The sequence below is a fragment of the Myxocyprinus asiaticus genome, chromosome 2 (assembly GCF_019703515.2).
Source record: "Myxocyprinus asiaticus isolate MX2 ecotype Aquarium Trade chromosome 2, UBuf_Myxa_2, whole genome shotgun sequence".
Taxonomy (NCBI): Eukaryota; Metazoa; Chordata; class Actinopteri; order Cypriniformes; family Catostomidae; genus Myxocyprinus; species Myxocyprinus asiaticus.
In genome coordinates, this window is record NC_059345.1 from 38,563,962 (window position 1) to 38,819,824 (window position 255,863).

Genomic DNA, 255,863 nt, shown 5'->3' on the forward strand with positions numbered 1-255,863 from the left:
AACGACCCAGCACTAATATACTGGCTGTAGCAGTATTTTCGGAGAAGCCAGTATTTCAACTTAGCATGTTTCCTAAATCTCTGATAAGATATTATGATAATTGTATGCTTTAGTACAGTAAATATATTACATATATGCACCTTTAAAACAGGTTTTGATATTTCAAAGTAAAGTTGTCAGCCTTTGTTAACTCTGGAACGGAGATTTAACTCGACAAAACTACACATTCACATATTTTACTTCACATACAGTATTTAACAAACAATCACACATCACCCCGAACAACCCGAACCCGTCCCGTACCCGAGACAATGTAGCACGACCCTACCCTGCCCGAACGATCCTCATCAAAAAATCCTAAAGGATTCCATTAACAACATTTTACAGGATTCCAGTTGGAATTTCTGTCATAATTTGGAACCATTCCTATAAGATCTTAAAGGGATTTTTTCTTATAGGATCACACATGAAAAATCTAATAGGAGTCTAATAGGAATTCATATCCTGTAGGACCAGTTCTATGGGATTTATTTTTTCTTTTGTTCTAAAGGATTTTTTTTAAATGGAATGGCATCTAATTGGATTTCTATACTGAAACTTTTATGGGAATTCAATAAGTCTTTTAAGAATCTTAATGGTGCCCTTTTCCACTGTTAAATAGATTTGTCCCTAAAGAAATGTATACTTAAACAGATATGTTTAAAATGACGTACACTCACATGAGAGGCAGACTCCAGTCATATCAATGTTCTAGAAAAGGCAGTTTTATTGTACATTGAACAGATAGCCCCCTCATGATGGCTGCCATTTTGAGATCACAAAACCTGCAGTGTCTTGCAGTTGGAGTCAATGAACACAAACTTAAGACAAACTTAAAAATGGAGGCAGATTACTAAATGACTGATAATGGATTATTGAAGTGTAAATGACAAATCAAAAAATGTGTATTGTTAACAATTATTGCTAATTGTTTCTTTATTGTCATTACTTTAACCTTTCAATTTTCATTACTTTTTAACTTTTACTTACTATAAGTTTTACTACTTTATTCATTACAGGCTTTCAACAAAAATAGAACTATAAAGAGCATTCATAAAGAAATGCACTATATTGCATAACAGTGTAAAATACAATATTGACCCAATTTTAAAAAGCTCAATTTTGACGCACATTAATTCTGGTGTCTCTTGGACAGCTTGCATGCATTCACATGACAGAAGGCTTTCTTGATTAGCATCACTTCAGCGTTGAATTTATTTTTGATATAGCCTGTAAGTCAAAAGAATAAAGAAAAAATAACATTTATATTAATAAACAATCCATAAAGAATGATAAGGGACTTGTAGGCCATCCCCATGTTCACATCAGAGCCCTGTATATTGCAATGCTGTGCCTATAAAACTAGCTATAAATAACATGTTACTGCTTAAGTCTTAGGCCTGATTAACACCACAAGCACCATGTTAAGTGGCATTGCAGCGTAACTGCAGCAGCAAGCTTGCATTCTGCTTTCACACTGACAGTGTTTCTGTGGCTCTATTTTCTACTTTCTTAAACAGTCAGTGGTTAGGGCCATGACAGCTGCCTACTTTCGCTTGCCTGTTATCCATTTCTGGTCTCATTGAAAACCATTTTAGACACTGCAAACACATCGTGAACCAGAGACGTTAAATATAAGAGCAGGTTCAACATGTGCTGCTGTTGGATTAGCACAAAAATTTTATTTTTCAAGGAAATATTTGTATAGAAGACCCACAAATTAGAGAAGAAAGTCTGTGCACAGCACCCAGCCATGCCTTATTTCATGCTGATGCATGAGTAAAGGATTAGCTTATTTAGATGCAAGAATTTTAATAAATTATTTCAACACATGAAAGCAACAACAACACAATGTCTTTTATTTATATTAACAATAATTTTTGTAGCAGTGTTTAAGTATTTAACACTAGACCCCGTCTACATTGGGCGCGTCAGTTGATGTGATGCGACGCACCATAATGGCATGAGGCTGTCTTTAATGGACGTGTCGAAGTGAACATTCTAAACCATTTATTTGTCTTGTTGGCAGGAGTAGTGCCAGCGCATGCAGCGCAAAATGGAACAGGACACCCGTTTACTATTGGCGTGACACAAAGCGCAGCAATAGACGCTTCCTGTGTAAACAGCATCATTGATTATAATAAAAATGTATTTTATAATAAAATAAAATGTTTTTATATGATGCGACGCAAGCGTCCAGTGTAGACAGGGTGTTAGAGGTTTGTGCAAAACAACAAACTGTAATTTACAGTATATGATAATATGTAAAAAAAAAAAAAAAAGAAAAAAAAAGTGAATTCTGCAAACAACAACAGGCTTTCAGTATGAATCACAGGGAAATTCTGCTTCTGGAAAAAGGTTGTTACAGAAAGTAAAGTGATTTCTGGGTTTCTACTTTGAACCACTGGTACACTTAAATGCCAATTAATCTACACGAACAGAACCTAAACCCCAAAGTGTTAAGGAAATAGTTAATCAGAAAATTTTTATCCTGATATTTTTTTACTCACCCTAATGTCGTTCGTTCCAAACTTGTATGACTTTCTTTCAGGGAACACAAAGGACAGATAAGAAAAATCTTCACACAGCTTTTCGTCATATAATGAAAGTGAATTGTGACTCCAAGATGGGGGGGGGGTAAAAGATTTGGAATGATATGATAGAATTTCTATTTATTTCTTTTAATATAATTACAAAATGTTAAACATAATAAGCTAGGGGGAAATGTGTAATACTTCAAATAAAATACAGTATGTTAAGAAGCTATGCATTAATGAGTATGTTGGAGTTTCATATTATTTTATAGTATGCATGACATAGTTTTGTTGCAGGAAATGTGTAACTTTCTTTCATGCACAGTGTAATCATAGAATTAACTTTGTCTTGCCTATGTGGTTGAATATTTGGAAGAATTTGACACTTATCCAGCCGACCTTCTTTGCAGTGACTGGTTTACTGACACACTGTACATAAAAGAGAAAAAACAACTAATATAATCCATATTTTCATTGCCACCGCATACATCAACAACCTAACCTACCTCAGTTTCCTCACTGCTGTTCTGGGGTGTTTCTGGCACTGCCCCCTCCCTAATGCTCCATCCTTTCTTGGCCTTTTTCTGTTGGACTGGCTGTTCTCAACACTATAAAGCTGTTTCAGCATCGCAGATTACCTTCTGATATTATTAAAGAAATTGTTCACTCAAAGATGATAATTCTCATCATTTAATCACTGTTATGCTGTCTCAAGCTTGTATGATGTTCTTTCTTCCACGTAACATAACCGAAGATATTTGAATGGAGATCTGTCTGTTTGTCCATACAATGCAAGGGAATGGTGACCAAACTCCTCAGCGATCATGATTTCAAGCTCGAATACACTTCCTAGTGCTTGACACGTGCGCAGAGTGCTAGATAGCGCTATAGTAAGTGTAATCATCAGCTTGAAACCATGATCACCAAAGAGACTGCTGATGTCAAGATTTATAGTGAAATATTTGTTACTTTTTTGTCTGTTCTCACCCAAAATCGGTTGGATCGCTTCAAAAGGCATGGATTAAACCACTGGAGTCATATGAATTAACTTTATGCTGTATTTATGTGCTTTGTGGAGCTTGAAAAAGTTGGTCACCATTTACTTGCATTGTATGGACAAACAGACATCATATCTCCATTAAAATATTTTTATTTGTGTTCCGCAGAAGAAAGAACATCATACAAATTTGAGATGGCACAAGGTGCGTTAAAGATAAGAGAATTACCATTTTTGGGTTAATTATTCCTTAAATAATAATTACCATGATATGTACAGTATACAATTCACAATAAATTTTAACTCTGCATAACGCACACTACACCACATTGCACACTTACCAATGTTTACAATATTTGCTGGGCTGGTTTCCTCTTTGTAAGACACATCGCATATACTCGTTTCATAGTGCCCATTTAAAATGTTGTTTGTTCAGAGCACATCTCATATTGACGGATACTCAATCCACTGGATCAACATGTACTTTGTTTTCTAAATAGGATTTAAAAAATAATAATATTTACAATATTAGCCTAATTCTGGGCAATTAATGCATTACTAAGTGAAGGTGTATAGATGAAGTTACGGTTTACAAACAAACGCCCATCCCCTTCCGGGTTCTTTTGGTAGCCCAGAAAAGAACAGCTGTCTATATGCGCTTCGCTCAAATTGTGCTGAAACTGCCCAAAAAGTGCTGTTTGTGGGGTTGGAACACCCCGTTTCCCACAGATTATTGGATATAAGGGCTTCTTTAAATTTCCACCAGATCATTGCATCAGGAAAAACTGATCACCGTCATTGTTATCGCATCTGCTCTATTAGAGGCCATTTACACAACAACGTTTTCAACTAAAAACGGAAAACTTTTTATGCGTTTTGGCTGTTCGTATACACGACAATGGCGTTTTGGGGCCTGAAAACGCAAACTTTTGAAAACGGGTTTCAAAGGGCAAGTTTTTTAAAACAATGACGTCATGCGCACGCGTATTATGTGTTCAGTCTATAGGCATGCGCGCGAGTACTTCAAAACAACGCGTTCAAAGACATTCAAAACTACAATGGCGGACTACAGGACTGTGTTTGTGCTGCTCAAGATTTTGAGTTTATTGACACTTCTCCAGCAAAGTGTAGATTTACTGCATCACTACTATGACCAGCGATCGCCATCTTCATTGTTTGTATTCACCGCTCTGTGGAAGAATGCTTATGCGCGCAGGTGCGTAGTGTTTCTTTACAAAGTGACATAGCCAACTACTGGCCTGGCATGCATAATGCAGCGTTTTCGCAGATCTGTGTGAACGGGGATCATTTTGAAAACGTTGTGGTCTGTGCGTGAAACTTTTCAAAACACAAAGGAAAACATTTTCAATTTTTAGTACAACATTGTCGTGTAAACGTGCCCTTAGACACAATTGACCCACAGCAGCTGTTGGTGGATATTAACTATTTTATTTAAGAAATCACGCAAACTCTGATCGCAAGGCGTGAGTGGTGCATTTTCGTTTTAGCACCCATATTAACAGATGACACCATTTACATTGCAAGCGTGAGTCGCGAGGTGAAGTGTCCCAGACACGGCAGTGAGCGGATATTTTCGGCGTTGAGCCTTTTTTTGCCGCACGGCTAATGCTGAGCTCAGCGGCTCTGGGTGCAGTACAACAATAAAAAAAATCAGGAGGTCCTTGAAAAGACAAAAAGTAAATCAAAATTATTCACATGAACCTATAGTACACTACAATTTATATGTCTGCATGCAAGTAAACTCAATAAAATAAATAAAGAATTAATAAACTGCCGGACCTTTTGTCATTCTGTGTATATATATATATGTGTACAGTATAGACACAAAATTAACCAATCACAACCGAATGTGCTGATAAAGATGTGATAAAATACACGTGACTGCCCACTGTTGTCCTTGAAGCAGCAATAACCTCAGATTATTACGATCTTATTAAAGAACAAATTTGGCGTAGAACCCCATGGATAACTTTACAGTTGCATTCGAAATTATTCAACTCCCCCAAGACAGTAAGGATTTACAAAGGTAAGCTTTTCTGATGACCCAGAATTTTTAAACTTTACATCTATATCAGTTGAGTGACACATTCAAAGTCATAGTGTGAATATATAACCTAATACTTCTAAATAGCAGGATTTTTAAAAAATACAGCCATGTCATAATTATTCAACCCCTACTGCATGTAATCTTAAATATATAAGGCTGCACAAGTAATTGTTTTAAAACAAAATTAAATCATCAATCTGCAATGGCACTTATTTAAGTTTTAACATTTAAGTTTAGCGTTGTAAGCAAAGATTTATTTCTATGCAAAAAATGCAATTAAAAATAAGCTGTCTCAAAAGCTAATAGAGGAGATTATTTCATTACACAAGAAAGGTCATGGCTAAAAGTACATTTCCAAGGCACTTCAATTTCCAATAGACAAAAATGGCAGCACCATTCATACATTTTTTTAAATATGGTACATCAGCAACCTTCTTGGGGTGTGGAAGAAAGCAAAACTTAACCAAGGGAAATGTTGACTTGAATATTCAAGAAGTAATTAGGAAAGACCTGTGAAGTCCTGGAAGAAGGTTTTATAGACGTATGACACTAAACTGAAAATGAGTTTTAGACCCATGGGTCAGCAGTACGTCTGGAGTGAGATGACAAGGTGATGACAAGAACGACACCATCCCCACAGTCAAGCATGGAGGTGGGTCAGTCCTGTTATGGTGGTGTTTTGCGGCTGCAGGAAGCGGCTATCCTGACTATGTGACTGACACCATGGATTGTTTCAGGTATCAGGCCATTTTGGCATGAAAAATGTGATGCCTTCAGTGTGTAAATTGAAACTCGGTGATCACTGGACTTTCCAGCAAGACATTAACACCAAGGATACACAAGTTGTCCAAAATCTGGTTCAGGGATAGGTCGTGGAATGTCCTTAAATGGCCCTTTCAGTCCATCAATAAATCCCATTGCAAACCTTTGTTGGGATTTCAAGGAAGCAGTGGCAGCACAGAAATCAAAGAATGTCAATGAGCTGGAAGCTTTTGCTCATGAGAAATGTATAAAAATTCTAATAGAGAGGTGTCCGAAGCCTGAGAACACTTACCTGAAACATTTATTTGCTGTTATTAAGGATAAAGGATGCTCCACAACACCATTCGATATTTCAAAATCTGTTTGCAATTTAGCATCTTCAGTATCTTGGCATAATGTTGTCTAAATGTGGTGACAGTCTCATGAATCCCCTAGGAGGAGTATTTAAAAGTTCAGAGAATGCAACATTAAAAAAATCCAAAATGGACGACTTCCTGTTGGGAGGAACTAATAACTATAATTCTGAAAGTTGTCCAGCTTGATGAGAACTGTATACATATCAATTTTGGTGATTGTAGGTTAAAATGGGGGTGCTACAGATGCTGTCTTACACGCACATTTTAAACCTGTTAACTGTCACTGGACAACAGTTGGGCCATTTGAATGTGGCTATAAAACAAATGCATTGTTTTATATCAAAAATGTAATCAATGTTCACAAACTTGGTATCAAATTAAAGCTTAAAAACGTCATGGTTATTGGTGTAACCTCCGTTGACGTTGGTGTCGATGAAGTGACACTAGGGGTCACTCTTGGGAGCCCGAGACACCTCTGGTCTTTGATAAAAGGCCAATGAAAATTGGCGAGTGGTATTTGCATGCCACTCCCCCGGACATACGGGTATAAAAGGAGCTGGTATGCAACCACTCATTCAGGTTTTATGCTGAGGAGCCGATATAAGGTCCAGCCATTTCAGCGGGTAGTTCAGCATTGTGGCAGGAGGGACACAACGTCTCGTTCCCTCCATCAGGGAACGGAGGTTACACCAGTAACCATGACGTTCCCTATCTGTCACTCACTCGACGTTGGTGTCGATGTAGTGACACTAGGGGTCCCTATTCAAAATGCCACAAGGCTGAACGGTGTTACGTGAGCTGGCGGTGTGTGGTGGGCAGACTTGCTGTGTGCCTCATTGCCAGCACAGCAGGTTGACACGTAACCTCCCCCGACACAGTTATGAGTGTCGAATGGCCCTTTTTGGGGACAAGTCGACTACCCAAAGATAGAGACAGGCTTAATCCAGTCATGGCCTCTTTTCCCCTTCTCTTTTTCCACTCCCTAAAAAAGAAGGGGGATTCCCTCCCAAGGGGAAGACACCGCGGAGACCACACCTCGCCCAAAGAGAGGGGGGATATTTAAGTGGAAGAATACGTCACATGGTCTTTCCAACCATGTGGAGAGCCTTCAAGGTAGATCCTGCCCAATGGGGGAGGAGTTACTACAAACATGGAGACTGGGGCAGAGGGGCTCTGCCCAAGGAAGACGCAGATTGCCAGCAGGGAAACGAACTAGTGGAAGATATAGATCGCATGAGGTTAGTCTTACAGGGAACCGCCACATGCGGAGCACCTACCCAAGAACAGGGCTCTTAGTTAGCGTGTGTACTGGGCCGGCAGTGAGTCTCTCCGAAAACTCGACTGCCACAGGGCTCGGAGGAAGTCAACCAGGGAACAAAGTTTGTGAACACTACTGGGAATTAAATGGCGAACGTCTTCAGCTCCAAGGAAGGTGGAAGGCACTATGTGCAAGCGATACACCCGGCCAGCTATCCCGGGCTTATCCGCTTGTGTTGCGTGCCACTACCTGGGACGAAACCGGTTCCACCCGGAGGTTGTATAACCTTGCACAACCTTGGGTGTTGCCCAGCCCGCTGCTCTGCAAATGTCTGTTAGAGAGGCACTCCTGGCAAGGGCCCAGGAAGCCGTTACACCCCTGGTAAAATGGGCTGGTAGCCCTACCGGGGGCGGCATGTCCTAGGCGACATATGCCATAGTTATGGCGTCAATGAGCCAGTGGGCAATCCTCTGCTTTGAGACAGCGCTTCCTTTCCGCTGTGCACCAAAGCAGACAAAGAGCTGCTCAGAGATTCTAAAGCTCTGCGTGCGATCCAAATAGATGCGTAAAGCGCGCACCGGACACAGCGACGACAGGGCTGGGTCTGCCTCCTCCTGGGGCAGCGCTTGCAGGTTCACCACCTGGTCCCTAAAGGGGTGGTGGGAACCTTGGGCACATAGCCCAAACTCCAGGCACGTTTCGCTGACAGAGAACGCTAGCAGGTCTCCTACCCTCTTGATGGAAGTGAGCGCAGTCAGGAGGGCAGTCTTCAAGGAGAGTGCCTTAAGCTCAGCTGACTGCAAAGGCTCAAAGGGGGGCTCTCTGTAGACCCTAAAGAACTACAGGAGGTCCGATGAGGGAACGAGGTGCGGTCTGGAGGGATTCAGCCTCCTGGCGCCTCTTAGGAACCTGATGATCAGGTCGTGCTTCCCTAAGGACTTACCGTCGACTACGTCGTGGTGTGCTGCTATGCCTTCAAACAGGCCAGCACTGACTGGGCGTGCTCATTCATTAGGTGTGCCGTCAAGGAGACTGAGTCCAACTCCAAACCGAGAAAAGAGATGCTCTGAACCGGGAGGAGCTTGCTCTTTTCCCAGTTGACCTGAAGCCCTAGTCGGCTGAGGTGTGAGAGCGCCAGGTCCCTGTGTGCGCACAACACATCTCGATAGAGAGCTAGGATTAGCCAGTCATCGAGATAGTTGAGAGAACGAATGCCCACCTCCCTTAACGGGGCAAGGGCAGCCTCTGCAACCTTCGTAAAGACGCGAGGAGACAGGAGACCTTGTCAGCTCTTCATGCACTTCCGGGAAGAAAGGAACGGGGGCGGGACGTGGCTTTGCCCGGGAAAGCATGTTGTCATCTCCGCGTCAGCCTGTGACTGGGCAATCAACCCCGAAGGGAGGAGCCCAGCTGAGGCTTCTGACTGGACGAGCCCGCTCTCCAATGCTGCGCTCGAGAGCTCATCACTTTCGCGGGCTCCGAATAAGAGGTTGAATTCGCCGTGAGACGAGCCGGCGGACTCACCCGGAAGCCCGATCGGGACAGACGAGCGTGCTGGGGAATGGGAGGTCTGCGGGGGGATACCCGGCGGAGGCGGTCCCATTGGGGTCCCCAAATCGCCCCCAGTGCTAGCCGCGCTGGCCTCATACCCGTGGGTAAAAGGACTGAGGCGGGAGCCTCTGGGGTGGCTCACTTTCTTACGAAGGCGAGCCGCAACCGCAACGTTGCCATGGACATATTCTCGCAATGAGAACATGACCATCCACGAACGCTGTCTCCGCGTGAGCAGTGTCCAGACACGAAAGACAGTGATCGTGACCGTTAGAAGGCGAGAGATAATGAGCGCAACCAGGAATAACACACAATCGGAAGAGCATCTTTAAAAAAACGCGTCTTTAAAAAGACATTCCATGTGTGCGCTCTTTTAGAGAAATATATACTCTTTTAGAGGGGAAAAATGCTCTTTCAGAAAATATACTCTCTAGTTTTTCTGCCAAAGCGCCCAGGGGCATTCTCTGCAGTGCACCAGTGCAGAGGAGAGAGAAGCCGCTGAAATGCGCCGTCAGATCCAGCAGAGGTGAATGAGCAGTAGTATTCAGCTCAATGAGCATGACCGTTCGGCTCCGAAGAGAAAATCTGAATGAGTGGTTGCATACTAGCTCCTTTTATACTCGTATGTCCGGGGGAGTGGCATGCAAATACCACTTGCCAATTTTCATTGGCCTTTTATCAAAGACCAGAGGTGTCTCGGGCTCCCAAGGGTGACCCTAGTGTCACTACATCGACACCAACGTCGAGTGAGTGACAGATAGGGAACTCAACTTTCATCTTCTGAAGTCTATTTTGCAATTAGAACTTTACAGTGAAAACATTTCAAAATATTAACAGAGTGCATTTTTAAAACATGCGACAGTACTTATGTTTCATGTTCTCTGCTTATGATCCAATCCAATGATTGAAGAATAAACAGCATGCATTTCATTGTGAGGGTCCACTGATGAAAATGCAACAACCACATCAGATTGGTTAAGTAACATTATTACCGTCTAGTTGAAGTTCTGTTAATATTTTTGAATATGTGATTATTTAGCAGCTTTATTCACCTGAAATGTCCGCTAACATTATGCCAATTGTTTTTAACGGAAGTGTATTATACAGGATAAGCTTTATGTATGAAAATATGTTTGATGCTATTTGTTAAAATAAATTTATACATAATATAATATAAATGTGAATCTATCAATCTATCTATCTATCTATCTATCTATCTATAAATGTGAATCTATCTATCTATCTGTCTCCGCTAATGTACCTGTATGGCTCTGTAGATGGACACATTTTGCCAGTGTTTCACATGGGTCAACTTTCTACAGGGAGAAGTTGTCCGATTAACTGTATGTTAAATCACTTGATGACATCACAGTTCTGCACGCATTAGTGTGAAGCTGAAAATGGCAAGCTGAGAAAACAAGCTGCAAGATAGAAGCCCCTGCGTCATTCAAGTCTCCTGTCTGAGAACTTTTTCTTTTTGCAGTCAATCAAAACAGCAATGGTAAAAAAAACATTTACAAAACAGGCACAGTTTGCAGACATTGCTTGACGTGAGTGCCGTATATTTATTTATGCTGACATCACCTGGGAATATATAGCACGTGGTGCGCACAGAGCCGCAGGTAAGCCCAAAACTGCACACAGACACAATCCCTTCCGTCTTTACAGGCACTCACTGCTAGTTCGGACAGACATGAAACAAAAACTAATGCACTCGGGGTGGGATTTCTGCATATGATTAAAACACTCATGTTACGACATCCCTTCTAGCATACATTTTTACAGCAAGGTTATTCATTCTATAGTGATGTACAACTTCTGAATGTTGAATATATGTTGAATTGAGTATGAAGTGCACTTTATGTTGATGCATATAGCATAAATGCAGGTATTAAGTTAAATGTTTAGTAATTAGAGCCTTTTTTTGTTAGTTAAGGACACTAACGAAAATTATTATTCAGTAATACTGTAGTAGCCATATAGTATCCATGGTTTTACTATAGTAATATTGTAGTAGCCATGACTGAAGTAACAATGACTGCTGTCACCATTGTTTTCTTGGCAGAAATCATAGTTTTGATACAATTAACCATTGTTTTACAATAGTAATACTGTAGTTCACATATAGTAACCTTGATTTTACTATAGTATTGTAACCATGACAGTAACCATGTTAATTTTGTGGTTACTATGATTTTTACTACAAATACCATGGTTTAACTATGGTTACTGTTGTAAAACTGTAGTGATTTGTAGTGAGGGCAAATCTCTTGAAGTGTCTGTTACCAAATAGAATATATTTATTTTGGATTTGGTAGTAATATTTATTTTTCTGAACATAACAAATACCGAACCGTACCAAAACCGTGACCCTAAAACCATGATACAAACCGAACCGTGAGAAATATGAACAGTTACACCTCTACTATCTATCTATCTATATTGTGGCAAGCAGTGAATGGCAGAGCGGCATCAGGGAAGAGCGAGGCCGGAGAGATAAGTGGTAAATGAGTTCCACCTGTTTGCACACCGGTCACGCGTTCCAGGGAGGAGCGGCGGGAGTATTTAAGGAGAGAAGACAGCAGCAGATGGGGAGAGACAGACGCATGGAGCTGTGTGTGACAGTGCCACAGTGACTGCTGAAAAGCAAGGCTGTTGAGTGTTGTTGAATGTGTTTGTTTATTGTGCAGAAAAGCACGTTTTGATGTATACTGGAAAGTGTGGCATTAATGTCTTATGTGGATTGTTCACCCGGCTCCCACTTCCTCCATAGGAAAGGCAGAGGTCTGCCATATATATATATATATATATATATATATATATATATATATATATATATATATATATATATATATATATATACACACACTACCGGTCAAAAGTTTTGAAACACTTGACCGAAATGTTTCTCATGATCTAAAAAATCTTTTAATCTGAAGGCATATGCTTAAATGTTTGAAATTGGTTTTGAAGACAAAAATATAATTGTGCCACCATATTAATTTATTTCATTATAAAACTAAAATTTAATAATAAAAAAAATAAACAAAATCTGAAATTGATGACTTGGACCAAATAATAAAGAAAAGCAGCCAATAAGTGCCCAACATAGATGGGAACTCCTTCAGTACTGTTTAAAAAGCATCCCAGGGTGATACCTCAAGAAGTTGGTTGAGAAAATGTCAAGAGTACATTTCTGCAAATTCTAGGCAAAGGGTGACTACTTTGAAGATGCTAAAATATAACACAGTTTTGATTTATTTTGGATTTTGTTTAGTCACAACATAATTCCCATAGTTCCATTTATGTTATTCAATAGTTTTGATGACATTTTTTATTATTCTAAAATGTGAAGAAAAAAAATTATAATAAAGAATGAGTAAGTGTTTCAAAACTTTTGACCGGTAGTGTATATGTGTGTGTGTGTGTGTGTGTGTATATATATATATATATATAAGCAGTGCATGTTTTTGTTTCTTTGGATGCTGAAAAGTGTAATTAAATATCTATGTGTTTGTTAAGCTGGTCCCAGCTTCCTCCTTTCCCATCTTTAAGTGTTACACCTTTAAATTATGTTGGGAAATTAAGGACATAAATTAGGTTAGACTACTGCATATCTGCCCATAGAATAATCATTAAAAACAAAAATTACCAACTGGTAACCAACAAACAAGTATTGTTCCTCGATATTGCCACAACGTCGTAATGACACACTGGCACTGGTCCAAAGTTACGTTGTGGCTACGAATATAGGAATTTCACTTTTCCGGTTGTCACAACGTAATCAAATATGTTGCCACAACAAAAGTTTGGTCATCAAACTACAGTGCAGTTAGGTAATGCAGAAAACTTATCTAAGGTTAAAATAGATGTACAATAAATCTGTAAGCTAAAAACACAAATGAGGATTTAATAATTAGGCCTGTTGCCATTATTACGTTGTCTGATATTTAAATCTGGTATATGGCCATACGAACAAATACAATTAGTGTTCATATATTTGATCATTTATGTACACATTTAAATTCCACAAATGTTTAAAAAACGTTACATATATGAAAACATTTTTGTCATATTCTGTATATTGCATATATCTACTGTAAAAAATTGACATTTTTATATCAGTAAAAACATTTATAAACACTTTCAGCATACAAGTGTTCAGCATATATTGCCATTTTCAGATTAGTAGCCTACTGTATTAATAACACTTCAAATTCTAATCACATTTTATAACACAACTAATGGGGATTTTAAGTGAATGTTAGGGATTCTTTGTATAAATGCGGGTTTTTTTTCTCATTCACAGCACGCAGGGTGAAGATTAAACACTAGCTGTAATGTATGTGTGCTGTCTGTGGTCCAGTGAAACTTTAGAAGGAATTTGATAGTGAATGCACAATGTGGAGGAGATGCTACACTGTTATTATAGTGATGATACAAACGGCAGCTGTGCATTTTTATATGTTGCGACTGCTTCAGGCTTTTCAAGCATTTGTTTGGCTGCTTTCAAACATGAAGGAAAGCAATGGGAATCCCATAATAACATAATAAATTTGATAACTTCATCTCTATGTGTGCTATTGTCAGTCATGAGATTGTCAGCGGAGAAGTACATCAATCAGCTCCGGTAAAAGAAGTCTGACTGTGTGATCTAGTGGTAATTAATCCGCTCATTGCATAAGAGGTGAAAGGTTTTTATCTGTCCATATAAAACTATATATTTTAATGAACAAAGTTTGCATCCACATCTCAGTGGATGTTTATATTGAGTGGGGCACATTTGTTTGCATTTTTCTATGGGATTCGACTGGAAAAGAGCTCAAACTCATGAACTCGCAGCAACGAGGAGCGCTCACCGCCCATTCTCGAGAACTGTTAGGTTGGGAATCATTCAACAATGGATTTTGGCTGCCCTCTATTAGACATTTCTGGTAATTGCCATTCAGAACTGCGTTAGACATATGGCTTTGATTTTCTAGTATTTTTACATTTCAGTTGATATTTTTATTATTTTTTATTTATACAATAAATAAAAAGTTTGTGCAGTATATTTTCATTACAATAAACTTGAAAATTCAAGCATGCCAAGTACCTCAAAACATGTGAATATACACAAAATGGAAAGATGACATTTAATGCGTTGCCATGGCAACAGTAGAATCCCTTCAAAATTTTAAATCTGCACTGTCTTGACATTATTCAAAAAAATAATAATTTAAGCAATTCAGGTAAAAATAAGAGGGATATTTCAAAGTCTGTTAAAAGTGACACACTTCCTTCTGCCAGTTGGTGGCGCTATGACCGTGACCCACAATAGCCACATCAATGTGATCAGCATGCAAGGACAAACATTTGGCTCAATTTTGATGGAAATCACACCATGCCCGCAGAAGATATGAGACATTTCCTTATTCCAATTTTTTGATGTTAATGTATCGCGTCGCCATGGCAACACCATTTGATATATCAAAAATCCTTGGTTTGGTGGTGGTAGATCAAAAGAGATATGCTACAGAGCCCCCCGAACATGCCCATCTTCTAGGTGGTGCTACATCCAAATAACTTTACGGATCTTTATTGTGAAGGATTTAAACAATGTTTTCCATGCTTGTTCAATGAAACATAAACAATTAATGAACATGCACCTGTGTCACAGCTTACAGATGGTAGGCAATTAAGGTCACAGTTATAAAAACTTAGGACACTAAAGATACCTTTCTACTGACTCTGAAAAACACCAAAAGAAAGATGCCCAGGGTCCCTGCTCATCTGCGTGAACGTGCTTTATGCATGCTGCACGGAGGCATGAGGACTGCAGATGTGACCAGGGCAATAAACTGCAATGTCCATACAGTGAGACGCCTAAGACAGTGATATAGGGAGACAGGAAGGACAGCTGATCATCCTCGCAGTGGCAGACCATGTGTAACAACACCTGCACAGGATCGGTACATCCGAATATCACACCTGCAGACAGGTACAGGATGGCAACAACAACTGCCTGAGTTACACCAGGAACACACAATCCCTCCATCAGTGATCAGACTGTCCGCAATAGACTGAGAGAGGCTGGACTGAGGGCTTGTGGGCCTGTTGTAAAGCAGGTCCTTACCAGACATCACCGGCAACAACATCGCCTATGGGCACAAACCCACCTTCGCTGGACCAGACAGAACTGGCAAAAAGTGCTCTTAACTGACGAGTCGCGGTTTTGTCTCACCAGGGGTGATGGTCGGACTCGCATTTATCGTCGAAGGAATGAGTGTTACACCGAGGCCTAAACTTTGGATTTGGAGGTGGAGGGTCCGTCATGGTCTGGGGCAGTGTGTCACAGCATCATCGGATTGAGCTTGTTATCATTGCAGGCAATCTCAACGCTATGCGTTACAGGGAAGACATCCTCCTCCCTCATGTGGTACACTTCCTGCAGGCTCATCCTGACATGACCCACCAGCATAACAATGCCACCAGCCATACTGCTCGTTCTGTGCGTGATTTCCTGCAAGACAGGAATGTCAGTGTTCTGCCATGGCCAGTGAAGAGCCTGGATCTCAATCCCATTGAGCACGTCTGGGACCTGTTGGATCAGAGGGTGAGGGCTAGGGCCATTCCCCCCAGAAATGTCCGGGAACTTGCAAGTGCCTTGGTGGAAGAGTGGGGTAACATTTCACAGCAAGAACTGGCAAATCTGGTGCAGTCCATGAGGAGATGCACTGCAGTACTTAATGCAGCTGGGTTCAGGGACACATTATTCCATTCCTGTTAGCCACATGTCTGTGAAACTTGTTCAGTTTATGTCTTAGTTGTTGAATCGTTTTATGTTCATACAAATATTTACACATGTTAAGTTTGCTGAAAATAAAAGCAGTTGAAAGTGAGAGGACATTTCTTTTTTTGCTGAGTTTATGTTATTTCAGTTATGTGTATCCTGTTGGATACTGTTTTATTCCTGCAGGAAATAAGCAGGTGTCCTGTAGGATTGATTAAACCTTTTAGAACCTTATTTTATTCCTGCAGGAGGTTTGCAGTTGTCCTGTAGAAATGACAGGATCCTGCAGGATTTTTCTCTTGTGCAGGAAGTGGGCTGGATATTCCTGCATATCTCTGTGGTTTTTAAAATTCCATTTTAAAACCTGTAGGAATATCCTGCACAGTTTGTCCATGATAAAATGAAAATCCTGCAGGATTCCTGTAGGTTTTTTCTTTTCTTGTAAATTTATAGCGTTCCGTCATCATGGCAAAAAAAATAAATTAAAATAAATTAAATTAAAAATTTTAATTTGGATATAAGTGTTCACAGAAAAGGTTACTATGTGATTTTATCACATTAAAATCTTGTTAACAAGCATATTGTTTATGTCTAATGGCTGTACTTTTGAAACAGTGAGTAAGCTTAGTAACGTTTACGGATTGGCCCATTCACTTCCACAGTAAGCCATCACTGTCTGTTACCCAGATACCCATTTTATTTGCCCTGATTTCAAAAGAACGAAATCCTCTTAGTTAACCATCTTTGCTTTTATTATTATATTTAACTACTTACTGTGGGAACTACACTCGGTTTGAGTGTAAATAGCCTACGCTAAACAGAACAGCAGATCAACACGTGTTAGTTGCCATACACACCACCGAACAGTAGGCGCCGCTGTTTCAATTCTGAAGAACTGTGAAAAGGCGCTCTTACCGACACAAAACAAAAGCAGCCTGGTCCAGCATTGACCTTACTGAATCTTCAGCTTCACTTTAAAATATGGGCAAAAAGCACAAGAAACACAAATCAGAGAAACACACACACGACGGTAGGTCACTTATCATTCATTTTACAGGCTGGAAAATGGCTTTCTATATGCGGAAAGTAGATTAAATAAGATTCTTAATTCATCTGTGAAGCAGCGTTATCTGTTAACACACCGAGACTGTGATTCTGTCAGTGGATGAGTCTCAAGCCTTCTTCGGTCATTTACAGAACATAATGTAAAGACAGGGGATGTTCACATATGAACCTGCTTATGTACTGATATAATTCGTGCTATTCATTTATGGGCTAGTCAGCTGGCCAGCAACTTCCTTCGATGTTGCTCAAAACATCACATTACTCAAAGCTGTCTCCGTTTTCAGGATCACGTTAGGTTTTTTTATTGGCAAGGTAAGATGAGGAACCTGAGACCTAAATAAACGCTATATGTACAATTTTCTTTAAACAATGTGAGGGTTTTTCTTGCCACTGTTGCCTTTGGCTTGCTCATTGGGGGCTTGTAATGCACTTTTTTCTCTGTTTTTTCGTTTTTATTTGTGTAGATGTTCTGAGTCACAGTATGTGTTGCAAATAAAGCTTTCCATAATTCAAACTATGCCTGTGCAGAACTGCGAGAATTGAGAAATGGAAAGAAACCCTCAATTACTTTTGTACAGTTACATACAAACGGGTACAAATAAGCAAGAGAGAAGTGTAAATGAACATCCGTGTACAATTTAAGATGGAGTGGTTAATTATAAATGCAGTGCAGACCCAATAAGCAGTGCTGTCATGTGTCTGGATTTTTTTTTTTTTTTTTTTTTTTTGTCCCAATTGTCCTAAATCTAATTTCTCATTTCTAATGTGTTTTTTTTTTAGTAGCCTAAGTGCTGAATTGTCTGCACTTTTCAGTCTTTAAATACTGGTTCTTTACATTTAGACTTGGGTCCAGTCAGACGATCTGTCTAATGGCTGTGTTAACTGTGCTTACTCTGTTGTATGTCTTGCTCTGCAGAGTTCACAGGGCGACCACTGAAACTGGTGTTAAAAGTGGCTGGGAATGAGGTCACCACTGGCAGCCCTAGCCTTGAGAGCATTCATGATGACCAGGTAGATTATGACAAACACAAAGACAAGAAAAAGAAGAAAAAAAAGAAGGATGGGAAGGATAGAGCCAGTCCCCCAGTCTCACCAGTTGAGGAGAAGAAAAAGAAAAAGGTGAGGCATGGATGCTGAATAAAGGCCCTGATATACTTCTGGAGAAATTCTTATTTGTTCTTCGTTCAGGGGTAAAAAGAAGTTGTAAACAGCCGAGCAACGGTATACTGTTTGCGAACATTCAGACACCCCCCACACCGCTGTGGGAGGCGTTTAGAAGTACATTTACTGTAAATATGAGGACGCTACACGTATAACCTAAACTAATGTGACATTAAAATGTGTTATCTATGACTTTATGCTTCATTCTATGAGTAGAATTCACACTAGATCAGTAAAAGAAGATGTTTTAGCCATTTGGTGATGATTTAAAGTAATTATATGCAGTAGAAAAATGGTCTTGTTTACATTTTGAATTCATGGCGCTAATGCGCTAACACGCTATACGCGAGCTGTTACGAACCACCGAAACTAACTCAAAAACAGTCTTTTTGGCCAGATTTTGTTCTAAATGACGTCACACACAGTGGTGCTTTAATGGTCCTTTTTCACTGAATGGATGACACATTTTCTCCTTAATTAAGCAGAAAAAGCTTTTTTATATTTTCAATTGTTTCAATTATTTAATGTAAAAGTTTAACATTGTTCTTTGTATTATATTACCCAAGCATTAATAAAAAAAGATTAAAAAAAAATCACTATTGCAGTTGGGTTTAAAATCTAACTGCTGAGGAAATTTAGCATTTTTCTCTCTCTGCTGACTGCCTAATCTAATTTTTTCTGTTGCGGTTGAAGCAAATGAAAATGCAAAAATAATATTTGCTGTGATCTCCTATTCACCACTATTAAAGTTTACCCTTCTATAGTTTACTTCCTCATTCCAAACTCGGAAATTTGAAAAGGGTCAATTGTGGATGTTTACGTGATAACAACATCCTAAGCAGAAAAATGTGTGTCTTATAGATGACCAAAAAAAAAAAGGGCTCAGACCCTGTGGAGCCGGACTGGGATGAGCAGAGCAGAACTCCTGCTCGCTCTGATGTTTCCCAGGAAAAGCCCCTCACCCCCTCACTTGCCAGAATGGAAGGTAAGTGCTGTGCATTTATATCATATAATATGGTGGATAAGTTTGTTTTCATTATGTTTTCATATTATTGCTTTAACTTCTTTTGTAATTCCTCAGAAAAAGAGCAGACTCCTCTACAGGAAGCCCTAAGTCAGCTGATCCGACAGCTCCAGAGGTATGACCAAGACAACACTAGTAACCTGAGGACAATTTGTGTTTAGACAGTTGTGTAGGGGTTGACCAGGGCAAACCCTGATTTATACATCATTTAGAAAGTATCTAACAGCGTGTTTTATCCAGACACGATGCATTAAAGTGTTAAAAGTCTGTGTGCCGTGTTTATCCAAGTTTTTGTCCTAACCAGCCATGACACAGCATTTTGTTAATCGCTTGGTTTCTATTTCTGCAGTGCTGTGTAAGAGACTGTTAGAGTGCTGATCTTGAATAAACTCTATTTGAGGTTTTAAACAAATTTCCTCTGATTCTACATCAGTATTCTCAGTCTGTGAATCATAGCAGATCCACATTGTAGGTGTTTGTTATATGCTGTCTGGGATCATAATCCTGTGTATATTTACTGTGACTGAGCATTGAAAGCAACTGGCTGGCTGTTGTTTATGGCAGGAAGGACCCCAATGCCGCCTTCTGCTTTCCAGTGACGGACCTGATTGCCCCGGGATACTCTCATATTATAAAGAGACCAATGGACTTCAGCACTATGAAGGAGAAAGTGAAAAAAGAGCAATACCAGTCACTTGAGGAGCTCAAGGTAATGTGATTGTCATGGCTGTTACCACGACAAAGTTTGAGAGCAAACAGTCGATGGCTGAATATGCTAGCTACCTTAATCAGAGAACTTCACGTGACCTCACAGCCAAAAATGCGACAAGTCGACATAACACTTGAATATTAATAATGTTAATTTATTTATTAGAAAACAGTTTACTGATGCAGTACTCTTTTTTTTTTTTTTTTTTTTGTTGTTGTTTTTTTTCACCAGATGGATTTCAGAATAATGTGCCAGAATGCAATGATCTATAACAAACCTGAAACCATTTACTGCAAAGCAGCCAGGAAACTCCTTCACTCTGGCATGAAGATTTTGAGCACAGTGAGTGGACTTTATTGAGTGTGCAGATGTGATGACCTTTAAAAACACGTAAGAAAGAGAAACGGAAATTGCCGTCAGGCATTGCAGGAGATATATCATTAGTAGGGGGCAGTCGTGTCTCATTCTATGTACAACCAGTTTTCTAATGGTTTAGTCAACCTGATAATGCGAGTTAGAGGTCTGTCCCTGTCCATTTTTCATGTATGTTTTCAGCCCGGGTTTGTGATTTAATGAAAACTTAAATTATAGGGCCAGTAAAGTTAACGCGTTAATGCACGTGAAATCATTAAATATGTTTAACTTTACATTAGCCCTGATTTCAAAAGGCCGATTTATACTTCTGTGTCGAACCTACACTGTAGCCTGACATGCACCTCTCCAAAAATTTAACAACGCGTCAATGCAGACCACAACAGCTGTGATGGGTCTGCTTTGTAATCAGAGACTGTCCCCCAGGATGACAAAAAGATTTAAATTTTTCTCCAGGATTATTTTAAGATATATGGATCGTATAAACTGATCAGTGATCGTGTCACCTTGTATTTAGACTCGTTTAGTTTTTCAGCAGCATCTGTTGTTTTTATATTCTGTTTCTGATTAATGAAATTACAAGTGAAAACGCGACAAAATTTCACATCTTTTTACAACTTTCCTGGGGCTTTTACTCAGTATTAATTTGGTATGTGAGTGACACAACATTTGTTGTATTCTACTCAGAATCGTTCATATCTTTATGATGTTTTGAACGTGTGTTTGATAGTATGGTGTACTGTAAAATAATTACAAGTTTATAAAAATGGAACACTTTTAATTTGTCAGCAGATTAAAAAGCACCTGTTAAAAGTTGGTTATTTTGAATATATGCATTTTAAAGTCCCGCTTTTAAGCTTTAAAACGACACATTTTGTGTTGGTCTGGTATTGGATTGTTTTTGTTTTTTTGGCAAATGGCGATTGTGTTCCCATTTATTGAACAAGTAGGCTTTAAGAAGTGTCAGTTTATTAAAAATTTTACTGAGACTATAAAAAAGCAATAATTTTGTTATGCTATTTTACAGATACACTTCATAAAGGTATATTAGAAATGTTTATATCAATCAAATGAAAACTAATACATTTTGATTCCAGTGAATCTTTTGAAGCTAGTGTTGTAGCAAAAAAACCCTATGAATAAAATTAAATAGTATCAATAAAAAACAAGTCTCCCTATATTTACAGTATTATAAAAGTGTTACAACCATTTTTAAAAGATTGTAAAAAATATTAAAATTAATCATTTATCACGATAAATGTTAGTAGTAGTGCAAAAGTTTTAGGCACTTGTGAAAAATTATGCATATTGAGTATTTCTTCAAAAATAATGCCATACATAGTTTTCATTTATCACTTAATGTCATACAAAGTCCAGTAAACTGACTATTGATTAAAAATCTAAATCAGTATTTGATGTGACCACCATTGCCTTTAAAACAGCACCAATTCTCCTAGATACACCTGGACACAGTTTATCTTGATTGTTGGCAGATAGGATGTACCAAGATTCTTGGAGAATTTGCCTCAGTTCTTCTATCTATTTCGGCTGTCTCAATTGCTTCTGTCTCTTTATGCAATCTCAGACTGACACGATGTTCAGTGGGGGGCTTTGTGGGGGCAGTGACATCTGTTGCAGGGCTCCCTGTTCTTCTATTCTAATCTATTCTGTTTGCAAAAGTAATGTTTGGGAGTCTAACATTTATATTTACTATTGTCACACTAAAGCTGAAGATATAAATAACGATCTTAAGACAAATGCTTTTGTGAAACATCTTATGTGCCTAAGACTTTTGCACAGTACTGTATGTTTATTGGGTAATTAAACTTGTAGAATCTGTGTATTGGCCTGTATTATTATATTTAGAAACTGCCATTACTGTCAGTATGGTTTGTTCGCAAACCGAGTTTATCATTAAGGCGTTTTCTATATTTTCTGTGCAAGCCAATGTGAACAGCAGAGGGTGCTGGTGTGCTATTTATAATATGATTATTTCACTACCTTTCCTGTAACAGGGAGTTTAACCCAATTAGAACTAACAGTCAGGGAAAATGGGTAGGACTGGACATAGGGCTGCTTTGATGACAAAAATCATAATTGTCTGTTATTTCCATTGCTATTGTAATTGCGATTCATTTTGATTAATATAATTTACATTAAAATACTGATTGGGGTGAATCAGCTGCAAGTCATATTCTTTATGTTGGCTACACATTCAAAACAAGCTGAGAACTGTGTTCCTGAATTATTTTATTGCTGTTTTATACATAAACTTTACATTTGCCCTCTCAGAAACATAAAAAACAAAGTTGTTATTCAAATTTTGAATTAATCACACCGAAGCAAGCAATGGACATGTCTATGATTGGTTAAAATGATCAACCACTGCAAAAACATGTGTTAAATAGAAAATTAAATGGGAAGTTTTGATGCAACATAAGTAGATCAACATGGACTGCTATAAGTGCCACTTTTCACAATTAGTTAATTGTGAAAACTGCTGTAATTATTTATTCATGTGCAGCCCTACTTGGACATGTGAAAAGTCACTGTTTATATGTATGTGTATCTGTGTGCACTTTTAGGAGAGACTAGACAGTTTAAAGCAGAGCATAGAGTTTATGACTTACATCCAGACGTCCAACAGTCAGTCAGGAGAGGAGGAGGGTGGGGCGTCTGACCCTGCCAAATACAACTCATCTGTCATGGACACAAGTGACAACTCACAATCACCCCGTGTAGCCAACAAAGACACTCCAAGGTATGAATCATACATGTCACTGATTTAGGATTAGTTTGTCATGTGTAATCCTCAGTGATCATCAAGTGTTAATGGGATGGGTCACCAAAAATGAAAATTCTATCATTTACTCACCTCCATGTTGTTACAAGCTTGTTTGACTTTTTTCTTCTGTGGAACACAAAAGGAAATGTTTGCCAGAATGATAGCCTCAGTCACCATTCACTTTTATTGTATGGAGAAAAGATGTAATGAAAGTAAATGATGGCTGAGGCTAACATCTATTTTATGTTCCAGTGTTAGAAAGACAAGCCATCAAAGGCAATTTCAGGTGGGGGTTGGAAGCAGTTTTATCTAGACTGATCCTGGGGTTGCTTTGAAAACAATTAAATGTCCTTTGCTCTAAAGAATACTTAATGGTTTCTATGTCAAAATAATTTGTCTTAAAGATAAAACTCTTCTCCAAAGTTAAGCACTAGTTGAAAGGTGGTTGTGCAGCTATTCGCAGTGGTTTTGTAACTGCCAGTGAGACATTCCAAGATATTGCTGGGGAGTTCACTGTCTCTCTCTATTGTCTAGTCACTCTTTATTTCTTTTTTGTTGCTTGCTTACGTATATCTGTTTGGCTGCTGTAGTGTGCAGGATACATGGAATGCTTAAAGCATGTTGTGACTTGCATGCCATCTGTAGTGCACAAGCGACACACTCCTCACTCACTCACTCACGCTACCTAGCATTTTAGAGGGGGTGAATCATCCTGCACACTAAGCTGGGTCGAGAAGAAAGTTGCAGGCGTGGCTTTAGTTGTCATAAGGACAATGGTTTATAATGGCATCATTTATCACATTGCTGCTCTGACTTTAGAGTTCAGTAGCCCTTATTCATTACTCGTTAGATGTCTCTCAATTAACTTTTTGTCAGTCTCATATATATTATTATCCATAGGGACAGAATCACAATCAACAAATATTCACATTAAAAGCATTATGCCTCATAACACATCAAACAATGGTGATAATGATGACTTTAATGGTTGAAGATAATGACAAGAAGCCTTGGTTATGGTGAATGTTTGTATAGAAGGGACAGTAAGGACGAGGCTCAGAAGAGTGTTAACCAAGCAGAGAAAGACCTGGAAGAGATCAAGAAGATTGTTGAGGAGTCTGGAGGGAAACTCTCAAACAGAAGCTTTCAGTGTGAGGTAAGAGCATAATATATGAACAAAGCATCATATATGAGATCATTCGCTAATGATGATACATAATGGTTGATGAATGGTCACATTTTATCTGATGATTTGTTTTTTTTGTTTGGCTTTTTTTGAGCAGCTGGAGTTTGATAGAAGGAAACCTGATGGTTCAACCACTCTGGGCATCCTCAACTCTGCTGACCTAAGCGTGGGAGGTATGGGAATATGAGTCAATATGAAATTCTGTTTGCGATAGGGCTGGGCGATAAGAGGATGTAATCAGATATCGACATTATCTTACAAATATCCTGATGCTGCTTGCAACACTCATTGACAGACAGTGATCAACAATATTGGGAAATGGCAAAACCATGGACCCGGGAAGTCACCAAATATAAATGCGACGAGTCTGAATCAAGCTCCTCATCCAAATATGGGTATTTCATGTGCGGGTAATTTTGCTCATCTACCCGCAACAGTGTTGGGCATACTGTAAGACGTCTTGGAGTGACACATGACTGTTAGACACAAAGACATGTGCTTGAAGAAGCACACTTTATTATATTTTTAAGAACAGACAAAAGAAATCCGTTGATGTGCGTCTCTGACGCTCTGTTTATTCAGAGGCGTGCAGCGGGTATTTTGTCTCGTGAAACGTGCATGTAAAGACTTATCATTCTTCTCTGTTTCATTCATCTGAAAACTGTTTGCAAGAATAGTGTCGTCTATGAGAATGCTGCAAATGATCTCCGACCATGTGAGTTTAGTTCGCTTTATTTCTATGGAGCAGTTCATGCTTACGCATTGTAAATGCAACTCTGCAGGTTCACTTATATAAATGTATCTTTGTATTAAAGAAACAAAGACAAAAGTGATTAAATCATAAAATAATACAAGACCACATTCACCTTAAACCTAAAATTGAGTTCTGTTTTATTTTCTTTAGGCAGCATTAACTGTATTAACGAAACGCAAAACAAACACAAATTCGATAAGAACACCCATTTGGCAGCATTATTTTGGGATCTCAAGGAAATCTTTTAGGCTTACACCTAATATGAAAACTGGTGTTTTCTATTTGTTTAAGCACAGACTAAGTAAGGTAACAAACTGTCTTAGCCATTTTATGAAAGTAGAAATTATGTGGGTTATGTTGAACTTTCTAGAGGTAATGGTTTATTTATATTTCCATTATTAAGTTGGAGACGGTTAATGTTTTGATTTGGCGAAAATAGAATTTTGGTTATAGAACTTTCTTTTTTCTATAAAATATTGTGAAAATATTTTTTGCATATCTCCCAGCCCTAGTTTGCAACCCATTTTACATCCATAATCAGGAGTGAAATGGTGTTCAATGAGGAAAAAAATTAGGGAGAGACATTTTAATCCATCAGAAATTACCAGAATGCAGCTAAAGGTTTGAAGGGGAGGGGTTTCTGATGACAGCCAAAAAAGGTGGTGCAAACTATTACGTTGTGATAAAAGATTATAAAGACAAATAATATATATATATATTATATAAAATGCACTAATGAATTGTGCACAATAAGTCCAAGATGGCACCTTTAAAAAATGTAAATGCAGTAGAATCAGTTTTGAATTCATGTTAAACAAGTGTAAAACTAAAAGGGACCAACAAGTACAATAATAATTATAATTCTGTGTTGCTATGCAAACTAATTTTTTCATGTTAGATCCAGGGTATTGCCCAGTCAGATTGGGCATGATGGGAGGTAGACTTCAGACTGGAATCAACACCCTTCAAGGCTTCAAAGAAGACAAGAGAAACGTGGTCACCCCAGGTAATATACATTCTCTCTCCAATTAATTCTTGATAGGTTTCACATGTCATTTCCCCAGCACTTCATTGAAGTTTGGGAAGGTGTAACATTTTATAAATTGTGTATTTTTTGAGATCACTAAATTTCTCCTCCTGTTTCTCTTTTTGCAGTTACCTATATGAATTATGGCCCATTTAGCTCATATGCACCGACATATGACTCCAGTTTTGCCAATATCAGCAAAGAGGATTCTGATCTTATTTACTCTTCCTATGGAGAGGACAACAGTCAACCAGGCTCAGAAAGGTATGTGTGTGTGCTTACAATCTGCAATATTTAAGCAATATCACACAAGCAATATCAGCACAGCTTTCATTTGGTTGCTGGTATTCACTGCTGCTTCGATATTCAGTACATTAGCATTCTTGCTCATATGAAATTATCTATACTATTATAAAACTGTCCAATAAACCAGTTTAATATTGAATCACTTACATTTAGACACAGTATGGCCTTTGACCTTTGGTCCATGAACACTTTATTTTGTCTGTGTGTGTGTAGCATTGCAGATTACCTAGCTAAACCAGAGGAGCACATGAGCAGGTTGGCAGATAATATCTTGGATGCTTTGACCAGTGGGGAGCACTCCAAACAATTGAAGGAAACTGTAAGAAACCTTACAGAATACTCATTCATGTTATACTCTGTTATACTTATGTTTCAGAATTTATTACAAGATTTAGAGCACTGGGCCTCATTCTTGAAACACATATCTTGAAGCAGATTTCTGTATAAATCATTCTGCCTGTCTTTTATGAAAGAGGGCCATTGAGTGGATAATGTTTGACATAGCACTAAAACTATATATTCTTTTCTTTGAATTCTTTCCAAATTCTAATCATAGCTGAATGTGAATCTGGTTATGATTGACAGGTGTTTGTGCACACTGATTGGATGATATTTGTCTTCCTCAGGATAATCTGCAAGCGGAGGAGCCTGCAGAGAAAGTAGACACAACTGATGATGCTGAGGTAAAATAGCAGTATAACAACAGTATATTCTACAATAGGGCTGGGTGATGTAATCGGATAACGACGATATCTGACAAATACCTCGATGTTGATTGTGACGGTAATAGACAGACAATGATCGGCAGTATCGGAAAATGACAAACCATGGAGCTGGGAAGTTGCCAAATATATTAATTTGTAGCCCAATAGTTATCATGCACTTACAATTTTAGATACTAATCAAATTATTAAACCGTTAAATACGTTATGGATTAAAGCGGCCAGTTGTGTCCATTTTCACTAGAGTGAAACATTTTCCAGTTATAACCTACTTTCTTGACCAGGGGTCGGCAACCTTTTTGACATGGGGTGCCATTTTTTATTTTCTTGCTCAGTGGCTGTGCCGATGCGCCCAGTATGTGATTTTCCAAAGTTTGAGTCCACAATTTTTCTATTTTGCATTTTAATATTTTAATCGTTTATTTTTCATTACAAATTATATTATCAGCATAACAGTTTGAGTGAAAAATTTGTGCAAAACCCACATGTGAAAAATGTTGCATATGAATTTTCAGAGCATCTTGTGAAAGTGCTTTAATGAAAGAAATCCTGTCCTTCTGTACAAAATGAGTTAACAGTTACTCACAAATTTGCTTATTTGATTACTGATCCCAAAATTGTGTGGAATTGTGTGTTTTCTGTTTGTTTAAGCACAGACTTAGTGAAGTAAGCAAACTGTTGTAGCCGTTTTCTGAAAGTAAAAGAAAAAAATGTGTTGAACTTTCTAGAGGTAATGGTTTATTTATATTTCAGTTATTATTATTATGATTACACTTACTTTATGATTTGTATTGGTAATTTTCCACCTGTCGTAGACGGATACTTATGGCACGGCAAATGGGGCCGGAGGAGGAAGTTGAAGATAGTTAATGTTTGGATTTGGGGAGGTAGATATATACGATTTTAACACTTTGTTATTAAAATTGCTTTTATGTTTCGTTTGAAGTGTAAATTGAATCTAGAAATATCTTTGGTTTAAATTTTCTGTGTTTCAATAAATGAATTTCCACGGCCAAGCTAGAAGGCAGACACGCAAACAATAGTTGAATAAAACTGTTATTCAAGGACGTCTTATCATTAGTTAAATTAGAGCCAAAAACAGAACCTAATGCAGGTTTCTAGAAAGGAAAGCAAGCATATTCACCACCTCCGAGGTTAAAGCATTGCGGAATGGAATAACTACGTGACCAGCTTAAAACTTCTGACTGCTTGTCACAAACACACACAAGAACTTTGTGATTGCGAGACATAAGGGGAAAGCGAAGAGTGACGTCAGTTCTGCTTGGTGTAGGTTTTAATCATGTATGTTTTTTGTATTATTTTTTAATCCTATTTATTTGTAGTATTACTTGTGTCAGATAGGTAATACTTTTTACATTATGGGCTCGGCACTGGGGGAAGGGGGGTTGACGATGTAATCGGATAATAATGAAAACTATCGAGAAAATATTTCTTGCATGTCACCCAGCCCTATTCTACAAAATGTACAATATTACTGAACAACTTTAGTGGATGAAGATACACGTCTTGAATTTAAAGGTAGTGTCAGGAATGCAGGCTCTCTGCACTGTAGCAGCTGTGTCAACAACGCTAACCAACTCACACACACTTATGGAAAGAGTAATTGCACAGACACACACAAGCACACTCCCTGACGTTTTTGACTTCCTCTTTTGTTTACACAAAGGTTTTTGTGAGATTGCTGTGGACTTAGAAAAGGTAGGAAAGGTAATGAGTCGCCTACATACTGCAGCATTAGTCCTGTGTGTGGAGGAGCGTCTTTGGCTGCAGTTTATCGACTTTGTGTGGTTTTGCAGGGTACAGCTCTTGTTAAAGTCTCTGAAAGGGGAATTTACTAAGAAAATAATTGCGCCCTCAAAAAACGTCATTTATTTGCAAGCGCTGACTTTGCTGATTGAGCATCTGATTCACAAATGTAATTATGCATGTCAGGCAATGACGCAAACAAGCCTATAAAATCTGTTATGAACGCAATTTGCACACCTCAATTCCGGTTCTGAGTGCAGGATGCTGCAGACTACTGTAGACTGGTGTTCACTCTGCGGGACTGTACATGATCCTGGCACCTGAATCATCTCTTAAAAGTGCAAAAAGTGTGCATGACTACACTACATGTATGGATGTCTGCCAGGATATCACACTCTTTGATCATTATTTGATTTAAAGATGTGCACAGGCATATCTTTTAAATGAAATTCCATTTACCACCTGCTTTCTTCAGGAGGTAATAGCAGGATGTTTATTCCACCAGGCAAATGGCACAAAGTTTTGTGAATAAAGAGCTATCTATAATGAACATAATTTACATACAAAGCAGGCGTGTGTGTGTGTGTGTAAATGAATGACAATGACTCAAGATGTAGTGCTATTTTAGTGCTCATTGCGCCTGCTTAAAGTAATTTGCAGAGGTTTAGTGAAATTGATGCAGGGTTTTGCATTGAAATACCATGTGCAAAAGTGTTGCAACTGTTTAGTGAATTCGACCGCTTGTTTAACATCTGGTTTTATGAATATCACACACAACATAGTATATAAAACTTGTAGGTTGAAGGAAAATAACTAGCATTTTAACTGTGTTGTATTCCATGCCCCCTTTTACACTTTTTGTCTTTCTGTAGGTTGCGGGGTCAGAGCCCAGCAGCGGGAATAGCATGACGGCTCTTAGTTCTGTGTTTGGTTTCGGTCTCGACCCGCTTCCAGAGAACTTCAATTCAGAAGGTAAAAATCTCCCACCTTTGAAATGTTTCATTTGAAATAAATGGATTATGTGCTAGAGAAGTATTTTGCTGGTTCACTCATCCCTCTGTATTAATGTAGTGTCATGCGTAGGGCTGGGGAAAAAAATATGATTAATCACGATTTTCATTTGAACGTTCTCGACATCTATTATTAAAATCCCAAGATTAATCCTTAACTCTATGTGCAATCCTCTGTAATGCGAGTAAATCACTCGCATATGCGACCAAATTCCACACTTTGCGACTAAAATGTCAGTGATTAGCCACTGGCTGGTAAATTTTTGGATTTCATTCACCAGCAATGAAGTAGTAAAGTGGCGAAGATGATTTATACCTAGATCCTTTCACTGTGTTTTGAGTGTAAAAGTTTAATTTGACTCATTCAGTGTAATGTGTGTCCAAAAATGAGAACCATGCAATCCATTTTTGCATAGTATATCATTATATTTGCAATTTCAAGACATACAATTTATTAATGAATACATGGAATTTGTAAAAAAAAATGTAAAAGCTAAAATGAGACTAAAATGATGAAACTTATAAAATGTTTTTTTGCGTAATGTACCAAGTTAGATCTCCTGTATAATTAACAGCTTAAAGCTGAGAGATGAATTAATTTCATAAGCAAAATGGACTTTATATTTTAAGAATGCTATGCGCTACGTCATATGCACAAAATCAGTGGGTATAGCTATGAAGTTTTGATATTTTCACGCAAGAATGTGCTAAGTCTAGGCGCAAATGGGTTGGCGAAATTACGCACACAAAGCACTAATGGGCTGGGTTAAGTAAAATTTAATTCTGAGTTTCTTCTTCATCTGCATCCTATTATATATTCAAATTCCTGTCAAGCAACGTCAATATAAATGAAGACACCCTATTCATAAATATTTTGCACTGTAAATGGGCTGTCTATGCAATAAATCCCCTGCTCTGTGACTGTATTGTCGCATGTGCTGCTCCAGACCGCAATGTATCTGTTGTATGTTCTCTATCGCCCTCTCTGGGACTGTTGGCTCTTGTCCTGTTCGTCCGTGTCTCATCTGCTTGAATATGCTTTGCTTCTTTCCCATTGTTCATTGTATTGTATATTTGTTAAATGTTTCTCTGTTTAATGTGTTGTTTCATTTCTGTACAGCGTCCTTGAAAGGTACTATAAAAAATAAACACTATTATTATTATTAATCATATTGATCTACTGACACAGCTCGGTGATGAAAGTAGGGCCTTGTAACTTATAAATACCCAAATGAATCAGAATCAAATTGAGAGCTGTATCAATACCCAGCCCTAGTCATAAAATTGTTTAAAAAGTTCAAATTCTAGATTTTTTACAGAATTGTTTTAAAATTAACCTAGTCCTTTCCCCCCAGTTCAGTTCCAGACAGCAGGCATCAACAGACTGATTTATCTTTGAATTTCCACTTCCATCCATTTGTCTTACACTCAGAAGCAGAGCATTTCCAACAGAAGCTGGATGAGACGACCGTGCTGCTGAGGGAGCTGCAGAAGGCTCAGAAAGAGAGACTAAGTGCTAAACAGCCACCAAACATCATATGCTTACTGGCTCCTACTGCTGAAGAACTACAGCTTGGTATGTTTACACACACAAATGTCTTGCGCATCATCAAAAGTTCTCTATTTAGTTCAGCAATGGCTCAGAATAGCAGTGGCTTCATTTCAGGGACTGTTGGGCTGCTGGGTTGAATCCTGGTCAGGGATTGATTGATTGATTGGTCTAACTGCAGATTTCACATTTTGATTGTTAGCAGTTATGTGAAAAGTATTGTATTCTATTTTTGTATTGTTATTTATCTAAAGTGTTGTTGTTTTTATAACAAACATCGTTTGATATGTTTGAGAATAAATCATTGATTCATTGTAACCACCTCCCGCAATTGTGCAGCGGAGAAAGTTTCGGCTAACCTGGCCCAGTTGACCAGTCAGGTGACTCCAGGCGACGTATGCAGTGTGTATGGTATCAGGAAGGCAATGGGTATCTCACTACCTAATGACACTGCAGAGGACATGTTTATCCACCTTACCACAGGTAACAGAAACACTTCAGACTTCTTACAATTTATCTTCCCCTCTTGCTTTATTGCAGTTAGGCCTCGTCTTTACGTGAGGAGCGTTTATGTTAAAAATGATTGAACAGTGTTCAGTTAACTACTTTATCTAAACTTTATTTAACCATAAATGGACATTATCAGGATTATAAGAGTGTTTTCTTTGTTTCAGTGGGAGATATACCTGAACCCATGGAGGGAGTGTGTTGAGATCCCCCATCATTGCAGACTATCTGTTCTGCTTATTCCAAATCGCCCTACAATTGTGCCATTTCTGTTTAACATTTGTTTGCTTTTCTTTTAATAAACATCCTTTTTTTTAAATAATGTGTATTTCCATTTTATTTTTACACAAGTAACAAAAATTGAACATAGTCCAATCAAAACAGCAATATGTAGCTCCTATGTCTAGAGTTTCTATCATTACAACTGTGCCATTTTTGTTTTTAAACTGCAGGTGTTCTATATACTGAGTAATATCTGGTGACCCACTGCTGAGTTTTAAAGATAATTTGGTAGGAACTGAGATAATTATTGCACAGCATGTTTCTGCTGGGTCCTCCCTAAATCAATTTGTGAGGCAAATATATGCTACAAAAGAAAGGATGCATCACTGTGAGAAGCTTGAACCTTGTTGTGCTGGCAAATGAGGCACTCAGAAAACCTTCACAGGCATAAAATCTTGAAGAATTTTATGAGCTATAAAATTATAATGTACACTCACTGAGCACTTAACTAGGAACACCTGTACATCCACATATTCATGTGATTATCTAATCAGTCAGTCATGTGGCAACAGCGTAATGCATAAAACCATGCAGATACAGGTCAGGAGCTTCAGTTAATGTTCATATCAACCATTAGAATGGGGAAAAATATGATCTCAGTGATTTCGACCATGGCATGATTGTTGGTGCCAGACGGGCTGGTTTGAGTATTTCTGTAACTGCTGATCTCCTGGGATTTTCACGCACAACAGTCTCTATAGTTTACTTAGAATGGTGCCAAAAACGTCCAGTAAGCGGCAGTTCTGCAGACAGAATTGCCTTGTTGATGAGAGAAGTTAATGGAGAATGGCCAGACTGGTTTGAACTGACAGAAAGGCTACAGTAACTCAGATAACCACTCTGTACAATTGTAGTGAGCAGAATAGCATCTCAGAATCCACAACACATCGAACCTTGAGGCGGATGGGCTACAACAGCAGAAGACCATGTTGTGCACATTATTAGGACAATTGTGTTCCTAATGATGTGCTCAGTGAGTGTATGATAACCTTCAGGAGAATTAACATTTCAGAAGTGTCAGTAAAAAGCATTTGTAAATGTCCAAATAAAATAAATTGTGAAATGCTTTAGATTTAATATGTGAGCAAGGCTCACAGTGGTGGTTGTGTGTTCTCAGCTAGATTCTCAAATCCTCTTGTGCTTTGGGAGAATTATGGGTAAACCTTAAAGGAAATGAAACCAAGACCACTCAATGTTATTACATACATCGGCACAGACTATTTTATATTAAGCCAAACATAAGGCTTATTATGTTGTTTACAGAGAAATCATTGGTAATTGTTATCACCCTTCATGAAACGCAATGTAAGATTTATATGAAATCACTGACAAATATTTGCAAATACAGCTTTAAATTAAAAAGTAATGCTTCAAGTCTCAGATCATCAGTAGACAACTCTTGTCCAGCACTGGGAAATGTTTGTTCTTGTATTTTTTGAATGCTCTCATGACTTAAAATAATATTTTCTCAATTTAAATGGCCAAAGAACAAGCTTAGCTGGCAAGTGCCACACGAACAGTCTCACTCTGCAAAATGCATTTGAACCACACTCACCAAGGTATGAAAAGACTTGTGACCAGAGTGTCTATGTCTTGCCTGATTCTTGGGTTTATGTTATAGGTAAGAATTTCTCACAACAACCTTGGCCATAGGAAGCATGCTGAGCCTATAAAAAGTATTTGTATGTTTTTATATTTTATTGTTTTTAAATATTGAATCATAGTAAACTTAATTATGCTTTTTTGACACTGATTAACAGAAAAAGACTTTCATATGAAAAAGTCAAAACACATTTATAACAAATATTAAACACAAAATAATTGATTGCATAAGTATTCACCCCCTTTAATGCAACTCACATACAGTTGAAGTCAGAAGTTTACATACACTTAGATTGAAATCATTAAAACTCATTTTTTAACCACTCCACAGATTTAATATTTGCAAACTATAGTTTTGGCAAGTCATTTAGGACATCTACTTTGTGCATGACACAAGTCATTTTTGCAACAATTGTTCACAGACAGATTAACTGGGCCTTTGAGCAGCTATGTCAAGCCTTTAGACAATTAGCTTCTGATAGGAGGTGTACTGAATTGGAGGTGTACCTGTGAGTGTATTTTAAGGTCTACGTTCAAACTCAGTGCCTCTTTGCTTGACATCATATGAAAATCAAAATAAATCAGCCAAGACCTTAGAAAAAACATTGTGGACCTCCACAAGTCTGGTTCATTCTTCGGAGCAGTTTTCAAATGCCTGAAGGTACCACATTCATCTGTAAAAAACAATAGTACGCAAGTATAAACACCATGGGACCACGCAGCCATCATACTGCTCAGGAAGGAGACGCATTCTGTCTCCTAGAGATGAACGTCGTTTGCTGCAAAAAGTGCAAATCAATCCCAGAACAACAGCAAAGGACTTTGTGAAGATGCTGGAGGAAACAGGTAGACAAGTATCTGTGTCCACAGTAAAACAAGTCCTATATCACATAACCTGAAAGGCTGCTCAGCAAGGAAGAAGCCACTGCTCCAAAACCGCCATAAAAAAGCCAGACTACAGTTCGCAAGTGCACATGGGGACAAAGATCTTACTTTTTGGAGAAATGTCCTCTGGTCTAATGAAACAAAAATGTAACTGTTTGACAATAATGTCCATCGTTATGTTTGGAAGAGAAAGGGTGAGGCTTGCAAGCCGAAGAACACCATCCCAACCGTGAAGCATGGGGGAAGCAGCATCATGTTGTGGGGGTGCTTTGCTGCAGGAGGGACCGGTGCACTTCACAAAATAGATGGCATCATGAGGAAGGAAAATTATGTGGATATATTGAAGCAAAATCTCAAGACATCAGCCAGGAAGTCAAAGCTCGGTCGCAAATGGGTCTGCCAAATGGACAATGACCCCAAGCATACCTCCAAAGTTGTGGCAAAATAGCTTAAGGACAACAAAGACAAGGTATTGGAATGGCCATCACAAAGCCCTGACCACAGTGCAACAGAAAATTTGTGGGCAGAACTGAAAAAGTGTGTGCAAGCAAGGAGGCCTACAAACCTGACTGTTACACCAGTTCTGTCTGAAGGAATGGGCCAAAATTCCAGCAACTTATTGTGAGAAGCATGTGGAAGGCTACCCAAAACGTTTGACCCAAGCTGTAAATGATCACTGTACAACCACCTGGTTTTGAAATTCACTCAGTTAATTAAATGGAGATCACTTATGCGCAGTCAAGGTGTTTTAAGTGATTTTAGTATGAATACACCTGGCTCTGGAATGTCCACTTACTGGTGAGTCAGCATCTTGGGAAAAACAACACCATGAAGACAAAAGAACACTCCAAGCATATCCGTGAAAAGGTTATTGATAAACATATATCAGGGGATGGATACAAGAACATTTCCAAGTCCCTGAATATCCCTTGGAGTACTATAAAGTCAATAATTAAGAAATGGAAAAAGTATGGCACAGCAGTAAATCTGCCCAGAGAAGGCCGTCCTCAAAAACTGAGTGACTGCAAGAAGGGGACTAGTAAGGGAGGCCAACAAAAGACTTATGACTCCTCTGAAGGACTTACAAGCTTCAGTGGCTGAGATGGGAGAGACTGTGCATACAACAACTGTTGCCCAGGTTCTTCATCAGTCACAGCTTTATGGGAGATTGAAAAAAAAAAAAAAAACCCATATGAAATCTCGGCTAGAGTTTCCAGAAGGGATGTGGAAGACTCTGAAGTCAGTTGGAAGAAGATTCTATGGTCTAATGAGACCAAAATGAAGCTTTTTGCCCATCAAACCAGATGCTATGTTTGGCGTGAACCAAACACAGCACATAATAAAAAATACACCATCCCCACTGTGAAGCATGGTGTTGGTAGGTAGCATCATGCTGTGGGGATGTTTCTCTGCATCAGGCTCTGGAAGGCTTGTAACGGTAAAGGGTAAAATGAATGCTGCAAAATACAGGGAAATTCTGGAGGAAAACCTGAAGCAGTCTGCAAGAGAACTGAGAATTGGGAGAAGATTTGTTTTCCAGCAAGACAATGATCCCATGCATACAGCCAAAGCTGCACAAGAATGGTTTAAAAAACAAAAAAACAAAACTGTTAATGTATTGGAGTGGCCGAGTCAGAGTCCAGACCTCAACCCAATTGAAAATCTATGGATGGACTTAAAAAAGGCTGTGCACTCATGATACCCACACAACCTGTTAGAGCTTGAGCAATTTTGCAAAGAAGAATGGGGAAAAATTGCAGTGTCCACATGTGCCAAGTTGATAAAGATCTATCCACACAATTGCTGCCAAAGGTGCATCTACTAAATACTAACTTGAAGGGCGTGAATAGTTATGCAACCAAGTATTTTGTGTTTAATATTTGTTATAAATTTAGACTAATTGGTAGAAATGTGTTTTGATTTTGATATGAAAGTCTTTTTTTCTGTTGATCAGTGTCAAAAAAGCCTAATTAATTTCACTATGATTTAATATTTAAAAACCATAAAAATATAAAAACATCCAAGGGGGGGTGAAGGGGTCTTTATTCTGTTACATTGCATACAAAATAGAGGTGATGGCAGGCATGTTCCTGACAAACATTGCAGACAGGTACAGAAAGGCACCACAGAATCTCCATGACATAAATTCAGTCAGACTGTAATGTTCACCAAGAGGGCTCAAAACAAAGAGGCACAGGATAATCATAAAAATCTCATTTGAACATTTATGCCTATGGCTTCATCAAACACAAATACTTCCCACTTCCACTAAGCAGTCTCAATGAACAGAAGGAGACAGTTGAGCAAATCAATTAGCAACACTGTGACATAAAACGCATGGCACGATGCAGCCGAAGTGCAGCAAACAGCAAATGTACAACTTTAGAAGGAAGTGCCCAAAAAGCCTTTTGGTCAATATTCAAGATTAAAGATTAAGGAGATGATTTATTTCAGTTAAATGGAAAAGCAATGCAAGTACACATTTTGCCATAATTGAATATGCTTCAGTGATGTAAATTTTTTCTAGTTTATGTAGATAAACATTCCTTAATAGTTTCATCTGTAACATATTTGAAGCTAGGGAAGGCCTCCAACATCCACATTCACTAAACTCAAAGGCCACAGCAATTCAATGTGAGAGAGACCAGCATGGGAATATTTGGCTTAAAACACACCATGATTTAAAAGGATTCAAGAAATCTGCTCATCTGTGATGGTGGGTTTATGTGGGTCATGTGTTGGTCCCTCCACCTGTGAGTCTCATATGAGTGTGTGTGTGTGTGTGTGTGTGTGTGTGTGTGTGTGTGTGTGACAGACCAGCTCAGTCATCCCAAATAAGTCTAAATCCAAGTGGATCAAGGGCTCAGTGACAGCAGTACCCAGAAATTCTAAGAGCAATACTAAGAATGACTGAGTTTTCCTTCAGTGAACTCAGTTACCCATTGTCTGTGTTCCATTTCCCATAAGATTCAGCTTGTGTTTGTGTAAGATACGTTCTGTATGTGTATGTTGTAAAATGTTGGTCATCTCAGTTTCAGGTCTCCGAATGCTATCAAAACACAAACATTTCAGAGTAATAAAGAATGTGCAGTTCTTTCTACATGCTCTAAAGGAACATGTCCAGTAGCAATAAAAAATACTTTAACAAAACAAATAGATCGCATATAAGTCCAGAGTCTGTGTGTGTGTATGAATGTGCCAATGGTTTTGAGGACTGAGGCTTCAGTCTCAGCTCAGACCAATTCCTTGCTGTTTGCTGGAATCTGTGCACACAAAGAAGGTTTTGAGCTCTCCTTTCCCCTTCACATTTATCAGGCCACGGCACTCACATGAGTAACCCAGTTTCTGCAGCACATCTGACGTCTCTTCCGTCACCTGCAACACAAAAGCATGTCACAGCAAATCTGTGCAACAACTGAGCAAATGATGAAATAATTATTTAACATTGAGCATTTTAATGCTCAATGTTAAATAATGAGACCTGTAGAAATAAACCTTTAAAAAATCTGGCTTAAGGGGAATAGTGCAGGGCATTCATGTAGATGAAAAGTAAAATGACAAAAGAAAAGCGATCCAGCAGATATTGATGACTTTTGTATGACAAATTGCTTGTTATCTTCCTAATTTATAAGTCGCTTTGGATAAAAGCATCTGCTAAATTACTAAATGTAAATGCAGAATGTTACTGAAAATATGTCTGTGTTTGTTTATTATATATTTTGTTTAGAACTTTGTCTACATTGTCAGCTCTGTTTAACACATTTTACCATGTTAAAATCCATTAAAGAGATTTCCCCCCAAAATCAGCACAGAAAATATGAACAGTCCACAGATGTTATCTGGCTTTACTTATCACATACATTCATTGCAGAGATGAAGATCACAGGTATGAATTTGGTTGCAACTGTCAGGGTAAGGCTAAAAGGATGGTGTTGCAAACCCTCCCATCTGTTTAAAGATGAGACCCAGACTCCACTTTAACCTAGATGACCTCCTTTTTTATTCTCTTCTCTGTCCAAAATCTTGTCCAGAAATGTTCTCCAGCCGTTTAGGGAATGACAATGTTGTTTTGCTACCCCCCTGGGCTCTCTGTTGGACCTTTTGATGTTCTTGATAAAGGTCGAATCTGGGTATCTGCAGGCTTTCAGAGCTTCCCATATGTGTCTGCCTTACTTTTCACCTTCCCCTAGGTTGGTTGCTATTTTCTTGGCATGGTGGTGTTGAGTTGTGATTACCCCTAATTTATGTTCTAATCTAGTGAATGATGGGAGTCAAAAAAGCAGGTACTGGACCTGTGGATCTGTTTTTTTGTTTTTGTTTTTTTTAGATCTCAATGGCCAGGGAAACACATTTCTTAACACATATCATACAGTCCAAGAATGAACTAGTCTTGTGATTGTGTCATTGTGTGTGATGAGGTGAAATGTTGGGGAATCTTCACCATCTGTTCATAACTGAGTAGTGAAATGTTTTGAGCAACAGAGAAGCCAGCTGACTACACTAAACCTACTAGGACAATGTTACTAAACATTAACTGACTCTTATAATCGCAATCGTTCATAATTTAAATAAGCAGATACTTAAGAGTCTATAATTGGATCATTATTGCAGTGATTAATATGTTTCAGCAGGCAACAATTCTTTGTAGCATTTCTTAAACGACCATTTCGGAAGACGTATTCCGTGGACGTGTAAAAGATGTTACTGTGTTTCAGAAGGGGCAAATTATTGGCCTGCATCAAGCAAAGAAAACAACTAAGGAGATTGCTGAAATCACTGGAATTGGGTTAAGAACCGTCCAAAGCATTACTAAAACCTGGAAGGTTAGTGGTCAAACGTCAGCTCTGCAGAAGAATGATCGTGCTCAGAGATCACTAAAATGCTTGGTGAAGTCACATCGTAAAAAATCGACAGTAGAACTCACGGCTATGTTTAATAGTGAAAGTAAGAGCATTTCAAGTGTTGGGGAGTAACTAGTTACATGTAATGGCATTACATAATTTAATTACAAAATAAGTGTAACTGTAATCTGTTACAGTTACTGAGAAAAATGTGTAATTAAATTACAGTTACTTATGAAAATGTTAACGATTACAAAGGGGGTTGCATCTGAAAATTTTCTGTAAAAAGCTAGGATATGTTGAATAATATTAATTTGTTGCTTTGCCTGTTTTTGATGTGCACGATGCCTCCTGCCATTTAAAGGCCGTTTAGTAAAGCGATGCTATTCTGATGCTTTTGATTGGTTCTCTTGTTTGAATTTGCAATGCACCACGTCTGCCAATTACATCAATCCACATTGCCGCTGAAAGCTTTAGGCTACAACCTGTCTGAGAGTTGCCACCATGGCGAGTGATAAAAATGCATTCCAGTGCTGGAAATGTAAAAATCATTTCATCCAGAAATCAGAAAAGGGCGCAAATATAACAGTTCAGTGCAAAATAAGTTTTCCAACTATTAAAATGCTATCGACATCGAAGGTTTCAATGTCAAACCTGAGGAAACATCTGCAGGTATGTAACTTAGCCTACAGTTAACTGTAAGCAGTCATTAAATAAAGTAGCATTGCCTACTCCCACCTGCCACACCATGCTACTAATGTGTATTCAAGACGTATTTTAGCTCTGTATTGCTTGGTGCATGTCCAGTAGTTTATTTAATGATGTTAATCTCCATTCATAACAAATTAGCTAGTCTGCTAGCTAGCTAAAGACATCTTTAGCAGCCACACTTCTATTTATGAACCCTTTGACAGTAAATATATAGCTAACTTTTCCTCCTTGAATAAGGTTGGTAATCATGTCAGATCTAATATTACAGTTATTTCAGCATTGTAGCACAACCTACATTAATGACTCACGAGGTCATTGAGTTGTGAAATTCAGGGCACCAACAGACTCCCCTGGCCAAAGCAACTTTACCACTAACTCATTTTATTTTTGAGATAAAAATCCTTTGATTTTAAATCTGTATTTAACCTCAGAATGATCTCAAAGTAAAAAGAGGTGCTAAAGTCTGATTTTGTGGTGGCTGTGCTTTAAAATTTAATTATTATAATCTTAATTCAAGTGTTAACCCTGCCTGGTTTAAATGTTTGAAAATGATTAACAGTGGAAAACATTCATTAGAAATTTAGAAAAGTAATCAAAAAGTAATCAAATGTAATCAGTTACATTACTTTAATAAAGTAATTGAAATAGTTACACTAATTATTACATTTTAAATAGGGTAACTTGTAATCTGTAACCTATTACATTTCCAAAGTAACCTTCCCAACACTGAGCATTTCCACACGCACAATGCGACGAGAATTTACAGGATTGGAACTAAACAGCTATGTCGCCACAAGAAAGCCACTTGTTGGTAAGGCTAATCGGAAAAAAAGACTTCAATTTGCTAGGGAGTATAAAGATTGGACTGTGGAGCAATGGAAAAAGGTCATGTGGTCTGATGAGTCCAGATTTACCCTATTCCAAAGCGATGGGCTTGTCAGGAAAAAGAAGGGAAGCATATGAAGGGATGCACCCGTAATGCATAATGTCCACTCTGCAAGCCTCTGGAGGCAGTGTTATGATCTGGGGTTGCTTCAATTGGTCAAGTCTAGGCTCAGCAACATTATGTGGCAATACAATGAAGTCAGATGACTACCTGAATGTACTGAATGAACAGGATATCCCGTCAATGGATTTTTTCTTCCCCTGACGGCACAGGCATATTCCAGGACGACAATGTCAAGATTCATCGGGCTCAAATTGTGAAAGAGTGGTTCAGTGAGCATGAGGAATCACTTTCACACATGAATTGGCCACCACAGAGTCCTGACCTTAACCCCATTAAAAGCCTTTGGGATGTGCTGGAGAAGACTTTATGGAGTGGTTCGACTCTCCTGTCATCAATACAAGATCTTGGCCAAAAATTGGCCAAAAACTCTGGATGGAAATAAATGTTGTGAGGTTGCATAAATTTGTTGAAAAAATGCCACGACGAATGTGCACCGTAGTCAATGATAAAGGCAATCCAACGAAATATTAGAGTATGCAACAGGCAGCGTTGTCATGTAAAGTGATATAAAATGTAATAATGCTTGTTCATTTTAAATAAACTAATTATAAAGTGATACCTATGGTAACCATCTTAAAATACACATTTTGCTGCATAAATCTGAAATTGATCAGACTTGAAGGTCCACTCAGTATTTTTTTCCTCTTTAATTTTTTTTTACCTAGAGCTGTCAGAATTAACGCATTAATGCAGTGAATTGGTGATATTTTAGTGCATTTATATCTTTATACTGTGGAAGGTTTTGTTTGAAAAATGTTAATAAAGCATTATGTTGTTACATATTGTATTGTTTTCTTTCCTAAGAATGAAATAATTGTATTATGACTGGAAAAGTGTATATAAATTCAAATTACAACATTTTAAATTTTCACCCGGGGGGGGGGTCACGTGACGCTATGCGAAGGTTGCTCGCTTAAAGGCGAGCTCCGCTAAAATTTTGCTACAATTATCCTTTTAAGCAATATTAACTGTAAGAACTGTAATAGTTTTGTTTGCTAACTGTGCTGGGAGGGCAGGATTTTTAAAAAATCGAAATCATCGGCATGTGGCATTAAAAAGAACTTACGTTCTCACGCATCGGACATCTCGCAGGATCAAGATGGCGGAGGTCCAGTCGATAGCGGTAGCAAGCTTCGTGAAGTAGGTTGGGTGATCTCGAACATTTATGCAGTGCTGACGAAAATCTCGACTGACTTGGAGGGCCTCGCAGAAATACATTGAACGATCACATCTATGGAGGTGAAACTTTCTACCCTGATCACAAGAATAGACAATGTTGAAAAATGGGTCGAGTTTCATGAATCAGCCGAAAGAGAGCTACAGGCTAACCCGCCTGCTACCAAGGCTGATGTGGAATGTGTGTGGGAAAAACTAGAGGATATGGAATATCAGAGCAGGCGTAATAATGTTTGTTTCTTTGGAATCCCCAAGAGAAAGGAAGGTCAAGATATGGTGAAGTTTTTGGATGGGCTTATTCCGAATTTGATTGACACAGCGGTCTGCCTGCTCGAAATTGAACGCGCCCACAGAGTTTTTGGTCAGCTTCCCGTGGCGGGTGACAGACCCCAATCTATCCTGGCAAGATTCTTGAGTTCAGCTAACAGAAACTTTGTTCTACGAGCGGCGAGGAATAAAGGCAAGTTGTGCTGGGAGGACCACAACATTATGGTTTTTCTGGACTTAGATCAACTCAAACGAAGCGCAACGGATTCAAAGAGTGTAAAAAATTGCTTCACCAACAGAGGGTGGGTTTTGCACTGCTTTTTCCTGCTAAGCAGAGAATTGACGCCAAGGGTGGTCGCAAGACATTTACATGCCGACGACAAGCTATGGCCTTCATTACATCTATAGTGTGAGTGGGTAATTTTGCCTGCACTCGGTCAACAATACAGACTATACATTGTGCATTTTACTGATGCAGCCTGAGAGGGTATGTTAATCTGTTGGCTGCCCACTTGATTGATCTACTCTTTTTCCTCTTTCTTCCTTTGTTGACTTATTGTTGAGTTCATTTGTTCATTTTGTGGGTTTGATGTGATTATTTTCTGGGGCTTATTTTATCGAATACATTTTTGTGCAATTTAATGACATGGTTTATGTTAAAAAACAAAAACAAAACAAGGAGAAAAAACAAACACCGGACTTGAGCAATCCGGTAGCAATAGTGTTGTGGAAAATCTCGTGAGCGTGCATGGACCATCGGATTTCCGGGGGATGGATGCCAGTTGGGACTGTTTTTTTCTGTTCTATGGGTTGTTCAGGATTTGACTGTTACATCAATGTTGGAAAGTGGTCTATATAATTTTGCCATGGGTACACGATTTATCTTTACATGTCAATATGTCACACTTTAATATAGGTAAAATATTTCTCTTCACATGGAATGTTAATGGGCTGGGGCACCCTATAAAAAGAAGGAAGGTTGCATCTTTCCTTCAGTGTAAAAAATATGATATAGTGTTCCTTCAAGAAACGCACCTTTCTTCACAGGAAGCTGAAAAACTTGGTAGGGCATGGGGTGGGCATGTGTTTTGCAGTGCTGGTTCAAGTAAGAGCAGGGGAGTCATCACATTGATAAATAAGCATTTTCAATTCAAATGTTTCAAACAGATTAAAGATAATTTAGGAAGAGTCATTGTTTTGGGTGAAATACAGGGGCAAAACCTTATTTTGGATAATATTTATGCACCCAACGCTGATGATCAGAACTTTTTTTATAGATCTTGAGGGGAAGCTACAAGCCACTGGGATCCTTCATGATATGGTTTTGGGTGGAGACTTCAATCTTTTAATGGAGCCAGTCCTTGATCATTGTGATGCAAAAGTGTGTAGACCTTTTAGAGCAACGTTGACACTTCAGAGAATGTGTAAAAATCTTGGTCTTACAGACATTTGGAGACTTCTGAATTCATCTGGGAGGGACTCCCAGAAGTCACTTATTCCATCTACCACTGACTTCTCAACTGGGAGCATTTTAGTTTCAAATCATGAAAATTTGGTGTGTTTAGAGATGTTGCCGCATATAGAGAAAAGAAAATCATAAAGTTGATGCTTTAATACATCTCTTCTACAAGACCCTGAATTTCAAAAAATGTTAAAGACAGAAGTCAATGTTTATGTAGAAACCAATTGGTCCTCAGTGTCCTTGGTGGGCATGGCATGGGAGGAGCTTATGGCAGTTCTTAGGGGGCGGATCATACAATATGCCTCATTCATTAAAAAGATCAAAGCATAATAATTCATAGAATTGGAAGAGAGTATTAAAAGTGCTGAAACAGAGCTGAAGTGCCGAATGTCATCCAATGGTCTTAGATAGTTGACCCAACTAAAATATAGGTACAATACTATTCTGTCACAGAAGGTTGAGTTTTGGTTATTCAGGGCAAGACAGACATATTTTGAGTCGGGGAACAAAGCAGGAAAAGCACTTGCCAGATACATAAATCAGAGAGAGTTTTTTTCCACCTTTCCTTCAGTGAAGTCTTTTGGAGGCAATATATTTACTTCTGCCATATATATTAATAAAGCCTTTAAAGAATTATATTTTGATCTTAATAGTTCCATGTCTTCATCTACTGATAAGGGTATTACCAATTTCGTAGAGCCATTAGAACTTCCTAAATTGATGAGTGATAAAAAAAAAAAACTCTCTTGACTCAGATATTACTTTGGAGGAGCTTGCTGAGTTAAAGCCTTGCCAACAGGTAAGGCCAGGTGGTTTTGCTGCAGAATTGTTTGGATCTTATGTCACAGAACTTGCTATACTTATGTTGGAAGTTTACACAGAGTCATTAAAGAAAGGTGAACTGCCATCAACCATGACGAAAGCCCTGATCAGTCTCATTCTTAAAAAAGATTAGGACCCAAATTAATGTAAAAGTTATCGTCCAATTTCCCTGATCCAATTAGATGTAAAATATTGTCTGAAATTCTGGCTAATCGATTAAGTAATTAATCGATTAAGAGTAATTACATCTATTATACATATGGATCAAGTGGGGTTTATTCATGGTTGTACTTCTTTTGATAATATTAGACATTTTATAAATATTATGTGAACAGTAGCAAATAATCAGACCCTGATCGCTGCCATCTCACTTATGGTGGAATGGGACTATCTTTTTAAGATTTTGGAAATTTATGGGTTTGGGAACACTTTTATTGGGTGGATTAATTTACTTTATAAACAACCGTTAGCATCAGTGCAAACTAATGGATTAATTTAAGATTATTTTTCTCTTGGTAGGGAATCCCCGCAAGGCTGTCCTCTCTCACATTTATTGTTCTATCTTGCCCTGGAAACATTAGCAGCCGCAATAAGAAAAGAGGATGATTTTCCTGGTGTTGTAGCAGGAGGTGTGGTGCATAAACTTCTGCTCTATGCAGATGATATATTATTATTTGTCTCCGACCCTAGTAGATCTATGCCTAGACTCCATAAAATTATTAATTCCTTCTCCAAATTTTCAGGATACAGGGTGAATTGGTCTAAATCAGATGCTCTTGCTCTGACAGCATACTGCCCTGCCATGGCTTTCCAACCTGGTGCCTTTCAATGGCCCAAGCAAAGCATTTTATTTCCAGCAAATTTGAGAGACTTAGTTAAGAGTTAATTTTGACCCATTAATGAAAAGGTTCTTGTGTGATGTGGATAGGTGGGCTTCACTACATTTGTCTATGATTGGGAAGGTCAATGTTATAAAAATGAATTGTATCCCAAAGTTCAATTATCTACTGCAGTCTCTCCCCTCAGAAGTTACTCTTTCTTATTTTAAACAATTTGATAGAATATCTAATTCCTTTATTCGGAATGGTAAACAACATCTGTTGCATTCCAGTAAGTTACATAGACCAATTGACAAAGGAGGTTTTGGCCTCGCCATTTTGTTTTATTACTATGCTTTTAATCTTAGATACTTTGCTCAATGGACTCTTCCACCTGAGAGAGACACTCCCTGGTACTACATTGGACAAGTATTCCTTGCTCCAATCTCGCCATTGCAAAGTCTATCTATCAATCTGCCTGGAGAAGTAAAAATGCATCCCATTATTTCAAACTTACACTCAGTATGGACAAAGGTTTCCCGTTTGTTCAATTTTGATATTTACCTAAATGCTTCCGCAACCTTATGGCTCAACCCCAAATTGTGTATTAACAAGTCCCTCTTTTGCTGGAAAGAATGGATTGAGAGGGGTGTTGCTAAACTTGGTGACCTTTATGAAAACGGAGCTTTGAGATCATATGAAATTATAACAAAGCATTTTGGGATTTATAGGTCTCAATGTTTCAAGTATATACAGTTGCGCCATTTACTTTTTACTATTTTTGGTGGCAGTAACAGCCCCCTAAAGCTGCAGACACATTCTGTATGGTGCTCACAGCCCTTGGAAAAGGGCATGAAGCATCAGTATATTATTCCTTTTTGATTCAGAGTCTTGGTGATGGGGCCTAAACAGTTCTTAAGAGGTTATGGTAAAGAGATTTGAACTTGGTATTGGAGGATGGGGAGTGGGAAAGAATTTTTAAAAATGTTAAAACTATGTCTAGGGATGCATGGGTACGCCTTATTCAGTTTAAGATTTCGCATCGTTTCTATTGGACTCCCTACCTGCTGACGATGTCAGTTGGAGGATGGAGACATAGCCCATGCTCTGTGGTTCTTCAAGAATTCTGGGCAAGAGTCCAGGATTTTATCTCTGAGGTTTTAGATACTCAGATTTCATTTTGCCCCAGACTATGTATATTGGGTGATGGGGTGGTTATTAAACTAAGTGACAATTATACAAAAAGCTGGATCCAAACTAGCGTAATGATTGGCAGACATATAATTCTTAGAGGATGGAAGTCAATTGGCGCTCCCTCATTTCAAGAATGGTTCACCGAATTGGGCAGGGTGGCGGTATTTGAAAAGATGTCATATAAACAGTTTGGCAGATTAGATGCATATGGTAAGAAATGGGACAAATACAGACTCTCTGTGAGGACCATGTGGAGAGAAACCTTTTTTTTCCTCTCTCTCTCACTTCGTGTTTATATGTGTATACTCTGGCTTGGACCACAGGAATGTTTGTTGGGGGCTGGGGACTGGGAGGGGGATAAGGAATTAATGGGGGTAAAAGGGGGATAATGGTTGACTCTGTACATGGATACTTTGCTTTATTCTGTATTGTGTTTGAGAATCAACCAATAAAACAATTTAATTTCAAAAAATAAAATAAAAAATTAATTGACTGACAGCACTAGTCTTTACTCCTAAAGAAATTAATTGTAATTTTGAAACATGTGAAACCATGCTGCTCACATGAGTTAAAGAAATTTTTTTCTCATCATTAACACCCTAATGCCATCCCAGATGTGTATGACTTTCTTTCTTCTGCTGAACACAAATTAAGATATTTAGAAGAATGTCTCAGCACTGTAGGTCCACACAATGCAAGTGAATGGTGACGCAATGGGAGAAAGGTGCTTCTGGTTGTTCCTTGCAGGGTACTCAGCCTATCATATGGTTAGGATTAGGATGGGGGTGGGGCTAGCTTTGGCATCTGCTGCCTCCCAGGAACAAACTGAGGCCCCTTTGTACAGCGGGCGAATGGTGACCATTCTTCTTTAGTTTTTTAGCGATTAGTATTCTTAGTGCATATCATCATCTACTGGTTGGGGCTGGTTAAAAGTGGAGAATTAGAGTAAAAAGGACTTAAATATTGATCTGTTTCTCACCCACACCTATCTTATTGCTTAAGGAGTTATGGATTTAACTACTGGAGTCTTATGGATTACTTTCATGCTGCCTTTATGTGATTTCTTAAGATTCAAAGTTCTGGCAACCATTCACTTGCATTGTGAGGACCTATAGAACTGAAATATTCTTCTAAAAATCTTCATTTGCGTTCAGAAAAAGAAAGAAAGCCATACACATCCGGGATGGCATGAGGGTGAGTAAATGATGAAGTAGTTTACATTATGGGAGAACTATCCCTTTAAAGACAGTCCAGTCATATCAGTACCCTTATAAAAGCTGTTTAATTCTACATGGAGCGGGTCCCCTCATGGGAGCTGACATGATAGAATCACAGTGTGTCAGCACCATACGAAGCACTTGTTGCTCATTTTCAGCTAAATTTTTACGAAGCGCTAAAATAATGCTAATGACCGCTGAGCATTTGTTTGTAAACAACAATTTCGTCTATAGATGAAGTTACTGTTTACAAAAAAAACTCTCTTCCCCGCCCATTCCGGGTTCTTTTGGTAGCCCAGAAAAGAACTGCTGTCTATGGGCGCTTCTCTCATATTGCGCTGAAATTGCCCATAAAGTGCTGTTTGTGGGGTTGGAACACCCTGTTTCCCACAGATTAATAGAGAGTGGGGCTTCTTTAAATTTCCACCAGATCACTGCATCAGGAAAAACTCAGGATTTTACATAAATGATGAAAATTCACGGGTCACCGTCATTGTTATCACTTCTGCTCTTTTAGACCCAAATGACCCGCAGCAGCTGTTGTTTGAAATTAACTTTTTTACGAAGAAATTACATAAACTCTGTTTGTAAACTGCTTTTTTTCATTTCCAAAGTGCTGTCACTGTGACAAATATTAGGTCAAATATGATCTAACAATGATCTTATATGATCAAGACCACCATACAGGAGGAACAGATCCTGTCTCCACCACCCCAGTGCATTGACTACTGTTTGTGAAAGGACAATTGAATAAAAATAATGTCATACTGCTAAAATTATGTCTTTGCATTTATTTTGAATGCAGTAAATAATATTGTTTAATCGGAAGCGTGGTTTCCTGTGGTGTGACGTCAGAGTAATTTCATCTATAAAGTGGTGCATTAAGAGAGCAATGACGGCATTCATACCTGTATTTTGCCAAGTTCCCCTGTGCTTTCCATTCGGCTGGCCACATTCACAGTGTTTCCCCAGATGTCATACTGTGGTTTCCTGGCCCCAATCACCCCAGCAATCACTGGGCCATGGTTTATACCTGCACACACACACACAGTTAATAAACAAACTCTTCAAATCTTTACACAGAAAGAGGCCACACATGCACACTTTCTGTCACTTTCACATAATATCTGCATTCAAATTCATACCTAACCAGCATCCAGTTCCTGTAAATGTACTATTTGTGTCATTGAGATGCTTAAAGATCCTCATTTTAATTATACATTTTTTAATTAGACATAATTGGCAACCACACACAAAGCACAAAGTGGTTCCTCTTTAAGTTGCAGCCTCAGAACACCTGGAACAAAGGACTGTTTGAATGTGTTTTACCCTCTTTCTAATAAAACCTTTTTCCTTAGCTGAATGAAGGGATTTTTGTCTGTTATTATAATTTTGTCAAATCTCTACCACAGATGGGTGATATAGTCTCAGAATCAATATGCAAGCATTTCATAGCTATGCTTCTGTTACCCCTGATCTGCTGAAAATGCTTGACATCACACTTATGACCTGCTTTTCTATTTTTTGAATATTTGATTTAGATTTGGCAGTTGCATTTGGACTCTCTAATGCCTAAATGATTTTTATAAGTCTATTAATTTTAATATTAAATGTATCTTGTTACATCTGGGAATAAAGCATAACTTCAATCTCTGAAAAAACAAGACACAACATCTAAGCATTAATTTTGATTGGCCAGGTAATGGCCAACAATAATTGAGTATGAATTAAGATTGTGTAGACTTGTGTGTCATAAGTGTTTTGCAGCCAGACTTACCCACGCGAAGCCTGAATGTGTTGAATGAGTGTCTGTTGATGCCATCCAGCTTGCCAATCAGAGCAATGGCAAACTCCACCATGTTCCCTATCTGTGCATGCTGCCTCTCCCGATCCTGAGAGCACACAGAACCCATGCAAAAAACTCACTACACCACAAACAATGCCATTTATTAGACAATGTGCTATTTGACTTCAACTAAATACAAGTGATCAGAGCAGCAGTAACATTTATAGGTGATCAGAGCTATAGTGGCATTATCTGGTGCAACAAGTATATAGTCCAGAAGTGTACTCATATCAGTATAGTGCAGCATAATTCATGGGTTTATCTTGTGGTGAGCGGTGTCTGCAGTACCTGGCTGGTCTGCTCAGGAGGTCCACTCAGGCCTGCAGCAGCCATGTATGTGCTGCCAATAGTTTTAATCTTCTCCACACCACTAAATTTGGGCTTAGACAGCAACTGAAGGTTAAGAGAGCAGGGAATTGGGCAAGTGAACGTGTTTCAGAGTAGTAGCAATCATTCTTAAATTATGTTATCTTACATTAAATGGTAGACAGAGGAAAGAGGTTAATGAGAAATGAGAGGAAGGGAGAGACAGCAAACATACCACACTGAAACTCAACACTAGCAATCAGTGAAGTTAGGCAAGCATGGAGCTGGTCTATATTTATATAGGTAATTGGTTCTCCTGGGTAAAACAGGCTGCCCCAGAAGTTCTGGGTGGCTTTCAATGAAAGGTTTGTGTGGGTGTCAATGACACACAATTGGACACTGAGCAAGTGCTGAGTGTTGCCATTAAAGGAATAGTTCACCCAAAAATGATAATTCTCTCATCATTTACTCACCCTCATGCCATCCCGGATGTGTACAACTTTCTTTCTTCTGCAGAACATAAATGAAGATTTTTAGAAGAATATTTAAGCTCTGTAGGTCCATAAAATGCAAGTGAATGGTGGCCAGAACTTTGAAGGTCCAGAAAGCATATGAAGGTAGCATGAAAGTAATCAATAAGACTCCAGTGGTTAAATCCATGTCTTCAGAAGCTATATGAAAAGCGTGGGTGAGAAACAGATCAATATTTTTGTCATTTTTTACTATAACTTCTCCTCCCTGCCCAGTAGGTAGCAATATGCACGAAGAATGCAAATTGGCAAAAACAAAAGAAGAATGTGAAAGTGGAGATTGCTAGTAAAAAGCACTTAAATATTATAAATATAAATTTTATTTGCCTTATTTTTGCCTTCAAAGTTCTGGCCTCCAGTCACTTGTATTGAAGGGACCAACAGAGCTGAAATATTCTTCTAAAAATCTTTGTTTGTGTTCAGCAGAAGAAATAAATTCATACAGATCTGGGATGGCATGAGAGTAAATGATGAAAGAATTTCAATTTTTGGGTGAACTATCCTTTTAAGAAACCCAGGGCATTGTTCTCAAAATGGTGGAGATCACCCAAGGGTTACAGCCTTACTGTTGAAGGCTGTTGATGCTTAACCCCCAATCCAAAAGCAAATGTAAATTATGCTGTTCCATTATTCAATATTGACATAAAAGCACTAATATGCAATCATTCATCTGTTAATTCAGGAAATGAGGCCCTGTTAACACCTGTTATTAACATCTGTCTTGGCTGATCTGATTCACTAAATACTGGTGTAAATGGCGTACATTTCGTGATCGGATCACCCAACCACATTCAGAGGTAGTCAGAAATGCATTTGTCCTGATTCGTCCCAGACAACAATCAACTATCAGTTAAACATGGCTCTTAAGGGTTTTTACATGCAGAATATGACTTTTAAATCAAAATACCTAAAAAAAATAAAATAATTTAAAGCACATTCATGCACAAGACTTCACAGAAGTTTTTAGATTATTTGGTATGCCTACAGTATGTATCAATATACTGTATAGTGACAGGTATATTTGGAAGCAACAGTGTGCCCACCTCTTTTTTGTGGATTTTTATACCTTTTTATACTTTAGCAACATGTAGTCACGAAATCAGAGACTCTTTCATGGATCACCTGAGACAGATGTAAATACCAGGTGTAAACAGGGCCTGAGAGGAGAATAAATTTAGTGGAATAAGGAGATTAGAGAAAACAAACACATATAAACACACTCTGACCTCATCAAAGTCAGCAATGATCTCATTGAGAAGCCTCAAACACTCAAGTCCTTCTTTATTGATATCACACTCTGTGTAGAACTCTTTGAAGTCTGGCACAGAGGCAAACATCACACATACACAGTCATACGATTTATAGTACAGGTCCTGGAGAACAGAGAACACAAAAACACAGAGAGTTTTATTGTGCTACCAATGCTTTTGTGTTACAATCATTCTTGCCACAAAGTAGATACAACAAAAAGACTTGTTTTCTGATAGGATAGCCACTAGAATACACAGACTCACAGGTACAACAAAAGGTATGTTTGATAAATGACAAATGATATGACACTGAGTGAAAGAACAGACAGAACATTTCCATTAAATGCACTTAATTTTCAGGGAAGTCGCAATATAAACCTAAAGGCAGTTTCAATGTACTGAGACTGTCTCACAAAAAAAACAAAAAAACTTTAGCATATTAGAGAGTTTTAAAGAATGAAAGAATAAAAAAAAAGAAAATCAATAAAATAAAATAAAATAAATTAAAAAATACTATGAAAAAAAAAACCTAATGACAACTGGCAACCTCAAAATTTGAGGTCAACCACTGATGTTTCATCTCTTAAGTCTGCCCTCACTTTCTGATTACACTCTGGTGATATTTTTGTGACATATCAGTCAGGAGTGTGTGTGTGTACTTGTGTGTACGCTGCAGTGCAGTCTAGGGTCAGCTGGGATTAGAGGAGAATTAGAGTTATGTCATCTTTGGACAGTGAGAATAAGATACGGCTAAACTAGTGCATTACTAGATAATGCCATGCAGATTAAATCACGTATAAACAATGTAACATTACAAATATCTTCATCTCAGGATCTAAAACTCTAGCATGAAGCAACAAACAGCCTCATCTGTACAGAGCTGTACAGATCACATAACAGATCAAAGACTTCTTTGTGAAGCATCTCTGTCAAACAGGTTCTGTTTTGTCTTTGAAAGACAAACAATCAAAAACTATACTATTTTGAGAAAAAATATCTCTACATAAAAATCCAAAAACCTATTCATGCCTGTTTTCTGATATCATGGAACTTTCCACTCCTTATTTCTGTGTCTTATAGTCTTTCTGGTCGTATGGTATAGTATGGACTGTGGTAGGGTCGTTATTTCAAAATACTGTACTGGGTGATATAGTATTATTGTAGTGTAGTGCATGATGTGATTGTATTCTATGATTACGGGATGGATAGTACAATGAAGATTTGCACTGTACAATGTTAGGAAGATAAGACTTTTCCTATATGAGCATAGTACATAACTCATTGTCCGGGCTCTTGTTATATCTAGACTGGACAACTGCAATGCTCTTTTGGCAGGACTTCCTGCATGTACACGCAACCCTCTGCAAATGATCAAAAACACATAGGCGCATATGGTCTTCAAAAAGCCAAAGAGAGCCAATACCTCTTTTTTTCCCAGTGTACTGGCTGCCAATGTTTGCTTGCATCAAGTTGAATGCTTTAATGCTCGCTTATAGAACAGCCACTGGCTCAGCACCTCCCTATCTAAACTCACTTCTACAACTATGTGCCTTCCAGAAGCCTGCAATCGGTAAGTGAGCGGCGCCTCGTGGTACCATCTTATAGAGTCACAAAATCACTTTCCCAAACTTTTACTTTCACCATTCCTCTCTTGTGAAATGACCTTCGCAACTCCACCTGAAAAGCCAGTTCTATTCCAAATACCAATAAACATCTAAAGACGCATCCTATCAACTGTTTTAAAAAAAAAAAAATAAAATCTTAATCTATTCTTTTACTATTGTCTCTCACTTTCCTCTCTGCCTGTACTTCTTTGAACAAATTTGAAATTTTGCATTGCAGCACTTCTCATATTATTGCCTCCTTAGGATGAATCGCTTATATTGTATTCCTCATTTGTCGCTTTGAATAAAAGTGTCAGCTAAATGGATAAATGAAAATGAATAGTAGGTGAATGATACATCATGGCATGATCTTCAGTGGCATATGATATATGTCTGGTCTTTATGAGGGTGTGAAATACAGGCTTATCCCGGGCGTTCCACACCGGTTCCTACCTTGTATTTCTTGTTTAGTAAAGGAATAGTGGACCGCAGCCCCACCTCATTCTTTTTGTTCTCGCCCACGAAGAGCGCAGCCACATGTGCAGGGAGAACGTTCTCCAAAAGGAGACGGTTCAAGTTTTCGCATAGCTCAACTTCTTCCTTATCAGCCAGATTCTTGTTCTTCAACAGAAAATCCTGACGACAGCAGTACTCATTCTGTGAAGTAGAGGGAGGACACAGCACAGGTGGGCGTGTGTTTCTCGGCTAAAGCACTGACAGTATGGTTCTGTATTCTTGTGCAGTATGAGGTGTGTACCTGGCGGGATATGAGCAGCATTGTAAAGAGGAAGAGTGTGATGTAAATGCAGCTCATGCATTGTGGGTGCTTCATAAGTCCTGATTTGCACAGCTTCAGATCGTCCTCCACACTGTAATAGACAAACACTAGAAATGTTTACCATAATAACCATAATACAGAGTAAGTAACCGAAGGGTTAGGGGTTTGAATCCCAGAAAGGGTGATGCATGAGCCAGGTGGCTCTAGGGGAACTGACACTGTAATCAATGTACGGTAATTCACTTTAGATAAAAAAATAAACCACTTCTTAAAAAACCCTAACCAAGTATTGTTTGTGAATTTAAGTGTAAGAAGTGTGTATGTGTGTGAGTTGGTTTTTGTGGTTTATGATAACTTTTTAGGTTACACACTAGTAATTAAGAGGATATTATGCTATAAATGTGGTTTATGAGGACACCCCTAGTGTCCCTGTAATTCAAATGGCTTAAAAAATATACTTAACTAAACATGTGTTTTTGAAAATGTAAAAATGCCAAAAGGTTTCTGTGATGGTTAGTTTTAGGGGTAGGTGTAGTGTTAGTGGATAGAATATATAGTTTGTACAGTACAAAAACCATTATGTCTATGGAGAGACCTCATAAAGATAGGAGTACCAACATGTGTGTGTGTGTGTGTGTGTGTGTGTACCAGCTGTGGTTGGCGTAGAGCAAGTAGCTGTAGCAATTGAACAGATTATCCTGTGAGTAGAAGATGATGATGTAGTACACAGTAGAAACAATGAAGAGGAAGGCCACCTTCAGCTCCAAACTCACCCTCAAAAACACGCCACAGGCAATCAATGCCAATATACAATTATACACTGAGTACTGGAAAGACAAATACATAAAAATTAAAATTATATACATTTTTAGTGTTTTAACAGTGTTATGACAAAAGTTAGAACACTCTCATTATTTAATAGTAGTGACCAATCATTTATGCATTTGTTTAACTAGAAAAACTGTTTACTGGTGTGTGTGCGTGGTTGCAACTCACAGGCAAATACGGAAGGTCATCTTTAAAAGAATCAGGAATGCTGATGTTATTTTGCCGCAAGTCACATAAATTCCCTGGATTTTTTAAATACTGTAGATTGGATCGATAGACAGAAATTTTAAGAGATGGGCCACATTTTGTAGCACTTCATCTGACAAATGTACCCATGCATCTAACAACATTGTTTGAAAATATGTCCTAAGCTTTAAAAAAACCCCAATGTATGTTGTAAGATTGACATAATAGTGTTACTTTGCATGTAATACTAAAAACAATAATGTGTGTGATAGTGTTTTATTACTAAAAGGTTAAGCATTACCAAGTCGAACATGGCGATGATGACTATGACTGTGGTAGCAATAGTTGCCAAAGGAAGGCGCACAAAAGGTCTCTTAACCACTGCTTTAGATAGTGCAGACAACCATGTACATGACTTCAACTTCTCAGGAAACATCCTCTGAGAGACAAAAATATATATATAGAGAGAGAGAGAGAGAGAGAGAGAGAGAGAGAAAACAGTAGGGGGAAATAGCAGTTAACAAAGTGAAAAGGAAAGAGAGAATGCTGGATTTGACCTGTATAGTTCCAGGTTATGATTTTGGAAAAAGGCAACAGTATGTTTGAATGGGGCAGTCCAATACAAGGTCAAAGAGGACACAGAGAGAAACACCGTCTGTACATGTCAAGGTCTGACAGGGTATCTATATGTATTTGTTTATTTATGAGTGACACTGTAGCAAATGTCAGTCTGTTTTTAGTTCATTTGAAGTCAGTGCACACAATGGGCTTAGCACATGACATTCTTTACATAACAACAATGTACACAGCAAAGGACATACTATATACTCCAGCCTCTATAAAACTGCAGGGGTGGGGGTGGCTTCTTTATGGAACTTTATTGTGCCAGACGCCCACAAATACACCAGACACCATCAAAATAAATTAGTGTGTGTGTGTGTGTGTGTGTGTGTGTGTGTGTTGAGGCAAAGGAAGGCAGTGGTGGTCTAACCTGAAAATGCCCGGCAAAACAGATGCACAAGGTCAAGAGCAGAACACATGCCAATACTCCAAATGTGAGTCCCAGCTTTTTACGGCTGACAGAGTTAGAGAGAGTGAGAGAGAAAGAGAGAGAGAGAGAGAGAGAGAGAGAGAGAGAGAGAGAGAGAGAGAGAAATTGTCATATATTCTCAGGCCAGATCACTATAGCACATCAAGACATGTTAGGAGCTTTTGTTTGTGCATTTATGCCACTTACTGCTTGGTCACAAACATCTGGATGATGAAGATGCAAATGAAGATGAAGGTGGCACAACCAATGTAGTATTTAAAGCTTGGCATCTCTATAGTCCTGTACTAAAAGTCCAATACACACACAAACACACACATTAATCTTCATTCATTTAATTTCTTGTTTTTATTTTCTGAAAAAAATTAAACACTTTTGGTACGAAACGTTATTTAAGCAATAAGCCACAAGAGGCTTTGCATTACAGTGATTTTACGATGGGTAAGGGATGTTCTTAGAAACTCCCTTAACTTTGGTAAAATCACTGTAACACATGGCCTCAAGTATCTTATTCCTTTTCTAAATTAGCAATATCATCAAAGACCCCAATGTTAAATAGTTATATTTATTAATAATAATAATCAAAATAAACAATTCTTCCAAGCATATAGAGTAATATAGATCATAGGCCTAAGTGTAGTCAGGGTTGGGAGGTTTACTTTTGAAATGTATTCCACTACAGATTACAGAATACATGCTGTAAAATGTAATTTGTAACGTATTCTGTTAGATTACTCAAGGTCAGTAACGTATTCTTAATATTTTGGATTATTTCTTCAGCACTGGTAGATTTTTTCACTTGTTTTGACTATTAAAACTCTGTCAGCACAGTAAGACAAAATACACGTTGAAAATATATTCTTTGAAAAACCTAAATATCTTATGCAGTGTTGTTTCTAAAACAAGATAAATCAAATTGATCTTGTTTTAAGGATTTTTAGATATTTTTACAGGAAAACAATACAAAAATTATTATCAGTAATATGATGTTTGCCCTAATATCAAAGGTCTTACTAGAAAAAAAGAAATTATGATCCAACGTGAATTTTCTTGATAAAAAAATATGATCATGCTTTGTAACGTGCATGTAAAATGGCTAGAAATAGCATTTTAGCTTAGCTTAAAGCTGACAAGTTACACAAGGTTTATTTCTATTTCTTCTGCTCTAAACTTACTTCAAACTTACTTCTCTGTCTGCTCGTATGAATGTAACACATCATAAGAAAATGTTTCACCGCTGTTCAAATGCACTTTGGATCGCATCATTTATATGTATAAATGTTTTCCATCTGAAACGACTAAATATTAAATGAAACAAATGACAATAAAATGCAAAGTAATCTCTTCAGTAATCAAAATACTTTTTGAATGTAACTGTATTCTAATTACCAATGATTTAAATTGTAACTGTAGTGGAATACAGTTACTTATATTTTGTATTTTAAATACGTAATCCCGTTACATGTATTTCATTACTCCCCAACACTGAGTGTAGCTTGTTTACAGTTGCCAAGCAAATGTAGCAACTTTACACATTAACATTCACACACTGAGCACTTTATTAGGAACACCTGTACACCTACTTATTCATGTGATTATCTAATCAGCCAATCGTTTGGCAGCAGTGAAATGCAAAAAAATCATGCAGATATGGGTCAGAAGCTTCAGTTAATGTTCACATCAACCATCAGAATGGGGATAAAATGTGATCTCAGTGATTTACAGCGTGGCATGATTGTTAGTGCCAGACGGGCTGTTTTGATTATTTCTGTAACTGCTGATCTCCTGGGATTTTCACACACAACAGTCTCTAGAGTTTACTTAGAATGGTGGCAAAAACCAAAAACATCCAGTGAGTGGCAGTTCAGCGGACCGAAACTCCTTGTTGATGAGAGAGGTCCACGGAGAATGGCCAGACTGGTTTTGAGCTGACAGAAAGGCTACGGTAACCACTCTGTACAACTGTGGTGAGCAGAATAGCATTTCAGAATGCACAACATGCTGAAACTTGAGGCGGATGGGCTACAACAGCACATCGGTCCCTTTAGTGCTCAGTGAGTGTAGCTGTGCGAACACAGGTGTGCGTTTATCAGAATTTTACAATGGCACTGAAAGCAGTCCATCTGAATTCAGAGTCTGAACTATTTGTTTTATAAATCATTCTTCTTCATCTTACATCCAGTACTCCATACATTCCATCGTTTTACAGCCCTAAGTAAAACACTCACCTGCTTTTCCAGATCTCTTTTAGTAAACCACAGTGTGAGGCCAGAGATCTCTTCAGACTTCACCCACTGCCTGCAAACACACAACATTTCTGTACATTTTACTGCACCGGATGGGCAATGCAAACTATTTGTACAATCTAAACCAAACTGGACTCAAAGGTGCACTCAGTAACTTTTGTCTTTGTATCATCTTGGACTTACACTGACATCTTAGCGGCTTGAATGCAGCTGCAGCATAATTTAAAATCAAGTTTCAGATGCCATTGTAGAAATGTAGTATTCTCGGTCAGCCATGATTACTTTAATCAATGAGTTAAAGTGTCAAATAGCAGGACGGTTACTGAAATTAAGTGAGTAGTATTCGGCTGGTCATGTGATTCTAATATGGCAGCCCCCATGTGCGGACCCTCTCCATGTTGAATAAAACAGCTTTTATAAGATTACTGATATGACTGGAGTCTTCATTTTAATGCGAGTGCTCATGATTTCCTACATATATTGCAAAATTACAATTCACGTCTTTAGGAGTTAAACTTTTTTAATGAGGAAAAACTTATTGAGTGCACCTTTAACTTAAATACACACATCCAAAAGCATTTATTGTGTTTGCAAGTATGTTTGACTAACTTGCTTGAGCTCAGATCGTTGATGGTGGTGGTCATCTTGTCGTGCAGTTCTTCATCAAACTTTGTCTTCTGAGATTTATACCTAGAGGGGACAGTACTGAGCTCAGAGAGAGAAGCACACATATACTTCCATAAAGTAACACACATTCACACAATGATGATGCCTCTATGTGTACACTGTGACACTGTGGTCCCGGGAAGATGGTTATAGCTGTTGCCATGCTGTTGCAGATTTATTTTAGTTGTGAAGCAGATTTTGTGGAAGGTGGGTGAATATGTGACTTTTTTTTTGTTTGTAGTTCTGTTGCTAATGCTTTAGAGATCTAAAGCATGGGTTGAAAACAGAACATTCAGAGTAGTTTGTCAGTGCGTGTGAGGCATATGGCAAGCAGGATGCCGTGTGTTAATTTAAACCCCTCAGAGAGATCGTAAGAGTCCCTTTGCAATGTGCCTCAACACAACTCAGAAGGAAAAATGGTGTTTCCTATCTCTCTCTCTCTTTTTCTCTCTCCTTTTCATGCAGAAAAAACACACATGCTCAAAGGAAGGTATATTGAGGGACTGCTGCTATAGTCACGTTAACTGTGTGACCAGTCACAGAGGCTAAGTGAGAGATTGCATTGTTAGTGTTGAAACTGCAGGCCTCAGAGTTCTGGCTGAGTCAATATGGCTACACTCACTTAAATGTGCTCAAGGGGGGAGCAGGTAAAGAGAAGGGCTCCTCAAGAGACTCATCAAAGCTGTCAAAGAGCAATAGTATGAAAGATAGCTTAAACATTGGTGCTTCAGTGAGCATGATAAAACCAAAAACTAGCCTACTGTCTCAATAGACATTCTCCTCTCACACACACACACACACACACACAAACAATGCTCACCTCTCTGCAATTTTTGTCGATACTGATCTAAGAGGGAAGTCCTAAGGAGAGAGACAAACATGAGCATGCATCACACGGGCTGAATCACAGAGCTGTATCCTGCACACAGTGAGCAGCTTGTCAACTCTGTGGATGTATCTGACCTTGCAACGACCCTTGCCATTGACCATGGCATCTGTGCTGAATTCCTCTCGGCTCTGCAGGTGGGCGAAAGGTTTGACGGCCCCCCACGACTCCAGAAAGCGCGTCATACGCACAGATGCTCGCATCTTCAAACCGTCACTCACTCGAGGCTTAGTAACACTAGGAGCCATCAGCGATTGGTCTTTTGACTAAACACACAAACATAACAAATCAACACGTGCCGGAGTACACATGTACAGTGCCATATACTGTATACGTGCCAGGCATGTACTACTAATATATGATGTAAAGTTCTGACCCGTGGGTCTATGACCAGGTAAGTCTTGATGTTGAGCTCTTTAAGGTAGGGGTCTCTCAGGTTTCCATTTCCCTCCTCTACCTCATACGCTTTGTTCAAGTGCTTCAGAGTCGCCTCTGTGATGTGAACTCGGCTAACAGAGAGAGAACAAAAAACACAAAGTAAAACAAATAATAAAGTGGTGTTTTATGTAATACAGGGCACCACAACATTTTTGAAAAGCACTTGCTGTGCATGTGGGCCTCAAGTAGGCCATCATGTCAATACAAGTCTTCTGTGCATGGCTTTAAAACAAACACTTCTCATTTGATGAGTGATGTTATTGTACATACCCTGGTAACCCCCCAGACTCCATATGATTTGCTAAAGTGACATCATGTGACCACACATCAAACTGCCACTTCTGTAAGCCAATAACACCACAGAGGACATTTCCGGAGTGCACACCAACTCGCATGTTTATATCCACACCTGTTGCCTCACGCACCTGCCTGTGGGTGATAATTAGAAAAATAATCAGCCTGGAGTCTGCCACAGTATCTTGGAAACACCATTACATCATGTCTACGCTGGACACGAACGTCAAGTAATAGAATAACTGCTTTATTATCCCATTCGTCTTAAATACTTCAAAGCCAGCTTGTGATGTGTCTGATCTCTGGTCTCTGGCCTACTAATTTAAATCATCATCTGTTTCTAACCACATATACGCAGTTTTAGCTTTAATAATATTATATATAATATATATATAATTATATAATAAGTAAATGTATATACTAGTGGATTTCCATAAAAAAAAAAAAAAAAAAGAGGGTTACAGGTTATTCCTCCATTTAACTGTTGCTTAAGTCTACTCGAGCTCACAGCTAATTGGTCCATGCTATCCGCATGTCATTTTGAATGTTCACTTCGACACATCCAGTGTAGACAGCCTCAAGTCGCTGTGTTGCATCAACGTATTAAAAGTGTTTGCTGGCATCACTATTAGAGGGGCTAACAGAAAAAACGCTGTGCTATTGATGATGTACTTCTGTCTGTATCATTAACTGCGTTTCCACTTGAGGGCGTGCTAGTGCGTGCTTGGGCCAGTTGCATTCCCACTGTCACTTCCTGGGCTTCATTTTGCCTCCTCGGGGCTTCTTTGAGAACAAGCGCCCTGATTAACCTCGGGCCAAAGAAGGCCAACTGGGGACTGAGGCGGGGTCAATGTCAAAGGCAGAGTTTTGATGAGTCAGGTCATATGTTTCAGCTCCAAGATACTCATTTCCCAATCTTTCATATCTAGCTACCAGCTTATAGCAACAGACCAACAGAGAATCAGTATTGGTCAGTAATGGTCAGTATATGAAATCAGGTCTCGCAAGTATTTATATAATAATATTTGGGCTGATGAAAATGTGCAACATCAGATCGATGGCATTTGCCAAATACAGACGTGATTAAGTATACTGTCGCTGAACTTGCCAAGTTGTGTATTCAGCACACAATGGTACATGTTTGAGAAAAAAAAATTGCATACACAGCACAAATCCGTGTTCATTTCGAGGGCTAGCTAGTCTCTAGAGTCTGACATCTCAGCTTGAGTATCCCTTTTGCTTAAGAAATGGGCGGGGCGTGTGACACTGGCACCAGAGTGGCGTATTAAAGGCCCAGGTATACTTCGTTTTTGCGCATTCAGATCGCAGCCGGCCGACTGCGTTGCCTTTCTGAGTATACTTTTCTGACTGCGAATGAATAGGAACGTGTTGGACGCATGTGCACTAAAACTGCTTTTTGACAAGCTTTTAGTACAATTAATGGCCAGTGCATGCACAGACAATGCGCACAGCCGAGGACCGCGTGCACGAGTCAATAAAATCTAGGTGGCGTGCAGTTCAGCCTGTGCTGATGACGCAATTTGCATCACACATACTTTGCGCAGAGCGAGCTGCAACGTGCACACCCAAAGTATACTTTGGCCTTATTAAGGGCAGCGCTGCGGGGCTATTGGCCCGATGGTGGGAATGCAGAACGATTTTGGTCTCGTGGCTCGAGGTCCAAGGCTATCAGCCCCGGCTGACCAGTTTATAGCCCTGGCTCTCATTGGCCCAATAGTGGAAAAGCGGCTAATGTGTGTGTGTGTGTGCATATAAACTTACTTGATAGCTTCGCACATGTCCAGGCCCATTTTAACACAGTTTTTGGCATGTTTTGGTAGAGAAACAGGGAGGCCGGACACACAGTAATAACAGTCACCAAGAATTTTTATTCGCATACACTCATTCTCCTACAGGACAAGAAGCAAAATCACACATTAGTAATCTTAAAGGACAACTACAATGTCCTAATTAAACAATTCATTAAGTAGAAATCACATTGGAAATCACACAGACACACAATTGGGTTTTAAAATAATAATAAAAAAGGTTTAAATTGATACTTACTTTTGCAATCTGGTCAAATTTCCCAAAAAGTTCATTCAGCATGATCACAAGCTCCTTGGGAGAACAGTCACTGGCCAAACGTGTAAAACCCACAATGTCAGCATACAGGATACTAGCAGAAAGCAAGGGGTAGACAGTAAAATACAGGGTTATATACACTGTATATAAATGTATGTTTCCTGTGAATCTCAAATTAGGTCAAATAAGGAGGAGTTCAGGACTTGAAATGACTTATGATGAGCCCTTTTTAATGAGGAGAAAAAGCACTATGTGTTTAATAGCAGCAGCTCAGTGTCCAAGCTGTCTGAACGCCCAGAAAGGAATAAAAAAATAATAAATGGGGCTTGTGGAAATTAACCTTAAGACTCAAGCTGTTTTTAGTGCAGAATGCATGGCCAAACACATACAGCCACAATCCATGTCATCACCCTCCTAATGAACAATTTCAAATACAGAGCAGACCCCTGAATCCCGGCAGGTGAATAGTTCTCTATTACTCACAGACACACACACACACACACACACACACACACACGCACACACAGGTGAGTGTGTGTGTGTTCTATTCGAGCAGCTGTAAAGGGAGGCTAACAGGATATACAGTGGCAACAAAAAGTATGTGAACCCTTTGGATTTAATTGGTTTACTGGCATTAATTGGTCATAAGATGTGATCTCATCTTCATCGAAGTCACAAGTATAAACAAAGACCAATGTGCTTCAGCTAACAACACACAAACAATTATAATCTTTGATGTCTTTATTTTTAATTATTAAACATTCACAGTGCTGTGGAAAAAGTAAGTGAACCCTTGAATTTAATAACTGTGTAATGAGGTTCTTAAGATGGGCAAGGAGGCGGGAACCAGCTGAACAGTCAACGTAAAACTTTAATAACAAACTGAACTCAAACATAACATAAAATGCAAATCAAACAAAGACGCGCACACACAGCTTCGTGAGTGTCTCTCTCTCTCGAATTGGCATTTTCGGCCCCCCTTATCTCTCTCCCACTGATTATTCAACTCAGTGCCAGATGTGCATCATCACAGCCCGGCCACGCCCCCCTCCTCATCACACTCCTCCACCACCAGATTCAGGCCAGGGAGACCTCTGGCCTGACTTACTCCCCCCCTCCCTTCCTGGAGGGGAGGTGTTGACCTTTCAGCCGTCCTTCCTCCGGCCGGCCTTCCCCGCCTCCTGGGAAACTGAGAGAGATGAGGAGAGGTAGAGGGGAGAGAGTAAGAGCGAGTGGGAGAGAAAGAATGAGAGAGAAGAGAGAGAGAGAGAGAGAAAAAGTGGCTTGCCAGTCCCCGGACACAGTGACACCTGGTCCTCAGCCACACTTCCACCCCCTGGCGGACGACAGCCGCTCCTCCCCTGGCAGATGGCAGCGGTTCCTCCACCTCCCGGCGGACAGCCACGAGTCCTTCATCCCTTGGTGGATGGCAACGGCTCCTCCACTTCCTGGCAGATGGCAACGGTTCCTCCGGCTCCTGGCGGAGAGCAGCGATTCCTCCACTTCCTGGTGGACAGCAACGACTCCTCTGCTTCCTGGCGAATGGCAGTGGTTCCTCCAGCTTCTGGCAGACAGCTGCGACTCCTCCGTTCCCTGGCGGACGGCAATGGCTCCTCCTTCACCTGGCAGATGGCAGCAGCTTCTCTTTCACCTGGTGGATGGCAGTGGCTCCTCTGCTTCCCGGCGGATGGCAGAGGCGAGGACTCCACGACAGCGCATCCCTCCTCCTTCCCGGGTTTCGGCACCAATGTAATGAGGTTCTTAAGAGGCGGGAACCAGCTGAACTCAAACATAACATAAAATGCAAATCAAACAAAGACGCACACACCATGCTTTGTGTGTCTCTCACTCTCTCTAACTGGTGTCTCCAGTGCCCCTTATCTCTCTCCCGCTGATTATTCACCTCAGCGCCAGGCGTGCGTCATCACGGCCCAGCCACGCCCCCATCCTCATCACAAAATGGTTGATCCTCCTTTGGCAGCAATAACCTCAATGAAGCATTTCTGGATTAGACCTGCACAATGTTCAGAACTAATTTTGGACCATTCTTCCTTACAGAACTGATTAAGCTCAGCCATATTCATAGGATGTCTGGTGTGAATGGCTCTCTGAGGTCATTCCACAGCATCTCTAATGGGTTAAGGTCTGGGCTCTGACTGGGCCACTCCAAAAGCTGGATTTCTTTTTTTTAAGCCATTCTGTAGTGGATTAACTTCAATGTTTAGGGTCATTGTCCTGCTGCATCACCCAACTTCTATTGGGCTTCAGCTGGCACACAGCCACCCTGACATTATACTGTAGGATATCTTGATAAACTTGGGAATTCATTTTTCCCTCGATGATGGCAAGTGTTCCAGGCCCTGAAGCAGCAAAGTAGCCCCAAACTATGATGCTCCTTCTACCGTACTTTACAGTTGAAATTATGTTTTCATGTTGGTATGTGGTGCCCTTTTTACGTGATAAGTAAGCAATGTTTTTGTTGGAAAGCAGCAGCTTCATTTGTGGTGTCCTGCCATGGACACCATGCCTGTTTAATGTTTTCCAAATATTAGACTCATGAACAGAGATATTAACCAGTTCCAATGATTCCTTCAAGTCTTTAGCTGTCACTCTACGGTTATTTTTTACCTCATTGAGCATTCTGTGGTGTGCCCTTTAAATCATCTTGGCTGGACAGCCACTTCTAAGGACAGTAGCCACAGAACTAAATCATCTCCATTTATAGACAATTTGTTTATTTTTGTGGATAGCTCTTCAAGATAACTTTGTAACCCTTTCCAGCTTTATGCAAAGCAACTATTCTTGATTGTTGGTCTTCTGAGATCTCTTTTTTGCTATGCATGTTCCACGTCAGTAGATGATTCTTGTGAATAGTGAAATTAGGGGTCTATGATCTCCGCATTGCGGAAAACATGGACGGAATCACGGAATCCATTGATAAAAACAGAATGAACTATAAAACGCGGAATGTCACAGAATTTTACATATTTGGGATAAATGTATAAATGCACAATTAATCAAATTAAAATCGTGATATGTTCTAGTGTGATGATTAAACCACAAAAGTCTGAGATTTAATTAAACAAACAGCCTATATGGTCTTCATAGGCTTCAACAGTAAGTGAAAGCTGTTGTAGTAGTAGTAATAATAATGATGATAATAATAATATATCAATAATAATTACATTATATTTAAGCAATATTTTAATAGTTTCATCACTGCTTTCATTAATACTGTGATGCTCTACTGTGCAGTACTGTATTTGACCAAAATAATAATAATAAAAATAATAATATATAAAAAATTAAAAATAAACTTACATTTTGGGTTTTGGATTGTGCTGTGAAGATCAGTACAGACGCTCTTCATTTAATAAAAAAATAATGCAATGGTATGTTAAATAATTGTTCTGTTTTCATTTTATTAAAATTCTAAGAGTTGATTTGATTAGACAGTTTTTTTTGTTTGTTTTTTTTTATGATAAAATGTAAACTTTAAAACCCAGAATTCAGTGAAAATAAAATGGAAAACATGGAATTTGGGAAAAAACAAAATGGAATTTGGAAAAAAAATAAAACAGATTTCACAGGGTCCTACAAACTAAAAATGTTTGAGTGCTTTTTATAAGTCAAAGTGGCTATAACCCACACCTCCTATCTCGTTTCATTAATTGGATGCCAGGTTTGTCAACTCCTGAATCTAATTCGCTTTTGTTGACGTCACTAGCCTAGGGGTTCACATACTTTTTCCAACCTACACTGTGAATCTTTGAATGATATATTCAATATTTACAAGAACAATACAATAATTGTTGTGTTATTAGTTAAAACAGATTGTGTTTTTTCATTATTGTAACTTAGATGAAGGTCAAACCAAATTTTAAGACAAATTTATACATAAATATAGGTAATTCCAAAGGGTTCACATACTTTTTCTTGCCACTGTATATATAAATATAAATGGCTGCCTGAGAACCAGCCACTGTCAACATGAGACAAAGAATATTAATAGATGTCCCCATCCCCCTCTCTCCTCTTGGGGTCAGTGGGAAATGAAATTAATTAAATGAGTGGCCTCATGATGAGCACTCTGAGAGTCGGAACTAACAGACTGACCATTCATTCAGTATCAGAACTTGATTAATGAGGAAGTGGTAAATGAGAGACTTAGAGACAGCTTTAGTTTTGCATTAAGGCTACTGTCCCTGCTGAAAAGACCAGCATTGCTGGTCACCAGCTTATGTTGTGTTTTAGGTGCTGGTTCCCCGGCATGGAGTGCTAGTGTCTCCACCAGGCTTTTAATCTAGTTTAACCAGCTTCATCAGAAAGACCATGCTGTTTTTACTGGTGAAAAGCATGGTTATGCTGGTCCACCAGCTATACCACCATCAAACCAGCATAGACAAGCGTTGGAATTCCATGCTGGTTAAGCTGGTCTTTTCAGCAGGGGTGCAATGACTGTGTGTGTGCAGACGCATTTGTTACCTGACGTTTTCATGTCTCTTCACATAAAGGCTGTGGAAGTTGTTATCTCGGACAATACGTTGCTGTTCCTCTTTATCTTTACACTTACAGCGTTCCATTATGGCCAACTTCATCTTCATGGAGATGTACACAGGGAGCACTGACTGCAACAGGTTTTCCTACAGAACACATACACACAAAAATGCAATATTTTCACTCCTGATATAAGACATTTGGTTTAATGTTGAAGTCAGCTGCTCACTGCTTTGTGAAGTCATTAGGACATTGCTTCTGGGATTTTTTTCTATTTTAATGAGAAACATATTTCTTGGCTAGCCATGCCTCAAAAATAGTCTGTCAGGGAGGTTAAAATCCTGCCATTAAATTATGTTGTGCTTTGCAAAGTTCCAGAGTTCTTTTTATGTGACGTCACTTCCTCAACAACAGCCACAGCAAAACGAGAAATGAGAAATTTGAATTAAAGGGGCCTCAAGAAGGTGATCAAACATTATTTTTTTATTTTTAAGTTGGAAAAGTATAAACCAATTCCAAAAGAAACTCCTTGATTAATTAATTCTCAATATTTTATAATAACCTTCAGCTGTCAAAACTGTGGAAACTGAAACTGAAGCCAAAGGTAACACATATTAAACTAGAAAAGTTACTTTCATCAAAGCAAACTTTAAATATTGAAAGTTGAACAAAGCCTTGAAGTCTGAAGGTTATGTAGTTTGAATAGATGAAATTTTTTTTTACAAATAAACACTCGGTAGCAACACTTCAGAGTTCTTCAGGCACCCCAGAAAACAGCTGTTTTAGATTAGCGCTTCGTTCAAATTAAGTTGACAATGACCAAAAGTGTTGTGTTTGGAACACTGCGCTTCCAAAAAACTGGCAGAGATTTGTCCTTCTGTAGATTTCCATCATTATTGCTGGATCAGGGCAGACACAGGAGTATTAAAGATGCATTTGGCATGTATTTGTGTTTTCAAAAACCTGCTGCACATCTAACAAATTCAAATACTGATTAAAGTTGAAACTTTTTTTCTGTTATTCAAAAGGGAACCTATGCAGACAACTAGTAGTCCAAGGCACTCAGGGCAGGGTATACATTTAAAAAAGCCTTTATTAAATCATGGGTATTAATTTAAAATAATTTCTACAACCAATATTTAACTTAATAGCCATGATTTAATAAAGGCTTTTAAAATGTATACCCCGCCATTAGTGCCTTGGACTACTAGTTGAGTATTTAAACAGAAAATCCCTCATCCAAAGAGCACCAGCGGGAATTGCTTCATATCAAAGCAGCACTCCTTGCATTCTTTGTTTAAATGGGAACCAATGTAGTTTCATTATAAACCATAGATATCAGTTTATAATAACTTTCATTATCATGCACTATTACATTACATAATGCTTAAAAGATAATTAGAACCGTAGTTCTGCTCAAAGTTATAACTAAATGCTGAATGTCTGAAGATTTCAGAAGCGCAGCTGCTTGTTCTGTGACGATAATTTGTCGTATACCTGGGCACTTTAAAGTGAGATTTTATTTTGAAAGCTATGTGGTTGCTAGGTGGTTGCTAGAGTGATACGACACAGTTGCTAAGGTGTTTGAGTGGTTGCTAGAGCACTTTTAGGACATAGCTTGAAAGAATTTGAGAAAACCCCAACCCACATTTTTACAATAACAGAATGTTGGCTTTGTCAGGCTAATTAAAATTTCAAAGTGCAATTTACAATTGTTCCTCTAAAACAGACATAAAACATGCTCGAACACATGATCTGACAAATGAAAACTATATTAATCTATGATAATACATCAAGGGTGACATGTGTTTGAATGTGTATATTATTTGCTTAATTTTAAGTTCTATATGTTTGTTTTTGCTTTGTCTGTGGTGTGTAGAAGTTGTGTGAGCACCTGCTGTCTCTTCTCGATCTCCAGTTTCATGCGAATGCCAAGGCAGCGGAGAGTATCCTGAAATGTCTGCCTGAGTGCTTTTTCCATCAGAACCTTATGAAATGCCCCAACCACGCTTCCACAAACAAACACTACTGCATTTGACAACAACTAGAGCGAAACAAAAAGCGAGACTGATTTACATTTTAACATTGAGGTGTTACATCCTTTACAGCTAGTATACAAAGAGGTGTCCTGGAGCTGAAAATTCTCGTCATAATCTTGATTTGCGGTTACCTGATTGGTGATGAGGTGTCTAGGGTGGCTCTTGACCACAGCGAGGTGCACTGATAGAACAATGATGTGAGACAGAGAGGAGATGATACTCAGAGTTACAGCATAGCTCATTTGGAATGGCAGCATGGTGTAGACTGTAATGATGATGAAGAGGAAGATGGGCACCTAGAGAAAAACAGAGGAGGAGTGGAACAGTTCAATAATACAAATGTACTATAGCAATATATATAAAATATAGCATTATAATACATAACATCACTATTTCTTAAAAAGCATGGACTGACCAGTTTGGAATTAATGAATGCTGGCCATATTGCATGTTTATGTATGTGACAGAAAGCTTATTAGAATGTATCCGCTGTGAAACGTGCTGAAGTAATATGAGGTCTCTATAATATTATATACTAGTCATGTAAATGAGTTTGCTTATGTGTGTGTTACCTGGTCCCATGGTTGTATTTGGTTTGTGCTGAAAATAAAGGTGAAGCCCATTGTGAGATGTGTGGCCCACACAGCCAGACCGAGCAAAGTTCTCCATCTCTGGGAGAGGGTCTCTGTACACACTAATATAAACACAGCCAGGAACAAGCAGAACGCTCCTCCCACAACACCCACAAATGCAGCATGCTCCCTTGTTTTCTGAAACACACACACATAAAGAGAACAAGGTGTTAAAATGCAAACATTAATCATATACTGTAAGCAAGCTTATTCAAAGGGTTTAGAATGAACAGTGTGTGTGTGTGTGTGTGTGTGTGTGTGTGTGTGTGTCTGTGTGTGTGTGTGTGTGTGTGTGTTAGTGAGTGGATAATCTTCAAATGGAAACTCTGAGATGGTGCGTTTGTTTAGCGCTATCTCAAGAAAACCTTGTGAGAGTGTGTCTCTCGTCTACATGTTTGTGCATGCACTCTTCCTTGGAAACGTTTTGTACATCAGTTGTCATGGAGTTTGAAAGGGGACTTGCTTTTACTTTCATTGCAATGGCAACTGTTGGTGAGCATGCCACACTAATCAACACTGTGCTATCTCAGAAATAGGAGGCTTGTCCAGTCAATAGAAAGCAAATCTCAGAAATTACTGGATTGATTTATAGATTTACAGAATAAACAGCCATAAATCCCACAGACTCTCATTGATAAATATAAGATCATCCCCCTTGAAACTTCAAAAGGCTGTGTCAATCCTGTGCTCAGGTCCCTCTGCATCTATACAGATAAATGCACATAAATAAATCTAAAAAAATAAAGCAAGTCTGAAACACTTTACAACTAATAAAGTTCTTAAAGGTGTAGTGTGTTTTAAAATACTTTCTCCTATCCCAGCTTAATGTGCAGAAATGACATTGATTATAAGTAAGCCTGTGGGCTCTGTTGTCCCCTTAAAACTTTGCTCAACGGGTATCATATGGTAGGAAAGGGACTCCATGTCTATCCAAAGAAGTGTTGGAAAGTGACTACCAAAAGCAGTAAAGTTGTAAACATACAGTGGCAATATAAACATACAGCTATAAAGATGCTCAACTGTTTTCAAAGTAGTGCTGATTTTTCAGAATCAAGATAATTTTGCCAACTAGAAGCGGTCAAACACTACATTACTGTTTTTTAATGTCACATTGTAAGCACATGCAGGTTTACTGCCGAGCGAGCTGAGGAAATAATCAATGTGCTCACCTAAACGGTCCTCTCTCTCATATATAGTGTTAAAAAGTCTCATTCATTCAGTTGAATCAGTTTGTTTGATTAAAGAATTATTCCGGGTTCAATAAAATGTAAGCTCAATCGACAGCATTTGTAGCATAATGCTGATTACCACAAAAACAATTTCGACACATCCCTCCTTTTCTTCAAAAAAAGCAAATGTCGAAGATTCAGTGAGGCACTTACAGTGGAAGTGAATGGGGTCAATTTTTGGAGGGTTTAAAGGCAGAAATGTGAAGCTTATAATTTTAGCACATACATTAATTCTTCTGTTAAAACTCATGTATTATTTGAGCTGTAAAGTTGTTTAAATCGTCGTTTTTACAGCCGTTTTAGGGTTTGTTGTTATTACATCGTAATAGCAACGAAGTTGTACAGTGCTTAAAGTGGATGAAAAAAGTGCAGGTACTCTCCTTGATAGAGTATATAAATATACTCTGAGACTGTTTTTGTTATTTAAAAATAAGTAAATAATCTTGGGGATTTATAAACTGAACTGGGGCCAAACGTTTTTATCCATATTTATCTTACCCAACACTTTTATTGTAACTAACATGTTAACATGTAAAACAAAATGGTTAATAATGTGTTTATTTACATTTAAATAGTATTTCATTATGTTAAAAGAGGTATTTCAATAGCATTTTCAAGGTCTGGCTATAAATTCCTTCTTAAGATCTGGCTGAAGAACAAATATTACCTTACATCCTCAACTAACAAATAGGTTTTGATTAGCTTTACTTTGAAAATAAAAACTTACAAAGTAGGGTTATTGTTTATGAAAACTGAGAAAGAATATTTAGATCTGCTAAAGTCTGTATCTTTGTCAATATCAACACACATAAGAGAACAATGGCAATATCATTTAGAACTGTCTTTTCACACAAAATAAATGTAGCCTAAAACTGAAAAAAAAAAAAAAAAAAAAAAAGCATTATGTCTGTTTTTCCTTTATGAAATGTGTATTATCCTCCCATTCAATGAGGGCAAAATTTGCCTTCCTTATCCTGCATACATTAATTTGCACACAAGAGCCAACAATCATTATTTCATTAAAATCATTATTTTGCAGTTTCATTTTGTGAGGGACTCGACATGGAGGCGAAGGTAGAATCCATATGCAGGAAGTTTATTAAACACAGCAAACACAACACACAGGGCAGAGACGTAATCGCTGAAGCAGGCAAAGTAGTCGTTATCAAGTAATCAGTCCAACCAGGCAAACAGAGCAAAACTGTAATTCAAAAATCGGTAATCCATTAAGGCAGGCACAATGGTCATAACATGAAGACAATGAAAACAGGCAATGGGAAAAACGCTTGGTAAGGCAGTGAAACTGGCAATACTTCACAAAGTAACAATGGAAAGGTATGGCTATTTATGTAGTGCAAACAGGAAGTCACCATAGAAGAAACAGTTCAATGTTAGTATTTGGAAGAGGGCCCCCTCTGGCAGTCGGATGAATGAATACCAGCCTCATTCATTTCAGACACCCCATTAAAGCAGGAGATCCGTCGATCTCCAATGGAGGAGGCTCAGGATCCGTGGTTCTGGGGCCAGACGTCGGGTGGACCGGTTTCAACAATGACACATGAAAGGAAGGAGAGATGTGGTAGTTAGCAGGAAGCTCCAATCGGTATGTTACATGATTGATCTGTTTGAGAATTCTGAACGGACCAACATACCTGGGGCTGAGCTTCCTGCAGGGTAGCCGCAACTTGAGATCACGTGTAGATAACCAGACCCTCTGACCAGGCTGGTTGTCGGGGTGGGAACGCCTCCGTCGATCAGCTTGGATTTGTTGGGCCTGGATGTCCTGCTGCAGTCTGACGTGCACATTGTTCCACACCTGCTCGCTCTGCCTGATCCAATCATCCACCGCTGGCACCGTAGAGGGTTCACCTGACCATGGGAACATAGGAGATTGGTAGCCCAGCACACATTGGAAGGGAGTGAGTCCAGTAGAGGAGTGAGTGAGGGAGTTCTGAGCATATTCCGCCCATGGGAGGAAGTCGCTCCATTTCTGTTGTTCACGACTGCAGTACGACCTGAGATATCTCCTGGTTCAGCCTCTCCACCTGTCCGTTTGCTTGAGGATGATAACCAGACGTGAGGCTGACGTTGATGTCTAGCTGCTTGCAGAAGGCCTGCCAGACTCTGGAGGTAAACTGCGGTCCCCAATCAGACACTATGTCTTCTGGCAAACCATAGATCCTGAAAACTTGGTGGAAGAGAGCATTAGCGGTCTCCATGGCAGTGAATAGACCTTTCAAGGGGATTCGTCTGCATGACTTAGAGAAACGATCAATGATAACAAAGATGGTAGTATACCCATTGGAATTTGGCAGATCTGTGATGAAGTCGACGGACAGGTGGGACCAGGGTCTCTGAGGGATAGGCAGTGGCTGTAGAAGGCCGGCTGGCAGTTCTCTGGGTTTTTTTGACTGTGTACAAACTTGACATGCCTTAACATATGCAGTGACATCATTTATGAGTGAAGGCCACCAGAATGAGTTACGTACCAGGTTTATCATCCTCTGGATGCCAGGGTGTCCAGTGCTGAGGGAGGTATGGATCCATTGGATCGTTCTCTGGCGTAGAGTGTGTGGTACATACTGTTTAGTTGGGGGGCATTCTGGTGGTGCAGGGTCTGTCTGTTGGGCTCTTTGGATTTCTTCCATGATGTCCCAGCTTACGGGTGCGATGATGACTGAAGGTGGTAATATGGATACATTTTGAGGTATGTTGTGAGAAGGATCATAGCGACGGGAAAGAGCATCAGCCTTGCAGTTCTTACTGCCAGGGCGGTAGGTGACTGTGAATTGAAATCTTGTGAAGAAGAGTGAACGTCAGGCTTGTCTTGGATTGAGTCGTTTTGCTCACTTATGTATTCAAGGTTTTTATTGTCTGTGATTACTTGGAATGGATGGACAGATCCTTCAAGCCAGTGGCACTATTCTTCTAACACAGCCTTCATGGAGAGTAGCTCTTTGTTTCCAACATCATAGTTCCTTTCAGCTGAATTTAGTTTACATGAAAAGAAAGCACATGGATAAAGTTTTCCAGGGTTACCGTGGCACTGAGAGAGAACCGCCCTGATGCTGCAGTCTGATGCATCCACCTCCATAATGAACATTTGGTTAGGATCGGGGTGCTTGAGAATGGGGGTGGTCGTGAAACTTGTCTTGAGGGTTTCGAAGGCCTTTTGAGCAGAGTCACTCCATGGTAATTTGAATGGTTTCCCTTTGAGCAATGATGTTAAAGGGGCAGAGATGAGACTGTAGTTGTGGATACACCTCCTGCAGAAGTTCGAAAAGCCCAGAAAATGTTGTAGCTCCTTAACAGTATTGGGTCTTGGCCATTCCGTGACTGCCTGGATCTTGGAGTTATCCATCTTGACACCCCTATGACTGATTATATACCCCAAGAATGTTGTCTGGGTAGTGTGGAACTCACATTTTTCTGCTTTCACATAGAGTTGATGTTTCTGTAGGCATGAAAGGACCATCTTGACATCTTTAATGTGTTGTGCTTTATTTTTGGAGTAGATAAGTATGTTGTCGATGTAGGCGATGACACACTTGTTGAGGTCTCTGAAAATCTTGTTAATGAACGATTGGAACACAGCTGGTGCGTTGGCCAGGCCATAAGACATCACCTGGTACTCATAGTGCCCCCTAGTGGTGATGAATGCGGTTTTCCACTCGTCTCCTTCTCTAATACGAATGAGATTGTAAGCACTTCTCAGATCAAGTTTAGTGTAGATACGTGCTTCACGTAGTTGTTCTAGGACAGATGGAACAAGAGGGAGTGGGTACCTGTATTTGATTGTTACAGTGTTCAGCCCTCGGTAGTCAATACATGGACGGAGCCCTCCATCATTTTTCTCAACAAATAAAAAGCATGCTGCAGCTGGTGAGATGGAAGGACTAATAAAACCTGCAGCTAGAGCCTCCTTGACGTAGGTTTCCATAGCCAAGGTTTCAGGTCTTGATAATGGATAGGCTTTGCTCCTGGGAGGTGCCATGTTGGACAGTAACTCAATAGTGCAGTCCCATGGACGATGAGGAGGTAATTAAGCTGCCTTGATCTTGTTAATACTTCAGAAAATTCTGAATATTCTTTGGGGATTTTGATTTGAGCTAGAATCTCAGGACTTTCGATGCTAGTAGTAAAAAATGGCATGGTAACTGTGACATGGACGGCAATTTGAATGGCAATAGTCTGACCATTGTTTTAACTCACCCTGGTTCCAAGAAACGATGGGATCATGGACAGCCAGCCATGGATGACCCAGGATGGAATATGCTTGGGAGTGTTGATGACATAAAAAGATATGGTTTCTTTGTGAAATAATCCAATTCGTAGTGTCACTGGAACAGTTTGGTGAGTGATGCCTGTGCCTATGGGTGCATTATGCACAGCAGTGATGTTAATGGTGGGTATGCAAGGTACTGTTGGGATATGGAGTTCTTGTACAAGATCTTGGTGAATCAAATTAACTGCAGACCCTGGGTCGACGAGTGCAAAAACACATTTAAATTTATCGTCAAAGGAGAGTTCGATGGGAAGAGAAAAACTATGGTGTATGGGAGAGGAAATATTCTTGGTACTCACTTTTGTTCTTGAGTTTTTATATTTCTTGCCTTTGTGAGGGCATGCAGAGTTTTGGTGACTCCTTTCACCACAGTAGTAGCACAGTCCCTCCTTATGATGACGATCGCGTTTTTCAACAGAAACTCTTGTATAGGCGATCTGCATAGGTTCAGGAGCTTCAGGGCATGCCTGGACTTGACTATGGACTGATAGTTGTGACTTGGGGCTAATCTTAGAATGTGGTGAGTTACGCAGTAAATTATCAATCTTTACAGCCAACAAAATAAATTTAGTGAGCCTCACTGGGGGCCTCAAAAATTATTTAAAATATAACAGATTATTATAATTTTTATATATCATTATTATAATTAAACTTACTGAAAATGCAAACAAATTTAATAACTCCCTTAAAAAGCTTGCTTTTTATGAAGAATATACAGGTCTAGACATTTATGGAATCACATGTTTTAAGGAAATATCTTATAATATAATATATATTATATTATAAATATCTAATAGCCTATATGCGGGGTTTTCAAATATTTTCTCTGACAGTGGGGAGCCCTGGAGTCAAAAAGGTTGAGAACCACTGGTCTAGATGATACAGTTAAAAAAAAAAGGCAGAGCACAATGATTATATGACACTATCAGACTAGAAGTCACCACCTGTGTGGGCAGTACACCATGTCAGGTAGACCCAGCCACTCACCTGTATACACACTCACTGCATTGAGTCCTCCACTATCGTTCAACCAATACATCAACTCCTCTTAAACCACTCTGAATTACCACTAAGATACTACTTCACTGCTTGTTCTTTCAAATGAAGCACAGATACATACACACACACATACATCATCCTACGGACTTTGTGAATGATAGTAAAACAACATTCCCACACACACAGAGCCACCTTGGCCTTATTCTGTTCCTCCCACAGCTGGTTGGTGTTTGAGGGAGGAGGTTACAGAAGTTCACACAGATGGTATAGTGGTTATGTGCTAGAGAAATTATCAATAGCAGTATGGAAGGCACGTTCTGGGCCACAACCAGCTCACTCAAGAGAAAGTGTGTGTATGTGGGTTTGTGTGCTGTGCACCCAACATAGACAGAAGAGCTGGATGAGAAAGTGGCAATAAGAGGACACAGAGAGAATATCAACCGATATGCTGCTTAAGAAAAAGCTATTCTGATGGACCTGGCACAAACTGGTAGTTGCAACAATTAAAACACACAACATCCTGTCACTGATACTGCCAGTTCCTTTTAGATTTCCGGCATTTTGATCATCATGGCGCAGATTATGCAATTCATCAGGGTACTACAGAGGATCGGCATCTCAATTGCCGCAGGCTTATGTAAGAGAAGCTGCTTCAGTCATCAGCAGGGCAGCTGAGGACGCTTGGATCAGAAAGCAGCGATCTCATAGTAAATTGTATCCTAATTTTGAGGGACAGCATGCACTTAAGCTGGTGGGTGTTTGACTTTAGTCTTCAGAGCATGTGTAAGTGTACATATTTACAGTATATGTGTGTGTCAGTGTGTGCATTTGTGAGTGAGAAAGAGGGAGAACCTAAATGTGGCATCTCACCAGTCCCAGGCTGAAGAAGAGCACTAGCAGTGTTGCACATGTGAACATGCTCAGTCCCAGCAACAGAACAAAGGGCTGGTATTGGCTAATACCAGAAAATTTCCTGTACAGTGCTTCCTGTTTCAACTTCAGCTCGTTCAGCAGGTACTTCCCCTTTGCTGGCATTCTGATCAATGGCAGTGCAGCAGCTGAACAGTACTGGCCAATCACAGCAGAGCAATCAGATGCCACAGAAATACACCTCCTCCCATCCAGTAGAGAGCCACTATGCAGAAATCCCCATAGAAACCATGTGTGTGCGTGTGGGAGGGCATTCCAGTGCAAAACACTTCAACTCTCCTCTTCTGTGCATCTCCTTAATTTAGTCTCTTTCTATACTTTTTGTCTTACTCCATAATGGCAAACAAAGCGTAGCAGCTCTAAAGGTCCCTCTTGGTCCTATAGGAGAGGGTTTCTGAGTATCACTGTACGTTGGAATGAAGGAATGAAATGCAATTGAAGATACTTCCACAGTCCAAAAATCCTGAAACACAGAGAGAAAGAGTGATTTGACTAAACATTTGTATAGTCATTCTGACCCTTGATCATTGCCAAGCCGATTAATTTAGAAAAAAAGACTGTTAATTTCAAGATCCGTCAAATCATGCATCAAAGTTTAGAGAATACACTGTAATTTAACTCATCAAATCTCTATAAACACTCAGCTGTGCAAACATTCCCACGCTTACTGGTCTCTCTGTGTGTAATAAGGGTTTTGGGCCGGGTTCAACATTTGTGTGCATTCAGTCTTCTCTTTATTACAGAGCCTAATGCTGATGGCTAGTGTCCATGGCATCCTCAGCCAAACTTCAGCTACTCTTGCACATCAAAACATGCTGAGACACGCAGAGCTCTTTAAATGCAAATCTGAGTGAAGACCAGAGGTTGCACTAGAGAAAAACTTTATCCATCACAAATTTCAGTCATGGTCTATTTTTATTTGTCATACTTGTTTTCATTTCGTAAGTACTAGGGCTACATTCAGGGGTAGCAGACTTTGGACATATTTCTTACAATAAAATACTATTTTCAGAATTTTACTGTAAAATCAATAGAGGCTAGGTCATTTTCTGTCACAACACAACAAATTAATGTTAAAAAAGAAGTTATAATATCGAACTGCATCATGGGAAAATGTGTTTCGTTTGAAGTCACCATAATGGTGTTTAGTGTTCCCTTTGGATGGGAACTTTTCTTATTTCTTTCTAAATCATTATCTCCCAGTTGGTGCAATTGTATTTATGAACACAATTTGTTATACTGTGATGTATGGAGAAAATTAGTCAATTGTGTATTTGACTTCATGTCGGACTATGATGTATAGTCTACATTATATGATGCATTTGAAAGTAAAGAAATAGTATAATTTTAAATAAACAATGAGGAAGGGATGTTTGCAACACTACGCAATAATATGGTTGGTTTTATCTTTCATTAACTTTTTATCATGAATTGACAATCAGGCACTCACAGATAATAACACTCAGCATACCAAACTCAACAATGGTGACAATTATCGAACACTGTAGATAATAAAAATACAGATGTTCATTGTGATTTTACAACACAGCACTGCTACATTAAAGTAATTTCCTGGCCCTGTTCACTGCGAAGTCACAGTATATACAGTTGTCTTTTAATTGTAAAAAAAATTGTATAAATACTATTGTAAAATATACTGTGAAAGTCCTGCAACTAGTAGCCAGGAATTTACTGCAAACTCAAACATAAATTTTTACGGTGTGGCAGAAACGATACGCCACTTTTTTGTGCTTTCTTTTTGTTCTTATACATTTTTTGCAAATTATTATAATGCAGTAACACATTGACGTAATGACTGATGTATACAGACATGAATTCAGAGACCCTCCTCTTGAAATCTCAACACAAGTGATTAAAAGAGACACAAATTACCAAGTGTAAATGGAAATGAGAGATTGAAACTGCACCCGGCTGATGCACACTCTGACGCGGGGACACTCATCCCTCGAGCGCGCACTTGCTGCAGCTAGATTATAATGTGATGGCTCGCAACTTATTGAATCATAATATGTCACTGTGGATTTCTTATCATGAAGAAAATTGGCAATACACAGCTTTATTAATAAGAGAGAGTTTGTTTTTTAGTGAGTTAAAGATGGATTGAAGTGAACAGAAAGGTGAGACGGTAGTCTTCGCCACATTATACACTGCAACAAAATATGTTTATTTTTATATATATTTGGCTTGTTTTCCAAAAACAATATCTAAAACTCCTTTAAAACAACATACATTTACTTTAGCAGCTATACTGCAGAATAAAAAATTGTTATCTGAGAATGTTGAATATAATATTAAAAATACAAATATTTTAAAATATCTAAAAATCCTTTAAAAAAGATGCATTCACCTGAGAAGCAGCATATAAGATATTTAGACTTGCTTTTAGAGAATAGATCTTGAATAGAAGTATATTTTGTCTTTACTGGACTCACAGAAGTATAACCATGTGAAAAAATACAAATATACAAAATACACTTATATTTAAGATACATTCTCTTAAAGCAAGTCTAAATATCTTATATGTTGCTTCTCAAGTAAATGTATCTTGTTTTAAGGATTTTTAGACCATTTTAAATAGAAAACAAGACAAAAACATTTGATAACAATAGAATTCTTTACTTAAACTTTTTTAAAAAAGTATTTTTTCCTTTAATTTAGTGAATGTCATTTAGAGGTATTTTTAAAAGATGATTTTGTCCTTTTTATTGTTAGTAAGCACATTTAATACAACCTTTTATGTCGGGGCACAAGCTGAATAATCGGTTAAGAGCTAATGATTAATCGGTGCAATAATCGCTGAATAGTCGTTCTAATAATTATTAGATTAGTCGATTATCAAAATAATCCTTAGTTGCAGCCCTACTGTACATATTATTGCAATCAGTAAAAACGTTAATTGAGTAAAATGGCTTTTGGACACTTGGAGATGTTTTTGGACAGACACTATAATAAATTATTTTTGTAATGCAATAACTTTTGATTGCTTTGTCCTATCAACACAAAAAAAAAAATTCAGATACAGCTGACATGATTCGGAACAAAACAAAAGCAGTTTTTCGGAGCCACCTTATTTACACCCAGAGATATGTCATGTCAAAAAAAAAAAAAAAAAAAAAAAGTTTCTTAGGCTGAGAGTCTCAAAATGTATCATAATATATATCATAAAAAAAATTAAAAGCTTTCTTTACAAAGATTCCAAACACTTGACCCTCCTTGTTTTTTTTTTTTTTTAGTTATAAGCCTATAATTTTGGGTATGCCACTGAAACAGGAAATCTTTAAACACACCCAGTTCACCATCGTTCACCAGAAATTAAAGTCTTAATACCAGGCAATAAACCGGGCACACACACACAGATTAAGATTAAAAGAGTGAAGGCAAAACTGATGAACTAGGTTAAAATGCCTTTCTTGCAGCATTTGGACTTATCCGTCAATGTTTCCACAAATCAGTAAATGACAGAAAATCTTTGGTTAACACAACCCCTGGTGTAGACTAGGTGCCGATTTTGTGAGCTCGAGACCTCAGTGCAGGCAGTTGTTAATGGTCTTACTGTGCACCCCGCTATGATGCATGTGTGTTTGTGGCTGTGTTGTTTGCACTGTGACTGCGGCAGACATGCAGGACTGTAAAGGAAAGAAAAATCCCTAAGTGAGGCAAAGCATACACGGTTCTTGCAAGTATACACATACACTGTATTAATAGGACTATCTTTCATATAAAGATGGCTTCATGAAAACTGGAAAAGTTTATGGGAGTTCAGCTACCTGCTCACCATCTTTCCCTTCAATCTCAGTGAGCTGACAAACAATCTGTAACACTACATCATCTCTCAGGTGAAAGAACAGCCCATGAAGTAGAAAGAACAAAGAAGTCTCTGTAAATAAACTGTGTCCAAAGGTCTTGATTTCTCATTGTAGTTTATTAATGTTTGAAGAGTGCAAGCAGATGATCAGAGAAGCGTAAACAGCGTCATGAAATGCACTAAACCTTAGAGATAGGGATGTGCAAGACTAGTCGACTAAACGGTTCTGATGCTGCTAGTCGACACTGGAATTACTAGTCGGTTAATATTTCCCCCTATTAAATTGATCATAATTTTTATACATTTAGGTTTGGCTTGATATTTTTACAGAGGCTGCGCTTAAATTACTGTCATATTAATGTTACATATTTTAAATAGAATTAATAATACAAATACTATTCAGGTGAGTCAAGTCCCATTTTTCACCGGACCATGTCGACGTGTTAATTTTGCTCATCAAAAAATGTAGCCTAGGCTTTTAAGTAAGTAGCCTAGAAAATGACTGTTTATTTTCAACGAGGTGCTGACTAAACGGGTTAAACTATCTGTTATTCTGTGTGCACGTCATGTTTAGAAAACATTAGGTTTATTGTAGGCTACATCACAGGCCTACTTTTTTTTTTTTCGTTTTTTTTACATCGTAACTGTTATTGGTTAATGTTCTTTACCGAACAGCTGTCATATTAGATCAATGGCTAATGCACAACTGCACATCGTGAAATACCCACAACTTTCCAGCGCATTTTTTTTTCTCTCGTAGATTTGTCTTAGTCTACTTGCTAATTATTTTCAACAATGTCCTGACTGTTTTAATATGTTAAGTAACTTTTACATGGTGAATTCCGTTTAGAACAGGCTGGGTTGCTCCATTGGTCCTGCATCATTCATTCAATTGTTTTCAATAAATAAGCCTTTTAAATATTCGCTAACGTTGACTCAGTGAATGTGTGTCATGTTCTATATTTAATGTACAATGATCATAATGCAAGGCAAGCACTTCGCAGATAAATGCCCCTTTTCAGTGGAATTTAGCTTCGGATTTGGAATAGATTAAGTATTTTAAATGGGTCGCATAAACACTTTTTTTTTTTACTGTTTTCTGAAAGTTACTTTTTAGACTAGTCGACTAGTCAGCTTCAAAATTTCCATTTAAACCTCAGTGAAATTAGTCGTTCCACACATCCCTACTTAGAGAGTGTTTTAAGTGATGTTGAATCTAGTTGTGCTGCTGAAGCACAGCTGACAACATGACTCAAATTAGAAAGGCAAATTATAAAAAAAATAAAATAAAAATAATAATAATAATAATGTTTTCAGTTTCTGCTCTCATTTCCTGTAATTTCATGGGGCTGTCAAAAAAGTGCATAAAATTTTCCTCTAATACTTATCAAAGCCAAAAAGCTGAAGAACTGTAATTAAAGGTGAGAGAGAGAGAGAGAGAGAGAGAGAGAGAGAGAGAGAGAGAGAGAGATTAAATTCAATGTCCACCTAGAGCTGGCTTCACAACCCAAAATATCTAGCCTAAACCAAACCAAATGATTAAAACAAGAAAAAATACCTAAAACAGTGGCAAAAGCCACAGCTCAACAAAGCAAATTGAAACGCTGTCTCTAAAAGGAGAATATAAATAGATCTTATTCACAGTAGTTTCATATAATGTTTTTTGATGGAAATGAAAACAAGCCTGTGAGGGATAGACTTACAGTCCCTTCAATGGCATGCACTGTATAAAGCTCCTAGATCACATCTACTTTTCACAACTCATGTTTTCTGGAGTTTTTTTATCTACTGAAACTTTTTGGAAAGAAGTTTTTTCCAACAATTCATCAGCTGAACACTAATTTACACAACAGTCCAACCCATTGAAGAGACTGTAAGTCTAACCCTCACAGCCCCATTTTCATTTCCATGAAGAATTAAACATGGCGCTACTCTGAATAAGGTTGAATACTGGCCGGATACCCGAGTACACAATAGCCAACACTAGACAAAGACAAGTCCTGACCATGTACAGACACCGTGAACACAGCACAAGACCTAGCCACCAAAGAAAGACTGGCGAACACGCAAAATCATTAGAAGAAACAAAACTGCACTTAAGGGGAACCTTCTTTCCCCACCACTTCCTTCTCACAAGCACAAACTCCCAACCCATACCTACTAGGGGAAAGCCAGCCTGATCTCATGGAAATTATGTGACTGTGGCGACATTTTTGCAAAATTATTTTACATGGTTCATTTCGCATATCGCGGCAGAGGTGAAATGAGTGGCGCTAAAAGAGTTACATGTTCTCCCAATTAGATGAGGTTTTGAAGGTTAGTGCTCTATTAAGTTTTAAAAATAAAACAGACCTCCCTATCCTAAATCTTAAACCTAAACCTAACCGATAGTGTCATAAAAAGCAACAGTGACATGAAAAACAATTGCAGAAGCAACCATGTCATTTTGTGGTGCTTGACACTTTCGGCTCATGTACCTTTTTTGCTTCGCAAGTGCAACACTCTATAAGTTGAGCTACCAAGCATCTTGATCGCAATTGAACAAGTTTGCAAATGTACACTCACTGAGCACTTTATTAGGAACACCTGTACACCTACTTATACATGCAATTATCTAATCAGCCAATCGTGTGGCAGCAGTGCAGTGCATAAAATCATGCAGATACAGGTCTGGAGATTAATTTAATGTTCACATCAACCATCAGAATGGGGAAAAAATGTGATCTCAGTGATTTCGACCGTGACATGATTGTTGGTGCCAGATGGGCTGGGTTGAGTATTTCTGTAACTGCTGATCTCCTGGGATTTTCACGCACAACAGTCTCTAGAGTTTACTCAGAATGGTGCCAAAAACAAAAAACACCCAGTGAGCAGCTGTTTTGCGGATGGAAACATCTAGTTGATGAGAGAGGTCAATAGAGAATGGCCAGACTGGCTCGAGCTGACAGAAAGGCAACAGTAACTCAGATAACCACTCTGTACAATTGTAGTGAGCAGAATAACATCTTACAATGCACAACACGTCGAACCTTGAGGCAGATGGGCTACAACATCAGAAAACCATGTCGGGAACTTTATTAGGACCATAGCGTTTTTTAATAAAGTGCTCAGTGAGTGTATTTGGTTATGTAATGCAAATGTTAAAATGTACTGCCTTCAAAAATCCTGTGCTATAGAAAGCATTTTGGTGTCATAAGATAGCATTGTGTGATGAACAGGGTGAAAAGTAAGTGTTTATGAATTGATAATCTGCCATTTTACTCGTGATTTGTGTGAAAGTGAATAAATCATTGTTGTCATAGCGCATCTAGAGTTTATTTCACCAGGAAACTGCCGTGACAGTACAAATGAGGCATGTAAAAATAATTTTGCAAAAACTGAGGAATAGTAACATGATTCTATGAGACCAGGTTGGGGAAAGCTTAAACCTTTTGGTGAAGTATGTGAAGTCCTGCCAAGACAAAAGGGCAACCAGTGGGACAGGACCACCTTAAAATGGCACAGTGCAACATTTGTGAAGTGAAGCAATAACACGTAGGCTATTAGGCAAATTTTTATGTTTACTGTTATTTAATTTTATAATTTGTATTATTTTATTCTAAATAGTAAAAAAAAAAAAAATATTACATATGTGTCAATGTGCATGTATGTCCTTACAGTGTGTATAAAGTTACTAATGCTTTAGCAATGCTTTTCAACAATGCCAATACAGCAACTTGAATCTGAGATAAAGAATAGTGTGAGAGAGCAAAGGACTGGAAATTACAAAAGGCTAGGAGAAAGAACTAGTAGTCAGTTTATTCAAGTGCCATTGAAACTAGGCATACAAATCAGCAGAGAGAAGGACAGAGATGGAGAGCAATAGTGAACTGGGATGCTCCCTGATTTTCTCTTTTTTGAGGGTCGCTACAGGACTGAATGACAGAAACATATCACTCTCTCACTCTCCCAGACAACAGCAACCAAGCCAACTAGAAACCTTTATATCCTCATTCTAAAGTTACCATGGCAAAGGCACAATCCAATAGGGCAATAACAGAAAGAGAGAGAGAGAGAGAGAGAGAGAGAGAGAGAAGGAATAAGTGTGAATAGTCTCTATACTGAGCTGACTGTGTCTGTGAGTAATCAGGGTGGGTCAAATCCTCCTGGCTGCTGGTCTAGTTCCTGGAAGTGCCCGGCGCAAAGTGGTGAAGCTCTGCAGAGGCAGAACCTGCACGATAATTTGATACTAAACATGACAAAACCACAGCACTATAATCAGCCCACCTCTGCAGGGCCAAATGTTATGCAGCTCCACATAAAATCAAATCAAATCACTTTTATTGTCACACAACCATATACACAAGTGCAATAGTGTGTGAAATTCTTGGGTGCAGTTCCAAGCAACATAGCAGTCATGACAGTGATGAGACATATACCAATTACAATAAACATCAGATTTACACAACACAGTTTAAAATCTAATATACACATAATTACGCATGACACAATATACAAATAATAACATACAATGTACAGTATACAATACACACAATATAGAATACACATTATACAATAAAAATAGTATATATAGTATATATAAAATACACAGTAGGTTGTATTGTACTGTATTGACATTCAGGCTGTCGGTTGATAGTAAGTTGCCAGTGTGTTGTTAAGAGAGAATTTATGACAGTCCGGTGTGAGATAATAAGATTAATAAAGTGCAGTGCTGGTGTATTTTGATCGTGAGAGATCAAGAGTTCAAAAGTCTGATTGCTTGGGGGAAGAAGCTGTCATGTAGTCGGCTGGTGCGGGTCCTGATGCTGCGATACTGCCTGCCTGATGGTAGCAGTGAGAACAGCCCATGGCTCGGGTGGCTGGAGTCTCTGATGATCCTCTGAGCTTTTTTCACACACCGCCTGGTATATATGTCCTGAAGGGAGGGAAGCTCATCTCCGATGATGTGTCTGGCAGTTCGCACCACCCTATGCAGGGCTTTGCGGTTGTGGGCGGTGATATTGCCGTACCAGGCGGAGATGCAGCCAGTCAGGATGCTCTCTACAGTGCAGGTGTAGAACCGTGTGAGGATGTGGCGGTTCATTCCAAACTTCCTCAGCCGACTCAGGAAGAAGAGGTGCTGGTGAGCCTTCTTCACAACGGCCTCAGTGTGGATCGACCATGTGAGTTCCTCAATGATGTGGACACCCCGGAACTTGGAGCTGCTAACTCTCTCCACTGGTGCTCCATTGATGGTGATGGGACTGTGTTCTCTGTCTTTTCTCCTGAAGTCCACCACAAGCTCCTGTGTCTTACTGACGTTGAGGGAGAGGTTGTGCTCCTGACACCAGTGAGTCAGAGTGTGCACCTCCTCTCTGTAGGCTGTTTCAACATTGTAAGTGATCAGACCAACCACCGTTGTATCATCAGCAAACTTAATGATGGCATTGGAGCTGTGTGTTGCCACACAATCATGTGTGTACAGAGAATACAGGAGTGGGCTGAGAACACAGCCCTGCGGGGCTCCAGTGTTGAGGGTCAGTGATGAGGAGATGTTGCTGCCCATTCTAACCACCTGGCGTCTGCTTGACAGGAAGTCCAGGATCCAGCTGCACAGTGAGCTGTTTAAGCCCAGAGGCCGGAGTTTCACATAAAGCTTGGAGGGCACTATGGTGTTGAATGCTGAGCTGTAGTCTACAAACAGCATTCTCACATAAGTGTTCTTTTTTCCAGGTGGGAGAGGGCAGTGTGTATTGTAGATGCAATGGCATCATCAGTGGAGCGGTTGTTGCGGTAAGCAAACTGCAATGGGTCCAGTGATGGAGGCAGCACAGAGCAGATGTAATCTCTGATTAATCTCTCGAAGCATTTGCTGATGATGGGGGTCAGAGCAACAGGATGCCAGTCATTTAAGCAAGTGATTTTGGAACAGGCACAATGGTGGATGTTTTAAATCATGTGGGGACTACAGACAAAGAGAGGGAAAGGTTGAAAATGTCCATAAAAACACCAGCCAGTAGGTTCGCACACACTCTGATGACGCAGCCCGGAATGCCATCTGGACCCGCGGCTTTATGGATATTCACCCATCGGAAGGATCGGGTTACATCTGCTACAGAGACGGAGAGTGAACTAACCTTTGTAGCTTCGGCCGCGAGAGCTCTCTCCGCAAGGGCAGTGTTATTTCCCTCGAAACGAGCATAAAAAGTATTTAGCTCATCCGGGAGAGAGGCAGCGGTGTTCACGTCGGAGTTTTTATTCCCTTTAAAGTCCGTGATGATGTTAATTCCCTGCCACATGCTTCTAGAGTTGGTGGTGTTGAACTGTCCTTCAATCTTGTCCCTGTACTGACATTTTGCTGTTCTGATCCGCCACGTTCCCGGAATTAAAAGTGGAGGTCCGTGCATCAAGTGCTGCGCAAACATCGCTATTAATCCAAGGTTTCTGGTTCGGGTAGATCCATATTGTTTTGGTCGGAACAACGTCCTCTACGCACTTTCTGATGAAACACGTTACGCTATCAGCGTAAAGCTCGATGTCGTCATCAGAGGCAGACCGGAACATCTCCCAGTCCGCTTGATCAAAACAGTCTTGTAGCGAAGAGTCTGATTGGTCCGACCAACACTGGATCATTCTGAGGGTGGGTGCTTCCTGTTTCAGTTTCTGCAATGAACAGAAAAGCAGTCCTTCTGCAGAACACCATGACAAACCAATGGCACAGCAAGATCATTGAGATTTTATGTCTAATGCAGTACATGCTAATTGACACTATCAATGGCAAAGGAATTTATTTTGGGAAAGCAATTATTTTCAGCTCACACACACATGCACACTTGACTTGTAAAATGTTTGCATTACATTCAAAGACAACAAGTAGTAAACTTTAAATACATGCTTATATTGTTATTGTTAAAGTGCCAAAAGAACTGATAGTTTTAAAGTGTGTGGGAGGCACAGAAGCTAGTCAATCTTGTCCATTCTTCACTAAGAATTTCTTATTTCATTCATGTTTGAAAAGCAAGTGTCAGCAACACAGAAAAGACAATGTCATGCTGAAATCAGTTCACTCATTCAAAAAAGACTGTACAGTAACCAGCGGATGTCACTCACAAAATATCATGATTTCAGCTCAACATCAGCCCTCAAAACCAGGGCAGATGACAAGTCTGAACGCACTGAGTGTCACATCTAAGATCAGGGCTGCTGGTCCATCCAGGAAAGTTGCCTGTTAAATCACTTACTGTAAAACTTCTCTTTTTCTCTGCCTTCTAAAGCTTACAGTTCAAACTATAGAAGTTGCTCTTACATTAACGTCAATACATTCTCTCACCATTGAAACTTACTGATAGACAATCCCTATTATATATATATATATATATATATATATATATATATATATATATATATATATATACAGGGTTGGGGAGTAATGGAATACATGTAACAGGATTATATATTTAAAATACAAAATATAACTAAATGTATTCCACTACAGTTACAATTTAAATAATTGGAAATTAGAATACAGTTACATTCAAAAAATATTTTGATGACTGAAGAGATGCATTTTATTGTCATTTGTTTCATTTAATATTTAGTCCTTTCAGGTGGAAAACATTTATCCATATAAATGATGCAATCCAAAGTGCATTTGAACAGCAGTGAAACACTTTCTTATGATGTGTTACATTCATACGAGCAGACAGAGAAGTAAGTTTGAAATAAGTTTGGAGCAGAAGAAATTGAAATGCCACCAGCTTTATGCTAAGCTAAAATGCTATTTCTAGCCATTTTACATGCACATGTTACCAGGCACGATCATATTTTTTTATCAAGAAAATTCACGTTGGATCATAATTTCTTTCAAAAACCTTTGATATTAGGGCAAAAAATCATATTACTGATAATAATTTTTGTATTGTTTTCCTGTAAAAATACCTAAAAATCTTTAAAACAAGATCAATTTGATTTATCTTGTTTTAGAAACAACACTGCATAAGATATTTAGGTTTTTCAGAGAATGTATTTTTAACATGTATATTATGTCTTACTGTACTGGCAGTTTTTATAGTCAAAACAAGTGAAAAAATCTACCAGTGCTGAAGAAGTAATCCAAAGTATTTAGAATATGTTACTGACCTTGAGTAATCTAACAGAATACGATACAAATTACATTTTACAGCATGTATTCTGTAATCTGTAGTGGAATACATTTCAAAAGTAACCCTCCCAACCCTGTATGTATGTATATGTATATATATATATATATACACACACACACACACACACACACACACACTGGTGGGCAAAAGTTTGGAATAATGTACAGATTTTGCTGTTTCGGAAGGAAATTGGTACTTTAATTCACCAAAGTGGCATTCAACTGATCACAAAGTATAGTCAGGACATTACTGATGTAAAAACAGCACCATCACTATTTGAGAAAAGTCATTTTTTATCAAATCTAGACAGGCCCCATTTCCTGCAGCCATCATTCCAACACCTTATCCTTGAGTAATCATGCTAAATTGATAATTTGGTTTAAGAAACTCACTTGCCATTATATCAAAAACAGTTGAAAGCAATTTGTTTCGTTAAATGAAGGTTTAAATGAAGTCTTTGTGTTTGTTTTTGAGTTGCCACAGTATGCAATAGACTGTCATGTCTTAAGGTCAATATTAGGTCAAAAATGGCAAAAAAGTAACAGCTTTCTCTAGAAACACGTCAGTCAATAATTGTTTTGAGGAATGAAGGCTATACAGTGCTTGAAACTGCCAAAAAACAGTCTTCAAAGACAAAGGACAACTGGCTCTTACAAGAACATAAAGAGATGTGGAAGGCCAGATGTACAACTAAACAAGAGGATAAGTACATCAGAGTCCCTAGTTTGAGAAATAGACACCTCAGATGTCCTCAGCTGACAGCTTCATTGAATTCTACCTGCTCAACACCAGTTTTATGTTCAACAGTAAAGAGAAGACTCAGGGGTGCAGACCTTATGGAAAGAATTGCAAAGAATAAGCCACTTTTGAAACAGAAAAACAAAAAGAAAAGGTAAGACTGGGCAAAGAAACAGACATTGGACAACAGATAATTGGAAAAGAGTGTTATGTATCTTCACCCCATTGAGCTTTTGTGGGATCAGCTAGACTGTAAGGTGCGTGAGAAGTGCCCGACAAGACAGCCACATCTATGGCAAGTGCTACAGGATGCGTGGGGCGAAATGTCACCTGAGTATTTGGACAAACTGACAGCTAGAATGCCAAGGATCTGCAAAGCTGTCATTGCTGCATGTTGAGGATTTTTTTTATGAGAACTCTTTGAAGTAGTTAGAAGTGCTGAATATTTTTTTCAAATTGTAATAGTAATTTTTCACGTTATTAATGTCCTGACTATAAATTGTGATCAGTTGAATGCCACTTTGGTGAATAAAAGTATCAATTTCTTTCCATAAGAGCAAAATCTGGACATTATTCCAAACTTTTGGCCATCAGTGTATATATATATATATATATATATATATATATATATATATATATATATATATATATATATATATATACAGTTGTGCTCAAAAGTTTGCATACCCATGGAGAATTGGTAATATATTTACCATTTTTAAAGAAAACATGAGTGAGCAGGCAAAACACATTTCTTTTATTTCTTATGGGATTCATATTAAACTGTAGGTTAGAACAGAATGGCACAATCATAAAACAAAACATGGCAACAAAGAAAAAAATGAAATGACCCCTGTTCAAAAGTCTGCATACCCTTAGTTCTTAATACTGTGTATTGCCCCCTTTAGCATCAATGACAGCGTGCAGTCTTTTGTAATAGTTGTCTATGAGGCCCCAAATTCTTGCAGGTGGTATAGCTGCCCATTCGTCTTGGAAAAATGCCTCCAGGTCATGCAAAGTCTTTGGTTGTCTTGCATGAACCGCATGTTTGAGATCTCCCCAGAGTGGCTCAATGATATTAAGGTCAAGAGACTGTGATGGCCACTCCAGAACCTTCACCTTTTTCTGCTGTAACCGCTGGAGGGTCAACTTGGCCTTGTGCTTAGGGTCATTGTCATGCTGGAAAGTCCAAGAGCGTCCCATGCGCAGCTTTCGTGCAGAAGAATGCAAATTGTCTGCCAGTATTTTCTGATAACATGCTGCATTCATCTTGCCATCAATTTTCACAAGATTCCCCATGCCTTTAGAGCTCACACACCCCCAAAACATCAGTGAGCCACCACCATGCTTCACAGTGGGGATAGTATTCTTTTCACTATAGGCCTTGTTGACCCCTCTCCAAATATAGCGCTTGTGACCATAAAGCTCTATTTTGGTCTCGTCACTCCAAATTACGGTGTGCCAGAAGCTGTGAGGCGTGTCATGGTGTTGCTGGGCATATTGTCACCGGGCTTTTTTGTGGCATTGGTGCAGTAAAGGCTTCTTTCTGGCAACTCGACCATGCAGCACATTTTTGTTCAAGTTTCGTCGTATTGTGCTCCTTGAAACAACCACACCGTCTTTTTCCAGAGCAGCCTGTATTTCTCCTGAGGTTACCTGTGGGTTTTTCTTTGTATCCCGAACAATCTTCAGGCAGTTGTGGCTGAAATCTTTCTTAGTCTACCTGACCTTGGCTTGGTATCAAGAGATCCCCGAATCTTCCACTTCTTAATAAGTGATTGAACAGTATCTTTTTATATCCTTTTCCATCTTTATATAGTTCCATTACCTTGTTATGCAGGTCTTTTGACAGTTCTTTACTGCTCCCCATGGCTCAGTGTCTAGCCTACTCAGTGCATCCATGTGAGAGCTAACAAACTCATTGACTATTTATACACAGACACTAATTAAAATTTAAAAAGCCACAGGTGTGGGGAAATTAACGTTTAATTGCCATTTAAACCTGTGTGTGTCACCTTGTGTGTCTGTAACAAGGCCAAACATTCAAGGGTATGTAAACTTTTGATCAGGGCCATTTGGGTGATTTCTGTTATCATTATGATTTAAAAAGGAGCCAAACAACTATGTGACAATAAATGGCTTCATGTGATCACTATCCTTAAATAAAAGACAGTTTTTTTGCATGATCAGTCATATTTTCAAAATCAATGCCAAAATTTCACAATTTCTGCCAGGGTATGCAAACTTTTGAGCACAACTGTATATATAATCATAAAAATTAAGAGTGCGGCCCTCGAGGGTACAGTGATCCAGCCTTGCAGCCCCTGACCTTAGAGTAGTCCTGCTGTACAGTACGCTTCTGTGGAAAAACATGTGATGAAGAAAAAAGATACCAAGAAGGGGAAAGTGCAGAGTCACGTGACACCATGTCTTTCATGGAGACAGTGGGGTGAGTAAACCATTTGGTGATTTTCATTAGGCCCCCAAGTGAATTGACTCGCTGTACATACACTTAAATGTCTGAGGAAGCTGGGCGCCTTTTTGTTTCTTTTTGTGTTGGTTCTGCCTAGCGGCTGGAGTTTGTTTTGTGGAATAACACTCATTTGGGACAGTTGTGGATGAATCTGCTCATTCTTTGTGTTTATGCCTCCTATTGGCTGGAGTTCATTTTGTGGAGTATTTTTTGCAAGACATTGGAAGGATTGGGGCATCTGCTGCACTCATGAACAGCCGGCTCACTGAACATTTGTTTGACTGTCCAAGGAAACTGAACGGCTTTTTTTTTGTTTTGTTCTTTTGGTGCTGGTTCCGCTAGCGGCTGGAGTTTGTTTTGTGGAGGATCACACCTTCGAGACAGTTTGAATGAATCTACATGTTCTTTGTGTTTATTCTGCCTATTGGCTGGAGTTTGTTTTATAGATTATTTTCTGTTCTGTTTCTGTCACAAAATTTGTATAGAAGCACCGGACTCGAGCAATCCGATGGCAAAGTTGTCACGGATGTTGCAAGCCGCTGGCACCCCACCCAGCAAAAGTGCGTAAGACCCCTAGAGCAACACTGACACTTCACAGGATGTGTAAAAATCTTGGTCTTACAGATATTTGGAGACTTCTGAACCCATCTGGTAGGGACTATACATTGTTTTTCATCAGTCCATAAGATTTATTCTAGAATAGATTTTTATATATATATATATATATCTAAGTCCCTCATTTCATCTGTTGTTGATTGCTCAATTGGAAACATCTTAGTCTCAGATCACGCCCTGGTGAGTTTAGAGGCTTTGCCACATATATCAAAATCCAAAGCATTTTTATACATCTTGAAGGGATGTTGCAAGCCGCTGGCACCCCACCCAGCAAAAGTGCGTAAGACCCCTAGAGCAACACTGACACTTCACAGGATGTGTAAAAATCAACTCGTGGAGTTGGAAGAGAATATTAAAAGTACCGAGACAGAACTGAAGTGCCGAATGTCATCTGATGACCTCAGAGAATTGACCCAATTGAAATACAGATATAACACTATTTTGTCGTGGAAGGTGAAGTTTTGGTTATTTAGGGCAAGACGGTCATATTTTGAGTCGGGGGACAAAGCAGGGAAGCTTTTGGCTAGATATTTAAAGCAGAGAGAATCTTCTTCTACCATTCCCTCAGTAAAATCTGCTGGTGGTGAAATTTTTACCTCAGCCATTGATATTAATAATGCTTTTAAAGAATTCTATCTTGATCTTTATAGTTCCACGCCTTCATCTACTGATGAAGATATCAGAAACTTTGTGGAACCATTAGATCTCCCTAAACTGATGACAGAGCAAAACAATTCTCTTGATTCTGAGATAACCTTGGAGGAGCTTGACGAGGTAATTAAGGCCCTGCCTACAGACAAGGCTACGGGGCCAGATGGCTTTGCCGCTGAATTTTTTAGATCTTATGCTACAGAACTGGCTCCACTTTTATAAGAAGTTTATACGGAATCATTAAAGAACGGAAAGCTTCCACCAGCCATGACACAAGCCCGGATCAGTCTGATTCTTAAAAAGGACAAATATCCAAGTGAGTGTAAGAGTTACTGTCCAATTTCCCTGATACAACTGGACGTTAAAATTTTGTCAAAAGTTCTTGCTAACCGATTAAGTAAAGTTATGACATCTCTTATACATATAGATCAGGTGGGGTTTATTTGGGGCCGTAGCTCTTCTAATAACATTTGGTGTTTCATCAATATCATGTGGTCAATGGCGAATGATCAGACTCCGGTTGTTGCCATCTCACTTGACGCCAAAAAGGCGTTTGATATGGTAGAATGGGATTATCTTTTTAAGATTTTGGAAATGTATGGGTTCGGGAATACTTTTATTGAATGGATTAAGTTACTTTATAGACACCCGGTAGCGGCGGTACAAATGGATTAATTTCAGATTATTTTACTCTGGATAGGGGCACCCGGCAGGTTTGTCCTCTTTCCCCATTATTGTTCTGTCTTGCCCTGGAACCATTAGCAGCCACGATAAGAAAGGAGGATGATTTTCCAGGGGTGATGGCGGGAGGTGTGGCGCATAAGCGAATCATCGCAGATGATATTTTATAATTCGTCTCTGACCCCATTAGATCTATGCCTTGCCTCCACAGAATTATTAGTTCTCAGGTTAGAGTCAATTGGTCTAAATCCAAAGCTTTGTCTCTGACAGCATACTGCCCAGTAACAGATTTTCAGCTGGGCACCTTCCAGTGGCCCAAACAGGGCATTAAGTATTTGGACATTTTATTCCCAGCTAATTTGTGTGATTTAGTTAGAGTTCATTCGACCCTTTAATAAAAAGGTTTTTGAGTGATGTGGGCAGGTGGGCTTCAATACATTTATCTATGATTGGGAAGGTTAATGTTATTGAAATTAATTGTATTCCAAAATTCAACTATCTGCTACAGTCTCTCCCTGTAGATGTCCCCCTCTCTTATTTCAAGCAATTTGATAGCATAGCGAAGTCCTTTATTTGGAATGGTAAATGTCCCAGATTACATTTTTAACAAGTTACATAGGCCAATTGACAAAGGTGGGCTAGGCCTACCCAAGATTTTGTTTTATTATTATGCATTCGTTCTCAGACATTTGGCTCATTGGTCGCTTCCACCTGAGAGAGCCCCTCCCTGGTTTCGTATTAAACAGGAAGTCCTTGCCCCTATTTCACCATTGCAAAGCCTTTCTATCAAACTAACTGGAGAAGTTAAGTCACACCCCGTTATCTCGCATTTGCGCGTAGTTTGGACAAAAGTATCCAGTGTGTTTAATTCTGACATTTATTTAAATGTTGCTCTAAGCATATGGCTGAACCCTAAATTACGTATAAGTAAGTCCCCTTTCTGTTGGTCAGAGTGGATTGTGAGGGGGGTTACTACACTCGGTGACCTGTATAAGAGTGGAGTGTTGAGATCTTTTGAGAATTTGGTTCATCATTTTGGGATTCCCAGATCTCAGTTTTATAGGTATTTACTTACAGCTGCGCCACCTGCTCTGTATTGTTTTTGGTTGAAGATTCAGAGTTATTTGTGTGACGTTTTGGGCACTCAAATTTTACTTTGCCCAGACTTTGTATTTTAGGTGATGGGCTGTCATATTTGGGGGACAATTATATAAAAAAATTGGGTTCTGACTAGCATTATGATTGCCAGACAAATTATTTTAAGGGGCTGGAAGTCAGACGGAGCGCCATAATTTCCGGAATGGTGTGCAGAGACGGGGAGGGTGGCAGCTTTTGAAGAAGGGTTATCTAGAAGACTGGGAAATTTGGACTTGTTTGTGGGGAAAGTGGGGCAAATATCTGGCATTTCTGGAGGGCTCTCGGGGAGGAACAGTGGAGAGAGTAGTGTAGTTGTTATGTGTGTGATTATTATATTTTTTTTATTTATATTTTTTTCTTCTTTTTTTTTCTTTTATTTATTTATTTATTTATCTTTGTGTCTATAATCATGTGGGACCACTGGGGTGTTCATGTGGGTTGGGGATTGGGTGGGGGGTGGGAGGTAATAGAGGGGGTTAAGTAGTGATTCTGTTTGTATATGTTTTGCTTTTATCTGTTTAATATAAACTACCGGTCAAAAGTTTTGAAACACTTGACTGAAATGTTTCTCATGATCTTAAAATTCTTTTGATTTGAAGGCGTATGCTTAAATGTTTGAAATTAGTTTTGTAGACAAAAATATAATTGTGCCACCATATTAATTTATTTCATTATAAAACTAAAATTTAATTAAAAAAAAAAAAGTTTTTGAAATTGATGACTTGGACCAAATAATAAAGAAAAGCTGCCAAGAAGTGCCCAACATAGATGGGAACTCCTTCAATACTGTTTAAAAAGCATCCCAGGGTGATACCTCAAGAAGTTGGTTGAGAAAATGTCAAGAGTACATTTCTGCAAATTCTAGGCAAAGGGTGACTACTTTGAAGATACTAAAATATAACACAGTTTTGATTTATTTTGGATTTTGTTTAGTCACAACATAATTCCCATAGTTCCATTTATGTTATTCCATAGTTTTGATGACTTTACTATTATTCTAAAATGTGAAGAAGAAAAAATTATAATAAAGAATGAGTAAGTTTTTCAAAACTTTTGACCGGTAGTGTATGAATCAATAAAAAATGTTAATCACAAAAGAAGGGGAAAGTGCACTTGTGTCCACGACCAAGCAATCTGAATGTGAATTTTCAAGAGCTCCTCCATGTGATGTGAAAGCTGCTGTTGTCCATGTTTACCATGTTTAAATCTAGGATGGCATTGTTGGCAGCCTTTTACATAAAATATGCATTCTCTGCCATAATCAAGCCATAACTATAAACAATTAAAAATGCAATATTTACACTCATTACCTCCAGTGTCTTTCATCTCCCTCAGTGCCTCTTTTTGTCCATTTCATCACATTCCCTCTGTATGAGTCGGCTCACAGTGCAGCACGATAATGATGCTCTACAGAACACACCAAGATGAATCACTTTGAAGTCTTTATTCATATAATCAGACTGGCAGTTTTAGGGATTGTATGTCTCATCGAGTGTGAAACCACATCTCTCTCAACACAAAAAATACTTTCACTTCTGATCTGGGGTTCAGCATCACAGAATATTTGTGTAAATACTGATCAAATATCGTGAAATGGGTTTTGTGGCTGTGTCTGAAATACAGTATATGTTTACAGGCTAATTTGTTACACACACCAACCACATCTCTCATTCCATTGAGCAATGAGAAGTGTAATATTGAATTAGCACAGATGAGGAAGACTAAAATGAGAAGGGGAGGGGAGTTGTAGAGGTGATTTGATTAGTCAGATGCTATCTGAAGCTGGTTTGTCAAATCACTGATGCTGTTTGCAATGAACACAGGAAGTGGAGACTGTCTGATGCACATGCTTGATTGGATACATCCTCTGCACTCAGTAGCACACACATAAAAATACAAAGATACACTAAATGTTGCTAGGTATACATTTTTACACAAGATGTTTTGGCACTCATCAGAGTAGCTTTTGTCAGTCTAGGTAGGGGATTGTAAGGTAATATTTTCTCTAAAGCTGCTTTGGAATTTATTTTTGGTAAAATTTCAAATTAGACTTAGAGTTGGAAATGTTTCTCTTCAGCTCTATACATCTTACATTTCTCTAGTAGTGATTAGATACTCAGTCAACTTAATACAAAGTCAATATTGTCTTGATCAATGATTACGTACGCATACGTAAGCAGGTCTAAGGGGGTGCGTGAAAATAATTGACTTTTGCTTTGTTTACCCTATAAAAAAAATATATGACTTAAAAAATAATAGGGATTAGGGCTGGGGGAAAATATAGATGTTACAGTAATTTACAAATTTTTCTTTGAACAATCTCGATATGGATTCTTAAAATCCTAAAAACAATCTTTTAATATGCAAAGTTAAGCACATAGATCCTTTCACTGCATGTTGAGACTCTTTTAATACCCTTTCTTTTCTTTACAGTTAGTCAACAAGATCAAAACAAAGAAGCCATGCGATCCATATGCACTCAATCAGAACAAAACGCTGAACTGCCGATCAATCAGTACATCCCTAAAAGTATGGATTGCGCTCCCTTTGAAGTGCCCTGCATAAGCATCATCAGTGCAGGTAAAAACACAGCCATGTGCACTAATCAGTTGTAGGGGGAGGGTGCATTCCTGTCCTAGAAAGAATTCAATTTGACTAAGTTTTTCAGCCTCTTTGTGGTGTCATGATTTTGCCTGGGTCTGTTTAGCCGGAAGAAAGAGACTGTAGATTTTAAATGCATATACATTACCGGTCAAAAGTTTTGAAACACTCACTCATTCTTTATTATAATTTTTTTTTCACATTTTAGAATAATAGAAAAGTCATTAAAACTATGGAATAACATAAATGGAACTATGGGAATTATGTTGTGACTAAACAAAATCCAAAATAAATCAAAACTGTGTTATATTTTAGCATCTTCAAAGTAGTCACCCTTTGCCTAGAATTTGCAGAAATGTACTCTTGACATTTTCTCAACCAACTTCTTGAGGTATCACCCTGGGATGCTTTTTAAACAGTATTGAAGGAGTTCCCATCTATGTTGGGCACTTATTGGCTGCTTTTCTTTATTATTTGGTCCAAGTCATCAATTTCAAAAACTTTTTTTTTAAATTACATTTTAGATTTATAATGTAATAAATTAATATGGTGGCACAATTATATTTTTGTCTACAAAACTAATTTCATACATTTAAGCATACGCCTTCAGATCAAAAGATTTTTAAGATCATGAGAAACATTTCTCACACATATATATATATATATATATATGCTGTAGATTATACACTTATTCTGAAAACTAATTTTGTCAATGTATAGAAGTACACTAGTATATACTTGACCTTAAAGCTAATAGATATGGACTAAAACAAAACTTTATTTGTAATTTTATTTTTTTATGGGGTCTTTAAGTAGGCAGTACAGGGTTCCCTGCCCAATTGGTGTGGAGCCTGTTAACATAGGTGTGGAGGGGAATTGAGAGGCAAGCAGCAGCATGCAGGTTAGGGGAGACAGTAGAAAGAGCCTCTTGTTGGTTACTAAACTGGATGGAGAAAGTGAGCATGAAACCAGGAGGGGATGAGCAGTGAGCTGGCAATACTGTTAACCTGACAACTGGACAGTTTCATGGTTAAATAAATGTTCTGGGTTCATTGTAAGTTAAGCTCAATTGACAGCATTTGCAACAATGTTGATTATCACCAAAAAAAAACAAACAAAAAAAAAAAAAATTAAACATCCCTTGTGTATTTAAAAAAAATAAATCATGCATACAGTAACACAAAAACAACGATAGGGAATGGGGCCAATCCGAAAAAATTTAAATACACACTGTTTCAAACGTATAGCGAAAATACGTAAAGAATTATACGTGTTAACATTATTTTAGTGTGATAAAATTGCTTATAGGCTTTACCGGTGTTGTGTGATCATGGCAACAAAGTTAAATATTGGATATAACCAGTGGTGGAAAGAGTACTGAAAATCTTTATTTACAGTAAGTAAAAGTATTGCAACTGAAGAAATAATAATTGAGTACAAGTAGAAGTACTGAGAAATAATATGACTCAAGTAAGAGTAAATGAGAAGTTTGTGAAAAACCACTCAAGTAATTACTTTAAAAATTACTTTTATGAAAATTATATTACGTATATATTACTATAAAAGTTTTTGAACACAGGAATTTTTGTTTTTGAAAGAAACTGATGCTTCTGTTCACTGAAGGATGCATTAAATTGAAGAAAAATACTGCCAAAACATTAGTAATGTTGCAAATTAATATTACTGTTTAAAATACGTTTTATATTATTATTTATTTTAAAATATATATATATTTTTTTACCCATGATGGCTATGACCCATTTTCAGCAGCCATTACTCCAGTCTACTCCAGTATACTGTGTCACCTAAACCTTAAGAAATCATTCTAAAATGCTAATTTGGAACTCACATTTCTTACAGGTTGATTTACATTTGCAAGTCAAATTTTGGTGTTAAAAATGGCCAAAAAGAAACACATTTTTAGAGAGGTGAAACCTTTATTCATGCACTACTTTTATGAAAGAAGAAATCAAACTAGACGTAATCAGGACAGAGGGAAGTGGACAGATGCACAACAACAAGAGGACAAGTACATTAGAGTCTCAAGTTTAAGAAACAGACTCATTACAGGTCCTAAACTGGCAGCTTCAATGAACAGTACAAGTCAAACATTGCTGCAAGAGGAGGACTCTTGGATGAATAGTAGGCTGGAAGAATCCAGCATTTATTTAAATAGAAACAGTCATTTGTAACATTATAAATGTCTACTGTAATCAATTTAATGCATCCTTGGAGAACAGATTTCTTTCAAAAACAAAATGTCAAAAGTATTCTAAAACTTTTGAATGGTAGTGTTTATCCACAGTAGTACATACATTATATACATAGTAGTATATACAGTAGTAGTATATAGAGCTAAATATAAATAATATTTGATTAAAGTGCATTCTTGATGAATTTAGTGTCTGTAAAACTATTTGAATAACTGTAATGGTCATTGCAAAGAAAGTTGTAAAGCTACAGTATTTCTTACCATGGCGTCCCACACCATACTGTCAAATAAGCCTATTGTTTTATTTTGTGACAGTAAAGAAGATATTGAAAATATTTCATATCACAGAATGTGGATTTCAGTTTTGCGTATATCCTATATTAGGAGTGCTAAAGAGAATGTATAAGATTCTTAAACGTTATTGAACTTATTAAAAGATATTCAAAAGATATTATTTAAAAAAAGCTTTTTAACATAGCATTTATTTAATTTGACATTAAAACTGGTTTTCCTGTTGTGATTTCAAGAAAGGGACTAGATGGATTAAAAGTGAATGAATTACATTTTTAAAGGAAATAAATATAGGCTATACTTAGAAGCATTTTGGTAAATTCAAAAATGTATATTAACTCCAAAAACATGATTATAAAGAACCTGAAAGGTTTGTGGTATATCTTTTTAAAGGTATTTAAAAACTGTCTGAAGGCGTTCAGACGGAGAACAGCGGTTCCACTGTTCAACGCGGCTGCGTTGGCACATCAACTGCCTAGAGTTTTTGGCAGTACTGCTCGCCCCATCGGAGGTTTAGGCCGTTGATCCAGGGCAAGCATGTGTTGGTCCTGATGGCCAAGGCGGTCTACGCTCCCACTGCATGTCACAACTCGCCCGCCGTCTCCTCCTCTGGCGTCAGCAGTGCCTCAAGTCGCTATGAGCCACTCACATCCCAGGCGACCTCAACACCGCAGCAGACGCGCTGTCACATCAGGTTACCCTCAGGGGAGAGTGGAGAGTCCACTCTCAGGTGGTCCAGCTGATTTGGAGTCAATTCGGTCGAGCAGAGGTAGACCTGTTTGCTTCCCGGGAATCCTCCCACTGCCCGCTTTGGTACGCCCTGACCGAGGCACCCCTTGGTATAGATGTGCTGGCACACAGCTGGCCCCCTGGACTACGCAAATACGCGTTTCCCCCAGTGAGCCTACTTGTACAGACCCTGTGCAAGGTCGGGGAGGACGAGGAGCATATCATCCTAGTAGTACCCTACTGGCCCACCCAGATGTGGTTCACGGATCTCACGCTCCTCGCGACAGCCCCCCCCGGCGAATTCCCCTGAGGAAGGACCTTCTTTCTCAGGGACGGGGCACCATCTGGCAACCGGCACCATCTGCTGTGTCCGGTGTGAGCTTAACGCATCTACTTGGATCGCACACAGAGCCTTAGAAGCTCCGAGCAGCTCTTTGTTTGCTTTGGTGGACAGCGGAAAGGAAGCACTGTCTCCAAACAGAGGATATATCAGGCATATCAGGCTCAGGACGTGCCACCCCCTGCGGGGTTACGAGCCCACTCCACCAGGAGTGTGGCGGCCTCCTGGGCCCTGGCCAGTGGCGCCTCTTTGGCAGACATCTGCAAAGCAGCAGGCTGGGCAACACCCAACACCTTTGCGAGGTTCTACAATCTCCGGGTTGAGCCAGTCTCGTCCCGTGTATTGGCAGGCACGAGCAGGTAAGTTCTGGGACAACAGGCCGGGTGTACCGCTTGCGCATAGTGCCTTTCCCCTCCCTTGAGGTGAAGACGTGCGCTCTTGGCTCCCAGTCGTGTTCACAGACTGTGATCCCTGGATGACTTTCCTCCTTAGTCCTCTGGCAGTTGAGTTTGTGAAGAAACTCGCTGACCGGCCCAGTACGTGCACTAATGAGCCCCTGTACTGAGGTAAGTGCTCCACATGTGCTGGTTCCCCGAAGGTGACCCCAAGTGATATCTTCCGCAAAATCGTTTCCCTAATCTGGGACAGGCCCCTCTGCCCCCGGTCGCCATGTTCTGTAGAAACTCCTCCCCCTTCGGGTAGGACCTACCATGGGAACTCTCCACATAACATACTTCCGACAAGACTCGGTAAGACCATGTGATGTATTCCACTCAAAATACCCCTCCCCCCTTTTTGGGCAGGGTGTGGTCTCCACGGTGTCTTCCCCTTGGGAGGGACACCGCCTGACGCAGACACTTATGGCTCCCAGTCAGTTAACAAATTCCACTCTTTTTGGGGAGAAAAGAGAGGGAAAGAGGCCTCGGCTGGGCTAGCCTGTCTCTATAGTTGGCCAGTCGACTTGTTCCTGATGGACTGTTCGACGCTCATAAGAGCATTGGGGGAGGTTACGTGACGGCCTGGTGTGCTGGCTACGAGGCACACAGCGGTCTGCCCATCACACACCACCAGTTCACGTAACAGTTCAGACAGTTGTGGCATTTTGTATAGGGACCCCTAGTGTCACTACATCGACACAACGTCGAGTGAGTGACAGATAGGGAATGTCCTGGTTACTTTCGTAACCTCCATTCCCTGATGGAGGGAACAAGACGTAGTTTCCCTCTTGCCACAACGCTGAACTACCCGCTGAAATGGCCGGGACCTGGTCTCGGCTCCTCAGTACAAAACCTGAATGAGTGGATGCATACCAGCTCCTTTTATACCCATATGTCCGGGGGAGTGGCATGCAAATTCCACTCGCTAATTCTCATTGGCCTTTTTTCAAAAAAGCAGAGGTGTTTGGGGCTCCCAAAAGTGATGCCTAGTGTCACTACATCAACACAACGTCTCGTTCCCTCCATCAGGGAACGGAGGTTATGAAAGTAACCAGGACATTCCTTTATTACTGTTTACACATCAACAAAGTGCTTCAGATGAATCACAAGGGGTCTACATAATTTTATGGTGACTTTACAGAATACAGACTCATTTTAAACCCAGAGATCTACTCTGTTTCATCTCTCTTTGTGTTCTCTCTCTGGTGAATCATAGATGAGGTGTGGTTAATTGCTCCCTGCAGAAAGAAGTAGTCTCTTTAAAAGGAAACATATCCCAGCATTACTCTCATAAAGAGACATCACTGTTTTCCTTCGGAAATACAGACAATAGTGACTGCGCTATGAGACGGCAAGGTCAATTAACAAAGGAACCCTGGAAGCTTTGGTGTGGGTGGAGGTGCAGTGTATGTGTGTTTTAGAACTGCCTCACCCTTCCCCAGATCTGCAGGTAGGAATTCTTGGCCCTGTACAAAATGTGTCCAGCGGGCCCCCCTCCAATCCATTGGGGTGGGGGGCTACAGTTAAAACATCAACGTGCACTAACCGGATGGATTATGTCTACCGCTGAACGCGTTTAGATGTGCTACACAATATGAAATAGCCTTTCAGTGGACTCCCCCCTCTACTCCGGATCCCTCTCAAGTCCGGTCCCGGAACAAAAGGTCCAGTTGTACCCCCTTATCAGCAGCCATGCCCTTCCTGTCACCTACAGTATAATGTCTGTATAAGGCAATTGTTCAATAAAAGCACAATAATGCACATGGACAACTCATTAAAACACTAACCCTTCTGCACATTTAAACCGGTGTGATTACACTAGGCTGGGCTCAGAGGTGTATGATCAAACCGGTGCGATCTGCATTAGTTTACCAGCAAAGATGGATTAAAGCGGTTTTCATAGTCAGTCAGCTGATAGTCTTGTCAACATCACAATATATTTATATTTTATGTTAAAAACATTCAAATCATCACAAAATAAAAGTTTATATTCGTTACCATCTGAGCTAACTGTTTTGATGCAGCCATGCAGTGCTGTTTTCTGATGTTAAACAAAGAATGTATAAACTATTTAGCCCACTTGAGCCTTCTACCATTCCGTCCGTCACTCATTCCCACCACTTTTGGTGCAACAAAGTGGAAGGGCTAAATTTTTAGAACCATCTATGCTTAACAAACCCATATTGTGAATCCCATGCTACATTGCAATGTAAACATTATGGCAGCGCACACATCACGTTCATGATAGTATCTTATCTATCTATCATAATAAATAATTATAAACATCTAAAAATCACATTATATATTTGATAATCTATAATCTGTCCTCCAGTGCATCTGCTGTGAAGTATAAGGTGACTTTTTATTTTTATTTTATTACAGCGCGCATTAAAGAACTCACGCTGTGGGATTAGTCAGTACAGGAAAAACTCATGTGCAAAAGAGTTAAACCCCTCCAATTTAACTGTGCAATTGCTCTGACGCAAAACAGAGCTAATCCTAATCAGAACATTGGGACTTCCAATGAATTTTCATTTAATTAGATTTTAATTACAAGGTTAATTTGGGGCTGTGAGAGAACTTATTGTAACCCATACTTTTTAAGGATCAGTTGTGTGGACACAGAAGTTTGTCAGTCCCAGATTAATTTTATATGTGAATTTTTACCTTATCCTGTGGTTTTCGTCATAGTGGGATCTTTTCACACCAGAGTGAACTCTCAATGAAACTATTATTTCAATTGATTAATTTGTCTGATGTCATAGACAAATGTAAGGACCCAATTTTCTGCAAGCAAACAAGGGTGTGTGTGCATCTAGTTCACACCATGATTTGGACTATGTATTTGTGTCCTGTGGATGTGTCTTCATCGTATTAGAGCCGTATGTGTTTGCGGCTCATATCAGTGTGAATTGCTTGTGAACCAGTCATAATATGATTCAAGCTTTGCAAAGAAACTGTTATTGAAAGATGGGGCAGTTTAAAACTGGACCCGATCGCAAAACCTTAAGTAAACATTTTCATTCATGAATGCCATGACTATTTGATAGTTTGTGGTGCTGTTGTGCTTACAGTAAGTGAACAGTTTATTAAATTCGGATGCAATGTGTTGGATGACCATTATGTGTAAACCCCTGAAATGTAGTTTTATAATGTTGTGGAGCTTGTTCATTCTCTCTGTATTTGAGGGGCTGCACGATGTTAGCCAATCATAACAGTGGGCTTTTGTGTTGAAGTTTTAAGGAGGCACTTAGGTAAAAACAGAGGGTTTCAGACAGAGGGCGGGACAGGGTAGAAAATTATCAAATATTACTAAATTATGACTGGTTTGGTGCAAAAAATACTTTACTAACATTATCAGAGGACCTCAGGGTAGATAATAAAACTATCTGAAAAGAGTATGTCATGACCCCTTTAAAGTTTACTTTGGAGATGTTCACATAGGATGCGTTCTTGCTTTCCGTCTGCGTTATTTTTTGCGTTTTGGTCTTTGGGACTTCTTTAGTCATTGCATTGAGTTTTGCTGCTTGAAATTGGTTCAACTTTTAAAAATGTGTCTCAAGGCCCACACATTTATTCCATTGCGCTCTGTATTGCTGTTTTGGGCACAAGTAGATGTCTTATGTGAATGGCCATACAGTTAAAGAAGATTTTGTAAAGTATTAAGTGTGATGACTTCAAGACTTTAATATTATCATCAAACATTCATTGTGTTCAAGTGTTTACTTCCTAGTGGCCCTGCACTGAATGATGATGACTACTTCAATCTGCCACAAATTTGTATCCTTGTTACCATACCTTTTTAATTGCTGTATATGTTGTGTAGTCTTTTACTTTTATGTTTTGCTAAATATAATTACTACATGTCATGCTCCAGTTCCCTTATTCTTCCCATGCTCTAATAAAAAATGAATAATAATAATAATAATAATAATAATAATAAATAATGTGTTTTATTCATTAATCCTGGTGTGATCAGAGGAACGCACATTCTATCAAATCTTTCTGCTCTCCTGATCTGGAACTTCTCATGCTTTTGTGTGACCATTCTGGCTACCGAGGGAATTCACAGCAGTCATTATCACAGCTGTGTACATCCCCCCACAAGCCGACACAGACCAGGCACTCAAGGAACTCTATGGGAGTATAAGCCAGCAGGAAACCGCACACCCTGAGGCCACGTCCATTGTCACCGGGTACTTTAACAAAGCCAACTTCAAGTCAACAGCATCGAAATACTACCAACGGGTTTTGGACCATTGCTACTCTCCCTTTCGGGATGGCTACAAATCCCTACCCTGCCCACCATTTGGCAAATCGACCACTCTTACATTCTCCTTCTGCCTGCTTACAGGCAGAAACTGAAACAGGAAGCACCTGCCCTCAGAACGATCCAGTGCTAGTCAGACCAATCAGATTCTACGCTACAGGATTGTTTTGATCACGTGGACTGGGAGATGTTCCAGAGAGATGTTCTCTGATGACGACATCAAGGTCTACACTGATACCGTAATGTGTTTCATCAGGAAGTGCATAGATGATGTATTGCCGACCAAAACAATATGGATCTACCCTAACCAGAAACCGTGGATTAATAGTGATGTTCGTGCAGCACTTAATGCATGGACCACCGCTTTTAATTCTGTGAATGTGGAGGAGAATAAACAAGCCAGTTATGCCACCTACAAAACTATCAGAGCAGCCAAACGCCAGTACAGGGACAAGACTGAAGGACAGTTCAACACCACCGACTCTAGAAGCATGTGGCAAGGAATTAATATCATCACAGATTTCAAAGGGAATAAAAACTCCGCCGTGAACACCGCTGCCTCTCTCCCGGATGAGCTTAATTCTTTTTATGCTCATTTCGAGGGAAACAACACCGCCCTCACGGACAGAGCTCCCGCGGCCGAAAGCAACAGAGGCTACAGAATGCCGCGGGTCCAGACGGCATTCCGGGCCACATCACAGAGTGTGCGCGAATCAACTGGCAGGTATTTTTACTGACATTTTCAACCTTTCCCTCTCCTTGTCTGTGGTCCCCACATGCTTTAAAACATCCACCATTGTGCCTGTACCAAAGCAATCCAAAATCACTTGCTTTGGCATCCTGTTGCTCTGACCCCCATCATCAGAAAATGCTTTGAGAGGCTAATCAGAGATTACATCTGCTCTGTGCTGCCTGCCTCACTGGACTCACTGCAGTTTGCTTACCGCAACAACTGCTCCACTAATGATGCCATTGCATCTACACTACACATTGCTCTCTCCCACCTGGAAAAAAGGAACACTGTGAGAATGCTGTTTGTAGACTACAGCTCAGCATTCAACACCATAGTGCCCTACAAGCTTGATGTGAAACTCCGAGCTCTGGGCTTAAACAAATCGCTGTGCAGCTGGATCCTGGACTTCCTGTCAAGCAGACGCCAGGTGGTTAGAATGGGCAGCAACATCTCATCACTGACCCTCAACACTAGAGCCCCACAGGGCTGTGTTCTCAGCCCACTCCTGTATTCCCTGTACACACATGACTGTGTGGCAACACACAACTCCAATGCCATCATTAAGTTTGCTGATGATACGACAGTGGTAGGTCTGATCACTGACAATGATGAAACAGCCTACAGAGAGGAAGTGCACACTCTGACATGCTGGTGTCAGGAGCACAGCGTCTCCCTCAATGTCAGCAAGACCAAGTAGCTTGTGGTGGACTTCAGGAGAAAAGACAGAGAAGCCCCATCACCATCAATGGAACACCAGTGGAGAGAATCAGCAGCTTCAAGTTCCTCGGTGTCCACATCACTGAGGAACTAACATGGTCCATCCACACTGAGGCCTTTGTGAAGAAGGCTCACCAGCACTTCTTCTTCCTGAGAAGGATGAGGAATTTGAAATGAACCACCACATCCTCACACGGTTGTACACCAGCACTGTAGAGAGCATCCTGACTGCCTGCATCACTGCCTGGTACTGCAACAGCACCTCCCTCAAACGCAAAGCCCTGCAAAGTGTGGTGCGAACTGCTAGACACATCATCGGAGGTGAGCTTCCCTCCTTCCAGGACATCTATAGCAGGTGGTGTGTGAAAAAAGCTTGAAGGATCATCAGAGACTCCAGCCACCTGAGACATGGGCTGCTCATACTGCTGCCATCAGGCAGGTGGTATTGCAGCATCAGGACCCGCACCAGCCAACTTCATGACAGCTTCTTCCCCCAAGCAATCAGACTTTTGAACTCTTGATCGCTCTCGATACATATATCAGCACCGCACTTCATTAGCCTCAGACTGGACTCACATTTTATACTTCTCTTAATAACACACTGGCAACTGACTATCAGCCGACAACTGAATGTCAACACAAAACTTCATATTTATTTCCACAGAAGACTGTATTATATACAGTCTTCTTAATTTGTGTATACTGTATATTGTATATTATTAGGTGTATATTGTAAATTGTGTTATGTGTAAATCAGATGTTTATTGTAATTGTCATACTGCTATGTTGCTTGGAACTGCACCCAAGACTTTCACCCACTGTTGCACTTGTGTATATGGTTGAGTGACAATAAAGGGATTTTATTTTATTTTATTTGGTTTTATTTATTATTAATACACTATATATAAATATAAAATACAAAAATAAATATAGAATTAGATTTCAAAAATTAGAATTATACAGTAATATACATCAGCTACCAATTACAGTAATCAGTAAATTACTGTACATTTGCAATTGCAGTAGCTTACTGTAATTAGATTTTTACAGTACTACAAGCTAGCAACAGTTCTGCCAGTATGTTACTGTACAAAAGAATTGTAAGGTCTAACAGTGCATGTAGTAGGAGGGCATTATTATCCTCCATCTGAAGAAAAGAGTCAGGAAAACCAACCACTCTACAAACCCATATCTGATTACTGTGTGTAATTATATGTGATGTAACAACAGGTGATCTGGTCTTTCTCTGTCATTAGGGGCTGTCATCAGGACTAGATGGATGACTCATCCTACTGTCTGTCTTTTTGCATGTGCGTTCATTTTCAGTTCTGCTTCCTGGTTTGAACAGGGCATTTTTCTTTGCTCCACTAACCAACATGATCACGTGGCAAATCGACACCTTGCTTCCAAAAGTTCATGTGCCCTGAATTCAACCCCATTCTGCTGAATTACTAAGAAGCACCATCCAGATATTTGTGCATCGATTCAAATGTGTTCGTCTTTTCCTTTGAAGCAACTGATAGCGTGTTTTGCAAGCAACCTCTGAGACAAGGGGTCTGGTACCAAGGAAACCAGGGAGTTATCACGTTCACATAAAAAATTGAGCGTAATTCAGAGATTGCATTTTCTCTATAATTACATTTTTACTCCACTGACGGTTAGGTTTAGGGTTGAACATTGGGTTAGGGGGTAGGGTTAATAAATATGCATTTCTTCTCACTGTATTACATAATTTACAATGTTTTAACACATCTGATTCATTAAAAATGTTTAACACATTATTTATTTTTTTACACATTAATGCATTTACCAATCTGACATTAGATTGTGACATTTTATTCAGCTCTAAGTGAGTTCTAAACACTGGTTGGAATAGGGCGGAACCTTTGCAATGTGTCCAGAGTCAATTAAACTGAAGTACACACTACATTTACATTTATGCATTTGGTAGATGCTTTTATCCAAAGCGACTTACAGTGCACTTATTACAGGGATATTCCCCCCACAGCAACCTGGAGTTAAGTGCCTTGCTCAAAGACACAATGGTGGTGGCTGTGGGGATTGAACCGGCAACCTTCTGCTTACCAGTTCTGTGCTTTAGCCCACTATGCCACCACCACTCCTATCTACTCTAGGGGTGTAACAGTTCGAATTTCTCATGGTTTGGTTTGTATCACGGTTTTAGGGTCACGGTTTCGGTTCAGTATTCGCTATGTTCAGAAAAAAAATATCACTGTCAAATCCAAAGAATACTCTATTTAGTAAACACTTTAACAGGTTTGCCCTAAATAAAATCATAGTTTTGCAACAGTAACAAGAGTTTGAACATGGTATTTTTAGAAAAATCATAGTAACCACAAAAACAACATGGTTACTGTCATGGTTACAATATATAGTAAAACCATGGTTACTATATGGAAACTATAGTATTACTGTAATAAAACCATGGTTAATTGTATCAAGACCATGAGTTCTGCTAAGAAAACCATGCTGACAGCAGCCTACAGTCATGGTTACTATTACAGTCGTGGTTACTACAATATTACTATAGTAAAATCATGGTTAATTTTTGTCAGGGTCCTTAACTAAAAAACTCTCTCTCATTACTAAATCAACATTTTAACATTTTACCTGCACTATTATACTACATGCATCAACAAAAAGTGCCTCTGAAACTCAGCTCAATTTATATTCACAATTTGGAGATGTACATCACTATTGAAGGAATAACCTTGCTAATAAAACTGATAAGAGAATGGATGTTGCGATAATGTGGCTTAAGTATTTTAATCATACTTGGAAATCCCACATGAACAAGTGCTTTAGTTATTGTAGAATTAGCACGGAGTACCTGCTTAAAAACGTAAGGGAGTGTGTGCAGTTTCAGCTCACCTGCATCTCTGTGCGCACCGTGCAATATATTTCCCTGTGTGATGTTGGTGTAAATGATTAATCATGTATTGATGTATTACTATAATGGCATTTTAACGGCATTAATAAAAGCACATTATTGACGCTTACGCACACGATAGATTACAGCCGCGCGAGGAAACAGGAAGAACTCGCTCACGTGTTTTAAACCCTCACACGCATTATTGACAATATATTACTAGTATACGGCATTCGCGTCGATTTTTATCTGCAAACAGTGCCAGTTTTTAAAAAATGTATGGCCAGCGCTATTGTAACTGACTGCAAAAAGAAAATGTTCCCAGAAAGAAAAACGCAGGCTCGTTTTCTCCACATGCCATTTTCAACTACACACAATACGTGCAGAATTGTGATGTCATCAAGTTGACCCACGTGAAACATAGGCAGAGCGTATCCATTTACAGAGCCATACAGGTGCATTACTTGTAACTGTGCGTGTCTCTTTGATGCTTTGTTTTCTTCGCTAAACCTTTTGGATGCGTCATTAAACTTGAGGTGAACCGCGGTGCCAATGCTTGCCAAACCATGGGTGGCAAATTGTACGGTTAGTTTTTTTTTACAGAAAACTGTTACACCCCTAGTACACACCACAAACACACACACTAGCGATTCCCTGTTGATGTTCAACTGATGGAGAAAACCTCTTAACCATAATTTTTTGTACAAATCGAACCCAAATGGGACAAAAAGTTTTTGAGACCTTTGTAATGCAGAATTTAATTACCACTGATGCACGCCAAGTCTTTACTATCACCTAAAAGCCAAACAAGTGGCAGAAAGATCTATCCTGTGGTAGGTCTATCATCAATCAAACATGCAGTAAATTAAAGCTGCATTCACATGACTCACTGGAGTAAAGCATCAGGGTTTCCATGGTGCCACATTGCGCTTCCGGTTGTTATGTGCCACTCAAAGTTAAAATTATTTCAACATTTACAATTTAATGCATCAACCTTACTGGACAATTCGGATGAAGTACCATTATTTGGGCAGTGCCAGCACTAAAAGTAAAACAAGATGTTTTCTGCAGTGCTTATAATATGGAATTCAAAGAAGTGCAAATCGTGTGAATGCGGCTTCACAATTGCTGGTGCAAAGTCTGCCAGTTAATATAGTGGAGGAACAAGTTTTAAGAGATGTAATGCCCATTCCAATGAATTCACAACCTATGAGACTAGTTCTTTCTATTAGTCAACCTCCAACTTAGACTTTGGGAAATGTTTAATGTTACTTGAATTGGTGCCATTTTAGTGGCATCTTTATACTGTGGAAGGCTTTTTTTGGAGAAAAAAAAATTAATAAACCATTATTGTTACTGTTTTGTTTTAAGAAACAAAATGCATTTTGACAGGAAAATAAGTATATAAAGAGTCAAATTTAAATCTGCGAATAATCACGATTAAATATATAAATCGATGTACAGCACTACAACTAAAAACAAAACTCGCTTTTGCCGCCACTCTGTGAACGTTTCACCCAGAAACTGTATCGCACATTTTCCTATGCATTTGGGACAACACTCTCAGCTTCATCCACTGGGGGCAATGGTTCAAATTTTGGTAAGCACAGACAAAATTTAGCAGCAAAACTTTCCACCTCCTGTTGGCAAATCCACAGGGGCTTTGACTAGTCCTTAGTCTGACTTTTTAATAGAACAAAAATTACAGGATATTCTGTTTCAGCATGAACTCACAGCTGTTTAGAATAAAGCTCATTCTCTGTCTCAATCTATGTATCAATCGTTTTCATTCTCTTCTTTTTCTCTTCCCTTCAATGAAAGCAGCCGTTGTGTGAGGTACTGGTGTCCTGGTGTTGCATTACACTGTTAATAGTGTGAGTTCAGTGAGTGTTTTTGCAGGTGTGTACATTTGTGTGGAGCTATTCAGGAACATTTGAGCAGTGTCTGTGTGTGCCTCTGCATGATATCATGACACACTCCCTCATTCCATGGATACTGGAACACAACACAAAGTCTGATCATAGCTAGGAATATATACTGCTCTGCCATTCACCTAGATGCGCACAACCCACACAGACACACATACACACACATTTTGACCACCTCAGTAGCTAAAACATTTAATCCCACATTTTTCCCAGCTAAGTATATATATCAGCTCAGCCTTTAGGTAGGAAAAAATATCGGATCTGCTGTGAATGTAAGTTGAAAGGTTGATTATTAGCTAAGCGACAATGACTATTTTGAACATTACTCACCTCTTATTATACCCTTTTTGGTCACTCTTTCTCTCTTTCACAAACACACACAGAAAAAAGCACAAACACATGACCTCTGTACCAGAAAGATCACACAAGTTACCAATTAAAATGTCTTTTTGTTTTTTGTTTCTTCCCTTTAACTTTCAGCACAGACAGCAAAAAGCCCTTAACTACAGTTGCTGTTGAACGTTACCGAGCACAGACACCATGAAATCATCTCTTAGCTCACAAGGCCAACAGTTACGACAAAGCTCACTCGACATGTTCAGACATTATATGAAAGAAATACACTTCATTATTTGATATTACTCATTACATTCGCACGCACGCACACACACACAAACACAGTGTGCACTTTGACATGTAAGAAGATCATGTGAAAGATGCAGCATTAAAAACAGAGATGATTTTGTATTAATGTGCTGATAAAGGAGGGGACGTTGCAGTTATTGGCTAGACTAATAAGCAGGGGTGTAAAGTAACGAATTACAATTACTCACGTTACTGTAATTAAGTAGTTTTTCCCAGGAATTGTACTTCTTTTAAGTAGTTTAAAAATTGTATACTTTTACTTGAGTACATTTTAAGTGCTGTAACTGTACTTTTACTGCACTATTTTCCCACGTCTGTGTTCGCTACTTCCCTGTCCTGATTTTATTTTTATCTATCAACATGATTGGCTAGGAAGAGTCTCGCATCTCCTGTCAAATCAAATCACACGTAAAAAACTTGAATGGCAGCTGTAGATCGGGCGCCAACTGTAATGGATGTGGAGGATGCCTCAAGCAACACCTGAACATCATGGCTGCACCTGCAAAATTTTGGCACCCATTCACTTGCATTGTATGGACCAAGAGAGCTGAGATATTCTTCTAAAAATCTTAATTTGTGTTCTGCTGAAGAAAGTCATACACATCTGGGATGGCACAAGGGTGACTAAATAATGAGAGAATTTTATTTTTGTGTGAATTATTCCTTTAAAGCCTGACGTAGCCCCTGTACCAAAAAACTGCTCTACTGCCTCTATTGTGCGGGACATGATACACCAAGTGACCCTGCTTTTTTAGTGGGTTTTCATTATTTTATTTATTTATTGCATTCCTTGCATTGTTTTGAACATGTTTTATGTGCAACAATAACTCTCAGTTGTCATTAAGGGAACTTTAGACCCTACACATAAACTGATTTTAATGTAATTGTTTCATACATTATGATATTGAAAATAACTTTCATCTTTTAATTTCTGTAATCATGTCACCCTTTTAAATCAGATTTATGTAGTGTTTACAGTATCATAGATAAGTGATGTATTTTAAAAGTTGTCAATCACAAACACCTATAAAATACCAATATTTTTTATTCTTTCTGGCAAACAGCCATAAAAGGGAATCTAAATTATGGTATGTGTGCTAGAGTTTTTATTATAAAGGGGCATAGCTTTCGCAACTCAGTACTCAATACTCACTACTCATGAGTACTTAAATGAGCTACTCTTTTACTCTTACTTGAGTAGTTTTTAGAACAGGTACTTTTACTCTACTCAAACTATATTTTTTAAGAACAGTACTTTTACTTGAGTATTATTTTTCAGTACTCTTTCCACCCCTGCTAATAAGGTGCAGAAACACACACACAAATGCTATAGACAGGGTCCACCATTTTCTGAGCAGAGAAACACTCATCAAGGACAACCTTAGATGTCTACTTAATCTAACCGCACACCAACCCATTTCCTTAGCAACTGTGACTCATTTCCCTAACTACAGGGCTGAAAGCAGTACAGGCAGCAGAGCAGAGAGGTAGATTACTAAAAACAACAATAAACGTTTTCCAAGATATTTTTATGAAAGTACTGTTTCGTTTTCTTGAGCTATGCAATTCACTTGCCACATAAAAGATAAGCATGTCTCAAATTTGTCATGTGACAAAAGACCTGTACACCTGCTATCCTAAAGAGCACAAACACACATGCCTTTATCACTCCCTCTGACCTTCAGTTACATTCAAACCTAAATAGCCTCCCCACAGTTCACTCAGTGCCATTTCTGTTGAGAGGAATGTTATTCAGCTCTGCACTGCAGCAAACACTCTGATCATTTAAAAAGAAAAAAAAAATATGCATTGTGGACCAGCCCAAAGGACAAGTTTTCCATTATTAGTATATCTCTCTTTTCCCAATGTCTTTTCATCACATACCACTCAGAAAAAGAGGTTATAATACAAATTATAATTATCCGTCACTTTGACAAAGGGGGTTTTATTTAAAAAATACAATTGGTTACAGTAAGGTGCTAAAAATGAAAGTGAATGGGGCCAGTCCAAAAACATTAAAATACAAATTGTTTAAAAAGTATAGCCACAAGATTGTACGTGTTAACAAGATTTTAGTAAGATAAAATCGTTAAACTTATCCTATATGACAACTTGCTATGATGACGCAACGCAGGTAGGCTAAACCCTGTAAGCTATTTTATCACACTAAAATCATGTAGAATAGAAAGCTTTATCACACTATAATCATGTTAACATCCACATGTTTATGTCTTGTGGCTATACTTTTATTGTAAGTGCCTTGCTGCAACTGCATTTTATCTATATATATATATATATATATATATATATATATATATATATATATATATATATATATATATATATATATATATATAGTTGAAGTCAGATCTTTACATAAACCTTAGCCAAATACATTTAAACTCAGTTTTTCACAATTCCTTTAACTTCCTGGCTAATGTCTTGAGATGTTGCTTCAATATATCCACATGACTTTCCTTCCTCATGATGGCATCTATTTTGTGAAGTGCACCAGTTCCTCCTGCAGCAAAGCACCCCCACAACATGATACTGCCACACCCATGCTTCACGGTTGGAATGGTGTTCTTCGGCTTGCAATCCTCACCCTTTTTCCTCCAAACATAACGATGGTCATTATGACCAAACAGTTAAATTTTTGTTTCATCAGACCAGAGGACATTTCTACAAAAAGTAAGATCTTTGTCCCCATGTGCACTTGCAAACTGCAGTCTGGCTTTTTTATAGCAGTTTCAGGATATAGGACTTGTTTTACTGTGGATATAGATACTTGTCTACCTGTTTCCTCCAGCATCTTCACAAGGTCATTTGCTGTTGTTCTGGGATTGATTTGGACTTTTCACACCAAACTACGTTCATCTCTAGGAGACAGAATGCGTCTCCTTCCTGAGCGGTATGATGGCTGCGTGGTCCCATGGCGTTTATACTTCCATACTATTGTTTGTACAGATGAACGTGGTACCTTCAGGCATTTGGAAATTGCTCCCAAGAATGAATCATACTTGTGGAGGTCCACAAAAAACAAATTTCTGAGGTCTTGGCTGATTTCTTTTGATTTTCCCATGATGTCAAGCAAAGAGGCACTGAGTTTGAAGGTAGGCCTTAAAATACATCCACATGTACACCTCCAATTCAGTACACCTTCTATCAGAAGCTAATTGTCTAAATGCTTGACATCATTTTCTGGAATTTTCCAAGCTGCTTAAAGGCACAGTTAACTTAGTGTATGTAAACTTCTGACCCACTGGAATTGTAATATAGTCAACTAAAAATGAAACAATCTGTCTGTAAACAATTGTTGGAAAAATTACTAGTTTCATGCACAAAGTAGATGTCCTAAACGACTAGTTTGCTAATATTAAATATGTGGAGTGATTTAATGACTTCAACCTAAGTGTATGTAAACTGATGACTTCAACTGTATGTGTATGTGTGTGTGTATACACTGTTTATAAATGAAGGACGAGTCAACATTATGCAACAAATTATTTCGATTGAGCTTAACTTTTCTTGAACCCAGAACATTCTTTTAAAAAGTAACACAGCTATCACTTATTCAAACATTAGCGGTGATAATAGAGCTATATTTTTATTTTTTTATTTTCAGGCTGTGAGGACTATATAATGTACAGTAGGAGTGGGTAAAAATATTGATTTTCAGATGCATCACTATCTTCATTTGAACAATATTGATATCGATTCTTAAATCCCAAGATCGATCTTTTACTCTATGCACAACCCACCACTACAATGAGTGGAAGTTGCTTGCATTTGCAACCAAATTTCATGCTATGTGACTGAAATGTTCTGTATATATTTGGCAACTGGCTGGTAAGTGTTTACAATCATTAACAGTGATTGTGTAGTATAGTGGTGGAGTATTCACCAGCAAGATCCTTTCACTGCGTGTTGAGAGTAAAAGTGGTTCCGTGTAATGTGTTTGTCCAAAGACGAGATCCACGCGACCCATTTGTCATCGAATACTGTCTCTTTTAATACCCTTTCTGTTCTTTACGGTCAGTTGAAAAACACAAAAAAACAAACAAAAAAAAAACATTTAATTCTAATCATGTATAGCAAAGATGAGATAAAGCCATTCAAGTCCTGTCTCGTTAACATGCGCTAATTTAAAGACGCTCTTTACAGAAATGCCAGTTTTGTTAAAGAGACAGTATTGATTTTAGCACGTTCAACAAATCAATGTAAACACTTGTAACTAGTACAAATTATGCAATTAAAGAGTAATAATGTAACAAAAAAGTAATTTCTTAAATATAGTGTCTTATTTATTGATTGAATACACGGATTTGTTCATTTTTATAAAGCCACATGTGACCAAAATGATGAAAAACAAATGAAAAATAAAAGAAATATAATTAGTAAAATGTATATTTTCGTAATGTACCTAGTCAGAAGGTCTCCTGTATAATTAACAGCATTAGCTGGGAGAGAATTTCTTTTATATGTAAGCAAAAGGGACATAACTGAAATATCGAATTGAATTGAAAGCTTTTGAATCAGAATCAGAATAATCGAATCAGGAAATCTGTATCAATACCCAGCCCTACTGTACAGGCTACAACAAAAGTTTAAAAATTAGAATCATGCATGACTGACATAGATGAGTCCAATGAAACAGTTATGTTATCAGTGTTATAATGATTATTATTATTTTTTTTTTTACATTATAAAAGTAGAGCTTCAATATGTGCAAAACCATATAAACCGGGACACATTTTTTGAAGGTATACAAAATTCTGGCATATATCAGCACTTAGCTTACCCTGTAATGGCTGTCCTCACACCAGAGCTTTGGATATAAAAGCCAGATCACACATTATACTAAGATTTCCCAAAATGTAACACTAAACATTTCTTCACAATTAGTTAAACTCTCTATTCCTTTACATCCATGTGACGCATACGGACGGACCGAATTTGGTAAAAGATCGAATATTTTTGATGTATGCAACCTCTTCTCAGGAAAGAGAATCCCATCATAAGGACACAGTACACATACAGAAACATTTACACACACATACACACATGCAGACATTGTCCCACCACTCTAGCTAGCCCAATCCCATGGTGAAGTCCTATACAACAGTCACACACCCCATTAACAACCCATTACACACATAGATACACACAATGCAATGCAAAACAACACAAAGGCATGCAACAATCCTGTGTTGAACACATGCATCAAATGAAACCGAGAAAAAAATGACACCACAGAGACACACCCTCTATATACAACTTCACACAAGCACCTGAAATACCTTCCAAAGTGAAAAGCCTGATCTTCAACAAGACCCTCAAGTATCAGATCCACCTCTAGGACAAAGAGACAAGAGCATCAAAAGGGTCAAGAGCTGGAGAACTTCCACAGTCCACATCACATGCGGCTGCTACACAGGGATACTGTCCACACCTCAGCCTGTCAGGATGAGAGTGTGTGTGGAGAGACGGTGAAATAAACGAGAAGACAAGGTTAGACAAAACATTAAATCAGTGCTAAAAGCAAACACATTGCAAAAGAATGTTCAGAATGCATGCATCACACGGATACTGCTCCACTACAATATATTTTAATCATAATATCTTTGAATTTATCACATACTATTTGCTTAAATGCTAACTTTTGCGTCTGAGAGATACAGATTTTTAGGGTTGTAGGAGGGAATGGGCAAAGGATATGCAACGATTAGACACCAGCACATTCTAGCAGATGAGGGAAAAAAGGGAGGGAGGGGAAGAAAAAAAAAACAATAGAGCATAAGAGGTAGATTACTGGAAAGATGTGATAAAAAACAACAGATATTCTTTTTCTATCAGCTCAAGTTGCTTTAAATGAGAGGCTCAGACAGTAAGACATGGCAAATGAAATCACTTATTCATCTCTCACAAGTCAAAGATTTAACACAACATGTGATCTCAAAACCTGGTGAACTCTATGATCAAGAATACCTACTTCATATTAAAGCCTCACTTATATCTTGACATCGGACATGGATTTTCAAGAGGACAAAATGACATTGGCAAATATTTTTTGCATCTTTATTCAATAAACTATGGAGAAAATCCATTTGAGGATTTTGAGTGCCTGCTTGAAGCACATGCATTAGCATTTGGCCATAACATCAGAGAAAATGAAATGAGTAGTTTAGGTAATTTTCTCAACAATAGGATGGAGTCAAGTAGTCTCGACATCTAACAATATTGCTAGATGTCATTTGATTTCTGTTTCTTTATTAGGGCTGGTTACTGATATAGATTTCCTGATTCAATTCGATTCTGATACACAAGCTCTCGATTTGATTCGATTCCGATTCTATATTGATTTATATGGGTAAATTTTAGTTAGAATATCCCTTTTGCTTACATATAAAATAAATTCTCTCCCAGCAAATACTGTTAACTATACAGGGGACCTTCTAACCAGGTACATTACGAAAATATAAATTTTACGAATATACGTTTTTCATTCTTTTGGCCACATTTTAGCTTTTTAAAAATGAATAAATCAATATATTCAATCAACAAATATGATATTATATTGCACATATTATATATTGTTACATGTTTATTGTTTAATTGCATAATTTATACTATTTACAGGTATTTACATTGATTTGTTGAACACGTGCTAAAACCGGTACTGTCTCTTTAAGGTAACCTGGCATTTCTGTAAAGAGTGTCTGTAAATGAGCGCATGTTAACGAAAGAGACTCGAATGGTCATCCGTGCCATACATGATTAGAATTAAAAGTTCTTTTTTTGTTGTTTTTGATCAACAACTAACTGTAAAGAACTGTAAAAGAGACATTATTCAATGACAAATCAGTTGTGTGGATCTCGTCTTTAGGGACACACACATTACACGGAACAATATTTACTCTCAACATGCAGTGAAAGGATCTCGGTGCTGAATACTTCATCAATATACTACACAATTCATTCACTGGTGTGTGAAATCTAAACATTTACCAGCCAGTTGCAAAATATATATATATATATATTTTAGTCGCATAGCGCAAAATTTGGTTGCAAATGCGAGTGATTTCCTCTCATTGCAGTGGGGGGTTGCGCATAGAGTAAAAGATTGATTTTGGGATTTAAGAATCAATATGGAGATAGTTCAAATGAAGATTGCGATGCCTCAGGAAATCTATATTTTTACCCACCCCTATTGTTTATTGCAGACACATTTTTTACACTATCCTCTTCTGGAGAAAGTTTACCATAACATGTAATAAATATAAAAATACTTTTTAAATAAAACTTAATATAATTACCACAGACCATCCCTAACCCAAAACCATTAAATCTTTCAAAAAGAGTTATTTGCATTTTTAGAATATTATTATTTTTATGATGATGATTTTGTCCCAAAGTATAGCTAAGTACACGCACACAGTCCTATAAACCACCTGATGACATAGACATTTTTTTAATTTGACACCAGCTTAGCTGTGAAGGCTGTAAATGTTACAACTCCTCCACACAGCTTGAGCAGATAGAAGTATACAATGTGAGATCTGGTGTTAACAGAGAGCAGGCAAGTAGCTCAAACAGACCAAATCTAAAATAGATCATATGGCACATGCTTCACAGCCCACAGAGCCAATACGGCAACAGATCGCACTGAGTGGGGGAGTAGTTTTGACCTCTCAAGTCACAGTCAGGAACCTTTGGTAGAAACTGTGATCGCACTATATGACCTGTTTGCTTTATGGCTTTATGACAACAGATGTCTCTCATGCTGTCACTGTACCTCCATCGGCCAGTCTATCTGTCTCTTTTTCTAGCTCTCTAAATGTTGTTTGTTTGTCATGTGTGGTATGTTCAGATTGTCATGTCTGATCAAGTACTGAGCTGTACTGAGCTCAGTCTGTCAGTCAAACAGAACAGTAAGCCACAGCACTCAAAAATAAACTTCCTTAAAGAGCAGCCCAGCATCAAATATCTGACTGTAGAGTTTAAAGAGCAGCATTAATTGATTTTGTGTAATTGCCTATAAAAACAATGAAGAGAGTTAATGTTTGTCAACTTGTAACATACTAATTATCATTATAGCAGAGTCCACTCTGTCCAGCGCTACACCTCACAGAACACACATTATGGTGGTATATAAGGAATGTTATGATAGTTGTGGTAATATGAGGAACATAAGCAAAACATTAATTCATCTTAGCAGTTTAGCAATTTGCAGATGTGCGTATGTATATTTGCATATGCATTTACAAGGCAAGAGCCAGAAGTAAATTGAGGAAGTCACTCCCTCTGTGGAAGAGTCATCGCCTGTGTGAATGTGTGGAGGGTCAACTCCTGAAAATCTCCACAGTACGGGTGGGAAAAACTCAGGGGACAGCAGAGAACCACAGAGGTTATCCTAAAGCACACACACACAAAACCTCTCCACCATATAAAGATCTTTGAGCGAAAGAGAACAAGACGAGGAGAACATGTCAAGGATGAGAGGGTCCATGTGTTCTTTCAATTAAAGATAAGTCATCTGGCAGTTCTGCATTGTCTTTGTGAGTAATTGTGTGTGTGCTAAAAGGAGGAGAGAAGAAAGAAGTAACCTTGGCTGGTCCAGGTTAAAACTCGCTCTCATGTGGGTTACAGAGTCATTCAAGATGAAAAGTTCGTTAGATATCAGATTTTATCATAATATACATATAAAAATGTATGATGTTTTTATCAATATAAATAAAAAGTTACGTTTTTAATGTTTAGTGAAGACAACTGATGTATGATTCATGAACACGAACTCCTGAACAGTTTCTCTGGGGTGCGTTTCCCGTACAATGATGTAACTCACTGCGTAACATCCATAGTACGATGCATCATTGTAGAAATTAACTAGCTAGTCACGACTGTTTCCTGAAACCGTAGTAACAATGTCACACATCCATCGTTCGAACCACGCTGGTTGAGCTGTTATTAATGACGTTACTCAGGGGGTGGAGTAATAACCCAAATATTAAAGCCGTTTAATGTGAGAAAGCTGCTGAAAACACTAATGCGGCATGCACTTTGTAAGGCGACAGATGCATTGCGCTGGGGTTTCCCTCTATATTAGACTTTGGTGTTCCCCTGACACACTTACATTTACATTTATTAATTTGGCAGATGCTTTTATCCAAAGCGACTTGATACATGCATATACGCACATGCGTATTTTTCAAAAACCTATTAATGGCAATTATGGTTTAACATAAACTCATAAAAGCCGTGTTCTCCACCAGAAACTGTGTGATAAAGTCCTTTCTCTTAACAGCCTTTAATCCCTTAAACAGCTGGACTCACATTTACGTGACGTTTCAGAACACCACTTTCTGTAAAGCTGTTTTCTTAAATGCATGTAAACTGGGTCATAGTCTTGACAGAATTAACAATATATATTGAATGAAAGATACTGAAGCCTCAGCGAAGTCAAATGATGTCCACAAAGCAGACTACTTGGCACCAGACTGTGACTAAAATGGTCTCAATTGCGACAAAAAAAAGAATGATTACTTTGCATTTTATTGTCATTTGTTTAATTTAATATTTAGTCCTTTCAGATGGAAAAATGTATACATATAAATGATGCGATCAAAAGTGCATTTGACCAGCGGTGAAAAACTTTCTTATGAAGTGTTACATTCATACGAACAAACAGAGAAGTAAGTTTCAAGTAAGTTTGGAGCAGAAGAAATAGAAATAAATCTTGTGTAAATTGTCAGCTTTACACTAAGCTAAAATGCTATTTCTAGCCATTTTACATGCACATGTTACCAGGTACGATCATATTTTTTATCAAGAAAATTCACGTTGGGTCATAATTTCTTTTGATATTAGGGCAAAAATTTTATTCGTGATAATTTTTGTATTGTTTTCCAATTTGATTTATCTTGTTTTAGAAACAACACTGCATAAGATATTTAGGTTTTTCAGAGAATATATTTTTAACGTGTATTTTGTCTTACTGTACTGGCAGAGTTTTTATAGTCAAAACAAGTGAAAACATCTACCAGTGCTGAAGAAGTAATCCAAAGTATTTAGAATACGTTACTGACCTTGAGTAATCTAACAGAATACGTTACAAATTACATTTTACAGCATGTATTCTGTAATCTGTAGTGGAATACATTTCAAAAGTAAACCTCCCAACCCTGTGTGTGTGTGTTATATATATATATATATATATATATATATATATATATATATATATATATATATATATATATATAAACTCCGCAAAAAAGAAACATCCTCTCACTTTCAACTGCTTTTATTTTCAGCAAACTTAACATGTGTAAATGTTTGTATGAACATAAAAAGATTCAGCAACTAAGACATAAACTGAACAAGTTTCACAGACATATGACTAACAGAAATGGAATAATGTGTCCATTTCTTCATACTGAAGTAACAGTCAGTATCTGGTGTGGCCACCAGCTGCGTTAAGTACTGCAGTGCATCTCCTCCTCATGGACTGCACCAGATTTGCCAGTTCTTGCTGTGAGATGTTACCCCACTCTTCCACCAAGGCACTTGGAAGTTCCCGGACATTTCTGGGGGGAATGGCCCTACCCCTCACCCTCCGATCCAACAGGTCCCAGACGTGCTCAATGGCTCTTTGCTGGCCATGGCAGAACACTGACATTACTGTCTTGCAGGAAATCACACTGAACGAGCAGTATGGCTGGTGGCATTGTCATGCTGGAGGGTCATGTCAGGATGAGCCTGCAGGAAGGTACCACATGAGGGAGGAGGATGTCTTCCCTGTAACGCACAGCGTTGAGATTGCCTGCAATGACAACAAGCTCAGTCCGATGATGCTGTGACACACCACCACATACCATAACGGACCACCAAAATCACCTCCAAATCGATCCCGCTCCAGGGTACAGGCCTCGGTGTAACGCTCATTCCTTAGACGATAAACGCGAGTCCGACCATCACCCCTGGTGAGACAAAACCACGACTCGTCAGTGAAGAGCACTTTTTGCCAGTCCTGTCTGGTCCAGCGAAGGTGGGTTTGTGCCCATAGGCGACTTTGTTGCGGGTGATGTCTGGTAAGAACCTGCCTTACAATAGGCCTACAAGCCCTCAGTCCAGCCTCTCTCTGCCTATTGCGGACAGTCTGAGCACTGATGGAGGGATTGTGTGCTCCTGGTGTAACTCGGGCAGTTGTTGTTGCCATCCTGCACCTGTCCCACAGGTGTGATATTTGGATGTACCGATCCTGTGCAGGTGTTGTTACACGTGGTCTGCCACTGCGAGGATGATCAGCTGTCCTTCCTGTCTCCCTGTAGTGCTGTCTAAGGTGTCTCACAGTACGGACATTGCAATTTATTGCCTTGGTCACATCTGCGGTCCTCATGCCTCCATGCAGCATGCCTAAGGCACGTTCACGCAGATGAGCAGGGACCCTGGGCATCTTTCTTTTGGTGTTTTTCAGAGTCAGTAGAAAGGTCTCTTTAGTGTCCTGTTTTTATAAATGTGACCTTAATTGCCTACTGTCTGTAAGCTGTTAGTGTCTTAATGACAGTTTCACAGGTGCATGTTCATTAATTGTTTATGGTTCATTGAACAAGCATGGAAAACATTGTTTAAACCCTTTAAAATAAAAATCTGTAAAGTTATTTGGATTTTTACAAAATTATCTTTAAAATACAGTGTCCTGAAAAAGGGACCTTTCTTTTTTGCTGAGTTTATTTATAATATACATATATGTATAATATATAAAATCAATGTAATATATGCACACACACACACATATATATATATATAATTATTTATTTGTGATGTGAGATCCAGCTTTTGATACTTAGGACCATTGAGGGACTCATACACAACTATTACACAAGGTGCAAACATTCACTGATGCTCAAGAAGGCAACACACTATATGCATATTATACTTTATGTAAATACCTATTCGATTCTGAAGGGCAGTACTAAATAATAATAAAAAAAGATCTTTTATCTCTTATATTTGTATATATTCTGAAAGGGATGTGAAAACTTATGAGACAAAAGGGAAATGCAAATTTGTGCACCCAAATATACAATATATATACACTATATTGCCAAAAGTATTCGCTCACCCATCCAAATAATTGAATTCAGGTGTTCCAATCACTTCCATGGCCACAGGTGTATAAAATGAAGCACCTAGGCATGCAGACTGCTTCTACAAACATTTGTGAAAGAATGGGCCGCTCTCAGGAGCTCAGTGAATTCCAGCGTGGTACTGTGATAGGATGTCACCAGTGCAACAAGTCCAGTCGTGAAATTTCCTCACTACTAAATATTCCACAGTCAACTGTCAGTGGTATTATAACAAAGTGGAAGCGATTGGGAATGACAGCAACTCAGCCACGAAGTGGTAGGCCACGTAAAATGACAGAGCAGGGTCAGCGGATGCTGAAGCGCATAGTGCGCAGAGGTCGCCAACTTTCTGCAGAGTCAATCGCTACAGACCTCCAAAGTTCATGTGGCCCTCAGATTAGCTCAAGAACAGTGCGTAGAGAGCTTCATGGAATGGGTTTCCATGGCCGAGCAGCTGCATCCAAGCCATACATCACCAAGTGCAATGCAAAGCGTCGGATGCAGTGGTGTAAAGCACGCCGCCACTGGACTCTAGAGCAGTGGAGACACGTTCTCTGGAGTGACGAATCACGCTTCTCCATCTGGCAATCTGATGGACGAGTCTGGGTTTGGCGGTTGCCAGGAGAACGGTACTTGTCTGACTGCATTGTGCCAACTGTGAAGTTTGGTGGAGGGGGGATTATGGTGTGGGGTTGTTTTTCAGGAGCTGGGCTTGGCCCCTTAGTTCCAGTGAAAGAAACTCTGAATGCTTCAGCATACCAAGAGATTTTGGACAATTCCATGCTCCCAACTTCGTGGGAACAGTTTGGGGATGGCCCCTTCCTGTTCCAACATGACTGCGCACCAGTGCACAAAGCAAGGTCCATAAAGACATGGATGAGCGAGTTTGGTGTGGAAGAACTTGACTGGCCTGCACAGAGTCCTGACCTCAACCCAATAGAGCACCTTTGGGATGAATTAGAGCGAAGACTGCGAGCCAGGCCTTCTCGTCCAACATCAGTGTCTGACCTCACAAATGCGCTTCTGGAAGAATGGTCAAAAAATCCCATAAACACACTCCTAAACCTTGTGGAAAGCCTTCCCAGAAGAGTTGAAGCTGTTATAGCTGCAAAGGGTGGGCTGACGTCATATTAAACTCTATGGATTAAGAATGGGATGTCACTTAAGTTCATATGCGTCTAAAGGCAGATGAGCGAATACTTTTGGCAATATAGTGTATATATTAAACACCTGATTAATGAGCAATCAGCTGTCTTTTCTTTGGCTTGCTATCTTGTTTTTGAACAACAATCTAAATCAAGTAATTCTGTGATGTGGCAACTAAAACCACCATTTGGCTCCTAAATGTTTCAGTTCCAAATGTTTTTAGTCTCGAGCCCTGAACTATGCCTCTAACCACAGGTAAAGAGCTGTAGTTCCAACCACACAACTTTGTGATGCTGTTTGCGAATGTTCATTGGAACTATGGTTTCAGGAAACACCAAATCATTAGAAAGTGTAACTGTTTGGCCATAATGACCATCATTATGTTTGGAAGAAAAAGGGTGAGGCTTGCAAGCTGAAGAACACCATCCCAACCGTGAAGCATGGGGGAAGCAGCATCATGTTGTGGGGGTGCTTTGCTGCAGGAGGGACTGGTGCACTTCACAAAATAGATGGCATCATGAGGAAGGAAAATTATGTGGTTATATTGAAACAACATCTCAAGACATCAGCCAGGAAGTTAAAGCTTGGTCGCAAATGGGTCTGCCAAATGGACAATGACCCCAAGCATACCTCCAAAGTTGTGGCAAAATGGCTTAAGGACAACAAAGTCAAGATACTGGAGTGGCCATCACAAAGCCCTGACCTCAATCTGATAGAAAATTTGTGGGCAGAACTGAAAAAGCGTATGCGAGCAAGAAGGCCTACAAACTTGACTCCGTTACACCAGTTCTGTCTGGAGGAATGGGCCAAACTTCCAGCAACTTATTGTGAGAAGCTTGTGGAAGGCTACCCAAAATGTTTGACCCAAGTTAAACAATTTAAAGGCAATGCTACCAAATACTAACAAATTGTATGTAAACTTCTGACCCACTGGGAATGTGATGAAAGAAATAAAGCTGAACTAAAGAATTACTCTGACATTTCACATTCTTAAAATAAAGTTGTGATCCTAACTGACCTAAGACAGGGAATGTTTTCTATGATTAAATGTCAGAAATTTTGAAAAAATTGAGTTTAAATGTATGTAAACTTGTGACTTCAACTGCCTATATATATAATATATATGTGTGTGTGTGTGTGTGTGTGTGTGTGTGTGTGTTAAGATATTAGATATCTAAAATATTGATTGTTGTTTACATTTATTAAAAAAATTAAAACACTAATTTCTACCTGCAAGAAGTCTACAGAACATAAGACTATAGATATCAAATCTTGAGCTTTCATCTTTAGTTGGTGGCCTTTTAAGATCTGATTTCTACATTTTACTTTTGAACTAAAATCAAACACAGCATTTCCAGCACACAACATGGGAAGTCTAACTTTTGTAACCTATAAGCATTTTCCATTTTAAAACAACATCTTGGATGATGATGTAACTTTGGGTTCAACATCTCCTTTTGAAAGGCACAGCAGCAATGGTTGGGAGACATGTCCTGGTGTGTAGCTTCAGTAGTGCTGATATGAAGCAGTCTTCCCTAATACAAGTGTAACAAATTCAGATTAAATCTCCACTGAGTGTCTACATTTCTGTCACCAATGCAGTCTCTACAGTCTTCTAGAAATGCTCTACTCTGAGTGTAGCCTGAACTTGAATTCAACTAATTCTTGAAACAGAATAATGTAAATCTATCGCGACAGTCAGGATACAGAGCATTGGTTTATCACTGCCTTCCCCAATATTCACTTTGAGATGGCAAGGCCAGTGGCTCTGTTTACTCGAGGTAACTACATATGATGAATCCTCTACTGCACTTAGATTCATGCACTCTAAAATATTCATTTCCTGTAGGAAGAACATTTCAGTCAGTATGCAAACCAAGCAGACATTGCATGAATATCGTTGTACTGTATTGGTTGTATTAGCATTTTAAATGGTGTAGTGTGAAGTATCGGGCAATGACCAAAACTTTAATTGTACTACTAACTACCATATTGCAATTTAGATTGATTTGGATCCAACACCAGTCACTACTACCACTTCAGTAACGTGCTGTCAAACATATAAACATATAAAAAACAGGTTTAATGAAGTTGAAGTAGGTCTGAGCTTTTTTTCAATCTCCAAACAAATGAGACAAAGACATTAGATATTAGCAAACATTTTTTTTTTCTCTATAAGATTAGAACACTTTCCTTTCAAATGTATCAATAACAGTTATATCGTTTTTCAGTCAAAGTTTTCTTTTTCTTTGAGCTGGACTGATGCCCAACAGAAGAAGTGACAAATGAACCCATTTCTTATTTTTCACTGTTAGGAATGTGTTTCGAAAACGCATACATATTATTTACATTACATTACATTACAAAACAGAGAATATCTCAGTGGACTCGGTTGTTTCCCGAGGAGTCCAGGTAGCTGAACTCTACAGGTATTAAATACGCTGAATTAACAAACTTTACTCACCTGGAAGCTACTGTCGAGTGGAAAACTCTGTTCCTTGCTGCTGAAGTCCTCAAGAGTGAGATATGTGTTATCTTATCGATAAATAAGCATTTGACGGACTAAAATCTTGCCTAACTGTCTCTCTCGCACCGGCTCGAGCTCAAACACTTTGGTTACAGACCGAGTGCGCTGCGGAAACTGACGCGCAGAATTTCTTCTGCTCTGCGCGCGCCACCCCGCGTGCAGTCTGTGCAGCAGAGCTGAAGAAACTACTGATGGGCACACAGTCTTCTTGTAGTGTCTGCTCTTTGAAAATTGGATTTATGTGGATCAAAAAAAAAAAGCTTCTAATTTTAGAATTTTAATGATTAATTCTTGCAACAAATAAATAACTTTAATGCATTTTGGCAGACGCTTTTATCCAAAGCGACTTACAGTGCCCTTATCACAGGGACGATCAGGATACAGTGGTGGTGGCTGTGGGGATTGAACCATCAACCTTTTGCTTATCACTTCAGGGCTTTAGTGCACTACGCCACCACGTAATAAATGTTACCGTTTACAGATTATTTATTTAAAATAGGCCTACTGATTTAATATCTTACTGCTTTTTTATTGTAATCTAAAAGCACATGCAAGTGTCTACCAAAATGGATAGACAGCTAATGAGAGATGGTAACACTTTACAGTAAGGTTTCTCATTTGTTCAAATTAGTTAACAACTTCAGTTGACATTAACTATTAATAAACAATACTTTTTTTTTTTTTTACAGCATTTATTAATCATGTTAAGGCAACATAGTAACCTAATACATTTTTAAAATCAAAAGTTGTGTTAACATTAGATAATGCACAGTGAACTAACAATGAACAATAGTATTTTTATTAACTAACATTAAAAGATTAATAAATGTAAATATATATATATATATCATTCATTGTTAGTTCATACTACCTAATGCATTAGCTAATGTTAACGAATGTAACCTTATTGTAAAATGTTACCTGAGAGAATTACAAAGTGAAATTTCAACTTTAAAGTGTTTTATTATTGTAGAATAGGCCTACAGATTTTCACTCTCCAAAAGGGAAAATTTGAGTCTTTTCCCCTTTTATTTTCTCACAAAACATACCCATACAAAACATATTGATGTCCTTATACTATAAGACTTAAAAATTTGAGGGACACTGCCATATATGACTCACAGAATTATCAAAATAATGATCATCCATGTATACAGTATAATATATAGATCTAAACATAATAAACATTGAAGCAATAATAATAAAACATACAATTATTAATGATTTTATTTTCGTTATTAATGTCCTGACTATACATTGTGATCAGTTGAATGCCACTTTGATGAATAAAAGTACCAATTTCTTTCCATAAGAGCAAAATCTATACATTATTCCAAACGTTTGGCCGCCAGTGTATGTATGTTAAGATATTAGATATCTAAAATATTGATTGTTTGTTGTTTACATTTATTTTAAAAATGAAAACACGAATTTCTGCCAAACACCCGCAAGCAGTTTACAGAACAGAAGACTATAAATATCAAATACTCACTTCCTCATTGAGCTTTCATCTTTAGTTGGTGGCTTTTAAGATCTGATTTCTACATTTTTTTGAACTAAAATCAAACACAGCATTACAAATATACAATTATTTATGTATATTTAATATAATTTAAATGTTTTGCATTAACATTTATAAACTTAGATGAGACTATTCTGCTTCTAAACATGAGATATGACTGCTCAAGCAGACAACTCTTCCACAACTACTGAAAACTTCTTTATATGTGTGTATAAATAACAGATCACATAAATAACAAAGTAAGACTATTAGCATGACAGACAGTACAGATGAGAAACATGTCCGAGTCTGTCTAGGACAAAGAGTTCAACATGGATGAACAATGTGCGTCATTACTTTTGTTATAAGCTGAATCCTTCCACCTAAGGCTGATGTGTCTCCAGCATTACAAAGAGCCCAGTCAGACTCCGATTTCAATTGATTTAAGATTATCAACACTTTTAAACCTTGCATTTGTAAATTTGGAAGGCATTAGATGTTCTTTAGTGTGTAAAGTGTAACTGCTGATAATGCTGCTGAAAGTGGGTAACAGTACTTTTTCGTGGGAAAATAAGTTTTGTCTGCACTTGGTAGAGACAAAAAAGTTCTGTGAAGTCCTGCCAAACTCTGTGAGGTCAGGACAGAGGGATCATTACAATATTATCCAAATTGAGAGATATGTAATCTTTCACAGAGTGCAGATGGATCTTGAACATTGTTTGTAATAACAGTTTTTTACTGATTATATGAAACATGAGTTATTTGCTTGGCTACTTGCATTCAGCTAGATAAACTGGCAGCTATACACCTATACAAAGATACAAAATTTGCCTTCAAGACAGTATAAAAATCCATAGCAACCTATCAAAAAAATTTAAAAAAATAAATAAAATAAAATTACAATTAAAGTAAATATAACACATCAATGATTGATAGTTGTGCTGTAATTTTTATTGCATGGATTGAAAGTGGATACATGTGAAGTAAACTTGTCTGTATGTGGCACTGATGATTCTCAAATTGCTCGTCTCTGCATCTCTTGAACTCTAATCTAATGCCATCTATCTGGTTTAAGACATACTTATTACAGGTTTTTATACTTCATAATAGCATCATACACTGATCAGCCACAACATTAAAACCACCTGCCTAATATTGTGTTGGTCCCCCTCGTGCTGTTAAAACAGTGCCAACCCGCATCTCAGAATAACATTTTGTTATAACATTCTTCTCTACACAATTGTACAGAGCGGTTATCTGAGTTACCGTAGACTTTGTCAGTTTGTACCAGTCTGGCCATTCTTTGTTGACCTCTCTCATCAACAAGGCATTTCTGTCCACAGAACTGCCGCTCACTGGATATTTTTTGTTTTTGGCACCCTTCGGAGTAAATTCTAGAGACTGTTGTGTGTGAAAATCCCAGGAGATCAGCAGTTACAGAAATACTCAAACCAGCCCATTTGGCACCAATAATCATGCCATGAGATTATCTAATCAGCCAATCGTGTGGCAGCAGTGCAGTGCATAAAATCATGCAGATACAGGTCAGAAGCTTCAGTTAATATTCACATAAACCATCAGAATGGGGAAAGAAATTTGATCTCAGTGATTTCGACCGTGGTATGATTGTTGGTGCCAGACGGGCTGGTTTGAGTATTTCTGTAACTGCTGATCTCCTGGGATTTTCACGCACAACAGTCTCTAGAATTTACTCCGAATGGTGCCAAAAACAAAAAACATCCAGTGACCGGCAGTTCTGCAGATGGAAATGCCTTGTTGATGAGAGAGGTCAACAGAGAATGGCCAGACTGGTTTGAACTGACAAAGTCTACAGTAACTCAGATAACCGCTCTGTGCAATTGTGGTGAGAAAATATCATCTCAGAATGCTATCCTGAGATGCGGGTTGGCGCTGTTTTGGTGGCACGAGGGGGACCTACACAATATTAGGCAGGTGGTTTTAATGTTGTGGCTTATCGGTGTATAAACTCTATAATACAGGGGGAGTAACAAATATTACCTCAAAGATTATCTTCTCTACTATTAAAGAATTGAATAAAAGGAAAATAAAAGAACATAAGAAAAGTGTCAAAGGGGAATAAGTGTATGATTACACCAACACCTACTGTTTATCTGATGAACTGCCATAATAGAGAATAGGCATTTTTAGAAATACCTCAACTAGCTGTGGAATGAAAAAAAAAAAAAAATGAAATCAAACACACAAGAAAATGTACCCCATCTCTCTTTCAGTAGACTAGCCATAAATTAAAATGTTTAACCCACTTTTCTATATCACTGTTTAAATTAACTTTCAAATTTTAGAAATAACCTTGGTCACTCAACAGTTATCAAAAAAGGGTACCTGACAAAAAAAAAAAAAAAAAAAAAAAAAATTAAATATGACCATACATGACAAGCAACAATCATGTTATGCCCCCTAGCCTTAAGACAGGACATAAAACATATCCGGCCACTACTGTTTGCATATAGAAATCCACTGTCATTGTTTTTTTTTGTCACTGATAAAAATAAATACGTTAATAAACACAAACTATTTTGTGATGGGCAGATCATTCAGAGCAGCAGACTGAAAACCACAGCTGTAATCTTTTAAACATGGTAAGGTTAATAGTGTTCTTCAAAGTTCTACACTTTTTCCCCTCTCTTTGACAGACAGCAAAACTCATGCAAGCACAATCGCTCACACATATATTACTTGCACTCCAATACACACAACTGTGTGTTTACATGACACCTGCATGCGCAGTCTACTGCTAACAGTCTGCCTCTCTTTCAAACACCTCCACTGCCCATCCACAATATTACACAAAAACAATATAATAACAAAGGCTCATGGTAAGTGTTGGCAATTGAACCCAAACCTGTACATTACTCTGAGGAGATGCAGTGTTAATGTGTGTACATCTATAGCATGGCAAAAGTTGTACAATGCTATAAAAGTCTTATGAAACCTTTTTCATGTTTGATCATATTTTTTTTTTTTTTTTTTGCTTTAGTTTTTTTTCTTTTCTTGTACAAATATTTTTATAATCCATACATGTCAAAAAGAACCACTCTTCAAAAAAAAAAAAAAAAAAAAAAAAAAAACGCATAATTTCTGTGGTACTAATTACATTTTCATGTTTTTAGACATTTTAAAATCTTTGTACTTTTAATATAACTTTTTTTTATAATTCGAGTCATCTGTAATGTCAGTTTTCCTCAGTGAGGCAAAAGTTCAGGGCTTCAGGTATTACTCAAGTTAAATTCTCTCTCCTACATTCTCTAGTCCTCCACATCACCAGGGGGAGCCCTTCAGCACAGCAGTGCAGCCCCCCCCTCCCCCCCCCCCATGAGCAGTGAGCAGAAGCTGTGCAGAAGCCAGTGGAGTACAGGCCTAAACTCTGCCACATGTGGTCTACACCCCATTTGAATTCTTTTTTTGTTTTGTTTTGTTCTTTTCCTTTTCCAGCTACAAAGTCACACACTTCCCTTGAACAATGGGGACCGGAGAGATAAATGATGCCATCAGCACCCATCTGTGGTCAAAGATGGTAAGAGCAGGTGTGAGACTGCAAGAACAGCTTTCCCTATCTACATTGGTCCTCGTGCGCTACCTCACGCTGAGGTTTCCTCTTTGTATGGGCTTTGTGATGAGGCTTGCTGTTTTGCTGGATCTTGCTGGGGTTGTTCTGTGGTGCTTGAGTACTTTTCTTTGCACGCTGTCGACTCTAAATAAAATAGGAAAAAACAACATGAAATTCACCTTAAGATTTTTAATAGGATAGTTTACCCAAAAATGAAAATTCATCATTTCTTCACCCTCATGGCATCCCAAATGTGTGACATTCTTTCTTCTGCTGAACACAAAGATTTTTAGAAAAACATTTCAACTCTGTAGATCCATACATGCAAATGTTGGTCTGTTTTTTACCCACACCTATTATATTGCTTCTGAAGATATGGATTTAACCACTGGAGTCTTATGGATTACTTTTATGCAGACCTTGTGTTTTTTGGAGCTTCAAAGTTTTGGTCACCATTCACTTGCATTGTATGGACCTACAGAGCTGAAATATTCTTCTAAAAATGTTTGTGTTCTGCAGAAGAAAGTCATACACGTTTGAAATGGCATTAGGGTGAGTAAATGATGAGAATTTTCATTTTTTTGGTGAACTATCCCTTTAAGTCTACAAATAAATTTGTACCAAAAACATTACAACTCTCTCATAAATGGAATGATAGCAATTTCCAACATTTCCCTACCTTACTGCCCTTATTAGTCAGGATGGGCATTGTTGGTGAATGATTCTGTGATCTGTGATTGGACAGATTCCTCTCAGTATTCTCAATGTAAGAGCTGGAGCTCCGCCCACCCATCGCTTTCACCGTCTTATAGGGTGTTCCATCAGAGTCCTGCAGAAAGCAATTCATGACAAATGACATTAATTAGAGTCAGTCCAAAAAAAATTCTGGTTCAAATTGACACATTACGTGTCTGTATGAGTACAGATTGCACACTTACTGCATCACTTGAACTAGAAGCCATTGAGGATTGGGATGATGATGGTGATGAAGGTGAAGATGGGGGAGGAGAGGAGGAGTTAGATGACACTTTGCTCCGGGGAACTGGAGGAAGCATCACAACCTCTTCTGAAAGGTTATTATTACACTCATCAAGTTCCTTAGGCTCAAGTGATGTGAGTGTAACATCATTTCCTATGCAGGAAAAAATTTATATTCAGTTTTTCAGAGACCGATACACAAGAGATCTTTAAAAGAGAACTAGAAAGAACTGAGAATGTATCCCTGATCAACTTATTTAACCTCTAAGGGGAAGATTTCAAAATGTTTCAAATGAGCTCAGGTATCAAAGTTATTGTCGTACCATTACAGTAGAGGACAGGCTCACTATTGCTCTGCTGACCCCAGTGTTCACTGATCCAGTCACGGTACTCTGCTACTTCCTGAGTGACACGTATTATTCTACCAAGAATGCTGTGGAAGAAATAAAAACAAAATTGTACATTTTTTGACAAAAACAGTGGTGTTTGCACGTGCACAACTTGCCACCATAATACTGTTGTGTTGCGGTTGCTACAGGGTTTTGAGTGTTTTAACACATTGCTGAGTTGTTGGTAGAGTGCTCTGGGTGGTTGCTAGATGCTTGCTTACTGGCTCATGTCAAAGGAACCCATTCACAGGTCTCCATGATATTCTGATAGCTTAGAGAAATAATAGCAAACTCCTCCTAAACAAGCCACACAAGGTCATTCAATTCTATAGCACAAACACATAACTAGTGTGTTATGCAAAGATTAATTTGGATTAGTGATTTGTTCAATTATGAGTAAGATTCAATGTAATTTTATTTATATATTATAACTTTTTATTATATCAAAGTATGAGCAATTGTAACAGTGATGCTTAGAAAGCACCACTAGTTGGACATAAATCCTATCTTAAGTAGACCTTGATTTTAAATCTCAGATGCATTTAAGTTAAAAATTATAACATTTAATAACAATGACAACGGCAACATCTACAAAAGTGTTCAGATCAACTACAACTACTAAGAAATTGAAGTACACACACACACACACATGCATACACTTATACATACACTCTCACAACAAGTCTGTATCTTTTACATGTTTCTTTGTCTCACCTCTCTGACTTGTTGTTAGGATAGTACTTGGCGATAGGGGATACAGCATGACTTAAGACAACGTAAGCATAATCAAAAGCGTCTTTCACCTGCATCGCCCCATACGAACTTCGCCCGACATCATTACCTGTGGCACACAGACACACACAAACAGACAGTGTTGGTATCCATCCAGATCTGCAGATTGTCTCCACCATTTAACTGTTTTAAAAGTATTTGTGTGCATGCCTTCTAAACGTAAATGTGTTTGTGTATGTACCTGGCTGCAAAGGATCCTCAATGTAAAGCATAGAGGGTCTGTACCCATCCAGCATGCCTTTCTGCACTTCATCTTTGGCCACATATGAGCCACCGTCTTTGATCCTGATCCCCGTCTTCAGGTAGTTAAAATGCCGACCATACAGCTCAAAAAACTCAATCAGCAGCACACCCAGGTTTGAGTTTGGACTACACACATCCTCTCGGTAGTGCATCTAAATAATAGTAAATAAAGTAGTTACAAATGTAATGAAAATGTACTGGTGCCCAAGAGTCTATAAATAATAATCATGAAATAGTGGATTTGCTGAGGCACATATTAGCAATAACAGATGAAGCAACATTCAAAAGATCTGATGCTCACAAAGAAAAGCGTTACATCCTCCTTTTTCCACAGTGTTGAGTATGTATTTCTATTCATTCATATGTGAAATATGTATGTTAGGGTTGTGCCGATAGACGATGATCTCGGGGATAGGCGATGGTCAGAGTGATCACCAATAGCTGATGCCTTTGATGATGTCAAGACAATATTTGTCTCGTTTTCCTATTAATGTATTAAATTATTATTATTAGGCTATTATTATTATCAAATTAATAATACAAATAATTTGCCCGTAGGCACACAGACACGCGCTTGAAGAAACACACTTTATTATATTATTAAGAACAGATGACAAAAAAGCCGTCTATGCGCATGTATGACTCGCTGTTTGTACAGATGTGCGCAGTCTCGTGGAACACGCGCATGTAAAAGGTTCTCACTCTTTCTTTGTTTCTGTCTTCTGAATTTTTTTTTTGCAAGAACAGTATCATCTATGAGTGCTGCAAATGACCTCAGACATCTCATCTCAGGAGGTGCTTTACGTTCAGTTTGCTTCATTTCCACAAAGCAGTTCATTTAGACCACAACTCTGCATCCTATTCATCTGTGATTAAAACATAAAATAATACAAAAACATGTTCACCTGGAGTCACGTGATGCTATGCAAAGAGCGGACATGTAAACGGCGAGCTCTGCGCACTTTGCTAGTTTTTAATTAGTTTTATGTCATAAACCGGTGAGATTCGATACACCCTGCAACATATCTGTGCTTTGAAGTCAACATGGCAAATAATTCAAAATCCTCGGGCTCTGGAGATATTAAAAGACACTTACGTGCTCAAGCGGATACCTCAGACACGCCCGCAGACCAGGGACTCGGTTTGGACGGTGCAACAGGAGAAATTCAGAAGCAACTGGCGAGCATGTCTGTGATGCTGACGAAAGTTGTTGCTGACTTAGAGGATCTTGCTGTAATACGTTGATCGATTCCTGCAATGGAAACTAAATTCTCTGAGTTGGTTAAAAGAATCGGGGACGTCGAGAGATGGATCGATTATCTGGAGTCATCGGAGAAGGAATTAGCTGCTAACCCGCTAGCGACAAAGATAGACTTGGAACACGTTTGGGAAAAACTGGAGGATTTGGAGAATCGTAATCGGTGAAACAATGTCTGAATTGTTGGAATTCCTGAGCATGAAGAAGGCAGAGATATGGTGAAATTCCTAGATGAGCTCTTCCCGAGTCTGCTTGACATAACAGGCCATAAGCTGGAAATCGAGCAAGCTCACAGAGTCCCGGCCTGGAGATCGGCTGAGGGAGACACACCCCGATCAATTCTAGCCAAATTTCTGAGATCATCCGATAAAGATCTTGTTTTGCGTGAGGCGAGGTGCTTCTTGGAAGAATCACAGCATGTTCTTCCCAGATTTTGCAAATTCGACAAGAGAGAAACGTGATCGATTCAAGGAATGCAAGAAACTCTTACATCAATGGAAAATCGCTTTTGCTCTGATGTTTCCGGCCAAATTGAAAATAGATACTAAGGATGGCCGCAAAGTATTTACATGCCCACAGCAAGCATTGTCTTTCATAGAAACAATGGGGTGAGTAAACCATTTGGTGATTTTCATGTTGCCCCCAAGTGAGCTGGTCTCGCTGAACATACACTTGACTGTCTGAGGAAGCTGGGCGCCTTTTTTGTTTCTTTTTGTGTTGGTTCCACCTAGCGGCTGGAGTTTGTTTTGTGTAGTAACACTCCTTCAAGAAACATTTGCATCGACGAAGGTGCGCTTTTAAACTGAAGTTCCTGGCCAAATTGAGAATAGAAACTAAGTATGGCCACAAAATATTTACATGCCCACAACAAGCGATGTCTTTCATAAAATCAATGGACTGAGGAAGTCATGGTGTGTTTCTCATGTGCTTCCAAGTGGGCTTGTCTCGCTGAACATACACTTGACCGTCCGAGGAAGCTGGGCGCCTTTTCTGTTTCTCTTTGTGCTGGTTCCGCCTAGCGGCTGGAGTTTGTTTTGTGGAATAACACTCCTTCGGGAGAGATGTGGATGAATCTGCTTGTTCTTTGTGCTTTTGCCTCCTATTGGATGGAGTTTGTTTCGTGGAGTATTTTTTGCAGGACATTGGAATGATTAGGTCATCACCTGCACTTATGAAATAGCTGGCTCACTGAACATTCGTTTGAATGTCTGAGGAATCTTGTATCATCCAAGATGTATCCGAGTTTCTTTCTTCATCAAAACAGAATTTAAGACTTTCAGGATTTCATTTCAGGCCTCCTCTAAACAATGCAAGTGAATGTACTCCATTTTTTGACGGTCCAAAATGCATATTTAGGGTGCATCAAAATAATCCACATGACAAATAAAGTTCTCCTGAACCCAAATGATTGATTATTTTTAGAAACAAAACAATACTTATATACTTTTTAACTAAACATGTTCACTTCTGTACAAATATTAACTTTTCATCGATTGCTTTTACATGATCATGAGCGATTGAAGCTCTGGCTTATCGTGCTGAACCTGGATATCAGTACACCCCTACATTCTCTCAAATATTGGAGGGTGCGCAACTTTACAAAGCACAAGAATTCGTGGAGTTGGAAGAGAATATTAAAAATACCGAGACAGAACTAAAGTGACGAATGTCGTCTGATGGCCTCAGAGAATTGACCCGATTGAAATACAGATATAACACTATTTTGTCGTGGAAGGTGGAGTTTTGGTTATTTAGGGCAAGACAGTCATATTTTGAGTCTGGGGACAAAGCAGGGAAGCTTTTGGCTAGATATATAAAGCAGAGAGAGTATTTTTCTGCCATTCCCTCAGTGAAATTTGCTGGTGGTGAAATTTTTACCTCGGCCATTGATATTAATAATGCTTTTAAAGAATTCTATCTTGATCTTTATAGTTCCACGTCTTCGTCTACTGATAAAGAAATTAGAAACATTGTGGAACCGTTAGATCCCTCCCTGGTTTGGTATTAAACAGGAAGTTCTTGCCCCTATTTTGCAATTGCAAAGCATCTCTATCAAACTACTCTGAGAAGCTATACCCTGTTATTTCGCATTTGCACTCGGTATGGACAAAAGTGTCCAGAGTGTTTAACTCTGACATTTATTTAAATGTTGCCTCAAGCATATGGCAGAACCCAAAATTATGTATTAATAAGTCCCCTTTCTGCTGGTCAGAGTGGATTGTGAGGGAGGTTAATACACTCGGTGACCTGTATGAGAGTGGAGTGTTGAGATCTTTTGAGAATTTGGTCCAACATTTTGGGATCCCCAGACCTCAGTTTTATAGGTATTTACAACTGCACCACCTACTCTGTACTATTTTTGGGAGTAGCATACACCCCCCTAAAGTGGCAGATACTCTGGGAGTGGTGATTACTGCTTTTGGAAAAGGTCACGAGGCAGTGTATTACTCCCTGCTAATTCAGAGTCTGGGGGATGGAGCTTTAACTTCTATCAAGAGATTATGGGAGAAAGATTACAACTTGGTATTGGAGGAGGGAGTGTAGGCTTGGATTCTAAAAAACATCAAGTCTGCATCTAGAGATGCAAGGGTTTCCCTTATGCAATTCAAGATTTTACATAGATTTTATTGGACCCCCTCTAGATTGTATAAGCTTGGTCTTAAAGACACACCCACCTGCTGGTGATACAAGTCGGAGGATGGAAACATGGCCCATGTTTTTTGGTGGTGTACTGAGATCCAGAAATTCTAGTTGAAGGTTCAGAATTTTGTGTGTGATGTGGTGGGCACTCGGGTTTCGTTTTGCCCCAGACTTTGTGTTTTGGGCGATGGGGCGGTCATCGATGTGGGGAATAGTCACAGAGAATTGGGTTCTGACCTGTGTGATGATCGCCAGGCAGATTATTTTGAGGGGCTGGCGGTCAGCTGGTGCACCCCCATTTCTGGAGTGGTGCACGGAGATGGAGAGGGTGGCAGCTTTTGAAAAGGTGTCATTGGGAAGACGGGGTAACTTAGATTTTTTTGTCGGGAAATGGGGCAATTACTTGGGAGTTTTTGGAGGGCTCTCGGGGTGGGGCGTGGAGAGAGTAGTGTAGTTTTGGTTGAGTATGATTATTATACTCACAGTTGCCTTCACTTGAGGACATTTATAAAACAAAATGTTTATGTCGGGCCAGAAACATAATAAAGGACTCTTCTCACCCCGGCAACCACCTCTTCACTCTGCTGCCATCTGGAACGCGCTATCGGTCTCTTAAGACACGCACCTCCAGACTCATGAACAGTTTTTATCCGAGCACCATCAAAGAATTGAACTCTATAAGGAGACTACACACATTATTAGTTACAGGGTTGTGCAATAATACTACTGCTTTTTATTGATTGACTATTTATATTTTTGTATATTTTTATGCCCTTTTGTCTTTATCTGTTGTATGTATGTTTTCATGTATGTGTGCACCGAGGAGAAGCACTAAATTTCATTGTACAGTTGTGCAATGACAATAAAGGTATTCTAATTCTAATTATCTAATTCTAATATATATATATATATATATATATATATATATATATATATATATTTTTTTTTTTGTTTCTGTGTTTGTTTGCTTTTTTTCTGCATATCTACTCATGTGTGACTACAGGGATGTTTGTCTGGCGGCGGTGTTGGGGATTGAGAGGGGTGGTTGTGGGGTTTAAATGTTGTTTGTGTATATATATATATATATATATATATATATATATATATATATATATATGTATTTATGTATGTATAATTACAAAAACAAACAAAAAAACACCTTGAACCATGATTTATATTTCAGTGATTATTAACATCATTTTAATTATTATGTTTACATTTATAATTGTTTTTATGTCTTCATTTGTGTGAGTAATTTTCCACCTGCATGTTTAGATGGATACTTGCCTGATGGTAAATGGAAAGGTGGTTACTTATATACAGTTGTGCTCAAAAGTTTGCATACCCTTGGAGAATTGGTAATGTATGTACCATTTTTAAAGAAAACATGAGTGAGCAGGCAAAACACACTTCTTTTATTTCTTATGGGATTCATATTCAACTGTAGGTTATAACAGAATGGCACAATCATAAAACAAAACATGGCAACAAAGAAAAAAATGAAATGACCCCTATTCAAAAGTCTGCATACCCTTAGTTCTTAATACTGTGTATTGCCCCCTTTAGCATCAATGACAGTGTGCAGTCTTTTGTAATAGTTGTCTTAGGCCCCAAATTCTTGCAGGTGGTATAGCTGCCCATTCGTCTTGGAAAAATGCCTCCAGGTCATGCAAAGTCTTTGGTCTTCTTGCATGAACCACACGTTTGAGATCTCCCCAGAGTCGCTCGATGATATTAAGGTCAGGAGACTGTGATGGCCACTCCAGAACCTTCACCTTTTTCTGCTGTAACCACTGGAGGGTCAGCTTGACCTTGTGCTTATGGTCATTGTTGTGCTGGAAAGTCCAAGAGCGTCCCATGCGCAGCTTTCGTGCAGAAGAATGCAAATTGTCTGCCAGTATTTTCTGATAACATGCTGCATTCATCTTGCCATCAATTTTCACAAGATTCCTCGTGCCTTTAGAGCTCACACACCCCCAAAACATCAGTGAGCCACCACCATGCTTCACAGTGGGGATGGTATTCTTTTCACTATAGGCCTTGTTTACCCCTCTCCAAACATAGCGCTTATGGTTGTGACCATAAAGCTCTATTTTGGTCTCGTCACTCCAAATTACAGTGTGCCAGAAGCTGTGAGGCGTGTCAAGGTGTTGTTGAGCATATTGTAACCGGGCTTTTTTGTGGCATTGGCGCAGTAAAGGCTTCTTTCTGGCAACTCGACCATGCAGCACATTTTTGTTCAAGTTTCGTCGTATTGTGCTCCTTGAAACAACCACACCGTCTTTTTCCAGAGCAGCCTGTATTTCTCCTGAGGTTACCTGTGGGTTTTTCTTTGTATCCCGAACAATTCTTCTGGCAGTTGTGGCTGAAATCTTTCTTGGTCTACCTGACCTTGGCTTGATATCAAGAGATCCCTGAATTTTCCACTTCTTAATAAGTGATTGAACAGTACTGACTAGCATTTTCAAGGATTTGGATATCTTTTTATATCCTTATCCAACTTTATATAGTTCCATTACCTTGTTACACAGGTCTTTTGACAGTTCTTTTCTGCTCCCCATGGCTCAGTATCTAGCCTACTCAGTGCATTCACGTGAGAACTAACAAACACATTGACTATTTATACACAGACACTAACTGCAATTTAAAAAGCCACAGGTGTGGGAAATTAACCTTTAATTGCCATTTAAACCTGTGTGTGTCACCTTGTGTGTCTGTAACAAGGCCAAACATTCAAGGGTATGTAAACTTTTGATCAGGGCCATTTGGGTGATTTCTGTTATCATTATGATTTAAAAAGGAGCCAAACAACTATGTGATAATAAATGGCTTCATATGATCACTATCCTTAAATAAAAAACAGTTTTTTTAGCATGATCAGTCATATTTTCAAAATCAATGCCAAAATTTCACAATTTCTGCCAGAGTATGCAAACTTTTGAGCACAACTGTATATATTTTTTTTGATCACTTCGTTATTTTAATTGCTTTTTCGTTTCATTTGGAGTGCAATTTGAATTTAGAAATGTATTTGATTTAAGTTTTTCGTTTTTTAAATAAACTGATTTAATTTTCAATGCAACATCACTAAAGCAAGAATATTCACCGATCCCTCAGCCCGGGGTTGCCGATGTAATTGGATATTGCGATATATATATATATATATATATATATATATATATATATATATATATATATATATATATATATATATATATATATATATATATATATATATATCGTGAAGGAGGGAACAAAACAAGTTTATTCACACACATGATGTATTTTCCCAGACAACGAAATACGTGACTGGTAGAGAATGCATGGATGAAGTAGGTTAGTTTCTAAAGAGATGTTGTCCTTCACAACTATTGTAAAGCCATCTTTCAAAAAGTTGAACAACACACATTTTAATTGCACTTAATTTTTTTCCAGTTTCATTTGAATTTTTATTGAAAATAAATACAAAATAAAGTTCAAAGTTTGAAATCAAGGTGTCTTACTTTATTGTGTAGGCTTAATTTTTTATTATTTTTTTCCCTCCCCAATTTGGAAGCCCAATTTCCAATGTGCACTAAGTCCTCGTGGTGGCGTAGTGACTCGCCTCACTCCGGGTGGCAGAGGACGAATCTCAGTTGCCTCCACGTCTGAGAACGTCAATCCGCGCATCTTATCATGTGGCTTGTTGAGCGCGTTACCGCGGAGACATAGCGCATGTGGAGACCCCACGCTATTCTTCGCGGCATCCACGCACAACTCATCACGTGCCCCACCGAGAGCCCCATGTGACTCTACCCTCCCTAGCAACCGGGCCAATTTGGTTGCTTAGGAGACCTGGCTGGAGTCACTCAGCACACCCTGGATTCGAACTTGCGACTCCAGGGGTGGTAGTCAGTGTCAATGCTCGCTGAGCTACCCAGGCCCCCTATTGTGTAGGCTTAACCCTAACCCTGCTTAACGAAAATTACCCCATAGTACCACCTAGCGTCCAACCAGCGGTAATACCGTTGGTTTGAACGTGATCACCGCCCCCCGATAGGACGATCTGACTTTGGAGAAGATGTGTTTGCAGAGTGTACACTCACTGAGCACTTTATTAGGAACACATGTACACCTACATATTCATGCGATTATCTAATCAGCCAATCGTGTAGCATCAATGCAATGCATAAATCACGCAGATAAGGGTCAGGAGCTTCAGTTAATGTTCACATCAACCATCAGAATGGGAAACATTTTTTTATCTCAGTGATTTGGACTGTGGCATGATTGTTGGTGCCAGATGGGCTGGTTTGAGTATTTCTGTAACTGCTGATCTCCTGGGATTTTCACGCACAACAGTCCCTAGTTTTTACTCAGAATGGTGCCAAAAACAAAAAATATACAGTGAGCGGCATTTCTGCGGATGGAAACGCCTTGTTAAGACTGGTTCAAGCTGACAGTAACTCAGATAAGTGCTCTGTACAATTGTAGTGAGCAGAATAGCATCAATAGCAGGACAGCAAGTTGAACCTTGAGGCAGATGGGCTACAACAGCAACAAGAAAATGTCAGGCACTTTATTAGGACCATAGTGTTTTTATAAAGTGCTCAGTGAGTGTATGTTAGTATTTATTAAGATGCTTGTAAATGTATGTGTGTGTACATGTGAGTGAATGTGTAGAAGTGTGTTACCTGTAAGAAGCTGACAGCCATGAGGAATAAACTGTATGATCCGATTCCTCCGGTGAAAACTTCATTCAGCTCTCTCTGCAGTAAAAACTGTTTCAAAACCAGCACCAGGTATGGTAACACGGGGAATTGCTGAAACACACATACAAATTCAAACAAGTAAGAACATGAATCTGTGAGGAGGGTATGCCGTGGCCCCTGGTCAAGTTCTAATGTATTTGATTCACATGACTGTTTCTAAAACCTAAACAGCTTAATTCAAAATCAGCATTTCTGTTTCACTTTTATGGGGATTTTACTCTGGAAGTTTAGTCTGAAACGGAGCACAGTTTGCATGGAAAATGGGTAATATGAAAGAAGTTTTGTGGGCCGTGGTACCGAGTCAGAGACTACCTTGCAATGGAACTGTGGCACGGTTCGCATGATTGAAAAAGCAAGCTGTACTCGAGTTCACACTTGTTCAGGAAGTACAATAATTTGTGCATGCATGTTTGCCGAACGACATCATCAGCTGCACAAAAACACAGACACACGTGCAGCATGAGTGGCAGGGGAACATAAGCAGCGCTGCAAATACTGCCTGCAATCAGCTGTCTCCTCAAAAAACAAAAAATTTGCAAGCATTATATAAAGTCGCCTTCTCCTGGACATGCATATCTGCTGAATTATGGCATGCGATGCACAGAGGCGCAAGTGTCATTCACTCTGGTGTGCATAATGACACCAAATTATAAAAAATAAAAAATAAAAAATAAAAAAACACCAGCAGCCGGCGTTGTTTTCTCCATCATGTGCACATTTGTGATGATGCAAGTTGATGATGGAAAAGCACCGGGTTTCGACAGAATCTGAAAGTCTGAAACCAGACCAACTCTGCGGGGGTCGTTGGGTACAATCACACTCAGATTCGGACCGCAGCACACGTGCCCAGTATGAAAACCACCTTAATTAAGATTGAAAAACCTTTTAGTGTGTAACCCATTGATGTAATCACCCTGATTGCACTCACCTGTTTGAATTCTTTGATGAGGTTTGCAGCTTTCACACCACTTTGTACATTAAAGCTGATGTCCACTTTGACCTCTGTGTGCAAGTCTGTCAGTTTGATAATAGGGACCTTCACACACATACAGACAAGCATAGCATTAATAAGGACAAGCAGAAGTGTCTGACAATATAAAAAAGCCCTAAGCATGTCCACCCCCAACATATTAAAGACTGCACCGTTGCTTTGTCCAGGACTTTGACAGTGTTCTCATCTGCGACTTGTCTCTTGCGTAGTGCCTCTTCCAAAGTCCAGAGAGGCAAAGTCTCCCAGTTACCAAAAACCACCAAGTCTATATCACTGGAATAAAGAGGAAGAGAGACAGAGTTCAAAATTAAGCAAACACACAAATAATGGATTTAATTGACAAAATATAAATCCATACATTTTTAGTGAGCTCTCTCTGTGAGAGTTACTGCTTATGCAGTGAACTGTTACACAGCTGTGTAAATAACACAAATGAGTGTGTGTTGATGTTTTTGTGATTTACAAGTCTACAGTTTTTTTTTTTTTTATCAGTTAAAAACAAACCTAAGGGCACTTAAAGCTGAAGTGTGAAATATCCGTAACACTAGTGTTACCAAACCAAAAAATAATCACTGTTTTCAATCAAATTTCCAGAAAACTTCCCAGTCTTCAATCAGTTGTATGAACAAATGGGTGAAATAAACCAACAAATGGCTTATGTACAGTTGAAACTGCACAATAAGCTGGAATACAAGAAAGAATTGTAACATTAAAAAAAAAACCACACACATCTTTGGGTATGTTACAACAGAGTACTATGCTCAGCTGATTCAGTGACTAGCACAAGTGTGTATAGACAAAGATTTATTTCACTAAGCCATGATTCAGTAATCCAGGTGGTGTATAAATGCAGCATGTCTGGCACAAGTGACGTGTGAAATGCTCTTATAAAAAAAAATGCACACACTGGATCACAGGATAAGCAGAGCTAAAATTACAAGTCTTAATGCTCGAAACACAGACACACTCATACATGCAGACAGAGGAACAAAAGTACTCTTACTAACACAACTACAACTACTTTTAAGACTCTTCAAGATATCATGAAGATGTTGCTGTGCACAGAGTTTTAAAAATGCAGTGAGAGCTGCACAGAGGTGGGTAGCTACAATTACTTGAGTAACTTTTTGAAAAAAGTTTTACTTTTACAGTAGGTTTAAAAGTGGGTACTACTCAATTTCTATTGGAATTTACAATGGGCAGCATACCTGTCGTTACATTACTGGGTTTCATTTTAATTAATGTGTAATTTATTGAGAGATTATTGAATGGGACTTTTACGAGAGCAGAAATTCACACGGCTTTGCGCTGTCACAGACTGTCACTCAAGTTGTCACTGCTGCAGCATCAAACTCTTCAAAGTGAAACACTTTCTTCACTCAACACAGTGAATAAAAAAGAATAGTTTCATCATGCAGTGCCTTCATTTAACACCAAGACAAGCTGATATTTCAAAATTAAAATCTCAGCTTCAACTTAAAGGTATAGTTCACCCAAAAATGAAAATTTGCTGATAACTGACTCACCCTCAGGCCATCCAAGATGTATCTGAGTTTCTTTCTTCATCAAAACAGAATTTAAGACTTTTAGGATTTTATTTCAGGCCTCCATCTCTAAACAATGCAAGTGAATGTCCTCCATTTTTTGATGGTCCAAAATATATATTTAGGGTGCATCAAAATAATCCTCATGACTCCAGTCGACAAATAAGGTTCTTCTGAACCCAAACGATCGATTATTTTTAGAAACAAAACAATACTTATATACTTTTTAACTACAAATGTTCACTTCCGTACATCTCTGTGACTTGCACTCATGAGAGGGATGACGTAAGCTCGTTGGCAAGGTCACGAGGAGGAGTCAGGAAGCCCGTCATTGTTTACAAGAGAACCTTCTGCCGTTCACAAACCAAAACACTCCAAAACAATATACATATATAAGATTTCCAAATAATAATAAAAACAATGTAATCAATGACGCGCTTCCTGTCTCCTCCTTCACGTGACGCGTGACCATGGAGGACATTCACTTGCATTGTTTAGAGGAGGCCTGAAATGAAATCCTAAAAGTCTTAAATTCTGTATTGATGAAGAAAGAAATTCAATTATCAGTCAATTATCAGCAAATTTTCATTTTTGGGTGAACTATTCCTTTAAGGCAGCATGCTGAGGTAAGTTTTGGCTCTAATGATAACACGGGCTTTTCTGTGTAATGTGATGGTCATTTTCAGGGTGATTATGTAAGTGGTCTCTTATGACATCAGTTTTTAAGTGTACATTTTTAAATCAGTGCGCTTTGTCCTGCATCCCGCATGTCATGAGCAGTATTTACGCATTTACTGGAAACTACTGCAGCTACTCCGGGCGGATTAACTGTATAAATCCATGTTAACATCGCAAGGGGCGCGAGGTACGCGCGTGAGAGATGTGTGGGTGCGAGGCAATCATAAGGTGAAGAGAGTAGCTGTGTCCGAAATCATTCACTCATTCACTATTTCCTATATAGTGAATGGCAGTGAGTGCACTATATCTCAGCAGTGAGTGAATGAAATGAGTGAGTGAATTCGGACGCTGATGTATACACCGAGTGTGGGAGATCTGGGGCTGTCACATATGAACTTCTAAAATACTTGGGCCTTACTTGTTTTTCTTATTACATAATATATTAATACAATAAATCTCTATTCTGTTTGTCATCTTTAATATATACTGTGTGTTAATATAAAGAGTAAACACATTTGATCAAATAAAGAGTACATTTTAAAATGTATCTGTATGTTTTGTCTCTCTATATGTTATTATGTTATTTTAATAAAGTAATGATTTGTCAAAAAGTATTTTTAATACATTCAGCATGAAATAAAACATTGCAGGAGTGAAGGAAGCACTAAACTCCCAGCTCGTACGTCTTCCCCGTGGTGGATTGTGGGCAATTAACCGTCGTCGAGTGCACATCAAATGTACACTCGAAATCAGAGTGCATTGTGTGTAAGAATGAGTGAAAAAAAAAGTAGGGAACGAGTGGCTCACTCAGAATTCAGTCCTACACTCCTACAAAATGGCGGACACGTGAAATAGTGCACTACTGTATATAGTGGATAGGGGGCGGTTTCAGACACAGCGAGTGTTCCACGACCGGGGTTGGTGCCCTACACACTAGGCTGCATACTATGCATTTAGAGAGCGGCGGTACTGCTGTACAGAACTAATGATCTAAATTCTTTCGACACTGAAAACTGTAACTACACTGAAATAAGAATCCACGCAGGACTTTAAAAGCTATGAAATAGCGAAAGTAGGCATTAATAAAGCATGATCTTGCTTTGGTTTATATTTCAGCATTATACATAATGTCCTTGTGGGACATTTTCATGTTTTCACCGTAATAATTACTAGAAATGTTTCCAAACCTCTCTTATTAACAAATTTATCCAGATCTGACAAGAGCCCTTAAAGGGATAGTTCACCCAAAAATGAAAATTCTCATTATTTACTCACCCTCATGCCATCCCAGATGTGTATAACATTTTCATCTGCTGAACTCAAATGAAGATTTATAGAAGAACTTCTCAGTTCTGTAGGTCCATACAATGCAAGTGAATGGGTGGCAACATTTTAAAGCTAAACAAAATCACATAAGTCAGCATAAAAGTAATCCATAAGACTCCAGTGGTTAAATCAGTATCTTCAGAAGTGATGTGATAGATGTGGATGAGAAACAGAGAAACAGATCACCTTCACATTTCTTCTTGTGTTTTTGGTGATTCACATACTTCTCTGCATATCGCCCCCTGCTGGGCAGGGAGAAGAATGTCTAGCAAAAAATGACAAATATTGATCTGTTTCTCACCCACACCTATCACATCGCTTCTGAAGTTTATGGATTTAATTACTGGAGTCTTATGGATTACTTTTATGCTGCCTTTATGTGCTTTTTGGAGTATCACAATTTTGGCCTACAGAGCTAAAATATTCTTCTAAAAATCTTAATTTGTGTTCTGCAGAAGAAAGGAAGTCATTCATATCTGGGATGGCATGAGAATTTTCATTTTTGGGTGAACTATCCCTTTAAAGTGATAGCTCAGCCATAATTTAATATTCTGTCATCATTTCCCTACCCTCATGTTGTTCCAAACCCGTGTGACCCTTTGTATTATGTGGAACACAAAATATGTTGGACAGAATGTTAGGGACTGACAGTCTCAGTCACCATTCACTTTCAAAATACTGAGGAAAAACACATTCACTGAAAGTAAATAGTGCCTCAGGCAAACATTCCGTCTAATATATCCTTATTGTGTTGCATGGAAGAAAGAAAGTCATATGGGTTTGGAACAACATGATGGTGAATGATGACAGAAGTCCCATTAATAATAATAATAATAATAATTCTGTAGTACATGTTCAATGTGTATTATGTAATGGAATATAGGGGAGTTAACGTCTATTATGTCATTTGTGAAAGTAACGAGTTACTCACTACTTGAGTACTCTTTTAATTGGATACTTTCTTACTCAAGTAATTATTTATGTTAGTACTTTTACTTCTACTTGAGTAATTATTTTTTAAAGTAATTGTACTTTTACTCGAGAACAGTTTTTGGCTACTCTACCCACCTATGGAGCTGCATGAAAAATTGAGATAGCTGAAAAATTCATCAAATCATTACCTTGTAGGTAAATACAAGCCTGTGCTGAAGCTGCCAAACACTTGAACCTGTCAACAGAAAGAAGAGGTTAGAAGCAAACTTCCCCAACAGCAATCCACCTGTGAACCTATCCTGTTCAGATTTAATAGAGCTATAAAATGCAAAGTAGACATAAGTGTCTGACAACTGTCATGAATATGAAACCTAAATGATCCGCTTTAACTACACAAGAATGTGCAAAATGATTGACAGGCGGAATGCACATTAAAGTCTTCTGATTGTCTGAGCAAAGAATGTGTCTGAACCTAACCCATGGTGTTTGCTATTTACACAGTCTAGGCTTGTCACAGAGACTGTGATATATCTCAGGACACTTATTTCAGTGATATCTTTCAGGGAGAAAAAACATTTTCTGCATACAGTTCCCTACAGAAATAATTTAAACTCGCCCCACAATTTGTAAAAACAAACCAAAATACGTGTTGAGAATTACACTTCCGTTACAGAAACAATGGAAGTCTGGGACAATGTACCCCACACTGCCCCATAGACTTGTTCTTAATTGGGGATGCACCCAAACGGCCTAAAATGGCATAAATTGCTGTTTTTGGTTTTTGGCCGAAAGAGGGAGAAAAAAAGGCAGAAAATTTAGGTCGAAAATTTTAACAGAAACTATTACTTTAAAATCTGATAACAGAAAAACTCACATGTAGAAAAAGCACTGCTTTTGTTGAACATTAAAGTACACATCCCCAGAAGTGAAGTGATCACTCTCTTGGTCATTAGCGCATTAAGGAAGAGCGTTTTCCAGTGCTCAGGTATTGTGTGTCATTGTGTGTCATGGTCGTTACTGTCATGCTCTAATATGACTTTAAAACATAAATGCACCATTAAAGTAATCCATATGACTCGTGCATTATATTCAAAGACTCTTGAAGCCATAAAATAGTTTAGTGAATCGCAAAGGATGCATTTAATAAGTAAATGTATCGTCTGCATACACACGCATCCTTCAGTGAATTAGTGCTTCTTTGTTGTTGACACTCATAGCACGCACACGGCTCATGAAGTACTACTGTTTTTAGCACAGCTCAAGGTTCTTCCTGGAATGTTCTGCCAAAATAAAAGCCAGAGGGATTTAAAGGTGAGAAATTAGGACCAAAATTGTATTATTGTATAATATAAATGAATGATCATTATTATTAAATTACAATAATATTTAAACAACTAAACACAACTAAAGTGAACACAAAAGAGATCCAATAAAGAGTTAATTCTGCATTCCAGGTCCACATACAATGAGGGGGAAAAAAGTGCCAATAGAACTGGCTTCGTTCACTGAAGATTGTCACTGGAATTACTGTTAATTTTGCTGCTGCATTATCCAGTATAGTTAAAAAATGTTTTCTTAATAGTCTATACATTTTTATGTAATTCTTCTCCGTCTACTCTAATGAAATGTGAAGTTACAGAATGTTTTTTTTTTCAGTGTACCCCTAATAATAACATTTAGAATTTGTTAAATTATACCTAACCATTAAAGTAATAATTTCTGGTGTCCAGAATTTTTGGTTTTGGACAAGGTTTTTTTTTATTTTATTTTTTTTTTATTGTGGGGCGATTATTTTCAGTAGTAATCAACAGCATGTCACAGATGCTGTCCATAAAGCTCAAGTTGTATTTAACCCTGAATATTCATTAAAGTATACAGTGATTGGCAGTAGTATGTTCAATTAAACTGACTGAATGAATAATTGTGTTAATGTTCAATGCATCAGAATAAATTATGCATATAATTTAAGACTAAACATGAAATATGTAGATGACAAAATACAAATTTGAAACAAGCACCCATATTCATTCACACAGTGTTTCACAGGGGCTTAATGACATGTGCGTGGTTCAAAAATAGCACCACTGAATACCTTTTCTTACACAGACACACTATTCATATGAAGTACCTGAGTTACACTAAGAGGGTGACTGAGACCCACTGATCTTTAATAATTAAAATTTAGCCATTAGCCGCTGTTACTGTATGCTAGTTTCAGCTGAGGAAAAATTCTCTTTTTAACAAACCTGACATAAATAAATATTACAAAATTAGACAAGCAACCATATTCAGACAAAGGCAGAGACACAATAGGGCAAGCTAACTCTATTCCATCAATCATTAAGAGCAGGTAGACACAAACACAACACTGCAATATCTAAATATAAACATGCCTCTAGTAATCAGGCATAATAAATAAGTGAAAACGAAACCATGTGTCCATTATACCATACATGCACAAGATATCTTATGTTATTAAAACAGCTCTCAAAATACATTACCCTGCACTCTGAGCTAAATATAAAGACACATATGACCAGAAATGAAACAAGACATTTTTCACAACACATTGGATTCTTTCTGCACAAACAAACAACTTTTTTATATAGATATATTTATTTTTTAAGCCCATTATCCAGATTTTTTGGCAACAGAAGGCCCTGGCTCCCCTGTGGACCGGTAAAGGGTAACTTTTTACTTGTGCCATTCTGTCAGCATTTTGAGCAGTAAAGTTTCCAGTTTTTCTATTAAATTAATTCAACTGTTTGAACATCCACTATGTTTATTTTTCTGCTAGAATACATCCATAATTCTTGGAAATAAATGACATATTTACACATTTAATCACACATTTGCTGTAATTACATCACAAACCATACACCACTGTTCAAACAAAAATCAACAAATCATACATAAAATCAATTTTATTACAAATAATAATCTCAAATGAACATTATATAATGAAACACAAATGATCTTTTTAAATGAACCTTGTGAAAAAAATGTACATTTCTAACTTATTCAGCATGGTGGAAAGCCACCATATGCACATCTGAGCAGCCTCTTCTTCCTCTGAACTTTGACCTTGGAATTTCTTTCCACAACATTTTGTGTTTTCAATACACAAGTTTATAATATTGAAAACATCAACGACATGAAATCAAGGGACAAACATTTTTGTTTTTAAATATTTAAATTAATAATTACTACTCTTTTATTTTTTTTTATTTTTTTGCACATTTGTTTGACCTTGCACAAATGTTTGACATTAGAAAACAAAATGAGTCAAAAATAAACAAATAACTGTAAATGTCATATAAGTAGTGTACCAGATGAGGGGGACAAGGTTTTTTTTCCAATTGGCAAATTTAAATATACTGTATAAAAAAAATGTATAAAACTATATAGAGTCAAACCATTTCATTGTATTTCATAAAAGGTTAGGTTGTAGAATTATGCCTTTTAAATGGGGTTTCTTGACTATTTGAAATTTTTTTCATGACTGAAAACTCAAGGGACATGTCGGTCACCATATTTTGATAATGACCCAAAATTGCAAGTTCAGAAACTGTTAACGGAATCAAAAGTCAAGAAAATCATACTGTTTTAGTATTTTTAGAAAAACAAAATCCGTTTCCCAATCATACAGACAATCAGGTTAACTAAAACTATGAGTATGAGTAATACTAACCTCAGCATTGGGCCACAGGTCCTTGATGACTCTCTGGATCCTGGCCACCACCTCCAGCCTCATGCGCTCCTCCTCTGGACGAGGAGAAATATACTCATAAAAGTCCTTTATCTCCTCATGCAGCCTGGAAAGAGAGGGAGAACTTAACTGAACATGACAGAACCTGTAATTGCTAAAGGAATGATTACTTCATTACAACAATGCTCATTATTTTGCAACACAAATATTTTCTTTGGTGACCTGAGCTGAAGTGAGTGTAAACACTTAGAGTAGGGAAACTAGTCTACATGTTGCCATAGCCACAAGTTTCCACACGAGGCACCTGTGCTGCCATATTATATCAGTTTATGTGATTCAGGGTTACACTTCAGTAAGCATTTGAAGACTAGTTACTACAGCAGCAACAGGGCTTCAGAGTTAGTTAGAGAGAAAGAGTAGCTAGGTGATGGCTCATTACTGCAAATCTCTAATAATCTGAACACAGGCAAAAATGCAGCATTCAATTCAACCCAATGCAGGAATCCAAGTGCATTCCAACTTGAATGCTACATTCAACCAATGGCTGCTGCATTTAACATTTTATGGGATACATTTACAGAAATACGACACATGCTCGCTGCTTATTAGACAAGCAGAATTAATTCACTTCAGCATGCAAAATCAGTATTAGGGCTGGGTGATATGTCTTAAAAAAAAATCTCAATATTTTTCAGCCTATTGACGATATTCGATATATATCTTGATAATTATGTGTTTGCTCTAAAATGGCTCAAAAGTTGTTTTTTAATCAGATGAACCATCATTTCATCCAAACAGCCACTGTTGCCAAGTAGATTCAATATTTTAAAGACATTACATCTAAATCTATTTAAAAATAATTCATTTTTCATTAAATAAACACAAGGGAGAAGGAAATTCAATCATTTTAAAAAGATATGAACTTTATATTTATATTTCATTTAAAATGATACATAGTAGCTTAATACAAGTCATTATTTAAAATATTATTTAAAATATCCTTCAAATGTTTTTACTAATACTGTATATTTTTGTGAATGAACAAGGAGTGCAAAGCTACTTCACTGACTTATTATTGAAACCCCAGTTGAACATTGCATAATACTAAATTATTACTGTGGGACACCTCAGGTTTTATTATTATAATATAATGCTGAATTATCATTATTATTCTGATTATTAGATTTGCGTTATACAAAAGTAATGTCCTGTTTACTTCACCTCCAACTGGGGCTTTTATTTTGACACCAAAAGTGCTGTCGTATTCACTTCAACTTCACAAGGAGCTTTTATTGGCCGTTTTTCAAACGGCATTTATGCGCCCTTGAAGGGCACTTCAGGAAGGGGACGCAACTCGAAAGGTTATTCCAAACAAGAGTAAGAGAGTTAATTATTTCACAAAGGGCCCTTTCACAAGATTTTTAGTGAAGGCTACATTCAAACTGTGATGCCATGCTCCCTTTAGAGTGCCCACATCAAGAGCTCTGTCTTTCGTAGTGAGTAGGGCATAGGGATGATCACTTTCGACTGGAATTCTCCCACTGTGACACAGAAAAGGCAATGTGTATTTGACAGTTTACAATGTTCCGCATTTCCTGAAACGCTGTAATCGGCTCCTTTTCTGTTATACGATACTGCGTTTGTAGATTTGTATAATATCTTGTTGCGGTTACAAATTTTTGGAATTGCGCAAATGAATCACAGCCTTTTGTGGAATGATAATCACAAATGACCAACACACCATTTTGATGTTATTTTGATTAATCGTGCAGCCCTGAAGGATCGTAAAATTAGTCTACTGATGCGCTCTATGAAACTTAATGGCCAAATTAAAGCACATTAAAATCATCGCAATATTCAGAATATTGCTCAATTTTACATCGTCAGCAAAATTATCTCGATTATATCGTTAATATTCGATATACTGCCCAGCCCTAATCAGTATGTTCAGTAGGTTACTCTGCTGGTGCTTTTTAAATACTCCAGCAACTGCTATCACCTCTCTCTCTCTCTCTCACTCTCTCTCCCTGTTTTACCACTTCTAGTGCCCAATCTCATTAGTCACCTGGTGCCAGGTGCCAATCGACACGTCTGCCAAACTGGCCTTCATTTTGCTCATGCTCACACAGCTGCTGAAGGTGGCTTCACTGCATTATTCCGTGCATGTGCCAAGTGTGCCTACGTAGAACTTAGGTAATGTTTTGAATAAAAAAAGCATGACTGTGTGATGTGGAAATCACACAGAGTACAGTGAGCAGGAAAGAGCAAAACGAGAGAGGAGAGAGAGAGAATGCAGCACAGAGATGGAAAGTCTTTCTTCCTACACATGCATACATTACGTGAAGTTACACAACATGTGGTATCTGTTTACATTCTGCTCTACGTATGACTGCTTTTAAGAACCAAAGTTCTTTCTCATGAGTTTGAACACAGAATCTGTGTGGACACTGCAATTACACCTACACTAAATGAATGTTCTGGTTCGGTTATTGCTATATTTGCTAACTTCTAGAGCGGCCCAACATAAAGTATACTGTTCTTTCTCAATCCTGTCCCTCCTCCACATTTGACTACGAGTGAGTGTTGGCAGGCTGTATTTTGTATTTTGTGCAGAGTAATGTTCAAATGACCTTTTCCTCACAGAATCTCTTAAACTCACACTATTAAAAAGCAGAACAGTGACTAAAGACCTTCCCACCAATCATCCACCCAGATATTTAAAAAATTGTGGACAGGTGAGGAACAATCGCCTGTAAATGCCCTGAAGAACTTTTTGCAACCTGAGAATTCTAAGCATCTTATTACATAAGAATGAGTCTCACTCTTTAAAATAAATGAGGAATTATTCAAAGAATGTGTCCCAATGTCCCATGTGTCCAATATAACAACTTTTATTAGTGCTAATGGAAAAAATGTTACATTAAGGTAAAGTTGACCTAAACTTACGTTCATTCACTTGAGTAAGTGATATATGATGCCAACTGTGGAATTGTGCTGTGTGCTTATCTGAGAGGAACTGTGAATGGAAAGACACTCTTTCTTTGTCAAGTAAAGTCTTAGTACCTCTGGTCACCCAAATTGCACAAACAAATAAATCATGCAAAGCTTTGAGCATACAAACAATACAAGGATACACGCACACGCACTCTAGGGGCTCTGGGGTCTGATCAGTGTCTAAGCGTATTTTTCTGACTGTGCTGATGAAACAACACTGCATGAGGAAGTCGTGCCCTGGGCATGATCTCACATACTCAAACACACTTCGCAGAGGCAGTCCCGACAGCATTCATCAGAGCCGGCCACCACTGCAACATCAAAACCATTCACGACGCCACAGAAACAGGCGTGTGGGTCTGTTTTTTTGTTTGTTTGTTTGTTTGTCAGAGGCTGGGGCAGGGCCTGAAATTCTTTTCGAATGTCAAAAAATCTTGTAGTACTAAGTAATTAAAAAGTCATTATTAAGTAATTGTAATAATTACATTTTACAAAAATGTACTTTCTCAATTCTTAACTCTAGTTTTATTCAGATAAATGTTTTTTTTTTTTATTATTATTATTATTTTTTTTTTAAGTATATAGCCTAATTAAAGCCCTTCTCTTCAGTCACTTGTTTCTTAGCAAGGCATGATGCAATCATGTGCAAATAACAAATACTTTAACAAAGCTAAAGGTCAGTTAACCCAAAGATTACATTTCTGTCATCATAACTAACCCTCAAGCCTGTATTATTTGTTTTCTTCTGTGGAACAAAACAGGAAATGTTAGGCAGAATGTTAACTCTCCAAATCACAATTCACTTTCACTGAATGCTTTTTTCCATTCAATGTAAGTGAATGGTGACTGAGACTAACAGTCTCCCTAACATTTCCTTTTGATTTACACTAAAGAAAGGTTTGCAACAACATGAAGGTGAGTAATGATAATTTAAAATTTTGGGTGAACTACCCCTTTAAGATTGCAAGTCAATACTCAACAATTACATAAAAAATATTTGTTTAATGTTATGCAATGAAAATGTTAGATTAAATCCTGAGAGAGAACCTTGCCGCTAAATCAGTTATAATGTATATTGAAAACCATTTCCATTTATGACTTGTAACTAGTAGCACCTGATTACTAGGGGTGTGTTGATACAATCAAAAATCGATATACAGTACCGTGCAAAAGTCTTAGGCACATAAGATGTTTCACAAAAGCATTTGTCTTAAGATGGTTATTTATATCTTCAGCTTTAGTGTGACAATAGTAAATATAAATGTTAAGACTCCCAAACATTACTTTTGCAAATAGAAAAGATCAGAATAGAAGAACAGGGAGCCCTGCAACAGATGTCACTGCCCCCACAAAGCCCCCCACTGAACATCGTGTCAGTCTGAGATTACATAAAGAGACAGAAGCAATTGAGACAGCCTAAATAGGTAGAAGAACTGTGGTGAATTCTCCAAGAAACTTGGAACATCCTATCTGCCAACAACCAAGAAAAACTATGTCCAGGTGTACCTAGGAGAATTGGTAAAGTCAAAGGTGGTCACACCGAATATAGATTTAGCTTTTTTATGTTTACTGGACTTGTATGACATTAAGTGATAAATGAAAACTATTTATGTCATTATTTTTGAAGACATCCTCAATATGCAACATTTTTCACAAGTGCCTAAAACTTTTGCACAGTACTGTATATAGCGATACTTTTTCTCATGATATTGTATAGATACTTTAGATCAGTGTTTCCTGCACCGCTATTCAGCAGCTGTGCTCTGCCACTACTGAATCTCCATCGCCATGGCAAAAGAAGATCCCCAAGTTGTGAGCTTGCAGACTGAATTGAATGTGATGAGATAAAATTAGTGTGTGCCGTGAAATAATGCAAAAACAACAATTCTTTCTATTGCATTGTGTAGGGCTGAACAATCCTTCTGATCTATACTCGGTGACCTTATGTGAATATTAAACTGCAAAGGGCTGTGATGTAATCTGATCAAACAGTCTGTATGTGATGCTCATGTGGAGCTTAGTTCTGAGCACATGTGAGGTGGTTCTGTACCATTCCACGAATTTCATACTGTGCACAAAATAACAGATGTGTCACGTTTGTTTCGGTTTGGTAACATGCGCCGATTTATTTACAACGCCCCAAATTCACTTACATTGTTCACTACAAGTTCCTATACAAATCTTATACAACCCTATGACACCAGGTTTTTGTAGACAGAAGTTGAGATAAGATCATCTCGAGGGTTTAACCAGATCCCATAGCACTGCCACGTTTATTAAATTATTAGAGAAATATTAATTGGGTATAATAATAGTATTAATATGGCCTAATATATCTGTAATTTCTTAATGTAGTTATAATAACCAGTATTATTTTATAATTATTATTATTATCAGAGCCTGAAATTTGGTGCGGGATAGCGGGTATTGTGCACAAATTTAATCAATCCCGCATGTTCCACGTTCATAACATGGGGAATTTCCGCATTAATTTATTCATTTTAACATGTAGCTGAGAACTGGTAAACCAATACATACAGAAGAACAAATTAAATCAATAATCTTGTCTTTGTATCAAACTGTAATTCCACAATCTGGACGAATAATTCAGCTCTTCTGCATCTTTCTCTCGTGCAGCTTTTGGCAGCTCATTAAACGCATGTTGAGTTTAATGTGAGCGTGCGCATTGATGAAGCGCATATTATCTTAACCTACAATGTTAAAGATCTATAAACCGGTTCATGCGACATGAGAATGCCATTGTACCGCCTCTTTTTTGTTAAAACTATCGCTCGTTTATAATCAACAAAGCAGTCAACACTGCAAGCGCGTGACGTGGGCGATTTAGTATTGCCGGTATTCATATCGTGGTGCTCCATAATAAAAATACAGCACAAAGAAAGGCAGAAATAGTGCAATAAATAACTGAATAAATAAATGCCTTGTATGCAACCAGAATTGCTCAGCTGCAGGGTGAAGAGAAACATTTAAACAGCTATTAGGCCTTATCTCTCATCTCTCTAGAGCTGTTTTAATAAATATGAAATGTACATAAACAATAATAATATAGTAATATTAATAATACAGACTACATAAGAAAATATTATCAATCTATATTTAATATACATATACAAGCAAGGTTCTCTCTAGATTTAATTTGTTAAAAAAAATTATTCATTTTGTCAACATTAAGCTGACATTTTTAATATAACTGTTGAGTACTGACTTGTACCCTTAAAGTGATAGTTCACACAAAAATGACATTTCGGTCATCACTTACTCACCTTTGTGTTGTTGCAAACCTGTATGACCTTTTTTCTTCCATGGAACTTAAAAGGAGATGTTAGGGAGAATGTTAGTTTCAGTCACCATTCACTTTTATTGTATGTAAAGTAAGATGCAGGTACAGTGAATGGTGAATGAGACATACTGCCAAACATCTCCTTTGGTGTTCTATGGAAGAGGCAAATTAATGCAGACTAGGGCCGAAACGATTAGTCGACGTTATCGACAATAAAACATTTTGACAACAATTTTCATGTCGAATAGTCGTTTGATCTCATTTAACTAACATGAGATCACATTAAACTCTAATGATGATGCATGAAAGCAGCACTGCAGTTCACATCTGACTGAGGAGAGGAAGAATTACACAGCTCACAGTCCAGATGCACTCTAAACTTTCCAAACAGCTTCAGGTGATGTAGATCGCAAAGTACGAGGGAATTATAATGCAAAAATACAAAATCAGTAAATACAGAAGCACTCTTGTTGTGGAATAAATGGAGCTGGAGCTCTTTAAAGGAAACACCCTGGTTGTTACATCTTTAATGCAGTTATATTTAATGCATTATAGATTTTTTAAAGTTCAAATAATATGGAAGCAGATCATGTAAATAACTACAAACTCCGAAACTGGCATTTCTCTGTGCGGTCAGCACCTCTTCTGTGAGTTGCGCGAATGTCCCGATTTAAGGGGGAGAGATACACACTCTGATGCGGGGACGCTCATCCCTCGAGCGTGCACGCTTATTGCAGCAAGATTATAACAATTTACTGATCCATTATATATGTGTCACTGTGCATTTCTTATTGTGAAGAAAATTGGCAATACACAGCTTTATTAATAAGAGAGAGTTTTTTTTTTTTTTTTTTTTTAGTTAAAGATGGATCGAAGTGAACAGAAAGGTGAGAGAGGTAGTCTTCCCCACATTAGACACTGCAACAAAATATGTTTTTGATTTGTTTTTGATTTTTTTTGCCTTGTTTTCCAAAAATAATATCTAAAACTCCTTTAAAACAACGTACATTTACTTTAGCAGCTATACTGCAGAATAAAAAATTGTTATCTGAGAATGTTGAATATAATATTAAAAATACAAATATTTTAAAATATCTAAAAATCCTTTAAAAAAAAGATGCATTCACCTGAGAAGCAGCATATAAGATATTTAGACTTGCTTTTAGAGAACAGATTATTATATAAGACACTTCTATACAAAATACACTTATATTTAAGATACATGCTCTTAAAGCAAGTCTAAATATCTTATATGTTGCTTCTCAAGTAAATGTATCTTGTTTTAAGGATTTTTAGACAATTTAAAATGGAAAACAAGACAAAAACATTTGATAACAATAGAATTCTTTACTTAAACTTTTTAAAAAAAGTATTTTTTCCTTTAATTCAGTGAATGTCATTTAGAGGTATTTTTAAAAGATGATTTTGTCCTTTTTATTGTTAATAAACAGGTTTAATACAACCTTTTATGTCAGGGCACAAGCTGAATAATCGATTAAGAGCTAATAATTAATCGGTGCAATAATCGCTGAATAGTCGAATAATCATTATAATACTCGTTAGATTAATCAGTTATCAAAATAATCATTAGATGCAGCCCTACTGAATAGGCAGCAATACAGATGCCTCTTGCTTTCCGATGCAGCCATGTGCATTTATGCCTAACATCAGGTTAGGAGTTCAGTCCCAGGCTGCAGAGGACATTTTTCACTGATCAACTTGATTGGCTGTAATTGGACTATGTTGAACAGTACATAGATTCAGAATTGATGAAGCTAATTTCTGATTTTTCAAATGATACAGCTCTGGCTACCACTGGCTACTACTTGTTTGTTTTGCAATGCAGTGAGGGAGCATTAAGATAGCTTGGTATTAATTAATGTCTAAGGACATACATTTTTAGGCAAGCTATTTGCTGTTCTAAGTAATTGCTTTATATGCATAGTAATCAGTAGGGCTAGGTATCGCCTGGCACCTCACGATACGATGCATATTGCAATACACAAATCACGATTCAATATATTGCGATACATCACAATATAAAAATTTGATTAGAATATGAATCAATTCCAATTCATTTGTGTATAATTCAGTTATATACCAGGGCTCCAGACTAAAATGACTTAAGAGCCATTGGCTCCTCAACTGAAACATTAAGGAGCCAAATGACTGTTTTTAGTCACCAAATCACAGAATTGCTCGATTTAGATTGCTGTTCAGAAAGAAGATAGAAAGCAGAGAAAAGGAATTCAGCTGGTAACCCATTAATCGGAGGTTTAATAAACAGTATACAGTATATAGTTGAGAAGATAACTTTGCATTCCTTTTGTCTCATAAATGTTCACACCCCTTTCATAATTTATACAAATATATATATATATTTATTTTATTTAGTACTGCTCTTTAGAATCTACATTACAGATATTTATATAAAGTATAGTATGCATATTGTAGTGTGTTTGCTTCCTGAGCATCAATGAATGTTTGCACCTTGTGTAATAGTTGTGTACAAGTCCCTTAAGTGTGAAAAGCTGGATTATACATACATACATATACATATACATATACATATATATATATATATATATATATATATCTAAAGTGCCAACTTTGTTGTTTGTTTACATGATATGAATACACAAATAGTTATAATATAATATAAATATCAATACATGGATCTAAAGCAGTGTTTCCTACAGAATTCAGCTCTTGCAGCCAATGTGCTTTGCGGGGGTGAATACAATTTGTAATACTAAAACATCTGAAATTTTACAACAATCTCACCTAAATATCATGCAGGGGCTATTTTTCTCACTGCTTACCTCTATTTTTAATCAGATTGAATTTTTTATGATTTTTTTAAAAAATTTTATACAAGTATACAGTCTACATTTCGGCCCTTCTCTTCAGTCATCAGCAAGATGTAATGTAATGTGTTGACTTACATAATGTTCTTGTTCTTGGCAGATACCTTTAACAAATACTTTAACAGGTAGTTAGAGGGCAGTTCACCCAAAAATGAAACTTCTGTCATTATTCACCCTCAAGTCTTCATTAGGGCTGCAACTAATGATTATTTTGATAATCGATTAATCTAACGAGTATTATAACGATTATTCGACTATTCAGCGATTATTGCACCGATTAATCATTAGCTCTTAATCGATTATTCAGCTTGTGCCCTGACATAAAAGGTTGTATTAAACGTGCTTACTAACAATAAAAAGGACAAAATCATCTTTTAAAAATACCTCTAAATGACATTCACTAAATTAATGGAAAAAATACTTTTTTTAAAAAGTTTAAGTAAAGAATTCTATTGTTATCAAATGTTTTTGTCTTGTTTTCCATTTTAAATTGTCTAAAAATCCTTAAAACAAGATACATTTACTTGAGAAGCAACATATAAGATATTTAGACTTGCTTTAAGAGCATGTATCTTAAATATAAGTGTATTTTGTATACAAGTTTATTTTTTTCACTTGGTTAGACTTCTGCGAGTGCAAAATATACTTATATTTAAGATCTATTCTCTAAAACAAGTCTAAATATCTTATATGCTGCTTCTCAGGTGAATGCATCTTTTTTTAAAGGATTTTTAGATAGATATTATGTTATATATTAAAATGTTTGTATTTTTAATATTATATTCAACATTCTCAGATAACAATTTTTTCTTCTGCAGTATAGTTCTAGAGAAAATGTATGTTGTTTTAAAGGAGTTTTAAATATTTATACTGAAAACCAAGCCAAAACAAAAACAAATCAAAAACATATTTTGTTGCAGTGTATAATGGGGCGAAGACTACCCTCTCTCACCTTTCTCACAAAACAAAAAAAAAAAAACTCTCTCTTATTAATAAAGCTCCGTATTGGCAATTTTCTTCACAATAAGAAATGCACAGTGACACATATATAATGGATCAGTAAATTGTTATAATCTAGCTGCAGCAAGTGCGCGCTCGAGGGATGAGCGTCCCCGCGTCAGAGTGTGTATCTCTCCCCCTTAAATCGGGACATTCGCGCAACTCACAGAAGAGGTGCTGACCGCACAGAGAAATGCCAGTTTCGGAGTTTGTAGTTATTTACATGATCTGCTTCCATATTATTTGAACTTTAAAAAATCTATAATGCATTAAATATAACTGCATTAAAGATGTAACAACCAGGGTGTTTCCTTTAAAGAGCTCCGGCTCCGCTTATTCCACAACAAGAGTGCTTCTGTATTTACTGATTTTGTATTTTTGCATTATAATTCACTTGTACTTTGCGATCTACATCACCTGAAGCTGTTTGGAAAGTTTAGAGTGCATCTGGACTGTGAGCTGTGTAATTCTTCCTCTCCTCAGTCAGATGTGAACTGCAGTGCTGCTTTCACGCATCATCATTAGAGTTTAATGTGATCTCATCTCACAAAGATTTTTGTCAATAATATTTTATTGTCAATGTTGTCGATAACGTCGACTAATCGTTTCAGCCCTAGTTCACAGCATCCATCATTTTATATTAATGCAACTATTTTTTTTTAAGGCAAAAAAACTCCTGAAAAAATATTATCCACATCACTTCACAAATAAACCTGTGGATTATGCATAATAACAGGAACATTGATCACAGCAGATGATTTGACATCCGACAGTGAACAAGTGTCACTTTGATGGCTGCAGCAGCAGTGCATTAAAGGACTAAACGTAAAGAATTAAAAAGAGACAAAAGTTTGTGTGGAACTCAAATATAGCTTCCTATATCTATCTATAATTTTATTAGCATATTAAGCTAAATGTTTTTTTTTTTATTATTATTATTAAAAATCAATTTTTCATCATTCCATCAAACTATATAAAAGTATGCATTTCACATCTAAGGAAAAAATTCTTAAACTAAAAGTAAGGAACTGAACGAGAGAAAACAAAGATGTAATATGAGGAATGATATGAGGAAAGATGGTTTAAATTACTTCTTGATCTCACTATTTTTCTACTTTAGCAATACTGTTACAAGCCAGAAAAACAGAAAGGAGTAGTAGCATCCAAACCAAGCCTGTTAAAAAATAAACAAGTTTATCGGTTCAGAAATCTGTAGCCAATCTAGAGAGTGCTCATTCCCACTAGACTTCAGTAACTCCCTGCAGGCCTGTTTTACAGTTCCAGAAGCACATTTGACCTCATTGTTGTCCATCTTGGCTGTGGGAAACAGGTTACACACTGGGAGTCTGAGTTTCGTTTCACAGAATAAGCAGTTCAGATCAGTTTCAATTCTCCAGAGCAGCCTGACGTGTCCTCCAATCATACATCAGCAACGTGCAGTTTACTCCCAGTGCCAGCCAATCAGTGAGCAGACTCTGTCACTAGGAAACCCTTCACTGTGAGACCATGTAACACAAAACAATGTTTACAGCTGCTATGGGTTGCCTGACTCATAGTACACCAAACACACACACTTAAATGTTGAGGTCACAATCTTCTGATTTACTTATTGTGGAAATACTTCAAGACAAAATGTGTGCTTTGTTGTCATTGCTTCAAATGTCCTTAATTGTTTAACAAACACTGAATAGTGCCAATTAAAAATTTAGATACAGTACTTCACCACGACAAAGTTATACCCATATGTGCTGTTACTGTGGAGAATGCTGCTTTCTGTATACGGGATAAAGAGAACACAACTTATTCAGTGCATGTAAACCGGAACGCTGCTTTCTCGTAATAAGCCTCTTTCTGGTATTCATGTAAACATAGTCATTGTGCGCGCTTGTGAGTGTAAATGATTCTTGGTGACAAAACCAATACACTTGTTGTCAGTCATGTCAATAAGACTGTCATCTCTATTTTGGTGTTGGCTGTTGTTATTATTAGTCTTTACAGCTGGATGTCATCTACAGAGAACCAGACCAAAACAACCCATTAGGCCAAGACCCAAAACACACCTTTCATTCAGATGCTTTCATATTTCAATACCGTCGCATAACCATTTCAAGAAGTTGCTGCATCCTCTAACCCCACCTAGATGTTATGACTAAGATCAAGCTGCAAGACAAGCATTATTGTACTCTGAGTATACTGACCACCCATTTTGCTTAAAGAAACGGCTAGATGAGCTAGCACGTGAGCAGCACCGAAGCAGGACAACTTTAGCTGCAAACAACGCTTGTGCTTTTACACCAGCAGCAGAAACTGTGGAGCTTTCCATAGTAAATTAAGTTATAAAATGATTATCAGGAGTGGGTTATTGATATAATTTTATTTACATTATACTGGTGTAAACTAATGTGCTCTTGTAGAATTCTTTCATGTAGTGACAGCCAACACAACAAGCTCCACTCATTTCAAACATCATCATTCAGTGAATTATGGATTCCATGTTAAATGTTTTAATTAAATGTTATGATCAAATTGTGTTTAATCAAATACATACTGTAAATGAAAATATAATACTTTATTATATATATATATATATATATATATATATATATATATATATATATACACACACACACATTTTTTTTAAATTATTATTATATTGGGTGAAAAAAAAAAAAAAAGATGCACAACAGAGCTTTTGTGTATTAATGAAAACATTAACTGAAAACAATCTGATTACTTGCGGCAAAAGGCTGCCATGGCTGAATCACAACAAGCTGATATTCAGTACACTTGATTATGTGATATTGCTTACAGATAATAATCTAATAATATAACCATTTAATATTATATTATTGTTACTGTGAGTATTATTGCGACTGCTTCGAATATTACACTTTGAAAGTCATAATGTCTTCAATTTCACGCAATCAGTTGAACAGAGCTCTCATTTCAGCGGGACTTTTATTTTGAAAGATCTTTGAAGTTCTTCCTTTTTGTGAAGAGTTCATTATATCAAGCTTCCCGCGACTCACAGGCTGAAATCTCTGAGCTGCAATGGAGAAAGAGTTCATTATAGAGTTCACAGCCATTTATACACTCAACACACTGATCTGTGGGTCTGCAGATGGATACTATTGGACACATTGAATGAAAATCAAGCATTAGTAGTGTGTGTTGCATTTGTGTGTGTGACTGTGTGTGTGTGTGTGTGTGTGTGTGTGTGTGTGAAGGAGATGACAGAACAGAGAGGCGCCTCTTATTCATACTGTGGCGTGCAGTGCATGTGACTGTATATTATTTCATTAAATGACATCCTTCTGCTGTTTAATGTTCACACTTGGCCACATAGAGGCTTTTTTTACAATTATTTTCAAATGGTCTTTGATTTCATCTCAAAACTCTCACATTACATTACATTTTGCTAATGGCAGCACACTTTAATATGGTACTGAAACTAACTTACAAGATGATATCGTACCATTTTAAATTTTTTGGTATCGTGATATTTCGTTAGTTCCGGTATACCATGCAACCCTATTGTACAGTATATATGGTTATTGCTGTTAAGCCTGTAGACCTGCTTTCTATCTAATAGCATCTAACAGGCAGTTTTATTTTGTTTATACTCAAAAACTGACCAATTTTGGCTTGAGAGCTAAATAGGGATATCTTGTGTGAAACATACAGATGGTCAACAGGTTCTTCGATGAAGGTGCCAAACATTGCCTTGTTTTGACTGCCATCCATGTTGAACTCTGCGTCAAATATGCATTATTTAGATGCACCCAGCTACATAAGTTTAAAGGGCAACCACCAAACTTTGACCCAACCCAGGAAAATCCTTGATGCATGCAATGCTGCAAAGCAAAATCAAGAGTTCAATTTCTTGTAGCTAGGCACAGCATGACCTGCTGTCAGTCATACATTTGAACTCAGTCTGCGGCAAGCATACTGAAGCATTTTATGCAGCCTCAATGATCACCAAAGCATGACAAACAAACTAAACCCTTTAATTAACAATCATTGTGATAATTCATTTTCAATCTGTGCTAACCGTTTAGTTCATATCACATTTTAGATTTTAAAGGAATGTTCTGGGTTCAATACAAGTTAAGCTAAAATCGACAGCATATATAGCATAATGTTGACTACAACAAAATATAATTTTTGAGGGTTTAAAGGCAGAAATGTGAAGCTTATAATTTTATAAAAGCACTTACATTAATTTTTCTTTTCAAACTCGTGTATTATTTGAGCTGTAAAGTTGTTTAAATCACTGCTTTTATGGTTGGTTTAAGGTTTACGGTACTACGTCAACATGGTAACGAAGTTGTAAAATTGGCTATAACTTTACACAGGTTAGTAAGTGATTTTATCACACTAAAATCATGTTAACATGCATATTGTTTACGTCTTGAGGCTATACTTTTGAAACAGTGAGTATTTAAATGTTTATGGATTGGCACCCATTCACTTCCATTGTAAATCTTAATTTTTTTTTGTGGTAATCATCATTATGCCACAAATGCTGTCGATCGAGCTTAAATTTGTACTAAACCCAGAATATTCCTTTAACTCTAGATCTGGTGCACAAAAAAATGCTTATGCTTAGTTTTTCCTTTAGTCACAAAAGCCTGTTTTAACCAATAATGTTTAAACTGCAACATTAGGCACAGAAGCAAAGAACTTTCCAAAATAAATAGTATCTGTAACATTCCTGAGGTATGGTGCATACTAATAGAAGTAACATCTTTTTTAATCAATGAAATTGTATGTAGATATGCTATCTGAACAACTTTAGGCCAATTCAACAGTTTAATTTGTGTTCCATTTCAACAACACTTGCCAAAACAGTTTATTTGCGACAAACTTGAGGTTAGTATGTCATAAATTTGCCAGGTGGTAGGTTTGTCAGAACGTTATGTCGCTTCCTAAGATAATGAGTGCTCTTTGATGTGATTCACATATCAGGGCTCCAGACTGCGACTAAAATGATCGCAAATGCGACCAAAAATAAATTATTGCGACAATAATTTAAAATTTAGTCGCCATTGGCGAGAGTCGGGATGTGTGTGTTCATATGCGGTTTCGTCAGATATAATCTTGTGAATTATTACATACATCTTTAGAGCGCCAGTGTGTCTCGCGCCGCTTTTCACCCTTTCTGTTGATAATATGAGCTCACAGCGCGAGCCATGATGTCCGATTCGTGAACAAATGACTCTTTTGAACCGGATCTTTATAATGAATACCCGACAAGAGTTCGTTTGAACTCAGCAGCTCAGGTTAGCAGTTTGAACTCAGACACTTTCTCAGCGAATAAGCCGTCAGTGAGTTCACAACTGGGAGTGCAGACATTTCAAAATAGTAGTCCCCTGTGTATTTCGGGCTTGCTTATAATTAAAAGTCCAATGTAATGTACCAAATCTTTTTTTTTTCCCTGCTTATTATTGATTGGGATTGGAGTAGCATAATAAACTGCATCTGAAAAATCATTCAATTTGTACTCTTGTAGTCTTTGTGTATTATATATATTATATGCATATAAATTTATTTTATATATTTTACATATTCATATATGTATATTATATATACACGTGTGTGTGTGTGTGTGTGTGTGTGTGTGTGTGTGTGTGTGTATATATATATATATATATATATATATATATATATATATATATATATACACACACACACACACACACACACACACACACACAGCTTTTGATACTTAGGACCACTGAGGGACTCATACTATATAATAATAAAAAAAGATTTTTTATCTCTTATATTTGTATAATTCTGAACTTATGAGACAAAAGGGGAATGCAAATTTGTGCACTCAACTATAATATATTAAACACCTGATTAATGAGCTATCAGCTGTCTTTTCTTTGGCTTTCTATCTTGTTTTTGAACAACAATCTAAATCGAGCAATTCTGTGATGTGGCAACTAAAACCTAAATGTTTCAGTTTAGGAGCCAATGGCTCCTTAGTCATTTCTTTTTTTTAGTCTGGAGTCCTGCATATAACTGTAGGTTATGCATGTTATTCTGTTTCTGGCAAGCTTTAGCATAATTTGTTTATGGAGTCTTTATCAACTATTTTGTGTGCACAAATATGTCTTTTCTTGTCTTATTTTTTTTGCCACGCTGTACATTCACATCAAGGGGGCTGTAGAAGATCAGCACTATGATCTGACAATATTAAGATGAACTGGAGATGGTTACGAAAAGTCAACCATATCTTGACTTTAAAATTTCAGAATGCAGATTCCAATGTTGATTCCACTGGTCTAAGAACAATCAAGAGTAACACCATTCTGACGGCACCAGTGCACAACAACACAAATGTTCATCTTGAAGGAACCATTTTTTTTTGTGAAAATGCCACCCAGGGAAGTGCCCCAGTGACGAGTTACTAAGTAAGGGTGTCTGGTATAGTCACACACCTTTGGCACATGACTCACAGCAAACTCTCACACACCCAAATACTGCTGCTAGCAAGAGGTTCAGTAAATTACAGAAAAACACACATTGAGAGACATATTCCAATTGTAGTACCTTAGAGACTGAGGGAAGTCTCATGTGATGGCACTGAGTGCTGGTATTTTATAACATCTAGCCCAACCAACCAACTTGCAAAGCCTCCCTTATGTTTTGTGGTAAAGGGTTACCTAATGACAGTGATCGATGAAAAGAGGCTTGAACTCTATTGCACAACACTGAGCTGTAATGGTGAAGGATGTAGCTAGAGGTAACCTTAATTTTATACTTTCACACACAATGTTTAAAAACCAAGCACTACAGTGATAATCTTTATGAGATGTATTAGTTTGCATTTCTTTCTAAGTTTCAATATGACAAAAACTTTCCAAAGTCATAAAGTTAGGACACCATCTGTTCCGCAATGCTTTCTGAATATGTTTTCAAGAGGAGACCCATGCAATGAAACCCCCTTAAAAGAAATTCAAAATACCCATTATGAAATATTCAGCACCAGAACATGTGAGCGTGGAGAGAGGATTTCCCCTCTCTTCTCTCACTGCAGCATAGCTGTCAGGCAGATGAAAGGGTCAGAACTCACTCTAAGAGAGCTCATTGGCTAAAACCACTGTGACATCACAGAGTTGGGGATCGTGTATCAGGCGCAAGGGGGGAGCATTTGCTTTGGGTAGAATGGGGCAGGAACATGCTCAACACGCAGAGAATATAAACACAGAAAATTCTCTACACACAATCAGACACACCCATAAATCTATCTGTCCCTCTTCTCTTGCATCCTAGCAGAAAAACGAACAACATGATTATAGTACTTCAAGTGGGAAATCAGCCTTCAACCAACACACACACAGAATATTTCTATGATGTAGGTTGGAAATTTTCTTTGCTGTAGGAAGCACACATCTGAATACATTTCATTTCAAATATGTTCTGCTTGCTGACAAAAAAAGTCTAAACCCACAATAAATGATCCCCCACAGAACAAAATTAAAATCTTTAAGGCATCTCAGACATACTCCCTGAATACAAAGCTGTTGTGTAAGCTGATCAGTACATAAATCTGTATATTTCACCACACATCCTTAAGTGGAAGGAATTCATTTATAAGAAGAACAGAAAACCGTAAAAGAGGCATACGGTGAGAAGGTCTGTAAGTTGAGGACTACAGTATTAGAGTAATCATAAAGGAATGCTCTTATGCAAACACTCTGCTAACATTACTATAAATGAGGATAAGGCTTGCCTGCTGTGTACTTTGCTCTGGGCTTCACAAGCTGCTACACGTCACAGAAGTAGGGCCATCTGCACTTCCAAAAAACCTACCAAACCACCACCCCACCCACTACAGAATTCTGATTGGCACTACATCCACACACTTCGTTTCAACTGGTATCACATATAGTTTAACAACAGATCATATGGAGGACATCAACTACATTTAATAAAATTGAACCATTTTGGTCAGAGATAAGTCTCCAGTTAAAAACAAATGTATTTTATTCTTAACTAAGCACAATTTGCAGTACAGTTTGCAGTACAAGAAAAAAAATATAGGGCCTAATATCAGACACAAAAATTGGTTATAATTAGCTATCATAGTGAAGTCAATAAAAACCTGGAAAAAGTGTATGTCAGCATGACTTGATCATTGAATACACAAGGTAACCTGAGAGTGAAGTGCATGGTGTAGCAGGTTACTGACTAACTGAATGACTGGGAATTATTAATTGGGGAGGTACCAGTGGTACAGCAACCATGTGTCATGCATAATGTAGAATATTTCACACAGTACTGGAGGTTTTCATCTGGGAAAAGTCTCACTGAAATAATCCAGTATTGAGACGTGTAATAGTACATAATGGCAATAACTTACAGCATTGCACTTGCACTTCCATTTTGAAATAGACTATTAATATGATTTAGATTTTACATACGGGGTTCAAAAATAAAGATGGCCCACTGGATAGGGGCCAGTGTGAGTGAGTTTCGGGCCATTTGACGAAACTGTCACTTTCCCAACTGGGCCACTGTTTCGTTGTTACTGCATTTAACATTGGTTGATATTGTACTTTTTTCTTTTTTTTTTTTTGTAATTTGATTTTTAGTCCTCAAAAAATTTGTGAAGAAAACTTAACATTTCATTAAAAAAATATGCATATTTTTCTGACACATTAGAAAATAAAATTACAAAAATGTAATGGTGGAGCTGGTGAAAAGGTTTGCAGTGCAAGTAAAAATGTAATTGTTTCCTTGGTCAAAAGTAACATATGGGGGCAATTAAATCATTTTTATTAAGAATTCATAGAGGTTTTAGCTCTTTTGTAGAATAATTTATGTTGTTTTGTTGCAAATAGTTGTTTTGTGTGATGTCACCATTAGAGTGATCTGTGTCCCCTTTGGTCCCCAGTTTGACCCTTATCTCCGTTCTCCTTGTGCATGTGCAACTGAAGTACAGGTGTCTATGCATTTCTGCGGAAAACAGTTTATTTAATGACTGACCTAGAATCAGTTATAATGTTCTTTAAGCTGTGTTTTTGTATGACCTTAATATGAGTCCATTAAATTCAAATTATTAAGTAAAAACCACAACATGTAAATAGCAAATCGTAGTTAAGTCTACTTGCATCGAGTTACCTTAACTTAAACAGTTAAGTTAATTCTACATGACCACCAAGTTAAACGAATATTCTGTTCAATACAAGTTAAGCTCAACTGACAGAATTTGTTGCATAACATTGATTACCACAAAAATTAATTTTGACTTGCCCCTTTTCTTTAAAAAAATTAATAATAAATAAAAACAATCTGTAAGTGCCTCACTGGAACCCAATGGAAGTGAAATGTTCTGTAAACGTTAAAATACTCACTGTTTCAAAAGTATAGACACAAGACATAAACAATATGTGTGTTAAGTTACATGATTTTATTGTGATAAAATCACTTACTAAACTTTTCTGTGTAAAGTTATAGCCAATTTTACAACTTTGTTGCTATGACGATGTAATGTCAACAAACCCTAAAATGAATAAAAATGGGAATTTTAAAACTTTATAGCTCAAATAATACATGAGTTTTAACAGAAGAATTCATTAAAGTGCTTTTATAAAATTATAAGCTTTATATTTCCACCTTTAAACCTCCAAAAAGTTGGCCCCATTCACTTCCATTGTAAGTACTTCTCTGTAGCCTCGATTTTTGCCTCTTTTTTTATGTGTATTTTTTATTTTTGGAGACGTCATTACTCAATTGAATTGTGGGGACGAGTTTGCGCAATCAATTGAGTAAAGTCAACTTATTAGGACTTTCAGTGTAGTGTAAAACCACAATGTTTGGTTTATTTTTTTTATTGATGACAGTGGCGGCTGACACGAAGTTACCAAAGTTGCAATACTGTGGTGTCTATGGTATTTTGATGGAAACTGATCACCAGGGTACATTTATGCAAGGGTTTTGAGCTGTATGGCCAAACTGGGTGATACTTGAGGGGTTTGTGACACAACATCAAGCAGTAGGGAAGACTAGCAGGAATTTCCGAGAGTTTGTGCTGCTGGTGGTTTTGGGATTCATTTAAATGGAAGCATTGCGAGGATACTCTAGACACGCCAAATATGGTGAAGAAACGCCTTGGACGTCAAACCACTGGTAAACTTGCGAGTTCCTGACAGTTATTTTACTTAATGGATGGTTACATATTCTTTGTATTCAGCTCATTAAATGTTAGAGAGAAAATACTAAATTGATGAGGCTGAAGATCAAATTCAGCGTGTCTGCTCACTAACCACAGCTTTTCAAACAACACTCATTTAACATGTGGGCCAACTGAACCATAACCTTTGTTACGAGCACACAACTGGGCCCTGCATGGCTCTGAGGTTATCAAACACACCCACACATGTCAAACTCTTTTCTGGACTCACCCTACGATGCCATCGGAGTAGTTTCTGCTCTTCCACGGCGTGCCCGTAAAGATCTCCTGTGAGCCCGCTGTTGGCAGCAGACTCCTGTTAAAGCCGTAGGTACTCGCCTTGTTGTCTCTTTTCCTCTTGTGTGGGTACCCTCTGCCTACTCCTGCGACCCCAGTGACACCCAGTTGCCCGCCTCCGCCAAGACCCTTGCCCACCCGGCTGCTGTTATTGTTGTTAAGGGTCTCGAGCGGGATGAAGTCGTGCTGTTCGGCGACCTCAGTGTCGGGTTTGGATCCAGACATCCCCTGATGGTCCTTGGGCTCGCTGCTGCTGTTTGTCAGTTTGGCGTTGGCTGTGTTGCAGTTGTTGTTAAAGTAGAGGTTTCCCAGCGTCTGTGTCGTTTCCCAGATGTGCATCCACAGGTTGTTGGCGGGTCCGCGCTGTTCTGGCTGAAACCAGGCGATTCTTGGATCCATCAAACGCGGAGCTGCTGCAGGCACGCTGGCCCCGAGAACAGAGCCAGGCTCGGTTTGAGCTGAGGGACACACGCGCTCTGTTCGCCCTGTACGGCTACTAAAATATCCGCACGAGACTGTGCGGGTCCATCGACGCCTCTCGCGACAGACAAACAGCGGTGTCAGCAAAGAAAACAGTACGTAAAAAAGATGTTCTGTTAAAATAAAAAGCAACCGTCAAACTTGAGGGCTCACGGAATGTAAAAACGTTCCTGTCGTCTGTGCCAGTGCCTCTGACCCGTTTCGCAGATCGTGTGTCTCTCAATGGCGGACAGCAAACGGCGCATGCTCGGGCTGGCGGGAGCGCGCAGCAGCGGGAGCACGCGGACAGCGAGTGTCGTTACGCAAGAGCGGACGTTACTGTTTCCGTTACGTAACAACAGCGTGTTTGAGAGATAATAGTAATTTGAACACATGCAATATAAGCCTTACGCGTGTCAAATTAAAGACCTACAGTGTGAAAGGAGGCTGTATTCTAATGAGATTTTACTATTGTGTAGTAAACGGGCGGATTATGACTTCCAAGGGCTTCAGAGACAATTATCTTTTAGGGCCCCCCATCTATCTAAAGAATTTAATCTACCAGACTAATATTACTTTTATTACACTGATAAAATAGTTAACTAAACAATGAATACTATAGGCTAATGCAAAATAAACAAAGCGTATAAAACAGACATCAACATCTTAACGAATAAGCTATCATCTGCAAGTAGCCCTTACACTTACACATTAAAATATACAATATGGATAGTTAAAATAATATTAAAAAATCGCATGCATTACCAAAAGAACCGCAGGCCAACCTCAAGCAAGCAAACACAATCCAAGAAAACATTAAACACACTCTGTAGGCCCAGATTGTTATCTAATTAGCAAAGCCAGCATAAAAGGTTGCCTAAACCATTTCTTACCTTATCTTTTTATTGCCTGCTTACTTGCAATGTCGTCCACTACTTCATTAAAGTAAGAAGATTTTTGAGAATGGCCATAGGCAACAAAGTGTCAAGGTCACATTTTCTTTCTCAGTTTAAATCGGGACAGTTTGGTGAATGAGCGTTCAAACTTCTAAATGTTCAAAGATGAGATCCACACAACCCGTTTTCATTGTATAATGTCCCTTTTAATACGCTTTTATGCAATCTTGCATTCTGAAATATTTTAACTTTATCAGACACTTTAAATATTGAAGAATTTTACAAATATGCTCCTATAGCATCTATGCATTGGTTTGGTAAACCCGTGCAAAGCCCTGCTACATAAACCTAATGTTAACCTAGTAAAAGTATTTGGTGGTTCATATTCGGACATAAGACTCACTGTACTTTTTTCATAGTACAAGCACTTAAATGTTAGATGTGGAATTCTATTTTAAGTTGCAATCTTGTGAATATTTTGGGCTAAAAATATGTAGCTTACATGAAATTTCAAACAGTGACATCTCGTATCATTATAATATACAGGTACATGCAATTTCGTCATAGTAATTAGTAGAATGTAGAATTTGCTTAGTTTTTAAAACCTAAATTGTGATTAAAATTAACTCCAATGTGTCTGAGGGTTGCAATTTTGATGTACACGTTGGAAAATCTTGATTATAAATATCCCTAATTTGAAAATAACCACTAAGATTATACTGTTATATTTGTCAAAATAAAAAAATACCATTCAAATTCTCTCAAATATACAGACTACTTTACTGGCTATTTTGATGGTGGCTCTTTTGCATATTAGTCCAACCAACTGCATTATACCAGAGACTATTTAGCAGAGACGGGCCACTTCTATTAAAATGAACGGGAGATATTGGAAAGCCCAACAAATGTTTAAAGGAAGTTCCGCCTTACAGGTAACAGAGCCAAACACCTTTTAGACACAGACATCACCTGTCAATCAGTTTTAGAACACACATGTGCATTAGCTGTACAAGCTGGAAAAATTTAGTTTTTTTTTAGTGTAATCTGAGGTAAAGCACAATTTATGATTCCAATGTTGTAAGATTTTACTGCTTATTTGAAAATATGTTCTATGATCATAATTTTGACTAACCATTTTTTCAGTGTTTCCCCATTCAAGTAGATAGGAGCTGCACTTTCATGACTGGAAATAGCCTCCGAGAGCTTTCCAGAGATGTCCGCCAGTACACTGACTTGCTAGAAAGGCTTTGATAATATTAACTCCTTTCACTTTTCAAGCTACATCCACCAAACTTAGGCAGTTCACTACTGACTCACACTGTTATAACTTTTTAACTCATCAGAATCACGGGGTGCTTTCTTCTCAGAATTGATCATCCATATACTCTAAATTCACTTTAAAGACATTTACATTCTGTGTAAGAACTTCTGAGGGCTGAAATGTTTGTGGCTCAAACATAGCAGTCATTTTATTGGAAATTCTGTTTAAAGTTACTCTACAGCTTGGCTACCATTATCATTCTCCCATCTATTGCCCTGTGAAGACATCATGTATGCCTTTCAAAGTGGCCACAAATCCCCTAGTCTACATTACAGTGATGGAATGTTCAAATGAGCTAAGAGTTTAAGAATGTTTGTGATTTCAAACTTCAACTGTCAAAAAGCACACACAAGCCCTTTAATCTGCTTTAAGATGTCCTCTCATCTTTCTTTCTGACTGTAAGACCTGTAAAAATGTTCAAACTTTCAAATATTCTACTTTCACACAAGACTTTGTTTAGCCAACATTATAGTTTTTCTTGACAAACTTCACCTATCTAAACTAGTTTAATCAATTTCTTTTGTACAGCACACTTTTGCTTGTGAAAATAAAATATAAATATCTTATTTTTCCCAAACACCTAGAGCCCAAAGTATACTTTGGTCAGACGTGAACGCTAGGCGTCTGCATACAGGATGTGTGCGGCCCGATTTTTCTAACCACATACTCGGAACGCGCAGTATGGGTGTGCGCCTGGAATTATTTGCACTAATTACTGGGTCCACAAGGTGGCAAAACAGTTGAGCCGGTGCTGTCACAAAGAAGTGCTAGAAGAAAATGTCATTGCCACTAAACAACAGGAGACGAATGTAGAAACAACACCAGTGTATGTGCATGTGTGTGAGGAAGTCTGGAGAAACCTGTATTTATATAACTTGAGCCTGAAGGAATATAAAGACATCTTATGGATCTGAACTCCTGAAGATAAATAGTCCAGTCTCTTATAGTTGTAGTGTGCATGCGCCAACCACCTGTGTATGCGTGCAGTCAAATGACGTATACTTTGAAAGGCTAGCATTTGACTGTACGTAGCCGCTAAGCATTTGCGTCAAAACTGAAGTATATTTTGGGCTTTAGTCAAGTATTTTTTGAATAATAAATAGTATAATAAACTTTTTTTGTTCGACAGCACCTTTCATAAAAAGGACCCACTTTATATTAGGTGTCTTTAACTACTTAGTATTTATGTACGTGTTGTTGCATTGTACTTACATTTAAAGTACCTGCATTAAATTAAATCTGTATTTAAACTGTTAACCTTACCACTAATCCTAAACCTACCTGTACCTCAACCTCAGCGGCAGAAAATGTGAATTTGGTGAGAATTTTGCACAAAAAAAATTGTTGATGAACCACAAGACCTTGCAGCCCAGGGCCTCTGCGGGCCCCTGGTAGTCAAGGGCCCCTAGGCACTGGCCCTGGTCCATAATTCACCTATGGTTGTAAACTGATTCTTTTGTAATGCACTTATAGAAATAAGATAATTGGTAACAGGATAGCAGCTCCGCAAACAGCAGGAGTATACAACAGTATGATTACTATGGGTCACTGAGGGTCGGATTGGCCATCGAGAGAGTCTGGACTTTTCCTGGTGGGGCGGTGGGCCACTAGCAAGCTGATGCACTTTGGCAAATTAAACAAATAAATATCTTTTAAAATATGATATAAATGCAATCTAATATATTTAATGTTGAAAATGAAAAATGCCCCCCATAATGCTTCATTCCTGAATGTCCCCCCCCCCGCCCCTCATTATTTGTACCATGATCAAAGAAAGGAAAGCAGGGTCAGTTTGTGGAAACCAGGGTAAATGCTTCACGCTGCAACCCCCCAATGTTCAAGCCTAATCTACACCCTTGTCTGAAACTATCACATTTATTTTGTCATTTTCAGTTTTTTTCTTTTAGATTATTTAATCAAAAGTTTTTTAATAACAGTCCAATAAGTGAAAGGATAGTATTTGGGGTAAACAAGTCCCCCTGTTGCAGGGGATTAAAGGCCCCAATATAACACATTGTTTTTATTGAGTGGGGCAAATAGATTTATGAAAATTTTTCAAAGTGGGCTCAACTTGACCGATCTATTCAAAATGGGAAATAATTTGTTTATAGAATACTTTAGATGTTATGAAATGCCAAATGTGATTTAAATAAATAATAATAATACTAATAAAAAATTGGTGTATGTAACTATGTTAATTTGTTACTCAAAAAAGCATCTTGCTGTCTCTAAAGTATTTACCCAAGATGAAAAATTTGCCCTATAACTATTGTCCCTTTTATTTACATGATATCACTATATCCCATCTCATTATTTTTTCTCAACTTTATTGTTAAACAGATACAATGATGTCAGTGTTAAATATTCAGTTGATACAAACTGAAGTTTTAGGAATCAAAGAAAAAGTGTGAGTTGTGTTTTGAGTTGCAGCAATTTTCTCAAATATTAGTGTGCACAATTATTGGGCAACTAGGTTTCACTACGTTTTCTCCACTAAAATTTAGAGTAAAAAAAGTAGGTTTTAGTAAATAACTAAGCAAAATAACAAAATTACCAAGTAACATTTTAAAAATATTCAGTGGGCAGTACAGCCACACCTTTCAATAACTTTCATGAACCTCCCATCAATAGAATCTTTCAGTTTCATAATGTGTTCTTAACTGATTTTAGCTGAAGCAGCCACAACAGCCTCCCATATTTCATTCAAAGATGTGCATTGTTTTCCCTCACTGTAAATCTCACATTTTAAAAGGGCTCACAAGTTCTCAATTGGGTTAAAATCAATCCGAAGCTTTGGCTCTGACAGTGTACTGCCAAGTAACGGCCTTCATGCCAGGCACCTTCCAGTGGCCGAAACAGGGCATTAAATATTTGGGCATTTTATTCCCAGCTAATTTGTGTGATTTAGTTAGAGTTCATTTTGACCCTTTAATAAAAAGGTTTTCAAGTTATGTCAGCAGGTGGGCTTCATTACATTTATCTATGATTGGGAAGTTAATGTTATTAAAATGAACTGTATTCCAAAATTCAACTACCTGCTACAATCTCTCCCTGTAGATGTCCCCCTCTCTTATTTCAAGCAATTTGATAGCATAGCAAAGTCCTTCATTTGGAATGGTAAGTGTCTCAGATTACATTTCAACAAGTTACATAGGCCGGTTGACGAAGGTGGGCTAGGCCTACCCAAGATTTTGTTTTATTATTATGCATTCGGTCTCAGACATTTGGCTCATTGGTCGCTTCCACCTGAGAGAGCCCCTCCCTTGTTTTGTATTGAACAGGAAGTTCTTGCCCCTATTTTGCCATTGTGAAGCCTTTCTATCAAACTAACCAGAGAAGTTAAGTCACACCCCGTTATCTCACACTTGCACGTGATTTGGACAAGAGTATTTAATTCAGACATTTATTTAAATGTTGCCTCAAGCATATGGCTGAACCCTAAATTATGTATCAACAAGTCCTCTTTCTTTTGGTCAGAGTGGATTGTGAGGGGGGTTACTACACATGGCGATCTGTATGAGCGTGGAGTGTTGAGATCTTTTTAGAATTTGGGTCATCATTTTGGGATTCCCAGATCTCAGTTTTATAGGTATTTACAGCTGCGCCACATGCTCTGTACTGTTTTTGGGAGTAGCACACACCCCCCCTAGAGTGGCAGATACTTTGGGAGAGGTAATTACTGCTTTTGGAAAAGGTCATGAGGCATCAGTGTATTACTCCCTGCTAATTCCGAGTCTGGGGGACAGAGCTTTAACTTCTATCAAGAGATTATGGGAGAAAGATTTGAACTTGGTATTGGAGGAAGGAGAGTGGGCTAGGATTCTTAAAAATGTCATGTCTGCATCTAGAGATGCAAGGGTTTCCCTTATGCAATTCAAGATTTTACATAGATTTTATAGGACCCCCTCTAGATTGTATAAGCTTGGTCTTAAAGACACACCCACCTTCTGGCGATGCCAATCAGAAGTTGGAGACATAACCAATGTCTTTTGGGGGTGTGTTAAGATCCAAGATTTTTGGTTAAAGGTTCAGAATTATTTGTGTGACGTTTTGGGCACTCAGATTTTACTTTGCCCCAGACTTTGTATTTTAGGTGATGGGCAGTCATACATTTGAGAGACAAATATATAAAAAATTGGGTTCTGACTAGCATGATGATTGGCAGACAAATTATTTTAAGGGGTTGGAAGTTGGACGGAGCTCCACAATTTCCGGAGGGGTGTGCGGATATAGGGAGGGTGGCAGCTTTTGAGGAGATGGCAGGTAGAAGGCTGGGGTTTGGGGACTTGTTTTTCAGGAAGTGGGGTAGGTATTTGCCGGTTTTGGGGGACTCTCGGGGAAGGGATGAGGAGAGAGAAGTTTAGTTTAATTTTATATATATATACACACACTATATTGCCAAAAGTATTCACTCACCTGCCTTTAGACGCATATGAACTTAAGTGACATCCCATTCTTAATACATAGGGTTTAATATGACGTCGGCCCACCCTTTGCAGCTATAACAGCTTCAACTATTCTGGGAAGGCTTTCCACAAGGTTTAGGAGTGTGTTTATGTGAATTTTTGACCATTCTTCCAGAAGCACATTTGTGAGGTCAGACACTGATGTTGGACGAGAAGGCCTGGCTCGCAGTCTTCGCTCTAATTCATCCCAAAGGTGCTCTATCGGGTTGAGGTCAGGACTTTGTGCAGGCCAGTCAAGTTCTTCCACACCAAACTCGCTCATCCATGTCTTTATGGACCTTGCTTTGTGCACTGGTGCGCAGTCATGTTGGAACAGGAAGGGACCATCCCCAAACTGTTCCCACAAAGTTGGGAGCATGGAATTGTCCAAAATCTCTTGGTATGCTGAAGCATTCAGAGTTCCTTTCACTGGAACTAAGGGGCCAAGCCCAGCTCCTGAAAAACAACCCCACACCATAATCCCCCCTCCACCAAACTTCACAGTTGGCACAATGCAGTCAGACAAGTACCGTTCTCCTGGCAACCGCCAAACCCAGACTCGTCCATCAGATAGCCAGATGGAGAAGCGTGATTAGTCACTCCAGAGAACGCGTCTCCACTGCTCTAGAGTCCAGTGGCGGCGTGCTTTACACCACTGCATCCGACGCTTTGCATTGCACTTGATGTATGGCTTGGATGCAGCTGCTCGGCCATGGAAACCCATTCCATGAAGCTCTCTACGCACTGTTCTTGAGCTAATCTGAAGGCCACATGAACTTTGGAGATCTGTAGCGATTGACTCTGCAGAAAGTTGGCGACCTCTGCGCACTATGCGCCTCAGCATCCGCTGACCCCGCTCTGTCATTTTACGTGGCCTACCACTTCGTGGCTGAGTTGCTGTCATTCCCAATTGCTTCCACTTTGTTATAATACCACTGACAGTTGACTGTGGAATATTTAGTAGTGAGGAAATTTCACGACTGGACTTGTTGCACAGGTGGCATCCTATCACAGTACCACGCTGGAATTCACTGAGCTCCTGAGAGCGGCCCATTCTTTCACAAATGTTTGTAGAAGCAGTCTGCATGCCTAGGTGCTTCATTTTATACACCTGTGGCCATAGAAGTGATTGGAACACCTGAATTCAATTATTTGGATGGGTGAGCAAATACTATTGGCAATATAGTGTGTGTATATATATATATATATATATATATATATACATACAGGTGCATCTCAATAAATTAGAATGTCGTGGAAAAGTTCATTTATTTCAGTAATTCAACTCAAATTGTGAAACTCGTGTATTAAATAAATTCAATGCACACAGACTGAAGTAGTTTAAGTCTTTGGTTCTTTTAATTGTGATGATTTTGGCTCACATTTAACAAAAACCCACCAATTCACTATCTCAAAAAATTAGAATATGGTGACATGCCAATCAGCTAATCAACTCAAAACACCTGCAAAGGTTTCCTGAGCCTTCAAAATGGTCTCTCAGTTTGGTTCACTAGGCTACACAATCATGGGGAAGACTGCTGATCTGACAGTTGTCCAGAAGACAATCATTGACACCCTTCACAAGGAGGGTAAGCCACAAACATTCATTGCCAAAGAAGCTGGCTGTTCACAGAGTGCTGTATCCAAGCATGTTAACAGAAAGTTGAGTGGAAGGGAAAAGTGTGGAAGAAAAAGATGCACAACCAACCGAGAGAACCACAGCCTTATGAGGATTGTCAAGCAAAATCGATTCAAGAATTTGGGTGAACTTCACAAGGAATGAACTGAGGCTGGGGTCAAGGCATCAAGAGCCACCACACACAGACATGTCAAGGAATTTGGCTACAGTTGTCGTATTCCTCTTGTTAAGCCACTCCTGAACCACAGACAACGTCAGAGGCGTCTTACCTGGGCTAAGGAGAAGAAGAACTGGACTGTTGCCCAGTGGTCCAAAGTCCTCTTTTCAGATGAGAGCAAGTTTTGTATTTCATTTGGAAACCAAGGTCCTAGAGTCTGGAGGAAGGGCGGAGAAGCTCATAGCCCAAGTTGCTTGAAGTCCAGTGTTAAGTTTCCACAGTCTGTGATGATTTGGGGTGCAATGTCATCTGCTGGTGTAGGTCCATTGTGTTTTTTGAAAACCAAAGTCACTGCACCCGTTTACCAAGAAATTTTGGAGCACTTCATGCTTCCTTGTGCTGACCAGCTTTTTAAAGATGCTGATTTCATTTTCCAGCAGGATTTGGCACCTGCCCACACTGCCAAAAGCACCAAAAGTTGGTTAAATGACCATGGTGTTGGTGTGCTTGACTGGCCAGCAAACTCACCAGACCTGAACCCCATAGGGAATCTATGGGGTATTGTCAAGAGGAAAATGAGAAACAAGAGACCAAAAAAAGCAGATGAGCTGAAGGCCACTGTCAAAGTGGTCCAGTCTAAATTATTTAATACACGAGTTTCACAATTTGAGTTGAATTACTGAAATAAATGAACTTTTCTACAACATTCTAATTTATTGAGATGCACCTATATATATATATATATATATATATATATATATATATTGTATTATTTTGTGACCACAGAGGTGTTCGTTGGGGTTGGGGAGGGATATTAGTGAGGGTTAAAACTTAAATGTTGATTCGGTGTGTATGTGTTGTGTTTTTCTCTGTTGTGTTATTTTTTTGGAATCATTAAAAAAATGTTAATTACAAAAAAAATAATAAAATAAATAAATAAATAAAAAATTCAGGTGGAGAACTGGGCTAGTTTTTACTCAGTCATCTTTCAAAGTTTGCTGGCTAGCCAAGCAGTGGAGTACTTGGACACATGTGAAGGAGCCTTATCCTGCATGAAGATTATGGTCATCTTAAATACTGTTTAATTTTTCTTGTACCAATGGTCAAATAAAGTGTCTTTCAGAAACTAGTAGTAGTATTTTTAGTCCATCTGAAACCTGAAAAAATTTCCAAAATGATAGCAAACCACTACAATCATTACCTCTCCCCCACCCTGGTGGCACCTGACCTGAACTGGTGTCATTTGTGCATTAGTGATCCAGTTGTTTCCACACATTTGGATGGTCAAGAGTTACTCTTCCAGCATTTCCTGGTCCAATTTCAAATTCTCGATGCCTTTGCTTGCCATTCTTATTAATTAGAGGACATGTTTCAGCCTTCCTCCCATTAGCACAGTACTTTTGAAGACTCCAGGTACATTACAGCTCTGGAAATCGGTGGTGCTGGAAGTTAAAGGGTTATTAGTGGTTTCACATTTATATCTTTTGTAGTTAATTTTCACTTTTTCTTCTCAACACATTTTTGCCATCAGTCAGTGTGTCATAGCACATGGATCCATCTGTTCTATTTGTGCACAACATTGGGCCGTGTTTGTTCAGTGGACAACATGAATCCTGAAATTCACGGTAAAAAAATTCCTGTCTGACCAGTGTTTCATTTGAGGCACATAAACCTAATGACATCTTAAGAAAATATATTTTATTTCTTCACTAAGAACTGCACAATTCTGAGTTAAATAACTGAGCTAATTAACCAAACAAGCTAATAAGACGCATCAAGGAAAAGTTTAAAATAACCTAAACATCTAAATAGCAATAATTCTTTCTCCTCAGATAGGTTTATAGAGCATCTCCTGCAACTCATGTGAACATCCGATAATCTAGTGTTGTTGCAGGCCATTTAATGCCATACAAAGAGGCTTGTTGTTTTCCTACATTATGATGCATGGGAAGAGAAAGTATGCAATATAGTTTGAAAAGAAACCCTTAAGCACTGGTCTGTCATCATTTTCCAGAGGGCAACATTTAGGACAAGTTTGGGTTAAATATGCACAACTGATCCATCTTTAAACTCAACAACATAACACCAGACCTTTACAATAATTTATGCTTTAATTAAAGCACTGATATGTTTGGTTTTACAAACATTAAACAGCAAAATAATCTCATATTAAACTTAATTTCTCATCTTAATTTTCTCGTATTAACACTCACACACATCAATAAAACCAAATTACAACCAGGGAAAAGAGCGAAATTAAAATGAGGTGAGCCATTTACTGGGAATTTGTACTAAAGCTCTCTGAATTGTCATTTTCTCTGCAGGTTCTCAAGGTAGCTGATGAACCTCTTCAGGTTGATCCTTATGTTGTCCAGAACACAAAGCTGATCAGGGCTGTATTTTCCTCTCCCTTCTTTTCGCAGCTGTGAGAGAACAAAAAGCCAAACTGTGAAAAGTCTGCCATCTAAAGGCCTAGGAACATACTAGAATAGAGATCTTGCAATGGGTGTGCTGTCAATTGCTAAGAGCAGCTGAAAAAGTACTTAACGCTTTTTAAAGTGGAACTTTTACGATCATCCAGATGACTAAAACAGATTTGTTCAGTATAATTTGAGTGTTCCTTTCAGTGGATAGTCTATGTGAGACTGAAACTGTGCTTACGCAACAATCTCAGAGAAGAGAGATAAATGTTGCCCTTGAACCATGAGCTCAAGCCTGAACATGTATTTGGAGGTGTGAGATTGGGTATTGTGTTTCTAGTTAGTATTACTGCTAGGGTGTTTGAATGGGATGCATGCATGTGTATGCGTGTTTGTGGTAATATTCTTCAGTTGCTTTCCGCTGATACCTTGGCCCTGAATCCTGGCTGAAGGGCTTTGAGAGATGAGAGCAAGTTAATATTTTTTCCAGCTTTCTCTGCCTCATCCCCATCAGCAAACACATCGAAGATGGCATCCAGCGCCTCCCCATACACCACCAGGTTTGAGTCCTTCATTGCGATATTCAGTAATGCATTTCCAATCAGCTGCAAAAGGAGGTTCAAAGTAAGCTGTACATTTACCAAATGAAGATACATGCAGATAACCTGCAAAAAGTTGCTCAGTGATCAGCTTGATGCAAGACATGAAGATAGTTTGACATATGTAAACGGTATACGCTACACAGTAGATTTGTAAAGGAACAATTAGCCTATTTACATGCACACAAATACGCTGATCACGCCCCCCCATTTAAAAAAAAAAAAAAATCAAAGCACGTAAACTGCATTTACATAAAACTTGAAATAATGGAGTTATTCTCCGTTTTTGACGTCAAACCATGCTGAGACATGAACAACACTTGCGCACATTGGATAAGCCATTAAGAATGCTGGTAAAGGTGTTTACATGCAATTCATAATCAGAGTAACGGGCAAAAATCTACCTGTGTAAACCGGTTTATTCTTTAGCCGCTTACACATAAAGGAAAGCCATTTAATGCATTTACATGACAACACACACTGTTGACTTAAGCATAATCGGTGTGAGAAAGTGCATGTAAACGTGCTCAATGATGGATAGGTTTCTTTAAATGAAAAATATTTACTTAATTTTGCACTTAAATATGTCCTCCTCGAATGTGTATCAGTATGTGCAGTTTAGTAAAATTAGACTTTTGGGTCTGAATACTTTTAAAGGATTCATGATATGAGGAATCATATTGTCTTTGATCTTTTGACATATGAGATCATTGCACTATAAAAACATACTGTAAATTTCAGAACTGAAAACTTCTGAACTGAAACTGAACTGAAAAATCAAGCTGCAAAAAAGGCGTTTGGAATTTGTGGAACTTGTGATGTCATAAGGACCAAATACATCTGCATACGATTGCCTCTTCAAGTGTTTTAAGAGTGGTACTAGCACAACTTTTAAAAATGCATCACATTCTGCTGCTGCCACTGACTGGAAGAGAGACATGTGCTTCTGTGTGAAAACGAACATGGAAGATGTGAGATCACACCACACCGATGAAGACCAACGTCTCTGCTTTGGCCTGTTGAAGACGGTTGAAGCACCCAACATTATCATGGATTGTATTACGTTTGAGTACTCAGAACATTTCAGAGTGGATTGTGTTTTCAGCTAATATCAGTGCGGATTGCTTGTGAAACAGTCACAGTATTATTCAAGCTTTGCAAAGGAGCTGTTATTGAAGGATGGGGAAGTTAAAACCCTATTGGATCGCAAAACTAAGTAAATGATTTCATTCATGAATATGTTTGATAGATTATGGTGCTGCTTGTGTGAAAAGTTTAATATATTCAGATGAATTGTTTTGGATGAGCGTTATATGCTAATCCTGAAATTATGTTTTATAAATGTTGTGGTCTAGTGGAGTTTGTTCATTGTGTTCATTGTGTCAATTTCTTCGGATTGTGTTTCAAATACAGCTGTATTGGAAGGGCTGCACAATGTTAGCCAATCAGAACAGTGGGCGTTTACATTGACGTCTTAAAGGGCCAGAGAACTTAAAACAGAGCATTTCAGACAGGGGGCCAAAGACAGGATGAAAAATTATTACATGAGACTAAATTATGACTGTATTGGTGCAAAACAAAACTTTAATAACATTTAAAGTGGACCTCAGGGAAAGAGTGTTTAAAATTTCATTTGATTTCTAATGTAATTCCATTAACACTTGAGTCTGAATACTTTTAAAAATTATTTCATTTGATATATATTTTTATCTAACATTTAAAATCTAATATATACAGGTGCATCTCAATAAATTAGAATGTCGTGGAAAACTTCATTTATTTCAGTAATTCAACTCAAATTGTGAAACTCGTGTATTAAATAAATTCAGTGCACACAGACTGAAGTAGTTTAAGTCTTTGGTTATTTTAATTGTTATGATTTTGGCTCACATTTAACAAAAACCCACCAATTCACTATCTCAAAAAATTAGAATATGGTGACATGCCAATCAGCTAATCAACCCAAAACACCTGCAAAGGTTTCCTGAGCCTTCAAAATGGTCTCTCAGTTTGGTTCACTAGGCTACACAATCATGGGGAAGACTGCTGATCTGACAGTTGTCCAGAAGACAATCATTGACACCCTTCACAAGGAGGGTAAGCCACAAACATTCATTGCCAAAGCAGCTGGCTGTTCACAGAGTGCTGTATCCAAGCATGTTAACAGAAAGTTGAGTGGAAGGAAAAAGTGTGGAAGAAAAAGATGCACAACCAACCGAGAGAACCGCAGCCTTATGAGGATTGTCAAGCAAAATCGATTCAAGAATTTGGGTGAACTTCACAAGGAATGGACTGAGGCTGGGGTCAAGGCATCAAGAGCCACCACACACAGACGTGTCAAGGAATTTGGCTACAGTTGTTGTATTCCTCTTGTTAAGCCACTCCTGAACCACAGACAATGTCAGAGGCGTCTTGCCTGGGCTAAGGAGAAGAAGAACTGGACTGTTGCCCAGTGGTCAAAAGTCCTCTTTTCAGATGAGAGCAAGTTTTGTATTTCATTTGGAAACCAAGGTCCTAGAGTCTGGAGGAAGGGTGGAGAAGCTCACAGCCCAAGTTGCTTGAAGTCCAGTGTTAAGTTTCCACAGTCTGTGATGATTTGGGGTGCAATGTCATCTGCTGGTCTTGGTCCATTGTGTTTTTTGAAAACCAAAGTCACTGCACCCGTTTACCAAGAAATTTTGGAGCACTTCATGCTTCCTTCTGCTGACCAGCTTTTTAAAGATGCTGATTTCATTTTCCAGCAGGATTTGGCACCTGCCCACACTGCCAAAAGCACCAAAAGTTGGTTAAATGACCATGGTGTTGGTGTGCTTGACTGGCCAGCAAACTCACCAGACCTGAACCCCATAGAGAATCTATGGGGTATTGTCAAGAGGAAAATGAGAAACAAGAGACCAAAAAATGCAGATGAGCTGAAGGCCACTGTCAAAGAAACCTAGGCTTCCATACCACCTCAGCAGTGCCACAAACTGATCACCTCCATGCCATGCCGAACTGAGGCAGTAATTAAAGCAAAAGGAGCCCCTACCAAGTATTGAGTACATATACAGTAAATTAACATACTTTCCAGAAGGCCAACAATTCACTAAAAATGTTTTTTTTTATTGGTCTTATGATGTATTCTAATTTTTTGAGATAGTGAATTGGTGAGTTTTTGTTAAATGTGAGCCAAAATCATCACAATTAAAAGAACCAAAGACTTAAACTACTTCAGTCTGTGTGCACTGAATTTATTTAATACACAAGTTTCACAATTTGAGTTGAATTACTGAAATGAATTAACTTTTCCACAACATTCTAATTTATTGAGATGCACCTGTATATATATATATATATATATCATGAAAAATCTTTAATTATATTAATTGTCTTTAAGCTAAAAATAGACCAGTGTTACATGATAAATTGAGAATATAATGTTCGTGCACATAAGGGTACTTGCCTCATTATATTTTTAGATAAAAATATAGAATATATAATACTGTTGATATTTTACTAATAGTACTAACATTATTATTATTACCTGTAGAGTGTCTGTAGTGTCTTTCTCTTTGGCAAGAGAGCTCCCTGTGATGCCGAGAATTGCCAGAGCGTTAACCCTCACACTGACCAGCTCACATCTGGTGGCTGCTTCACAAAAACTCATCAGCTGGTGTGGAGTCATACACTGCAGGATTACACACACAAACACACAGTTAATAAATACAAAGTAAAGCTTTTTCCACTATAGGATAAAAACATCAAATTAAGGTGCTTTTCACCTGAGGGATGCTTTTGGAAGCCATGATTTTTAGCAGAGAGCGTAGAGCGCTGGTCACAGCCTCCAGGAACTCCTCATCCTTAAATACTTCTAAAAATGAATTTACAAATACAAAACATATTACATTGCCTAAAGGGATCCCACGGGATTTAAGCAAAGTCTGAAAGAACAACAAGAATAATGAAAAGCACAAAACTGCATAAAACTCTGCCCTGAGGATAGTTGTGCTGTATTGTGAATCGACTGTAGCCTCACATTACATTACCAGTGTCAGGCCCAGATTTTGTATCATATCCTAAATCAACACTGATGCCTACCTGCTGAGCTGAAGACCAGTGAGGAGAGGTGCTGAGCCACAGCCTGTAGCCCTGAAGCACCACCAAGAGACTCTGTATCCATAGAAGCAAGGATATTATGGAGACATGTCAGTGCCCGACACTGCACCTGGTGAAACCTGGAAGAAACAAAGAAAGAGTCTAAGATTTTGGTTTTCGTAGGTTAGTACTGCACAACAACCACTGTTCAAATACATATGTTTTTTCCAGACATGGGTTATGATGCACATATATGCATGGCTTAATAGAAATGTGTAGATTTATCACTTTTTCAAGAGACATTTCCAAGAAGCATCCTTGCTGCAGAGCTCAAGGGCAGTGGGGCTTGGGAACTCAGCCATCTTTAAGACCTGATGAAACAATAAATTGACGATGAGAACAAGGATACAGTAGTATGATCCAACTGTTATGATACAGGTAAATTACAATGCCTGGCAAATAAAAAAAAAGTAGCATAGTCTACTATTTCGATGGACCACCTTTAGCTTTGATTACAGCGTGTATTCATTGTGGCATTGTTTCAACAAACTTATGCAACATCACAACATTTATTTCTGTCCAGAGTTGCATTAATTTTTGGCCAAGGTCTTGTATTAATGATGGAAGAGTCGAACCACTCCGTAAAGTCTTCTCCAGCACATCCCAAAGACTTTCAGTGGGGTTAAGATCAGGACTATGTGGTGGCCAATTCATGTGTGAAAATGATTCCTCTTGCTCCCTGAACCACTCTTTCACAATATGAGCCCAATGAATCTTGACACTGTTGTCCTGGAATATGCCCGTGCCGTCAGGTAAAAAAAAATCCATTGATGGGATAACCTGGTCATTCAGTACATTCAAGTAGTCATCTGACTTCATTTTATTGCTGTATAACGTTGCTGAGCCTAGACCTGACCAACTGAAGCAACCCCAGATCATAACACTTCTTCCAGAGGCTTGTACAGTGGGCATTATGCATGAAGGACACATCGCTTCATGCGCTTCCCTTCTTACCCTGACGCGCCAATTGCTTTGGAATAGGGTAAATCTGGACTCATCAGACCACATGACCTTTTTCCATTGCTCCACAGTCTAATCTTTATACTCCCTAGCAAACTGAATTTGTTTTTTCAGATTAGCCTCACTAACAAGTGTCTTTCTTGTGGCCACACAGCTGTTTAGTCCCAATCCTGTAAGTTCTCGTGGCATTGTGCTTGTGGAAATGCTCTTTCACTATAAAACATAGCCGTTAGTTCTACTGTCGATTTTTTACGATGTGTGACTTCAGCCGTTTTAGTGATCTCCAATCACAATCATTTAAGATTTTTTTCAGACCACATTTCTTGCGTGAAGCTGACGGTTCACCACTATCCTTCCAGGTTTTAATAATGTGTTGGACAGTTCTTAACCCAATCTCCTTAGTTGTTTTCTTTGCTTGATGCAGGCCAATAATTTGCCACTTATGAAACACAGTAACATCTTTTCCATGACCAAGGGATATGTCTTCCGACATGGTTGTTTAAGAAATGAGAATCTACACACTGAATCAGTTAGGGTTAAAAGAATTGTTGCCAGCTGAAACATATTAATCTCTGCAATAATGATCCAATCATAGGCTCTTAAATATCTGCTTATTTAAATCCAAACTGCAACTTTTTTTTTTTTTTTTGCCAGGCAGTGTATGTTATGCAAAGAATACATCTGTTTTGAGCTTATGAATCTTTGAATATTTAATTGAAAAAAGTTACTGTTGATGGCACAATTTGATGGCCATAGAAATCCAAATCAAAACAATCATTATCTAAAGACACCTTCAACAGCTGGCAGCTTGTAATGACATCTTTAGACATTACATTATAATAACAATAACAATTAAGTACTTTTGTAAGTTCAATCAAACTATATTAAGTACAAACAAGCATTACCTCATTTCTATTTTAACCTATTCTTATAGCACTGTTACAATAGTTTACACAACAGAGTGTTTTGCAGGGAGCTACCAAGTGTAAGAATAGTTTAAAATATCTCAGCTCTGTAGGTCCATACAATGCAAGTGAATGGTGACCGAAACTTTGAAGCTCCAAAAAGCACAAAATCAGCATAAAATTAATCCATAAACCTCCAGTGATCCAATCGATTTTGGGTGAGAACAGACCAAAATATAACCTTTTCACTGTACATTTTGGCATTGCAGTCTCTAGGCATGATCATGATTTCAAGCTCAATTACACTTCCTAGTGCTTGACGCATGCACAAAGAGCTAGATGGCACAAGGAAGTGTAATCAAGCTTGAAATCATGCTCACCAAGGAGACTGCTGATGTCAAGATTTATAGTGGAAAAAGGATATATATTTTGGTCTGTTCTCACCCAAAACTGAATGGATCGCTTATTGATTAAACCACTGGAGTCTTATGGATTACCTTTATGCTGCCTTTGTGTGCTTTTTGGACCTTCAAAGTTCTGGACACCATTCACTTGCATTGTATGGACCTACAGAGCTGAGATATTCTTCTAAAAATATTAATTTGTGTTCTGCATAAGAACGTTATACACACCTCTAGGATGGCATCAGGGTAAGTGAATAATGAGAGAATTTTCATTTTTGGGTGAACTATCCCTTTAAATGTGTATGTCACATTTAAAGGGATAGTTCACCCAAAAATGAAAATTCTCTCATTATTCACTTACCCTGATGCCATCCCAGATGTGTATGACTGTCTTTCTTAGCAGAACACAAATGAAGATTTTTAGAAGAAGATAGAGCTCTGTCAGGTCCTTATAATGGAACTGCACGGGTGCCAAAACTTTGACGGTCCAAAAGGTCACATTTAGGCAGCATAAAAGTAATCCATGCAACTTCAGTTGATCATTGAATGTCTTCTGAATTAAATTGATGTGTTTGTGTAAAAAAATAAATAGCTAATTAAAAGTTTATTAACTTTTAAAAAGTGCTTCCTACCAGCAGCTGACGCAAACGGTGACGTAAGCGCATTGGTGAGTTCACATGAGAATTCGGAAGCGGCGCTTATTTACAATAGAAGAACGAACATCACGTGAGAGTTCGGCCATTTGAAACAGCATCAGCTGCCCTGGATGGAAGTGCAAATTTAAAGATAAAAACATTTTAATAATCGACTTGTTTCTTACATAAACCTATCGATTCGCTTTATAAGACATTCACTGATCGACTGAAGTTGCATGGATTACTTTTATGCTGCCTAAATGTGACCTTTTGGACCGTCAAAGTGCTGGCACCCGTGTACTTCCATTATAAGGACCTGACAGAGCTCTATCTTCTTCTAAAAATCTTCATTTGTGATCTGCTGAAGAAAGACAGTCATACACATCTGGGATGGCGTCAGGGTAAGTGAATAATGAGATAATTTTCATTTTTGGGTGAACTACCCAAGTAGCTCTTGCTCCATTGCTCCACTGTAGTTTAATTCCCAAATGTACATTCCAATTCTATTTTCTGTACTACAGATAATTCACTTGTATACATGATCACCTGTATAAGCTTTCATTACATCACATATGCACTCTCTTTTTGGTAAGTCAGTGTTTTCAATAAAAATATGGCCTGTGATCATTTTGCAGCAAGTCCACATTTTTATCTTGGAGTGCCTCTATGCTTTCCCATCTGCAAACACTAGGCAAAAAAAAAAAAAAAAAGAAGAATTTTGCTGTATGTTTTGCAGACTATGTAATAGTGGGGCATTGTTTAGGAAGTTTGAGGAAGATACCAATCACTGATACTTTAACACTTTGATTGGCTGATACGATCCGATCACTGATATTTATTTTTAAAGTGTCCTTTACCACACTTTTACAAGTTACATGCTGCAGTTATATTAATGCCCCACACTGTAAAATTACATTCAATTTACATTAATTGTGAAATGCTAACATTTGTATTTTAATCACTATGTGATATACTGGCAACCAGTAAACACCATTATAGCTTCACACACAGCAGAGATACATTCCAAAATAGGACAGATATATCCACTACAAGCTCCAAAACGTAACAATATTTTCAACTCCGCAAGGCACAATTTATTTACCACAGAAGCACGTCAAGTCTTAATTAATCACCAAAATGCAGAATGAGACGTTGTTTGCAAGTGCTTTTAATGTGGAGTTCAAAGCAGTGCTTGATGCTGGCATTGACACCCTGATGCAAATCATGAATGTGGCTTCACAATTGCAAAGTGGATAGCTTTGTCTGTGGAGGGTGAGAGTTTAAGAGATATAATAAGCATTGCAATGAATGTGCAACCTATGTGGAGACTAGTTCTTTTACTTAGTCAACCTCCCAGTTAGACTTTGCGAAACGTTTAATATTACTTGAACTGGTGCTATTTCAGTGCATTTCTATCTTTATAATGTGGAAGGCTTTGCTTGGAAAATGTTAATAAAGCATTACATTGTTACATATTGTTTTGTTTTCTTTCCTAAGAAGGAAATAAGTGCAGGAACAGTAGTATATATAGAGTAAAATTTCAGCACTTTATAAATCTGCGATTAATCGCGATTAACTATGAAAATGTATACGATTAACCACGATTAAAAATTTTAATCAACTGACAGCACTACTTATAATACAAGTAAAGTCTTTTGCATATATATATATATTATTATTATTATTTTTTTGTAAAACATGATCATTTTTCATCCTTTGTCAGAAATGTTCAGTTTTGGTGCTGCTTCTCCTTTAAGACATGACCGTAAAATCCCACTGTTATGATTGGCTCTCTACTCTTGACTGACCTGCTCTCTCCTTGCCATCTCACTTTTCACCGCTACTGGGTGAACTACAGAAATAATAAGGTAAAGAAGGAGTTAATGTGTTGTTGTGGAGGTGGTCAGATGCAAATATCTACCACAGTGTGACATCACAATGTGGAGGAAGTAGAGAACGAGTCGTTTTGGCAGCTTTGTTTCAAAAAATACTCTTGCAGTGAGGAAGTTTTGAGTTCTGAAACTATAATACAATGACCTCTTATATGTCAAAAGATCAAGGAAAATTTTATTCTTCATGTCATGATCCCTTTAAATGCATATCTGAGTGTTACCTGTTGAGGTATTCTGTGGTTGAGCAGGACTGCGTGTAGTTCAGCAGACAGGCACAGAGGAGAGCACAGGGAGGAGTTGGTGTCTGACATCACATCAGCACACATCTCACTCTCATCACTGCTGGACATCTCCTCCCACTCATCATCTGAGGGCTCTACACAAACATACATCTAGATATAAACACTCACTGAATGTACAGTAATTTACCTCAAATAACCTGTCACATTACCATGTTTTTTCATACACAAACACAGAAATCATTCCACTAATTTGGCACATTAGCACATACAATCCTGTGGAGGGACTACAATACTCATGTATTCTCTCAAGCACCTGTTTGTCTGTATACACACACTCACCATCGGAGCAGCACATGTTGACAATGATTTCCAGGGATGTCTGCTGTGCTGACAGCAGTGCTTTGGCCTCCCGTAACTCCAGTCTCTCTCTCTTGAAAGCCACACACACACACACACACTTAATCATCTGTACACATATAGAAATGGTTAAACTAATACACAACAGTTTTAACTGATTACTGTTTAGCTACCTAAAGATGGTGACATCAACTGATTTCCACCCTCATGATGTTTCAAACTTGTATGACTTCCTTTCTTTCATAGAACACAACAGGAGTAAATCTGAAGAATGCACTGGTTGGTGTTCCATGTAATTACAAAGAATGGGGACTGGAACTTTCTAACTTTAAACAGGACACAAAATTTTTGAGTAAATAATTTCAGATCTTTTTTTTAATGAATCTAGGGCTGTCAACATGGCTGAGAAACTAAGTTGGAAGTTTTCACTGAAATATTCCCAAAATTTTAATTATATTTGAATTCTCAAAGACATTATTTCAGGTAGGGGTAAAAATCTACAAGACATCTGATTTTTACACCAACGTTGTCTCCTACATCAAAAAGAGGGCGCAACAAATCAATATAAACCAATCAGCACCCCGCTGTAGCAATTGTTTATTTCAAAGAACATATATGGTTGTTAAAATGATAAGGGCAAAAGATTTAGTCAGTTCACATTCTCAAATATTAGGTAAAAAAGTAAAATGAGCAGAGTAGCCAATACCGGTGCCATAGTATTACCACGGACTCAAGCTTCATAATACCGGCGGTACCACAGTGTTTTTCATTAAATACAGTAATATATACATACCTAATGCTTATGCAGCGAGACATTGATAAGAGAGCAAGGCATAGTAAAGACACAAATGCCATAGACCTCTGCCTCTGGGGGTAGCACACTTCGAACGCGTCCGTCTTTTTCTATATAAGCACGTGCTAGACGGAGGTCTTTGACCGTTGCGCAGAGTCCTGCTGTCTTTTCAGCATCTCTGATGCATTTTTTAAGACGCTGTTTCAATTTAAAAGGAAATTCAACCTTAAAAACGCATCTTTTTTATTCGTTACACTGCGTCTATTGTTTTAGCCCAAGAAAGTCAGTCATCAACAGTGCTTGGCACACATCCAAAATTTTAATTCTCATATTAGCATTCGAATATGCATTTTTTATTTTAAATTCAACGAATATTAAAATTTTCATTTGAAAGCCTTAGTCAGGTCTGTTTCTGATAAAAAGTTATCATTAGGACTTATTTTTTTGAATTATTTTGAAAACTGCTTTTGTGTTCTTTTTTGCAGCTTCAAAGCTTTGATTGCTATTTGTAATTGGATTCGTAATTGATTCCTATTCGACCTGGGCTGCATTTCCCAAAAGCACTGTAAGCCTAAGTAGATCATAGAAACCATTAGTTCCAGTGCTCTCTACGATCAACTTAAGCTTGCGATGCTTTTGGGAAATGCAGCCCTGTACGAATAAATAAAATTCTCTTTTGGTGCTCCGAAGAAAAAGGGAAGTAAAACGGGTTTGGAACAACATTAGGGTGAGTACGTGCTGACAGAATTTTCATTTTGGGGTAAACTAATCTTTTAAAGCATGCCAAGCATTAAGGGCAACAGGACAGACCGTAAACATAGTTTGCCTCAGTTCTACAAATATGAGGCTCTGGATCAGCTCTTTCGGAGGGTAAAACTGCTGCCGTTTTAGGCAACCCACTGGTCAATTAAGAATAGCTGGCAGGAGCTCAGAGAGGTTAGAGCAGCCCTGCATACTCATGCATAATGGGGGGCTGTCACTCTGTGTTTAGAGAGAGCAAACATCCTCTGGCTCTGGGGGACAGATATGCGGTCACTTGGGTAGAAATTGTCAAACGCAAGGGAGAGAGAGTGCAGCATGGTATGCCCTGCCTGACTCTGGCTTTGAGTCATGTGACAGATTCACCCACAGGGCGAGACAGAGCTATCATGTAGTTTAATACAGTGGAGTCAGACTTTAAGAGGGCATTGCTGACCTCCATATGCAGGAGTATACTTCATTTTTCCGCATTCCAGATCGGATTGCGACAGGTCGATGATGTGCACAGACAAGGATTGTCCGCGTGTCAAGAAAATCTGGGCCGCACATGGACATTCCGTGCAGACTGCTGATGACGAGCAATGCGGATAACCGAAGTATACTTTGGCCTGACTAATTTAATATTAGTGGCTTAGCATACTGAATGTGTGCACACTAGGGACTGTCTAAATAAAAAGAAATAAAACAAAAACTTAATCAAATCGCAATTAATCTCAAGATTTTTTTTTTCCTTCAAATTTTTAATTTGCTGAAATGTACCCCTCTCTCTCACTCTCTTTCCCTATATTGTTTTTTTCCTCTCAAAATGTAGTGCTTTCAGTAATTATGCATTCAGTTCCTTTATTAAGGAAGGAAAATGTATAAAATATGTTTCATGAGGACACAGCAGTCCATCGGAGGTCTTTAAGAACCATCAGCAAAATGGCCTTCATTTACTGACAATCAAGAGTCCAGTTAAGGGGGGTCTGGGTAGCTCATTGAGTAAAGACGCTGACTACCACCCTTGGAATTCGCGAGTTTGAATCCAGGGCGTGCTGAGTGACTCCAGCCAGGTCTCCTAAGCAACCAAATTGGCCCGGCTGCTAGGGAGGGTAGAGTCACATGGGGTAACCTCCTCGTGGTCGCTATAATGTGGTTTGCTCTCGGTGGGGTGCGTGGTGAATTGTAGGTGGATGCCGCCGTGGATGGCGTGAAGCCTCCACACGCACTATGTTTGTTTGTTTGTTTATTTTTAATGCCATGCCAGCTTCTATGGCTATTTCAATGGTGAGAAATGTGTAAGGGATTCTATAAAATGTTTTTAAAATCTATTTTTCCTAAAAACTCTAAAATTGCGTTCGGTTTGACTTTATTAAAAATGTCTTCCAGAGTGCTGACTGAATAAAAAAAGGTTTCTCACGGGGTTAAGACCAGTACAGTCAAATAAAACATGTTTCAGGGATAATGGATTCTGGCAGAAGGTACATGTTGGTGAATCTTCTCCCAATATTAAAAACTTGTGTCATCCTGGAGTGACCTTCTTGACAGCAGGTGTAGACGATCTGGTCCCAGTGATTTGAAAACAGAGAGAAGCTTATTTTGCCAACAATAGGGCTGATTTCATGGAGTTTGTTCATGGTGCATTGATCCCACTCAGTTTGCCATTTGTTTTTAATATATTAATTTATTATGGGTTTTAGGTCAGTGGGAGGTATTGGACACTTTTTGAGATCCGCTGATAATGCCTCTTTTGCAGCAGTGTCTGCTTCCTTATTTCCTAGGATTCCTCAGAGTCCAGGTACCCAGCAGAAGCAGATATTGAAATTTTGGGCCCCCAAATCCAGCAGCTTGCATAGAATCTTTTCAAGCATGGGGTGATATTTTTTTTTTAAAGATGACATTGCCTGAAGACATGATTTTGAATCTGAAATTATCAGAAAGTTTATCTGCTGCATAGTCTTTATGAAGTCCAGTGCTAAGACGATAGCGTTTGCCTAAAAATTGAGCTGTGATTGGGGATGGATATTCCTTTTTTTTGATGATCACAAATGCAGATTTTGATCCATCTGTGTATATATAGGGATATGTGATGGAAATATTTCTCTAATGAAAAGGAGTTGTTGTTGAAAGTAATTTGGGTGGGTTTCAGATTTTTTGTTTCTTGTTAAGTCTAAAATTATTTTTGGTTTTTTAAAGTTCCAGGGGGGAATTGTACTGAAGTGTGTCTGATCCAGTATCACGCGCTATGTCTCCACGGTAACGCGCTCAACAAGCCACGTGATAAGATGAGGTCTCAGAGGCGGAGGCAACTGAAATTCGTCCTCCGCCACCCGGATTGTGGTGTGTCACTATGCCACCACGAGACTTAGAGCACATTGGGCATTCCAAATTGGGGAGAAAATCGAGAAAAAAAAAAAAAAGAGAGTCCAGTTAAGGTATAGTCTGTGTGTGTACTGAACACAGACATCTGTGATGGTGTTCTTATTTTTACATGCCTTTAGAATGCTTTTAAATATAAAATGTATTAATCTAATAACGTTGGCAATGCTAGTGGAAACCTTGACTTAAACAGCTCATCTGATTTTTTTTTTTCACACTTAAAACAAGACTTTTAACTTACAGGCAACAGATCTGAGATATCATTATTTCTTTTTCCCATTCGTCCATTTGGCTTTCCTGCATTCATCTTCCCATCTCTCACATCCTCCTCCATCTCCTCCGCTCCGGCCCCATGCCCTGCAGGTGGTTCATCTGTATGATTTGACTCTGTAGCAGATGTAGTTCCTTTAGACAGACGGGCAGATTCAGCACACCACAGCTCTGGCATCAGCTCTCCAGCATCCAAACTGAGGCTGTGTGAAAGAGTGGCCACCAGTGCGGTAAGTGTGTGAGACTGCTGCGCTGAAGACAGACTGTTCTTCATATTCCATAAAGAGCCTAAAGAAAAGAAACATCTATTAATCATTTCAACATATAAACTCCTCATTACCAATATGCCCAAGTTCCCAAAGGCGCATGTTGTAGGCAGGGCTCCAGACTAAAAAAAATTACTGAGGAGCCATTGGCTCCTAAACTGAAACATTAAGGAGCCAAAAGGCCGTTTTTAGTCGCCAAATCACAGAATTGCTAAATTTAGATTGCTGTTCAGAAACAAGATAGAAAGCCAAAGACAGCTGATAATCCATTAATCAGAGGTTTAATAAACAGTATATACAGTTGAGAAGATAAGTTTGCATTCCCTTTTGTCTCTTAAATGTTCATACCTTTCATAATTTATATAAATATAAGAGATACATTTTTTTTTATTTAGTACTGCTATTCAGAATCTACATTACAGATACAGCTCTTGAAAAAATGAAGAGACCACTGCAAAATTATCAGTTTCTCTGTATTTACTATTTATAAGTATGTGTTTGAGTAAAATGAACATTTTTGTTTTATTCTATAAAATACTGACAACACTTCTCCTAAATTCCAAATACTAATATTGTCATTTAGAGCATTTATTTGCAGAAAATGACAAATGGTCAAAATAATAAAAAAGACGCAGTGTTTTCAGACCTCAAATAATGCAAAGAAAACAAGTTATTCATTTATAAACAACACAATAATAATGTGTTAACTTAGGAAGATTCCAGAAATCAATATTTCGTGGAATAATCCTGATTTTCAATCATAGCTTTCATGCGTCTTGGCATGCTCTCTACCAGTCTTTAAAATAGCTGTTGGGTGACATTATGCCACTCCTGGCACAAATATTCAAGCAGCTCGGCTTTGTTTGATGGCTTGTGGCCATCCATGTTCCTCTTGATCACATTCCAGAAGTTTTCAATGGGGTTCAGGTCTGGAGATTGGGCTGGCAATGTCAGGGTCTTGATCCGGTGGACCTCCATCCACACCTTGATTGACCTGGCTGTGTGGCATGGAGCATTGTGGAGGATCAGTGATGATCTGGGGGTGCTTCAGTAAGGCTGGAATCGGGTAGATTAGTCTTTATGAAGGACGTATGAATCAAGCCACATACAAGGTTATCCCGGAAGAAAACTTGCTTCCTTCTGCTCTGACAATGTTCCTCAACCTTGAGGATTGGTTTTTCCAGCAGGAAAATGCTCCATGACACACAGCAAGGTCAATCAAGGTGTGGATGGAGGACCACCGGACCCTGACATGGCCAGCCCAATCTCCAGACCTGAACCCCATTGAAAACTTCTGGAATGTGATCAAGAGGAACATGGATGGCCACAAGCCACCAAACAAAGCCGAGCTGCTTGAATCTTTGCACCAGGAGTGGCATAAAGTCACCCAACAGCAATGTGAAAGACTGGTAGAGAGCATGCCAAGATGCATGAAAGCTGTGATTGAAAATCAGGATTATTCCACTAAATATTGATTTCTGAACTCTTCCTAAGTTAAAACATTAGTATTGTGTTGTTTAAAAATGAATATGAACTTGTTTTCTTTGCATTAATTGAGGTCTGAAAACACTGCATCTTTTTTGGTATTTTGACTAGTTGTCATTTTCTGCTAATAAATGCTCTTAATGACAATATTATTATTTGGAATTTGGGAGAAATGTTGTCAGTACTATATAGAATAATAACAATAATAAAACACATATTTATAAAAAGTAAATCGAGAGAAACCTATAATTTTGCAGTGGTATATTGTTTTAAATACTGCCTTGTCTTTCTGTACTGTTACCGTATGGCCCCAGAAACAGAGACTACAAGAGTGCAAAATGAATGAAATCCCAGATGCAGTTTATAGTGCTACTCCAATCCCAATCAATAATTACCAAAAGAAAAAAAAGTGGTACGCAATACGGGACTTTTAATTATTAAGAAGCCCGAAATACACATGGGATTCTTATTTTGAAATATCTGCGCTCCCAGTTGTGAGCTTACAGCTGATTCATGAAAAAGATCGGATTGAAAAGATTAATTTGTTCACAACCATCTTGCACTGGGTTTGTTGTTGCGTATGGTGCAGCGAGCTCGTCATCACAACAGAACGGGTGAAAAGCGCCGTGAGACATACTGGTGCGCGCTCTAAAGATGTATTCAATAACTCACAAGATGATATCTGACAAAACCGCTTATGAATGCACACAACCCGACTGTCGCCAATGGCAACTAGATTTTAAATGATTGTTGCAATCAATTATTTTTGGTCACATTTGCGACCATTTTAGTCACAGTCTGGGGCCCTGGCTGTAGGGACTCACAGAAAGACAAATGAAGCATTTTGCATTTTACCTGCAGCCAGTGTGCGCAGTAGAGTATATTCCATACTGGTTTGTGTGGAGGACAGAATGTTGTCCAAGACATCAAACACCGCTGAATTCACACCGTGGACCAGGTCTGTGTTTTCTTCTGTTACTGTGTGCAAGCAGTAGGCTACCCAGACAGAACACACACACAAATGCGACAGCAATTATAACTAATTAGTTCACAATTTAAAAAATAAGAAAGTGAAAGTGAAGAAAGAATAAATGAAAAGGTGCATGCAATTGTGTCTGTGTATATTTGGTATAACGGGTAATATAAATGAGGGGTTTATGTATATATGCAAGTCTGTCACCTGCTGATAATGCCAGCTCCATATTCTGAGAGTGCCTTTCTAGACAGCATAAAAGAGCATCTAGAAGTCCAGCCTTGTTAAACAGTGACACTGATGTGCTACTGCTCTCACTGCTCACACAAAAGAACACATAACAAAAACACAAAATAATTTGTAACTGAACATATTTTGGCTGTGATTAGAACGCACTTCATACATTTTATCGTCCTATTGTTAGTCTGACTGCTTACATCAATTTATTGTGAGTATATGCAACGCTGTATTTAAAATAAATAAAAATAAATTAATTAAATTAATAAATAAAAGCAATTTTTTTTGCAAAATGTCTTTGTCTTTAATGTGATGGCTAAACAAAATTTTGACCAAGACTTCACCCTAGCTCAAAAAGATGGCAACAAATTTGTGAGAAAGACACATTCAAGATATGTTAATACCACCCTTACAAAATTATAGAGTTCTGGCTGCAACTTGCTGCAAATTCGCCACTCATTATTTTCACATGCAAATGAGCTTTGCGGCAAACTCTTCATTGCCGCCACAGGTTTGCTGCAGATTCACCACTACTGTTGAAGAGCTGCAAAATTCTGCCAAACATTTGCGGCGAATCGTAAACTCATTTGCATGTGAAAATAATGAGTTGGAAATTTGTCAGAACTCTAAATTTTTTGTGTAAATGGCCATCTGTCTTAGGTGATCAGTTGTGATCAGATAACCTGTGACGGATGTTAATACCTGGTGTAAGCAGGGCCCTAGAGTCTGTTTGAGTTCAGTCTTACCAGAGGTTCCAGAGTAAATTCACTGCCTCATTGGCTACATCCATCACTGTGCGATTCGGTCCTCTCGTAGCAGGTGAAGGGTTCACATCAAACCCAGAACAGCACTGCTCACCACAAATACACACAACACAGACTTGTGAGAGCACAACGGTTATAATATTTAAACATGTTATTTCAGTGACACTGACAGGAATTTGCCAAGTCCCCAAACCAGTCCCATACTCACATCATGGTAATGTTGCACTTTAGAGCACACACAACTAACACATTTGACTAAAACTAAAATGTTCGCAATTCCCCAAATATCTGCACTTTCAACAGTCATCTTACAGAACATGTATTACTTTGCAGGGCTCCAGTATGCATTCACATGCAGTTTGTGAAATATCATTTTGTGACTTACTGAACAACTTTAGAGCGTGCCCCAGTGTGACTTACGCCGCTTTCACTCTTTCTGTTGACATGAGCTCGCCGCAAGCAACAAGAAACACAGCGCGAGCCGTGATGTCCGATTCACATGAAGATACATATTAATTTTAGGGTTGCAAAATAAACTGCGCCTGAAATGTAATTCAATTTGGAGCCTCTGGTAGCTTCTGTGTCTGGGCTTCCCCTTCACAGCAAGGCAAGACTAAGAAAATTAATACATTTTATATTGATTCATTTTAAAAAGTAATTCCCGATTATTTGGTTATCAGCTTTCTTCTGCTTTCTCTCTTGCTTCTGAATAACCATATAAATCGAGCAATTCTGTACAACTAAAAACAGCCATTTGGCTCCTAAATGTTTCATTTTAGGAGCCAGTGGCTTAGTAGTAATTTTTTTGAGTCTGGAGCCCTGCTCTGTCAATTCAATAATGACTTCTGCTATCTAATTGTTGAGCTGAACCCCATTCATACCTCCTTCAGGAGAGCAGAGAGAGGTGTAAGCACATCCTGTCTCACCATGTCTTCACATACTTCAGGGCCTCCGCAGGCACTCAGATTCCTGTAGCACAGGAAATAATGATGGAGAAAGCTCATCAGATTTTGCATGGAAGAGACCAGCTTCTAAAAAGACCAACTAATTCAAACCAATGCATGAGGAACTAATTAAAGTAATACATATATCTTACATTTTTATTATTTTTTTCCCTTATGCAATAAATGCTCAAGCAGTCTTTCAAACCAGACACTTTAGTTCACACCTCCATTCGCCTCTTCATCAGACCTGTCACATGTGCATGTGAATCTCATTGCCTTGGAGGCTGTGCGCATGTGAGAGATAAGTGTAGTTTAGTCCCACAATGTCTACAAAGTTCTCTTAAGTTGCAGTGTATATGTGGTGAAATGAGAGATGTTCCTCAGGTCACATGCATGTTAAGTTGGGTGCCAGGTGCACAATGTACGATTTTTTGGTCCTTTATGATTGTTTCTTGTCAGACTCTATATTATGATCCCAGTGAGATCATGGGTAAAAGCCATGGCACACTGTGCGACATTATGTCAGACTGTACGATAAACATTGTTTCCATGACTCTGTTCCCAATTGTCCCGATTTGTAGTGCTGACTGGGTATTGTCTCTCATCTAGCCATCGTAGGAGCAGTCACAATGCACGACTGAAGGTGTGGTCACACTACACTTCGCACCCCATTCAAACGTACCCAAATGCGGGAGACCGGGAATGCAAGCTCATGCGATACGACACTGCTTACCAAAGTTCAAGCGTGGTGAACTCTTAACTGTGAATATGGATGATGAGAGGATGCATGACCTCTTGATTCAATCCAAAGGATGCATCATTTCAAAGTTGCGTGATTTTATTGTTGCTGGAAATTGAGTAGACGGTATTTTCTAACATTCTGAATAAGATATTATTTGGGAAATGTTATTTGCTAAAACCAGAAGCCCTCCAGCGTGACATCATATCCTGTTCCGTTGCATTGTCCGAAACATTTTTGCATGTTCAAAGCCAAGTGTGATCGCCCCTTGAGACGCAACATTTTTGACACTTCCAGAACTTTGTCAGTGGCAAGGATTTATCGCAAAGGCATTTCATCGGCCGTCAGAGAACATGTCACACTACGCGATCAAAGACCGCCAATTTTGCCTTACAACAAGATACATTTTTACACTCACCGAAATTTGTCTCAGTTGGCAAAATAATGTGTTAGTTATTTAGTGTTACTCCAAGAATTGCATCCATTCTCATCCATTCTTAATCAGTCAAAGGAGAGCGAGTTTACAGCAAAAACAATTCAAGTCGGCTAGCGGGATGCCACGTTTAGTGCTACCGGTGAGTGTGTGTGTGTTAGAGGTACCTGAGTGCTCCAGCAGCTGTCTCTCTGACTGCCAGGCTGTGATCCAGCAGTAAGGGTCCGATCTTCCTAACTGCATCTCTCTGAAGAAATCCTGGGATCGTCTGACTCTGCTGTACAACACGAGAAATACTGGCACATGCATACTCGCGCAGGTCTGCTGAAGGACTCTGTAACTAAACACATATAAACACAGAGAAAGATAGTTACAATCCTCAGTGTATGTTATTAAATAAAAGATTTTCGGCTTCAGAAATGAAAATGCTTGACAACCGCATCAGTCTGTCATTCAAAAACTCAATTCAGCTGTAAAGAAGGATTGCTGACTCGCTTAATCTATTCAGCACACTAGAGCTGACAGTCATTATGAGCCATATTCATCTGTTGCGCCAATGCGGTCTCTTATCTCAGATTCGCATACTTAATTGTTAAGTATAATCAGGTCAGTGAAACTGTCAAAGTTTTAAACTCATAGTATCTTACTTTGTCGAGAAATTCCGCTGCAGGAGAATCCTCATCATCTTCTAATTCTTCAACAACATGTTTAACAGGAGTTGCCGCGACACCATCGGGTGAAAACTGCGGTCGTTTGAATTTGGTGTTCTTTGCCTTTCCCATTTGTGAGTGTTTTCAATGTGCTTGGACTTCACTTCAAGTGTAATAACTCGGAAAAGCCAACAACATGAGCGACCATGTGGAAATTGGCCACGGCCGTAAAGAGAAACGTATTGTCGCAAGAAAAGTATCGAAATAAGGAGAGCGCCGCCTCGTGGCGCCAAGCGTTCCAAACGGCATAAAATGATGCCTGCACAGGGCACGTCGATGCTGTAAGGGAGTTCCAAACAGAATAATGACTTAAAAGGTGAGTTCCTAATTACTCGGTTACCCAGACCTTTCAGCCGTCCAAAGCTCTCGCGGTGTATGATAAAGTCGATTCTGAATAGAACGCACCATGAGAGTGTGTGTGAGTGGAGGGAGGCTGCATGGGGAATATTCTGATTTGGTCACAGTAAGAGAACACAAGAACAGTCATCTGTTTTCTCGATCTGAGGTTCACCACAGGACAGTAATTTAGCATGAAGAACAATCTCTCTTTCTTTCTTTCTTTCTTTCTTTCTTTCTTTCTTTTTTCTTCTTTCTTTCATTCTATCTTTTTCTTTCTTTCCCTTTCTTTGTATCTTTTTTCTTCTTTCTTTCTTACTTTCTTACTTTCTATCTTTTTCTTTCTTTCTCTTTCTTTCTTTGTATCTTTTTTCATCTTTCTTTCTAGCTGTTTTCTATTTGTTTTCTTCCTTTCTTTTTTCTTTTTTCTTTCTTCCTTTCTTTCTATATTTTTTCTTCCTTCTTTCATTCTTCCTTTCTTTCTTTCTCTCCTTCTTTCTTTTTCCTTCCTTTTCTTCTTTCTTTCTTTCCTTCCTTCTTTTTTCTTTCTTTCTTACTTTCTTCCTTTCAATCTTTTTTCTTCTTTCTTTCTTTCCTCTTTTCTTTTTTCTTTCTTTTTCTTCCTTCTTTCTTTATTGCCTTGCTTTCTTCCTTTTCTTCTTTCTTTCTACAAGTCTTTTTTCTTCTTTCTTTCGTTCTATCTTTTTTCTTTCTTTCTCTTTCTTTCTTTGTATCTTTTTTCTTCTTTCTTTCCTTCCTTCTTTTTTCTTTCTTTCTTCCTTTCTATCTTTTTTCTTTCTTTCTTCCTTTCCTTCCTTTTTTCTTTCTTTCTTACTTTCTATATTTTTTCTTCCTTCTTTTTTCCTTCTTTCTATCGTTCTTTTTTGTTTCTTTCTATCTGTTTTATTTCTTCCTTTCTTTCTTTCTTCCTTTTCTCCTTTTTTCTTCGTCTTTTTTCTTCCTCCTTTCTTTCTTTCTATCTTTTTTCTTCTTTCTTTCTTTCTTTCTTTCCTTCCTTTTTTCTTTCTTTCTTACTTTCTATATTTTTTCTTCCTTCTTTTTTCCTTCTTTCTATCGTTCTTTCTTTTTTGTTTCTTTCTATCTGTTTTATTTCTTCCTTTCTTCCTTCCTTTCTTTCTTCCTTCCTTCCTTTTCTCCTTTTTTCTTCAAGGCTTTTTTCTTCCTCCTTTCTTCCTTTCTTTATTTTTTCTTTCTTTCCTCTTTTCTTTTTTCTTTCTTTCCTCTTTTCTTTTTTCTTTCTTTTTTCTTCCTTCTTTCTTTCTTTATTTCCTTCTTGCTTTCTTTCCTCTTTCTTTCCTTCCTTCTTTTTTCTTTCTTTCTTTCTATCTTTTTCTTTCTTCCTTTCTTTCTATCTTTTTTCTTCTTTCTTTCATTCTTTCTTTCTTTCTTCCTTCTTTCTTTCTTTCTTCCTTCTTTCTTTCCTTTCTTCTTTCTTTCTTTCTTTCAGTGAAGTATGTTTTGGCTTTAGTGTGTGTTTGACCTCTGCTTACCCAGTGCGGTGTCTAATGAGAGCTATAGACCCTGGGTCACCCTTTCCAATCCCCCTGCCACTAATTAGCACGTGGCAACTCACCCCAGCAGCTGTCCTTGGAGAGAGCTTAAGAACAGTTCAGGACCAATACTTCATCACAAATGTTTCAAAATCACACACAGCTTGCAGATCAGAGAAGATTTCAACATTACGTGTCTGAAACACTTGAAGAAAAAAATGGCATGCGCACATATATTTCTCTCTCTCTCTCTCTCTCTCTCTCTCTCTCTCTCTCTCGGTCTGTAATACATGAGTGTGTAAAGGTTGATTCCTGATTCAGCATGTTTCTACTGGCACAGTGTCTGGCACAGTGTCCTTGCATGAGATAACAGCTCTCTATCTACAAAGAACTGATGAACTCATAAACTCAGTTATCTACCAAGCATACACATCCTAAAGTGTTATATGTTCTAAATGCAGTCTTTATGATTGAACCAAGTCAAAGATTTTGAAAAAAATAAATGAAAAAAATATATAATAATAATAATAATAATAATAATAATAGTAATAATAATAATAATTAAAAAAAAAATCCAAAATTTCAGTTCATGTTATACACACAGAAGCATCAAGCACCATACACAGATTGTAGCAGGGCTCAGGAATCAAAGAGCATCATGGTGAACGCAGACTGCTCCATCTCCCCACTAGATGGAAATGTTGTTCTATGTTATTAAAACAGCAGCGTCCCAGATCTCTCCACTGCAATTTCACACTTTTTAGATCATTTTTGTGTGGATAAACAGTTCAGCTAGATGATGAAATACATCTGCTGGGTGAATTATCTTTCAGCACCTCAGCCAAAAGGGAGCTGGACTGGAGTTTTGTGTCAGATGGGCATTGGCCATGTGGCCATTTTGAGGTGAATGATCTACAAGGATGAATTTTTTGTTGTTGTTTTCTGTCTTGAATAAAACAAATATGCCAGACAATCCTGCTGTGTGCACAGTCTATCATATCTGCCCTAACTTCATTCTCCCAGACTTAAAATTTGAAGTTAAACCCACTCTTTCAAATAACATTTGACAATCACTAGTGCAGAATTACATGTTGCACTAGGTCCTAGAACTTTTAATAAATGCTCTATTGTCAGAGCTGTAGCTTAGCAGGTTGCGCTCATAACATGTGGTGCTGATGCATTGTGGGTGACCTGAGTTCAAGTCCTGGCTCCTGAGGACCCATTCTTCTCCCTCTCATTTCCTGTCACCTATCCCAGTAAAAAGCAAAAAAGGTTGTAATGTATTGCAGAGGATTTGTTTGTTGTGTGTTAAAGCATGTCTAATGATCCTCACCACAGTGGCATCAGTAGGCACAATAAATAACATATTTCTGCATTTGCTAATGATTGTTCACAATCTCTTCTCTGAGTCCATTTTAACAGATTTCATCCTACTAAAAGTTGTTAGATTATATCCAACCAAATCTTTGTCTTTCTCTATACCAGAGCAATCAAAACCAAAATAGTGAATTTACTGGTGGAAATAAATAATTTTCAGTATTGTAAAAAATGATGGTATTGTTTTCCAGTAAAAATATTTAAGCACCCTTAAAATAATTTATACAGAAGCACTATAACAGAATCTGGTCCTGAGTCTTAAAACAATACAACAGAGAGATGTGAAAAAGAGAAATGGAGAAGGATGAATCAATGGTATTTAACATGGGAAAGGACTCTTTATGTCAAAATATGTGGGGCAAAATTTTTGTCTCTACTCTCAAGAAAACCACAAAATGATATTTAATTAAATTGTCATAATAGGCCTCTCACAGCCCACCTCTACTGGGTGAGACTGAGGTACAACAGGAACACCAATAATTTCCTTATTAAATATTTTAACACAACAAATGCAAAAATAATGTCTGTCAAACAGGTTTCCCAAACACTATCAAGTAGTCCTGTACCAAACTCATTCCTTTTTATGTTACACTATGCTGAAAGAGCCACAGAGTTTACAAACTCTGGGAAATCAGGGGGGCCTGAGTAGCTCAGCAAGTACTGACACTGACTACAACCCCTGGAGTCGTGAGTTCAAATCCAAGGCGTGCTGAGTCCAGCAAGGTCTCCTAAGCAGCCAAATTGGCCCAGTTGCTAGGTGTACATGGGGTAACCTCCTCATGGTCATAATTAGTGGTTCTCACTCTCAGTGGGGCACGTGGTAAGTTGTGCATGGATCACAAAGAGTAGCATGAGCCTCCACAAGCTGCAAGTCTCTGTGGTGTCATGCACAACAAGCCACATGATATGATGCATAGATTGGCGGTCTCAGAAGCGGAGGCAACTGAGACTTGCCTTCCACCACCCATATTGAGGTGAGTAACTGCGCCACAACGAGGACCTACTAAGTAGTGGGAATTGGGCATTCCAAATTGGGAGAAAAGGGGATAAATAAATACATAAAAAAAAAAAAAAAAAAAAATTAGGGAAATCAAACAACAAATGGCTTACTTGAATCCTTGTTTTTAAATTTGTCTTGTTTAATCTGATCTTAACGTACAACACTTTGTTCTACGCTGTAATTTTTTAAGCGCTTTATGAATAGACTTTTCTTTGACTTACTTATAGTCTACTCCAGGTTAAATGACAAAATATTAACTTTATATCAAGCTCTTTCAGAGACACACATGCTAAGACCAATCTAATTTACTTAATACACACAAGGGAGTCCATGTGTTTAGTTTCTAGCCCCATGGAATAAAGAATGAGGGGCAGACGAGGTATAATTGTTTTAATTGTCCTTGTGATTTTTATCCATCAGCTGTTGCCCTGAGACCTTCAATCTGACCCCTAAAGCCAAGCATACACACACGCATGCATGCACACACACACACAGCTGCAGAAACAAACTACAGCACACATTTGGACAGAATGAGCGGGTCCAAATACTGTACTTTTCTTCACCTCCCTCTCCTCTGAATAAAAATATTAGTGCAGATGATTTGTTTCAGGCCTGATACTATGATCATGGACCTCAGCATAGGAGGGAACTGTCATGTCATGCATGCTAAACCTGTGGATCACTAATGCAAAAAAACAACCTGATCAGACTGGTTAACTCTTGGTTTACAGAAAGGGGTTGCCTTGATATGTTACCTGCTTTCCCAAGAAAAATGAAGCTTAAAAGGGACCAGTAAAAACCTCTACATGACAGTTATTACAGTAACTGTCATATAACTGTTATTACAGTAACAGCAGTATACTGTTAAAATAACCTGTTTTTCAATTTGAAAAGGATAGTTTACCCAAAAATGAAAATTCTCTCATTATTTAATTACCCTCATGCCATCCCAGATGTGTATGACTTCTTCTGCAGAACTCAAACAAAGATTATTAGAAGAATATTTTAGCTCTGTTGGTCCATACAGTGTGAGTGAATGTTGGCCAGATCTTTGAATCTCAAAAAAGCATATAAAGGCAGCATGAAAGTATTCCATATGACTCCAGTGGTTTAATCCATATCTTCAGAAGCTATATGAAAGGTGTGGGTGAGAAACAGATCAATACTTAAGTCCATTTTTACTATAAACCTCCGCCTTTGACCAGCCCCGACCAGTAGGTGGTTGTATGCATGAAGAATGCAAACTGCCAAAAACAAAAGAAGAAGAATGTGAAAGTTAAAGTGGAAATTTATAGTAAAAAATTACTTAAATTTTGATCTGTTTCTCACCCACACCTTTCATATCTCTTCTGAAGATATGGATTTAACCACTACAGTTCTGGTTACCATTCACTTGCATTATGTTGACCTACAGCAGGGGTTCTCAACGGGGCGGTACCGCCCCCCCTTAGGGGGTGTTCAAAGGATGCCAGGGGGCGCTGAGAGCAAATTAGTAGAGAGGGGGGTGTTAGGTTACAAATGGTGGGCGTTTATCGTCATAATAATCAAATCTATCGTCAAGTTCCTCTTTGCATTAAAATGTTTATCTAGACTTGGAGTACATCAGTTGGTTCTCAGTTATACAGTTTGGTACATATTTGTACCACGTCCGCGGTTCATCTGATTTTGAAGTCTAGTGACGCATCTGAAGTATCTGGTTTAGCAGCGTAAAATACACAGGCGAAGGCCCAACCTCGGCTAATGCACCTGTATAGCTCTGTAGATGGATACGGCTCAATGGACAGAGCAGCGCGAGAGCTCGAGCTCTTAAACTCGCAGATTTTTAAGAATCACTGAGAAGCAAGGCACGAGAAGCGGAAACCATTTGAATTCGGCACAGAATTCTACATCACCACCCTTGAATTTACTATAGTGACACTAACTGTACTTTAGGCAGAAATAGATTGATAATAAATATTATCATATCACTGCTTCAGCTCTATTACATTTGTCATAGGCTAAATTAGAGGAGTGAGGGAATATAATAATTTTTTGTTACAGCTTTTAAATGTTTATATTTTGTATTTATTGTCTTTACATGTTACAAAAAAGCCATAGTTTGTTTTATGGAAATCATGTTACATCTAACCATGGCAGTGAAGAAGACCCATGCTTCCATGTGTTTACCATGGTCTTGTTACAAATACTACTGTTAAAACTATAAAAAATAAATAAAAAAAATGAATAAATTAAAATTTTCAAAAAGCCAAATGTAAAGTATATTAACAATATCACTTTTATTATTAATTTCTGTCTTCGTATTTTCATTTTATTGGCCCAAGATATAGCCCTCCATCTGCTTGAATTCAAGAAATGCAAGGTTTCATAAGGGTGAACATTTTTGGGTGAACTACTCCTTTAAGTTGTCTTGCATTGACTTGGAATACCTTTCTGAGTTATCTCCCTATATACAATGTTTGATGGTTAACACATTACTATACGAAATTCCAGCCATTACTAACACATCTACACCCTATATATCTAAAAATCAATGAAAATGATCCTTATTCAGCATCTGTGCTTGAGGATCAGTGGCTAATTGCTCCACAATGAATCTCAATGTGACATCAATCTCAGAGACCCACCAAAGCAGAATTGCAGCATTTCTTGAAATAGTGTTGCTTCCGTTTTTTTTACAATCATTTTCACACATTTCAATGCATTTTAAAAACTCTTCATACAATCAGCACAACATCAGTTTATGTGGACTAAACTGTGGATCAGTTTTCATTGCTTTAATAAAAACTCCATTCAGTGACCACATCTATCAAAATCATGAAATCTTTTGTCACTCACTCACAACAACCAGCAAAACTTTATGCAAAAGCAGCCTTTTTTGCACTTATTTGCATACTGTTTTCAATACTGTTAACTTCAGTTCAGAACCTCATGGAGAACTAAATGTGACAGAATATTGTGCGATATTTCTATAATAAAAGTATACTGACATATATTCATGATCAAGATAAATAAATAAATAATACAATTAAAATAAAAAACTGCTGATTTCCGTTATAGCCGAACACCTGCCCAGGTGTTTGTCTTCACATTACCATCTCTACAAAAATTGTTTTTTGGAATGGTACTTGTTGATCCAAGTATGGATCAACAAGTAGGTAACAGAGAAAGAGGAGTTGGCAGGAGAAGGAGAGGAGTGCAAATGTGTGGTAGAAGACCAATGAGGGGAAGACCAAGAACTGTAGTCTATGATGTGATTTTTAAAAAAAATTTTAATTGTGAGAAGACAGTAATGAACATTTCCCCTCAGTGCATGATTGAGAGGATTTCTGACCCTGATCACATGATAAAAACACCATTAACCAGATTAGCATTAGCAGCATTTTACATGGAAATGCGATTTAAAAATACTAAAGTCCTAACTGAGCTGAAGGCTTTAGCATTAGCTCTGAGGGCAAGTACCCCCCCCCCCCCAAATGTTCAAGCCAAATCTACGCCCTTGCGTGCATGCATACAGGGTTGGGAGGTTTACTTTTGAAATGTATTCCACTACAGATTACAGAATACATGCTGTAAAATGTCATTTGTAACGTATTCTGTTAGATTACTCAAGGTCAGTAACGTATTCTAAATACTTTGGATTACTTCTTCAACACTGGTAGATTTTTTCACTTGTTTTGACTATAAAAACTCTGCCAGTACAGTAAGACAAAATACACATGTTAAAAATACATTCTCTGAAAAACTTAAATATCTTATGCAGTGTTATTTCTAAAACAAGATCAATCAAATTGATCTTGTTTTAAGGATTTTTAGATATTTTTACAGGAAAACAATACAAAAATGATTATCAATAATATGATTTTTGCCCTAATATCAAAGGTCTTACTAGAAAAAAAGAAATTATGATCCAATGTGAATTTTCTTGATAAAAAAATATGATATGCATGTCATATGCATGTAAAATGGCTAGAAATAGCATTTTAGCTTAGCGTAAAGCTGACAATTTACACAAGGTTTATTTCTATTTCTTCTGCTCCAAACTTACTTCAAACTTACTTCTCTGTCTGCTCGTATGAATGTAACACATCATAAGAACACCATTTACACCATTGTGCCTGTTCCAAAGCAATCAAAAATAACTTGCTTAAATGACTGGCGTCCTGTTGCTCTGACCCCCATCATCAGCAAATGCTTTGAGAGACTAATCAGAGATTACATCTGCTCTGTGCTGCCTCTCTCTCTTGACCCGTTGCAGTTTGCTTACTGCAACAACCGCTCCACTGATGATGCCATTGCATCTACAATACACACTGCTCTCTCCCACCTGGAAAAAAAGAACACTTATGTGAGAATGCTGTTTGTAGACTACAGCTCAGCATTCAACACCATAGTGCCCTCCAAGCTAGATGAGAAACTCCAGGATCTGGGCTTAAACAGCTCGCTGTGCAGCTGGATCCTGGACTTCCTGTCAAGCAGACGCCAGGTGGTTAGAACAGGCAGCAACATCTCCTCATCACTAACCCTCAACACTGGAGCCCCACAGGGCTGTGTTCTCAGCCCACTCCTGTATTCCCTGTACACACATGACTGTGTGGCAACACATAGCTCCAATGCCATCATTAAGTTTGCTGATGACACGACGGTGGTAGGTCTGATCTCTGACAATGATGAAACAGCCTACAGAGAGGAGGTGCACACTCTGACACACTGGTGTCAGGAGCACAACCTCTCCCTCAACGTCAGTAAGACAAAGGAGCTTGTGGTGGACTTCAGATGAAAAGACAGAGAACACAGTCCCATCACCATCAATGGAGCACCAGTGGAGAGAGTCAGCAGCTTCAAGTCCCTGGGTGTCCACATCACTGAGGAACTCATATGGTCCATCCACACTGAAGTCGTTGTGAAGAAGGCTCATCACCGCCTCTTCTTCCTGAGACGGCTGAGGAAGTTTGAAATAAACCGCCACATCCTCACATGGTTCTACACCTGCACTGTAGAGAGCATCCTGACTGGCTGCCTCTCTGCCTGGTACGGCAATAGCACTGCCCACAACCGCAAAGCACTGCAGAGGTTGGTGCGAACTACCAGACACATCATCGGAGGTGAGCTTCCCTCCCTCCAGGAAATATATACAAGGCGGTGTGTGAAAAAAGCTTGGAGGATCATCAGAGACTCCAGCCACCCGAGCCATGGGCTGTTCTCACTGCTACCATCAGGCAGGCGGTATCACAGCATCAGGACCCGCACCAGCCGACTCCATGATAGCTTCTTCCCCCAAGCAATCAGACTTCTGAACTCTTGATCTCTCACGATCAAAATACATCAGCACTGCACTTTATTACCCTTACTCTTATATCTCACACCGGACTGTCATAAATTATATTATTATTATATTATATTCTCTCTTAACAACTGACTATCAACCGACAGCCTGAATGTCAATACAGTACAATACAAAAAAATTTAAATAAATAAATAAATACTGTACATTCTATATATATACTACTATATATACTTTATTATATATTTTTATTTTTTATTTTTGTTGAATAATGTGTATCTATATAGTGCGTATTGTATACTGTACAGTGTATGTTATTATTTGTATATTGTTGAGTGTAATTATGTGTATATCAGATGTTTAAATTGTGTTGTGTTAATTTGATGTTATTGTAAATTGGTATATGTCTCATCACTGTCACGACTGCTATGTTGCTCGGAACTGCACCCAAGAATTTCACACACCATTGCACTTGTGTATATGGCTGTGTGACAATAAAGTGATTTGATTTTTTCGCTGTTCAAATGCACTTTGGATTGCATCATTTATATGTATAAATGTTTTCCATCTGAAACGACTAAATATTAAATGAAACAAATGACAATAAAATGCAAAGTAATCTCTTCAGTAATCAAAATATTTTTTGAATGTAACTGTATTCTAAATACAAATGATTTAAATAGTAACTGTAGTGGAATACAGTTACTTATATTTTGTATTTTAAATACATAATCCCGTTACATGTAGTACGTTACTCTCTGTATGTGTGTTTTGTGTCTTAACCTTTTGAACTTAAAATCATTTTAAGTTCAAAAGGAGTCACAAACATATAGATGGTTAATAAACAATAGTTAATGACATAAAATAAATTGTATTGAAGTATGCATCCAGCATGTGTCCATTTAAAAAAAGAGAGAAGGAAGTTTGGTGGTTGTAACAATGTTAACGTATGTCTATATGCGTCACACTGAAACATTTGGATTAAGTTCTTGAATCAAGTCAACACAAAACTCATGTGATTAGTAGCTTCCTAGTTCTGACCTTTCTGCTGGTAAGAGTCCCAATTTAGACATGATTTTACCCAACCAGATTTCTCTCTTTATACCAGACCAGAGCATCCAAAACCATAAGAAATGCTTTCTGTTTTCCTGAGATTTGAAATGTTTCATGCTGAGGAGAGAAAGCAAGAGTAAGTGAGATAAATAATACACTTGCTGGGCATATAGTTAGAGGCAGGCCTGTGCTTGTACCTCATGATGACCAACTAAACAACAGAGCTGCTCACTGAATTATGAGACTGATTCAAGACAGTAACCTTTAAACTTAAACCTACATCTTCACCACAGTGCCCACACAAGCACTATAACACACAGAGTCAGAACACACACTTGCTCCATGCCACCTTATTACAAACCAATACAATTAAAAGATTGATTCAAGAGAGAGAAGGAGAGAGACAGAATAATGTATAAACTGTCTGGTGTTATGTAACAAGGGTAAAGGGGGCTCTTTAGGTCAAAATATGTGGGTAATGCACTCTATCAAGGTTTCTTATTATGAGTGGTTGAAGTGTTGAGCTATCCAGATGCCTGACTAGTGTTTACCTGGCAGAAGAGGTGTGAATAGTCACCGTTAGGGAGCATGAGTGTGTGCTTCAAAGAGCATGAGATAGGTAACACTGGCACATGGCTCTAACAGCAACTCTGTGATGACAGATAACGTCATTAAATAATTTTGGCTTCATGCCAGGTCATGGGTTCAGTCAGTGGAATATTCAGTAGGAAGTGCTAATCCCTCTACAGTGACAAAAGAGTGCAACAGTGATTGGCCATGTTTTCAGCCACTTTGGTTCTGAATTGGAAGTATTTTATTAATGAAAATATAAATACAGAAATAAAACCTTGAACCAAACAAACCAGCTCTGAAAGGAATCACAATATTAGATTAGAAGAAAAAAAGATTTACATTTTGGACTGTTCTCACCCAAAACCAACTGGATCGCTTCTGAAGACATTGATTAAACCACTGGAGTCATATGGGTTACTTTTATGCTGACTTTATCTCCTATTTGGAGCTTCAAAGGTCTGATCACGATTCACTTGCATTGTATGGACCTACAGAGCTGAAATATTCTTCTAAAAATGTTTGTTTGTGTTCAGCAAAAGAAAGAAAGTCACACACATCTTAGATGCCATGAGGGTGAGTAAATGATGAGATAATTGTCATTTTTGGGTGAACTATCCTTCTGTTTAAAATCATATCAATGGCTGAAAGTATTCACATAACAGATGAAACATATTGTTGTGTAATGTAGTAATGCAAATAACCAGAAAATATTTTTTTCTAACATTATATGAAAACCCTACCACCTGATTGGGCCTGATAAATTTGTGTTCCTTTTGCATAATTAAACCATGCTGTTAACGACAACGTCCATCTACCTGCCGATTTGGATTGTTTGCTTGTGTTCTTTAATAAACATCCTGCACATGGATCCTAACACCGTCTCCATGGCCAGTGTTCATTACAGCTGTTCAGTTTGTTCTCAGGCCTTGCCAGCTTGACCTGTGGCAGTTACTGTCATATATTTAGCTAAACCATTAAAGGAATCAGTGGATAGGGGGCAAATATGCTGAAACTGTTTGGATGAAAGGCAGTAATGTGCTTTTCCTTCTCTGTAAATCCTGCCAGGGCAAAATGTATGGCCCTGTTTTTACTGTAAGCAAGGGTGTAAATTTGGTGTACAGTTATCTACACCCCTGTGTGTAAGGGTAAAAATATGAGTGAGAGTGTGTGTCTGCTTTCTCGTTCTGATCTGGTCTATGCCATGGCATAAGACCACATTACCCATACCAATCCAGCAAGCTTTGGCAACCCAGACACCTCTTGATCTCTTCCCAGGTGCCCAGTGAGTGGTCGGTTAAGAGAGGGTCTGGTGTTAGCCCCACAAGTGTAATCATTGGCTGAATGGGCGCAGTCAGCTGGCCTATCATATGAGCTTTCTGGGCGGTCATCCAGTGTTTGGATCAGGGGGCTTGACATTCTCTGGCAGAAGCTCAGCTGGACTTTAAACACTCAGAGTTGGCGCAAAGAGGTTCTTTAGACCTGAGAGTGCTGAGCATTATGGCTGTTTGCCCTTAAAAAAAGTACAATCTTAGGTGTGAAATTAATAAATATAAATGGTATATACTGAACAGTTTGCATAACCAGACCAGCTTACTTGCCTGTCTGCTCTGGCAGATTCTGCCAATCCTTTTAATCATATTTTAAACACAATACATTGACAAAGTTGGAAAGCTCTGAATGTCAATGAGATGCTTCAGCGTGCTCAAACTTTACTAGTCAATGACATCATAAGCTTTATAACATATGGGCCTTGTTTGAGCTGTTTATCATTTAAAGAAATAGTTCAACCAAAACTGAAAATTCTCTCATTTACTCACCCACGTTCCATCCCAGATGAGTATAACTTTCTTTCTACTGCAGAACACAAAGGTTTTTAGAAGAATATCTCAGCTCTGTAGGTCCATGCAATGCGTGAATGGTGACCAAATCTTCGAAGCTCCAAAAAGCACATAAAGGCAGCATAAAAGCAACCCACAAGACTCCAGTGGTTTAATGTCTTCTGAAGTGATTCAATCGATTTTGGGTAAGAACAGATCAAAATATATAACCACTTTTCACTATAAAATCTTAACATCAGCAGTCTCCTTGGTGATCATGATTTCAAGCTCAATTACACTTCCTAGCAACATCTAGCACTCTGGCACGGTCGTATCTAGAAGGGATCCCTCTTTCATCAACTTCTTGCACATGTACAGTCTGTTATGTATAGTCTAAGTATGTGTAACTACGTTCATCAATTAACTATGTTCATCAAAAGAATGACATATCAAATTAAAGATTAGTTTAAGAGGGGGCTGGGTAGCTCAGCGAGTATTGACGCTGACTACCACCCCTGAAGTTGCATGCTGAGTGACTCCAGCCAGGTCTCCTAAGCAACCAAATTCGCCCGGTTGCTGGGGAGGGTAGAGTCACATGAGATAACCTCCTCATGGTCGCTATAATGTGTGGTTCTCGCTCTCAGTGGGGCGTGTGGTGAGTTGTGCGTGGATGCCGCAGAGAGTAGCATGAGCCTCCACATGTGCTACGTGTCTGTGGTAATGCGTTCAACAAGCAACGTGATAAGATGTGCGATTGATGGTCTCAGATGCGGAGGCAACTGAGATTCGTCCTCCACCACCCGGAATGAGGCGAGTCACTACACCACCTCGAGGACCTAGAGTGCATTGGGAATTGGGCATTTCAAATTGTGAAGAAAAGGGGAGGAAAAAAAAAGATCAGTTTAAGATGGCTAGCAAAATAACAAGGGCATGCTCATAAACTGCTTTTAATTTTAAACAACATAAGTGTTAATTATACAGTTTTAAGAAGATAGCAACATATGTGCCACAGTGATGTACCTGAGGAATCGAGAATGGGCGGTGAGTGCTCCTTGTTGCTGCGAGTTCCGCTGCTTGCGCTCTTTTCCAGTTGAATCCCATAGAAAAATGCAAACAAATGTGTCCCCACACAAGATATACATCCACTGAGGTGCGGATGCAATCTTTGTTAATTAAAATATAAATTTGCATTTTGGCAGATTAGAAACCTAAGCATCTTATGCACGGGGCAAAATAGTTAACACTTGACCACCCAGTTGAACTTCTACTGAAGGTGCTGATTGATGTACTTCTCCACTGATTTAAAATATCTCATGACCGACAGTAGCACACATAGAGATCAAGTTATCAAATTATATTAAATATTTTTTTAGAGCTTGAATTAATCATCAAGAATGACTATTTTTCAAAAAAATTAAAAATAATCTTTTACTATCACTCATCATTGCTGTGTATAATCTATAGAATTGATAATCTAGTGAGCAGTGTTGGGAAGGTTATTTTGGAAATGTAATAGGTTACAGATTACAAGTTACCCTATTTAAAATGTAATAATTAGTGTAACTATTTCAATTACTTTATTAAAGTAATGTAACTGATTACATTTGATTACTTTTTGATTACTTTTCTAAATTTCTAATGAATGTTTTCCACTGTTAATCATTTTCAAACATTTAAACCAGGCAGGGTTAACACTTGAATTAAAATTATAATAATTAAATTTTAAAGCACAGCCACCACAAAATCAGACTTTAGCACCTCTTTTTACTTTGAGATCATTCTGAGGTTAAATACAGATTTAAAATCAAAAGACACTCCAAATTAAAATGGGTTAGTGGTAAAGTTGCTTTGGCCAGGGGAGTCTGTTGGTGCCCTGAATTTCACAACTCAATGACCTCGTGAGTCATTAATGTAGGTTGTGCTACAATGCTGAAATAACTGTAATATTAGATCTGACATGGTTACCAACCTTATTCAAGGAGGAAAAGTTAGCTATATATTTACTGTCAAAGGGTTCATAAATAGAAGTGTGGCTGGTAAAGATGTCTTTAGCTAGCTAGCAGACTAGCTAATTTGTTATGAATGGAGATTAACATCGTTAAATAAACTACTGGACATGCACCAAGCAATACAGAGCTAAAATACGTCTTGAATACACATTAGTAGCATGGTGTGGCAGGCGGGAGTAGGCAATGCCTTTCTTACTTTATTTAATGACTGCTTACAGTTAACTGTAGGCTAAGTTACATACCTGCAGATACTTCCTCAGGTTTGACATTGAAACCTTCGATGTCGATAGCATTTTAATAGTTGGCAAACATATTTTTCACTGAACTGTTATATTTGCACCCTTTTCTGATTTCTGGATGAAATTTCCAGCACTGGAACGCATTTTTATCACTCGCTGTGGTGGCAACTCTCAGACAGGTTGTAGCCTAAAGCTTTCAGCGGCAATGTGGATTGATGTAATTGGCAGACGTGGTGCATTGCAAATTCAAACAAGAGAACCAATCAAAAGCATCAGAATAGCATCGCTTTACTAAATGGCCTTTAAATGGCAGGAGGCATCATGCACATCAAAAACAGGCAAAGCAACAAATTAATGTTATTCAACATATCCCATCTTTTTACAGAAAATATTCAGATGCAACCCCCTTTGTAATCGTTAACATTTTCATAAGTAACTAATTTAATTACACATTTTTCTCAGTAACTGTAACAGATTACAGTTACATTTATTTTGTAATTAAGTTACATGTAACTAGTTACTCCCCAACACTGCTCGTGAGATTGATGAAAGAAGGATCCCTTCTAGACATGACCCTCTGGAATGAGTCACGCACTAGGAAGTGTAATCAAGCTTGAAATCATGATCGTGCCTAGATTCTGCAATGGCAAGTTGAACAGTGAAAAAGGAGTTACATTTTGGTCTGTGCTCACTCAAACATGATTGGATTGCTTCAGAAGACACAGATTAAACCTCTGGAGTTTTTATGGATTATTTTTATGTTGCCTTTACGTATGTGTTTTTTGGAGCTTAAGAGTTTTGGTCACCATTCATTTGCATTTTATTGAGCTACAGAGCTGAGATATTCTTCTAAAAATCTTTGTGAGATGAGTAAATAATGAGAGAATTTTATTTTATTTTATTTTGTTTTTTTGTTTTGTGTGTGAACTACTTGTATAAGACACAGAAGATTTCTGATAAACAAAGCAAAGAGTTAAAACATATATCTTAGCTCAGTTTTTCATGAAAAGGGAGTAAGCACTGTGGTAATTAGCATCTTGCTCTCAGCCTCCACAAAATACTTTGGACAATATAGAGTATATAGCTGTAATCTGATCTCTTCATGTATTCATTAGAGCTTTCTCTGACCCAGTCCAGTTTCTTACAGTTTAAGAGACTGGCAGTATTCTGAGCACCATGCTGTAACAACTAAATATTAGCACTTCTAAAAGTCTTGATATACACATTATGGTCTCAATGATTTCTGTATTAGGATTCCTGAACCCTCAATGCTTAATTCTCTAGTACAACTAAATGTGCAGTAATTCAGAGAGAGAGAGACATTTTTACAGGCCCTTTTGTTTGTTGTGTAGATTGGGTTGTTAGTCTTTTCAGATTTATTTCCCCTTACTGCAGCAAAGAAACACAAGAGTTCAATCCAGCAAAAATCTTCACATTTTCTAAATCACACTGAGGTGACTGGCATTAGCATCATTGTAACATTTCATGGAATATTCTAATGGAACTTTTTCATTTATCAGAAATTCTCATTTTTCTGTGGGACAATTTTATTTGTTACTATTCAGTTTTGCAGTATCGGATGCAGATTTTTTCCATTTGTCCTTTTATTCTTTAAAGTCTGAATGTGGGGAATTCATCATAATAATTACTAATGTTCTCTTGACTGATCCTTCAATGAACTTCAAAGGATAAATATTAATGTGAACAAACAAACCCAGATGACATGTGCTGGCCCTGAAAGTTATTTTGAATATGTGGTCAGGAGATAAACCAACATGATGATCAGAGGCTTTTGAAGTAATTTTTCAAAATAATTGTTTCTTCTTTTTAAATAGACATTTTAAAAGCTTTAGATTAGAACATAACACTGAACAGATACAAATATTTTTCAATCTACTAATGCGATACCGCAGCATCGTTGATTGAATTGTGTTTGTGTGAGTTTTTTAATTATTATTATTTAAAAAGTGTACAGAGATTCTCTCTAAACCCGCACAGAGCAGCGGGAGTGTAACTGATGACACAGGCAAGACAGATAGTCCAACTAAGCTGATCCACCAATCAGAACGTTCATTTCAGACGTGATTGGATATTTGCTAGCCATTCATATTTCCATTTCAGTATGGGGTGGGACATTTACAGCGTCTAATGCTGATGCACAAGCATCCCTGGAGTAATCATAATTTGCACTGTACATTTATTTCCCTGCTAAACGTATATATATATATATATATACACTACCAGTCAAAAGTTTTGAAACACTTATTCTTTATTATAATTTTTTTCTTCACATTTTAGAATAATAGTAAAGTCATCAAAACTATGGAATAACATAAATGGAACTATGGGAATTATGTTGTGACTAAACAAAATCCAAAATAAATCAAAACTGTGTTATATTTTAGCATCTTCAAAGTACTCACCCTTTGCCTAGAATTTGCAGAAATGTACTCTTGACATTTTCTCAACCAACTTCTTGAGGTATCACCCTGGGATGATTTTAAACAGTATTGAAGGAGTTCCCATCTATGTTGGGCACTTATTGGCTGCTTTTCTTTATTATTTGGTCCAAGTCATCAATTTCAAAAACTATTTTTTTAAATAAAATTTAGTTTTATAATGAAATAAATTAATATGGTGGCACAATTATATTTTTGTCTACAAAACTAATTTCAAACATTTAAGCATATGCCTTCAGATCAAAAGATTTTTCAGATCATGAGAAACATTTCAGTCAAGTGTTTCAAAACTTTTGACCGGTAGTGTATATATCTATATCTATATCTATCTATCTATCTATCTATCTATCTATCTATCTATATATATATATATATATATATATATATATATATATATATATATATATACACACACACACACACACACACACACACATTTAAATGTACCCTATGCAATTAAACTTTGTGAAAATATAGCATGTTATTGCACCTGTGCTAGTTTTTGATGCTCTTCGCAGATGCTGGACAACTCTGTCCCGTAATTATATCAAGTGTCTTTTTTGTGTGTGCCTTTTACTGCTGTTGGTGATGAATTTTTCTCGTGATATCAAATAATTTCAGTTTATATTTCAAAGAAGGAAAACAATTTCACTAAACACAGGAAAGCACATTATAGTACAGAAATAAAACAAATAACCATTCATTCTTATGTAGGCTTTATATGGTAATACAAGACAACATGTTAACTTGAATATTACTACACTCATATAAGTTATACAATGCTTAACAGTTTATTGCACATTATGTATGTAGTAGTTTATTCATTAAAGTAATTTTCATAGTAGCCTAATGAAAGGAACTTTAATAAGACCTATAAATGTAAATACATATTTAACATCAAGTTACCATACCATGGTTCTTAGTTCTTCTGTACATCATGCCAGCAAGAAATGTACCCTGTAAATTCATGTGGGACTATAATTACAACAGCCAAAAACAAAACAAAAATTTAATGGAAAAATATATATTGTTTTTACACATTTTAGATATGTACTGTATATAAATGTAAATATATGAATTTTAGAGACCAGATGCATGATTTTTATTTATTTCTACTTAAAATATCCTATCCAGAATATTGTTATTATCAATGATTGAGTGCAGCTATATGTAATAACTTTCAGTGTATGACATGTCTGCTGAATCAGTGCTTTGTAAGTTTACCATCCTCTGTCAAAAGTAAAGCCTGGTTCTCACATGTTCTGGTTCAAAAGGCCATTCCACACGTCCAACACAGAGTTCTCGGTTGTAGGAGGATCCCATCATCAGTCCCTAATGGATCTTATCACTTGTCCGAGGTGGGATGGGGAAGGGGGTTAGGGATACGGAATCCTCCCGTTAACGCTGTCATAGTTACAGCTAGTTGTTGTGGTTATTTGAGGAATGGAATGGGGTGCATTGTTCAAATCCTACATTTACAAGTCAAGTCATACCCTGGCGTTAACTTAAACTCAAAGAAAGCTATCTTTTGAGAGAGTCTAAGTGAATTGACTTGACGAGCACTGTTTTCTGTCTTGTGTTGATGTGTTTGCTTTTCAAACAGGAAGCTGGGGCGGGACATATGGCAAGGTCTGTCACTTAAAAAAAAAAAAGGCAATAGCTTTTGGTTTATGCTACAGTCATGAACATTATTTGCTGCTTGCTATTGCAAGTCAGAGGCAGGTGATATTACAGGAAGGGACGTTCTCTCTGGGACTTTAAAGAAGTTTTGACATTATAAGAGTATTTTGTAAACTTTTAAGGAGCTCATGAGCATACAGATGGCTTCAAACCTAACAGACATGACCCCTTTGTATTAAAATGAATGGGATAAATTGTCAGCGGGTGTAGAAAAGGACATCCCGGCTTACAGTAAAAACAAAAAACAAAAAAACATCACCTTTCAGATACAGACATCACCCTTCAGTTAACTCGAGAATATGCCTGCACAATAGCTGCACTAGCCTACAAAATATCATGAGTGTGATCAGAGCTAAAGAAGCACAGTTTATGATACCATTGTAGTCAGGATTTACTGCTGATTTGAAATACTTTTCTTTAGTAATCTTGACTAACTGTTTTGGAAATTCCAGTCTTTTCCCATTCAAGTAGATAGGAACTGTACTTTTATGCCGCTTGTATCCATAGAAAATAGCTGCTTGGGAGCGTTCTAAAGATGGCCGCCGATTGGACTTAGAGTTCAACCGTTTTCCAGGGACAGTCCTGGTTTTTGACGGTCTATACCCGACTGGAGCTGTCGCCAGAAATGTCCCCGTTTTTACTGCGTGTAAAAACAGCCTGCTAAGTGAAAATACATGGCAAGAAAGCCCCTATTGAAGCCTACTGGCAACAAGGTTTACTGTGTGCTTTTTATTTTGAACAGCAGAGGGAGTTGCTCGCTACTGCAGCATTAAGTCATTTGTCTTCCTTTACTGATTACTTGTTTGCGCCAGTTTTGCCATTAAGACCAGAAAGCAAGCGCAATTGAAAAGAAACATCATCATCGTTATCAGCTTCGAGGTAAGGCACATGCTAACTATGCTATAAAGAAGTTATATTGTTATGCATTATATAAAATGAATGCATTTAAAATAAGATTACAACATTAATAACATGGAAAAATACATTAAATGTATAATAAAGTATCTGCAAAGTCAGCACATTGCAGCATAGATTACATTGCGCCTTGCTAGGAAACAAGTGACTGAAAAGAAGCATCAGAGTTGCATAATTGCATAATTAAGAAAAACAGGTCCATATGAGATACCATATGATATAACTGATATAAATAGTTAGGTGAAATAGTGTAATAATAATAATAATAATAACCATTATTATTATTATCCAGTATTGAATATCTTTGTGTCATGACTGCAAAGAGGAAAAAATCCCAAACAATATGAGGCATCTAAGGGGAAATCCCCCCTTCAGAAATTAATTCCAGGCCCTGATATTGTCCATAGTGTAAGTGCTTCATATGATTTCAGTTGTAATGCTGAGGGAAAAGGTAGTCAAGTGAGCTCATTTCTTTTGAAATTCCTCTGCCAGTTTGCCAGCAAGCAAATGATTAGCCTATCGTCTTACTTTTAGGAAAGTGCCAGGTAAAGGTGAAAGAAAAGAGGAGAAGAGAATGAATTTTCAAAGAGAGCAAGAAGAGTGATGCAAAGAGTATGACCAAGGGCAGGTGTCAATCCCCTATTTTCAACCATTGTTTATATATGTTTGTTTAGTTCACTTTTATGCAACAGTGTCATCTACTGTATGTAACTCATGTAACAGAAGACAATTAAAAACTATCAACTTTACCTCCGTATTGGAATTTAATTGAGACATATTCAACAGAGTATGATATACCATAGTTCATCACATTACTAAATTCACCATGGCCAAAATACATAACATCTGAATTGTCCCCTTTTTTAAATAATAAATAAGTAACATGAGAAATTTCAATGACATATTTACCACTGAACTAGAAATGTCCCTGTTTTTCATTTCAGAAATCTGGTCACCTTAACTTAAAGGGACTTTGTATAAAAGCCACAAAATTTTGATTTTGATTCCATGGGGCCTTTTTAAGCAACTTTGAAAATTGGGCTCCAGGCATAAGAGCAAGCTAACCTTTGCACAGCATTCCTAATGTTTCTCATGTCACCTTTCACCCTGATGAGCAGCTGCCCCATGCACCAGACAGGGCAATATCACAGACAGTGAAATGCTTCACTGCTGAAGGAGTGATTACTGGAGCTGTTCTCCAAGGGTTTATATAACTGACTGTGAACAGCACCAAACGGTACAAGCAGCACTGTGATGATGCAGGAGCACATGCTCTGTAAGAGGATCTACTTCCTGTAGAGACAAATAAACAGCATGTGTGGAATTAGCCTGGTGTGTTTCTGAACAGACAAAATTATCTACAGACTGGAGACATTCTCCCTAGAAAACAATCCTCTCACCTCAGTCATGCGACTAGCCATGCTGTCTGTCTTTCTCCTTTCTTTCTCCTCTGTTATACTGAAAGAGGAAGTGTTGACCACTTCCCAGTGTATGCAGGCAGGGTTGTGCTGATTCACGAGTCCAAAGCAACAAAAACTTTCCACCCACAAACTCTGACACCACAACCAAAATATTAAAATAAAAATACTGAGAAAATAAAGAGGCAACATGTTAGCATTTAAAATTTTATACACGTATACTGCACATTAACACTTCCAAGTTTCAAAAGTTTTAAATCTTATATTGTAAGTCATTTTGACTAGCCTCTGGTTTTCAACCTCTGATATGGCATTTCATTGATGGCAGTGTGTTTGGCTTTATTCCCATGAGTGTAAAGTCATTAAAAGCTGATCTCTGCACAGTTGTGGGCAGATAGCACCCTTTCACCAACTTGGCCCTGACAGAACCCAGAATTTAATTTTGCTTTATTGCTGCTATGAGACTGAAATGAAATACAGCTAAATCCACAGAGCACTCAAGCTGAAGCATATGCAAGCATCTACTGCTGTTGCGGCAACTCTTTGCAAACATCACAGCTACCCAAATCAGTTAAAGGTTTGGCTTTAATATTCATATGAATCCTATGACAGCACCATACTGATTTTTTGTAAGCTGTTTGCCACTATAGCACTAATGTTCATCTAATGTCAAATCTTTACTCACCACAGTAGACATGTTGTTCTAATGCTAAATATTGCAGTGAATAAACCATCATATCACAGATATGTGGTTTGGTTTGTAATATTCCCTGGGTTAAAATTACGCACATAACAAAAATACTTTGGTTGAACCATAATTAACCATTTGGGTCTATTTGAAAACAAATCACTCTGGACCACGCCTATGTGCTCAAATCAACTTCTTTAATCTCTCTTGGAGTGACATAATCAATAAAAACAGAGCATAGTGTATGTTCCAACCACTCATATAAAGAAACCAGAAACACAAATATGAAAGAAAGGCCATTTCTTCTTATTATGTTGCCAAAACATAAAGAGGAATAGCAGTTTAAATGGTGATGCTTTGCCATATTAATTAAAAGCTTGATGTAAGCACTCAAACTGAGGTATTAAAGTTTATGCTGTGTGGTATTAAAGTTATTTATCATTCACACAAAAGAAAACATGCAGCGTCACATTAGGCTAGTCTCTCCCCCAGGTTCGCAGGAGGCAGGGTGGACCAATGGCTGACAGAATGGCCGGAATTGGGTTAGTCAGACCAGTGGCGCCCCGGCCTGTATCGGGCTGGGGAGGAGTGTGACGAGGAGAAGGGCATAGCTGGGCCGTGATGGAGCATGGCCGGCGCTGAATCAGCTGATCAGCGGGAGAGCGAGATAAAGGGCAGCCGGAGACGCCGGTTTGAGAGAGAGAGATGCACGTAGCTGCGCAGCATGTTTGTTTATGTTGGTTTTAAGTTGAGTTTGACATTAAAACTTTATTTTTTCTGTTCAGCCGGTTCCTGCCTCCTCCTTGCCCATACTTATACTGTTACATGGGAATTTTGAAAAACACTGAGAGAAATGGATTAGATGTGTATCAAAATAGATTAGGAGAAGTAGAATGGCCTGTATAACTAGCGACCCCTTTCATTTTATTTATTTTTTCTTTGTTTACGTTTATATGCTATAATACTGAATAATAATAAAAAACAATGTTGTTAAATGGGGTTCACACACAGTAACTTTACAGAAATATTTTACCTTCCTTTATTTGTAACTATATTTTAATGTTGTCCTTTCAACTAGATAGAAGTGTTAAAGGTATAATTATATTTTTTATTTAGTTAAAATATTAGTGATATATGTGTGAAGCATATGTTAATGATTGTCTTGGTTAACCATAAAACCAAGCAATAATGCATTGCAACATTCAATCCTGAGAGATATACAATTGTCTTTGTGTTTTGAAACTTTGGCATGTTGTCACTCAGCCTGTATAAGGTGATTTTGAAAGCTTTTCAGTGTGTAAACTGCCACTGAGTTATTAGTAGCCTACTTTGTTGGGATACTTGTAATTTACAGGACTCACAAATAGGCATAAACAAGAACATAACAGTATATTTGGCTCTAAACAGATACTTTCAGAACATTTGACATTTTGTCTCTTCACAAACACTTCCATGTTGTAGAATTTTCAGTGAGGATCGTTTGTGATAAATATGTTCCAGCACCCATAACTGTAGTCTTTCAATGTTCAAATCTAAAAAAAAATTGTGTAGCACAACTGCAGCTTATCATTGTGATGCATTAGACAATACGCTCTAGCTTGTTACATCACCGTGTTGTAGTGCACTGGGATGCCCTTCAAATCTCCTGCTTTGTGCCATGTGCAGGCACAGGAATGCCTGGCACCAGATCAGGTCAGCTCATACAGTAAGCTGGCCGAGGTGTACCACAGTCAGGGAAAGAACTTTGCCCTTTCCCTCCCCTTCTCACCAATAGATGGAAAAATACAGTCCAATCCAAATCCGATTGTTTGCACTGATCGGGGGAGGAAAATCACAAACTTTCCTTGCAGACAAATGAAATGAGAAAGAGAGAATGTGTTCTGACAGGCTGATCCAATGGCAAACTTGGCAGCAAGATATTGCAATTAATTTTATTGTAGTAATTAATCCACAGATTAAAGTGTGTGTGTGTATGTGTGTGGATATTTGGTTTGTTTATCTATATGCTAATGCAGAAGTGATTAAGGCAGAAGCCTTTCCCTAACTTTGATTAACTCTGAGTTCTCTTTTTCAAGCATTGCGGATTAGATATAATGTATAAGGACATCAAAGCAGTGTGTTCAGTAGAAACACTTCAGTTCTGGCTGTTCCATTCCCCTTATTAAAGAGCAGAAGCATCTGTACAGACATGCTGAACATTACATGCAGAGGCCTTATTATAAAGCAGTGCATCAGAAATACCCGGTCAGTGGGGTTTTGCATAGTCGAGCTACATTGTTCAACTGTCTGTCCAAGCATACATGAACCTTGTTACCTATGTAAGGCTCATTTTAATTACCACAGAAGCATGTTAAGTCTTAACTGTCACCAAAATGCAGAATGAGAATTTTTTTTGCATTTTTCATGTGAAGTTCAAAGCGGCGAATGATGCTGCCGATGACGCCCTGACGTGAATCATGAATGCTTCACGATTACTGTAACAAAGCGGATAGCCACAGACTGTCAGCTAATTAATGTTGTGGAGGATGAGAGTTTAAGAGATTTAATGCCCATTGCAATGAATATGCAACCTTTGTGGAGAGTAGTTCTTTCAATTTGTCAAACTCCCACTTAGACTTTGGGAAATGTTTAATGTTACTTGAACTGGTGATATTTTAGTGCATCTCTATCTTTATACTGTGGAAGGATTTATTTGGAAAATGTTAATAAAGCATTATATTGTTACATATTGTTTTGTTTTCATTCCTAAGGAAATAAATGCATTCTGAGAGGAAAATAAGTATATTTAGAGTATTTATTTGTGCTCATGCTTCGAAATAAAGAGGTTGAGGGCAACATGCATTCCCAGCACTTCCTCAGCTGACATCCGTCTATCAAATATTAGATTACATACTGTGTCATGTATGTGGACAGACAGAAGACTGTAGCTCAACTATGCAAAACTCTGTTGCAGCTTGATTATAACTGTGCATGTAAACGTTCCGAGTGTTTGCTTCTTTTACTTATTCTGTTGATGTCACTCTCAGTTATTTGTCTTGAGGTGATTATTTAGAGCTCATCTTTTTACTTGTCACTATTATTATGATAGGTTTTTTAAGTGTTGACGTCTATGTGTGTCTAGTATAAATATTTTAATTTCCAATGGGGCTGTTGGGGTCCTAAGTGATTGCCTACATTGATGATAGGACAGACCTGGAAAACATTCAGGAGTGGGAGCATAAAGTTGAGAAATTAAGCTCTAGGAATTTTAGCTCTGAGGATTAACTCTCTAGTCATTGTATTATTTTTTTGTAAAGCAAGGTGTATGTTCATTTAACTGGAATAAGTACATTAAAATAATGAAGCAAGACAAAGCATGCTATTTAGTTATTTGTAGTTAAAATATGTTTATAAATAATAAAAAAAGCAAATAAGATATATTATATCAACTGTCTAAACTCTGATACAAAGAAGTCAATACACTCTTCAATATGGAAATCAACTAATAATCAAAACCACTTGAAAGTTACTTACGTTTTAAAGGTAGCAATCAAACTTTTTTTATTGTATTTATATTTTTTTTATCCCCTTTTCTCCCCAATTTGGCATTCCCAATTCCCACTACTTACTAGGTCCTGGTGGTGGTGCGGTTAATCACCTAAATCCGGGTGGCGGAGGACAAGTCTCAGTTGCCTCCGCTTCTGAGATAGTCAGTCTGTGCATCTTATCACGTGGCTCGCTGTACATGACCCCACGGAGACTCACAGCATGTGGAGGTTCATGCTATTCTCCGCGATCCACACACAACTTACCACGCGCCCCATTGAGAGCGAGAACCACTAACCACGACCACGAGGACTTTACCCCATGTGACTCTACCCTCCCTAGCAACCGGGCCAATTTGGATTCGAACTCTTGACTCCAGGGGTGGTAGTCAGCGTCAGTACTCGCTGAGTTACCCAGGCCCCTACAGCAGCAGCAGTCAAACTTACATTTTCAAGTTGAATTTGGTTCAAATGTTTTACAATGTGTGAATAGTGATATTTTGAAAAACTGACCTCTTTGTGGAAAAAGCAACAGTTGTCCCACTATAAAACACACACACACACACACATAAACACATAGTGCTGTTGATGACTGCCTCATGATAGAATGACACATTGTATCCTGATGACATCAGCATGTTATCCCCCCAAAGTTTAATTATCCTAGTAACACATGCCCAGAGATCACTTTGTTTGTGTTTATTAGAAATATGTTTTATTGTTTTGAAGTATTGGTAACTTCTGGTTCAACTGAAGCTTAATGACTGGTGTTTACTTTATATTGTGGGGTCCTCACATCAGTCTGAAGCTGCAGCAGGCCTTAATCTTCCTTCTACAAAAATTCCAAAACAGTCATCTACAGGTTTTGCTGTTATGTAACATCCTTGTGTATTTAAACAGGTCTTTGCAGAAGCTTTGTCAGGCAAATACACACAGTGAGGCCATGGCAGGTGCCAGGCTCTAGGAGAGAGTGAGTGAAAGAAAAAAAGAAAGAAAGAATCACAGACATTAAAATGTGTTCATGTTTAGATGTCATAAAAAATCATAGTGTGAGGAACAGGGCAATAGAGTGTTTATGAACTTATAATCTGCTGTTTACTTGTGATTTGTGTGAAAGAGAATAACAGTAATTTTTAGTGCCTCTAGTGTTCATTTTACCAGGCAACGAGCCATGTAAAATGCAAAAATGTAGGTATAGTAACGTGATTCTATGACACCAGGAAGCAGCAACAGGGAAAGTGGGCAAATTTGCTTTGATATGATCATTGTTGTGTATATTAATGAGTTATGACATCAGAGTCATATACTTGTTTCTTTTATTGAAAGGTTAATTATGAACGCACTGTCAATCAGTAAAAATCTATATATTCACCCGGAGCTTTCTAGTATTCAAAAACACTGTAAATAGAAAGAGTGAAAGGGGGTGGGGGGATGACCACATGATTATCTGCGTGAGAGGATATTTTAGTGTCAGATGACTTCAAATCACCCATTTGGTGTTTGGTCATACCCACATGCTATGAATCCTGAGCTGTTGTCCACATCACACATTTCCATTGTGACATAGCATGTTATAACTTTGGGTACCCGGGGACTCGAGATTGGAACCTCTTGTGTTCCACAGCATGACTGTTTTTAATTAGCAGTTATTCAACAGTAAATCTTCGTTGAGATCTCGTTGAGATGTTAAGAGTGTTGTCCTTTAGTCCAGGTGCGATTTTAGGATTTCAATCTTCGGGGGGCTTAGCCCCCAGTGACACTAGAAGATGTGCACATTTAATGCATTTCACTCTGTTGCATAGATAGTTTTATTTGTATTTTTTTGCATTTTTATTCAAACAATAGATTAATTACTGTAATTCAGAATATTGTCATTTTCTATAATAAACACTTATGAAGTTGTAAAAAATAATCAAAACCGCATGAAGAATATAGACAAACCATATATTATCTAACTGTCTATTTATTGGCAACAAGTTTCATCTGTCCTAATCATTACTTTTTTTGTTCTCCATTTATTTACTAAAACTATAGAACATTAAATCAAAAATTTTTCAACTTTTATAGTTTAAAGTTACTGTATATCTAACACCACAAAAACTCGGCTTGGGATCGATGCCTGTTACCGGGGCCTGGGTAGCTCAGCGAGTATTGACGCTGACTACCACCCCTGGAGTCGCGAGTTCGAATCCAGGGCTTGCTAAGTGACTCCAGCCAGGTCTCCTAAGCAACCAAATTGGCCTGGTTGCTAGGGAGGGTAGAGTCACATGGGGTAACTTCTTCGTAGTCGTGATTAGTGGTTCTCGCTCTCAATGGGGCGCGTGGTAATTTGTGTGTGGATTGCAGAGAGTAGCATGCGGAGTCTCTGCGGTGTCATACACGATGAGCCATGTGATAAGATATGCGGATTGACGGTCTCAGAAGCGGAGGCAACTGAGACTTGTCCTCTGCCACCCGGATTGAGGTGAGTAACCATGCCACCACGAGGACCTACTAAGTAGTGGGAATTGGGCATTCCAAATTGGGAGAAAAAGTGATAAAAAAAATTAAATAGTACACTCACTGACCACATTATTAGGATACCTGTGCACTTACTTATTCATACGATCATCTAATCAGCCAATTGTGTAGCAGCACTGCAATGCATAAAATCATGCATATACGGGTCAGGAGCTTCAGTTAATGTTCACATCAAACATCGGAATAGGGAAAAAAAATTGATCTCAGTCATTTTGACAATGGCATAATTATTGGTGCCAGATGGGCTGGTTTGAGTATTTCTGTAACTGCTGATCTCCTGGGATTTTCATGAACAACAGCCTCTAGTTTACTCAGAATGGCGGCAAAAACAAAAAACATCCAGTGAGCGGCAGTTCTGCGGACGGAAGCACCTTGTTGATTAGAGATGTCAACAGAGAATGGCCAAACTGGTTCGAGCTGACAGAAAGGCTACAGTAACTCAGATAACCACTCTGTACAATTGTAGTGAGCAGAATAGCTTCTCAGAATGCAAAACACATTGAACCTTGAGGCAGATGGGCTACAACAGCTGAAGACTACGTCAGAAACTTTATTAGGACCATAGTGTTCCCAATAAAGTGCTCAGTGAGTGTATATCAGGATTTTTTCAGATATACTGTAAATAGGGCTACCCATTGCACAATAGTCTTTGTCTTTTCAAACATATTTCTCAACACAAATTTGGTAAAGTGAGAGCATGGAAGCTGCTCAAAAATCTGCAGCGAACGGAGTGTAACTCGCATAGTATTCCATTAAATTTGACCCAAATCATTATCAAAGGACAAAGATTATTTACTCTAGCCATTAGTGGTTGATATATTGTGTATATGCATCTTTCATAAAGCCTCAAATGTATTTTCAGTTAAAATCATGTCTTTTTGTGGTTGGACAGCTTGAATGAAACCTCTTCAAAGATACATACAGAGAAATTGCATTATAATTTCTAATTGTTCAGTTTCCACAGTTAAACCATTTTCATACCTGCAAACTCATCAGCATTACTTTCATTCTTGAAGAAGTACAAAAACCTTTGTAACTTTTGTGTGTATGCATCCTGTGCAAGGAGCTCTAAAATATTCTAAAATCCTATTTTGTAATACCTGTACCTTGCGACCTGCTTCAGTAAATGTTATATCACCCCCTTGTGATCTTCAAATGCTATTAAGGCAAACATTCAACAGAAGCCCAACTGAGTGAATTGGAAAGCACACAAATTAGGCTTCTAATGAAGTTTCATTAACAAGGTTCAGGAGGAGCAAGTTCATTTACTCCGACCAATCACACTGGCAGAGTGTATATAAACAGCTGCTTACCTCTATGTGGCATTGAGTGTTTCCAGCATTCCAGCAGCTAATTTGTTTTTACAACAGTGACCACTACCACTACTTTTACTCTGTCTTTCTTCCTAATCTCTATGCGCCGAAGTAGATTATTGCATGAAGCTGCTTCTGCAATTGGCTGCTTCGGTGCCGTATACATGTGAAACAGCTCCCTAAGACTGTTTAAATGTTCTCATATCTAAACTTTCCACACAGAGTGGTATGTTGCGTGATCCTGCCTTCATGAACGGGTGCTGCTCCGGCTTCATGCCACTTGAGCTCTATTACAGCTTTAATTGAATGCAAGTAAAACAAAGATTAACTATTTAATCCAATCATCATTCCAATGCTCCCCAGTTTTTCAATCTGGTTCACCCACTCAGGTGATTCCTGTCAGCCTCACTACCTCGCCGTGCAGCTTGTTTAGGGCATGCTCCATTCAGCGATTCCATTTGAAGTCATCTACCAACATGACTATCACGATTGTTCTCCCTTCAAAGCATCCTTAGGAGTGTGATTTATTCCATTTGGAACACAGGGGCAATCATGCAACAAGCGAACTCCTTCCAAATGACTATTCTAATTACAACATCTTTTCAAATCAATGCAGACATTTTAGCGCGAGCTCGCTGCCGCAGCAGCACCCGCTCTGGCCATTCTACAGCTCACTACAGCTACACAGCCTCTATCCAAACAGACACAAGCCGAATTCGGCTCCGCAAGAGGCGGATCGCGCACCACGTCCAACTCATTCATAATCATTCCGCAAATGTGCCTCACCTCCCCACAGTATTCGAGCTCGCCTCGCAGTCCTGATAACTATGAAGCAAGTGCTTCTACAAATTTCTACTAATCTCTAGACAGTAACATGACTTTCTCTCCTCCCGCCCTGGACAAATGCTTCACACAGGTAAAATCAATCCATAATTTTTATTTTACAGACATGTCCTCTCTACTTTCACCTGAATCATTTGATTACAAACTCTTAACTCTTATTCACCACACTACTACAAACTGCGCCCATATAGAATCTTTTAAGTACAACTCTCAGGCACAAACTCTAAATGATTTCATACGTCCTCATCAAAACGAGACAAGTCACCCCATGCCAATAATACAGAGTTCATGGAATTACTTGCATTACGTTGGAAAACAATCTACAAAGCTTCAAACCATACACTTAAGTTAAATAAACAGACTATGGTTTTTATGGGTATTTAGTTTCAGGTGACTTCTAATTCCACAAAAATCAACTTTAAATGACGTCGTACATATGCACATGCAAGCATATTCCTAACATCGCTTGACATAAGTTCCCAACATTTAATCTAGCAAACAACTAAGTTTAAGGTGTCCGTAGACGCTATGTTACCAAGTTTACTATTGGCCCAATACATCCCTAAGCAGCACAAACGTGCTGTCCAGGTGCCGCAACTGCTGCGTCTTTTGGGCCATACGACTAAGCCTCCCACTACACTGCAAACAGCGCAATGTGCTGTCCAAGCGCCACAACTGCGGCATCATTGGGCCATGCGACAAACTCCCACTACACTGCAAACAGCGCAATGCGTCATTCACATGCCACAACCATGTTACGTCTTTCGGGCCATGCGTCTAAGCTTCCATGGCTCCGTAACCCATATTATGCCACTCATACCAAACCATTACCCACTTAGTGATTGACAACAATCAGGCCATCTTAGGTCTCCCCTATACAGTTCACCACAAGCCTGCATCTCTGCATTAATCAGTTTCATTAGACTATAGCCTACTCTATGCCCTCACATTGAACACTGTGCTTGGCGACTCAACCCTCGAGTTCTCGTTTATATGCAGCACAAACTTTGTGGTCCAACCGTGTGGTCCCGTGCTCGAGGATTCAGCCTGTTCGTTTCGCATAGGGAGCTCCTCTTAAAATACAGCATATATCACTTCCACAAGAATCAAGTGTTCTACCATCGAATGCTGTGTGGATCCACACCCGCGGACTCAGCCGCTCACAGCTCTAAGTGTGCTCAGTAAAAACAGCTAAAACATTCCCATGAATCATAAGCTCCTATTGAACGCAGTGCGGTGAGGCTTCAGCCCATTCATATTGTAAAGGCACACGCAAGCATGTATCCCCACATTGCTTCACATATATTACAGACATTTATCCTAGTAAACAATTAAGTTTAAGGTGTCCACAGATGCCACGTCTACTATGTCTCTCTCAAGAAGCGTTCGTTCAACTGCGTTCGTAGGTGTCTTGCAATACCTAATCGTAGGGAAATTCGAAAACATTTCCCTACATGCAGTCAGCTCTCCATCCGTCCCTCCTCCCCCTCCTATCCATGGTCCACTGGAGCGGATTCCCACGTGAGGCTGCCACCGTTGGAGAACCCCACTCCAGAACCATTCCCCTCTTCACTTTATCCCCTTCCTTTCTACTACCTTAATCTCCCCTACTCCAGAACCATACCCTGCATGAGGCTGCCGCTGCAAGCGAACCTTGTCCCAAATCCCTTCTCAGCTAATGCCGACGCAGGCACACGCTCGCGGATTTAGCCGCTCGCAGCACTGAGCGAGCTCAGTAAATGCAGCATAAATCATTCTCGCATGAATTGTATGCTCTCCCATTGAACGCTGTGCAGTCCCGTGCTCGAGGTTCCAGCCTGTTCAAATCACAAATAAGGGAGGGCTCTTGTTTTAAAGCAACTCTAATCACTTCATTCGAATGCAGCATGAGCTCTCCCATTCAAATGCATCGAGAGTCACCATGTCCAGTCCGTGGGCTCTCCCGTTCAAACACAGCATGGCTCTCCTGTTTAAACACTATACGGCCCTCTAGTTTAAACGCAGTACAGCCCTCCTGTTCAAATGCAGTACAGCCCTCCCGTTCAAATGCAGTATGGCTCTCCTGTTCAAACGCAGCACGGGCTCTCCCGTTGAATCGCAGTAAGGGCTCTCCCGTTTGAATACAGCGAGAGTCACCACATCCAAGCTGCGAACTCTCCCGTTCAAATCGCAGTGAGGGCTCTCTCATTCAAATGTAGCACGGGCTCTCCCGATCGAATCGCAATAGGGGCTTACCCGTTTGAACATGGGGAGACCCCCATTTGAATGCAGTCTGGGCTTACCCATTCGAATCGCCATGCAAACCTTACGTCAGTAGGATGCAGGATATGCAGCAGAGTAAATCATTTATGAGAATCAGACCAACACAAAGAGGACATTCAATTTACATTTCCAATCTGATGAATTCCACCCAGCTCTACCAAGTTAAATTCCTTCTCAACAAAGCAAAACAGATCAAACCAAAAGAGGGCATTCAATTTTCATTTTCAATCTGCCCATTCCTATCCAGCCCTTTCAATCACTAGCACACTATCTCCTTTACAGAGGGTCCCAATCCAGAAACCCTCTCGATACACTTTTCATGGATGACAAAAACCAAGCAGTTTCCCAATTCTGTTTCCAAAAATACCTCAAATTTGTTCTGATTAAATCCGGCATCTCAAAAAACCATACTCTAGCCATTCCTTCCATATTGGTGCCGCAAACACAGCAGCCCAAAAAGGCCTGCCCGAGCATCATATACGCCTACTGGGCCATTGGTTATCTGACACTTACCTCAGCTACATCCGTACCAACCGTCTCCATATCAGAAAAGCACAACAAGCCCTCATCAGCTAACCACAATACATTCATGATCAGGGTCAGGAGGATGCTTGCTTCATCCTTGTCAATCCACCAGGCTAGCACAACCATTTAGATGCTGCAGGGGCCCCTCCGGCCAGTCTGGGAGGCCCCTGTGGTAGAGCGTTGCAGACCCCTCCAACACAATCCATTCAAGGGCTCTCCCATTCAATCAGCAGTGGGATGTCCCGCCCGAATGCAGAGTGAACTATTCACGTTTATTTGTATCATGGGCTGTCCCATTTGCGACCCAGGACAACTCCCCATATAATGCAGTGAGGGACCCTCCCGTTCGAATGCTTGCTTGCTCGAGTGGCTGGTGAGTCTCCTTCCACGGGGCTAGTACCATTTGCCGCACGGGCCCACCCGTCAAACCAACCAAGCCTGGAGGGAGAATCAAGGTCGGACCGGGCGGCTAGGATTCACGCCTCTGTCCAGGGGAACCCTGCCCTACTGCAGGGGTGGCCCCCGTGTTTAAATTACACCCTTTCATTGTAATGTCATCAATCATTTTCACTCATAATTCATCCTGCCCCTTTCTTGAATGAGATTACTGAACTAAACAAATGACATGCCTCCTCTATTTAATCTGGTTAACAGATTATGCTGTTCCTCGTTCATTGCAAATGAGCTGACTGATACAGATAAGTCCCGCTGAAGAACTCCCAAAATAGGGTCTTGCAACATCTATGCCTTATTCCTTTGGTTTACAGCCTGCAGGTGCAACAATTAGAGCAAGTAGAATTGCACATTCGTTTTGAATAAGTCACTAGTGAATTAGAGCTCTAGTGTCTCAAATGTGTAACTTTAAATCAGAAGCAGTGTCCTGCCACATACATAGTGGCCGTACAAACTATATTAGAATGTTCAAAATCCTAGACCGTAGGCCATACTGATTTCACACACACAGACATCCATGCAACGCAAGCGCTATAGCTCCCTGTTTATGATGTATGTAGCTCAGAGAGTGCTTTGGTGTTTGTTCATCTTTATGACTATATTCGTGTGTGTGTGTGGTTTTAGGAACAGGCACTTACTTGATGTCAGCCTCACTCACAGCTTTTCATTGACATCAAGTATTGTCAGCCAGTGATTACACCATTTAATCATTCCCTGCAGAGCTACAAACAGTGTTCAGGAAAGAAAACACAAACATTGCCCAACACAACCTAACCACCCATACTCACACCAGGCATCTGAACACACATACAATAATCTCTCAGACACCAGAAAGAGAACACATACACTTCCTACAGCTGACACTCATACACCCCCCATGCACACTGTCCAGAATATGAGAGAATGTGTTTATAAATTACACAAAATAAAAAATCAGCAGGGTGTGTCACCCTATATGGTGCACTATTGGTGTTATAAAAGCAATGATGTCAGTACATTGTAACATTTATAAAACTTTTATAATAAAATGATGAGTAACCATCCCTGCTCTGATAAATATATGCACTGAAGCCTTTTTTTTTATTTTAAATATGAAATCATTGAAGATATTTAAATGGAAAATTAGATAGATGAATGGGTGGTTGGATGAAAGGGAGGCTAGTGTACAAATGAGTGGAGTCATATTTTATTTTGGACAGCATGTTAACATAAATGTATATGTAATGAGTTATAGCAGGCCAGTAGACCAACAGACCACCTCAGGATAAGATAATACTGTGTTAATACCTAAATAAAAAAATAAAAAAGTTCATGAGTAATGAGTAAATGTAAAGTAAATAATCACAATGGAAGCGTTTCTGTAAAATAGGAAATTATTTATCATTCATTTTAAAGAAATTTAAAAGTGATAAGCACACTTCCTCAAAACTTACAATTCTCAATACAGAGTATGTTTTGTTAGAGTATATAATAGATCTGTACTGAACAGATGACATTACAATTTCTCTGTTGTTTCCTAAAATTACACACCGTTTAAAGAATTCTATGCAATACAATTCTAAGAAAATACGATTGTGTAATCCCCAAAAAATTGAATATATCAGATAATAATCAATGACCAGTTTGTAATTTTTAAAAAGGGTCATGAGAAATTAAACTCCTCCCCAGTGAAAAGAGACTATTTATTAAATATAGTGCAGCTTGTGAATAATTGCAGCAAAATGCTGTATCTTATTTTAACATAAAACGTAAAAGGTATCCTGCAATTGTTATCTTAAAGAGATATTTCTACTTGATCTGACCCTTAAAATTTACTTGGTGGTGTAACCTTATAAAGTCAAGTTGATTCAGACATGTTAAATAATATTTTTGACTTTGTTACCACCAGTGGTGATTTCTCAGGGCCAGCAAAGCATTCTATGCTGGCGTAACATGCCTAATAAATAAATATTTTTCATCCTTTCATTCTCATTGACCTTTTTGCCTGTGTATTTTCAATCGCTTTCCACTCCTAATTAATCTACAAACAAATACCAAAAAATTAAAAAATATATCCAATCAGAATGTATTCCTCGATGCTTACAAGCAAAGTGTGACAACTTTTTCACAAATTGCATGCCCGAAGCCATGCTCCTTAGCTGAAGCAACACGTGAGTCTGAGCTCCACCCCGTCAGGCCTTCAGAATTTCCACAGAATCCCTCAACAGTGCAAGTGAATAGGCATCTAAAGTCAGATTGTCAGATTCATCAGCCAATCAGATTGATTTATTTGTTCTTGTGGGTGTGGTCTTTAGGATATGTCCCAGTCAAGGCCTTTTAGCTGGCCTTGAGTGACGCAATCATGCTTTAAGTGATGTACGTAATTTGAAAGCGAAGAGCGCGAGATGCTGACGAGTCGGCTGTCATCACTGCCTCATCACCATTGAGAAAGAGATCCTTATGGATTTAAAAACCTGAGATGTTCTGCATGATCATTCGATTGATTAATTAAAGGTGCTATATGTAATATTTTTACTGTACTAAATCATAAAATGACCATAATATGTCATTAGAGAATTAGAAATACTGGCTTCTCTGATAACAATGCTATAGCCAGTATATTCTACTTTGAAGTTTCCATTCTGGGCTGGAATTTCTGTTTATGTTTTGGCCTGTGTGATCCCGCCCACTGCCCACTCACCAATAGTATTTCGACACCGCCGGGTTGCCAGATTTGAACAAGTTTGAAGGCAAACAACACTACGTGCTGCAGCCATTGAAGCCAGCAAACGAACTGGATCAGAGGTAACAGATTCCACCCGACCTAAAAAGCCTCGCCATCCGTCTAAAAACCACCATGACCAGAGGCGTAGTAAAACAATGATAAATACTGGAGATGCCTTTGGAAGATGGAGACAGCTTAAAGCCCAGAAATCCTTTAAACAGATGCTGAGTTGGCTAATTTGCACGTCAACATTCTGGCAACCCGCATGAGCTTCGAGCCTGGGGCGGGGCAGGCAACTCTTCAATATTTTTAATTTGGACTGCAGTACCAATTTCAAACGCTTGTTGTCAATCTTACATATAGCAGCTTTAAACAGAAAAGGAGGACTGATTTTCACTTCAAGCAAACTGGTAAGTGCTTTTTGCATTGTTATAGCAACATCAGGAGATTTCTAAGTGTAAATTAGGCTGCTTGAGCATTCAGTGTCGGATCAAGTTTTGAAAAGTAACCGTGTACCCTGACGAAACAAAATTTATTGCAAGCAAAATTTAAATCGCAAATACTATTAGAGAGCTTTTTCTTGGTATTAGACCTCCTTGGTTCTGGCTTTCATGCGTGGACGTGTTTTTAAATTTTCAATTAGTATATTAGTTGACTGCCACGTAATGTAGGCATATGGTGTCTTATTCATTGTGAAACTGTGTTTTCTTAATGACATGAATCACACTGAAGTCCTAGACTTAAAATGCACAGGACGCAGCTGGTTACCATGAAGCACATTTTTTAGGTTACCACTTTTTTTCAGAGTAATAGTCTTCAAGGCACAGCAGAAATGAGGGGTTACACAATAAGTGGACATAAGAGAAATGTTTTTGTTTGTTTGTTTGTTTAAATGTATACATTATATGAATAAAAACGTCTTTTCTAGACTGCAGTGTTGTCATATCAATAAAGCATATTCTGAAATTTCTAACTTGCAAACTTTACTACCCTTTCAAAAAATAAAAAAATAAAAAAATAAATAAAAATACAGGAATCCTGCAGGATTTTCCTACAGGTTTTAGAATGGAGCCTTTAGAACCACACTTTCTGCACATGAGAAAACTTCTACAGGATTTTATAATTTAGAACAGAACTGCAAACCCCCTTCAATAAAATGTTCAATAAATTGCATTGTAACATTTGTCTACATAAACTTTTTATATTATGAATCAAAATTGGTTTGGCTGATGGCAATGACAAACTTTATTTTTTTATTACTTGGAAATCTGTTCTATATATATTGTTTTTTTTAAACATTCAAAAGCCATGTTAACTTTCATCACCCCACTGATTGCTCCCAGCAAACAGATAACAAATAAAAAAAACTTTAGAGGTACTTAGCTTAAATCTAGTAATTTAATGAGCAAACTAACTAGCTAGTTGCCCACTAAGTGACTTTAAATTGCTTTTACTGATGACTAAATCACATCATTTGTTATAGAGGCAAGAGATTAGCAAGCATTAGCTTTTAGTAGCTCAAGTCAATTAACAAACAAATGTAATCAAATCTGTGCCAAAGAAACGATAAAATGGAATATCAATTAACAACAATTTAAACTAAATTTAATTCGAATAGCTACTCAATTTCACAGCTACAAACATAAGCTTGGAAACTTATTTCAATTTCAGTCTTCCGACTCTACAAGTTGATTAGTAACATTAATTATCATTGTAAAGAGGAGGCAAGAAGCAGCTTTCCTGGTTCAGGTAAGAGTTTTATTCTCCTTACTGCAGCAATTACACTCTTTCAGGGCTTTCTTAATGTTCATTAATTCACTCTCAAAGTAAACAACGTATTTTACAAAAATAAACTCTCAGCTATGCTATGATAAACTCCTGACTTCACAATAGGGTCTCTGGTGCCCAGGCTCTCTCTCTCGTCTACTTGCGGTCTGGCTCTATTTATGCCGCTCTCCCAGTGCTCACTGAAATTAGAGACAGGTGTTAGACATAATTTAGCTCAGGTGTAAGCGCCCTTACCGCTTTCTCTCTCCGGAGAGATGCTTGACCACGCCCCCGCTGCCACAATCATCTTTGCACATGAGGTTCTGTTTCAGGTGAGGGGGAGGAGGTGGGGTGGGGAGGAGAGAGTAGGGGAACAGGTGGGCGAAGGTATATTTGATTGTATAGATCTCTGATGAGAAAACAAAGTTCACCTTAACAGGCATCACAATAAGTCTCTTATTTGGAATAGGAAACCATATTTCCCAGATCACTATATGGTTCACCCTCTTGATTTAGATGAGGATGTTGTTAAATTTCTCTAATTGAGAGACCATCATAAAAGGAATTCAGACACAGGTCTTATAAATGGTCAGAGATCCATCAATCTTGAAACTTAGTTTGGCAATTCTGTGACTAGAAATCATAAGGGATTCACTGGTGCCAAACCCACTGTTTCTCAATATAACTAAAAAGTAAATTGTGTTGCAAGTACAGTGACTTGAAATGAAACACATTAGAGCTTTTCACACTGCGCTTAACCCTGGGTTATCGTCTTTTTAAACCCCAGGTAAAGCAATGTTTTATACTTGTGATTTTAAAGGTAGATGCTATTTACCATCCAGTGCAAATAATGGCAAATATCATTTGCACCCCAACCCTGCAAATAAGCACCCTGTTGTAAATAATGGTAGATGCTATTTACACCCCTAATTAAATACTAACATACAGAATAGTGGCATTACAGCAGCATGTTAATTGTGTTTATTGAAGAGTCCCACAGATGCACAACACCAACCCCTACCCCTAAACCTAACCCTTAACCTCCCTTTACAAAAAAACAAAACAAAACAAACAAACAAACAAAAAAAAAAAACATGGTTTTACAATGTTAACCATAATATCACCATGGTATTTTGTAGTAAAATTATAATAAACACAAAATTAAACATAGTGACTATATAAACACCATACTACTGCAGTAACACTGTAGTAACCAAATCCAAAACATGGTTACTACAATATTACTATAGTAAAACTACATTTATATACATTTTTAGTTATAATTATAAGTAAGTAGTATTAAAGAAAATATTAAGAGTGGAGCCACTGCAACGACACCTACAATACAGTTTGACATAAATTTCTATGTTTCCTATTAGACTATAGACTATTAGGGTGCAACTAGCCATGCTGTGTGCCAGGTGCTATTTACACCTGATGCATAGTCACTCCAAATTTTAAAAGGGGGGCTTTTATCTATAAAACCCTGCTCTGGAGCTTGATTAACCCTGCATTGCGGTGCCAAATGTGTACATTGTGAAATGATATGGTGTTAGAATGTTACACAAAGTTGTTTAGCAACACACAACTGTGGCATGGGGGGGTGGGGTGGGCGTGGTCATGTGTCGGTCTGCGGGAGAGGGAGAGCGGTAAGGATCGTCACCTGGGTTATGATTACTCTAACACCTGTCTCTAATTATAGAGATTACGGAGGGAGACCTGAAGAGGCACGCCAGAACGGGGAGAGAGCACCAGGGACGAGCCGAGAGAAAGAGCGGCAAAACAAAGAGCCCTGATTTTGAGTTGGCTATAAGCCGTATGTAAAAAGGTTCTGTGTTCGTGGGCAATGGAGGAGTCAGGAGACAGCGAACAGTCAAGGTTAGTCTTTAATTTTTTAATGTTCACAGTTATGGCTTATAGCCAGCTCAAAATCAGGGCTCTTTGTTTTACTGCTCTTTCTCTCGGCTCGTCCCTGGTGCTCTCTCCCCGCTCTGACGCTCTGGCGTGCCTCTTCAGGTCTCCCTCCGTAATCACTATAATTAGAGACAGGTGTTAGAGTAATCATAACCCAGGTGACGATCCTTACCGCTCTCCTTCTCCCGCAGACCGACACATGACTACGCCCCCCCCCCATGCCACAACAACCAATCATATAATGCCTCAGTGCATACCTCATTTAATATTCATGCACTGTTTAAATCTTTTATTTGAGGGAAAACTGCGACTGCGATTTTGAACTAAATTTTTTCTAATAATGATATGAGAAAACAAAGCTGTTTAAAGGAATAGATTTGATATCAGACAAAATCAGATCAGAACAATTGTTCTTTTTCTATTTATCAAATATGCTTAATCAACTATTTATTTATTTTTAACGCTTTCACAGAAATAATAGGATAAGAAAAGAGAAAGGTGCTGGGAGAGCAATGCTGTGAGGAGGGGGGCAGTTTGGATAAAGGTTCTTTGTTGACTTTCTTAAGACTCAAAACTCAATGTTAAGAAACAGCGTTGAAAGAAAACTCCCTCTGGCTAACATACTCCTCCACTTCCCCACTTCCTTTCCCTCTATATACATATTCTTCACTCTGTTTTCCCCTTTTTCTCTCTCTGCCTCCACCCCAATTATAGTTTGAGTTATGTTTTTTGGACAGAATTATTATCTGAGCTCTAGAATGCAGAAAAGCAACAAATCACTCAGGGACTCTCCTGTTCCCCCTCTGTCTCTTGAGAATGTGCTGGTAGCAATCAAATTAGTGCAACCCATTAAGAGAGTTCACAGCTGTCAATGGTGTATATTGCAAAAAGTTCATTCTTTTCTCTCTGGACTCTTTTAGAAGAGTTATTGAGTGAGTTCAGTGTACTATTCGAGTTGTGTTCATTTGTGTGTGTGCACACAATATATGTAGCTGTGTTTGGGGACTGCCCATCTTTATTTAGGGCTTACAAAATCAGAATCAAACATGTGAAATTTCCAAAACATATACAGTAACATACAATATAATAAATACTGTGTTACTGTAAATATATAAATATAATAAAGACAACAACAACAACAAAAAAAAAAAGACAGGTCAGTATAATGCTTTGGTACTCTTTGGTTTTCCGTGTGCCGCTATCTCTTGTGCTTAATGTGAGTAATGTCAATTTTGTCATCAAGAGAGTCCGCACAGGCTCTCCATGTGCGGCCCATGCAGAATATCACAAAGTAGTGGCTGAATGTGTGCTAGACATAATGGCATGTGGAAAAACAGCCATTGTTTTTGTTGTTTTAGCACTAAACAAAAAAGTGCAACAGACATCGAGATATTCAAGGGAAAATTACCAAATCATATGTCTTCAAAAGACCTGCAATATGGCACACAAGTTTCACTGACTACTTTTATGATCCTTTTTAAGCTTAAAAGTGAGGCACTACCCATTGCCGTTGTTTTGAAAAAACTAATCATTAAAAAAATCTCTGTGTTCCGCATAAGAAAGAAAGTCATACGGGTTTGGAACATGTTGTTGCTAGAGCCTTTGCTAATAGTTGCTAACTAGTTTGAAATCTCACTAACTTTAATGTGCTATTGAACACTGGCTTCTAGGAACTTAAACTTACAACGTAAAGTTTAAGCTAATCAGACACATTATACCATACAGTTTCAAACTGCAATTAAAGCTCTGTTTAAACTTTAAGTTTAATGCCACTGGAGAACAAAATAGGATATGTTAGAAAACATCTAGAAAAATAATATATTTACAGTAATCCACTGAAAGGCTGTGCAAGAAGATAATTATACAATGTCCATCATAGTGGCAACAGTGTCTGCAGGAGTTCATTTGAACTTAGACCTGTTAAGTGTGGAAAGAACAAGACAAAAAAAATAAAAAAAATAAAAAGAATTGATGTAGGTGTTTGGCAGATATTGGGGTGTATGTGGGTAATCTGTTTTCATGTCATCACTTCAGTGAAAAAAAATGACAGTGAGGAGAATAATAATGGCTCCTATTTTGTCATTCTGACAAGGAAAATACCCTTCTCTGTTACTCTGCTCTGACTTGTTTTTTTTGTTTTGTTTTTTTTTACATCACTTGTCTCTCTAGTACAATCCATCCATGCTCTAAAGTTTAGCGTTCCACTGAACCCGCTTCACTCACATGTGATAAATAGACCACACACTCAACTACACCAGATTACACCACTAATCACCAACCTTAATCCCACACTTAAATCAGTGCACTTAACAAATAGGAAATTCTCCAAAACTTAAATATTCAATAACAGAAGCCCTAATAATATTTATTCATAAATGCAATTTATATTATACATTTATACAGCATATTATTCGGTTGTCGCTAAACAGTCCGATTAACAGTGATGACTTGGACTTTATTAGCTTGTGCAAAAGACTGATCTCACGGTGAATTCGGTGACAGTAGTTTGAAAGTTCTTCAGCGGAAATCAGTCTGTGTTTACCAAAATTTGAACCACTGCCCCCAGTGGCCAAAGCTGGAAGTGTTGTTGAACGCATATACTGTATGTTTGAGCTCCAGTTTCCAGCTGAAATGCCCACAGAGTGGCACCAGAAGTTAGTTGTTTTTAATTGTAAATAATGTAATAGAGTTAACAGAAATGCATATTTAATTTATCGCAGAGGGAAACTGCAACCTCTGAATCACACTCATCATTGATTACAGGAAACAGTAAATATATTGAAATTGATGCAAAAATATTTGATGGGGGATGGAGCTTGTCATTAATTCGGCAGAATGGGGTCGATGTCAGGATACTGGAACATTCAATAACAGAATGGTTAGTTCTGCGTAATGTTGTGTGCAGCATCATCCAGTAGTAGCTATCTGAGAAATATTTTTTCCTCAGCTGTTGCTCTCTTTTACCATTTTATTAATTTCAACTTAAAGTTGCTGTAAGCAATGTTTTCATGGAAAGGTATGCAAAAAAAATAATCATACTCCCTGAAAGATATTACTGAAATAACTGCCCTGAGATATCATACCGATCACTGTGACAGTTATAATCTCTGTAAAAAGTAAAATAAAAAGTGTCCGCAGACATATTCGTTCTGTAGCCAGTCAGACGGCATCTGAGGCTCTTTCTGCCTGTCAATCACTTTGGGAGTTCTCATAGTGTTGTCATTGCAGCAAATTATTGAGGCTTAATGCCATATTCTGATTTATAATTTGTCAGTTGAGTGCACTATTTCACTACTATACTAACCGTGGGAACATGCTTTGTCAGTTTCAATGGTATCGGTGTGGTTTTTTGGAAAGAGGGGGCGTGGCTAAGTCAACGGCTCATTCTTGTGGAAGTTAGAATGGCTAAAATCGCTTACAGCACCTTTAATTAGTAACCATTGGAATAAACAGGGGGAAAACAAAATGCACAGAAACAGTTGAAACAGCAAACTAAATATCATTGAAATACCAAATTGGGATCCCGTCTGTGGATCTGTACTTTGCATTTCTTTCAGAAAGAGCATTGTTAAGTCATACTTATCTAATGTACATCATCAACTTCATTTAAAGCAAAGAAAGACAATAAAAGCAAGTCAAATAACACCTTTTTTGCTACAAATCTGAATAATTAAGATAATGTAGTCTTACATTCTGAACATGTCTACACAGGGAGAAAATAGGAACAAATCTGGAAAAGGTTGTTGGCTTAGCTACACGAAGCTATGCTACACGAAAATTAGACATTAATTAGATATAATTCTGTGTGTGTGTGTGTGTGTGTGTGTGTGTGTGTACAGGTTTCACTGTATTTGTGAGTGCCAGATTTTTGAAAATGTCCTCACTAAGATAATGAAACTTGTTGAAATCCCACTAGTGAGGACATTTTAGGTGGTCCTCTTTAGTAAAAAAGGCTTAGAAATCGGCCAAATCTTGTTTAGCTTTAAAACTACTGATGTGCACAGGTTTCTATGAGGGTTAGGTTTAGGGGTAGGGTTAAGGGATAGAAAATATCATTAGCCTGCTATGAAATTAATGGAAGTCTATGAGATGTCCTCACTTATATAGTGAAATAAACCTGTGTGTGTGTTTGTGTGTACATGTTTATACTACACAAGGATAATGGTCCCCACGAGGGAAATGACTTATTAAACACACTAAACTATGTTTTTTTGAAAATGTAAAAATGCAAAAAGTTTTTTGTGAGGGTTAGGTTTAGGGGTAGGGTTCGGGTATACAATCCATAAAATGCATGGAAGTCTACGGAGAGTCCCCACAATGATATAAAAACAAGTTTGTGTGTGTGTGTGTGTGTGTGTGTGCGTTTGTGCTTGTGTGCGTGTGTGCATGTGTGTGTGTGTGTAAAATAAAAGAAACATCTGAACGATCTGTGCTGACAGATAGAGAGAGGGGAGTGATAGATGAAATAGGTGTTGGCAGGTTAGAGCAGGGGTTCTGTATACTGAACATCTATCTCTGTCTTTCTTTTAAAAAAGAACAATGGCATAGCTTCCCCTCTTGCAGACATCTTTAACAATTCTCTTTCAACCCCCTGAAAAAAAACAAAAAAACAAAACACATATTAGGTATTTACAGCAACAAGTTACAAAATTAGCCATGAGTTTACAAGTCTAAATGGTTTTATGCTGTATCCTGTTTGGAATTATGGTATTATTTTAATGAACTGAAAATGTTTAATATTAGCCATATTTAGACAGTTTCAGTTTAGACTGCCCAGTCCTCAGCACTATTGAGAAACTCTCCCATTCAGATTTTTCTAAATGCTTACTCACTTTAGGCTCTTGATCTCAGCTTTATTCTCTCTGCCCTAAAATTGTCAAAGCCTTGTTTCTGGCCATTCCCCAAAAGCAGTGTGTTTATGTCATAAGCTCATACTAACACCAAGCAGCAACACAAAATCAGAGCCATCCTCTTTGTAAAGAGAGTGCTGTTTCCCAGATGTCCACACTGGACCTTCTGCTCCCCCTAAAGTACAATGCTGGCACACTTCAATGGCTCTGTATATTTGTGCATTTAAATTCCACAGTGTTAAAGAGATTGGCATGAATTAAAAATGATGCTGGCTAAATCCACAGACAATAGTAGTAAGCAGTGCACAATGCAACAAGGTGGCCATTCATGCGTCTGTGATCCTTTACAAATAATGTATTAGAAATAAACATGCACACAAACACAGTCTACAGTAGGGAATGTTGGATTGTAAATTTATTGACCTTTTTCATGTGACTTCACTGTATAACTGGGCTAATATGTTCCATATCCATATACTTTCAGTGTGTTCCTCGCCGGTCACTAGACTCACTGGCTTACAGAGATAAATTGTGAATAAAATATATTTAAATGTCTGAGAGAATCATACCTGTATAGACCTTTCCTGGGACTTGGAATGGATCAAAAGCAATTTTACTTGGAAATTTTTTTTCCTAACATTGTTTCACAGGTGTTTTTCCATTCACCGACATTGCTTCCTCTCGCTGATGGTCACAAATATGGCAAAAAGAGGAAAAAGTGACCTCGCTGAAACAGGTCAATAGAGAGGAGTCTCTTCCTTTCTTGTACGTACGTCAACACAGTCAAAAACAAAAGGTCATAATCAATAGCATTCTACCAATATCACCAAAATAAAGAAGACAGACAGAGAGATATAGAGAATATGTATTTGTGTGTGTGTGAGAGAGAGAGACAGTGAGAAAGAGAGATAGAGAGAGACAGAGAGAAAGAGAGGGAGAGAGAGAGAGGACTGTGAATGCAAATATGTGCTTCAACAAACAGGACTCAGTGACACTAGGTGCAAAGGTAGAGCTTACCTGCTCTTAACACACAGATGAGATACTATTCGGCAGACAGAGGGCATTTTGATAACCTGAGAGCATACACACACACTTTGATAAGTCAGGTCATACATATAATGACCCATATTGTTTGGTAAGGTCACACACATACACAGACAGACTTCAATAATTAATGTCCTTGATAGGTAAGGTAGGCTTGTAATCTTAGAAGCTTATACTGAAATAATTACATCATTATACACAAGTGACTCAGGCAAGGCTTGTTTAATTATTAGGGTTTGCTAATTAAGGACTGAATAAGACTCTTTAAGAACTTTATACAATGTGTATCCAACACTTACTCACACATAAATCATAAATAACATAAATTATTTTGCACCAACAAATTAAGATCTTCTGTCTACAGACATAAGATACTGTACCAAGCACACAGGACAATGCATACAAATTCCAAGGTTACTGCCGCATTGCTATTTAAAACTGCAATAAGGAAGATTTTTTGGTTAAAATGAACGAAAGTCCATTATTGAGCAAGTTTCATGTTCGAAACCGTGTTCCTGCCATACCCCAATTTACTATGGTAAGCCTACAATTATGATTGACTACCCAACTACAATTCAAAGGACCAATCAGCATACACCATGCAAGCCAAATGGCTTAAAATGTCACATGTGAGTGAGATGAGTGAACACAAAACAAGTCAAATAACCTGTCAGCTTGTGCAACAGAGTTGCATGGCTGAACTTTGGTCTTATTGCGATACCAAAATTTTAAAATGGTACAATATCATCTTGTTGCTAATTCCGGCACCATACTACAGTACAGTATGTTACTATTAGCAACGTTTTTCAAAATGGCCAAGTCTAATCATTAAACAGCAAAAGGATATCATTAAATTTAAAAATATACAGTCTGCATGCACTTCGTATTTCAGAATGGATGAGAGGTGCCTCTGTGCTCTCTGAACACTCACATATCATAAACTCCTTCTCCGGCAGCTTGCGAGTATTTCAGCATTTCATTTGGAATGAGGAGCTAGTTAACAACAACCATCAAAAACAGAAAAAACTCAAAGGTCCGCCAAAATAAAAGTTCTGCCAAAATAAAAGCTCTATTCAACTGTATGCATGAAATTGAAGACATTACAGAAAATATTCAAAGTAGTAGCAATAATACTACATTTCCAATAATTGAATATCAACACATTGTATATATACAATTCAATGGTTTTGAAAAACAATGGTTTTATAATAATAATAATATGTAAGCAATATTACAAAAGCAATTGTTTTGAATATCAGCACGCTATGAAGCGTGAACACTGGAAAGCTCTGTTGTGCAGAATTCTATTTGACCAAAAATAAAACAGCAATTTTTGAAGCAATCTTCATTTGATTGAAACTTTATGTGCTCATTTGATTAAACACTGTTTTGATGGTAACATATTTAAAACATAAAACATGGAATCCAGAAAACTAAAAACAGATGTGTGTATGTGCGCGCTTCTCCAGAGTTGAGCGCTGTCTCTTCCTTGGACAGAAAGTAATGGTGCGCTGTGTTGGAGCTTGTTGCTGTAATGATTCAAACAGCATGCAAGGTATCGCCGAAAATCATATCATAATCAATCTCAAAATTAAAAATAAGGC

At 38.2% G+C, this 255,863-nt stretch overlaps 4 protein-coding genes across 11 annotated transcripts; 1 reads left to right on the top strand and 3 right to left on the bottom strand.

The window, feature by feature from the left end:
• The first annotated feature begins 17,236 nt into the window (after positions 1-17,236).
• On the top strand, positions 17,237-37,875 carry LOC127453703 (bromodomain-containing protein 7-like). 2 transcript variants are annotated; one of them, XM_051720305.1, is made up of 17 exons: positions 17,237-17,367; positions 18,319-18,521; positions 19,425-19,548; positions 19,645-19,702; positions 20,152-20,296; positions 20,528-20,638; positions 23,254-23,429; positions 24,489-24,609; positions 24,737-24,812; positions 26,292-26,399; positions 26,549-26,684; positions 26,940-27,045; positions 27,353-27,409; positions 30,088-30,187; positions 31,658-31,801; positions 32,114-32,257; positions 32,449-37,875. In XM_051720305.1, exons 1-17 carry the CDS (start codon positions 17,319-17,321, stop codon positions 32,484-32,486), a joined length of 1,896 nt encoding a protein of 631 aa, XP_051576265.1. In that variant the 5' UTR covers positions 17,237-17,318; the 3' UTR covers positions 32,487-37,875. The 2 variants fall into 2 exon arrangements, with proteins under 2 accessions (XP_051576265.1, XP_051576274.1); XM_051720314.1 differs by having other exon boundaries at positions 17,304-17,367; positions 31,661-31,801.
• LOC127453675 (adenylate cyclase type 2-like) lies at positions 33,757-130,118 on the bottom strand. Of its 7 annotated transcripts, XM_051720249.1 has the most exons (28): positions 129,960-130,118; positions 119,525-119,682; positions 97,742-97,838; positions 78,110-78,632; positions 70,667-70,864; positions 70,226-70,390; positions 69,950-70,099; positions 68,044-68,201; positions 63,541-63,652; positions 63,256-63,383; positions 61,450-61,608; positions 61,118-61,250; positions 60,819-61,007; positions 60,676-60,716; positions 59,799-59,879; positions 59,172-59,241; positions 57,133-57,230; positions 56,887-56,971; positions 56,197-56,334; positions 55,878-55,967; positions 55,530-55,708; positions 54,861-54,972; positions 54,557-54,760; positions 52,476-52,622; positions 50,702-50,806; positions 50,345-50,459; positions 49,476-49,600; positions 33,757-38,425 (listed from the first exon to the last, which is right to left on the bottom strand). In XM_051720249.1, exons 4-28 carry the CDS (start codon positions 78,272-78,274, stop codon positions 38,279-38,281), a joined length of 3,294 nt encoding a protein of 1,097 aa, XP_051576209.1. In that variant the 5' UTR covers positions 78,275-78,632; positions 97,742-97,838; positions 119,525-119,682; positions 129,960-130,118; the 3' UTR covers positions 33,757-38,278. The 7 variants fall into 7 exon arrangements, with proteins under 7 accessions (XP_051576209.1, XP_051576228.1, XP_051576236.1 ...); XM_051720268.1 differs by lacking the exon at positions 119,525-119,682; XM_051720276.1 differs by lacking the exon at positions 97,742-97,838 and having other exon boundaries at positions 119,525-119,579.
• Positions 130,119-132,902: 2,784 nt separating this feature from the next.
• On the bottom strand, positions 132,903-176,687 carry LOC127411671 (terminal nucleotidyltransferase 4B-like). Its single transcript, XM_051647388.1, has 12 exons — positions 175,924-176,687; positions 155,327-155,450; positions 151,824-151,870; positions 147,307-147,427; positions 147,092-147,199; positions 146,086-146,214; positions 137,453-137,666; positions 137,194-137,320; positions 136,414-136,523; positions 136,051-136,244; positions 135,792-135,941; positions 132,903-135,256 (listed from the first exon to the last, which is right to left on the bottom strand). Exons 1-12 carry the CDS (start codon positions 176,385-176,387, stop codon positions 135,116-135,118), a joined length of 1,929 nt encoding a protein of 642 aa, XP_051503348.1. The 5' UTR covers positions 176,388-176,687; the 3' UTR covers positions 132,903-135,115.
• Positions 176,688-186,997: 10,310 nt separating this feature from the next.
• LOC127414198 (HEAT repeat-containing protein 3-like) lies at positions 186,998-208,351 on the bottom strand. Its single transcript, XM_051652060.1, has 15 exons — positions 208,122-208,351; positions 207,642-207,814; positions 206,240-206,327; positions 205,341-205,444; positions 204,565-204,674; positions 204,240-204,380; positions 201,605-201,921; positions 197,436-197,526; positions 197,076-197,230; positions 192,287-192,369; positions 192,002-192,138; positions 191,686-191,774; positions 191,448-191,591; positions 187,754-187,930; positions 186,998-187,328 (listed from the first exon to the last, which is right to left on the bottom strand). The coding sequence occupies exons 1-15, from the start codon at positions 208,254-208,256 to the stop codon at positions 187,215-187,217; spliced, it is 2,058 nt and encodes a 685-aa protein (XP_051508020.1). The 5' UTR covers positions 208,257-208,351; the 3' UTR covers positions 186,998-187,214.
• Between the last annotated feature and the right edge of the window lie 47,512 nt (positions 208,352-255,863).

What these genes read in the sequence shown, in the direction of transcription:
- LOC127453703 (XM_051720305.1), top strand. Translation starts at nt 17,319, where the DNA reads ATGGGCAAAAAGCACAAGAAACACAAATCAGAGAAACACACACACGAC. An exon ending in GCATGAAGATTTTGAGCACA is followed by an intron (nt 20,639 to 23,253) that starts GTGAGTGGACTT and finishes GTGCACTTTTAG; the next exon opens with GAGAGACTAGACAGTTTAAA. An exon ending in ACACAACTGATGATGCTGAG is followed by an intron (nt 27,410 to 30,087) that starts GTAAAATAGCAG and finishes GTCTTTCTGTAG; the next exon opens with GTTGCGGGGTCAGAGCCCAG.
- LOC127414198 (XM_051652060.1), bottom strand. Translation starts at nt 208,256, where the DNA reads ATGGGAAAGGCAAAGAACACCAAATTCAAACGACCGCAGTTTTCACCC. An exon ending in AATTTACTCTGGAACCTCTG is followed by an intron (nt 204,675 to 205,340) that starts GTAAGACTGAAC and finishes TTGTGTGAGCAG; the next exon opens with TGAGAGCAGTAGCACATCAG. An exon ending in ACTGGTCTTCAGCTCAGCAG is followed by an intron (nt 191,775 to 192,001) that starts GTAGGCATCAGT and finishes ATTCATTTTTAG; the next exon opens with AAGTATTTAAGGATGAGGAG.
- LOC127411671 (XM_051647388.1), bottom strand. Translation starts at nt 176,387, where the DNA reads ATGGATCCAAGAATCGCCTGGTTTCAGCCAGAACAGCGCGGACCCGCC. An exon ending in TACTCCGATGGCATCGTAGG is followed by an intron (nt 155,451 to 175,923) that starts GTGAGTCCAGAA and finishes CTCTCTTTCCAG; the next exon opens with GCTGCATGAGGAGATAAAGG. An exon ending in GGCTTGTATTTACCTACAAG is followed by an intron (nt 147,428 to 151,823) that starts GTAATGATTTGA and finishes TCTTTATTCCAG; the next exon opens with TGATATAGACTTGGTGGTTT.
- LOC127453675 (XM_051720260.1), bottom strand. Translation starts at nt 78,274, where the DNA reads ATGCCAGCAAAGGGGAAGTACCTGCTGAACGAGCTGAAGTTGAAACAG. An exon ending in GACACCTCATCACCAATCAG is followed by an intron (nt 70,100 to 70,225) that starts GTAACCGCAAAT and finishes GTTTCGCTCTAG; the next exon opens with TTGTTGTCAAATGCAGTAGT. An exon ending in ATGGCAAGGGTCGTTGCAAG is followed by an intron (nt 60,717 to 60,818) that starts GTCAGATACATC and finishes CTCTCTCCTTAG; the next exon opens with GACTTCCCTCTTAGATCAGT.